The sequence below is a fragment of the Sus scrofa genome, chromosome 9 (assembly GCF_054392235.1).
Source record: "Sus scrofa isolate SSC_HxYL_T2T_F1_AM1 chromosome 9, Sscrofa_HxYL_maternal_Yorkshire_Landrace_v2.0, whole genome shotgun sequence".
Taxonomy (NCBI): Eukaryota; Metazoa; Chordata; class Mammalia; order Artiodactyla; family Suidae; genus Sus; species Sus scrofa.
In genome coordinates this window covers 85,321,510-85,609,867 of record NC_139391.1, presented here as the reverse complement: position 1 = coordinate 85,609,867, position 288,358 = coordinate 85,321,510, and the positions used below count along the sequence as shown (strand labels likewise).

General features: G+C 35.4%; 1 protein-coding gene across 16 annotated transcripts; it reads right to left on the bottom strand.

The window, feature by feature from the left end:
* Positions 1-76,330: 76,330 nt before the first annotated feature.
* PHF14 (PHD finger protein 14) lies at positions 76,331-264,559 on the bottom strand. 16 transcript variants are annotated; one of them, XM_005667644.3, is made up of 18 exons: positions 264,144-264,559; positions 263,532-263,642; positions 253,093-253,895; positions 245,830-245,974; positions 231,257-231,416; positions 226,596-226,707; positions 223,273-223,410; positions 218,848-218,994; positions 217,951-218,221; positions 217,234-217,340; positions 215,230-215,325; positions 213,357-213,460; positions 211,213-211,344; positions 201,420-201,588; positions 180,715-180,765; positions 180,474-180,595; positions 131,871-131,988; positions 76,331-76,534 (listed from the first exon to the last, which is right to left on the bottom strand). In XM_005667644.3, coding segments are annotated over exons 1-18 (2,862 nt in total). In that variant the 5' UTR covers positions 264,145-264,559; the 3' UTR covers positions 76,331-76,459. The 16 variants fall into 16 exon arrangements, with proteins under 16 accessions (XP_005667701.1, XP_084833243.1, XP_084833246.1 ...); XM_084977117.1 differs by lacking the exon at positions 264,144-264,559 and adding an exon at positions 263,885-264,044; XM_084977120.1 differs by lacking the exon at positions 253,093-253,895.
* Positions 264,560-288,358: the final 23,799 nt, after the last annotated feature.

The window sequence follows — 288,358 nt, the reverse complement described above, 5'->3', positions numbered from 1 at the left end:
CACAGGTGATCTGTGGTAAAACATAACCTCTGTCAAAAAAAAAAAAAAAAAAAAAAACCTAACAGGATGATATTTGAATTTTAAGTAGTAAGGTCCACATTTAGAAAATCAAAACCTTTCTTGACCTAAAATTTCAAATTCCAAATAAGTGCATGATTATGAACTAAATGTCAAAATTTTTCTTGCCTCTTTCCCTGACTTTTTTTAATTTCACAAGATAATTTTGGATGCCCTCATGCTGAGTCTAATCACCCACTAGAACATTTAAATTGAAAACATCTGACAGACAGAGTTGGCTTATAAATTCATTTTAATCATGTTCAAATATCCACATCAAGGCTCTATGCCTGAAAAGGGCTTTTTTTTTTTTTTTAATAACCACATTATAAGCCAGCAGGAATCATCTTGCTAATTACATTTTCATGCAAAAATTATTTATTAGGGGATTCCTAGGTCAGTGTAATCAATGAAAATCTAAACTTTTTTTTAAAGAATTATCAGCCTCTAGAAATGGGCTATTATGACTTCCAAATGGGATGGAAAATGGTAAGAATAAAAAGCGTTATGATGTTTTCCTGACATCCTCAAGACTCTTATCCTAAAAACCTATAACCAAAGCATAAAAAGTGATTAAAGTAATAACTTTATAAAAACACATATTCTACAATTTTTTTCCCTCTCCCTTCAACAAGACCTCTACTTGGATATAAGCAGAGTTATCTTGACCACTTCCTCCCTAACTAAAGTCCCACTCAACCCCAAGTGCCTGACTGGCTGCCAAGGCTCCACAGCTTACTCTAGATGCTTTTGTCCAGGTCTCTCTGCTCTTCAGAACTCAACCACAGACTTCTAGATTGTAGCCATCACCAAGGACTCACAGGGCCATGGTAAAGAGAAATACCAACCACCTCACACACTATTCTTCTGAGTCCAATATACCAATATACCAATATACCAATATACCTCATCCCAGGCTTCCGAGAATTATTTCCTTAACATCAGAAGGTTATTTTAACATTCACCTAGCATAGTCTCTGGCACATAATATGTGGTCAATCAGTGGCTTTTTAACTAAACTAAACTAATCATGACCATTTATGGCAGAATGAGGGAGAGAAGGTATTCTGGTTCTCACACATGTTACACTATATGCAGACACAGGGCCTGATGGCAGCTGACTAATCAATCTTGTGTAGAGAGAAGGAGACTGTACGTGGTTGATTACAACCAAAAATTAGGCTGAAAACGTGACTCAATAATTCATTGTGCAAACGAATTGGAGCCACTTGATATTCATAATCAATCTTTCAATTCAGATAACAAAGCACAATAATAACCATAAAATCAGAGAATTTTAAGCACTTACTATGAATGCATATTGTGGTCATGATGCCATATACATTGCCTATGCATTGGGTGACACCGCATATATCAGTCAGGACATGTTAGTTAATACTAAGAAACAAATAGCCCTGAAATATCAGTAGTTTAAAACAGCGAAGATTCATTTCTGTGTCACATTATGTCCCCCAGCAGGGACCAGTGGGGGCTTACAGAGCGCTCTGTCAACACTTGCTTCCATGATCCCCAAGATACTGACTGGTTTACAGCAAATTAGGGTTTATAAAGGCATCTTCCTGGAAAATGCACACATCACTTCCACTCAGATTTTATTGGCCAAACACTTATTGACTTCAAGTACATTAAGAAAAAGAACCCAAAATATTAATAGCCCTAACAACAGTAACTTACAGAATATTAGAAACCCAAGAGACTTAGGAGACTATCTTGTAATATCTTGTCACTTTATAGATAGAATGGAGATCCAGGAAAATGAAAGTCGCACGCCATTCAATAATAGAGCCTGAAGAAAAAGCCTGGAATCTTAAGAGTACTCACCACACACACATGCACAATTTTTCTATCTCTTTACTTTTGTATCTACACAAGATGATGGATGTTTACCAAACTTAATGTGGTAATCATTTCATGTTTCATGTAAGTCAAATCATTATGTCGTACACCTTAAACTTACACAGTACTATATAGCAATTATAGCTCAGTAAAACTAAAGACAAAGAAAAAAAAGAAAGAAAGCCTGGACCCTGATATGGGATTTTCACCCTCAAGCAATCATGCTATCATAGAAAATACATTTTTAATTTGTTAAGAGGGCTGTTTTGTTCATTTATTTAGTTCAGAGAAAGCTGTACTATAAGTTTTAGATTCTTCTGTCTATCCAGATATTTACCTATGACAGAACCTGGAAACGTCTTTAAAGTTCTAAAAATGACAACAAATAACTGATTTAAAGTAACCAGAGTACCCAATAGCAAATATGACAAGTTAAAACCACAATGGGGAGTTCCCGTCGTGGCGCAGTGGTTGACGAATCCGACTAAGAACCATGAGGTTGCGGGTTTGATCCCTGGCCTTGCTCAGTGGGTTAAGGATCCAGCGTTGCCATGAGCTGTGGTGTAGGTCACAGACGCGGCTCGGATCCCTCATTGCTGTGGCTCTGGTTTAGGCCGGCAACTACAGCTCCGACTGGACCCCTAGCCTGGGAACCTCCAAATGCCGCAGGAGCAGCCCTAGAAAAGGCAAAAAAAAAAAAAAAGAGACAAACAAAAAACACCCATAATGGCAGCAACATGTATTGTACATTTTCTATGTACTGGGTAGCATTCTGACATTTAAAAGGTACTAGATTATTTAATTTCCAGAAGAGACTGAAAGTAACTGAGGAAAAAATGAGGTCAAATAACTTGCTCAAGACCACATGGCTATTAAGTAGTAGATCTAAGATTTGAACTTGGACATCCTGACTACATAGTCTGCATGCAATCTCTGCCATCCTAAATCACTGCACTACATGTAAGGACTTTATTTACCTGTTAATCTAAGTATGAAATATTACATACAACAACCTACGCTTAATACCGTGTCTGTCTAATTTCAAATTTCAGTTCCTTCAGCAATGTATGGCGAAAGGAAAGGTGTAGGCTATTTCATTCTGTCTATTGTACCCTGTAAATCCCTCTAGGGCAAAGATCAAGCCAACACCCAGTACCATGCCAGCAACATAATTAATGCTTAATAAATATTTGTGGAAGAAACAAATGAATTCAAGTTCTCCATTGCTTCCAATTTATCATTTTCATTCATAACACATAAACTAGAAAGTTTTTTTATTAAAAAGTTTAAAAAGTTTAATACCTGTTTCAAAAACTATTAGGTTCTTGGTCTGAAAATTTCAAACTGACTGTTAATTTCTACCAATGCATCCTACAAACATTTGGCAGCATATTTTGCCGAAGAAACAGCTTGGAGATACCTATTGCACTACATATTCTTCAGACTTCCCCCATACTATTTAGCCATTTGGTACCATGTCCTGAAGCCTCCATGTGCACCCTTTAGCAGAAACTCTCACTGAGTTCATGGGAAGAAATTTAGTTTCCTAATTACTCTATTACATAAATTCCTCAATGTTCCCTAGTGTCCTCCCCACTGTCCACAATCCAAGCTCACAGGTTATAGAAACAGGTCAGAAGAATCTGATACAAAACATAAGATTCACAAAATTCACCATTCTGAGTAAACAAGTATTTTGGAAATTACTTTTTCCTTTGATGTATTAAACACCCATTGCAACAAAACAGGCAAAAGTTAGACACAGGAGGGAATAACAGAGAAAAAAAAAGAAACTTCAAGATAGACTATTACACCCTAAACTATGTTGTGCATATCAGGAGAGACCATGTCTGACTCCATTCTGGTTGTTAAAAGTATCTAGTTTCCTATGTGAACTCTGGCTTCCTGCAACTACTAGGAATTTCTTGAAGAATTTGAACAAAGCCATTACCCTAGAAAGTAATTCCTCAAACTGTGCTGCTTTGACTTGGTTTTTCTCAAAATGCTTATGAATGCTCCTTGTTAAATGGGTTCTTTGATCAAATAGACTAGAAAAAAAAAGAGAGCTTAGGACAATTAAATGGATTTCTTTGTACAAACGGCTTAGATACTTTTCAATGCATAAAATTGCATAAATAGAAATTTCTAGAGTACCTTAAGTTCATTATATTTTCCCATTCTTTTATGCCAGCATGGTGAAATAAAGCTAAGCTTTTGAATGTCCATTCATCTATAGACAATGTATCTTTGTAGAACTATACTTGACAGGTAATTTCTTTCAACTCCAAAGCTGAGGAATTACATTTTCCAAAAGCCCTATGGTTGAGAACCTATGTGTCAAGTGAAATAGTATTTTAACATTCAGTCATTTTAACTAACATATTGCATTTACACACACACACAAACACACACACACACACACACACATGCAATAAGTAAACTTCCTGTATTTTGTTTCGAGAATTAATCATCCAGAATTTTGTAGTTCCTTACTTGGCAAGCAGGATCTTTTCATGGGTTTGTTGCTCACCTTCCACCTAATTAATCCACCAAGAATGAATACCAGGACTATTTATCAGCTCTATAAGATCCAGAAATGTGCTTAAAACTCATGGTCTCTTTCATTATCCTATTTCCCATTGATTATTTGAGTCAAAAAAAGTTCAACTTCTATCATTAATGCTTACTGTGTAAGTTGGGCAAATTATTTCATCTTTGTTAGTCTCCACTTTCTCACCTATATCAAGAATAGTAATACTTCTCCTGCAGGGAACTCATGCAATTAAATGAGAAAATTTTTAATAGTGGACTAGCAAAACATATTAATAAGAAGTCCTCTACAGATGCTCTTTTCCAAAATTCTGTCACTTGACCTCATCCCCACCTCCCTTTCACCTCACCATCTAATTTCCCTGACTTTTAGTAAGAAAATAAAAAATTGCAAAGCATCCTATGTATTCTTCCTAAATCATTTAATCAATTTCTAAATTAACTGTCTAATCAGTACTGCGAAGTTCTCTTAAGAGGCGGTTAAACTATATGGGTACTACCATCCCAGAGTGGGATACATTTATCTACTCATTTCTGCTCTAATCCTTACAACCATAACTGAAAAGACACAACATTTCCTTCACTGATAGTGTTGCAGGCAAACCTCATGAAAAAACATCTAATAGGAAATTTGAATATAGAACAGTTACTTTTGTTGACATAGTTTCATACTTTAAAGAAAAAACATATGTGAGCAATTTCAAGCCAGATTTTCCTTGTCACAAAACTGGAATTTTTAAAAACTGCAAAATTTAGGTTAATGCACATAATTGTGAGTATGATAAATAAGGAAGACAAAGCTTTGCCCTTATTTAACTGTGGAAAGTTAAAGCACAGAGAAACCACATGCTTTGATTTTGAGACCTCATTGAAGACAACTCCATGCCTGAAAGAAATTGAATCAGGGTGAAAATATTGATCAGTCTGCTTCAACTCAACAAATCAGACATTCCTCTGATGAACTCCAACATAGACTAAATCATAATCAATTTTTCCTCATTTCTCTCTTGCTTTACAATATACTCTTAGTACACTGTTAGTGGCATTTTAGAAAATCCTAAGTTTCATTCTCCATTAGAAAATGATTTTCTTTTTAGAAGGCACTATTGCTCCCCAAATTATAATTTTAAAAATAATTCATATTCTTCCTTAAGAGAGCTATAAATAGCAATAGAATATGTTTTATTTCCAATGGGTTTAGATCTCCCACGATGCTTTAGAATTGAGTTTTTTAAACAAAATATACCTAACAGAAAAATGATTTTCACTTTGTGATTTACCCAGGGAGATAATCCAAATGTTTATTCCAGATGATCCTGTGGTTCTGCCTTCTACGGAGTTGCTCTAGTCATTTAATACATTTTACCACTGGTATTGGTCATAGTAGGCATATCTCAGAGGATTTATTCCCCCCCCCTCCAAATAGAAGCAACCTTCTTTCTATCTTCTGGTCAGAATCCATCACCCTAGCCAAATATTTTAACTCCTTTTTTTCCTTTTCTCTTAGTTAGCAGAGAAGCACGAAATGGGCAGCAGACTGTCTCTACTTCCAATTAAATAAAAAATGGGTTTATCTGGAAGCATTCCCACTTCAAGATAAATTCAGAAACCAGAGTTTTCAAGAAGGAAAGTAAAGATTTTGTAGAACAGTTAAAATAGTGAAAGCCACCATGCTTTTGACCCTGGATCCATGAATTTTAGTTATGTATGAAACAGCACCATATGTCCTTATTGATTCAGACATATGTTACATGGTATAAAAAAGGGTTTTCTCCTACCGGCATGAGTTTTCAGTAGGGCATCATACTGTTGATAAAACACCAGCTGCTTCTAGGTGATCAGGTGTGTGATAACACCAGAGAATCCCTGAGCAGTATTCCATCTCCTTACTTCTTTTGTTCTAACATGAGTTCCTTAGAAAGAAATAATGTTGAGTGAGATGCATTTTGTGTCTCTTTGGATGGTAAACAATATTTTGTAATTCTTTGGATGGTTCTAGAAGAGCATGATGCAGGAGGAAAATCAGCCTGAACCCAGAATATATATATGACCCAATGAGGGCAAATTGCTGCCTTCTCCAACATGGAAGGAATCCAATATAATCAAACTGTTACAAATAAATGACAGGTCTCTCCATATTTAAAACCAAATGTGGGGTTCAGTGTCAGACCCTCTAATTGCAGATGGTACTAAACAGTCACAGCAGCCACATTTCTATTTCTAGGAAGGGGCATACATGTTGTTGGGCTCATGCTTACTTCCTATCCATGACATCATAACTATCTTCTTCCTTAGCCTATTTATTCTCTTCACAGAAGCTTTCGATGTTTGTTATTTCCATTTTCTCATCTCTAATACACTCCTGAACCTGAGCCAGTCTGGTATTTATACTCACCGCTGGTGGACTGAGCTCTTCTTAAGGTAAGTAAAAGCCTTCAGCTGGTCAAACCCAAAAGTCAATAATCAATCCAAATCCAGCTCAACTGTTGACTTTCCTTGAAACTTTGCATTTTTTGACCACTTTGTCCATTTTCTTCCTACTTCGCTTCTCTTTGCTTGATCCTTCTCATCTCCCAACCTGTAATCGCTGGAGTTCCCAAGGGCTCTATTCTTTAAACTTAGACATTATTTTCCTATCTACACTCCCCTTAGAGAAGTCATCCAACTTTTAGCTTTTAATTTCCTATGTGTGCTAGGAATTTCCATATTCATATCAACTCATTTATATCACCAACTCAGATCACCTCACTAAATTCTATTTATTTATTTATTTATTTATTTATTTATTTTGGCTTTTTAGGGCCGCACCTGAAGCATAGGGAAGTTTCCAGGCTAAGGGTTGAAACAGAGCAGCAGCTCCCTGCCTACCTCACAGCCACAGCAATGCCAGATCCAAGCTGCATCTGCAACCTACTCTACAGCTCATGGCAATGCCAGATCCCCAACCCACTGAGCGAGGCCAAGGATCGAAGACTCGTCCTTATGGATACTATTCGGATTCATTTCTGCTGCGCCACAAGGGGAACTCCACTCCCTAAATTCTATCCTCATACAACAAACTTCCTACTCAATATTTCCATTAGTTATTTAATAGGAATCTTAAAATAACATATCTAAAAATTATTTCTTCCTTTCCCATTGTATGTGCCTCATAAAGTCCTCCTCATCTCAGTAAAGCATCCTATTTATCCTTCCATTGCTCAGACCAAAACTTTTGGAGTCATCCTGGATACCTCTGTTTTTTCATACCCACATCAAAGCCATTGGAAAATTCTGTCAGTTCTACCTTCAAAATATATACGGAATCCAACGAATTCTTACCACCTTACACAACCATGCTAGTCTAATCCAGCATCCCTTTTCCCGAACCACTGGATGTTTCCTTCTTTTCCCTTTACCCTCTCCAGTCTATTTCAGACATAGCATTCCAAGTGATCCCTTTAAAGCATGCTGTATCACATTACTTTTCTAAATGAAACTCTCTATTGTCTTCCCATCTCAGAAGACAATCCAAAGTTTTCACCATGGTTTACAAGACGCTATGCGATGTGGACTCTGTCTCCTCTAGTTTTCCCCTCACTTGCTGTCAAATTAAACTCCTTCCTGTTTCTTGAACAAAACAAGCAAGTTTTTGGTATTTACTACAAATCATCTGTAAGGCATTTACCTCTTATTTGAGCAAAATTTCCTAAACAATATCTAAAATTTCATCTCACTACTCTTTACCAACCAACACTTCATTTTTTCTTTTTAGCACTTATCACCTCCTGAGAATATTATGAATATTTTTGTCTGATATTTATTTTCCCACTAGAAGAGTTTATAAATTCCAGAAGAGCAAGTGCTTTTTTTTTCCTTTTGTTATTACTATACTCCTTTCCTGAAATAGTGCTCAGAATGTATAGAGATTTGGTAAATATGTGTGACTTGTTGAATGATCTAATTCAAAAAACTAGCACTGGAATTGCTTGTTTATTGAATTTAAGATATTTATTGTCATCCTTAGAATAGTCATCTTATCCTGTGCACTAGGGCATTTTTGTTAAGAATTTTCATAAAACTCAAAAATTCTCTCACTCTGGACCATTTTAGGAAATCCTCCCAAAATGTTTACCTTCACTTAAGACTTCTTGACATAAATCCTTGAAATTTTCTGTTCATCCAGCCTATCTTAGTCATTACTCATGAGTCATATAGTTCCTTATCTCAAGACTTTTCTTCTGCCAAAGAAGGTATGTGATATGTATGTAATTAATCCCACCTAGAGAAATTTCCTTCCCACTGTCCTTCAAGAGCACTATGTATAATGCAGCACCATTCTCAATTCTGATTTGAATCTTCTCCTTCATAAATAGGTCATAATAAACTCCCCGAGTGGCCATGAATGTGGGTTCACAAAGGGGTGGCAATGAGAAGAAATCATGTTGAGAGCTTGAACCACCTACTCTGGCAACTTTCTTATGCCTTCAGGATCTGCTCATTTGATATTTCATTTGATGATGGCATGCTGCTAGGCACCTCCAACTTAATGGCTAGGCAGATATGATAGTATTTTTTATGGGGGACAACTCAGGCCACTTCATCCCCTGGTCCTAAAGTCTCTAGTTAGCTAGTTACAAATAGAAGCTGCTTCTTAATATAAGTATGGTTGCTTGCCTAAAGAGAGTTATTTTGCTTCCTCTCTGTTATAGATTCTCCTCTTGGTGTTTGACTTGTTTTCACTCAGCTTTCCAATCTGCTACAGATAATCACAACATCTGCTAGTTCATTAAAATAAAGTGGCACACTGCTTGCCTGGACAAGTTAGAGAGCTTTTCACTTACTCTAGAAGCCCTCAGTCATAGAACACATGCAGATGTTAAATGCATTACTTCTAAAGCATACCCACAAAAAAATTCCAAAAAATTGTACCTATTTCTTAGTGGTATCAAGCTCAACAAAACTATTTGTTTTTCACTTTAAAGGAGAAATCTTGGTATTCCCCCAGGTACTTCAGAGAAGTGACAATATGCTATATAATCAAGATTTTCATCCTTCTCTTCTGGTGCTTAGAAAGATATCTTATCAAAGCTTCCAGAGGGTTTTTTGTGTTTTTTTTTTTCCTTCTACTTCCTTTCACCTCATATTATGAGAGTGTGATTAATGTGGTGAACCAACAGGACATTTAGTGGGACAGTCATACTGTCACATTTCCTTTATACAAAACTGTAGCACAAGCTGGACAACTAACCACACCCTAGGGTAAAACAGTAAAAGTGTAGTGTTTTTCCTTCCAGGTAAGAACACATTGTTTCTGTTTTGGGGTTTTTGTTTTTTTGGTTTTTTCGGTTTTTTTTTTTTTTTTGGTAATTTACTGGACAAAGGGGGGAATATTAATCAGTTTAATGGCTACAAAACAGATTCATTGGGCTGTAACGATTTTCTCAGCTAAGGAGACCTCATCAAGAAAAGCATCTATAATTGGATTCACCATCTGACTAAGCTTATAACGATCCACCATCATCCTCCAAGATACATCTGTCTTCCACAGTAATCTAACTGGGTATGTGATAAGAATCATCAGTCTTCATTTTTCAAGACTTTAGTGGTAGCACTAACATCTACAATTTCTCCAGCAATACAGAGTTGATTTAGACTTACTCTTCTGGAAGAGAATGGAAATTCCAAATGTTCCCATATTGTGATTTCTACCACAAAGGGATTCATACCTATGGTTTTCAACCCACAACAAAATTGTGATATAAGAAAGTATCTTTATATTCCCCTTTTCTTTCCCTTGTACACCCAACTTTATAACTCAATGCTTGATTTCTAATACCCCTCTGTAAGAAACCTGGGAAGATGCTACTGTCATTTACCCTTTGAAAAACATACAAGTCCACATGAAAAAGAAAGATCATAAGCTTCATACAGAACCAAATTCATTTCTAATTGTAAACCCATCACTTGCTAAACCATGTGTGAATTTGCCCACATTAACTAGCCTCAGTTTTCTAATCTAAAAAAGGGCGTAATTCTAAAGACTTATGAAGTAAAACACTGATCATAGGCATTTATAATAACCACTGGGTTGTAAAACATATGCTGATCTCTTTGCCTAAAATACTCCAGTTCTCCAACCCCTCTCCTCTTCCTTTAGCCTGGAAAGCATAGTCTATTCCCTTTCTTTGCTTAGGTCAAATTCCCTCTTAGGTATACTCCCTTACACCTTCTCTCCCCTTCCAGTGCTTGTCTCAGTTGTTATTTTATATTCATTGTTGTATTTATTAGATTATCATCTGTTTTTACCAATACTTCATACACCCCTTGAGGGGAATTTATGTCTGTTCCTGCTTATATTTATTTGTTTGTTTATTTATTTTCATTTTTTGTTTTTTGTTTATTCTATTGTTCTTGCTCATATTTATAGTCTCATTTTTAGCACAGGGCTTAACCATTATAGGCATTTAAAAATTAGTTGAATGAGGAGTTCCCATCGTGGCTCAGTGATTAGAGAGCCCAACTAGCATCCATGAGGATGTGGGCTCAATCCTTGGCCTCACTCAGTGGGTTAAGGGTCCCACATTGCTGTGAGCTATGGTGTAGGCCATAGATGCAGCTCAGATCCAGCGTTGCTATGGCTGTGGCATAGGCCAGTGGCTACAGTTCCAACTGGACCCCTGGCCTGGGAACCTCCATGTGCCATGGGTGTGGCCCTAAAAAGATAAAAAGACCAAAAATAAATACATAAAAATTAATAAATAATAAAAATTTAAAATTGTTGAAGGAATGCATTAGTATCATGAGGCAACAGCTAATGAGTACTTACTGTAGGTAATACTCTGTGCCATATGCTCTATGTCCACTACTTCCACTACCAAACACACCTCACATTTCCTCATTAAAAATTTCAGAAAAATTTGGGAAAGCTAAATAGTGAGATTTTTCTCACTCTTTTTCTCATGGCTCTAGGTATCCTCTCCTCCCACAACATTTTGATCACACATTCAAACATCTCAAATCCATGATATAATTTGTTTGCATTTTCAAGATCTCACAGCTGATTTGCAAACTCTAGACTGCATGAGAAACATCTGAAAGCTGATTTCAGAACTTCTTTCATGCATAAAGATTCTATATCTGTAGTTCAGGAGAGAGACTTTAGTGTATGTGGTTTCATAAAGTACCTCAGGTGATGCTGATGCCAATGCATACACATTTCAGAATGCTGAGATCTAGGGAGACAGAGAAGGAAAATAATGTGGAATTGGAATATTCAGTAGTAAACCACAGAAAAGTTCCATGTTAGAGAAGAGAACTTCTCACTCTTGGCAACTGAACTGCAGTGTTCTGAAATGTACCAGAGTTCTAGGTGGTCAGAGATATTAACCAGTACAGAGATATGCAAAGAAATCATCAGCACTCAGCACTGACAACTTTAAGTAATTATACTGGAAAATTGACTTTATAGGCTGAGAAATCTTGATTTGCTTAAAAAAAAAGTACTAGAATTATTTATGTAAACAGTTTTAAATTGATGCCTAATTGTCAGGAAGCCTAACAATACTCAATGTATATCTCTAAATGTGTGTCAGAGTGCTTTTGTGTAATTCAAACAGTGATCTCTGTGAATCTCAGTGTTTTTACATTACTTTGCTAGAACCCCACTTCATCACAACTTTAAAACAAATAGTAAAAGTCTGATTAATTTGCACAGCTATATTTTGGTTGATTGTATTTGGAATTGTCCTATGTCCCCAATGGAAAGAGAAAACTGGTATATACTTTCTAGAGGGAAATTTGGCATCATTGAGAACGACAATGGAGATATTGGAGGTGGGCACAAAATGATTTAACTTTGTCTTCTCTTTTTTTCTTTTTAGGGCCACACCTGCAGCATATGGAAGTTCTCAGGCTAGGGTTTGAATTGGAGCCACAACTACGACCTGCACCACAGCTTGCAGCAACACTGGATCCTTAACCCACTGAGCAAGGCCAGGGATCGAACCCACATCCTCATGAATATTGGTCATGTTCTTAATTTGTTGAACCATAACAGGAACTCAAATCAGTGCTTTTCTAGTCACTCCATGTGGTTATCTCCCAGCAGTAGACAAAGGAGTCTTGTACTCTGCACTGAAACACACATTTCAAATGCTAACATAGGACCCCATGTACAGAATGGACACGTTCATTCTATTAGTTAAATGATTTACCTTGCCTTTGCTTGTCACAGAGATTTTAAAATTATTTTTTCTTAAAATATTTGCCAAGATGTTGACGGAAAACAAAGAGGATTTTTCTACTTGGACATTCACATTCAACTCATGCATCTCATTTATACAACTCTCTTGATTCTTCAGATATTAACCATTTACCTGTACAATGAAATTCAACAAGTTGAGCTAAAAATAAAACATATTATCAAATCAAACTAAAACCTAAAACTACAGATCTCAAGTTTCAGACAACTCTTCTTTAAAATAATATATTGATTTATACAATTGTTAAGCCAGGACTCTGAAATCAGATTGACCATTGTTCAAATATCAGCTTTGCCATTTACTAGCTGTGTGATGGGAGGCAAAGTTTTTTAACTTCTTTACGACCTAGCCTATTCATCAGTAAAATGGAGATATCTCCCATGTAGGTTTGAAGTAAGAACTAAATGAAAGTGTGTATTTTAGAGCACATTAAAATGTACCTGGTATAAGGTTAAAATATTAAGGATTACTATTTTTTATAATTACTAGTCATCATTAATAATAAAACATTGAGAACAATCACCATGGTGATTATCATGGGGATGTGAAAAAAAGGACCTGCAGGCCTTCCACAAACCCCAAATCTCTAAGTATCAGAGATTGTGGTTATTTATAAATGTTGACTCCATTTTCACTTAGGCCTTTTGGACTCTGATAGTTTCCTTTCTCAGCCTAGTTGTTAAGAATATTTAAGAATGTGAAGTTAACTGTTAAACAAAATGACAAAAGTTCCTGTGGACCCTGCTTTTCAAGTTTTGTGCCTGTTCTTATGTTTTTTTGGAAGAGGTAAATTATTGTGATGCTCAAATGGTAGCAGAACTTTCATCAGATGGATCATTAGTCAGTTTTCTTGATGTGAACAGTTGAACTTGGTCCACACAGCTGTCATTGAGCATTCTCACCCATGAAAAGAAAAATTAAAGAAAGATGGAAACTTGCTATTTTTCTGTTTCAAAAATAAAACAAGGCCAGTAACACTGTCATCAGGTCACTTTTCTCAGAAAAGCACTGACTGTCCTCCCAAAGGCAAATTGAACTGTGGAAAACATTTCCATTCATTTTTGCAGGAAAAGCAGAATAACTGGGGACAAAGCAGGCAAGGAGTTGAAAATTAGGAAGGAAACTAAAATGTAAATGAGCACCCAAGAAGACCTGTTAATGCCCTCTTTGCTTTATTTGATAAACAAATAATTTGTGATTTGATTTGACTGTTTAATATCTAGCTAAAGGTTGATTAACATAAAAGTATTTAATTGGGGCACTTAAGCTGAGATAAAGTGTATCTAACTTGGAGGGACATTAACTTTGAACTTATAAATACAGGCAAATGACCAAGGAAGACTTCTGTCAACCAGAGTTGCAACGTATGAGAACTTGCTCAGTAGAGTGGTTTTGTTTCAAGAAACTCAATTTACATTGGATCTAAGTGAGAATAATGATTTGACTGGCACTCTAATGGAGAAAGGGTAAGTAACAGTGCTCCACACAGATAAAATCCCATCCTATCTCACTAAAACTTCTTAATTTGGTAAGATAACACTGTAAATAACGATGCTGCTATAAAACCTTTATCCTCATGTGTAATACTTCAAAGACTGAGAAAGATATTACGTGATTAAATAAGTAATGTAATCATTCAGGGGAATAAGAAAGGATTAAGAGTTATTTGCTGTTGCTTCCTCACAATCTCTCTTCACTAACTTTTATTAGAGGAAAAATACCTTCAAGTGAAATTCCTAATGAAAAGTGCTTATATGTATATTGTTTTGAGTAATTTTTTATACTCTAGTTAGATAGATGCAAATTACAGAAACTTTTTGAATAGATGTCTTTAAAAAAAAAAAAAAAAGTGGCCTGGAACTCTAAGGGCAGCTGGAAATTAAAAACATTAAAAACTGTAATTATAATTAGAAAATAAAGGGTACATTGTTATATGAGTAACAAAAACGGTAATTTTTCCTGAAACTTACGATAGCCCTCCTCCACCAAAGTATTATTTTTGAATTATCAGTAAAGGATACTAAATACACTAATTCATAATTTCTAAAGATTTTTGTGGGAGGTTTCATAGATTTAATTGTAAAGCATGAAGAGGCATATGAATGAGAAAATTAATGTTAAAACTGAGGAAATGTTTATTTTAGGACAAAGGTTTATTTTGGTTCATAAAAAGTGAGTTGAGAGTTCCTTGGTGGCCTAATGGTTAAGGATTCAGTGTTGTCACTGCCAGGCAGTGGGTTCAATCCCTGGTCCAGGAACTTTCACATGCTGCAGACATGACCAAAAAAAAAAAAAAAAAAGTGAGTCAAGATATAGGTAAAGGGTAGCATAAAAACAATTTTAACAGAATGCAATTGTGAAGAAATAGATACAAGAAAAGCTCTGCCCATCCCCATTTACCTAAAAGTAGAACATAAATTGGTAAAGACGTCCCCATCCTCCTCTACCAGGAAGGACAGAGGTTAATCACCAGTGACTACTCTAGACCCTTATCAGCCAAGAGATGCAGCAGAGGAATATTCAAATCAAATTTTACTATCTAGATATTATTATCCATTAATTCCCCATACATTTATCTTTCCACAACTTGCTGCCCTAAAAACTAAAAGTCCTTTTCCTTTGACTTGTCACTTCTTTAAAAATGTATTATTCTTTTTTTAGGAGGCTACATAAGTCAAGGTTCTGACCAGCCCACTGAGTTACTCATTGCTGAGGACAACCATATATTTATGTGATGCACGTGTTAATAAACTTTTATTTATTTTTCCTCTTGCTTTTTGTCAGTTTAATTTACAGGGCCCCAGCTTGAGAACCTAAAATGCATAGAGTAAAAAGAGAATTTTCCTTCCCCTACAAAAATTATTTCAATAGATATATCTAAGTCATGAGAAGACTCAAATTCTAGAAATAAAAACAAGTATGCTCTCCACTTGTTAATGACAATGAGGGTGGTGAACAACATAAGATGAAGCTGCCACATACTTAGCAGAACAGATGTGAATTATGAAGCTTGATAAATATTTTAGTGCTGAGAAAATTAACATAAAACTACAGGTATAAACCTATATACACCCTTATCTTGACTAATGCAAATTATAATCCATATTTTAAATGTGTATTGCACAAGGCCTTTGTTGTTTGATAGCAAAGATGAACAACTGCCTAACTATAGTTTCTGTTTTGTTGGGATTTTTTTTTTTGACATATATTTGACATATAACATTATACTAGTTTTAGGTATACAATGTAATGATTCAATATCTGAATATATTGCAAAATGATGACCACAATAAATCTAGTTAACATCCATAATGAAACAAAAATTCATGTTTTAAAGCAAGATCAGGAAAATTTAAACATAACAGTTGAAGTTCCCTTATGGAGCAGTAGGTTAATGATCCGGTGTTGCCACAACAGTGATGCAGGCCGCAACTGTGGCATGGGCTTTATCCCTGGCCTGGGAAATTCCCACATACTGTGGGTGTGGCCAAAAAATAAAAAATCAATCAATAAAACACAGATTTATTTTTTTTAATTTTTTTTCTGCCTGTTTGGGCCTCTTCCCTCCCCTCTAGTGTGCATTGTGCATCTGCCTTATGCATTAACCAGACCTCCCCAACAGTAGAAATACTTGCTCAATTATAAAGACCTATTTTTCTCCTTCTGGCATCACCCATCTAACTCCTTAGAAGATAACATTCCTTCCTCAATCCTATAAGAGGTCATGGTGACGTATCACATACCTTATACAGATATGTTTTGCAGAAATCTTTGGGGAATTTTGTGTACAATGCCGGTATAATATTTCCCTTAAAGATAGTGATTAAGGCAAAACAGACAGGTCAGGTGACCTGGGGAGATACTGGAAGTTCTTAGCTTGATGCTTATTTATGATCCTATTAATGTTACTAGATATCTACTTGTATCCTGCCTATTTTACAAGATTATTGTTTCCATACTACGAATATGAGACTAGGCTTCAGAGAAAATGATTAGGCGACTTAAACAACTGATCAAATATAAAGTTCCATAAGATCAATGATTGTAATAGTATAACTCTAGATATGGCAAAAAGTGACAAGAGGGAACAATTTCCTGCATCATAACAGACTAATAAGACAGGTAGTCCATAGGCTTTTAGTTACTGTTAACAGGGCCCAGATCAAGTAAGCACATTCAGTGGCCTATGAACAAAATCATTTCCTGACCTGGGAATGAGCATTCCTAGGGCTGTGGGACAAATTGATCATGAAATGCCTCCCCTACTTTGGCCAACATTAAGACTGAAGGGGAAGAAGTTATGAAGTTCACGTGATGGCTCAGCAGATATGAATCTGACTAGGAACATGAGGTTTTAGATTCAATCCCTGGCCTTGCTCAGTGGGTTAAGGATCCAGCGTTGCTATGAGCCTGGGAACCTCCATATGCTGCAGGTGCAGCCCTAAAAAGCCAAAAAAAAAAAAAAAAAAAGAAAGGGAAGAAGAAGTTGTAAAATAATGAATGCTACCCACTACCCAGTTCTACAAGAGTCAAGTCTAATATTATATCCACTGCAGTCTCTGACCTACAACACACCCTAAAAAGAATTCAGGGTGAGGATCAGGATGAGGCACTCTGTGCTCTGGGAAAACTGGCAGAAGAATATTTTATTTATTTATTTATTTATTTATTTATTTATTTATTGTCTTTTTGCCTTTTCTAGGGCTGCTACCCACATCATATGGAGATTCCCAGGCTAGGGGTCCAATCAGAGCCGCCGCCGCCAGCCTACGCCACAGCCACAGCAATGCGGGATCCGAGCCACGTCTGCAACCTACACCACAGCTCACGGCAACGCCGGATCCCCAACCCAGTGAGCAAGGCCAGGGATCAAACCTGCAACCCCATGGTTCCCAGTCAGATTCGCTAACCACCACGCCACGACAGGAACTCCAGAAGAAAATTTTAGGTAGATATTATCAGGGACCAGAGGATTCCTCTCTGAGGAAGTAGCATTTGAACCAAAAATTGAGTAAAGGAGAATGAAACTGCAGGAGAAAAACCAGTTGGGAGACTGCAGCCATGGCCCTGGTAGAAACACTCAGGACCACTGCTGTTGCATTGGCAGATGCAGTACTGCAAGATGCAAAGATTAGCTGAATTAAAGAGAGATTTTCAGTGTAGGAAAAAATATATATAAATTTTAAAGTATCATTCTACTGGTAGCATTTACCTCAGTTTTCTCAACAAACACTACAAATTTCAGGAGGGACAAATATGGGAAGACTTTTAAATGCAAATCATACAATTTAAAACTAAAGAACCATCTTCAACATAGTGGAAAAATCAAATCTCTAGGGCTCTAATGACTGCTGAAAGAGAAAATTGTCAATTTTCTGCTGTCATCAACAAAAGGATAAAGTCAGTAATGTCATGACTAAAACGCTTAACAAGGAAGAACTATATAAAAGATGGAGACAATCTTAGTCAGGTAAACCACTACTATTAATGGTTATAGTAATTGTCCTAGGCCAAGAATACAGCATGAGTTGCCTTACAATCTGTGATACAAAATGTAAAATAAAAGATAAGGTAATTTGCTGTATGGTGCTAACCACAGCAAATGATAGCAAGGTTCTCAGAGTTTACTTAACACATTTTACTCAGAATGTTGTTTTACATTTATCAGGCTTGCGTATAATTTCCCTGAAATGTCAAAATCCTGTACATCAAATATAAGCATACCATTGTCTTTGCTTTCCCCTCAGTGCAATTCATAACAGACATCCTATGTATGCCCACATACAAACAGCTTGGAAATCTTCAAGGAACAATAAAAATGTGATGAAAATATTTAATAAATTTAGTTCATTATCTTACCAGGATAGATACATAAAACCCAACTGGTGGCCAAATAGTAATCAGGGATTTGTCTGTTTTTGTTTCATTCTCTAATTCTAGATTCTCTATACATATTTGAGATTAGAAGAGGCAGCTAGCAACAAAACTAAGCTTCGAAAAATCTTAGTGCAGATACTTCAAAGAAAGCGTGTTGGAGTTCCCGTCGTGGCGCAGTGGTTAACGAATCCGACTAGGAACCATGAGGTTGCGGGTTCGGTCCCTGCCCTTGCTCAGTGGGTTAACGATCCGGCGTTGCCGTGAGCTGTGGTGTAGGTTGCAGACGCGGCTCGGATCCTGCGTTGCTGTGCCTCTGGCGTAGGCCGGTGGCTACAGCTCTGATTCAACCCCTAGCCTGGGAACCTCCATATGCCGCGGGAGCGGCCCAAGAAATAGCAGCAACAACAACAACAATAACAAAAAAAAGACCAAAAGACAAAAAAAAAAAAAAAAAAAAAAAAAAAAAAGAAAGAAAGCGTGTCTTCTCTGGAATACTGCACAGTGCTTATATATACATGATTGTTTTCAGTTGATGATTTCTTAATTTCAAATGCTTTTTTAAAAGCCTACATTTGTACTCTCCCTTATGATTGCTGTTTTTGATACTTATTTTATATCTAATTGCTTTGTGTATCCCTTAACTGCTTATTGTGGATATAGAAATTTTCTCTACTTTTGTCTTTTAATGTCCCTGCTAGCATTGTGTGTAAATGATTTCTTACCTTTGTTGTACATTTGCCTTCACTGGTGTACTTCTTTCATTTCATAATTTTCTTTTTTTTCCATCTTAGAGAAGTTCTTTAGCATTTGTCATAAACCTGTTTGGTGATGCTGCATTCTTTTAGCTTTTGCTTGTCTGTAAAGCTTTTGAGTTCTCCACCAAACCTGGATGAGAGAGTACTGCTGGGTAGAGCAGTCTTGGTTGAAGTTTTTTCCCTTTCATCATTTTGAATACATAGTGCCATTCCTTTCTGGCCTGCAGAATTTCTGCTACGGATCAGCTGATAGCCTTGTGAACATTCCCTTGTATATTATTTGTTGCTTTTCCTTTGCTGCTTTTAATATGCTCTATATTTAATTTCTGTTGTTTTCATTACAGCGTGCCTTGATGTGTTTTTCTGGTCTTGGGTGACTCTTTCCTTTCCCAGATTAGGGAAGTTTTCCATGATTATGTTTTCAAATATGTTCTCTGTACCTTTATCACTCTCTTCTTCTTCCTCTTTATAATGCAAAGTGTTAGCACACTTGATGTTGTTCCAGAGGTCTATTAAAAGGTAATTTCATTTTTTTTTCTTTTTTTTTCTGCTTAGCAGTGGCGAATTCTACTACTCTGTCTTCCAGCTCACTGTTTGTTCCTCTGTATCATCTAGTCTACCATTCATTCCTTCTAGTCTATAATCCTTCTCATTGTCCTTTATATTTCCTCTTTGCTGAAAACTTCTAACTTTTTGTTCTGTGCATCCATTTTTCTCCCAAATGCTCTCATCATCTTTACAGTCTTCATTCTGAACTCTTTCTTGGGGAGATTGCCTACCTCCACTTCACTTAGTTTTTGTTCTGGAAATTTATCTCATTCCTTCATCTGGAACATGTTCCTCTGTGGCCTCACTTTGTCTAAGTTTCTCTTGGCATTTTATGTACTTAATAGGTTGGTTACCCTTCTGGACCTTGGGGAAGAGACCTTCTGTAGGAAAAGTCCTGAACATGCCTGTAACACATCCTTTCTCATACTCAAGCTATATGCTGGTGGATGAAGACAGATCCTGGGCTTAGTGCAGGACTACTGGCAGGAAGAGCCAGGTTCTGTAGTCTGACTGCAGGGCCCAGGAATCCCAGAACTGGGATCAGGTCATGAGGGTGGGGTTGAAGGTGGGGTTATTCCTGACCCAGTTGGGTGTGGGGTTTGGGGTGTCCAGAAGCTTTTGTTGGCCTGCTAGTGAGAAAAGCCAGTTCCCAGCTGGTCCCAGAGTAGGGTCAGCTCTGCTATAGGCGGCAAGATCTGGTTTTCTTGCATCTGTCGTCCCCACCTACCCCCACCCCGGGGGAGGGCGGTGGTAACACTAGTCTGGAGACTAGCACAGCCTTCTTGGAGGGCAGGGCCAGTGCCTATCCACTGGTGGCTGGAACTAGGTCTTGGCCCTTTAGTACACAGACCTGTGTGTAGGGGCTTGTGTAGAGGCAGCTGTAAGCTCAAGAAGTCTTAACGCAGCCGGTCTGCTGATCGGAGGGACTGCGTGCCCACCCACTTAGTTGTTTTGCCGGAAGAATCCCAGCCAAGGCTCCACAGGCTTTTGGGTGGGGCCAAGTCTTGACCCTTAATAAGAGAGAAAAAGAGTCTCACCTGGAGCAGTCAGCTCGGCTTCTGGCTTCCACACACGTGTAGATGAGCTCCCCAAAACGGCTGCTGCTGGCGTCTACTAGCAAACCCCACTCCCTGCCCCCAGACTCTCTGGGAGACTCTCCAGGACCAGCAGGTATGTTGGCGCCAGGCTTCTATCAAAAAACTCCTTTTGCCCTGAGTCCTGTTGTATGTGAGCATTTGTGTGTGACTTTAAAGGGAAGTCTCTATTTCCTTGTGGTCCTTTGGGGCTCCGGGAATTAAGCCCTGTCCACCTTCAAAGCCAAATGCTCTGGGAATTGTCCTCCCAGTGCTGGACCCCTGGGCTGGGGAGCCCAATGTGGGGCCCGGAACTCTTACTCCTGTGGGAGAACCTCTGTCCTATAATCATTCTGCAGTTTGTGTGTCACTCACCTGGTGGGTATGGGACTTGATTATATTGTGAGTTTGCCCCTCCTGGCACTCTCTTTGTGGTTCATTCTTTAGGTCTTTAGTGGTAGAAGGTTTTTTTTTTTCATAGGTTTCGGTCTTTTTCATAGATGGTTGTTCTGCAGATGGTTGTGATTTTGGTGTGCGCAAGGCTTAGCTGGCTGTTGTTGGCAAACAAAAAAGAAATTCATTGCTCTCATTTATGAAAGAGCATATGATGTGATAAAGAGGAATTTGAACTGAAAAAAAAGAGATGTTCCTAAAATGTTTAAGGCAATTTGCATCAGTACTTTAGGACAGAAGCAGCCTTGGAGCATTCTTCTTTTTCAAGGACTGTTTGTTGCTAGCCCACTGAAATAAGAAACTAGCACTATTGGTATTATTAAAGGCCGAATGAATGAAAAGAAAAATAGAAGATCTCATTAAATGCTACCAACAGCTTCAATTTCATCATGAATATTCCCATATAGCAGCCAATAATACAATAATATTGTTTTAAATAATATACCTAAATATATCTCATTACAAATAATTGCAGCTTGATAATCCATAATTGTGTTGCACAGTGAATTTTTTCAAACCTCTTCATTTTAGTAATACTTTATACAATTTGACTATTAAGTAAAATAAATCATTACCTTAGGAAACCACACATGACAACGTAAAATACCTGAAATGTTCATCCTCTCTTTTATTAAATCTATAAATTGCCCTCCTGTAGTTACTGTCAATGTTGATAAACCAGGCTTCACTTTTTTGTCCTGATTTATCTGGGTCTACCTGGTTATCCCCCATAAATTTTTCTTAAAGATTTGTTTTCTTGGCCTCTTTCCTTTCCTGAGCACCCCAATACATTTACATGTCAATTTTTCAATTTGGCGTTTTTCTCATTAGATCTGTTATAAGCTTAGACTCTTTGGCCCCTTCTAGTATTCCCACACCATTCACTGTGCAAAGTATTTTTTTCCCATTTTTTTTTCTCAATTTCTCAGAATACTCCTCACAGAAAATTTTTAACTAAGTAAAAAATGTAACAAGAAGAATATGGAAAGTTCAGCTGTTGGCTCCATGTATAAAGAGATAAACATTTGAGAAAGAAAATTTTAGGAAAATTTTAGAAAGGGATGGCAGTACTATCAGGAGAGAAATTATCATATCAAAATAAGGGAGAAATTTGGAATGAACAATATATTGTAAGAGATTCTGCTCTGTGGTAAAATTTAAATGAATTAAATCAATAGAATTAGACAACTGTGATTCAGGAAGCAAAGATGTTCACAGACACATAAATGGGTAAAGAAAGATAAACATTCTGCCTTTTAAAACAAAGGAAATTCTGCAAAATCCAACAACATAGATGAACATTTAGATATTAATGCCAAATGAAAAAAGCCAGTCACAGAAAGACAAATGCTGCATTATTCCACTTATATGAGGTACCCCTTTTCTTACCTGTGGGAAGATGGGTGATAATAATTCTCTAAATGCCCTCTCAAAAGATTATGTTTGCTTGCCCTTTTATTTTGTGTGTGTGTGGTGTTTTTTGTTTGTTTCTTTGCTTTTTTACCTTTTTGTTTTTTTAGGGCCACACCTGAGGAACATGGAGGTTCCCAGGCCAGGGGTCCAATCACAGCTGCAACTGCCAGCCTACGCCAGAGCCACAGCAACACCAGATCCAAGCCACATCCTCGACCTACACCACAGCTCATGGCAATGCCGGATCCCCAATCCACTGAGCGAGGCCAGGGATCGAACCTGCAACCTCATGGTTCCCAGTCAGATGTGTTTCTGCTGTGCCATGACAGGAACTCCTGTGTGTGTTTTAATGTATATATGCTGGCTGCACCATCTTATGGCTTCCTTTTCATTCAAATAGAACATGTGAGTTTTTATTTACTTGTATTTCTAGAAAAGAAAAAAACTGAGTGTCTCTGCTTTGCTTTGATTAAAAAAGCACAAAAAGTCAGGGTAGGATACAGAGTTCAGTGAGAAGGAAATCTACCAGCAATTTCCACACAAGCCAGGACATTTTGCCAGATAAGGTCTAAACCTGAAAGTTTTCCTCTTCTCTCTATCAATTGTATTATCAAAAAGTCACAGTTACAGCAAAAAAAGTCACTAAAGTCTGAGATTGAAAGGGCAGGATATGAGTGGAAGACTACTCAGCAGCAGACACTTCCTCACTGAAGAGCATGTTATTAGTAGATTTTACTGGTAGATTGACACTTTTAATAGGATAGAGAAAGAAAAATGCTGTGATGAAAGTGGGCAGTACAACATGTCAGTGAATTCTTGGGCTGTTGTTCAAGAGATGTGAGCTTCCTTAATTAAAAACATGCTTTCCTGCCCTCCTTTTCTTTCTCCCTTATAAAAGCATAACTGTTATGTATTGATTACATTAATAGAAGGAAAGTGAAATGAACTTGGGATTAGATAAGTAAACTTAAATGTCATCAAAGAGTTGGTAGGGAGATGAGAAGCTGCATGAAACACTTGGGAATTAGAGGTGTTATGAGATAGACAGAATGCCAATATAAAAGAATCAGATCAGTTCTTAAGCCTCATGTAATCATTCTAAAGATCAGTTATATGTTTGAAAATGTAATTTTCAATTCAATAAGTATATCTTTTTTGCCACCCATTCAGGCTGTATATAATACTAAAGAAATGTAGTGCCTTAAAACTGCAAAGAGCTTAGATTTTCCAAGTCTGTGATCAGTGTTGTTCAAAAGTTATGATAATTATTACCTACAGGTATTGGAGAGAGTAAATGAGGCACTAGTGTTAAGAGCTGTAATTGGTAAAATATTTCTGGAGAACAGGTTAATATAAATCAGAAATTTAGAATTTTGTGTATTAGATACTCAACATCACTAATCATTAGGGAATTGCACATGCACCTCAATGTCATGATGATATACCACCTTACATCCATTAGAATGACTGTGGCCTTAATTTGCTACGGCTGACATAACAGAACTCCTTAGACCCAGTGCTTAAACAACAGAAATTTATTTTATCACAATACTGGAAGCTAAGAAATCCAAGTCAGGGTGTTGGCAGGTTGGGTTTCTTCTTCCATCTCTCTGCTTCACTTGCAGAGGGCTATTCTCTCACTGTGTCCTCATATAGCCTTCTCTCTGTGTCTGCATGACAAGCGACACCCCTGATACTTCCTCTTCCTCAGGACACTAGTCCACTGGATGCAGGACCCATCCTTATGTAATTAACCTTAATTACATCTTTACAGCCTCTGACTTCAAATGCAGTTGCATTGCAGGGTTAGGGCTTCAACAGATGAATTTGTTGGGGGTAGGGAGAAATATAACTTAATTCCTAACAACCTCATTGTTTACAGCAGGCAAAAATTAGAAATAATCTAAATAACCCAATAGGAAATTAAACACATGGCTGTACCTTCATACAATGGAATGCTCTGCAGACATTAAATAAGATGATTTACATGCACATTTCTTAACATGAAAAAATGCTGAGATACTGATATGAAAAAAGACATGTTTCAAAACATATATTGTATGATCTCATCTTGTAAGTATAGAAAAATGCATACACATATATATTTTTGTATTTCTCTCTCTTTCTCCTCCCCCTTTCTCTCCCTCCTCTCTCTTAACACACACACACACACACACATATACATATATAATCATCTGGAAAGATATGTATCATATAGTAAATCTAGGAATAATTGTATTCTGTGGTGGGTGGTGGTTGATTTTTTTCCTTCTATTTCAAAGTAATTTTACTGCCTGAATATTTGAATGTGTGCATATGTTATTCATATGTTCCCAAGTATAAAGTTATTTCCACTTAAAAATTATTACAATTGAAATTGTAGTAGTTCTCATTATGGCTCAGTGGGTTAAGAACCTGACATAGTGTTCACGAGGATATGGGTCCCATCCCTGGCCTCACTCAGTGGGTTAAGGATCTGGTGTTGCAGCAAGCTGCTGCAGGTTGCAGATGCTGCTCAAATCTTGTATTGCTTAGGCCGGCAGCTACAGCTCCAATTAGACCCCTGGCCCAGAAATTTCCATATGCCACGAAAAAAAAAAAAGAGAAATTGTAATTTACAAAGAGATGAGAATCTTCAAGGCTTAAAGAGTAACCTGAAATAAACAGGCTAAGGAATCTATTGGTTATTTGCCAGTATCCCTCTAGGTTAGTACCTAAATGCAGAGGCTATGAATTTTACTCAAATTCTGCCACTGAGTTTTCAACACATATATGTTTCCTGCATTTTTTCCTCCGGGCAGTATTTTTCCAAAAGTCTTATCCTTAATGCTGAGAAAAATGATTACGCTTATGCCTGCTAACAGGTAAATGGCACAATCCTGACCCTATAGTAATCTGGCATCCAGCAGGCTGTCTTCAGCTCCTCGAAAGAAGGACATGCTTTCCTTGTTCTGGTCCGAGCACTGCTAGAACAGTTTGTCTCCTACAGTGTAAACCCCGTTGACATTTGATTTACCCTCTGGCAGTCACCCAACCCTATCTGGACAAGCAGGTCTCACTCAACAGAGGACTTCAATATTTTTATTCTATGGTGTCTATCAGCTGTTTTCAAGCTGTTGAAATGAGATTACCATTCAAAATAATCCCTCGCTCTTACTCACCACCATTGAAACAGAGATCCTGCTCTGCTTTTAGCTTTGTTTATTTCAGTCCTGGTGCCTATGAGACCTATGGAAGATATCAATCAAGTTAAATTTATGAAGTTCTTTTGTGAAAGCACTGCAAGGCACTGGACAAAAATCAATATAGAAATAAATAATGGAGAAACAACCATTTCAGCTCAATTAAAGAGTTTAGAGTATCATCTCAAAGCATAAGTATCCTTAGAAAAATTACTTTGGAGGAATACACCCAGTCTACTGACCTGTTTTCAAGCTGCCTGTTCTCAGAATCTAGCTTCAATGTGGCAGAACCATCAAGAGCAATAGCTAGTTCAACATAAGGGTAAAATTTCTATTAAAAAAGAAGATAATGTCTGCCTTGCACATTATAGAAGAAATGAAGAATTGATTTAAAGATTTATTATTTTACTGCATAGAAGCCATTAGTTTCTTTTTAGAAATACAAAAGTAAACTGGAAGCTTAATCTAGATGAAGACTAAATTGTTTCGTATAACAAAAATTAGATGTATTCCTGGGCAGTGAGGGCAATAGGAAAAGAGCCTTAGTAAAAAAGGCTGGTAACATGGCAGCAAAGGAACCTACAGATACAGATGACAGCAAGAAATCCCTAATCCAGAGTTCTGGTCAGAGTTCTGGCGCAGTGGTTAACGAATCCAACTAGGAACCATGAGGTTGTGGGTTTGATTCCTGGCCTTGCTCAGTGGGTTAAGGATCTGGCGTTGCCATGAGCTGTGGTGTAGGTTGCAGACATGGCTTGGATCCTTTCTTGCTGTGGCTCTGGTGTAGGCCAACGGCTACAGCTCCAATTGGACCCCTAGCCTGGGAACCTCCGTATGCTGCGGGAGCAGCCCTAGGGGGGAAAAAAATCCCTAATCCCCATAAGGGCTGAAAATTTTTTTTATATTAGTCAATGAATTTATTACATTTATAGTTGTACAATGATCATCACAACCCAATTTTATAGCATTTCCATCCCAAATCCCCCCACCCCCCCAAACTGTCTCATTTGGAAACCATAAGTTTTTCAAAGTCTGTGAGTCATTATTTGTTCTGCAAAGAAGTTTATTATGTCCTTTTTTTCAGATTCCACATGTAAGTGATAGCATTTGATGTTGTTGTCTCATTGTCTGACTTCACTTAGCATGATGATTTCTAGGTCCATCCATGTTGCTAAGAATGCCGTTATTTCATTCCTCTTAATGGCTGAGTAATATTCCATTGTGTTTATTTAGCACATCTTCTTTCTCCACTCCTCTGTTGATGGACATTTAGGTTGTTTCCATGTCTTGGCTATTGCAAATAGTGCTGCAATGAACATTGGAGTACATGTGTCTTTTCAAGTCATGGTTTTCTCTGGATAGATGCCCAGGAGTGGGATTGTTTGATCAAATAAATGGTAGTTCTATTTTTTGTTTTCTGAGGATAATCTCCATACTCTTTTCCAAAGTGGTTGCACCAACAGTGTAATAGGGTTCCTTTTTCTCCACACCTTCTCCAGTGCTTATTGCTTGTAGACTTTTTGATGATGGCCATTCTGGCTGGTGTAAGGTGGTACCTCATAGTGGTTTTGATTTGCATTGATGATTTTAATGATGAGTGATTTTGAACATCTTTTCATGTGTTTTTTGGCCATCTGTATGTCTTCTTTGGAGAATTGCCTGTTTAGATCTTCTAGGGCTGGGAATTTTTAGTGCAATCCCATGTATTCACACTCTTCTGTGTTGCTGGGTCCCCCTTCTGTTACTCACATCATTGGTAAGTCCTTGGTGGACACAGCAGTTTGACATTAAGGATGCTCTTCGAGGTGAGGGGAGGAGCATAAATTATGTGACGTGTGCCATACGAACCTGTCTAATGGCACGGCCACCATTCAGAGTGCAAAGTCGGCATTCTACTTTGCCAGAGTTACAGAGCCCATGTGTTTCCCTAGGTTCTCATGACAACCCAGTAAATCCCATGAGAATAGAAGAGGGCCATGTCTCTTTTCTATCTGTGACTCCCTGTCATAAAACCTGTGTGCCAGCTGTTGAATTAAATAACAGTGCATAAAGCAAAAGTTTAATCTGATAATTTTCAAATGAATATCCATGCCTAATCTTCCTTTCTCAATTAGCTGTAGAAGAGGAATTTCACATTGACTATAACTGGTAAAATTCACTTTCAAAGAAGCTTTTCTTGACTTGAAAAATTAATACAAGTAATTCATATCCTTAAAGAAAAATTAGAAATTACAGATAAGCAAAGTGAAAAAATGAAACTAACCATAATCCCAGTGCCTGGTGACAAATTGTATTAATGCTTTAACACGGTCTTCACTGTGAATAAGCCTCAGCAAACCAGGGCTCCCTTTCTTGAAGAACTACTGGGCACACCTAAGGATCTGAACCAGCACTGGATCAGAGTCATGGCACCTGTGTGTCTGGATACCCTGCACTGCAGGGGCTGGTTTCAGAATTAGCACTGGAAAGCAGCAGTAACCATAGCAGCTGACAAATCTCTGTAAACAGATCATGTCTTCCAGTTCTATCACCACGAAGTTTTTGGAAGTTTTAAGAGCTTTTTTGGACTTACCGAACCTGTTGATCCCTGGCCTCGCTCAGTGGGTTAAGGATCTAGTGTTGCCATGAGCTGTGCTGTAGGTCGCAGACACGGCTCGGATCCTGCGTTGCTGTGGCTGTGGTGTAGGCTGACGGCTACACCTCTGATTTGATTCCTAGCCTGGGAACATCCATGTGCCATGGGTGAGGCCCTAGAAAAGACAAAACAAAAAACAAAAAACAACCATGCAATCCAGAATACAATAGAATAACATCTTTGGAGTTCCTGTTGTGGTGCAGTGGAAGAAAATCCGACTAGGAACTGTGAGGTTGCAAGTTTGATCCCTGGCCTCGCTCAGTGGGTTAAGGATCAGACATTGCCTGATTTGACCCCTAGCCTGGGAACCTCCATATGCCATGGGTACGGCCCTAAAAAAAAAAAAAAAAAAAAAAATGGGCTTACCAAATCTGTGTGTTTCCTGCATAATTCAGAAGAAAGAGGGGCTCCCACCCCCTCACCATAGACAGACTGCACTTGCTACCCATCTGGCACAGAAGTGATCAAATTAGACTGTGTCTGAAAAATAAAAGCTCTGTTTTTATCTGTACTTCAGGCTGGACCCTTTACATAAATTATGTGACAGTGACCCTTCTCATGTTAATTTTTAATCTAGAAGTTTTAATTTCTACATTGATATGTCCCAAGTATATAACAGGGTGCCTGGTTCATAGCAAATTATTGAACTAATTCATTTGGAAAAGTTATTGAAAGGTGAATTGATGCCTGCCCCTGAAGGCCTGTCTTTAATACTTTAGCTTCATGTTGTCAGAATACCCACGATGAGACCTGCAAGCAATACTAAGGTCCTTACAGGTGAATGGCTTTAGCTAACTTCACTAATCCCCTATTTTCTTTTTTCTTTTGCGCTGGGTCCCTGATGCTCCATGTACACCATCAACAGACAAACAACAATAAAGATATTTAAGAAATCTCTCAGCTAACCTTCTCCTCACAAGGACATCTATAGTTATTTCATTGTAATAGCTACCATTTATTATAATACTGTGCCAACTGCACTGCCTTCATTATCTGATTCTGTAAGTTTGATACTGTTTGATACAGTTTGATACTGTTACTATGCCTACCTTATAAACCAAAAACTGAGGCTCAGGGGAAACAACTTGCTTTAAGTTCATGTAGCTACTAGGTAGCAAAGCCTAGATTTAAGTACTAGTGTGTATTATTTTAAAACCCATTTGACAAGGGACTTGGAAAACATGGATGTCAGCAAATGAAGGGAATGGGAAGGCAAACTTTTACTCTGCTCTTATTTTCAGCAGATCCTAAACTGTGTCCGTTGACTACAATGACTCCCTGAGAGGTAAATTTTTAAGCAGTAAATCTCAAAGAGGAATGGCTCCAGGGAAGATCTACAGGCCAAGCCAATCCTTTCTATCAGAGATGTGCAGGTGGCAAAGATGCTCTAAGAACTGCAGACACCAAAATGCTTTCTGAACTTTCTATTACATGGTGACTTTGGGGAAAATATGCTTTCTCCTACCAAAATACCTAACTGATAAAATGATTGTAAATTCCCGCTTGACTCTTTGAGCGTCTGTCTCCCAACCAGAGTGAGTAACTATACTTGTGAAACAAGAGGTTTCAAATACAGGGAAAATCAAAACTATGCTATAACCTTCTTTGTGGAAAGAATATTTTATTCAGGTATGTAATTGGTAGTAATTATTTTTCTGATGGATTAAAAATACTATTCAATTTCTTTTTTAATTTTAATGGAGCATAGTTGGCATACATACTGGTCTGTTATTTTAAGGTGTACAGTTATACCATAAACATATATCCATTCCTTGTCAGATTTTTTTCTCATATAGGTTATTACACAGTATTGAGTAGTCCCCCCTGTGCTATGCAGTAGATCCTCGTTGCTTATCTTTTTTTTTTTTTTTTTTTGTCTTTTTGTCTTTTGTCTTTGTTGTTGTTGTTGCTATTTCTTGGGCCGCTCCCGCGGCATATGGAGGTTCCCAGGCTAGGGGTTGAATCGGAGCTGTAGCCACCGGCCTACACCAGAGCCACAGCAACGCGGGATCTGAGCCGCGTCTGCAACCTACACCACAGCTCACGGCAACACCGGATCGTTAACCCACTGAGCAAGGGCAGGGACCGAACCCACAACCTCATGGTTCCTAGTCGGATTCGTTAACCACTGTGCCACGACGGGAACTCCTCTATTTTAAATATAGTAGTGTGTATATGGTAATCCCTACTTCCTAATTTATCCTTCCCCTAGTGTTTTCCCTTTGGTAACCATTAGTTTGGTTTTGAAATCTTTTAGTCTGTTTCTGTTTATCAGTAAGTTCTTTAGTATCATATTTATTAGATTCCACATAGTAATGATCTCGTGATATTTGTCCTCTGTATGAATTAATTCACTTACTATGATAATTTCTAGATCCATCCATATTTTGCATATGGAAGTTCCCACACCAGGGACTGAATCTGAGCTACATCTGAGACCTAGCTGCAGCTGTGGCAATGTCGGATCCTTTAACTCACTGTGCTGGGTCAGGGATCAAACTTGCACCTCTGCAGCAACCGCGAGGTTCTGCAGTCAGATTCTTAGCCCACTGCATCCACAGCAAGAACTCCTAGTTTGTTCTTTTTCATGGCCAAGTAATATTCCATTGTATATGTGTAGCACATCTTTATCTATTCTTCTGTTGATGGACATTTAGGTTGCTTCCTAAGTGTAAATAGCATTGCAATAAATATTGGGGTGCCTATATCTTTTCAAATTATGATTTTCTCTGGATATACACCCAGGAGTGGAATTGCTGGATCATATATTTAGTATTTATTTATTTTATTTAGTTAGTTAGTTCTATATTTAGTTTTTAAGGAATCTGCATACTCTCCTCCAATTACATTCCCACCTACACAGAAGGATTCCCTTTTCACCACACCTTCTCTGGCATTTATTGTGTGTAGACTTTTTGGTGCTGCCAGTTCTGACTGATGTGAGGTGATACCTCATTGTAGTTTGATTTGCATTTCTCTAATAATTAGTGAGGTTGAGCATCTTTTCATGTGCCTGTTAGCCATCTCTATGTCTTTCTTGGAAAAATGTCTGTTCAGATCTTTTGACCATGTTTTAATTGGGTTGTTCATTTTTTTTAATGTGAAGCTATATGAGAATTTTGCATATTTTGGAGATTAATCCCTGTTGCTTCATTTGCAAATATTTTCTCCCATTCTATGGTTGTCTTTTAATTTTTTAATTTTTAAAATTTTTATGGTTCCCTTTGCTATACAAAATCTTTTAGGTTTAATTAGGTTCCATTTGTTTATTTTTGTTTTTACCTTCATTACTCTAGGAGATGGATCTAAAAATATATTGCTATGAATTATGTCAAAGTGTGTTCAGCGTATGTTTTTCTCTAGAAGTTTCACAGTATCTGGCCTTATATTTAGATCTTTAACCCCTAAAAAGTACTATTCAATTTTTTTTATAATGATTTTTATTTTTGTTTCATAATAGCTGGTTTACAGTGGTCTGTCAATTTTCTGCTCTACAGCATGGTGACCCAGTTACACATACATGTATACATTATTTTTTCTCACATTATCATGCTCCATCATAAGTGACTAGATACAGTTTCCAGTGCTACACAGCAGGACTGCATTGCTTATCCCTTCCAAAGACAATAGTCTACATCTATTAACCCCAAGTTCCCAATCCATCCCACTCTCCCCTGCTCCCTGCCCCCGGCAACAATGATAGCTTTATCAACTGAGTAAATGAAGCTACATTCTAAAATATGAACCAAATAAATTTTCTCTAGAGTGGCATAAATAAGTTAATTAGGTAAGGTATAACTATTGAAAGTACAGTATAAATGCCATACAATGATTTGGGGTTTTTTCGTTTTTTGTGGGTTTTGGGGGGGGGGATGATTCTTCATAAGTGATTTTTATTAAATTGGGAAATTCCCTTTTTTAATAAATTATATTGGAGTATAGTTGACTTACAATGTTGTGAGAGTTTCAGGTATAAAGTGAATCAAGTATGTATATATCCATACTTTTTCAGATTTTTTTCCCCATATGCGCTATCACAGAATGTTGAATAGCTTTCTCTGTGCTATATAGTAGTACCATGTAGTAGTAACCGATTTTGTGTATAGTAGTATGTATATGCCAATCCCAATCTCCCAATTTATCCCTCCCCCAAACCTTTTTCCTCTGGTAACCATAAGTTTAGTTTTGAAATCTTTGAATCTTTCTGTTTTGTGAATAAGTTCTTTTGTATCATTTTTATTAGATTCCACATATTAATAATCTAGATGATATTTGCCTCTCTCTTAGTATGATAATCTCTAGGTTCATCACAAAGCTGTTTTATATAAACCTCTAGTTCCTCCTCAGAGAGGAAGTCCTTTTCTTCCTGTGCTGTTCAAGTTATGCTGATCTCTTCTGAGAAACTTATTTTCTTTGGCCAAGTCAGCTGCAGTTTCCTTTTTTTTTTTTTTTTTTTTTTTTGCCTTTTCTAGGGCCACTCCCACGCATATGGAGGTTCCCAGGCTAGGGGTCCAATTGGAGCTGTAGCCACCGGCCTACCCCACAGCCACAGCAACGTGGGATCCAAGCCGTGTCTGCGACCTACACCACAGCTCACGGCAACGCCAGATCCTTAACCCACTGAGCAAGGCCAGGGATCAAACCTGCAACCTCATGGTTCCTAGTCATATTAGTTAACCACTGTGCCACGATGGGAACACCTCCAATTTTTTTCTTTGAGAATCTACATAGTTCATAACTACTTATGAACTTGTTCTGTTCGCTCTAAGGCATTTTCTTCCTCACTTCATGTTCTGCATGTCTGCCACTGATTCTGTATTAATCTAAATAGAAAAAAAAATCTATTTCTACAATATTACATATTAGTTCCATTTTTTAACTTGAGCCCTCAGTACTATAATTTTCTATAAATTCTTCCTAATTTAAGTAACTAGTTAGGCAACTAGTTACTTAACAATGTGAGGAGTAGGAATTTAGATCCTTCTGGTATATTATCCCTTTTAACAGTATTGACTGTATTGTTTTCTCCATTTAGTACTTTTCATCTTGAATTTACTTTGTCTATTATTTCATTTATTATACTTTCTTTTTGTGACCGGTTGCTCATACTGCTTTACATATCCTTTTATTCTGAAACTTCCTTGCCTGATTTTTAAGCTCTGGAATCTGTTTTTTGAAAGATAGGCACAAGACATTAGCATTTATTTTGATTACATATATGTTTATATTTATTACTCCCTTCTCATTTTGTACATCCAATTCCCCAGATTTCTAGTCATTTAAAAATTTTTATCTATCTTTTGCTGGATTAATCTCATTTTTAAAATCTACCTAACTTTTGGTGGGTTAATTTAGTTTTCTTTTTATTGTTCTTTTAGTACTTGTTTGAAATTTATACATTCTGTTTTTAATTCTCCTTGTGATTATCCTTACATTTTTTGCATACATATTGAAACATAATTGTAACACTAACTCAAATTAATTAATTTTAAGATTTCTGCCTACAAGAGCAAGAATGCTTTTTCACTGCCTTGCGACCTATGCACTCTTATTTTACATGTTAATATAGATTAAAATTTTTGACTCAATTTTTTAAATTAATACACATTTAAACATACTTTAAACCCTAAGTTATTTTATTACCATACTTCTTGCAATCATTTTTTCACCTTGGATTCAAATTTTTCTTGCTCTGGAGTACATTCTCGAATACTTCTTTCACAATGTTTATTAATTGTAAACTCTTTTGAGCCTGAGTATGGTTCACTCAACTCTGATTCAACCACTCTTCCAGCTTGCCTTCCCATTCTTCAGAGTCTTTCTTCCAGAAACTATGATTCTAGTCCCTCGTAAGTTAGGTATCACCATGGAACCTCAGTTCTGCTAAGCAGAAGTACACATATGAGGCTCAGAGATGGCAGTGTGTACCCATAAGTGAAGGCCATGTGCCAAGACAGGTGATCTCTGGGGAAAAACAATTCTAAGGACATTGGGCTCTTCTGGGGGCTGTAGCAAACTTCCTCATGTCTAGTTCTTAGCATCACAGGCACTGAGTATACAGTGGCCATAGTCGTGGGGTTTTGCTAGCTCTGTCCAGAGGTGTGGGTGAGGGCCTGCCTTGGCTGCATTGTTCTTGGCTGTGTGGCCTACTAGCCTAATTCTCTGGCCTTTCCAGAGAACCTGTGAGTTCCCTACATATCTTTAATAAATCCTTTTTGGCTTAAACTTGATAGAGACAGTTCTGGGATCTGTCACTAAGAATCCTAAGTGAATCAACTTTTAGATTTGAAATATGCTTATTTTGCTCTGGTCTTTTTTTTTTTTTTAACTGTTTTATTTATTTTTTTTTTCTTTTTTGGTCACCCAGAAGCATATGGAGTTCCCAGGCCAAGGATCAGATTCAAGCCACAGTCTTGACCTAAGCCTCAGCTTTGGCAACACTGGATCCTTAACCCACTGTGCCGGGCAGGGATTGAACCTGCATCCCAGGGCTTCCAAGATGCCACCAATCCTGTTACGCCACAGCAAGAACTCCTATTTTGCTCTGGTCTTTGATAGATTCACTGGTATGAAATGCTAGGTTCAAATATATTTTACCTCAGAATTTTTATAGTACTGTTTTCTTCTTAAAACTTTTATCTCTGCTTCTCATTCCCTAGTTAATCTGTTTCTTCTTTCTGAAAGTTTTAACAGTTTTTTCCCCCTAATTTTATCCTAAAAGTGTCTTTCATTTATCTAGGTGTGGGTTGATGTTGTCTTTCCCTTTATCCTATTTCATCCTCAAAGGGCCCATTCAGTCTGACATTTAATGCAAAAAGTTCTTCTCTTTCACTCTTCACGCATTGCCTCCCATGCATTCTCTCAGTCTTTTCTAGGTGCCCCAAGTGACTGATTTCAGAACCTCTTGACCTATCCTACATATTTTAAAAATTACTTTCATACTCTCCATGTCTTTATTTAGCAGCTGCATATTATGTCATGTCTGTGCTTCTCAAACTTTCACGTGTATACAAATCACCTGGGGATCTCGATAAAAATGAAGATGTTGAGTCACTATTGTTGGGTGGCACCTGAGATTCTGTGTTGCTAACAAGTTCCCAGGAGATGCCAGTAATGCTGGTCTGCAGTGCGTACTTTATAGCAAAGTCTGAGGCAACATGTCTGGCACTGCAGGAATGGAAATGTGTACTGAAAGCACATGGGCTCCACAGTCAGCCAGCATGGGAATCCCCCTCCTCCACTCACTAGCTATATGACCTTGGGAAAACTGACCTAATCTTTTCGAGATTCTGCCTTCCCCTCTATAAAATAAACACACTTGCCCTCATGTTTCAGATTTCCTGCTGTGGTTAGGTATGATTTTTAGCTTGCACACACGATAGGGAGCATGAAATGGGAAAAGGACAACCCTGGGCTTCCACTCTCAGGGGTAGGCTTTAATGATGCTGGACAGAAAGTGCCCTGGTAGCCACATCTCTGCCCAGTGGGGAGGGCTCTATGCTCAGCTTGACCTCAGACATGAAGTTGTTCTTTGAGTTGAAGGGATTAGAACAAAACAACCACACCTGTATCATCCCCACACAGATGCAATACTCACCCATTGAATAGGAACAAACACCTTCAATTTCAATAAAGAATAACCTGCATGGTCAGCCACACTGAAAGTAAATCATTCTGTGATTAATGGAGTATATTGAAAGGACGGACCTCTGTTAAAAGCCTAAGGGCAATGCTTGGAGTAGAAATTGTGAAAAACTTATAAGCAGATAATGAGGATAAGAGACTGATGTTTAGGGAGAAATCTTCTTGCCCTAAAGCCAATTGTCAGTTATAGTTGCTCCAAGCAGAGGGAATGAAAAAGGAAGGAAGGAAAGGCAGAGTAAATAACTATCAACATTGATGGAGTAGCAAATTAATGCCAGGCATTTTGCAAATTGCCTGCAAATTTAACTTTATTATTTAATGTGAGGTCTACCAAGGCTGAATTCGGCCCCTACCCCCACCAAGATACTGGCCTGTGAAAAGAACAGGGTGAATCACAAAGAGGATAAGCAGCTTCAAGCAGCACAATGAGAGGAAGAACTGGCCTAGACAAATGTTAAAAAAAATTTTTTGATATTGGAAATTTAGTTGCAGTTATGTGTTTGGTCATAATCTTGCTGTTTACATATATAGGCAAACGTTTGGTTACAATCTTGCTGTTGGGAGGCCAGTATAATCAGCAGGCTAATTTAAAGATGTAGTCTTAGTGCTGACATTTTTAGAAACAAAAGTATCAAATAACCTCTTAGATCAAATACAGAAAGAAAAGAGCAAAAGATCAGTAGACAATTGAAAGAACTGGTGAAAGATTTTCTAAGAACAAATTTTAGCCCCATTAATTCCCATAAAGTTTATCAGAAAATTGCTTAGTGTTTTATTAGCCATGCTAATATCCTCCCAGAGGAAGTTATGAATTATAATGAATAAAAAGATTCTGTCCAAAATGAGGTTTAGGGAAATTTTTCCTTTACTAAGGATTTTTATCAGTTTCCTTACTGGAGAAAAAAACTAGAAATTTTAAAGTGAAATCCACTCAGGATAAGGCATAGTTTACTCTAAAAGGAATTAAAAGGACTTTTTCTCCTAAGAATTATAGGTCATTTTCTCCCAGTGAGAAGGGTTACAAGAGAGAAAATCCTTTGACCATTTAAACCAAGTTTCGACTTTTGAGGGTAAATTGTGATGTTGTGATTTATAATAAGAAATATATATTTGGTCTTCACCCACAGGTAGTCTCAGATTTGAGTTAAATTCTCAGACACCCTGCTGGTGTTCTAGAATTGTTTGCTTATGTGGAAAACCCTCCACACACACACATACATGTTGGAACTGGATCCAGGAACCCAAAAGAAGATGAAAGGGCTACATGATGCCTCATAGCATGTCTTCAATAGGGCTACAAGCTACACCAGCATACATGTAAGGTGTCTAGCACTTCAAGTGAGCACAAATTGGCATTTTTGTTCTTTCTTTCCTTTAATCTGCTTTCTTTCCTTCTCTTTTCTTCCTGCCCTTCAGAGCTAGACTGACTGATGACAGTGTTCTAGGACCAAAGAGCTTCTCTCCAGCCATCATAATCTTCATTTAGAGATAAGAAGATTAAAATGCAAGTAACTAGGGTCAGGAGCACACAGTGTTGATGTCTCACCAAATAAATATTCCAGTGGGGTTTTCTTGTTGTTTTTTTTTAAGAAAAGGACTCAGAAGTTTAAAAAAAAAAAATCCTTGAAAGGTAGGGGTAGTACACTTCCCTAGAAAAAGAAATTGCAACATCAAATGAGGTGACTGCAAGGTTTCAAATCAACTTTTGCCAGCATTGCAATTGGGACCTCAGCCAGCCCTGAGAAGTGTCATCTCTACTCAGGTCAAAAACAGCAGTGGACATAAAGAAAACTTTCTTGTCCTACCTACTGAGTATATCTCTCCAAAAGCAGAGACTCTTTATAAGCAGGGTCAGGGGAAGTGGGAGAAAAGGATCAAACCTGAATTTTCCAAAACATTGAAAAGTATTGCTAAGGTTAAAGAGAAAAGATTAATAATCTGGCCTGGCTATCAGTTATATTATATTGCTATAGTTATTTTACTATAGTAATATAGCTATACTATATTACTATAATATATTTATAGCTATGATTATATTACTGAACTTCTCTAAATTCCAATTTTCTGCAAAGTGAAGCTAATGTATCTCACAAGGCTGATAAATAATGAAGTGCTTAGTTTAGTGCTTAGGATATAGCATTGTATCAGTTAGCTACTGATGTAACACATATCCTTCAGGTTCAGTGAAGCAGTTTTTGATTCTCATATTCATAAGTTTGGAGTTGACAGACAACTTGAAGGGTGACAACTTGAAGGGTGACAACTTGAAGCTGTGGGTGTGCAGAGAGGCTGAGCAAGCTCTGATCCGCATAAACTCCCCACTCCAGGGACCAGCAGGCTTCCCAGGACATGTTCTTCTCATGGCAATCTTCTCATGGCAATGACAGAAACACCACACACACCAAGCATTTACTTCTGCAATTACCACTAACATCCCACTGGCCAATGCAAAACACATGGTCAAGCATAGTATCAATCAGGCAGTGCGAGGGAGATAGGAGTTTTGTTTGCTGAGCAATCACACCGACTATTATTGCCAACTCTCTTGTTTATGTTAATTCATGACCTTCCCATATGCAAGATACACTAATCCACATCCCAAGACCTTCAAAAGTCTCACCTAGTCACAGCATCAAATTCAAAGTCTAGGACCTTGTGATCCATGTCAGGTCAAAATGTGGCTTTTCTTCATCCAGAGACCTATTAATAAAATGACAGGTTATCTACCCAGCACACATCCAATGTATAGGGGTTGAACAGGAATGGGATAAAAGTAATAACTTGCATTAGAAAAATCAGTGCTTTCCCCAGACTGATTGCTGCCTTAGGAAAGATGGAATTTGCAAGACCTTTTTATATCTCAAATGATTTTAGTCTTTTAGTTCAGGCTGGCAATGCTTTTTCCAATATGGCTCTTTTAAAAATGTTGTAAGTTTCAAACATCATTGCACCAAAATATGTGACGCCCATATTTCTTTTTGAGATATGATTCTCTCTAGAGACTCAATTACAGATACTTTAGAAGTTTCTAGCTTCTTCTGAACCAAGACCTCAATCCTTGTAGGAATTATTTTGTCTATGTAAAAGGATCTTATAGGTATCCTAATCACTTCAAAAGTCTTAGCCAAGGAACTTAAACCACAGACTTTACCCTGAGGCAATATCTTACTGACAGTCCCCTGAATTTGTTCTTTTCCTTGACACTATGTCATAATGGGCATACAGCTTTGTTGAAAAATAATTTTATTTTCCACTTCCACTCTCATTGATAGGTATTTTTTAAATACATCTTATTAAACAGAAACTGGTTTCTCTCTAAGAGTTAGAGATGATCATCCATACCATCATTCTTACAAAGGGTATATTGGAAGTACATGGAGACCTCCAAATGTTGTCCTTGCTTCTGTAAATATCATCTCAGAAAATGGTTAAAGCTAAGGTAATATAGGGAATTTATAAAGCAAGAACCAGACTTATTCAGCAAGAAGAGCAAAATTAATTACTGCACTTCAGGCAAAAGATCTGTTCTTGGGGCTGTTCTTCCCAATGCAATAAGAGAAATTTAATAAAGTTTTTCAGAAAATATTCATGGATGAATTCACGGCAACACAATGAGCATTATTGATGAATGAGAGAACAACCACCAGTGATTATACCTGGGACCTTGGTGTGAGGAGAGCAACTAACAGCCAGTCAATTAAAAATTTTGAAGGAAATGAATGTTCCTAATGGATGCCAGGCAATTACATGAAACTATATTTTCGCACACTATCACTGGGGACCATAAAATTATTCATATAATCAGTAGACCTTCATGGATTGACACAGAACTGTAAAACACAAAGTAAAATAGAATTATAAAATCATGCTTTTGGTCCTATCTTTGCTGGTTTTGGCACATAGAAGTGGCTTCTGATTTTCTCTCAACTAGGATGGAAAATCTAATCACTGATACCACCCACACACCAGCCTCATACAACTCTAGGCCATTCCCTGAATACACTTTTGATTCCCTGTGTCCTCCTTTAGCCCTTCATTATCTCAGGAATCTCAGGCCATTCCATGAATACACTTCTCAATTCCCTGTGTCCTCCTTTAGCCCTTCATTATCTCCAACCTGGATAAGACAGTTGAGCTGTTCCATCAGCCTTAGTTCTTATTCCCTTGTCTCTTTTTTTTTTTTTTTTTTTTCTCTTGTCCTTTTTAGGGCTACACCTGCAGCACATGGAGGTTCCCAGGCCAGCGATCCAATTGGAGCTGCTGCTGCCGGCCTACACCACAGCCACGCCACATCTGAGCCACATCTGTGACCTACACTGCAGCTCATGGCAACACAAGATCCTTAACCCACTGAGCAAGGCCAGGGATCGAACCCACAACCTTATTGTTCCTAGTCGGATTCGTTTCCACCGCGCCACGACAGGAACTCTGATTCCCTTGTCTCTTAAAGCCTTGCTCCAATGCCATCTCCTGCATAAATTGCATTTCTTAATTGCATTTCTAAGAATAATTACCTTTTCATAGCACCCTGTTTATTCCTCTTTGGGGGATCATCACCATGTAATGTGTTTTACTAGAGTATGATGCATTGACATCTGTTGCCCATATTGGACAGCAAGTTTCCAGAGGTAGTGTATGGGCTTTATCCCACTTTACCCCTTGCACACAATGTTCAATGTTCTAACATGCAAGACTTCTAGCAGTTGAGTCATTTATAAAATGATTCTGACTTATTATGCTCAGAGCCCAGTTGGACCTCACTATCCTGTTGACCTCAGTCATTTATTTTTCTAAGCCATAGTTCTATAGTTAATCCCATGATCACCAAGCCTTCAGAATAATCTTCCTACATAATTTCAAGACAAATGTTCCAACTGGGATTCTGCTAGCAGTGGTAGCCACAAGGACTTTCTGAAGCATGCAGTAGATCTTTACCAAAATAGGGAATGATGGATATGCTTAGATATGTATACGTTGCTAGGTTTTTCAGCTTCAGAGGCTAGCTATAGATGACTGACTAATGTACCAGACTAGAAAAAACATAAAAAACTGTTTATTTATAAAACCAAGAAATAAAGAAGAGCAATTCCTGAGTACTTGATTACTATATGACATCGTGAGCATGTATTTTATGAAGCCAAAGATGAATGAGATTGGCTTGGAAATCACCAAACCTCAGAACTAATTGAGCACACATGTACTTTGTGAAGGCCAGGTGAGATGAACAAAAGGGTTTTCTGAGAAAAATTGTATGTGAAAACTGAAGTTGAAGATGCCAGTTAGTCACTCCATACGTTGTATCTGGCCACCCAAAAATGTAAGCGATAATTAATAGCTGAACACTGGCTTTCCCAAGATTTTATCTGTGACAGCCTACATGGAGAGGTGAGGAAATCTGGGATCAGCCTAATTATGGAGAATTATTTCACCATAAAAGGCAAAGAAAAGCAATATGGATATATTTAGTTATGGATATTGAGTTTGTTTTTGTTTAAAATGTATTGTGAATCTGAGATAATTTTAAAATGATGAGTACAGGAAGTTCCCATTGTGGCTCAGCGGTAATGAGCCTGACTGGTATCCACAAGGATGTGGGTTCGATCCCTGGCCTCATTTGGTGTGTTAAGGATCCGATGTTGCTGTGAGCTGTGGTGTAGGTCACAGGCATGGCTCAGATCTGGTGTTGCTGTGCCTGTGGTGTAGGCTGGCAGCTTCAACTCCTGTTTGACCCCTGGCCTGGGAACTTCCATATGCTGCAAATGCAGCCCTAAAAAGCAAGTAAAAATAATAATAAATAAATAATAAAATAAAATGATGAGTACAACATAACCATGGAAGATGATTAATACTAAGTTTTACTGAACTTCATCCTCATACGTGGGAGACCTCTCAAAGCACCCCCAACCCCAGATGTATATGTTGAGTTAATGTGCACACTTCCAGACCCCTTTGTTACGGGAAATATTTCCCAAGAAGTATTCACAGAAGTGCTTTGCACTATCGTTGTTTTGCTTTAGTATCTTGATATTGATTTTTAAATATAACATCATATATGTGAGCATGTGTTAGTGTAATATAAACAAACCGTTATTTAGTCAAATTTTGTATGCGCATTACTAGATGAATGTAATGACAATGGGGCCAAAGGATTTCTAAGGACCTCTTTATGGACAAATATTTATTCAGTCATCTGCCATTTTAGTGAAAAATTATATGTGCCTAGCATTTTCATATTAGGCAGAAAATACAGAGATGAACAGGACAAAGTCTCCATTTTCATGAGGTTTACATTCTGAGGAGGAGTATTGAGGTGGAGACAATTAAAAAAATAACCATGTAATATAATGTCTGGTATCAATAAGTGTTTTTTTTTTTAAAAAAGCTAAAACAATGTTAGGAGAGTGATTGAGCATCTAGAGAAGGCCTCTTATGTGGTAACATATGAGCTAAGAGCTAAATCAAGTGAGAGCACTCACCAAGCATGTGAAGATATGGGCAAGCGCAAGTGCAAAGGACCTGTGGCCTAAATAGGCTCCTTGTATTCAAGGACAGATTAGCAGACCTGTGCATGTAGAGAAAGTAAGTGAGGGAAAAGCAGTAAGAGAGGGAACATCTTGGAGGGCCATGTGAGGGGTGATGAGTGAACTGACTATATTAGAATTGTTCCCTATTTGTCTTCAAGAAGGAAAGCCTTGGCCACATAAACACCATGAGCCAAGATCAGACAGAGCAGAATGGAGTAACTGGGGACTAAATGCAGCTTTATACACACTAGGCCTACCCAAAGATAAGCTCCAGAGCATCTCTGATGACTCCAAAGAAGGGCACATCCCAGGGTTTTGTCTGTTTTCTACCTCAAAGATTCACAGATAGAGCAAACCCCAGACAATGTGGAGCGAGGGGTTGAGTAAGAGGAGCTTCTGCCCATGTTCCCATTTGACCACAGGTGGCCAATGGGTAAGCTTCTGCTTTCACAGCCTAGGTCTGTGTTATAAAATGTTATAAGGATCACCTGGGAAGCCTGTTAAAAATATAGATTTCCATGTTTCCCAACATTCACAAATATGAAATATAGAAATCATGAGGGGCTACTGTACATGTCTGGTGAAGGAAGGGGCAAATTTCCATTTTCATCACCTGTTGGTACAAATAAAGAGCCCCCTTAAGGTACTGTGACCTACATACTAAAAGTTGCCAATAGTATTTATTTTCATAGAGATGACAGCATTTATTTCCTATACTTTGATGGTTTTTCCCTCCTAAAGAAGTTAGGGGCTCTTGTAATAATAAATGTCTTTTAGGAGTTCCCATTGTGGCTCAGCGAAAATGAATCTGACTAGGAACCATGAGGTTATGGGTTCAATCCCTGGCCTTGCTCAGTGGGTTAAGGATCTGTCATTGCTGTGAGCTGTGGTGTAGGTAGCAGATGCAGCTTGGATCTGGCATTGCTATGGCTCTGGAGTAGGCTGGCAGCTACAGCTCCAATTGGACCCCTAGCCTGGGAACCCCCATATGCCATAAAAAAAAGCAAAAAAAAAAAAAATATATATATATATATATATAAATGTCTTTTAGAAGTGGCCTCATTCAGGAGTTTTCACCCATAGTTATTCATGTGCATATTTTCTGTTTTCTTCAAGTCTTATGAAACTCAATCTTTTCTGGATCAACTTGGCACAGAGAAAAAGAGGCTCCTCTAATGGGACCCAGTCCTGAGCTTATACAAAAAGGGCAGTGACAGAGGTTTCCCTGAGATGCAAGGCTCTGTTTCGTTACAGTTGCCTTCCTCTTGTCATCTGCGTTTGTTAGAGTGGCCAACCCCAGTGATAGACAAGAAGTAAATGCGAGGTTTATCTGATCTGTTTTTGAGCAACTGATCTTGCATAACAAGACGACAGCAAGCTGTCAGTTCTGTATGCCCCTCATCTCTAGACCTTTGCACTCTCCCCCATGCTGCAATCCTGCTGACCTTTTATGCTATACATAAAAGAGCAAAATGCTTTCTATCTGGCTCGGTGTTTTCAGTGAAACCTCACAATTTGTTAGTCAGGGACTCAGCGTTTCAAAAGCATTTCTTTTCCTAACTTGTTGAAGTGGGGCTGTTTGGCTAAATGAGAAGTATTACCCTTTTTTAAGATTAATGTACAGTTAGAAATACAGGTAATACTCTGCCACAAGCACCATAATGCATGTGGAATAGCAAAAGGGAAAGAAAGGAATGATGAAAAGATCTGTATCATGAAAATTGTGGCTATATGGTTTCCCATGGGAATGCTCCAGCAATTTCAAAAGCTCAACTATAGCAAATAGTTAACCCATGACCAGTAAGACCTCCCATGTTCATCTAATGAGAAAGTGTCCTTTGGGTGATTTTCTGCAGCTTTGCTTATTTGTTTTTGTAGATATGTAATGATGCAGTGGTCTTCGAATTCATCTCACTCTGTAATTGGAATTTATAAGGTGTTTTGGCAATGATTTGATTTCAAAGTCGGTCTAGATATCCTAGAATAATAAAGAAATGACGAATCACAATTTCAAGGGATGATCTCTCCATAAACATAATATTTTAAAGATTCATTATTTTCATCAATTCTTTTTTCTTTACCCTCTTGTTATATCATATAGGGTTCATTTGTCAGAATAAACCTAATGTGAACATCTTTATTTATAAGATATTTGATAGAATAAAATAAAACTTTAGTAGATCAACTTATCCGAGTACATTTTTTGCCCCCTGCTTAAGAACATAACTCCCCAAATAAGCATGTGATGGAGATGATCATGCCTCTGCTTTGACCCACTCTCCTTAATAAACCTCATCTGTTGGCAAAGGCCATATTTTATACATCAGGTTTGAAAAATAAATGGAATTTACCTAATCTGCCTGTATTTCTGATTTTTAAGATGGAAGATAAAACATATTCACATAAAAATGCTATCAACTGTGGCGGGGGTGTTGCATTGGGACGGGGTAAGGGGGTCGCGTGGTGGGAGGATGTTCTTTGTCAGTAACACAGGGGACAAGGCGGGAGGATCTGGTGCAAATGCAAATCTTAATACCATCCAGCAGATGGCGCCAGGCAAACTCCAAAGCCTCTGGAAAGCAAGAAAGGGTTCATATTCCGGAGGGCCCCCGAATATCAAATTAACGAACAACAACAAAAATGTTTTACAATTTTGGGACTCTTTATTTTTAATTCCATTATTTTAGTTGAGCATAATCCTAGATATACCTATCAAAATCTTTTCCTTTCCTTTTACACTACCCCTAAAGTAAATCTGGGTAGTGTTTTTTAAAACAGACAGCCAAGCAGAAATAACTAAAGAATGCACACATATTTATTCCACTCAGTTCAATCTTCTGGATCTATTTTCCTTTCAGTAAATAATTAGCATATACAGGCCTGTTGTTTTTTTCCAAGTGATATAATTAAAAGTAATTGGAACTGACAAGTGTGGAAGACCTTTGGATGGAAAGGAAAAATCTCAGGGTTGTTGAGGATGTGAGGAGCTCTCTTATTTATTCATTGATAGCAGCTACATTTTGCTTCAAATTTTCCTAATAACTTTTCTTAAACAATCCATATCTAATTGTTTCTTGTACAGTATCCAGGGGGAGAAGTTTTTTCTCAGTGAATAGATTAGAAAAACTCCTCAAGACGACCCTGGTTTTTACTGCAGTGTTAATTAGAGAAACTCTCAAGAATGAAAACAAAAGGTGTGTCAGAAAAGGGCAGTCACAAAATTTTATCATGGTTTATTTTCCCCCCAAAATCCATTGTTCCTACAATTAGCTTATGATTTTACAACATTGTACAGTTCGTCCTGAGAAAAGCTTAGGATGTCTGTGTGGTAGGTTCCTTCAGCTGAATTAAGAAGCTAAAGTGGGCATGTATTTCTCAGTTATAAATATCAGTGTTTGTGTGTTTCCTGGTGACTGTACCCTAATCCTACTCACCTCTTTGCAATTAACATGCTATACTGTAATTTCTGTGTCAGAGATTTACTTCCCTGACTAGACTGTAAACTCATTAAGAATTTACTGCACTTTCAGGAGTTCCTGTCATAGCTGAGTGGTAGCAAACCCAACTAGCATCCATGAGGATGCAGGTTTTATGCCTTGCCTTCTTAGTGGGTTCAGGATCCAGTGTTACTATGAGCTGTGGTGTAGGTTGCAGATGTGGCTTGGCTCTTGCATTGCTATGGCTGTGGTTATCTGGCAGCTGCAGCTCCGATTAGACCCCTAGCCTGGGAACCACTGTATGCCAAAGGTGGCGGTCCTAAAAAAAAAGCCAAAAAAAAAAAAAATGCACTTTCATCTTTATATCCCCAGTGTCTAGCAAGGCCTGGGACATAGAAATTGCATACACATGCCTATGGAATAGAATTGTGGTCAATTTAATAAAATGGCTGTTTTATCGAAAATTTTCAGTTTAGTGGTTAAGCAATGAGATCCTGCTGAATAGCACTGGGAACTACATCCAGTCACTCATGATGGAACATGATGGAGGATAATGAGAGAAAAATAATCTATATATACATGTATGACTCAGTCACTTTCCCGTACAGTAAAAATTGACAGAACACTTTAAATCAACTGTAATGGAAAAAATAAAAATCATTAAAAAAAGAGGTTTAGTTTAACCAATGATGTACAGGCTTTGTGCACAGATTTTCCTTACTAGTGATACCAAACAGCCTGTGACAGCTCACAAATGGTCTCTCAGCTCAAATGCCTATGGAGAACTGGAATTGCTCTCCCTCTGAAACACGTGGCTCCCCTCACCTGAAAGATTTAAACAGGAAAAAAAATTAAGAATGATTCCAATCCCAACTTCTTGAGACCTTAATGTTGCAATAACCATGAGTTCGTTCAAAACAGCATTGTCAGTAGCCTCGTATGGAGATAGCCAGTCACAAGGGTAGTGGAAAGAAGACAGCACTTTATTCTTGTTTGATGGCTATCCATAAGGATTTTTTTCCTATCATTTTGAGACATTTTCTCATAATTCCACACAACCACTTTTCTCCTTTTGCCCTCTTTCTTTACATATTTTGCAGTCACGAAAGATTACACTGAAAGTAAAAAGAGGGAGGAGAAACCCCATTGTATGTTCATAAAATCATATTACAGCAACATACCTGTATTTGTCATTTGGGGCCCCCACCTATCTTGAGGCAGGTGGTACTTTCAAGTGTGTTTAAAATTTACATAAGTAAAAGATGCTGGCAGTAAGGCATTTTTTGTACAACAGTATCTAACTTCCACCTTTATAAACACTCATCAGTCACATTTTCCTGGAGAATGATTGTTCAATTTTCATTCCTTTCCAATAATGTTCTGGGCATATACAAGCATATACATACACCTTTCAAGTGGAATTATAGTCCACATACTGTTCTATAGCTGGCTTTTTCAACAGACAGTACTCATTTTAATGCTGAGTAATATTTAATCTTTAGGTTGCATTGTAATTTGTTTACTGAAATCCCTTATTGGACAATATTTAGGCTTTTTCCAATTTTTTTAATTCTCAAAGGTGCTTCTCTGATCATCTTTACATCTATCTTTGCACATTTTTCTGAGCATATCAGTAGGGAAAATTATATAGTGAAATTGCAGGATCAAAGGAAATTCATACCTGCTAGGTAGTTAAACTGCTCTCCCCCAAAACAGTGCACCAACAATGTATGTGGATACACCCCACTCCTATTTCATCAAGCTCTCAAGCTCCTTCCCTCTTTTTTTTTTATTAAATTGAGGTATAAACAACATATATTAGTTCCAGTTGTAAAACATAATAATTTGATACTTGTATGTATTGCAAAATAATCACCACAATGAGTCTAATATCCATCACCACATAGAATTAAAATTTTTTTCTTCTTGTGATGAGAACTTTTAAGATCTCCTCTCTTAGCAACTTGGGAATAAAAAATACAGTGTTGTTAACTACAGTCACCATGCTGTACATTATATGATCAGGACTTATTTATTTTATAACTGGAAATTTGTATCTTTTCACACCTTTGCCCATTTCACCCCACACTCCACAACTACCTCTTGCAACCAACCACCTAGGAGTTTGGGAGATTTTTTGCATGTTTTCTCATTTTTAGATTCCACATACAGTTGAGATCATACCGTATTTGTCTTTCCCTGTCTGACTTATTTCACTTAGCATAATGCCCTCAAGTTCATCTATGTTGTCACAAATGGCTCCCTCCCTCTTTTAATCCTCAAAAAAATAAAGAACCCCCAGGTGTGTCTTATTATTTGCTCACATTTATTTAAAATGTTGTAAATATTGGTAGATTGTAAAAATATAGGAACATCAGAAAAGAAAAAGATAAAGCTTAGTCATTATATATGATGTGGTTTGTGTTTTTATTCCATTATTTTTGTAATAACAAAAGTCAAACATACTATAACAAAATGTGAAAGGATAGGAACATAATCAGTGTATATATAAATTCCAATTTGCTCTGTCTCTAAGCCTCCTGCTTGGTGAGATAAAGGAAGCAGTTTGGGGCTTCCATCAGAAAAAAAAAAAAAAAAAAAAAAAAAAAAAAAAAAAACCTATTACCCACAATTCCTTACATCTTCTTGCTCGATGATGCACCAATGACAATGCAATAAATCTGCTTGTTCATGAAAGCCCAGTTAGGAAGGTAGCACTCTGTGGCCTTAGCCTCATACATCACCTAGAGGTGCTGCTGGCTATGCTCTGGAGAGTGAAGCACCTCTGATTTTTCTCCTTTTTGTCACTGACTCTCAGACATCAGTGTCTCATTGAGTATAGCTGATTCCTAGCCATATTTCCCCTCTTCCTGCCTCCTTTCATTACTTGTACTCAGATAAATCTCTTCACTTTGACAGAAGGGGTTGAATATACAGCCTCTTTCCCTTGCAGTGATCAATACTTACACAAGATAAGCCAGCCAACAAAGGGTGGACAGAGCAATACAACTGGCTCTTACCATGATTATGTCTCATGTTTGAGGGGTTTCTAACCTTTCTAGTGTAATTCATAATAATACACATTTTCGGCTATGACCACAAGATGGACACAATCACAATGGTGACACAGACCAGAGAGGCTTTCAGATACAGAGTAAGAGCCCTGAAATGCAACATCCAACCAGGTATATTCCTGGTCTACCATTATTTATTTATAGCCCAAATCTTCCAGGCCTCACCATAAGTGGCAGCAAATGGGACTCACAATGTCTACATTAACATTAACTTCAATTATGCTAACTCTGTACACTTATGTGGTCCCCTGTAATGTCTGATTATCATGGGGACACCCCAGAGGACCACCCTAAAGTGCTCACCTATCAAGTAATCAGTTCTGGCCAGAGTTCTGTTGCAGCATCTACTCTATAGCCTCCTTCTTTGTAACTATGACCTGCAAAGGCACTTGGAGATGCTGTCCCACCAGCCATGTTTACTATGGGAACTTGAATGTCTCCATCCAGGGGGCAATCTCCTGATCTTCCCAAACTTTAAGGATCTAGTGTGGCCCTCCGCTCCAGAGGAAGGGGAAGAGTGCCGTTCTCTTCAACACCACGCCGCCCTCAGCCCCTGGGTACCAAAGGAAATATGCCCATGCCCTTTGCCTCACAATACCTCATGGAAACAGTTCTATCAAGCTTGGCCTCTAGTCCCTCTTCATGGGACTTTATGTAAGGCTTTAAACATGGCCATAGAGGCATCAGAGCTGGCTTGGACCCATTCATTCCTGTTTCCCCCTTTCTTGAAATCTACCTCCTCTCCTACCTCTCAACTCCTGCAAAGAGAGTCCTAGGGGGCTCCAGTCCTACTTTTTTATTAGTCCTAAATTGCTTCTGTTTCATACATTTAATGTCTAATGCAGTTCTGTAACTCCAAAAGAGGTTGCATGCATAGCTACCTTTTTCAAATCAAGTAAAAGTTATACATTAGAATCCATTAGATCTTCACTAAATTATAATGATACTCTGGAGATGCCTTCTGGAAAAGGTGTTTTGTTTTGTTTTTTAACACCGCAATTTTATATACCCCACAATTTTGAACACATTAGAGCATTCTGTGTTCCTACCATAAATGCTCCATGTAAAATCAGTAGTGGATACAATATCTAGTCTAACATGCAGATCTCCATGATCTGCTCCTCCTCCTTTTTCAAACTCTGGGTTTACCCCTTTACATCCACTCACCAGTCAAATTGGATGACTTTGGGTTTCTCCAACCACTTTTCTTTTTTCATGCCTATAACCCTCACTGCCAGTATAACCCTTGCTCTGAATATAATTCAGCCTAAAACATGTTCCTCCCTGTGTAGTCATCATTCAAAACCCAAGTCAAGCGTCATTGCATTGATGAAGACTTTTCTCTACTTCCTCGCTACTACCCTGAAAGAACTGATCACTTCCCTTTCTGATACAACACCACACTCCATATAAAATTCTTCCATAGCACAATATTTTTCAAAACTTGCTAAACTTAAGGGCACCTTACTCAGTATCTGGTGCTCAGCAGAAGTTGTTTTGATGAATGAATTCCTGGAAAATAAAAGATATTACTACACCTTTGCATATTTACTGGAGAGTAAGAAAATCATTCTTTTCCCTAAAATGCTTAATTTAACTCTATCTAGCCCTATATAACTTTTTGTTTACAGGAAATATTCCTAATGGATAACAAACTGAATACTACTACATGGGGAGGATTGAGGAAAAAATACAGACAAATCCGTATCATGGGCTCTAACTCCTGGTGCCCACATCACATTCTCTCAGCTCACATCTGACTGCACTGCAGTTGGAGTGGACAGGTGCCAGGTGAATCTCTCTACATTCTCCCCCAGGGCCTTCTCTCCTGTTGGTCTAGGGCTGCACAGCACAGCTGGAAGCAGAGGGCAGTTAATGCCCTCCTTCCCAATTATTGCAGTTAAATAATTCAGACTCCTGTCTCTCAGGTGAACAATTCAAGGAGCATCCTGGGTGCTTCTCAGCAGTCCCGGAAGAACCTAGCCTCTTCCCTTACAGTGACACATCGATGACACATACCCCATTAGCATTTCCTTCTTTCTTTTTGTCCACTTGCCCCCTCGCTTCTATTTACTGAGATTACCTTCCAGAAACTACTTGCACACAAGTCTTTATTTCAGGCTCTGCTTTCAGGGACCCTAAACTAAGCCACGGAATCTTGTCCTGGACAACTAGCCCATTCTTTCTAGAACATTAGTGCATGGAAAGGTATGGGTACTAGGCTGAGCTGAAAGAGACCTGGGAAACTGAACAGTTACAGGCAATGTGTGGCTCTGGATTGGATGCTATTTTGGGCAAACCAGATATAAAAGACCTTTTTGAGACAATAATAAAATGTGAATATGGTCTTGTACTTGATGGGATGAAAATATACTGACGTGGAACTAAGAAGCAGATTACAATAAAATCATCTGTTTGTATATATGTATATGTGTGTATACATATTTATATACAAAAATGACCTGAAAAGATACACAGTAAGATATTGACTATTCAGTCACTAGATATTTACATTATGATCCTTTTATTCCCTTAATTTTGCTTTTCTGTAGTTTCTCATATTCTACCAAACACACAAACTGCTCCTGTATTTTAAGAAAACATTTTGAGCAAGCTAGTGCTGTGTCTAACTTTCCACCTATTATTTTGTTATTCCAGGACAGTTTCTATACAGTCCAATGACAAATGAGTCTGAGAAACAAGGGAAAATGTAAATGGACTAAGGAGGGACCCATAATGCACTTGGGCAGGATGAGCACAGGCAGGCCATGACCTGGCTCCTGGGCAGAGAGGATCCCATAAATATCAGAATCTGAGTCTGTGTGAGTTATAGTCGCACATCCCTGTAAATTCGTTCACACGCACTCATTAAAATACTCAGAGAACACAGGCACATTCCTCAGCCCAGATGGAGGAAGATGCTTGTTTTAACCAGCACTTCATAATTTATGACTGCAGGGATTAAGAGCTGGCCTTCCTGCTTATGAGTTGCACCTGATGTGACTTGGCAGGAAACTTCCACCCCAGCCCACACATTTTCCCTAAGCCGGTGATCCTCCTCTACACTTAATCTTTTCACAACCAATTCCCCCAAAAGAAAATAAATATTTGTAGATTAAAGGAGTACTGCCTTTTCATCCTTTACAGCTGCTGGCATGCAAGCTGCTAAGCACTGAGTGTTTAATTAATGGAGAGATACCATTAGAGAGACAGCTAGACCTGCATTTAGATGAGTTTGGATTCAAGGTGCCAGGAGATAAAGATCTGAAAGTGGAAAAGCTGGAAGGCGATTGGGTTCATTTATAAAAGAGGCTGTTAAAGGTCAACTGTGTTTTCTCGTGCTAGAGATAAAGAGATGCTATTAAAAACAATTGGAAAGTAATTCATAAGGGATCACTAAGTCATTCATGTTAAATTAATTTGTCTTTCTGATAGCACTGTGCTCATGATGGGAAAGTAAATTTACCTAAAATCAAGATCTTTCAAAAACAGCCATTGATTATATCTTCCAGGAAAAGTCATTGGAATACAGTTCAGGTACCAGGACCACTGGTTCTGTTTGATCATAGCATCCCCATAGTTCATTGCAGCCCCTTCCCAGCCTGAGAATTCACTGTTTTTCCCAAAGGATAGTAAGTGCAGTGGCATTTCCATGGACACACAGAGAGGCCTGAACCTACCCACATCTTCCCATTGCCTTTGATGAATTAACAGCCAAGCACCAGGACAACCCAAACTGCACATTATCCCACTTTCCTGACATGCAGCAACATATTAGCACAAACTAGCTCACTGCACCCCACTTATTTGTTCTCCCTCCAACATACCACACGTTCAGACATAAGCAGACTGGGATGACAATTGTTAATTTATCTGGAGCATATATCTACTGTTATGGCTGCCAGTTTATTTAACCCCACAAAGAGACATGAAATGTTTTCCTTTGTGCATCTCCCTCCCTCAGAGTGATTCCTTTCATTTGACTACAGCAAAATTCCCTTCTCCCCAGCACTTCTCCTGACACCAGCCAGGGGTGTGACAAAGGGCTGCCAGTGCTCAGAAAGACCAGCCCCTGGGGCTCACCTTCATCTTCCTCTGGGCAAGTTGGAGGTTGCATCTATTTGCTGCAGGGCTTTCGGGGTGGGGAGGGGAGAAGGGACTCTCACATTGACCTCGTGCTGGCAACCTGGATCTGATTCTTTCTCCTTCTTGCCAGATGAAAACTGCTTGCTTTTTTTTTTTTTTCTTCTTTCCTGGGCTTGAAAATTAATTGGGGTCTTTCTTTATTTCCTGCATAATGAGAAATTTCCCTGCGAATGTCTGTTTGTGACCCTGCAGTTCCAGACAAACACTAATTCTAGCCCAGCCCAGCTGCTCACCAGTTCCTGGCGTCAGTCAGGAGTGTCAGCCAAGGAGAGACAAAGAGTGTGAGAGGCAGTTAATAAAACATGATTACCACTGCTGACCATTTGCAGATTTTAATAACAGTTTTGCAATTCAGATTCTGCACTAAAAATTATTGCCAGATATCACAAGGTTTCTCTGAAACCTTTGAAAAACTAGGTACGTGGACATGTTGATGATTAACTGCACTGATATGAAGATACCTTGCTCGTGCTCAGACTTCACACTTATTCTCTTGATGGGATGTGCTTTAGGTGGCATTCGGTGGAGAAAACCCCAGAAACAAAGGTTCCCGTCCAATCAGTGAAGTTAACGGGAAACACCATATCATGGAAGGAGCCAAGTGTAACAGCAGCCAGAACAGCTACCACTCACCGGGTACCTACTATATGTCACATAGTCTACCACTTGTTCCACATACATTATCTCCTTTAATTGCTAAAACCAGGCTGGGAGGTGGGAATTATTGTTTGCATTCTCCAATATTCAAAGAATTTAAGCAGAGCTAAGTTAGTAATCCCCAAGATTAAATGACAAGTAAATAGAAGAGACAGCATTCACTCATGCTACTTGCTCTGTGTCAGGTATCTAAACCATCTTGTGATTCAGAGTTTGCCAATGACATTTTGATGCTAGAAATAATTAGTGTACTGGGGGCATTTTTCTTGTTTTGCTTGCCTCCTATTTTACTGTGAAATCAGCATCCACATCCTCAGGGGAATGCTTCTTCCACCATACCCAACCATCTCATTGAATGGGAGCCACTTTCTTCTTACAGACCCTCAACCCCTCTGACCACAGTGATTGGCCTGATGATGGACACATGTACAAGCCAGGCCAACCTAGGACTCCTCCCCCTTCCCTGGCCACAGTTGTTTGTATATTGGCATGTGAAACATAGTAGTATAAAATGTTAGTGATTTTTATGTACCAGACATATTTTAACTTATCTTATTTTCACAACAGCTTTACAATATACATTCTGTTTTTATTTCCATTTTGCAGAGGTGGAGAGTGAAATCCAGATGGTTAGGCATCTTGCCCAGGGTCACATATCTAGAAAGTTGAAAAGCTGAGACTTGTTTTCTATCAATTAGCTATTGCTACAAAAATGCTGGGTAAACAACTGAGTGGCTTAAAACAACAATCACACATTCTCCCTGAGCTGATAGGTCACATGAGTGTTGCCTGGTGGAGGCTAGGCTCAGCTGGGTGGCTCTCATGACCTTGGCTGAGCTGGCTCAGGCACGTGGGTCCACTGAGGTCAACAGATGGAGCCTGGACCAGGCTGTGTTCCATATGTCTCCAGGGACCTGAGGCCTAATCCTTCTTAGGGAATGGCCAAGGAGCAAGAGCACAGATGGAAACAAAAGAGACTTCTTGAGTCCAGGACCAGGAAGCATGCCGCTGTCTTCACCTCCCCCAGACATAGTCGAGAAGTGGGAAATGTCATAGTCAAAGACACAGGATAAAGATTCAGGGAGAAGTGAATAATTGGGATTAATTACACAATCTACTACATAATCCTATTTACTTCTTTAGGAATATTCCATCTTAAGGTGGGGGAATTTCACTTCCTGGTTGGTCACTGGCTTTATGAGACATGATGTTTTAAGGTAGTCAGCCAGTGAGAGGCCGAAGCTGATTGCAGTGGTAGGTGGGGAGAGATGCAGAGACCAAAGATGGAGAGAAGACTCAGGGATGCCCGTGCCCCTGGGACCAGTTGTCCTCAAGTCTCCGCTTGGTCCCCACTCTTCCTGTCATTTGGTTGTTCAAGCCTGCTTCTCAAGTCTTCATCCCAAACTCTTTTAATTTAGGTTTATTTTCTATCAAATGTTGCCAAAAAAGCTCCAAGCCATACAACATCCTGGAAGCAAAGCAAAAGCAAAAAACAAACAAAAACCAGCAGTAATTCATGCTATCATACCTAATATTCAACATATATTTTATGCATCTACTCTTTTCAGTGGCTTATGTTTAAAACTGGGCATCAGAGGAGTTCCCGTCGTGGCTCAGTGGTTAACGAATCCGACTAGGAACCATGAGGTTTCAGGTTCAATCCCTGGCCTTGCTCAGTGGGTTAAGGATCCTGCGTTGCTATGGCTCTGGCGTAGGCCGGCGGCTACAGCTCCAATTCAACCCCTAGCATGGCAACCTCCATATGCCATGGGAGCAGCCCAAGAAATGGCAAAAGAAAAAAAAAAGACAAAAAAAAAAAAAAAAAAAAAAAAACAACTGGGCATCAAAAAGAATGGGTCAGGTTGAATTCCTGCTGTCAAGGAACTCATAATCTAGAAGGAGACACAATACAAACACAGCTTGTAACACTGCAAACTGAATGCAATTTGGAAAGAGTGGGATTATAGTCTGATCTGGGCAAAAATGGGCATTCCTCACAGAAGAACTGATGTGTGCTGTCAAGTTCTAGAAGACTGGGATTCTACATCCAGAGGAGAGAAAGGAGGTGGGTGGCAGTGAGGGCATTACTGTTGGGGAGAGTGGCAAGGTCACTGAGCAAAGTCATAAGACATGATATCCAATGAAGGGATCAGGATCATTTAGTAGTTGACAAGACAGTTTAAAATGAAAAGTTTGGAAGAAAAGTTTGCCAGTGTACCTCCAATAAATTATGCAAGGCAATGGGGCTCTATTTAGCTGGCAGAATTGCTCTGCCCTACTTTACAGGCACTATGTCCCTCAAGTGCCGTGAGCTGTAGAAAGTGCCCCTTGAGATTGTTCTATTCCTTTTATTCTGACTCTGCTCTTGCACAGCAACATTTGTATCATAATTTGGTTTCCCACACAGGCTGTCCTTTGGGAAAGAGAAGACGCTAACAAGCCTACAGTAATATTCCAATCTGCTTGGCAGTTATATTTCATAGCATACATTTTAAAATTGAAAACCTGGTTTATAAAACAAACATAGGGGAGTCTGGTGTGTAGTCAGGACTCTATTTTACAGAAACCCAACATAAGCTGAACAAAAAGGATTTCCTGCAAAATTATCCATTTGTGTCACAAAGAAGGAACTACAGGCACCAGGGTTGCTTCAGTCTTCAAGATATGGAACTTGGAACTCCATGTTCTGCTCTCATTATTGTTTGGGGATTTTCTACATCTGGGAAGACAACAGCAACTCTGAAATCATATTGTTATGGCTCACAAGCAAGAAAGAAGAAAAATTATTTTGCTAGTTCCAGCAGAGAAAATCCTAAAGTACCCCTCTCATTGTTCAGATTTGGATTGGCTGCTCATGTGTGAGGGATACCAAAGGGGAATAAAATGATTGATCTGGTTTGGGATCATGTGCTTGGATATGGGTGCAATACTGCCCCAAATTTCGAGGTAAGGCAGGAGGGTATTTCTGTGGACAGACAAAATAGGTGTCATCACTGTTTATCATGAATCAGTGGTCTTCAGACTATAGATCAACCTGAGTCTCAATCTGTAAACTGAAGGACTAGACCTGGACCTGCCCCTACTTCCAAGGATGGAGCAACCACACAACTTTTATTCTGGCCCTGCATCTTTTTAAGTCATGGTTTGTGGTGATGCAGATTGAATAAGCTTTCAGATAGGTCATAAATCCCTGTGGGTAGGATATTAAATTTATCCTGAGATGGAAAAATGTTACTGAGGAGTTTCCACTGTGGCTCCGTGAGTTAAGGACCTGATGTTGACTCCGTGAGGATGTGGATTCGATCCCTGGCCTTGCTCAGTGGATTCAGGATCTGGAGTTGCCACAAGCTGTGGTAAGTCATAGATGTGGCTCAGATCCTGCATTGCTGTGGCTGTGGTATAGGCCAGCAGATGCACCTCCTATTTGATCCCTAGCCTGGGAACTTCCATATGCTGCAGGTGCAGCAGTAAAAAGAAAAAAAATGTGATAAAGTACCAAATTATAACAGAAAATAGGTGTCTTTATCTCCTATGTTTCCTTGGGGATACACTCCTGAGCTCTGAAATACAGACATGGAAGATTTGGAACCAGCAGTATTCCAGATGCTTGGGGGAAAGATGGGAAGAGAGGAATATGTTGCTCAGAGGACCTGGAGTCATTCTCCAGCTCTCAGCCCAGGCAACTCTTCTTTCCTCGCCACCACCCCTACCCAGACCCTTGCCATTGCATTCAGAACAACTCAGGACATGTCAGTCCTCACAGCTGAAAATTTCAACAAGTATTCATGATTTCTTTCAGGTTTCTTTAAACCAGAGAATACTTAGGTCAAAAGTAGTAATACACTTGCTAAGCTGAGAGTAATTAAAATCATGGCCAATCATATGGTTTTGAAAGTAAGGCATAAAATGTAAAGAAAAAAAAAAGCAATGGACCTCAGAAAACCAAATCGCTGTCACTCGTTCTTGTGTGGGCTTTTGAGCAAAGCACAAACCTCTTTGATGCTCTTTCTTCATCTGTGAAAGGGGCTTGCTGGACAAGTTATCCTCTAGGAATCTTTCCACATCAAAAGACCTACAGTTTCACTAGAATGCCCAATTCCTAAACTTTTCCAGGACTGATGCCTTAATGTGTTCTAGAGTGCTTTGTTATTAATTATGGTGATGAGAATACTAGTGCAGGGACAGTGTCTATATACCAAACCACCTCAATAACTAACTTATGCCGCATGGAAGGGCATTCAGAGATCAGCACTTGAAGTCACACAGCTCTGTTCAAATCATGCCTCCTGCACCTTCCCTAGTATGAGGGACATTGTAAACAAAGACCCCCTAGGACTTGGCTCCTGCTTTTCAGGTGTGGGACACTCAACAGTGGCTCTTTAACTTTGAGTCTGAGGAAAACAGGAAGGTAAGCCTTCTGAGTCTGGTTTAGATATCCAAGAAAAAGTGCAGGAGGCAGAGAGACAATGAGAGGGGAGGCAAGTGCTACAGAATTTTTTTAGTTGGAAAAAAAATTGGTATCCTTTTTGTTCTTCCAGCAATAAGGTATAAATGCTAAAAGCTTGGCTTTGACTTGTGCATTAGTGATGGCCTAATAAATGGTGTTTCAAGTGTTCTCTTGTGGCACAGTGGGTCAAAGATCTGGCATTGTCATTGCTGTGGCTCAGTTTTGATCCCTGGCCTGAGAAGTTCCATATGCCATCCTCAAAAAAAATGGTGTTTCATAAGGAATAGGAGAGGGAGGCATTTGGAGTATAGATACAGCTCTGCTGCTCTGTTGACACAGATATGGGGCTGAATGAGGCCACTGTGCCCTTCTCCTGCCACCTAATTGCTGAGGGAAACTCCACTCAACCCCAGCCTCACTTTATTCTGGTCATCTGACTCTGTGTGTTATGGTTGTCTCAGCGAATAAAAGAAAAATTTCTTCCAGATAACAGTCTTCCAAAGAAAGTGTAGCAGGGCCTGTGATCTATAGTCAACTAGGACTGGGCGTTTATCTTAAACTGGCACTGATTTATCTTCTACCTTCAAGGAAATGGGCTGACAAGTGTCCATTGATAGATAACTCGTTAATCAAGAGTAGCTGACCCAATGAAATACTATGCAACCATAAAGAGTGAGGAAGCTCTTGTTTAGTTCAGTGGAAAAGTCATCAGGATACTTTGTTCCATGAAAGAAGCAAATTGTAACACCGTTTAAATAGTATGCTTCTTTTGGGCTACAGAGGGAAGAAAAGAATATATTCACATATGCTATTTGCATGTACTTTTTGTATTATATGTATAAAGAAATACTGAAAAGATATCTAAGAAACAAAGTAGTTTACTAGAGGGCAGAGGGGAGGAGGGCATGAAACAGGATGTATAGAAATAAGGTGGGGGATTTCCCATCGTGGCTCAGTGGAAAGGATCTGACTAGTATCCATGAGGACACAAGTTTGATCCCTGGCCTTGCTCAGTGGGTTAAGGATCCAGCGTTGCCATGAGCTGTGGTGCAGGTCACGGACACAGCTCGGATCTGGCATTGCTGTGGCTGTGGGGTCAGCCCCTAGCCTGGGAACTTCCATATGCCATGGTTGAGGCCAAAAAGAGGAAAAAAAAAAAAAAAGAAATGAGGTGGGAGAGAGATTGACAATCTGCACCTTTACATTGTTTTTTTGTTGTTGTTAAACAATATGAACATACTGTCTATTTAAATTCAAAAGACATTTGGGATGCGTATTTTTTCAAGTGATACTAGCTTACTCGCTGCTATTAACAATAAATCACAAAACTCAAAGTCTTATCTTGATATATGTTTATTTCTCACTCACACAAAGTCTAAAAACTCATTGTCATTCAGGAACCTAGGCTTCTTTCAGAATAGATCTCCTTTCTCCTGTGTATCTCTGAGTTCTCTGTGTCCAGCTGGTGGGATTGGGAAAGTGGGGAGGAGCCATGGGTCTGCAAGTGGGGCAATCATTGCTAGCCACACTGCCTTAGGCCAGAATTCAGCCAGATGGCAAAGGAAGCTGGGAATACCGTCTAGCTGTGCACCCTGGAAGAGGAGATAAGTTTGATGAACAGAAAATTGTCTTTTACCAGTGGAAAAGCCTAGCAAAAGAAAACTTCTGATGAATTGTATTTGTTGAGTATTTAAAATTAGTTATTACTAGAGCACTGCTTTTATTTTTATTTTTTATTTTATTTTTTTGTCTTTTTGACATTTCTTGGGCTGCTCCCGTGGCATATGGAGGTTCCCAGGCTAGGGATCAAATCGGAGCTGTAGCCACTGGCCTACGCCACAGCCACAGCAACGCGGGATCCGAGCCGCGTCTGCAACCTACACCACAGCTCATGGCAACGCTGGATCGTTAACCCACTGAGCAAGGGCAGGGACCGAACCCGCAACCTCATGGTTCCTAGTCGTTAACCACTGCGCCATGACGGGAACTCCGAGCATTGCTTTTAAAATGTGGCATTTCATAATCATTCCTACAAGACACATTTGTGGAGGTTGATGAGATCTGCACATTCTCTCATCTCCTCCATTTACCAAGTGCCTACGTCTTAGGTTAAAAGAAGCCATGAGAAGATCCATCGTTAGGGCAAATCTTGAGGGTTCCCAAGACAATAGGACTCTGTTCAAGTTCCTCTAATTTTATTTACTTCAAGAAAGATTGAAGCCCACTGTTCTGTTTATGAAACCCAGGAAATAAGATTAACAGCATCATATGCTTTAAAATGCCCCAAAGTTGGATATTGCTAGTACCAGTGAAGTGTCTAGGATGGAGGTCACGTTCACTCACCAGTGCAAAGAAATTCAGGATAACCAAATAAGGTTATCAGGTGCCTCCAATGGAAAACGGTGCATTGTTTAGAGATATCTTTCCAGGGTTTATTTAATTCTAGCCTTTCATTGCCTTTGAGTTATTTTACAATTGATGGCAAAGCAAATCCTGCATGTCTATGGACATGCAAATGAATTCTTCTTTTTTTTTTTTTTTTTTTTTATTTTCCCACTGTGCAGCAAGGGGGTCAGGTTATCCTTACATGTATACATTGCAATTACAGTTTTTCCCCCACCCTTTGCAAATGAATTCTGTCTGGTGGACGAATAGCCCTCCTCTCCATGGAAAAGCCACTTATGGTTTCACTTGAAAATTCATTTCAGAATTCTTGATCTGTAAATATATCTGTTCTTTGGATGCTCCTTTGAATCTATTATAACATTGTAATTTTAGTTTCTTTTGAAATGTATCCTTTAATGCTAGAAATCTTTGAGAACTGAAGGTTTGTGCTTCTGGCTCTTGTCAAGTTTTGTTTTCTTTTTTCGTTTGGTTTATTTATTTGTTTTGATTTCTCTTTATGTTATGCCTATCATCATTGCCTGCAAAGCTGTTATGTAGTATAGCATAAAAATCAGGCAGTGAAACAGTTTTACTATCTTCCTCTTGCACCCCTACCCCAACTGTTAGGATGTTATGCTGACATTTAAAGCTCCCACAGAAAATTCTGTGAATCTTCTGAGAAGGCCTTATTTGCAAGATTTGTTCAACAAAGAAATTGGATAAGCATCTTGGATTAAACCTTCAAAGCAGCAGGCCCTTGGTTACTTTTCCCGATTAACCTGGGAAAACTTTGAAACTCTCTTTCTTATCATAATATGCTTTTTGAAACCATGAGTTTTCATAATGAGAAACACTTTTGTAAACACACTTCTTAAGGCATTTCCTTTTAATTAGCAAAACTTTTATTTTTCATAAAAATTTCCATATTTAAACTTTATCTGCAAAGAATATTTAATGAGTTGTATTAAAGAATTAGACAGCTAATGGAAAATACATTTTTTCCTACTGATAACATATCAAAATCTGTTAGTCTATTCATTAATTTCTAGCCGCTTAGCCTCCAGGAAGCTCAGAGCCAAATTTGTGACTTGACTTTAGTAGCTCAGTAGAACCTACCTGCCTGCATTCAACTTTTCTCCAGTCTTGACCTTGGTTCCTAATTTATTTTTCACCTGTTTCTGATTTTACTTATTTATGTTGATTTTCTTCCATTTTACTGCATGCATTTTATAAGCCATCTCTACTTTTTTAGGAAATAGACTAGATATAGAGAAAGAAATTTATAGATTATGCATGCCTGTGTTTAATCTTATAAGAGAAATTCTTGAGAAAATTACAATTTTCCCTGTCATTGTTTTTTTCTTGTGTGTTTCTTTCAGAAATATTTAGGTATCTTACCTAACCTGTTTACATGCTCTGTAACTATTAAACACACTTTAGGAATGGACAGAGTTAAACAAGGTCAAATTGGTTTGTCTCAGTTTCAACAGTGATTTGCATCATTTAAGTGATACTGTATTTTCGATTCCTATAAATATTGCTCAGCTGCATCATTATTTATTAGAAAAGTACTGTCTGATCACCAGTATCTCATCAGTCTCTCCACATACATTTCATGAGATACAAAGTGGCCTGCCACCCTTACGACTTAAAAAATTGAGGATTTCCTGTTGTGGCTCAAGAGGTTAAGAACCCAACATAGCACCCATGAGGATGTGGGTTCAACCCCTGGCCTTGCTCAGTAGGTTAAGGATCCAGCATTGGCACAAGCCGTAGCATAGGTTGCAGATATGGTTCAGTTCTAGATGCCTGTGGCTGTGGTGTAGGCTGGCAGCTGAAGTTCTGAATTGACCCCTGGCTCAGGAACTTCCATATGCTGCAGGTGTGGCCCTAAAAAGAAAAAAAGATAAAAGAAAAAAGGAAAAAGAATACAACTTAAATGGGCTTTTATCTCCGGAATTTGAGTTGTATCTAAATCATCCCAAGAGCCCAGTTCTCCCCAGATCCCATTACAGAAATGAAATCTCCACAAAAGAACCAAAATATTTCCTTCAAGGTTAAAACAAAAAGAGGCAGTAACTGCCTTCCCTCTGTAGTAAAGAAGACCAACTTGATAGTGTGTTATTAAAATCACACTGAAATTTGAGCCCCAAATCTAGGTTCAAGTCTTGGTTTTACAACCCACTGAGGTGTTGTTTTCTTCACCTGTAAAATATGGGTAATAATCCCTCTTACCTTCAAGTAGTTGTGAGTCAGTGTAAACACAGTTGGCATTGAACATGGTTCCCTCATTATCCATTCCATCTCCATCCCTGCCTTGCACTAATTGACTGTATGTGTGAACCCCAGGGTTTTTAAGCCTCTTTCTTTCTTCATGAGCAGTGGCCATGTTCAGGGAGGCTCAGCAATAGCTGCTGAGGGCTGTGAGTTTTGCTTTGTCCCTGGAGGTGTCTTAGTCCTCTACTTGGACATTTTCCAATTTGATGTAATTACCAATGAATAGACTTTCATCTATGAATTCATTTGCCACATTGTAGCACACAGAGTTTTCCAAAGACGGCCGCATCACTTTCTCCCATCCCATAAGCTCTTCTGCCGTGTGATACCCAATCTTAGGGTCATCCACTCTATTAACATGGACACCAGTGTTTCAAATTGTCCATTTGTTTGTCTTCTAGAGATTTCTCGGGTATGGATGGGAGGGGTGACTTCCTTTTATAAAGTAGAAAAGGAAAACTTGAAAACTCTTCCCCAGGACTATTCTTGGGCAGGTGAGTTTGAGAAAAAGAATGTAAGGAAGGAAAAATATGGAAATGGATTCTCTTAAAATTTCCTCATGTAAGTAATTACCTTTCTAGGTCTTTTTTCTTTCTTTCTTTTTTTTTTTTTCCTCTTTTCTTCTTTTTAGGGCCACACTTACGGCCCTTATAGAAGTTTCCAGCTAGGGGTCAAATCGGAGTTGTAGCTGCAGCTGCAGCTGCTAGCCTACACCACAGCCACAGCAACTCGGGACCTATGCCAAAGCTCACGGCAACACCAGATCCTTAACCAACTAAGCAAGGCCAGAGATCGAACCTGCATCCTCATGGATACTATTAAGGTTACTTTCTGCTGAACCACAATGGGAACTCCCCTTTGCAGGTCTTGATAGACCCCTGAGGGCCTGTGTTTCCCAGCTTGCAGTCAATTGCTTTTTGCAATGACTACTTTGTGGTGTGGTAATTTGAAAACTAGTTTTAGTAAGATATTATGAGAAGCTATGAAGTCAGAATGGGGCTGGGCTCCATAACAAAATAATAATAATAATAACATAACTCTGATTTAACAAAGTTTCTTCATTGTATTTCTCAGAATGCACTGTGACTATCTAAGGGGGTGAAGAAGATAGAATGCAACATTCCCCAAACTGATATGTGAATAATGGCCAGCTAAACATACTTTTGAAAGCACTGTTTGTATTAACTATCTATTGCTGTGTAACAAATTACCACAAATTTAGCTCAGAACAACACACATTTAATAGCTGACAGTTCTCGTGGGTCAGGAGTCTGGGTACACGACTTTATTTTCTACAAGGCTGCAAGTAAGGTATTATCCAGCATTAGCTCTTATCTGAATGTTTGACTGAGAAAGGGTTCATTCCAACCAGGTTGTTGGCAGAATTCATTTCCTTGTCCCTCTCAAGCCTGTACCTCCAGCTCAGCTTGTCAAAGGTAAATGTAATTTGTGGATCATGATGCTCTAAACCAGAAGGAAAAAGACATTGAACAGATATGGAATGAGTAAGAGCAAGAAGGTTTGTAGGTAGTGTTTTGTTTTGTTTTGTTTTTAAGGGAAGCTCACAGTTTCTTTTACATTTTATAATATAAACTATGGACACTAAGAGCAGAGATCTCCCTTTGACATTTTGTCTGTTCACTGAACTGCAGAAAATGCAAACCTTTACAAGCCAGAGAACTAAATCTTCCCTGCATGTGCTTAGAATATTTAAAAACCAATCTGTGTCTAATGTTTTTGTTCTCCAAGTTTTGGAATTATGGTTCCACTTGATTTTATCATTTAAAAAAAATTGGTTCCAATTCTCTAAGACTTTTAAATCAACAATTATTTTCCTAGTTTTGTATTATCTTTAGTATTCCAAACTATATCATTTCTGTCATAATACCATTACATAGTGTCCTTGAAAATATGATTCTTAGACAAAGTAATATTATTCCAAAGCCACAATAGCTCTAAAATGAAATTAAATTCTAAATAGATTTTTTCATTCTCTTTTATATCTTATCTCCGCCCTCCCCCACCCCACCCTGGCTGAGATTTAGACCTACTTTCCAATGAAATTTTCCTCTCCTACGGACAGCTTCACTTATGTATATTTCTCTTTCAAATTGATAATTTTTTTTTTTTTTTTTTTTTTTTTTTTTTTGTCTTTGTCTTTTGTTGTTGTTGTTGCTATTTCTTGGGCCGCTCCCGCGGCATATGGAGGTTCCCAGGCTAGGGGTCGAATCGGCGCTGTAGCCACCGGCCTACGCCAGAGCCACAGCAACGTGGGATCCGAGCCGCGTCTGCAACCTACACCACAGCTCACGGCAACGCCGGATCCTTAACCCACTGAGCAAGGGCAGGGACCGAACCCGCAACTTCATGGTTCCTAGTCGGATTCGTTAACCACTGCGCCACGACGGGAACTCCGATAATTTTTTTTCATTTTAAATTGTAGTATAGTTGATTTACAACGTTTTATTTTTTGCTGTACAGCAAAGTTATATATATATAGATATATATAGAGAGAGATATCTCTATATATAAGTAGATAGATAGATAGATAGATAATTTTTTCCACTGTGGTCTATCACAGGATGCTGACTATAATGCTCTGTGCTATACAGAACGACTTTGTTGTTTATCCATTCTATATATATAATTGTTTACATTTGCTAACCCCAAACTCCCACTCCATCCCTCTCCCACCCTCTCCCTGCTTGGCAACCACAAGTCTGTTGTCTATGGCTGTAAGTCTGCTTTTGTTTTATAGATAGGTTCATTTGTGCTATATTTTAGATTCCACACATAAATGATATCACATAGCATTTGTTTTTCTCTTCCTGACTTACTTCACTTAGTTTGATAATATCTAGTTGCATCCATGTTGCTGCAAATGGCATTATTTCATTCTTTTTTATGGCTAAGTAGTATTCCATTGTCTATATATACCACATCTTCTTAATCCAGTCATCTGTCAATGGACATTTAGGTTGTTTCCATGTCTTGCCTATTATAAATAGTGCTGTTATAAACATAGGGGTGCATATATCTTTCTGAATTATAATTTGGCTGGATATATGCCAGGAGTGGGATTCCTGGATCTTATGTCAACTCTATTTTTATTTTTCTAAGGAACCTCCATATTGTTTTCCATAGTGGCTGCACCAATTTACATTCCCACCAACAGTGGAATTACATTCCCTTCTTTCCACATGTTCTCCACCATTTGTTATTTGTAGACTTATTAATGATGGTCATTCTGAACAGTGTGAGGTGGTACTTTATTGTAGTTTTAATTTCCATTTCTTTAATAATTAGAAATGTTGAGCATCTTTTCATGCCCCTATTGGCCATCATATGTTTTCTTTGGAGAAATGTCTATTTAGGTCTTCTGCCCATTTTTAAATTGGGTTGTTTGCTTTTGCTTTTTGTTGTTGAGTTGTATGAGCTGTTTATATATTTTGGAAATTAAGCCCTTGCTGATCACATCATTTGCACATATTTTCTCCCATTCCGTAGGTTGTCTTTTCATTTTGTTTGTGGTTTGCTTTGCTGTGCAGAAGCTTTTAAGTTTGATTAGGTCCCATTTGTTTATTTAGTATTTCTATTGCCTTGGGAGACTTACCTAAGAAAACATTGCTACAATTTATGTCAGAGAATATTTTGCCTATGTTCTTTTCTAGGAGTTTTATGATGGCATGTCTTATATTTAACTCTTTAAGCCATTGTGAGTTTATTTTGTCTATGGTGTGAGGTTGTGTTCTAACTTCATTGATGATTTACATGCATGTGGCTGTCAACCTTATTTATACTTTTAATCCATTAGTGGTTTGCTCCAGGATTCTTTAACTTTGCTCTGGCCACATTAAGAAGTGTCAGGTCTTGAGTGTTAGTCGTTGAGTTGTGTAGACTGAGGCCTAGGATCTTGCATCTCAACTATCTTCTCATTCAGGGTGTCAGTAGATAGTAATATTATTCCTGCTTTGAATTTCCATCACCATGTGTAGCTTGTCTTAGCCGCTTGGATGCTATTACCAGCTTTCATTTTCTTATAAGACTTTAATACCTGTTAAGCTTATTTGGGAGTAAAATATTTTAATGAAATTATAAAGCATGTGGGGAGTTCCTGTTGTGGATCAGCAGTAATGAACCTGACTAATATCCATGAGGATGTGGGTTGGATCCCTGGCCTGGTTTAAGGATCTGGCATTGCCGCAAGCTGTGGCATAGGTTGCAGATACAGCTAGGATCTAGCATCGAAGTTTCACCCCTAGCCTGGGAACTTCCATGTGTAGCCCTTAAAGGAAAAAAAAAAAAAAAAAAAAAAAAAAAAGCGAAGCGGAAAAGAAACACAAATGAGCAACAGATGTCTTGGTGCACTTCCCAAACCCGCATAGTCAGGTGAATGTGCCTCCCACTGAAGTAAAACCGAAGAGCTCAAACTAAACCAGAGAGTCTCCAGATGGAGGGACAGTGGGTTCTCCAAAGGACAGAGGGAAGCTCCCTACTGACTTTAGGGAGGTTGAGTGAGTTTACATGTGGGGTCATGAGTCTCTCTAGCCCCTCAAGTACTCTGGCTCCTTGACACCTGCCTCCTGTCCTGAGACATAGAGTTTCAAGAAGGAGGTGATGGTATTCTTCCTGCAGGAAGTGGCCAGCCTCACTGAACAAGGTCAGAGGTGCTGACATGCAGAAAAGTCTCTCCTCAGAGCCTCCTGGGGAGGGGCTCACCAGCTTACCAGCTCTTTACGTATGAGCTGCAGTGAAGCATTTCCAGACATTTGAGGAAAGCCTTCAACGTGAATGGGGAGAAGGAGGGTAAAAAAGATATTTGGGGAAACAGAGGGGGAAAAAGAAGCCATGCGAGATAGTCTTGGCTAAATGCAGCTATGGGTATTACGAGGAAATCTGAATTATCCCGAGTAGGACCTAGAACAAAGACAAAAACATCACTTGATGAGAAGGGGAGTTCAAGATCAACAGTTCTGTGAGAAGTGCTGTCTTGTGTGGTGGTTACATGACTGTATGATTTGTCAAGACACACAGGACTGTATAGTAAAAGGGCAAATTTTACTATACACACTATAACTCAAAAATGATGGAAAAATGAATGAGGTTTCTGGCTTGAGTGACAATTGAAGAGTGACGTTATTGAGGTTAATAGGAAAACTTGGCTGGGCAACAGACAAACTTAAGAGGAACTAAGGGCAGATTCTGCTCTGCAAATAGAGTTTGAGACAGCAGAAATACAGAGTTAATATTGTCAAGATGGTGTGGGTTTTTTTGTTTTTTTGTTTTTTTTTTTATTTCTGGCTGATATTCTATTGTATGAATACACCAGAGTTTATTTATCCATTTGTCAGTTGAGGGACATTTGAGTTGTTTTCAGGTTTGGGCTTTTATGAATAAAGTCTCTGTACATGATAAGATCTGAGCAGAAAAGCTAGGGATCTCTTGTTCCTCAAATGCAAATCTGATCATGTTATTCCCCTGATTAAAATTCTTCACTGGTTTCTTATTGCCTGCAGCAGTGATTCTGCATCAAGCCTCATGTTAAAATCACCTGAAGAGCTTTTCAGGCTGCTGGGCGCTTGGCCCACCCTGAGATTCTGATTTAATTGGTCACTGGGTTAGGCTGGAATGTCAGTTTTCTTAAAAGCTCCTCATATGATTTATTGGGCTCAAATCGTTTTAAATGATATGCCATATGATTCATCCATTTTAAGTGTATAATTCAATAGTTTTGGTACATTCTATTACTAACTGAGGCAAAAATATAACATAAAATTTGCCATTTTAAAAATGTTTAACTCAGTGGCTTGAGTTACATTCACAATATTGTATAGCCATTACCACTAGTTCCTCATCACAATTTGATTTTAATAAATGTCCAAGTCTACAGAGCTAAATCCAAATGCCTTAGCAAAAACCCAAAGGCTTTCCCAAGAGAACCTCATCCTATTTTCCCAGACCAGATCCTCTCACTTCCTGCCCTGCATTCTCCTGTATCCAGACACACTTAGTTTAGTTGTCTTTAACCTTTGAAAGCACTGTACCTTTGCATATTGCTATCTCATTTCTCTGAAACACTCTTCCCACTACTACTTCCAGAAAAACCTCAAGTCTTCAAAGTTAGACTCAAGTATTATTTTTAAGGAGTGCTTTTTCCACCTCTAGACTATTTTTTGTTTGTTTTTTTTAGGGCTGCACTTGTGACATATGGAGGTTCCCAGGCTAGGGGTCAAATGGGAGTTGTAACCGCCAGCCTACACCATACCAAAACTCGGGATCCAACCCGCATCTGTGACCTACACCACAGCTGATGGCAATGCTGGATCCTTAACTCACTGGATGAGGCCAGGGATGGAACCTGCATCCTCATGGATCCTAGTCGGGTTTGTTTCTCCTGAGCCACAGTGGGAACTCTACCTCTAGGCTATTTGGCTGTGTTCAACAGCACTTTTTATGACCCTCTATTGGGGCACTTAACCATGACAGTTTTCTGTGTCCCTTTTTGTCTCCCTCACCAGAAACAGAATCTTTCTCCATATCTCTTCCCTCCGCCCCCACTCTCCCTTGCTTGTGGCAAACACGGAAATGGAGACTTTGCAGTGTGAACATATAAATCCATGAGGCTGTTTTTAGAGAACTGTCAAGAAAAGCATACAATAATGTGAATGGAAAGTAAATTTTTATTGGTTTAAGGCTCTGAGGTTTTAGGGATTACTTGGTTCCACAGCATGCATAGCCTAATCTAACCTGATAGACTCACAAAGAATTCATTCACTGTATTTGTCAGCTGTTCTCTGGTGATACAAGTAAATGGAAAATGCGTATTTCCATGGGAAAGAATCCTGGATTTGAGGGGAGGCAGAAGGAGAGCTTGATTTTATAGGACTTGAGGAAAGGTGTGTGTGAAGGAAAGATCTTGAACACAAGCTGTTCCTCAGGGAAGATACAACTGGGCTGAGACAAAAGAAGGAACTCAAATTAGCTGTGCTTAGAGTACTGAAGACAAACAGCCTAAAAAAAACCTTTTGCCCAAGATTGTTCCTGACTTACAGAATTAGATATAATCTAGTGTAAAATTTCTAATCCCAAATCATTATTTGCTAAAAAGATAGTGTAAAAAAAAAAAAAAAAAAAAAAAAGAGAGAACCCTGAACCAATATTCAGTTGTTAATTTGATTCTTTCTAACAACATACATTTTTGAAGGCATTGCTGAATGCATCAGTTTTGTCCCTTAGTATAATCAGAAAGATGTTTTAGTTTAACTGTCCTCTGGAGGTTGAAACATGTTCTCCTCTATGTTTTGCAGCTCTGATTAGTTCTATTTTTCTGCCTAAGGTGCCAAAACGCACATGCGAACTGCACTTTTGTGTGGTTTCTGCTTCTTACAGCATCACCCTTTAAAAAAAAAAAATCAAATATCTCATTTTGAATTTCACTCAAATTGTGGCCCGAAGTGCATGAAGCAAAATATGTATTGTCCGGTCTTCCATTACTACATCAATCTATTGATTTTCTCAGATCATTAAAAAACAAACTGTGCATCTGTCATAGAAAATTGTATGTAAATTAAATATGTCCCAATCAGAAATCAGTGTTTAAAGAAGATAAATATATGTTGAAAAGCATTGCAGTCTGGGATCTACTTTAAGGCAGTTTAGTGAGAGGGAGGAAAAAATAGAGCTAAAGCATATGTAGAAAAATCTTAATAATTGTTGAATCTCAGTTATGAGTACATGGGGATTCCTTGTACTCTACCTGCCACTCTTGTGTATATCTGAAACTGATGATATTAAATGGTACAGGGCTCCTAAATTTACAGTTAAAATACCTTCAAACATTTGCACAAATTTAAGGACTCAGCTTAAAGCGTTCAGTTCCTTAATCACAGAATTTTATTATGTAATGTCAAAAAATGATCTCATATTACAGATGAGGTTACTGAGGCCCAGTGAGGGAAAGGAACTTGCTCGGGGTCATCCACAAATAAAGAGCAGAACGAGGATCTGAGCCCTGGCTCATCTGCCCCCATGGACTTACACATACAGTGTATGATTTCAGTTATCTATTATTTTCAAGGCATTTGTGGCTTGAAACTTGGATATGGAAATAATAATTTTTTTACTCCATCGACAAAATCAATAAAGGTAGATATATCTTATATTCTAGAGTGAGATATTTAACATGCTGTAGTATATATGAAAGACATAAACTAAGATACAAAAGTGAGCCTCTCAAATGTTAATGTGCTGCTGGCTGAGTTATTACGAGCCTAATGATATCAAGTGCACACAAGAACATATAGGTGTCATGCTGAGAAACCAATGATCTAGCTCTCATCTTGACTGCAGGCAAAGTATATCTCATTAAAGCCATAAATTCACGAGTCTGTTCCTAAATTTAAAATCCTTAAGGAAAATGGCTTTCATGGTTCAACAGTTTTAAAGAGTTGTACTTACTTGGCTTTCTAACAAGGACATTAATAGTTTTTCTAAAACAAATCAGAATTATTCCAGAGTTGCATGTGTTTTTATGCTGTTGCTCTTAGCACTTAACTTCCTCTCTAGATAACAAAATTGTGGACTCTACACTGAATTCACCATGGGGAGACAATTATTACCTGCTATGGTTGCTCAGGATAGTCTGGGATGCAGATGAAATTTTTTCATTCAAGGCTATGTAAACATTGTTTTCTTGAGGTCATGTGAAATGGAGAGGGTTTCTAATCAACTTTCACAATTCAGGGTAAATATTATTTAGCACACTATCAGGAAGAGTAAGTTATTCCGGTTCCATGTAGTGCTAGAACCCAACCAATAGAAATGTGTGTAGGCTCAGGGATCCAAAGCACTGGAAAATGTCAAAGCAATTAATTGAACTTATTTGTTCTTTCTCAATGGATTTTGGAATAAATCTTACAAGGCCATGTGAGATATATTTGTAGGAAGCATTCTCCTTTTTTGCTTTGTATACATTCAACGTAAAAGCAAATTGGTTGCATTTGGGGAAAAAGATGTAGAACAGTACAGACATTTCAATTGCCTCCAAATGTTGTTTAGAGGACAGTCTAATTGCTTTACAGAAACTAATCAAGAAAAAAAAATCAGTAGAGTCGGGGAATGTGAATGATTGAAAAACTGTGTAAGAGAACTTTTTGGAGTGATGGAAACACTTTATTTCTTGATTGGAGAGATGATGATGTGGATGTGTACCAAACAAAATAGGTGCATGTTATTATACATAAATAATATTCCAATAAAATTGATTTAAAAGCAATACATGTTAGTAGTAACTGCCATGTAATTTGCAGGCCTAGTGCAAAGCAAAACTCTGGGACCCCTTATTCAAAAACAATTAAGAATTTCTGGGCAGTGACAGTAGAGGGAGTTTGTTATGAACCCCTGGCAACAGGTAGTGTGAGGCATAGATTCCGTCCCAATTAAGCTCTATCGGATGAATTTAAGAACTTGGGTATCTTAGTGCCCAGCACCTTCCTTCTGAGAACAACCTAGTACCTCTTCCTAATTTTGCTGTGTGTTCCATAGACCTGAGGAGGGAGTAGCATTCTGAACAGGCTTTTTTTTTTTTTTTTTTTAAACAATCTGTGTAAGTATGGTAAGAGACAAATATTGATTAAAAGTTGTTTTATTTTTAAACTCTTTGAAAATGTGAAGAAATGTAGCTCAGTAACTAAGATGAATAGAATATGATTCAGTTGACTGGGTGGAAATTATACAGACATCATGAAGTATAAAGAAATTTGGTCCTTCAGGTATTCTATATTTTAAGTTATAGGCTTAGAGGGGCAGTGTTATGTCCAGTATGGGTCAAGAAACAAGCTAAGTAATAGGGATGTAGAGATAAAACAGGTATATGTAATTGTGCAGTGGTTTGTCCTCTTTAGAAATTAATTTTTTGATCCTATTCCAATTATTAAGGTTTCTAAGGATCTTAAATATATATATATAACTCATGTACCATACACATTTCATTGGGACTTTGCTCTAGTGCTCTGTAACATAATTAGAATTGTGATAATAGAGGCATTTGGACTTATTTAAATAATGTGTTATGGACTGTGTCCTCCAACCCCTCCTTGCCAATACTCCCATGTTGAAGTTCTGGCCCCGGGTATGGCTGTATTTGGAGTAAGGAAGTACTTAAGGTTAAACAGGCTCATAAGTTTGGGGTTCCTGATCCTACAGGACCTATAGTGTCCTTATATGAAAAGACCAGAGAGGGCTCATCTGCCCTCCTTCTGTGTGCATTCACCAAGGAGAGACCACATGAGAATGAAGTGAGGCTGTCACTTACAAGCCAGGTAGAGTCTTCACCAGAAGCTAAACCTTGCTGAACCCTAACCTGGGACTTCCAGCCTCTGGAACTGTGAAAAAATTCATTTCTGTTGCCAAAGCCAACTAGCCTGTGGTATTTTGTTATGGCAGCCTGATCTAATACATGTTATGTCCTATATAAAAAAAGCATAATGTGCATAATTTGATTCAAATAAAGTGACCAGCTTAATCACAGTCACATACTGTGGGCAATCTTTTAGCATTATAATAAGATTTATGTGTATATACTTATGGTATAAATTTGTAAATCCCCAAAATTTGATTAATTCATATGGCAAATTTTCCCTAAAGAAAACTGACAGTGATTTACTTTTATTATTCATTGTCCTTAAGCCAAGGAGTATATAAATATTTGAAAATATTTTTAAAAAGGAAAACTGTGGTTTTATATGGTTAAACATATCACTTAAATATAAATATTTAAAATGCCTGTCAGGTGGCTGAGTACCGCTGTGCTTCTTATACACGACAATTTATTTTAGAATTAAACGCATAAAGAGATGAGATGGCAACACACTAATAACTGAAGAGTCTACTGAAAAATATGGCCAAAAATTACTGAAAAATTAGAAGCAACAAGATGCTTTCATACCCATTCCATCATAACTCAGTGTAAAAATGATAAAGCACAATTTTCATGTTTTAGGAGAGGTGGAATGGTAGCTAATTTTTTCACTTATTTCACTCAAGCCAAAGTGTTCAAACTAAATTAGGACTGGCTAAGAAGTTAGGAGAGATAAGTAACTAAAGGGGAGGTAGCAGGTGGTAAGTAAGGTACTAGGTTCCCAGGCTAGGGGTCGAATCGGAGCTGTAGCCGCCGGCCTCCGCCAGAGCCACAGCAATGTGGGGTCCGAGCCGCGTCTGCAACCTACACCACAGCTCATGGCAACGCTGGATCGTTAACCCACTGAGCAAGGGCAGGGACCGAACCCGCAACCTCATGGTTCCTAGTCGGATTCGTTAACCACTGTGCCACGACGGGAACTCCAGAGGTATGATATTAATAGATATTTCACAGTGATTAATTGTGATATTCTAGGATGAAACTACTTGGGTTTGAAGTCTTGCTCTTCCAGTTACAAGCTATATAGTCTTGGTTAATTTATTTCCCTTAGAATGATCATTGGTAAAGTGAAAAAAGGAATAACTATCTTATATGTTAACAGGGACACTGTTTAGCACAGTACCTACAACATGTAATAAATAATTTAAAAATAATAATAAATAATAAATGCATTAAATGTTAGTGATATTAGTGATATGAATTGTGCATTATTCTTTCCAAAAGTGACACTGATAATGTAATTCCAATCTAAGTGAATATGGGTATTTTGAAATTGACTACTATCAATTTCAAACTTACTAATATCTATTCCAAAAAAAGCGAAAAAAAGTCAAATTAGTCTTTGTATTTGCTTATTGCAAGGGCCCTCTTCAGACTCTGACATGCCTTCCCAGGCTTTTCTTTGGCTCAAAGTCTGCTTCAAAATTCATCCAAGGAGTCCAGTCTGTGGGATATAGCTGCCTTCCTGATATCCATAGTTACATTATTTGAGGCTATACATTAATGAATTTTCTATCTTGCTTACTTGCAGTTTTTCTGATTTCAGCCTACTGCATTAGAGCTGCCAGCCTGTCCCACTGTCACACCTTTACTGTCAGATGTTTGTGATAAAAGTATGGCTCCAGGGTAAGGACACAGATTCATTCTCACAGGGAAAGGTATGCTGCCATTCTCTTAGAAGCCTTCCGAAGTTCCGATTCTCATTTTAAGAAGCTTTGCTTCAAGTAACCAAAGACATCTGCCAAAAACATTGGGCTCTGCAAATAGCAAGCAGGTTTGTTGCTCCTGCTGAAGTTGGCAAATGATGGCTTGGGAATTAGAACCAGGTAGTCAAATGGATGGTTACTGAGAACTCTGATAAAGATAGGGATCAAAGGAATTTTAGAAAATGCCTAAGCCAAAGAAACACAGGAAATTGTTCTTGAAATGTTCAGGAAAAGTGAGGAGGGCCCACCACATACATGGGTCCACAGCATGTTTTAGGAGCGGTGGAAAGGTAACTAATTATTTCACTTAAGCCAAAGTCTTCAAACTGAATTAGGACTGGCTAAGAAGTTATGAGAGAGAAATAACTAAAGGGGAGGTAGAAGGTGGTAAATAAGCTGTTAACAAGAAAGACTGTACCTTTTGAGGGAAGACAGTTGATTGAAAGAGGTATGATAAAGAGGTCCTAAGTAAATGTTACGTGAGTTCAAAATCATGGTACTACTTCTGCCACAAAGAGTGTTAAATTATCATTTCTTTTTAGCCTTTACTGGAAATCTTAGAGTATTATGTGACACACTGGTTGATGCAATAGGAAAACGGTATTCCATTTGTGGCACTGGTTGGTTTTCAATTTTCATGTGCAAACATTCCCTGTTCATTTTTGAACTATGTTGATTTTTCTTCATATCAATAATTGGAATTCTGTTAGAGTTCTTAAAGATGACAGCAGAGAAGACTTGTAAGGGGAAAATAGACTTTTCAGAGGTTTTTTTGTTTGTTTTTTTGTTTTTTTTTTTTTTTTTTTTTAGGTCATCCACATGTGTTAACACTTGGGTTACAGTTAAGATAAAATTCTGTCTCTATTCTAGAATTTCATAAAATAATTTAAGAAAATCTTTTTAAAGATCTAACTTTTACATAAAAGTTTAAATTACTATAAAAAACATACAAATTCCAAATGCAAACTCCTATTTCATTTTCAGTGACTTTATTGAGAACATATTGCAAATGAAAATTTTACAATTTAACATTTTACAGTTAGAAACTTTATCTGCTACTACATAAGTTGCAAACTTTTCAAAAACACTACAGAAAACCCTTCATTTCTTTGGATTTTTCAGTTCCATGCAGAGCTCCTGAGATATATTTTTTCTTTCAGCTTCATTTTCATCTTCCTGTGAAATAAATTTTAGAGAACATTAAAATATACACTTTAGGGCATTTTTATCACCTATACTGAATACACTTTAATTCAGTTTCTCTGAAGAATTAGCTATTGTGATTGCAGTAATCACAGGGAAAAGGCTATAAACAAAATGGCAAAGTTATTTAATATTTAAATATTTACAGTGGGTGCTGTTTTATACTACAGTTGACTGAAATTTTCTAAGATTTGTTTTTAAAAGCAATTTATTTTATCAATGACCTAAAATTACTTTTGAAAACACTTGCCACTAAAAAGTGTCCTTTTGGGGGGGAGGGATCAATCAGGTATTTTTATTTCATGGTTTGATAAGAAGCAGTAAACTTAAACTTCTGAGACAGTCTGTGTGCTCCAACATGGCATTTTTGTCTCATCCAGCATACTTTCCTGACAGACTTGCCAATTTTCCAATTACTTGTACCACCATATGTTATGTGAGGATCAGTCAGCTCCAAAATAGGAAACTCTAAAATGGGCATGTCAGGCAATACAAGGCTTACATTCTTTTCCAGTTTTTATTCTAAGTGGTGGCCTCATAACTCACAGCAGGTTCCTGTGGAACATGGTGAATAAATACAGTGACATAATAATGCCTGCTTCCATAGGAATGAAGTGCATCTTGTGTTCAATATAAAATGGTGACCTCCAAAGTATAAATAATGAAAGTCTGGAAAAATATTTCATCTTACATTTTATAACCCATCTCATCATATATGTTCCTTCAATAACAACCAAGTGCAAAGCTGTCTTGCTTTTCCTAATATTTCTGATCGACCTTTCATTAGTATTAACTGAAGTAAAAAGCATTGTTTAACACTTTACTGACTTAAACTGTGACTAGCAATTTCTTAAGTATCTCTGGACAACAGTATCAGTATCACCAAACACATAATTCTATATCTTACAAAAGCAAATTCAATTCAATTCAATTGTTAAGCTTTGCTTAGTAAACTGACTTTATTAGGAAAATATAAATCATCGGAGTTCCAGTTGTGGCATAGTAGAAATGAATCCGACTAGGAACCATGAGGTTACAGGTTTGATCCCTGGCCTTGCTCAGTGGGTTAAGGAGCCCGCATTGCCGTGAGCTGTGGTATAGGTCGCAGAAACGGCTCAGATACATTGCTGTGGCTGTGGTGAAGGCCAGCGGCTACAGCTCCAATTCGACCCCTTGCCTGGGAAGCTTATGGAGCAAGTGCTGCCTCAAAAAGCAAAACAAAACAAAACAAAAAAAGAAAATGTAAATCATGGTGTGTGTGTGTGTGTGTGTATACACACACACACACACACACACTTGTTTTCCATGAAAAACCACACTGTTGCCCATAAATATTGAGGTAGAGAAAGCTTTATATATATACACATTGTCTCAATTTTAATAGCACCTGTGATTTAGACTTCATCAACACCAAGAAAGTAGAGAAATTATCAATATTATCAACCAACTTGAATCATTACAGATATATGGGATATAAGGGATGTGGTTCTGAATATCAATTTTGGTGATGTAAGTTTAATATACTTTTAAGCAAAATAGACAAATATAATTTGTCTCTACTGAATAGAAATATTAAGTTCAATTGATTCTTGAAACTCCATTAATGAACAGATAGTTTCTACTTTAAGACAAGTGTTTCTAAAGATTACATTTTAATTACAACCTAATAAAAACTAAGTCCTACTTTCCACTGTCGTCTTCAGGTGAAACACTGACAGAAAGTAAAGGTGGTAAGAAAATTCTTGTTAGGTAGCACTGAGTTTGTCTATTGATTCCTCAAAGTAGGGCTTTATCTTATATTCCTATCATCTATAAAAGGGCACATTTAGTATATAGTTAGAGTTCAATAAATGTTTCTTGAACTATGTGAAACAGTGGAATAAAAAATGAATAAAAGAGAGGTCTGCCTAAACTAATATGATTTGGAAAAGCCTAATATCCTTCCTTATCTAATTATCATACTTTTAGCAATTTGAATTTACTCATACTGAAAACAGAAATAAGCAGAAATGTTTTAAGCAACATCAGCCAAAATTGCCCTTTAGTTTTTGGGAAAAAATGGAGCCTTTATCATGTGGGGAATCTACAAAGTTCCCAAAGCACTATAACTTACTGGTTTAAACAGACTTGTTACCCAGTTTTCCCTGAGGACAAGAAAGTATCTATAGTATTTACTTTGATAATTAACTAACATTCTTATTCTTAATATCATGTCAGTCCTTTTGTGGTTGAATTACTCTTAGTAATAAAATATAGTTAATAAATGCATGTTTATTCTAATTGTCTCCTGTTCAGGACAGGTATGAAAGTGTTCTGCACTTTTCTTTATGCTGAGAAAATGTCTTAAAATAGCTTGCCTTTAAACTATCTGTATAAGGAACAAGATACAATCTGTTTCTTCCTTTGTGCAAGACTGTGATCTGGGTATAAAAAAGGATTATGGAGTGGTGGAGAAGGCATTTAATCCCAACAGCTAAAGTCCAACATAATCGCTATAGTATAATATCATCAAAATAATAACAGTAATATATTTTAATCATTATAAATAAAAGAATTAGCATTAGATATTACTACAGTATAATAATTAGGTATAGTAATAAAAGTTCCAGAAAGGATTTTAGAGGTTGCCTTTTTTCTTCCTACTTTTTTGGAAGAGTTAATTCGTGTTTCTAATATTACATATCAATTTTTATAAGAACTTTATACACAGTTCAACATTAATAAAATTATTAAAATACCACAGCAGCAAATCAAATATTATTTACAAATGACTGCATAGTGAACGAAACTGAAAAGGTATGAAGCTTTTTTTTTTTTACCAAAGTATTTCCTCACTACTTGATACTAAGGGCAGGCAAAAATTTCTTCTGATAGATGGCAGGTTTTTATCATTCTTTGCTGAGATAAGACATCTGTTTGTTTCCCAGTGAACAAAGACCCCTGCTACACGGATCATTTTCTTAGTGACAGCCCTGACAAGTTTGACATTTGTTTCATGAAGTGTTCTGAAGCAGCCAGCAAGATAATGTACCCTTTGGGGCTACTGGAAAGTAGACAGGTTTACCTCTTAATGTTTGAGCTTGTTAATTTACACTAGAGAAAACATGATTATAGCAACCTTGCAGATCTGTTAGTTACTTGTGGAATTTGAGGAATATGCAACCATACAGTAACACTCATAATATCAAATAGCCAAATGTGATTCCTGGGTTTTCCTGCTCTTTGTACACTGAGTGCATATTATAGTGAGGAGAAAGGTACCTGTCAGGCACACATGGACTGTGTAATCATGGGCTAATGCTCCAGGTGGAAATATGAGACTAACACAGTTATTCTCACAAAGAAATAAGTGAAAATACTACCATTTTAATTTAAACTAGATCCTTTTTTTAATCACTAAATAAAAGCTGCAACATTCTGTTCCAATACTATTCAGCTTGCAGCATCAACCTGCAATAGGAGGCTATTTTCTTCCTTATTGACTTAGTTCTCATAATAGTTCAAAGAATTGATGCCAATGAATACAACCTATACATCCTATTTTTCCCTTTTCTTGAGTTAACCAGTTCCAAATAAAGACCAATTATTTTAGCAACTGGCTACTGCTCAGGTAATATTTTGACTCAAATTATGAGTAGTCTATGAGTACAGATAACTGTATTTACCCTATATTGACCATCAGGTTTTCCATGATCAATTGATTGATTTTTATGGCTGAACCCATGGCATATGGAAATTCCCCAGGCCAGGGACTGAACCCCAGCTGAAGCTTCAACCTCCACTGCAGCAATGCTGGATCCTTTAACCCACTGTGATGGGCCAGAGATCGAACTCGCACCTCTACCACCACACGACCCTCTGCAGTTGGATTCTTAACCCACTGTGCTACAGTGGGAACTCTTAAATGATTTCTTTTAAAGGTTGGATTATACAAAGGGACAAGCCTTCCCCATTATTTCATTTTATCTTTGAAGATGACTTTTAGAGTACCTTTATAGCAGAAAAATCCATCAAACACCCACCTTAACCAAATGATTAAGGTTAACATCACCCGTAATACATATTAACATTAACCCTTTGGAAAGGGCACATTAATTCCAGTCTGTAGTATCCTTCCCAATAATGCATGGACCTCAATCTAATAATGAGAAAAAAACAAACATTCTATAAAATAATTGAATAGTAGTTTTCAAAAGTGTCATGATTGGAAATTCCCTGTGGCACAATAGTCAAGGATCCAGCATTGTCATAGCTGCAGCCTGGGTTTGATAACTGCCCTGGAAATTTCCACATGCCAAAAAAATGAATAAATTTTATTCAGTAATTAGAAGTACTGATTTAATGTTAATTTCCTGGTTGTAATAATTTACTTTGATTATAGAAATAACACTACAGGAAGCTGGATGAGGGGCAAATGGGAATTAACTGCTATTTTTTTCAACTTTTCTATAAGTTTAAAATTATTTCAAAATAAAAAGATTTAAAAAATAAAACAGGAGTTCCCTTCATGGCTCAGTGGTTAACGAACCCAACTAGGATCCATGAGGGTGCTGGTTTGATCCTTGGTCTCGCTCAGTGGATTAAGGATCTGGTGTTGCCGTGAGCTGTGGTGTAGGTCACAGATGTGGCTCGGATACTGCATTGCTGTGGCTGTGGCTAGACTGGCAGCTGTAGCGCCAATTCGACCCCTAGCCTGGGAACTTCCATACGCTGCAAATGTGGCCCTAAAAAAGGCAAAAAATTAAAAAAAAAAAAAAGAAATGACTACTTAATGTTTTCTAAATTCAAACAGTGTGATGTATGCACAAAGATTTTATGTGGAAAAAAATCTGAGGCACCTGTAGTTTCTATACTGAAAATATACAAGTTAAAATAATTGCTTTCCATTTTTACACTTAAAATTCCTTTAGATACCTCAAATGTTCATAATGGTGATGTTCTTTTTATTTTCCTGACTGTGCTTTAATGTATTTTCTTACATTTCTGCTCTGAGCATGATTACTTTCACAACCAGAAAACCTGAAGTTTTTCTTCTCTTTTCTTTTTGGCCATGCCTAGAGCATGTGGAAGTTCTGGGGCCAGGGACTGAACCTGTGCCACAGCAGTGACTCAAGCCACTGTAGTGACAATGCCTGATCCTTAACAGCTGTGCCACCAGAGGAACTTCCTAGCAAACTTAAGTTTTATTTCCAGAAATATGTTTTCAAAGAGAATGATGTCAGTTGTTTTTACTTTACTGAATATGCTATTTGTAGTAGATTAAAGACACATGGAGGTAGCATAATAAAGTGAGAAATCACAGTTACCTTAGGTACTAACTTAAAATATTTCTATTTTTTTTATGATATTTTCTTTAGATGTTAAATATTCCTTTAATCAGAGAAGGAACAGTTACTATAACTGGATTCAAATTAACAGTCAAAATTATCTGTATGCTTCAATAGTGGACCTTTTAAAAATGTAGTAAATACACACCATCTAGTGAAAAATATGAAGACTCTTAGCCTGTTCTGTTACAGAACAAGTGTAGAAAATCATTATAGAATACATTGTTCCAATGGGTGGTCTAAAGTGACTCTCTTTTTAAAATTTTATATACCAGATATAACTCTTAACAGCATTTAAGACTGTGCTTTTAATACAGAAAATATGCTAGTGCTGCACAATGAAGAAAAATTTATCTTAATAACTGGAAAAATACTGATGATAATGAAAATGTTTTAGGCAAAATGAGCATGCTGCATGCCTCAGACTAAAATTAATTAGAGTTTTTAACGTTTTACAATTCCACTATAATTCTTTAAATGGTGCATTTACTTCATAGTAATAAACACTTGGATCATTAAGTAAAGTGCAAAATGTGTGTGATATGCTACATTTAACAACCTTTGGCCCTTTTTTCTGTACTTTTGCATTCAGTTTTCCAGTGCATTGAATATGCAACTGAAGACCACAATTAAATTTCCTGACTTTGCATATTTGAAATTCTTATTTCATTTAATACAAAAGGCAATTAATCTACCATTTTACAACTGAATTCCAACTTTAGTGGGCCATGATAGATACTGAAATGAACTTACAAGAAATGCTTAATTAAATTTACAGTAAAAAAGCTAAGAGGTTTTTTTCTTATGACAGGAGTCACATCTTTAATTAGAAAGTCTAGGGCTACATTGTAAAATTAAAGTACCCTGGGAGGTCCTTAGTAAACCTAGCTCAAACACATATGTCATTAAGAAAAATGGAATTATTTTGTAAATTCCTACCTTTTTTCTCTACTTAGCAATTTAAACAAAAGATAAAGAAATATCCCATTATCTAAATTTCTAATTTCATGTATGATGCTATATGAATAATTCTTTTTCATTTGCTGAGCAATCATTTATCTAATTTGTGATTCTGTAGCAGATCTAGTAGAGTAGGTTTGCTTTTCTAAGTCTTTAGTTCCTCCTATTACTTTTTACTTCTTTGTGGTAACTTTTGGTGGCACAGAAATGGGATAGTTAAAAATAAGACTGTTGGATTTCCCACGTGTGATTTGAGATCAAGACGAAATCTCCCTGACCTGAGAAAAAAGGGAGGGCATATTTATAGTAAAGGAAAGGAAGAACTGTAAGTGGAAGGTGAGAATATAGGATTAATAAAAAGAAAATGAATGAAAATTCCCATAAACATGAAAAAAAGCACAACTTTGATAATATGAATTTTTAGGTATTTAAAATATATTTACGATATGGAGCTAACCTGCTAGGGCTAAGAACAGTATCATACTCAGTGTTGGCTCAGCAGGTTAAGGATCCAGCATTGTCTCTGCTATGGCTTTGATTGCTGCTGGGGCATGGGTTTGATCCTCGGCTCTAGAACTTCCATATGCTGCGGGCACAGCCAAAAAAAAGTATACCGTCATACTCTTTTCTTTCAGATGCATCTGTTTGCTCTTCTCAGCAGAGCTTAGGACCTAAGGTCATAAAATAAAAAACTTTCCTGCTCTAGTAGACTATTACATATCTAGGAAACAAGCTTAGAAATTAACACTAGAGGCCCTACATTGATAACTTTCCTTCATTTATAACATTTTGGTTTAAAAGATATCTGCTTTTGATGAAATGTACAGTGTGGGGAATATAGTCAGTAACTATGTAATATCTCTACATGGTAACATATGTAACTAGACTTATCATGATCAGTTTAAAATGTATAGAAATATCAAATCATTATGTTACATAACAGGAACTAACATAGTATTACAGGTAAATTTAAATTTCAAAAACAAATAAGCAAATAAAATCATAGAAAATGAGATCAGTTTGGGGTTACAGGCAAGTGGGGAGGTAATTGGACAAAGGTGGTCAAAAGGTACATACTTCCAAACTAGGGATGTAATGTTCAACATGATAAATATAATTAACACTGACATTTGTTATATATGAAAGCTGTTAAGAAAGTAAATCCTGGAGTTTGCATCGTGGCTCAGTGGAAACGAATCTGACTAGCATCCATGAGGACGCAGGTTCGGTCCCTGGCCTCGCTCAGTGGGTTAAGGATCTGGCATTGCCGTGAGCTGTAGTGTAGGTGACACCTGGCTCAGATCCTATGTTGCTGTGGCTGTGGCACAGGCCAGCAGCTACAGGTCCAATGCTACTCCTAGCCTGGGAACCTGCGTATGCTGTGGATGTGGCCCTAAAAAGACCCCCCCCCAAAAAAAGAAAGTAAGTCCTAAGAGTTCTCATCACAAGAAAAAAATTTTCCTATTTCTTTAATTTTGTACCCATGAGATAATAAATGTTCACTAAACTCATTGTGATAACCACTTCATGTTGTACATAAATCAAATCATTCTGCTGTATACTTTAAACTTATTGTGTGTGTGGATTACATTTCAATAAACCTGGAAGAAAAAGAAGTCACCTGCTTTTGAAGTATTTAGGTTGGTAAGTTGGTGTGTAGTCAGCACTGACTATAAAAAAATAATAAACCTGAAAAAAAAACCCTCAAATTTTATAATGGGGCAACATAGGCATATTTTCAATTGAGAACAGCACAAGTCTAAGGTATATGAAATAAAAGGTTATGGTATACTAAAATATAACATTTATATATATAAATAACAACTCTTTAGAAAATATTTTCATAAGTCATTCACTAAATTTAACATTTCAAAAATCTTAAATGCAGAGTTCCCATCATGGCTCAGTGGAAACAAATCCACTAGGAACCATGAGGTTGCAGGTTCGATCCTTGGCCTTGCTCAGTGGGTTAAGGATCAAGCGTTGCTGTAAGCTGTGGTGTGGGTTGCAGACGTGGCTCAGATCTGGCATTGCTGTGGCTGTGGTGTAGGCCAGTGGCTATAGCTCTGATTCAACCCCTAGCCTTGAAACCTCCCTATGCCATAGGTGTGGCCTTAAAAAGAAAAAAAAAATCTCAAATGTGCTAAAACTTAAAGATAGTTTTTCCCATAGACACTCAAGGAAAAGAGACATTTCTAAATTTACGTTGTTTTATTTTTCTGTCCTAAATACATACGTATGGGTTTAAATTCCCAGGAGTTCAAAAAATTCTGCCAAATGAGGCAAAAATAATCTAAAAATGTTTGAGATTTGCAAGCTCACAAATCTAGCTACACTTCCATAGCTAAGAAATTTCTACAGTATGTAAAAATCAGTGATTGGCTCACTAAAAATTCCAGAGTCATACATGCATTGTTTTATGACTAGAAATTATTCACAGTAACTAAGTTCATTATACACATTGGAAAATACTTATATGTAGCGTATTTTATTTATTCATTAATATAAGCAATAACTACTAATATTGTAACTGACCATTGTAGAAGAAGTGCCTTATTTAATTGGATGTGATATTTTATTTATCCTTTACAATACAATGAGGAGTTTAATGCAACATAGATTTAAAAGGCATTATATATATTTTTAAACATTTGGTGAAGAGATCAAGATGGCATAGAGTAGAGGGACATGGAACTCACCTCCTCCAACAAATACATCAAAATACATGTGGAACAATTCTCACAGAATAGCTACTGAAAGCTTGCAGAAGCTCTCATACAACTAAGTCTGCAAGAAAGGTCCCTACATAACTGAGCAGGATGACGGGAAAAGGGAGAAGATAAATTGGGATGTTACCTGAACCCTTGTGAGGGAGCTGTGAAAGAGGAAAGGCTCCCTCATGCTGGGAACCTCCTTCACCAGCCAGGAGAACTGGTGGAAAAGAGTGGGGGATTCAGAGGCTTGAGGGAAGAATGTGCGAGCTGTCCTGAAGCCCTGGAGGGTACAGAGAGGGCAGTACAGACAGTCCTTGCCATGCTGCTGCAATTCCCAGCTGCAGACGTGTGCCTGCTGCTGTGTGCTGAAACTGAGGCTTCAGCACACAGACCCTAGGGAGAGGAATTGGTTTGGCTGAACAGAAAAAGCTCATGGGGCCTGGAGTGTGGCTCAGGACATAACTGGGTGTGCAAGCAGGATGGAGCATTAATTTGCCATAGGAGCTCCACTGTCAACTCAGTAAGGGAGAGGCATGGGTCCACCATAATAGCCTCATTATCAGTCTGCACACAGCAGGGCCTAAGGCTGCCAAAGGTTTTGCAAACTTTGCAGGCACTCACATGTGGCAGCACGGCTGAAATGTGAGCTGATTACCAGCACTTTGCAGTGGAAGTGGCCCCTGAGGGCAGCAGGAGCAACGGTGATTTTTTTTATGGGTGTACACACCGGGTGGTAGGTGGCATCACAGAGTCCTACATCATGGGAGACAGCTCCCAGGGAAGAACACGCAGAAGCTTCTTTCCCAGAGGGAGCTCTCCAGTCCCAGCTACCTCACACTACAGCTAAGAACTAAATCTGGGGGCCTCTACTCCAACAACTAGGAAGCAGAACTGCATCCATAAACAAACCTCATTCCAAAAATACTAAACTCACAGAGTCTACATAAGAATGCTTCCACATAAAAACAGCCTTTTAAAACCACAGTAGATAGTTGTTTCTCTTAAATTCATAGAGCCAGGGAAATTTAAGTAAAATGAAAAAGCAGAGTACTGCCAATTAAAAGAACAAGAGAAATCCTCTGAACTAAGAATGAAAAAGATGTCACCAGTTTATCAGATACCAAGTTCAAAAAGGAGGGAATAAAAATGCTGAAAGAATTAAGAAATACTATCAATAGAAATAGAAAGATATTCCATGTTCCTGGATTGGGAAAATCAATATTGTAAAAATGGCCATACTACCCAAAGCAATCTACAGATTCAATGCAATCCCTATCAAATTACCCATGACATTTTTCACAGAACTAGAACAAACAATCCAAAAATTTTTATGGAACAACAAAAGACCCAGAATCGCCAAAGCAATCCTGAGAAACAAAAACCAAGCAGGAGGCATAACTCTCCCAGACTTCAAGAAATACTACAAAGCCACAGTCATCAAAACAGTGTGGTACTGCTAACAAAACAGACAGACAGACCAATGGAACAGAATAGAGAACCCGGAAATAAACCCTGACACCTATGGTCAATTAATCTTTGACAAGGGAGGCAAGAACATCAAATGGGAAAAAGAAAGTCTATTCAGCAAGCACTGCTGCGAAACCTGGACAGCTGCATGCAAAGCAATGAAACTAGAACACACACTCACACCATGCACAAAAATAAACTCCAAATGGCTGAAAGACTTAAATATACGACAGGACACCATCAAACTCCTAGAAGAGAACATAGGCAAAACACTCTCTGACATCAACATCCTGAATATTTTATCAGGTCAGTCTCCCAAAGCAATAAAAATTAGAGCAAAAATAAACCCATGGGACCTCATCAAACTGAAAAGCTTTTGCACAGCAAAGGAAACCAAAAAGAAAACAAAAAGACAACTTACAGAATGGGAGAAAATAGTTTCAAATGATACAACCGACAAGGGCTTAATCTCTAGAATATATAAACAACTTATACAACCCAACAGCAAAAAAGCCAATCAATCAATGGAAAAATGGGCAAAAGACCTGAATAGACATTTCTCCAAAGAAATATACAGATGGCCAGCAAACACATGAAAAAATGTTCAATATCATTGATTATAAGAGAAATGCAAACCAAAACTACCATGAGATACCACCTCACACCAGTCAGAATGGCCATCATTAAGAAGTCCACAAATAACAAGTGCTGGAGGGGCTGTGGAGAAAAGGGAACCCTCCTGCACTGCTGGTGGGAATGTAAACTGGTACAGCCACTATGGAGAACAGTTTGGAGATACCTTAGAAATCTATACATAGAACTTCCATATGACCCCGCAATCCCACTCTTGGGCATCTATCCGGACAAAACTCTGCTTAAAAGAGACACATGCACCCGCATGTTCATTGCAGCACTATTCACAATAGCCAGGACATGGAAACAATCCAAATGTCCATCGACAGATGATTGGATTCGGAAGAGGTGGTATATATACACAATGGAATACTACTCAGCCATAAAAAAGAATGACATAATGCCATTTGCAGCAACATGGATGGAACTAGAGAATCTCATACTGAGTGAAATGAGCCAGAAAGACAAAGACAAATACCATATGATATCACTTATAACTGGAATCTAATATCCAGCACAAATGAACATCTCCTCAGAAAAGAAAATCATGGACTTGGAGAAAGACTTGTGGCTGCCTGATGGAAGGGGATTGGAGTGGGAGGGATCGGGAGCTTGAGCTTATCAGACACAACTTAGAATAGATTTACAAGGAGATCCTGCTGAGTAGCAGTGAGAACTATGTCTAGATACTCATGTTGCAACAGAACAAAGGGTGGGGAAAAAATGTAATTGTAATGTATACATGTAAGGATAACTTGATCCCCTTGCTGTACAGTGGGAAAATAAAAAAAAAAAAAAGAAATACTATCAATAGAAATGTAGATCACTAACAAGGAACTAAGAACCATAAATAGAAGCCAAGTCAAAGTTACACAACACAATTGCTAAGACCCAGGTTAAAGGCAATAAATAGCAAATTAAATAATGCAGAAGAATGAATTCGATAAGATTAACAGAAATCACTCAGAATAGCAGAGAGAAAGACAAATAAATGAAAAAAAGAAAAAGAAAGCAATATATAATTATGGGATAATATAAAGCATGCTAACCTACACATTATGGGAATCTCAGAGGGAGAATAAAGAGAAAAAATGTTTTTGAAAAAATCATGGCTGAGAACTTCCCAAACCTAATGGAAACAGATATCCAGGTACAGGAAGCACAGAAGGTTCTACAGAGGATGAACCCAAATAGAACTACCCCAAGATATATCATAATTAAAACGCAAAAGTTAAAGAGAGAATTTAAAAGACAGTAAGACAAAAACACTCAGTTACAAGGGAATCCCTATAAGACTATCAGTTGATTTCTTTACAGAAACTCTGCAGGCCATAAAGGAGTGGAAAGATATATTCAATGTCCTGAAAGAGAAAAGCCTGAAACCTCCAAAACTATACCCAGCAAGATTATCATTTAGAGTAGAAGGAGATATAAAGAATTTCTCAGATATTCTAAATGTCAACAACTAAAAGAATAATACTAAACATATCCTAAAAGAAATATTGAGCAAGAATCTATAGGAGAAGAAAAATCAAAACAGGAAAGGCAAATATATGAACAGCAAAAGGATAAAGATGAAGACATAGAGTAGGACATCAAAGTCATACAATGTGGGGGAGTGGAAAAAGAAAATTAGATCTTTTAGAATGTGTTTGAGCTTCTATGACTACCAATCTAAAGCAAATAGATTAACAGTTATTAGTTAACTTAATTGAAAACTAGGGTAACCACAAATCAAAAACATTCAGTAGATTAACAAGAACTACAAAGACAAGAATACAAGCATAATACAAGAGAAAACTGTCAACTGGTTTTTCCTATAAAAGAAAAAAAAAAAGAGGAACAAAGAAATGCACAATCTACTGGAAAACGAGGTTTAAAATGGCAATAAATATATATATACATCAGTAATTATTTTAAGTGTCAATGGACTAAATGCTCCAATCGAAAGACACAGAGTGGAAGATTGGATAATAAAACATGAACCTATAACATGCTGCCTACAAGAGATTCACTTTAGAACAAAAGGCACATAGAGATTGAATGTGAGGGAATGGAAAAAGATATTACACATAAATAGAAACAACAAGAAAGAGGGAGTAGTAATACAGCAGAAAAAACGCTTTTTTTTAAAATTTTTTTGTTTTTTTAGGGCCTCACCCATGGCATATGGAGGTTCCCAGGCTAGGGGTCTAATCGAAGCTATAGCTGCTTGCCTACACCATAGCCACAGCAACGCAGGATCCAAGCCATGTCTTCAACCTATACCACATTTCACAGCAACACCTGATCCTTAACCCACTAAGAAGGCCAGGGATTGAACCCATAACTTCATGGTTCCTAGTTGGATGTGTTTCTGTTGTACCACGACAGGAACTCTAGAAAAAAGACTTTAAAACAAAGGCCATAAAAAAAGAAAAAGAAGGACACTATAATTATAAAATGATCAATACAGGAAGAGGATATCACACGTGTTAACACATATGCACTTAATATAGAAAGACCTAAATATATAAAACAAATACTAACATACATAAAGGGAGAAACTGACAGGAATACAATAGTAGGAGACTTTAACACTCCACTGACATCAATGGACAGATCTTCCAGACAGAAAATTAATAAGGCAACAGAGATCCTTAATGACACAATGGAACAGTGCTACATCCAAAAAACTGAGAATACATTCTTTTCAAGTGCCCAAGGAACATTCTCTAGGATAGACCACATACTAGATACAAAATAAACCTCAACAAATTTAAGGGGATAGAAATTATTTCCAGCATTTTTTCTGACCACAGTGGCATGGAACTAGAAATCAACCACAGGAAGAGGAGCAAGAAAAAGACAATTACATGGAGACTAAACAACATACTACTAAGAAACCAGTGGGTCAACGATAAAATCAAAGAGGAAATTTAAAAAAAAATACCTTAAACAAACAACAATGAAAACACAACCACACAAAAATCTATGGGATGTGCAAAAGAAGCCCTACAAGGAAAGTTCATGGCAGTACAGGCTTTCCTCAAAATACAAGAAAAATCCCAAATAAAAACCATAACCTCCTATATGAAAGAATTAGAAAAAGAAGATCAAATAAAACTAAAGTCAGAAAATGGAAGTAAATAATAAAGATCAGAGAGGAAATAAACAAAATGCATGTTAAAAAATAGGAAAAAAAAAAAAAACATTAAAGCCAAGAGCTGGTTTCTTGAAAGGAAAAACAAAATTGATAAAACTCTGGCCAGGCTCACAAGGAAGAAAAGAAGAGGCCCAAATAAAGAAAATAAGAAGTGAAGGAGAAAAATAATAATTGATAATGCAGAAATACAAAAAAAAGTGAACATTATAAAGAGTAATAAACCAATGAAGTGGACAACCTAAAAGAAATGGACAAGTTTCTAGAAAAATATGGCCTGATGAAACTGAACCAAGAAGAAACAGATAATATGAACAGACCAATCACCAGAAGAAAAATAGAATCTGTAACTAAAAAAAGTCCCTGCAAATAAAAGTCCAGGAGCAGATGGCTTCACTAGGGCATTTTATCAAACATAAAAAGAATTGATACCTGTCCTTCTCAAACTCTTCCAAAAGATTAAAGAGAACACTCCCAAAGTCATTCTATGGATCCACCATTACCCTGATACCAAAATCAGATACCACAAGATGCAAAAATCCTCAACAAAGTCTTAGCAAACCAAATCCAACAACGCATACGAAGGATCCTACGCCATGATCAAGTTTGATTCATTCATTGATTCATTCATTCAGTCACAGGGATGGTACAACATACAAAAATATCAATGTGATACACATCAACAGAAGAAAAGACACCAACCACATGATCACCTCAATAGATGCAGAAAAAGCATTTGATAAAATCCAACATAATGATAAAAACCCTTGCCAAGTGGGTATGGAAGGAACATACCTGAACATAATAAAAACAAATGCACAGTGAACATAATACTCCATAATGAAAAGATGAATACCTTCCTGCTAAATTCTGGGACAAGACAAAGATGCCCATTCTCACACTTCTATTTAACATAGTATTGGAAGTCCTAGCCACAGAAATCAGACAAAAAAAAAAAAAAAAAGGTATTCAAATGATAAGGGGAGAGGTAAAACTGTCATTATATGCAGAAAACACTGAAGACTCCACACAAAAACTATTAGAATTAATAAACAAATTCAGCAAGGTAGCAGGCTACAAGATTAATCTGCAGAAATATGTTGCATTTCTATACACTAACAATGAAATATCAGAAATAGAAAGTAAAGAAAAAAAAAAAAAGAATCCTGTTTAAAATCACAACCAAAAGAAACAAAAGAAAACCTGAAACAAAAAACTTAGGGATAAACCTAACCAAGGAGGTGAAAAACTTATATGGTGAGAAGTAGAAATGGACATATATCCCATGCTTCTGGATTGGAAGAATTAACATAGTTAAAATGGCCAAAGCAATCAAAAGATTTGATGTGATCCTTATCAAATTACCCATAACATTTTTCACAGATTTAAAACAAAATAATCCTAAAATTCACATGAAACCACAAAGGACCCAGAATTTCCAAAACAATCCTGAGGAAAGAGAACATAACCTCCCAGACCTCAGAAGATGGTACAAAGCTACAGTAATCAAAACAGTGTGGTATTTGCACAAAAACAGACATATGCCTCAATGGAACAGAATAGAGAGCCCAAGAATAAACTCACACACCTATAGAAAATTAATCTTCGACAAAGGAGGCAAGAGTGTATAATGGAGAAAAGACAGTCTCTTTGGCAAGTGATGTTGGGAAAGCTGAATAGCTACCATAAATCTAAGAAGTTAAAACATTCCCTTACTCCATACACACACACACACAAAACCTCATAATAGCTTAAAGACTTAAACATAAGACATAACACCATAAAACTCCTGGAATAGAACATAGGCAAAAAATTCTCTGACATAAATCCTAGAAATGTTTTTGTAGGTCACTCTCTCAACAAAATAGAAATACAAGCAAAAATAAATAATGGGACCTAATCAAACTTATAAGCTTTTGCAAAGCAAAGGAAACCAGAAACAAAACAAAAAGACAAACTACGTAATGGGAGAAAATAGTTTCAAATGATGCAAACAACAAGGGCTTAATCTCCAAAATATACATACAACTCATACAACTCAATGGCAAAAAAAAAAAAAAAAACCCAAATATGTCAAACAGAAAAAAAAAATGTTACCACTTATATGTGGAATCCAAAAAATAATACAAGTGAATTTATTTACAAAATACAGACTCACATAGAAAACAAACTTGTGGTTACTAAAGGGGAAGGGGGTAAGATAAATTAGGTGTACAGGATCAGCAGTTACACACTACCATACATAAAATACACAAAACAGGTAAACATCAAGGATTTACTGTATAGCACTTTATAGGAAACTAAATTCAATATCTTGTAATAAACTATAACAGAAAATAATCAAAAGGCAAAAGAATACATGTATTCTTAAAAAATATATATAAAACCAAATCACTTTGCCATACATCTGAACCAACACAATATTGTAAATCAACTCTACTTAATAAAAAAAAAATTTTTGGCTTAGTCAAGCCCTACAGTTAAATTTCACCCTAACTTCTATACTTTTACTAGAAAAATCATAATCTCTGGCCAGTTTAATTGACACCATAATAAATAAGATAAAATATCAAAATTTTATATTTCCTTTGCTGAGTTTTGACATTCTAAACAAAGGAGAGTTATAGCTCGTATCAAATCACTCTCAAAGACATAAGAAGAATTTATATAAATGGTAATATCACAATCCTAGTGCTACTTTAGAAAATAGGTAGAAGACTTTTAAAAAGTGAAAGGTTAACACAAATTACTTAATGAAAATTATATTTATTATGTAACTTAATGTTTAGATTTGATAACAGTTCTAATTCATAAGGTGTTACCATAAGGAGAAGGTGGGTGCTTCATATTCTACATATAATTTTGCAAGTCTTTTAAAATCTAAGTTATTGCAATAGAAAAAGTAAAAATAGACAAGCAAACAAATGACCTTGGAGATGATTTAGAAATAAGTATACTTATGTCTTAAATACCATAAAGCTTCTCACCAAAACAGTAGTCAGAGTTATGAATAATAAAGTTTTACCATTTACGTGATATGGACAATTTACTACAGACTCCACACTTTACTGCTTGCACAAGTCATTCAGGAACACTGAGTGATGTTTACATGCAGTTTAAGAAACATTAGAACCAGAATTAACTTTCACGGTAAAATAATCTTCTCATTTTAGAAGAATCTGGAATACATTTCGTCCCCTGACTCATATTAAACATTTCAGCTTTTTAAGATAATCTTAACTCTTGAGGTAAATTCTATCCTTAGAATCCTTTTCTTCTTCTTGCAAAAACTTATTTAACACTGATTGTGTGTGAAACACCGAGAAAGGTGTTGGAAATAACAAAGATGAATGAAATGTCTTGCTGCCTAGAGAAGCCGGTGTTCCAATGGGGTAGACAGGCAGGCATGTAATTATGGCGAAATGGAGAAATTATCTTGTAAAGTATATTAGGCATAAAAATCTGAAGAGAAAAAACTAAACCTTGATAATACATAAGGAAAAAATTTTAAAATGATATTCTAGAGTTGGGATATGGCATCAAAATAATATATCTTCCTTGATGCTCAAAGATTAGTACTGTGAATATTTAAAACATATTTTCAATGTAATTTACAATGACTGCTCTTTTACTAAGATAAACTTACCAGCAAAGGACTGTATCTTTCAGACATATACTTATGTTTAGGAAGTGAATTTTAAAAACTTTATTCCCAAGTGTACAGATTAAGTTGCCTCAAATATTTATTTCAAGTTGAATGCTATTTTCCCCAGAGTGCTAAAAATTAATCCTCACAGTTTTACTGGAAATTAATAGCTCATTAGACTTCCAAGTAACACATTTCCTATGGCACATTAATTTTTCATGGATGAAGAAAAAGTTGACTTTGCTTCAAGAAAAATTTAAAATGCTACGTTAGAAAATTCTACACAAAAATTTCTCTAATAGTGGTACTTCACAATCAGTATCAAATTACAGCCATATTTCCACATCTTAAAATCACAGACTACCATTTAACCACTAGTTTGCTTTTTTAAGGAAAACATTTAATGTTTTAAACTGTTTGCTTTGAACTGTTACCATAATGAAAATCATGTACTGATATGTTCTTAAGTGATGCTAAAAAGTGGGACACGTGTCAAGTACCAAATCACTTATAAAGCTTGCCATAAGTGTATTTAGTTAACAAAATGTCTTCTATGACCAATCAGTTATTCTCTAAGTATAAAGCATTTCTCAACTCCATGATCTCCAATATCCTATTTGAAAAGAGCATTCAGAGAGCCACAAAAGCCAAATATTCATGCATCCTTCCCTGATTATCAACTATGTGTCAGGTATGGTGATCAGTGCTAAAAAACAGTGATATGTAAGACAGACTCCCAACTTTATGGAGCTTGTTATCTGTGACTAAAACAACTGATTGCTTGAGCAACTACGTAACTGCAATTATGACATGTTCAGTTAATGAAAAATATAGTGCTAAGAAAGTTTTAATAGATGTTTCAGATAAGCTCCCCCCTTACCTGAAGATGATAAGACCTGAAGGATAAGGAGTAGGTCAAGAATGAAGGGAGGAACACTCGGTAAAGCTAAGAGTGAGACGTCTCAAGTCAGCTGATGCTCCGTGAGAGAAAAAAGGAGTAGGAAACAACATGCAGATGTAGACCATACTGGTTCTAGCAATTTCTGATTCTAGCATTACACAGCGCCTATGGATGGTTAATTCGTACATACTTAATATTTTCTTTTTTGCAACTGTGTATGGGAGAAAACTTGGGCTTTGTGATGACTGGCAAATCTAGATTTAAATCTTAACTTTGATACACACACTATCCAAAGCTACACAACCTTAAAAAACCTCAATTTTCCCCTCTGGACCTTATTTTTTCCCTCTATAAAATGGTAGCAAAATGGCTAAAAGTACTAAATGAAATACTAGGTGAGGATACTTGCAAAGATCCTGGCCCACAGAAAGCACTCAATAAACTATTCCTGCTTCCTACCAGGATTAACTTTATGACAGGTTTTAATGATCAATGGCCTGCTGATACTCCAGTAGTTAGTGGGGCTTTTTTTCAAAAACATTGCTTTCTTAACTGAATGACCATCATTATGGTACTAAATAGAACCCAATTCTATCTGTGTCTCTTTTATTTCTTTTTTCTTTTCTTTTTATTATTATTTTTGTCTTTTTCCAGTGCCACCCCTGTGGCATACGGAGGTTCCCAGACTAGGGATCTAACTGGAGCTGTAGCCACCGGCCTATGCCAGAGCCACAGCAATGCCAGATCCAGGCTGCATCTACAACCTATACCACAGCTCACGGCAATGCTGGATCCTTAACCCACTGAGCGAGGCCAGGGATCGAACCCACAACCTCATGGTTCCTAGTCAGATTTGTTAACCACTGAGCCACGACGGGAACGCCTCTTTCATTTCTTGATCTTGCAATTTCAATTGTTTGTATCACCAGACTCAAAAATAGCAACAGTAAATAAAAGAATAAGTTAATAGGGTAAATATCACTCTCAAAGATATATATTCAAAAATGGTAATATATAAAGGCAATAATTAAATAATTCTTCAAAACTAGAATGTGAGCTTTTAATTAGCATCCTAGATTCAGGTTCCTCCCAGAGTTACTTTATAGTCTATATGATGTTGCAATTGTAGGCAAATGTAAATTTAATGCTTTTCTCCTTGAATATAATGAGTATATTTTGCTGTATTAATTAGAGGCATTTGGTTCTTGTAGAGTTAAGATTTTTGAGGCCTATCACTTCAAAAAAAAAAAAAAAAAGGCCATAAACGTACAGATAAATTTTCTAATGTTTAGAAACCTTGAATTTTAAAATTGAAAGAGAAGTTAAAAGTAACCTAAGTCACCTAATATTTAAATTTTGTTTTCCTTTTATGTATGTACACAAACAGATATATCCACATGTACCAAAATAGACATTTTAAATTGAGGAAGCCCCTGGCAATATATGGTAAATATGATTATTTCTTATTGTAAATATAATATTATTTTAATAAAAAGTCCACACCATAGGAAAAAGTCTTCACTGAAAGGTAAATTCCATGTAAATAATCTTATTAAATCTGTTAGTTTCTTACAAATGTGTCTGACTACAGTAGTAGACTCCATTAGAAATGTGAACTGATTCTTGATAGGATACATAGGGAAACCTACTAGGGAACTTCTGTGAAAGTACTCCTAACTCTTACAACTATTCTCAATTCTGAATATGCAAGGTACAAAATGTTAAAAATAATTGGGTTTTCTATTACTTGCAGTTAACGCATCCTTATCAAAACAACATTGGCATCTTTCTTAATTTTCTTCTCCTAGTTCTCTGAATTTTGCTGTTATGTTGTATTTCTTTTAACTTTGTTTTATTGCTATCTTTAGTTACTCTTTAATGTCCTCATCTGGAAATGGCTCTAAAGGGCCTCAAATGCCATCTATTTAATGATGACTCTCAAATTTACATATTCAGCCCTGGCATATATCTCATTTTTTATTTTTATTTATTTTATTTTATTTTTATTTTATTTTTTGTCTTTTTGCCATTTCTTGGGCCGCTCCCGCAGCACATGGAGGTTCCCAGGCTAGGGGTCGAATCGGAGCTGCAGCCACCGGCCTACACCAGAGCCACAGCAACACGGGATCTGAGCCGCGTCTGCAACCTACACCACAGCTCATGGCAACGCGGGATCCTTAAGCCACTGAGCAAGGGCAGGGATCAAACCCGCAACCTCATGGTTCCTAGTCGGATTCGTTAACCACTGAGCCACAATGGGAACTCCCTATATCTCATTTTTTAAACTCATATATCCACTGCTATTTGATGTCCTCACTGAACTTTTAGATGGGCACCTCAAACATAACATGTACAAAGCCAAACTTGATTCCCCTTCCCCTACCACTGCCAACTCTCCAAAAGAAGCCTTATAATTCTTTTGGTCTATAACTCACCAACCACTCAAATGCAAACTTTAGGAGTCATTCCCTGATTTTCTTTCTCTCACACCCCATAGCCAACTCCTGTTGTGTCTATCACCAAAGGGTATCTAAAATCTGTCTAGTGCTTTCCATCTCCACTGTTGACATCTTAGTCCATGCTATCTCATTTCTTACCTGGATTACTCTGATCACTCCCTAGTCAATTTTCCTGCTTCCATTTTATACCTGTACAACTTATTCTCCATTTAGTAGGCAGCAATCTTGTAAGACCCAGAGGACATCACATCCCACCTTTGCTTGAAACCCTCTAATAGCGCAGTTTTTAGAGTAAAATACAAATGCCTGCCACAGCCTATAAATGATGGCCCCTCCCACCTTTCTGGCTTCATCTTGAAAAGTTCTCCAACTTGCTTAACCAGCTCCAAACATTCTAGTTTTCCCTCTGATTCCTGGTCAAACAGCATTAGCTATTTCCTCTCCTTGCAATTTTTTATGCCTAGTTTGTTTTTCTGTCATACAATCTTAATGAGTTCTCTGATTTCATGCATGGAACCAGCCCTTCCTCCACCAACCAGATTTTTCTTCATACCTTTATCACAATGAAGTCATCATTTACTTGCTTATTTTATATATTGTCTGTCTTCCTTCACTAGAGTATAAGCTCATGACAGCAAATTTTCTCTGTCTTGCTTGACTCAGAAGCTAGGTGTCATTTCATCATATCAAAGCTTCTCAATTAATATTTCTTGTATTATGTATATGTATACATTCCCTACTATATCAGTGCATAGGAAATAGATAGCAGTTTTGACTTTTTGAGTGCCTATTAAACACAGAGTATTTACATATATTATTATATAATACTCACAACTGGCAGGCAAGATTAGTATTATCATTCCCATTCCCAGTCCTCATCTAGAAAACTGAGAATTGAAGACATGAAGGTATTGCTCTTGGTTACACACCTAAAAATATAAGAGGAGCTGGGATTCAAACTCAGCTCTGCATTCTCTTTCCATATACCATATGGACAAGAAGATCAATAAACTTTAAATCTCACACACTTTTCTAAAATAACTCAATTTTTGCCCAACAGATAATGACCATATTAATTACTCAGTTATAGGAAAAGATTCTGTCTTGCAGCAATGATTGAAAAGCAACCTTTAAATTCAAAGCAGTTCAGCAATTCTGCTCCCTGAAGATTATTTATATAAATCCCGATAAACATACAGGTGCCTTTTCATTTTTTCAAGCATTGTGACAATACTTAAGATTTCCTGTGCTATTATTTCCTAAATCTCATAATACAGAAATAGTTGAAAACAAAAAGGGTATTGGGAAAATGTTACAAGGATAAATTTCTGAGAAATGGAAAATTTTGCCAGTACCTTGGGATGGCTATTCTTTTGTCTTCAAATAAGTTTATGTAAGGAGGATTTATTATCAAGGTCAATGGCTTTCTCAGTTCTTTGACAACTATTAACACAAAAGCTTATTTTCTGAGAAGAAAAAAATAGCCTCTATTTTTAAGAAGAATCACAAGCCCCTAATGAGGTAGGTCCATGAAAGACTCTTGGAAGCTCTTGGTAATGTTGAGAGATCAAACTGAAAGGTCTCAAAAGAAAATCCTGGGGTACTATTAAATTGAATATAAAACTGAAAAAATGTAACAGTTAATGAAAATGAAATTATAAATATGAATATATAAAAATGAGAAAATAAAAGCTAATGATTTCATAGCTACATTATGTGGCAACCAAACTGTTCAATCAAAATTGGTTAAATATTTGGAAAATGCTAATTTTCAGAATACAAGTGTTCAACAATTACCCAGGAAATATAAATTTATAATTCTCCAATGTATTACAGAGGGTTTTTTAAAAATTATTTTGTTACTTTTCTTAACTTTTAAAATTACTGTTCAAACTATTACATTTAGAATGGAATAGCAATGGGGAATGGATAAGCAATGGGGTCCTATTGTATAGCACAGGGGTCTATCTCCAGTCTCTTGGGATAGACCATGGTGGAGGATAATATAAGAAAGGGAATATGTGTGTGTGTGTGTGTGTGTGTGTGTGTGTGTGTATGACTGAGTCACTTTACAGCAGAAATTGGCACAACATTGTAAATCTACTTTAATAGAAGTAGAAGACAAACAGAATGTGTCCTGTTTATTCTAATATTTGTTTAAAATAAAAAATAAACTGTATACTCTGGATTTCACCACAGTTTGAAATGCCTTGTTGATATATGACATATTCAATTTCAAAGGGATAATAAGGCAGGAACATTATGGAATAAAAGTAGGCATTTGAGACTGTGATACCATTTTGCAACCTCTGAATTTAGGTAGTATGTATGAATCATTGTTATGATTTGGCGCACAAGTAGTATACCCCATAATTAGTTTGTGGTACGTGTTTTACATATCACAAGCAGCACAATAAGTATGTATTAATATGCTAATTTCTGGAAAGCTATATGGAAAACTTGTTAACATTGTATTTACAAAAAATGTAGGCATCTAATACACAAAATAAATCTATATACCTTATTTAAAATAACTTTTACACTGGGAATGTCAGGCAAACATTAGTATATGTGAATTTAGATCTTGGGAAAAGAATGGTCAACGTTGTCAAATAATGTTGAGCGTTGAAATAAGCTTTAAGAGAGGCATGATTATTGAGTTTGAAAAGAAAGAGTAAATGATCTTAACAAGAGCCATCTCAGTGGAGTAGTAGAGATTAAAGCCTGGATGAAATAGTTTAAAGAGGGAGATGATACCATTTTGTACTTTGTTCTTTAATTTCAAAAACATGAATGTAATGACTGGAGCTATAGCAGCCAGCTTTGAACTATGATGGAAAGACCAAAAGAATCATGATAAATTTACTCCTGAGAGCCTGGGCTGCTCACAAAGCTGCTTCTTTGGGCTCTTTGTTAAGTGTTTAAGTGTTATATTTAATATCTCCTATGTTTTTTTGTTTTTTTTTGTTTTTTTTGTTTTTTTTTTTGTCTTTTTGCCATTTCTTGGGCCGCTCCCACAGCATATGGAGGTTCCCAGGCTAGGGGTTGAATCAGAGCTGTAGCCACCGGCCTACACCAGAGCCACAGCAACACGGGATCTGAGCCGCGTCTGCAACCTACACCACAGCTCATGGCAACGCCGGATTCTTAACCCACTGAGCAAGGGCAGGGATCAAACCCGCAATCTCATGGTTCCTAGTCGGATTCGTTAACCACTGCGCCATGACGGGAACTCCAATATCTCCTATGTTAATCAAAACTTTCCTGCAACATAAAACTATCCCCTCCCTAAAAACAGCATATGGTATGTTCTCTCCTCCCATCTCTAAGACTCTCTGCCTAAATGAAAAACAAAATACAAATGCAGCACTGAGTTGCACAGAGTGAGTCTACTGCAATTAATATAATACCTTTTCAGTATCCCCTTCTAAGTATGCATGTCCTCGTTACGCTGGAAAAGACCATACGGAGCTAAATGTATGTATGAAAGGAGCACGTCCACATGTAGCAGTGTTTTACAAATGCTTTTTTAAGTGCGTATGTGTTGCTTTATATCCTTGACCATAAATAAACAAATAAACAGTCACATCAGAATGATCATCACAATTTCAATTAGTATTCTGAAAATTTACTCTGTGACTCTAATCAGGAGGTATGTATTATTTTTACTCTTTCACTTTTGGAGGAAAAAATGGAGGTACTTGTACAGACAACTGTTTAGAAATTGCTTAGCACAGGAATAGGCAATAACTGAAAAAGGGATGAAGTCAATAACAGAATATCTGAAAGAGTGGGAAATGTCAAAACATGTCAAAAGAATTATAGAAATGAAGAGATTGTTCTTGAAGGAACTAGATGTTTTCTACCTGATTATTCCTCTGGTATTAGTTTCAAAAATAAAGTCTTATATAAGACCAAAATTATTTGTCTTCAAAACATAATTCTGTAATATGTAAATAAATATTCTATTAGAGGAATTCTCACATTTTGACTGTAAAGTACTAGAAACTATGTCATAAACATACTGTCATAAGCCTAGATTTTCTAATGAAACATTCTAAAATAATATTAGAACTTAGTAAGGTTATATAAAGAATTTAGTCCAACACATGAAAAAGCTTACTTGCTGTTTATTAAAAAAATTTAATATGAAATATGATTTTATATATATGGAAGAACTCAAGGTACTGTTAAAACCAGTAGCAAGATTTAGCTACTGGTTTTAACAGTACCTTGAGCTCTGTAATTTTCATCTCATTTGCCTATATTCTGTTAGGCTGTAAGCATCAAGAGGACAGGGGTTATGTCCTTCATGGATACCATGATACTTGTAGCAACTATTATACTGAGCCTCACACTTCTAAGATGCTCAGAAAATATCTGTAAAATGAAGGCAAGAAGAAAAGCTAGAAAGAAATACACCAATATGCTAACAGTGGCAATATTTCCAATCCCTGAGAAGTAGGTTATGACTTTTGTTTTCTTTATCCATTTTTCTGCTTTTCCAAATGATCTATAATGAACATGTAGCACTTGGATAATGAGAACAAAAGAATTAACACATTTAAAAATGCAGCAAAAGACAAATACCATATGATATCACTTATAACTGGAATCTAATATCCAGCACAAATGAACATCTCCTCAGAAAAGAAAACCATGGACTTGGAGAAGAGACTTGTGGCTGCCTGATGGGAGGGGGAGGGAGTGGGAGGGATCGGGAGCTTGGGCTTATCAGACACAACTTAGAATAGATTTACAAGGAGATCCTGCTGAATAGCATTGAGAACTATGTCTAGATACTCATGTTGCAACAGAAGAAAGGGTGGGGGAAAAACTGTAATTGTAATGTATACATGTAAGGATAACCTGACCCCCTTGCTGTACAGTGGGAAAACAAAAAAAAAATATTAAATAAAAATAAAAATAAAAATAAAAATGCAGCTCTTAATCTGTCACTTTTAATTCCTTACACAACAAGCAGCAATATGAAAAAATAACAATTAAAATAAAGCTACATGGTTATTTATAGAAAACATTTATGCTAAATGAAGTTTATGTATTTTATTTATTTATAAATTAGTGTAGCACACCATCTTCCAAAAATTATCTAAGGACATATGTTAGTATATAGACCATAGTTCAATAAATCTTATTTTTCCTTAGAAAAAGGCAAAATGAACTCAAAGTCAAGAAATGAAATCTGAATTTACAAAAGCACGTCACATGTTTCTAACATAACTAATACCTTTTAATTTCTCATTTTTAAGTAATGCAGATCAAGTGGTATATAGCTTGGTTCTTATCCTAGGCAAATAGTTAACTACATAAAATGCAAACAGTACTAGGGCTACTTTGTGTATATAAGCAGAACATAAAATTCTAGCTTTTTCAAATTGATTACCTTTATGATCAATTAGCCATCTAGCCATTAAGTCCTTAATGTTGTTTTATCACTATATCTTTATGTAGGATAATAATTTGTTTTTGAGAACTTCAAGTAGAAAACTATAAACTATTATCATAAAACTGTTACACTTTATTTTTTGCATTTTAGGAGTTTTCTGATAATCTTGTATAGGTGAACATGTGACTAAAACAAAATCTTACCATTACTTCTTCCCTATTGAACATAACAGGATCTTCTTTAAGCTAGGTTTGTGATGACAGGTTAAGCTTGTCACAATTTTTAATAAAATACTGCTTCCCTACTTTAGTATATAGAAGATATATTTTCAAGAAGGAAAATGCTGATGTTATCTTGGTTATAAGCCTGCTGCTGACACGATCTAGATAGTTTTCTCTTCCATACAATATCAGTATAAGGCCTTTCTTTTCAAGCAATGAATTTTGGCTGATACTTCAAACATATTTTATCTGTATCTCTTAGTTCAGAAAAATGAGAAAACATAAATATTTATTCTATATAAACAGAACAGACACTAGATGTAGATAAAAATGATCCATTATGGAGCAGTGAATAATTGCTATTTGTATCACTATAAGAACAGAAAAGGGCATCAAGTATTTCTACAGCTCTAAATTTAAGGATAACTAAGGTTACTGAGAAAATAAAAAATCTGCAATTTTATGTGTCTGGGATATGTGTTTGTGGCTCATGGTTTTGCATTAACAGTAAATTTAATATTGCTGTCTATAGCATACTTTGGAGAAAACTCAAACTTTGCTTTGGAGTTCCTACTGTAATGCAACTGGTTGAGGATCCAGCATTGTCTTCCTGGTGGTGACAGCGCTTTGATTCCTGGTGGGGGACAGTGGGTTAGGGATCCAGTGTTGCCACAGCTATGGCATAGGCTACAGCTGTGGCTCAGATTTGATCCCTGGCCCAGGAACTTCGATATGTGGCAAGTGCAACCAAAAACACCCCAGAAACTTTGCTTTAATTAAGAAGCATCTAGATCAGCAAACCAAGCCCCCTACACACACTTCCCCCTGCAAAAAAAAAGTTTAAGAAATTCTAATGTAAAAATAATAAACAGCGAAGCTATTTGCTAAAATAAATTATTCCTGTACTTTACCATTTCTGCTATCAGAATATTTAAAAGATAGCCACCTACAATTTTATAAGCAAGTAATTCTCAGTCTGATAATTTGAGGAAAATATGTTACTTTTTTTTTTTTAATTAAGAGTAGTTTTAAATTTTGGGACACTACACAGAAAGGGAAAGGAGGTATCAAGTAGTATCATTAATAAAGTGATACAAGCATAAAAACTCACAGATTCTAGAAACAATTTAAAACTACGTTTAAAAATAAAACACAAAGATATAATCAGAGATTCACATACTACACTGATACAAATGAAATCTGTACCTATATTAAACCTCTTTGTGAGAACCATATATCAAATTATGCTCTCGATGAAAGTCAGACTATTATATAACACAATGCATGGAAGATCTGTAAATAACTTTTGTGTCAAAATAAGAAAATATTTTAATTTCATTTGCATGTGCCAAACAATAAGCCCAATTAGATAATCATGGAAATTATATAATACTTGGGAATCATATAGGCACTGTAAGAGTTTTGCCATAACTGTATACAACAGAGGACTGGACATTAGGACTATATATAAGAAGAAGAAGACCAAAGGACTTGGAGATAGAAAGTCAAAGTCCTTATGGGGCCCCTTCTACTTATCATGGGTCTTGAACAATTCATTCACACATCTCTTGGAACTCCAGATTTCTTAATAAGAGATAACCTTGAAGGAAGAGAGGTCTAAAAGAAATTTATAAGGTCACATCTAGATTTAAATTCTAAGATTCCACTATTTTAAATGAATGAAAAGTAAACTACTGTGAATAACACTCAAGGTGAAACGAGTTTTCCTCAAATAACCTTGGGGAACCAATTCTCTCCCTGGGTAAATGCTTTATAATTTAAAGAAACTGAATTTCTAAAGCAGGAATTACTTGTTCAGGTAAGTCTGACAACAACTGCAGTTTCTACTAGCCTCTCTTATTAGCAATGATTTAATATCATATGAAACTCAACACTAAGAGCCTGAATTAAAAATTTTGATGTTTAGTAGGAGTTCCCATCATGGCTCAGCGGTTAATGAATCTGACTAGCATCCATGAGGACACAGGTTCTATCGCTGGCCTTGCTCATTGTGTTAAGGATTTGGCGTTGCCATGAGCTGTGGTGTAGGTCGCAGACGTGGCTTGGATCCTGTGTTGCTGTCATTATGGTATAGACCAATGGCTACAGCTCTGATTCGACCTCTAGCCTGGTAACCTACATATGCCATGGGTGCGGCCCTAAAAAGAATAAAAAAAAAAAAAAATACAGTATTCATACAATCCTCTGCTGAAAAAAATTATGCAACAGTACTTGTCATATTTTTCACTTTTTGTAATTTATTTTTCATTTCTTTGGAAACTAAGCTAAACATATGGCATGCTCCAGACATTGGCCTTTTAACATTTTAAATTACCTATACTTTCAGGTTAGTTTAAAATATATATATTCTCATTTAAAAATAATACAACTTCATAAAATCCTTTAAATTTGATTTCAAACCAAAGGCTGATGATTTCTCTGTCTTGAATTTCACCTCAATATGAAGTTCATAAAAGTGTTGATGATTGGTTAACCTAATAAGGCTATCTTAATCATGTTCACCCCTATATCTATACATAAAGTTACTCAAATAGAGAGCAGAGCTTATAAAATTAATCTTTCTATATAATGAAAGTGATGCTATGTCATGTATTAAATAGCTCAATATCAGAAGAAATAAGTGAGCATATACTGAAATAAATACAGGGACTCTAAAAAGTTAAATATGGATAAATACCCATTTTTTTTTTTTTTTTTTTTTTTGTCTTTTTTTTTTTGTTGTTGTTGTTGTTGCTATTTCTTGGGCCGCTCCCGCGGCATATGGAGGTTCCCAGGCTAGGGGTTGAATCGGAGCTGTAGCCACCGGCCTACGCCAGAGCCACAGCAACGCGGGATCCGAGCCGAGTCTGCAACCTACACCACAGCTCACGGCAACGCCGGATCCTTAACCCACTGAGCAAGGGCAGGGACCGAACCCGCGACCTCATGGTTCCTAGTCGGATTCGTTAACCACTGCGCCACGACGGGAACTCCCCAATTTTTAATAACTGTAACAACACAAATTACTTAGATGCTTTAATATGTCTCTTGTTAATAAACCTGTCAATTTTAAAATAAATTAATTTTCCACTAAGAACAAATTTTTCTTTAAATTACTCAAAACTAATAGCTTTCTTTTATCAATCTATTGGGACTGAAAGAACACATTGAAAAAAACTTTCTGCTGTAAACCACAATTTTTCTTAGGCATACATATTGTGAATATGAAAACAAGAATAATACTTCTTCACGGATATCTCTACTCCCTGAATTCTGGTAATAAGAATATCTCCAAGAGTTTTGATTTCATTAGATTTTTAAAAACTCATATGGAAGGGAAATAAAACATTTTTTTATACAAACAACATTCTCCCCAAACTACAAAAGCTGGAGAAATATTAAAATTTTATGTTCCTGTTTGATTATATTACTAGGGTCTCCAAATCACTTGTTAAACAGGCTCCAAATTCACTTAAACAGGAGAACAGTTTTTGAGTACATTTTATGGTTCAAGTCAAGGAGTTTAAATTTCTGTAACAATGAACCAAATGAAAATGGGGCTTCTATCTAAAAAAAAGACAAAAAAGAAGTCTTCAATTTATAAAAATAAGAAGGAAAACAATAAAAAATACACCATCCCTATTCTTAGAGTATTGTATTGGTCTTTCACAATCTTTTTTCTCTTAAGATAACTCATAGAAATGGAAAATATTATATATAAATGAGTTAAGTTTTAGAAATTAAAATATCTGCTTATTCAGTATAATAGATATGATTTAAATAACAGATATAATTTGTTATTGTTATACTTTATTCTGACAAACATTTGCTTGCTTCGCTCCATAAAATAATAAATTATTTATATACGTCTAATACTATCATTTATCTGGGAATTTTTTTTTTTTTTTTTTTTGGCCATACCTACAGCACATGCAATTTCCAGGGGCAGGGATCAAACCCAAACCACAGCAGCAACAAAAACTGGACAGCGCTGGATCTTAACCCTGCTGCACCACAGCAGAACTCTTATCTAGGATTTTTAAAGGAGTAGTTAAGTCTGGTTTTTCAAATTACATGCCTATTTTCCTAATGAGATGGGGTGACTTAGAGAATAAATTCTATCTCACTCATTTTTGAATCTTCATGGCACAGTAGTGGCCAGCATAAAGGGATGATATTTGTGAATGAGTAGACACACAAATGATACCGTAGAATTATATGAGAGAAAGTAAAATATACATACTGGAAGGACCGTAGTAAATACAAAGGTCAAATCATCTGAAAGACCTCAAACAGTAACACATAAAAAATGTTACAAAGGAATTCTGTTGAGACTTAAAGAGATTGGTAAGGTTTCAAGAGCTATTTACCATTCTCTGTCACAAGAATCACAAAGTGATCTAGTACTTTATGGATATCTGTGGAGTATTAGCATTTATGGATTATCATTTAAAATGTAATCTCAAATATAACTGATTATAATGACATCCTATTAACACAGGTGAATCTGTACTCCTTAAATTAATAACATGTCCACGGTGTGCAGGACACAAAACTTGCTTCGGTTAAAATTAATTTTTAATGCTTTTATGTAATATTAAGGGAAAAAGCTAAAAGTGTTGATGCCAGTGTTTCTCAACTTTTTTTTAATTATCATTCTCACTAAAGAGTCTTTTTAGAAAATGTTTTCCTGTTTCCTCATGAAATTATAATGCCACAGATACATTACACATCTATGAACTATATGTATAGCTGTATATTATACAAGAGTACACATAAAGCTTAACTATTTTTATTTTTTAATTTTTTAAATTAATATATTATTTTTAGGGCCACACCCATGGCATATGAAGGTTCCCAGGCTAGGGGTCGAATTGGAGCTACAGCTATGCCAGATCCGAGCCGTGCCTGTGTCCTACACCACAGCTCGCAACGCCAGATCCTTAACCCACTGAGTGAGGCCAGGGATTGAACCCACAATCTCAAGATTCATAGTTGGATTCGTTTCTGCTGTGCCACAATGGGAACTCCTTAACTCTTTTTATTTGATACAAAATTATGAATGAGTAAATACAATCTTTACTTAAAAATTAAAAGCTACTAATATGTAACAACTTTATAACTACATTTGCTAAGTAATCTTCTACAAATTATGTCAAGTTATACATGCAAATTATAATTTACATAAACAGTAAGAATAACAATGTAAGATCAAGTTTTAATAGGTCAAACTATTGTATGTCCAGAAAAAGTAATTGAAAAAATTAAATCTTAAAAATCATTTTTAACTTTTGTTTGATAAAAGAAAGTAAATAGCAGCTAAATAATCGTTCATATATTGTCAACAGTTTCTCATTCCAGCACCTATTTTAATGATAGGTTAAAATTTTTCTGTGATAATAAATAATATAATCTGTTTTTATTTAATTCTCAAAACCTAAGTTATACACAACAGGACTGAAGATCAGGCATAAACATCTCACAAGACAGCCAATGGCAGTCAGTAGGCATATGTAGACCACTTTGTATAAAATAACTTCAAGACCAAGCAAGTGACTGAAAGTCATCTGATCATAACCATCTATTTGTCATTGTTTTATAGCACTAATCATGTACACATTTTGTGTATTTTCTACGAACTCAATGTCACTATTACTGTGATTCCCAAGAAAACCTGAGAAAAATTAAATATTCAAAATAAGACTTTTTTCAGAAAATATTAAGCTGTAGAGGGTCACAAACTAACCAATTTTAATTTTTTATTCCTGCAAGAACCAATTTTTGCCATGCTGGAGTGATACTGCCCTCACTAGAAATACAGTGTATGTCATATGATATTAAGATCTTAAAAAATACACAAAGAAAAGATAACAAATGTTAGCAGTGGTTATTCCCTGGGTAATTTTTATTTTCACCTTTATGAATTATCCTATAGTAAGCATATAGGCTATAACTTTCAAAAAAGGAATTAAAATTATGACCATTACCATAGACATAATTACACAAACCAAAATCTTTTCATCTTAATACCTAACTTAAATATCTGGCCAAGATTCACTGAAGAAACAAAAGAATTTCTCATATATATATATATATGTACATACATACATACATATATAGTCTTTTTAGGGCCATGCCCACTGCATATGGAAATTCTCAGGTTAGGGGTCCAATCAGAGCTATAGCCCCCAGCCTAGGCCACAGCCACAGCCACAGCAACGGGGGATCCGAGCTGCGTCTGCGACCTACACCACAGCTCACGGCAATGCCGAATCATTAACTTACTGAGCAAGGCCAGGGATTGAACCCATGTCCTTATGGATACTAGTCAGGTTTGTTAACTGCTGAGCCACCATGGGAACTCCAATATATTTATATATATTTATCCACGTTTTAAACTTAGATATCCAAAACTTATGCAATGTACCAATGTGACAGACATGGTTAAAAATGGTAAATGCACTTCTGAAGTTTCAACACTTCCTAGGATCTTATAATAACAGAATATGGCAAAGATATGACCATCCTCCACTGCTGACTCTTTATTTTTAAGGAAAAAAAGTAAAAACCATGCAAAAGATTTAAACATTAAAAAGGAAAATGTAATACATTTTTTACTTGAAAATGCAGACATTAAATTTCTGAAAATCTGGTTTCATTCATAGTACAAAATACTTTATTATGGTAGTTGTATTATTTGTGGGGCAAAAAGGAATACGCATGCTAGAATATAGAGATAAAAATAGCCCACAAAGGCAAAAAGACTAGTCCTGATTTTTCAGCCCCAATAAAAATGAAGAGCTCTAACTCCTTTCAGCATGCGCCTTGTAAAAGATTATTTGTAATTAAAACGCTGACGGACAGAACTATTTAGCAGCAGCATTGCCACCCATCCAATAGATTTGACACTGTAGAAATCACAACAGCTGCTAATAACTCTATTCAGTCTCACAACTGACCTTAATATATGAAGAAAAATAAAGGAATTCAAAATATAAGAAATATAAACAGAACTGATTTTACAAAGAAAGGACAAGAAGCTAGGTTTGAAATAAGATGATGGGAAATTTAAACTGTTGTCAACCATGTTACTTATACGTAACAATGGCTTACCAACTATTTTTTCCACCTCCCTCCCTGTTTTTTAATACTGGTTGACTTTAACAAGACAGGTCTGAATGTATCATAAGTTAATTCTTTATCAGTATTCATATATCATCCTTTACCTTGGTCGGCCAGCTGAAAATTATGCAAGCTATAAATTAGCTTTAAACAAGCTTTGAATCAGGCTAGAACTGGTTTTCAAATTAAAGAGCCTTCAGTATATTACAAGGTGCTGTCAGTTTATTACCTCAATCAATTCTGTGTAGCCTGAGGTGGAAGGAAATGAATGCTGTCTTCATTTGCAATGGGTTTATCTCTTAAAGCAGGCTTTGGAAACATAACCTCAGCAATGAACTGAAAGCTAAAGTTACATTTAACATTACCAATGCAAGAAATTGCTGCTCCTTAACAAAGTTGAAGTTTCAAAGGAAAATTAAAAGATGTTTCTTACTGTGAAAAGCATACAAAAAATTAACAAGATTAAAATCAAATGTTATAGAGTTAGTAAAGAAATATAATTAAAGCTATCATCTTATTAAAATGATTTTAAATGGTTCTCAGATAAAAGGAAAAAAATAAAAACACAACGGATGTGCTATTCTCAGTGTTTCAGAAGTACTAGACACAAATGTGTATTTCATCTTTATCTTAATGAAAACCATTTCTTTTAGCTGTGCAACTAGATGAAAAAATAAAAGCCTTAAGGAGTATTTATTGCTGTCTCCATTTTAAAGTGAGGGGATGAGGCACAGAGACGTTAAGTCACTTGGCCAAGTTTACATTTTAGCTAGACAATTTGATTCCAAATTTATTTATTTTTATTTTTATTTTTTGTCTTTTTGTCCTTTTAGGGTTACACCCGTGGCATACGGAAGTTCCCAGTTCAGGAGTCTAATAGCAGCTGTTGCTGCAGCCTATGCCAGAGCCACAGCAATGCTGGATCTGAGCCACGTCTGCGACCTACACCACAGCTCATGGCGATGCCAGATCCTTAACCCGCAACCACTCAGTTGACGCCAGGAATTGAACCCGCAACCTCGTGGTTCCTAGTCGGATTCATTTCCACTGTGCCACAACGGGAACACCCCAAATTTCTTCTTAAAGGAGACTGACTAAAAGTTCAGGGATACCAAGTACATCTAAGAGACTAATTTTTCAGGAAATTGTATGTACCAGAAGAATAAGGAATACTGATGAAGGGAGGAATAAAAACAAGTTCAGAGGCTTAGAAGAGCATGTCAAATGAAGAAAGAGGTGGGTTCCAGTCAACAGACAAATAAACATGTTTATGTACAAGTATTCATATAACACAAGAATGCTTTTGGTCTTTACAAAGTTTACTTAGAGGAAGTACGTATTGTTCTACCTAATAAATCACTGTACCCTTCTATAGTCTGAGTTAGCTCATGATTCTGCAAAATGATTTCAGACATCTATACTGTAGCACTAAACTTGTTTTTAATAACTGAATAGATTTAATGACAACAGAAAATACTTTTTGTTCCACTGATCTATGTCTATTTTGCCAAAACCACACTGTCTTGGTTAATGTAGCTTTACAGTAAGTTGTGAAGTCAAGTAGTTTCAGTCCTCCAACTTTGTCCTTCTCCTTCAATATCATGTTAGCTATCCAGGGACTTATGTCTTTCCATATAAACTTTAGATCGGTTTGTCAATATCAATAAAATAACTTGCTGGGATTCTGACTGGGATTGCACTGAATCTATAGCTGTTGGGAAGAACTGTTACCTTAACAATATTGAGTCTTTCTATCTGTGTACATGAAATATTTCTCTATTTGATTTTGGGTTCTTCTGATAGAATTTTATAGCTTTCCTCAGATGGATCTTGTACATATTTTGTTGGATTTATACATAAGTACTTGATTTTTTTTTTCTTTTTGGTACTAAGGAAACTGGTGTTCTTAATTTTGAATTTTCAACTGTTTATTGCTGGATATAAGAAAGTATTTGACTTTTTTTTTTTTCTTTTTTAGGCTGCACCTATGGCATATGGAAGTTCCCAGGCTAAGAGCTAAATTGCAACTGCAGCTGCTGGCCTACACCAAAGCAATGCCAGATCTGAGCTGCGTCTGTGACCTACACCGCAGCTCACGGCAATTCTGGATCCCTACCCCACTGATCAAGGCCAGGGATCAAACCTACATCCTTATGGATACTAATTAGGTTCACTTCTGCTGAGCCACAATGGGAACTCCAAATATTTGACTTCCGATTATTAGAAACTGGCATTGGTACACATCCATGAGAAAAAAAAAAAAAAAAAAGGAAAAAAAAGAATCTACATACAGATGTTACACTTTTCATAAAAATTGACTCAAAATAGTTCAGAGAATTAAATGTAAAATGCAAAACTATAAAATTCATACAAGAAAACAAGAAAAGATTTAGGTGACCATGAGGTTGACTGTGACTTTTTAGATATGACACCAAAGTATTATCCATGAGAGAAAAAAATTAAGTTGAACATCATTAAAATTAAAAACATCCATTATGTGTCTATCAATGGATGAATGGTTAAGGAAGATGTGATATATATACAAAATGGAGTGCTACTCAGCCATAAAAAAGAATGAAATCCTCCCATATGTGACATGGTTGGATCTTGAAGATATTATATTAAGTGAAATAAATCAGATGGAGAAAGACAAACATTGTGTTTTCACTTATATGTGGAATCTTAAAAAAAGTGAACAAACAAAATTAACTCTTAGATAGAGGGATCTGATTACTATCAGATCTGATAAAGAATGGGCATCCAAAATATAAAAGAATTCTTAAAACGCAACACTAAGAGAACAACAAAATTAACAAACAAAAGATCTGGATAGACAGGTCACCAAGGTAGACATATAGATTGAAAAGACACAAATGAAAAGATGCTCAACATCATATGTCATAGGGAGCTGCAAATTAAAAACATTAATGAGGAGTTCCCGTCGTGGCGCAGTGGTTAACGAATCCGACTAGGAACCATGAGGTTGCAGGTTCGATCCCTGCCCTTGCTCAGTGGGTTAAGGATACGGCGTTGCCGTGAGCTGTGGTGTAGGTTGAGGACGTGGCTCGGATCCCACGTTGCTGTGGCTCTGGTGTAGGCCAGTGGCTGCAGCTCTGATTCGACCCCTAGCCTGGGAACCTCCATATGCCGCAGGAGCAGCCCAAAGAAATAGCAAAAAGACAAAAAAAATAAATAAATAAAATAAAAACAGTAATGAGATATCATACACACCGATTAGAATTGCTAAAAGCCAAAACACTGAACAGGAATGTTGACGAGGATGTGAAGCAAAAAGAACTGTCATTTATTGCTGATGGGAATGCAGAATGGCACAGTTATTTGGGAAGACAATTTGGCAGCTTCTTACAAAAACTATACTTTTAGCTTAAGATCAGGTAACCATGCTCCCTGGTTTTTCCCAAAGGAATTGAAAATTCCTTTATGTACACACAGAAACCTATTCATGTATGTTCATAGCAGATTTATTCATAATTGCTAAAAGTGGAAGCAATCAAGACTGTTGTGTATAGAACAAACTAACTGTACTCATACTTTCTCTTTCACCTTCAATAGATGAATGGATAAATCACCTGTAGTATTTCCAAACATACTGTATGATTTCGACTGTATGATATTCTGGAAAAGGCAAAACTATGTAAACGGTAACGGGATCTGTGGTTACCAGGGGTTTGGGAAATGGAGGGAGGAGTAAGTAGGTAGAACACAACGGAGCATGATACTGTATGGGTGGATGTAATTCATTATATGTATATCAAAACCTACAGAGTGTACAACACCAAGAATGAACCTTAATGTAAACTATGGACTTAGGGCAATAATGATGTGTCAGTGCAGGTTCATTGGTAGCAACAAATGTACCACTGAGGTATGGAATAAAATAAGTGGGGAGAGTTGGCTGTGCATCTGTGGGAATGCAGATATATGGAAACTCTCTGTACTGTTCACTTAATTTTGCCATGAACCTAAAATGTGAAGAAAAAATAAAGAAGGAAGAAAGAAAGAAATGAGCTATCAAGCCATGAAAAGACATGGAGAAAATGTAAAGTATATTACCAAGTGAGAGAAGCCAATGTGAAAATGCTATGTACTATGTAATTTCAATTACATAACATTCTGGAAAAGGCAAAAATATGGAGACAGTAAAAAGATCTGTGGTTTCCAGTTTAGGGGAAGGGAAGGAGGGGTGAACAGGTGGAGCACAGAGGATGTTTAGGGCGCTGAAACTATCCTGTATAATACCGTAATGGTCAATATATGTCATCATATATTTTTCAAAATCGATAGAATATACAACACAAAGAGTGAATCCTAATGTAAACTATGAACTTTTAGCTTGTAATAATGTATCAATATTGGCTCATTAGTTGTAACAAATGTACACACTAATGCAAGATGTTAATAATATGAAACTATTATTATAGTTTTAGATATTATAGAAGGAGTGGCAGGAATGAGGAGGCACATGGGGAGCTCTCTGTACTTTCCCCTCAATTTTCATGTAAACTTAAAACTGCTCCAAAAAAAGCCTATTAAGAAAAGCAAAAAGAACAAAAATTTAAACACATTAACAGTTATTATTAATATAATTACTACTTTTCAAATGATTACATATTTCCCCCCATTCAAATTGCACATATATGCTTTCTCTCTAAGGATTTCCCTATGCTGCTTCAATTACCAGAAAGGCCTCTAAAGTCTGGTAGCATCTGGTTACATTACATGTCCCTGACGATATATAGGTTTAACTATGTAATCTGTGGATGTAAGATGGAGTGAAATGCATCTATTTCCACATATGATTTTTAAAAGCTATTCTTTAATTTGCCTCATTTCCTGCCACAGTGCCTCGGACAACATATGTTGAAATAAAACTATCGTCAGATTGGGTCCTCAAGTGACTATGATGTATAAGAGTTGCTCTGTCAACCTGCACTGACATGCTACTTGCCTGAGAAATCAACTTGTGTTAGTTCACTAAAAATTTGGGATTTTGTGTATACTGCATAACCTAGCCTGACTTATATTCCTAACAAATCCAAGCTAATTTTCATAATTCTATTCAAATGACATATCCACAATCTCTTTTCAATTGTTGGATCTGAAAGCAATGTACCTAGTCTTCCAATTTCCAGCAGCTTACCTTACCTTCTATTGGCATTTAACACTAAGTCTTGTATTATAATTATATCCATACCTACCTTATCTACCCCACTAGAACATAACTTTTTAAGGGCCAGACTCATGTCTGATTGTTTTAGTCTTTTCAAGCATCTAGTAGAGTATATAGCATACCTTTTAAATGCTATAGATTTTTATTCTATAAAATGAGGCTCCAATTTCAGACATATTGGTAGGTCCATCAAGACAAAAAAAAAAATCTGTAAATCTGTATAAGTTGAAGAGTTCATGTTTCTTATTAAATATGTTTCTTATAAAACATTGTATACAAAAATTATGAAATATACATTTTTCTTCAGATGAATTTTAAACTCGTAGACAACCCCAGTGATCTTCATTCTGGGGGAGACACTTTCTTTTTAATTTAAAATTCTATCTCTATTTCAGAGAAATTTACTCTAATCAACAGATACTTCCAAATGTTAATAGAAATACTGAGTGAACTAGAGAGAAACAGAAACTATTCTAGGAAACGGTATTATTTTAAACTTGAAGAATAGATATTTTCTTATGTCTCTCTATTCTTGGTCTTTTCTGCATACTTGGGTCATGGCTGGCAGAAATTTATGTTTTAGACATCCATTTGTAGTTCAACAAATACCTTGGGCATCTAAGGCAAAAGCTAGAATCTGCATCATTTCTACTACCATTCAGTAAATAGTAATAATAATAATAATAATTTCAATAACAACTAGTAGGAAATAGGCTAGCAGTGAAGAACTACCAGGAGCAATTTTGAATTTATCTTAGAAAAAATTACATGTAACATTCAGATTCCTTGTCATTAAAGAATTATGAAAATATATTCTCTGTCTTAAGAGTCTGCAATCTAGCTGGTAAAAAAGAGCCTCAACTTAAAAAGATAAAAAACAAACATCTACTGAATGGCAAATGACCCATCTAGCAAAATGCATGAGAAATTTAGTCTAGTCCCAAAGACTGTTGGGAAAACTAGGATTTAAGCTGCTCATTTAATTAAACAAACCAACAAGCAAAAAAAATAGGCATGACACCCTGATGATATTTTTAAAAGGGAGAGAGAAGGAAGGAGGGATGGGGAAGAAAGAGAAAGAGCTATCTAGGAGTCCCCATCATGGCTCAGTGGTTAACGAATCCGACTAGGAACCATGAGGTTGCGGGTTTGATTCCTGGCCTTGCTCAGTGGGTTAAGGATCTGGTGTTGCCGTGACCTGTGGTGTAGGTTGCAGACACGGCTCATATCCTCTGTTGCTGTGGCTCTGGCGTAGGCCAGTGGCTACAGCTCTGATTCAACCCTTAGCCTGGGAACCTCTATATGCTGTAGGAGCGGCCCAAGAAATGTCAAAAAGACAAAAAGACAAAAAAAAAAAAAAAAAGAAAGAAAGAGCTATCTAGAATATCAGCATGGGGCCATATTATAAATGGCCTTGAAAGGTAGGATAAAACTCTAATGTCTGTGTTATAGTAATGGACAATGAAGAGCTACTTCTTTGAATTTCTAATCTGGAAGGACATATGAAAAGTGATCTTTCAGAAAGACTGATTTGGAAAAAGTTTGTAGGATGGCTTAATGAGAATAGAAATTTAGATTCTGAAGAGAAAGATTTGGGGACTAAAGAACAAAAGTTTTTTTTTTTTTCCTGAGAAAAGAAATGAGAGATTGAAGTATTTTTGAAAGTAACAAAGGTAGAAGTTGGAAAAGTAATAAAGGCTACTTCTAAGGTTGGGTAAAGATATGGCCCCCTTTTCCTCAGTGAAGTAGAAGACAGATTCATCTAGAAAAAAAATGAGAGTGCTATAAATAAAACTGAGCCTTGAGATGTGTAGCAAATATCTGAAATAACTTCTATAAGAAATCTAAAAAGGAACTCACAAAAAACCACAGTGAGGCTTGGTTTAACTTCGGAGGCATAAACTTGTAATGAATCTAAGTGCACAAATTCTTCCAGTTATTTCTAGCCAGAAAAAAAAAAAATGAGATAATACAGTGGACCCAGAGAAAGTTGAGAAATTACAATAGAGTGCTCAAATATTTTCAAAAAGTATACATTAAAATGCCAAATCAGTTTAAAAGGGGGGAGGCAGATAAAATCAGAAATAAGACATGGCCTAGAGGTCTTGAGAGGAGTCGAAGAACTGGTAGAAGTGGAAGAACTAGGAATAAAGATGATCTGAGTCATGATGATCAGATATTTGACATTTTCACAGTAAAGGACTCATGGGGTAGGTGATAATCTCTCAAACATCTAAAATTTCATTTTTAAAAGATATATACTGATGAAATACTTCAGAAAAAATTTTCTTCAGTCTCACACACAAAAAGTTTGGTATGATAATTCATCAAAGGAGAAGTCCTGAAGAATGAGGAAAGGCAAGGATTTCTTTAAAAGAAGTACTCTAAAGGAAGTCCCTATTTAAGAAAGCCTTTTCTGAAAAGTACTCAGAGTGCTTGTCCCCCAGGAGTTTGAGGGATACAGAGCCTGTCTGGTGATTCGTCTGTCTAGTTGTAGTGGCAGAGCAGCAAAGCTGCAGGACTGCAGGGGGAATGACTTTTTCTGACCGTGCAGAGCAAGAGTCTACATGAGCTTACCTTAGGACAAATGATGACCTGTGAAAGAGAGCAGGACTCCGGTTGTCCAGAAAGGGATCTAGCCAAAAAGGACAGACTAGTGAGAGTGGGGTGATGCCGACCAAAGAGGAGACAAAAGGGACTTGAGTTCTAAAAATGAGTTATAAATAATCCATAGGAAAACACATAGCTCATTTCAAGAAGAGCAGGTAGGAAAGCCCTAGCAATGAGAAATCACACTAAAAACCTACAAAAGGAAGCAGGGACAAGAGTCAAAGTCCAGTATGGTTCCCTTCCAAAGTACACATTTTCCAGTTTGAGGCAGGCCTGAGCTGGAGAGGAGAGCTGGTTAAAAGACTGAAGTTTGACATTAATTTGGACTCAATTTTTGATCTTAAAAAAAGAAGACTATTAATGCTTTAGAGACTGGAAAAGCCATGAGATATGCCCTAGAGTCACTGGAAAAAAAAAAAAAAGAAAATCCAACAGAGCTTTGTTTAAAAGCATTGAGATGAAAGAATTAAGTTACATTCTATTTGCATCTTGTCCTGAATTCAGGAGCAAAATTTATTTAGATAGGAATAAAAAGGGAAAACTACTCATTTAAAAATAGGAATCTGGATAGTCCTTAAAGCATTTAATATACAGAACACATAAGACATTTCTGTTTTCTCCTTTTATACTCTTTATTTACTTGTGGTTTCCAAGGGGGAGGAGGAGGGGGAGGGGGAGGGAGTGGGATGGATTGGGAGCTTGGAGTTAATAGCTGCAGACTATTGCCTTTGCAATGGATTAGCAATGAGATCCTGCTGTGTAGCACTGGGAACTATGTCTAGTCATGATGGAGCCTGATAATGTGAGAAAAAAGAATGTATACATGTATGTGTAACTAGTTCACTATGCTGTACAGTAGAAAACTGACAGAACACTGTAAACCATCTATAATGGAAAAAAATCATTATATTAAAAAAATAAAATAAATTTAGTATAAAGGTATCAATTTCAGACTGCAGGATTTTTTCCCCCCTCAAATTGTCATGGTGAGTAAAAAAAAAAATAAAGGCCAACTAATTGGATTTGGCCCTACTAGGGAAGTTCCTCTCTTAGGGAAGCTTTTTTACTGAGGAAGGAACACAGATTTTCTTTTTCTTTTCTTTTCTTTTTTTTTTTTTTGGTCTTTTGAGGGCTGCACCCCCGGCATATGGAGGTATCCAGGGTAGGGGCTGAATCAGAGCTGTAGCAACTGGCCTACCCTACAGCTATAGCCATGCCAGATCCAAGCCATGTCTGCAACCTACACCACAGCTCATAGCAACGCTGGATCTTTAACCCACTAAGTGAAGCCAGGGATTGAACCTGCATCTTCATTGATACTAGCCAGATTTGTTTCACTGAGCCACAGTGAGAACTCTGGAACACAGATATCTTCGATAAATATATAGACTGTCATATTTCCAAATGCTACTTTCACTAAGTCTGGGGAAAATGAGTAGGGAAGAAAGAGTAGGAAAAAGAGAGGAAATATGGGGATTTGGAAATAGCTTAATCATGAAGAAAGTTTATCTCAGCAGAAACTACATTCATGAATAGAATTCAAAAAGGAGCACACAAAAAGAAATGGAGGATAAGATGGTACTTAATATAGTTATTTATGCTGTAAATAGGTTAAAGTTTATGCAGTATCTATCACTAAATTATATGCCGCTTTGCCTTTTTTTTTTTTTTTTGGCTGCACCCATGATATGCGGAAGTTCCTGGGTCAGGAATCCAACCAGTGCCACAACTGTGCCTGAGCCACAGCAGTGACAAAGCCAGATCCTTAACCTTAAAAGAAAGATTTATAAAAATATCTACTTCATTCACAATCCTAAAATATCTACTTCATTCATACTCCTAAAATAAAGTAGGGAAAATTAATAATAACTAAGCTAAGGAATAGCTGTTGGAATAAAGTTTGAATTGAGAATAACTATGATAAAAGTTAATCATAACTTACTAAGTTATGATTTTTTTGTCCTTGGTGTTTATGTTGAAACTGGCATATTAAAACATAATAAAATAAAATTTAAAAATAATGGTGAAATATTCTATGCTCATGATTTGCTTTAGACTAAGTATTTATATATCTCTGCTTTGGAAACTGGTTCACAAATATCTGCTAATCTAAATGCAAAAATCTGACTTTAGAAATAAAATTTACAGAATGCTATTTGTCTTTAGAAGTTGAGAAAACAGTCCGGTCCCTCAGGAACACAAAAGTGAACTGATAAAAATGCTTTGATGCAGCTTGAACTTTTCAAAGTGATTCTTAAAAATTTTAACCTCTATAAGCATACTTTAAAGAGTTTTCAAACCAGCGAAGCAGATAATCATTTGCAGCCATTATTGAAGGTACATTTAACAAAAAACCAACTTAACTTCAATGGCAATATAACACTACAACATAAACCTTTAAGATACCTTCAGAGAAAACATTAAAATAGATTGTATCTTAGGTGACCAGAGTTTAAATTTAGCATATGAATAGAGTCCAGAGGAAAAAGGAGAACAATGTATTAAAGCTAGCTAAAATATGTTGTAGAAGTCTGAAATCACAAAAGAACTGAGATGCTAAGCTAGGTTCACAGGTGGAAATACAGTGGAATAAAAAGGGACATATATGGAGCTTTATCTGCCAAGAAGGAGCAAAGCATTTTTTAACTTTTTATAGATGGAGTAATAATTTCATACTCTTTGGTTAACAAAAGAATTAGCAGAAGAATTAACCCAAATGAGCTTAATACTGCTTTATACTTAGTATTTTATCCACTGACAAACAGGGTATTGTTTCTGAATAAGAGGGTTTTTTACTGCAAAAAATGCTAACATTGAAAAATAATATGAAATCTTTCAGTTTATACAAAAAGTGGCTGACACTGCATAAATCAGAATATTCTTAAACTATCTTTGCAAAGAGATTGAATGTGGTTGGTTTTAGTTTCTTTTTACAGTACAAGTTTTCAAACTTCACAACTCATGACAAACATTAGGCAGTAATATTTGACTCAGCTAAAATACAGTGCTTAGCGCCCAATTAAAAAAAATTCACTTTTAGATCCCTTTCCCTCACCTTCCTCCAAGTACAAAAGATTAGATTCTCCTGGGTCCACATAAATCATCTATCTTGTCAAGCGGTATCTCCTTTAACACAAGACACTTATTTCACTGAATTTCAGAAAGAAAGAGCCTTCAGTTTTAGTCTATCTTCAAACATCTTACCATAGGACAATCTTTAATCAACCCATTTGTTTTAAGATACCTCCAAGCTTTATTTTCCTATTCATTAAAAAGACCAAAATAGAACCCACTTTAAAATATAAGTATTTTTCCTTTTCCTATTACTAGGAGTGTTTATTTATAATAGAAAAAAAATAAGAGTTTCTACATTATGCAAATCTAAAATGGCTTTAGGACAAAATCCTAATTTAAGAATCTCTGCCACAAGGAATAGCAAATACCTCTCTCAATATGTAAAAACAAGTTTCTAAACATAGGCTCTAGAATCAGGCAGATCTGAGTTTGAATCACTCAAATTATTGTACACTTAATTGTACACTTATCAGCTGTACAATCTTTAATTCCTTGACCTCATTTTTTGTTACCCACACAGAAATGAAAAACAGTAACTACGTTAAAGACCATGGTGAGGATTAAAAGGCATTATACATTTTAAGTGCTTAGAAAATGCTAGGCATATTAGTGGTAGTCAATAAATGTTAACTGCTATTATTACTACTATTATGGTACTTTCTTATTTCTAAAATGTTCATTTTTGGGGCTCAGAAATTACACTGAGTGTATCTAAGCCAAAAAATACTGTGCAGTACTTAAAAGTTTGGTTAGAAAAGAGTATTTAACCATGTGGAAAACTGCGTGAAGATGAAAAAAATAAACACAGAAAACTGCTCTCAGATTACTCTTTAAAAACACTTTTCATATGTGAAAATTCTAATGGTGTCATTGATTTTGAACTCTTCTCTCCCTGGCTAAAATGCTTGCTTATTTTTAAGAATAAGAAGATGTGTCATTTACTTGGTGCCTCTATTATTATAAATACTGCCAACAAATCTTTCACAAAACAGCAACGTGAAGCTCAATGAAGTGAAGCCACTTGCTGAAGATCACAAACATTGTACATAGTTATTATCTGATCTCAGTTTGCTTCTTTTCAAAGTTCATAAATCTCTCTCTTCTATATCACATTGCATATTTTGACCTTCTGTGTATTAAAATTACTCTATTTGCTTATTCAACAATGCCTCAGATTATAACTCCATAAATTTAACAGATTTTTTTTTATGGAAAAAAAGCAGTATCAGCACTTAAAGATATCTTATAATATCTACTTATAGATATACATCCTAATTTCAGAGGTGTCAAAAATGAGTCTGTTAAAATGTACGTACACGGCATAACACACTAACCCCTAATCTGTAGTTTGTTAATCTTGATAAGGATTCTATCAGAAAAGCAAGATTAGAATGCTTAAATACACTTGATTTCAGAACTCAATTCCACTGACTATCAGAGTTCATACTCTGCATTTTCTTAGCTTAGATCTAAAGAAGTCTATCTTAGTGTAGACAAAAGGCTATGGCTTAAACCACAATACCTATGTTAGAAAGACAATTTTTTATCAGGTAAGTAACTCTACAAACTGATGAAATAGTGAAACTCATGCTTAAATTAGAGTGAAGTAACTATATAACTGTACTTTTATCTAGAACACATGAAAGTGCACTCTATTTTTTGGAATAGTAGGAATAAAAGGCTTTTCAGGTGTTACTTTCATAACTCTGAGAATGAGCTAGCTTAATTCATCTAGGACTCTGCAATGAACAATCTCTCTCACACTCACATTATATATAAATACTGGAATAGTAATGTTATGTAATTAATATATTCTTCATTTATTCTTGGGATATTATAAACAGTATTTCATATGTGGGGCTAATAGGGTAAAAATATTCTTTTTAACTTCTTTTTTTTTTTTTTTGTCTTTTGCCTTTTCTAAGTCTGCTCCAGTGGCATAAGGAGGTTCCTAGGCTAATGGTCAAATCAGAGCTGTAGCCACTGGCTTATGCCAGAGCCACAGCAACTTGGGATCCAAGCCACATCTGTGACCCACACCACAGCTCACAGCAATGCCGGATCCTTAACCCACTGAGCAAGGCTAGGGATTGAACCCTCAACCTCATGGTTCCTAGTCAGATTCGCAGACCGCTGAGCCACAACGGGAACTCCCTCTTTTTAACTTAAAAGCTATAATGAAACATCCTTAGCTATCAGATTTTTAGTAGGTTACTTTTCCTCCAAAATAATTTTTTTTTTAAATCAAAGAATAGTATGAAGTTGGTGTGCACTGAAAGGCATTCCTATGCATGGCACCTTACTGTACTTTAATTAATCAGTTTCTCATCACACATGGTATCCACAGCATGCTATCTAAACACATCAAGTCCACATAACATGTGAATTAGAAAATGGCTTGGTTTTCCTAGTTTTTAGTAAGTGTAACTTAAAAGGTGATTTAGTTTTTCAGTGTTTCCAAAAAAAAAAAAAATACAGAAAACATTTAAGTAATTTTAGCGGTTCCAATGATTTACTTCCTGTTTAAACAGGAATATATAAAAGTGTATGTCATAAACATTGGCAAATTTTACCTGAAGGAAAGAAGTCCTATTTTTGAAAAGATTCTTAAGGAAAACCTGACCATGAATTACTAAAGCATTCCAATGCGCTTAATGTGCACTGCACAGTCCCCATGCAAATGATCTTAGGTTACAGAGCTAACAGAGTAGTAGAGACTCCAATTCTATTGTAAAGAACAACCATAAACAATTTTTGTCTTGCTGAAAATTGTTAGTTGGTAAAAATATTACCTAGGGATAGGTTTCAGAAACATGTCTTGGACAATCAATTAAACAACATTTTTGAGCAGGCAATAATGATAAAGTTAAGTTCAGTACATAAACATTCAATTTAAATAAGTAACACATTCTATTTTTTTTTTAAAGCACAGTGCCCGCTATAGTTAGTAGAATTGTTAATGACTATTATTTTTTTGTTGAATTCACAAAACATTGTTACTAGTCTCAAAGTCCTATACTCTATTAGAAACTAAAGACTTAAAAGACATAAAAATAATTTTGCCTGCTAGGGAACTTAGCACTTATCCTAGGATAAGTTACAAGATCAATTGGAAGTTTGTGGGCTTTACCCCACACACTAGCAAAGAGGAAATCTCAAGTTTAAATATTTTACTATAGCCATCATCAAGGATAACCACATCAGTTTTAATTCTCAAACTTTAGTAAATCTATAAACTACCGCAGATTTGTTCTATAGGATTCTAACTTAGGACACTGTATAAACAACTTTTCTCTAGATTTTACATAACTGTATCAGAAACAAGGCATATCAAAACTCAGGAAAGCTTGGTAAAACATATTGTTATAACCTCCAATGTCACACAAGTCCTAGAAGAATACTGAATTAAGATGGATATGTAGTTTTAAGTTCTACCTGAAAATAACTTATCTGTTAAACATGCTAAATTTAGAAACTTCAAATCTAACCTAATGCCACATAAAATCTCAGAGGTCATATGAATAGTTAAAACATTAAAAAGTCCTGTTTTTATGGGTCAGTTATATGCTTTAAATTTAGAAGAACTTTAAAGGATAATTCACTTTAATTTTATATTTTTCATAAATCTTCATAATACATAAAACTCAGACATTCAATTTCCAATATCACCAGGTTCCATTAAATGTGCTTGTTTAATGTATTGTGGCAAGATATTCCTTGGAGATATTATTCTGTTCAGTTCTTAAAGGGGCAAAATTCTCAATGACTGTTTTACTTGATAACAAATATTTACGTATGTTATTTTGACATAAGCATATTAATTATAGAATTCTAATTGCTCAATGGAAAAAGAATTGGAAAATAAAACAAAACTTTAGAAAAAAAAATCTTACTTCCCTACTCATGGATTTCTAATACAAAATGATTTTCAAAAAGTACCACTCACCTGAGCTTCAGGTAAGTCATGCATTTGTAGTTCCAGAAAACCTTCCATAGGGATTTAGATGAGATTTTTAAGCATATGAATTCAACTTATTATGACTCAAAAAGGGTAGTATACTAGAAAGATCAAATAAGAGTGAACCAAATGGAGGTCTCCAAGCTAAGGCAGCTCATCTTATAGTATTCAGATAATGACCGGTCACATATACTCTTTGACTTTTCACAAAACAGAGTATAAACAAGGACGAAAAGCTAGAATCATAACTGGTACGGTCACTGTAAAACATATGATGTGTAGTTAAATTCTCAGTGGCACTTGTGAATATATATAACTTGGATGAAGTCCTTTTTAAAGAAATATTTATACATGTTCATTTAACAATGTCAAAATAAGGTATCTTCATTTTGGAGTGTTTCAGCACAAGAATTTGTTGAGATCTCTATGAAATACAACCTCAGAAAAAAGAGAATATTGAACTGTGCCCTATCTTAATAAAAATGTAATATTAAGTCTACTTTATATCTTACATGTAAGTATTCAACATAATTTTAAAGTGTTTGCTGAAGTTCGACTTGGGTTATATACCTTGTGCATTTTTTGTTTTAAAATTGCAAAAGGTTAGGTGTTCCCATTGTGGCTAAGTGGTTAACAAATCCGACTAGGAACCATGAGGTTGCAGGTTCGCTCCCTGGACTTGCTCAGTGGGTTAAGGATCTGGTGGTGCCTTGAGCTGTGGTGTAGGTGGCAGATGTGGCTCGGATTCTGTGCTACTGTGGCTCTGGCATAGGCTGGCAGCTACAGCTCCAATTAGACCCCCTAGTCTGGGAATCTCCATATGCCACAGGAGCGGCCCAAGAAAAGACAAGTAAATAAATAAATAAATAAATAAAATTGCAAAAGGTTAATTTTTAGCTTACCAGCTTTTTTAACAACTGAAGAATTTATAAAATGCATAAAACAATGGTTCTTATACCTGACTGCTTATTAACATAACTGTAGAAGCTTATTTAAAATAAATAAATAAATAAATAAAAGTCTGCTCTCCTCTTCCTGAACAATTCAATCTAAAAGCCATAAGGTTATGGTAAGCAAAGTAAGTTTCTACATGTAGTGCGGGTGGAAAGTGAGAGCAGATTTGTTTTATATCAGGGGATTAATCATATAATATATATTAAGGATTATGGGAGGCAGTTTTCAGTAAGAGAGTTACAAACATGAAAAGAGAGAAAACTAGAATGGTTTCTCAGATCTATGAAGACAAAGAAATATAAATGTAAATGAGTATGCCTATAAATGTACATACATAAACCTAATTCTTGGTTCTGCCTACTGAAAAGACCTAGGAAGTGCAACATCCATAACAATAAGCACATCTACTACCAACATCTTGGTTTCTAAATACCACCCTCCATAAAAAGAAGTAGAGCTCTTAGAGAAATGGCAGCCCCAGGAGTAGGGAAAAGAAAATGGAGAAGATTTGCAGATAATTCCTCAGTCAAGTGATTGAAGTTAACATCACCATTTATGGTTCAAATTGAAATTATGTGTCACCTGATAGAATGTATACTGCGTCATATCTGTGGTATTTTTGTCAGAAGTGCATTAAATGAATCTAACTGCAAGAAAAGACCAGAAATGCAAAGTAAAAGACATTCTACAAAATAACTCCCCTGTAGTTTTTACTTGGCAAGATAATTTAAGTCAGGAAAAAACTAAGGGTCTTTACAGATTAAGATTAAAGAAACATGAAAACTAAATGGAATGAATGACTCTGTACTGGATCCTTTTGCTATAAAGGACATTATTGGGACAAACTGCAAACTTTAATGAGACCTGAGGGCTTGATGGTAATAATGTAACAATGCTAATTTCCTGATCTTGTCAGTTATATTCTGGATATGTAGGAGGATGAGAAAACACTGACAGGTGCAAAGCAATGGTTTGTCAAACATACGCTCAAGAAAATTTCTCTAGTAGCATGTAGGACTATGGTCTCCAAATACTGTTGACGTACCTCAATACTAAAATATTAAAATACGTACCTTAATAAGTACATACATGCGAAGTTATACACACTTCTACAGTAGTATTATGTTATTTATTTTGAAAACACACTCAGACATAGAAATTAATTGGGATGCTATACAGGATTAAGTTAATTAGTCATGTTGTCTATGCCCTGGGATGCAATCAGTTCATTAGAAGAACTCTAATGAAGAGAATGAATAAAAGAGGAGATGAGTCTGCCAGATTGATTGATTGATTTTTTAGGGCCACACCTGTGGTATATGAAAGTTCCCAGGCTAGGGGGTCAAATCAGAGCTACAGCTGCTGGTCTACACCACAGCCAGAGCAATATGGGATCCGAGCTGCAACTGTGACCTATACCACAGCTCACGGCAATGCCGGATTCTTAACCCACTGACCCACTGAGCGAAGCCAGGGATCGAGCCCGTGTCCTCATGGATACTAGTCAGGTTTGTTAAACACTGAGCCATGAAGGGAACTCCTGTGGCAGATTTATTTAGACAGCCTCTAAAAGAGGAGGAACTGATAGAACAAGGAAAAAGTGAGGCACTGAATTAAGAAAGACAGTAACAGTGGAGAAAAGGAACAAAGAGCAAACTAGAGAAACATTTAAGAAAGAACACTTTTACAGGACTTAGCAAGTGATTTTCTAATTGGGACAGGATGAAAGAGGATGTTTCCAGGTATGTGGCCTAGGAGAATGGATGGAAGCGGACACAGTAGAAAAAATTAAAGATGGCTGAGGTGGGTGCTGAAGAACAAAATAAACTGCTTTCCCAAGCATATGGCATTCATTAGCAACAGTATTTTCACAACATAGTAAAGAGCAAGGAAAAAAAAAAACCTTAATGCATGGTGATCAGTATCAATAAACTAGTCCCACTGAGTATAAACAAGGCACACTGTCTGGATAGGTGCTGCCTTTGTCAAATGTCTTTGAAACATAGCCTATGGTAGAAGGTATGTTTTATGCATATGTGTTTGTATGTGCGTAGATATGTGTACATGTATATGTATATATCTGTGTCCATGTAGTTGGTCATTTTTCATGAAACCTAAAGTGACTACCTAGGGTTATTAAGGATTGATAAGGCAGGTGTGGGTAGAATAACAGTCATTCTATATACAAATATCAAATCATTATGTTGTATATCTGCAACTAAACATAAAGTTATAAGTCAATTACATTTCAAAAAATCATTCTAATGTTAAACTGTTATTAAATCAATACTAATTTACTGTCAGTATATATTATTAATTTAATATACTTAGGTATATTTTTCATGATATAAAGCTTAAAATTATGGATTGAGATATGATAAATCTTGTTAGACTTTTGTGGAATTTCTGTAATTCCATTTCTGTAATTCCATTTCTATAATTCCATAATTAAAAGCAATAGGCAGGACTAGTGGCACAATATTTTTGCTCCTCATAAAGCCTACAGCAAAAAAACCATTACTTTAAAGATAAAATCATATAAAAATACATTATGCTACTCAGAGTATACATGGCAATAATTTAGAGTTTCCCCTGGTACGCAAAATTTGGAGGCAAAATTAACATTTAAATAATGTTTAAAGTTCAATGCATTATCAGGCACATTTTCAATTACACACCCTCACCTTGTATAATCTAAAATTCTAAGCAAAATAAATGATTTCTTACTTGGGAGTCAAATTTTTATAATAAAAACAAGATTTATTGGACTTAATAATCCTTACTACCATAGAGAAAAGAATTGGATATATATTTTATGGCTATAACAATTTTATATTCACTTTCCGCCACCTAAATTTATTGGCAACTGATTCATTTCCTTTCTCCTGACAATAATTACTTCTACCCTGGTTTTTCACATCATTAAAATATTAGAACATATAGAAAATATATCCAGGATTATCTAACAAATATCATTCTACCAAAGCAAACAGAAAAAAAAAAATAAAGGACAAGCAAAATACATTAAATTTTATTCTGGATTTCTTTTAGGCCCTAAAATAATACTAATTTTCTTGACTCAGATGTTAATAATATACTGCTTTCTTAATTTAAAAGCTTCTGCAGCAATTTACTGACTTATAAAGCATGATATTATCTATCAATTTTTTTCCTCTTGGGACCCAATACTAGTAAACACCTTACAAGAGAAAATGTAAACAGAAATTTACTAACTGCTAGTCAAGAATGGAAGTCTTTCAAGTAAGCAAAACAGAGTTGATGCAACACATATATTCAAGGGAATGAATTAAGTTTCCTTAACTTTCAATGTAACTATTACATTAAATTTAATTTTTCATTGGAAAAAAGTAAAAGTATGTAATATTCATGTTGGTATGATAAAATATAAATCCATTTCACTGCTGTAATCCTTACAATAAACTGCTGTGACATCAGCAAGTAGATACTGTTATCTGTATCAAAAATTTTGAAAATGTTAGCTTTTACATCTGGTATTCACTCAAATACAGGTCAGGGTACAGCAAATATGATGCAAGTTTTCTAACAATGTGCCTTCCTAATGGATTTCCATTCAGAGTCCAAAGACCTTACTATCTGGTTAAGGGAGAAACAGAAACAAGAACATCTTACTCTTCTAATGGCTACTGGCATCCACCTATTGCATTTGCAAAGTATTAATTTTGTATACTCCCAACATATGTGAAATACGTCCTCTTGCATTTTCAATACTCATTAACAAATTTACTATATAACAAAGCCATTCTGCACTTAATATAATGCTACATATTTACAGTAGTATACAGCCTTCTCAAAAGCATGCGTAGAAAAATGCTTACTTATAAAATGCAAAAAATTATTTTCCTAATTGCTTTTTGAGGGTAGGAGAAAGCCCCAAATAGAAAGCACACTCAAAAAAATTGTATTATGCCACAAAGCATCTTATAAGACAACTATTTAATTTTTTTTAGCAGAGCACTTTTATTTTTTTAATGATTTTTACTTTTTCCATTATAGTTGGTTTAAGGCAACTATTTAAAGTGTGCCACTATTTTTTTTTCATTTAAATATAATTTCTGGAAAGCATTTTTAAATTATATAATAAAACTTCCTGATATTAAATATGCTCCTCTTAAATCTAGGTCTTAATAAAAAACTGGAAAATAATTCTTGATGTTATATACTTTAAAACCTTGGACAGGAGTTCCCGTGGTGGCTCAGTGGTTAACAAATCCAACTAGGAACCATGAGGTTGCGGGTTCAATCCCTGGCCTCGCTCAGTGGGTTAAGGATCCAGCATTGCTGTGAGCTGTGGTGTAGGTCGCAGATGTGGCTCAGATCCAGCGTTGCCATGGCTCTGGCGTAGGCCGGACGCTTCAGATCCGATTAGATCCCCTTGCCTGGGGACCTCCATGTGCCGTGGGTGTGGCCCTAGAAAAGACAAAAAAAACCCAAAAAAACAAAAAAACCTTGAACAAAAATGCTTATTATTAAATAAAATACATAGTATATTCTATGTAATAATCATTATATAAGTATATAAAATTTTTAGTAAGTTGGTTTATTTAAAAAATATTTCAATTTTTTTTATATAGTCAAATGCTTTTGTGTAGCTTTTGTAAATTTTTACAGATGGTTTTTGTGGTAAGTTGAAGTAAGTAATTTTAACTGATTTGATTCCATGATCAGATAGTATTTCAGTATCAATTTTTATTCACTCTAGTAAAAACAAATGCATTTAAATGGCACTTAGGAAAGATGGCTTGAGGACCATATTACAAGAAACAGTTAACTTCTGTTGTCTATTTAAGGAAGAACAATTTGATTAACCCATATTAATATTGGTTAACATTGTCTTAGTTGACCATACTGTCTTAGTTAAAATATATTCAATATTTCTGTCAAGAGTCAGAGCATTAGGAGTACTGCTATTCACTCACACATTTTAAAAAACACACAATAATCTCAAAATGTAGATCACAATTTAAGGTTATAATATTGATGATCAAAAGACATGATTTCAATAGTTTATTTTTGGAGGTGAACTATGAGAAATTTCATCCTTTTACATATCTAAAATAATTATTGGAAAAAAATTTGGGATATAAAAACTAGTCTGCTCAAAGAACAGACCTTATCAAACATTCACAATATATTTATACCTTAAGATGAGTCAACTATAAAATTAAATTGATTTTATTGGTTATTCCTTAGTTGTAGTAAATTAGTAGAGGGTGACTTTTTTTGGCTACTAGAGAACTATTTAACATGACACAGTAATATAGAGAATACACAAAGCAGCTAAAATATTTCATAGAGCTCTTTATTCCTTAATTTAAGTGCAATAATATCACCATGGCAATATATTCTTAAAGAGCATTAGATTAAAATGTTGGACCTTTGTATTCCAGTCCTCTTAAAAGTTAGGAAGGTGATGATGAGATAGAAAAAAAGCTATCAAGATAAGAGAAACAACACTTTTTCTTGCAGGTTTCCCCCCTTACCTTAGAAGATGAAGAATCACACTCTTGACATATCCATCCATAGCCTGTTTGTTTAGGAGACTTTTTCAAAGGAGGATCCAAACAACCAAAATGGTAGCACAGTCTGCATTCATCACACCTGCAGGGTAAAGAGATAAATGGAATATCTAAATAAAATTTTAAAAAAACACACTTTTTTTTCAGATAAAAATAGCAAACTATTATATATTTCAACTATAATACTATTTTCTTCTATCCTTAGCTGACAAGATTATTAAGTTAAATGAATGTTTATGAAAAAGACAATGTACACCTGAAGTAAGTTTTTTAGGAAAAACAAAATAAAAACAATAAAATTAACAAAGTATCATTCAGAACATTTTGAGAGTAGAAATGGTAAGAGCATATGAATAAATGTATGTGTATAGCCATATGTCTTCAAAACTAACAAATATTAATAATTTCAAATTTGAACTTCAATAATCATTTTCCCATTAAACAGTTTTAAAACATTTAATTAGATACATATAATTTAAGATGACTTCAATTTATTACATTGTGATTATTTTAAAAATTTCAGAAATCTAGTGAATTCTACTAGGCTACACTACACTTCATTCTATAAAATTTATATACCTCATAACTCTCTTTCTCTAAGTTGGACAGCAATAAACTTTCTAATGTTTATAGCATGCTAACATAATCCAGAGCAAATAAAAACCATTCAAAGAATTTGACACTGTTTTCTAAAATATAAATTTTCTCAAAATTTACCTGTCATTTTCAGTTATTTAGTTTTTCAAAGAACCTCCTAGTACATTTTAAAGCTTATGAACCACTGTTTTGATAGTATTTTGCCACCTATGATGTACAAAGTCTAAGAAAACTATCATACCTATTCTTCGTTTCAGACAATCTCATCCTGCTGACAATGAAGAAAGATCTGTATTATTTCAGTGTTTTGTAAAAGAATTTTGCATCAGTTGGAATAACAAGACCAAAATTTAACAACAAATAACAAAGATATACACATTTTATAGAAAGGATTATATTCCTCATTTTCCTTGTGGTTTTTTAAGTTAAAAAATACTTAACCAATCTGTTACATTCTCTGTTACATTCTCTGTATATATATACTCTTGGTGATTTAAAACTTAAAAAGTTGAGAAATCCATAATTAAGAAACCAAGGAGGATATTTTATAGGACATATATTACTTGAATAAAGTACAAATTACTACTCAATAACCTTTATGAGAAAAAAAGGAGAAAGAGTTACTATAGTAAACAACATGCAAAGAAAAAATTTATTTTCACGGATAAAAGGAACTATAAACCTACATTTATAGTAAAAAAAATCGTAACATGCTACAAAACTCTATCTCCCAAAGACCCATTCTGGGAATCAAAAGTTTCAGAAAATTTAGCAACTTGGCTAAGTTATTCAAGTATAAAGAAATTTAAAACACAATTGTGTCATAAGTTTATACACTTCTTCCTCTACAATTTTCTTATCAACCAAATAAACTTACATACTTCTCCAAAATCTTTCATTTAGAATTAAGAGATGGATTTGAATGAAAATGTTTACTGTAATAATTCTAGGTATAGGAAAAAATAAAATGAAAGAGTAGTAACAGTACTTTATGTGCCAATATTATAAACTATCCTAAAATATATTTAAAGCAATTAAAATGTTTAAATACCTATTTTTCTGGCATTAAGAATAATAGATAATACAGAGCTAATATCAAACAACCTAAGAATAAGTGGCAAGCCCACACACTTTTATGTTCTTTCTTCTTAATTCAATTTATTTTTCAATAGTTAAAACTCCAATTTCATTAAACACATAGTTATAGGAACCTTCAAAGTATAAGCATTTATGAGTTATCAGAAAGTTGAGATTTCTAGATAGCTAAGGGCATATTCCTTTGATTTCTAGATAGCTAAGGGCATATTCTTCAGAAAGAAATATTTAAATCATCTTTTACTGGAAAATTTAAAAAGAATCACATTTTTTGCTTCAACAAGAAGATCCATTCAATATAATTTTACTCTATCTTTGTTATCTCAGGGTCACAAAGTACGAGTAACAGATGCGGCAGCCTTTTGTTTGGAAATGAGTACCACCAGTTTGCTGTTCTGTTTAAATTCTTGTATTCAACCTTTATAGGTTGTCATTTGCTTGAAAAATATCAGCTAATACTTTCTAGGTGATACTTCAGTGTATTCATCTAGGCAGCTTTCCCCAATAAAAATTTGTTGTGGGTTCTAGATCAATGAACTTAAAAATGTGCAAATTGACAGTTAAAAAAAAGGAAAGAAAATGAAAACTAAGTACCTGGACTCAATTTTGGTTAAATAGTCTTTTTTGCTTAACTTAGGGTTTTTCAGCAAGTTCAGTTTGCCTAAACTTGTTTTACCTATTAAATGCCCAAGTTCGATTTGGGTGTTTAATAGGTAAAACATTATGGTATTAATGTTTTCCTAGTTCACATCAAATTACCACATAATTATTGCATATATAAGTCTGTCCCATAATAACCTGTAAACTAAGACTTCTAGTGTATAACTAGAATCAAACACTATGATGACTATAAAGGTAAATCATAACTTCTTACCTTTCACCTTCATGTACTAAGGTGGTTCTTGTTGGTATGTATATGTATTTCAAGCAAATAAAGTTCGCTATATTGCTACTGTTCAAGTTTGTAGCTGATTTCAATTAACTGTAAACTCAAGTTATCTTTTAGCTCAATAATAAATGCAAAAGGGAAAAGAAAGATTTTATATGCTAGATCTGCTAGAAAATAATATTGAGGTATACGATGTTTGGAAATGATCTAATCCTTACTGATTCCTTCATTAGTGACACCTTTCAGAATCACTTAGTTTACACATGATTCTCATGTGTTAGTGATGGGTCAGAGAGGAATAGCAGAATTTGCTTGTTAAAATCAGTGGGTGATATGGGAGTTCTATCAAGTTATAGGGTCCCTCACTAGTAAATAAAAACTGTTAATTCCAAGACGAAGCAGCAAAAAGGAATAGTTAATATACTTAGGAACTGTCAAAATTCAGGAAAGGAAAAAACAAAAAGAACTCAATCTTGAAATCAATAGCTATGTTAATAAATTAATATAAATATAAGCCCTTTATAAAATGACTAAAATTATTCCCATGTGGAAAAATATAGTTGTTTCTACGCTAGAACATTTAATTGAAGAAATCTATAGCTTTATGTGCTGATAACAAAAAATGTCCTGAGTGATAATAGTGAACTCCATCAGAATTTGCAAGATTTAATACACCATAGACAAATGTAAGAGATATCACTAAGAATCCTAGGAATCAAACAATTTAGATGGTAAAAATAGTGGATTACTTATTTTATGCACACATACACCACTGTGTAAACTTTAGCAAATTGTGTTAGCCAACAAATTATGGCTAGGTTACAAATTTAGACCATTTTTAAAACTCAAATAAGAAACTCATAAAGATCTGCAATCATTCTGCTACCTAAAAGCTGAAATAGAGTTGAAGTAATTATTTATCAAAGTATTATTTATGATCTCCACCTCTACTTCTTATATGTACTTCTAAACACATAACTGCAACACATAACATAGCACATATTTATCTAACTAATGAATATTTTAAGAATATTGTGCAAAAGCAGTCATTGACCCAGGCACAGTGATATAACACAATATACTTTATTAAATAACACAAATGTCTATGTAATAAAAACAGACTTTTATAATATACCAGTATCACATATATTACATAGGAAGGCAATGTCTTAAAATATTAAAAGATAATATAAACTAACCTATGACTAAACACTGTCTTTTTTAAAAAATGCAAACTAGATGCTTAAAGAAGTATTCTTTAAACATCTAATACGATTGTACACATTAACATTAAAGGACATTCTACAATTACAAATTTAAGTGAAATAAAATCGAGACCATTGATAAGAAAAGGAAACCTGATTTTTTAAGTAGATTCTTACTAAATACAACCTCCTAGGCATCAGATTCATAAAGGACACAGATGTAAATAATAAAGCAGCTATGTTATATGGTCTTACACACACTGATTTAGTAAAATCCAGTCACCAAATAAACGTAATTCTATACGTATTTAAAATACTTACTTAGCTTAAGGTTAAGTATAGCACCCTAGACAAAGAAGAGGAAGAAAATGATTCATGTTCATATGTGCTATGACCCATAGAAGCAATCAGTCATACGTTTACCTGAATTACTGAGAATATGCATACAAGTACAACAAAACAACTGATTTATTTCTGTCTATGCCTCAGAGACAGGCCAGTGTTCCAAAGGGTTGGTTTCTTTCTTTTTTTTTAGCTTTTTAGTGCCACACCTGCAGCATGGGGAGGTTCCTAGGCTAGGGATAGAGCTGCAGCTGCCGGCCTACACAGCCACAGCAATACCAGATCCGAGCTGCGTCTACTACCTACACCTACATCACAGCTCACGGCCAATGCTGGATCCTCAACCTACTGAGTGAGGCCAGGGATCGAACCCACATTCTCATGGATACTAGTTGTGTTTGTTACCACTGAGCCAAAATGGAAACTCCTCCCAAGGGTTTCTTAAATTCCCTTTATTTCCAATTGATAATTTTCCCAGAGAGTACACTAGATAACTTTTTCAAACTAATCAAGAAATTAAGTGCATCTCCCATATATATAATTTATAGCTAGATGATGAGCTAAATTTTGGAAGAAATCCACAATATGGGACTTGAAACATGATATATAGGTTGATTCATAATCACAGCTATTTTTTATGTCAATAAACATGATTTAGATCCCTTCTAAGTCTATATAGACTAAAGAAGTGACTCTGAGAATATACTCTTACATCTGTTCACTTATAAAACAAAACAAAACACAACTAAATGCCAAGAGAATTGATGGGTTGGATTTTCTTACTTTTTCATCATTTCTATGTAAAAATTCTATGTAAGAAAGATGAAAAGAATTGGTCTTGAATATTAACATTACTTACACAAAATCTTGCTAGCAGCTGGAACACCTACACAAATGTATTAACCAGCAGTGATAGACTCTTTCACTGAACAGTAAGTAGCCAATTATTTCAATAACTCATTTTAATAGATGGAGAAAAATGCAGGTTTGTGGCCCATGAGTTAAATCACTTTTAAGATAATACAAGATTGCACAAAATTCTTCATTCTACCAATATTAGAATAATATCTAATAGAAATAACGGGAAACTTTATTCCTTATATTTCACAGCACTTTTAGTGTAAATCACCTATATGAGCATTTTCTAAATAAAATAATTAGAAAATGTCTTTTATATCATATATCACAAATAAAGACTAATGTGGAGGTCTTGAACATATTTTTTTCATTAATGTCAATATAGACTTTTAAATCATGAGCAATAATGAATGAATAAGAAGGACAAAAATATTCTCTACATATTAAAGTGTATTAATCTGAAAAATATTCAGATAATTATTGAAATCCAAATTCACATTTAATGATCACTTAAATGATGAGATCAATTCAATTAGCTACATCTACAACAGCCAAATTAGAAGATAAAAAGTGAAATAAAAAAAATAAAACATGAAATAAAATAATTCATATAAAAATACACAATAAGGTCAGGTACCTCTTCACAGCATCAGAGAATGATTAGACATTGCCATACCTGAAACATGTCTGCTTTGTTCTTTAATAAACTGATCTCCATCTGCTCATGCCCTTGGAAATTTTTCAGCAGTATAACCTGCTGTGCTCAAGCCCCATATAACTTTGTATTTCCCTATTCATAATTAACTAATTATGCTCTAATCAGTAGTGTAGATCTTGATTTTTACAGCATAAATCAGATAAATGAGATAATGGCTGGGGGGTCAATCTAATTTTATTTACAAAGCCCAGCATGAACATCCAATTTCATTATATCTTATGTACCTGAATAGTAGTGAGTCTTATCAGCAGGCCTGCAGAAAGTCTTAAGAGTACTGGGTAAAAAAGGCCTACGTTTTTATGAAGAAAGTATTGGCAAGGCATGTCCAGCTCAGCAGTATTTTTAATCACAATCCTTAGTATTATGTATTTTGACAAAGAGTTGACACAGACAGGTAGGAAAAATTTTCTGCCTTCATATGCTATGCAACTCTAAAGCTGAGTCTCTTAAGACAAGTTTCAATTGTCAAAATGATTTCAGAAAATTAAAAAAAATTAATAATGTTAATATTCCATTTTGCTACAGAGTCCTTCTGAATTCCTTGAATAGATTTTGGTGAAATAGTAATAGTCCTACACTGTGAATCAAGTAAAGTGGTGGTGAGTTTTGTCAAATAAGGACTATTATGCATTAAAAAAGAGTGATTTCATTAAGTAATGGGATATAAAAACAGGGAAGTAGAATAATGTGTGAATACTCTTATTATTTATTGGTCAGGGATCTGTTAACATTATAAATGTAAAGTCAGATAAACATTCAAGAAACATGAATAACAATGATACATAAATGTTAAATAAATATAATTTACAAACTTAGAGATAAAGTTCATAGCTAAATTTTGTTTTCCTGTTAAACATAACCCTAATTTCAAACCTTTCTTAACAAAGGAATTAGTGAATTATGGTCAAAGGCTATGTTCCTTGATTCATTTCTGTACCTAAAATAGTAATGCTCCCTATAATAGGTATAAAATAAACATCTGTTTGACTGAATTTATATATACTAAAGAAGTTATACTATATGTACTGCAGATGAAACCCCTATAAACTCTTTTATCTAGAAACAAATATTTTTGAAAATTTAAGGGCACCTTCAAGGAAACTAAAGCCACTTTCAATCAATCAATGTCAACAAGACCATGATTCTTTTAAAAATATTATATACATATGGTTCTCAAAGTGGTGTCCCTAGCCAGCAGCATCAGCATCACTCGGGGAACTTGCTAGAAATGCAAATTTCCAGGCATTCCAAACCCACTGAATCAGAAACCGCAGGGAAAAGTGAGAGGAAGCAAAATGGGAGGAGTAAAATAAGGAAGGGAGTAGGGCAGCAATCTGCTTTTTAACAAGTCCTTCCTAGGGTTCTGATGCGCTACCAAGTTAGAGAATCATTGCCATATGCTGCCGTGTTATCCTTCTTGTATTTTAAAGTTGTTTAATTTCCTTCTTGATATTTCATTTTTTTCTTTTTCTATTACATGACAAATAACTATCATTTACTTGTTGAGCTGTTTTCTATTATATATGTCTACGAAATATGAACTATTAAGTGTATTTTTATGAACAGCAACTGGTTCAATTATGGAAAAGTGTTAATTTTTATACCATGAAGTATGAGAATGTCTAAGAAATTATTAGGAGAAAGTATTTTATTCTATTCTCTTCAAAAGTTCTGCTCCAAATAATATATTTGCAGGACCAATGATCTTATGAATTATGTGGTTTACGTCTGCAATGTGTGACAAAGATTTCTTAGGACTAGCACCAAATATGGAACAGTATATCCATCACTGAAGTTTAAGATGGAGAATGATGACAATGTGGTATTCTAAACAGAACCAAGTGGAAAGGATTTTGATTAATAGTAACACCAGAACCACAAGGCTTCATGACTTTTCAAAAAAATTGAAAATAAAATGACCACTAGTAATTTCTTACCATATATCAAAGGAGGGTCAAGTCCCAAAGCATTAGCATATTTTTTTAAGGAAATGGCAATCTACCATTTTTCTGAAAATCAACTGGAGTTCAGCAACAGTAATAATTACCAACTTTTTCTCAAGTTTACACAATAATAAATAATGAGTCCTCTTTCTAAAAAAAAAAAAAAAAAGCTACATGTTTTGCTACAAGTACTAAAATTTTTTCCCGTTATCAGATCTTTTGATGAGTTAATAACCTCAGTTTATACATAGTCTATACATTACTTTTATTAAACGTCCAATAATATATTCTTACTATAGATTACTAGCATACAGTAACTTTATATTTACACTTGCTTTTGAGTATCTATAACATTTCCTACTCTATCCCTAATGTTTAAGCTATTTTTCAATCGCCACTATACCTAAAAAGATATCTCAAACCGCATTTATACATCAGGAAATTCCAAGAGACATGTTGACAATTTACATGTATATGTGCGTTTCAATTTCAGCAAAGAGTCTCTTTTAAATCAGTTCAAGATGAAATGATGAAATATTCAACATATTTCTGTCGTTGACTTAAAACTGGATCATTTAAGCTTGAAGACCAAATTTTAATTCTGTAAACCTTTGGAAAGATACAGATGTTGATGAAGATCTTTCAGTTGGCAGGCTGTATAGTCAATAAGCTTTGTATCTCTCTCCTTATTTTGTTACTTCATATTTAAGTTTGAGAAAAAATTATACTGATCACAGAAAGTTTGTATTAAATCAATAAAGACTGAATAAATTTGACCATTACTAAAAATATCTAGATATCAACACAAATATATTCAGATATATTCTTATTTACGAGCTTAACATCTGAAGTTGTAAAAATTGCATGCTAATAATATTAGTGCTTTTACACTAGGACTAATGAGTCAAAACTAAAATGAAATATGCTTTCACTCTTGCTGAATATTATAAATAGAATACTTAATATAGAGTCTATAGTTGTTTCCTGGTGCAGCATTTCATATATTAATAGATGTATTAAGTTGGATGAACAGAATACCAGACTAATGGAATGCATTGTCTTTCTTGTTTGTTACTAGATTTGTTCAACAACAATGAGCAGCGCATTGCATGTTAAGTCCCACAGGCTTCTATAGCTCTTCATTAAGTCCAAACACTGTACATCATTTGCCAAAGAAGCAAGAGGGGAAGACATTACTTAATAGGACAATTCTGACAAGACATTATCTAGTATTTTTCAACAATGCACATATCATATGTTTCTGATTAGTGCCAAAAAAAAAAGTAGACGAAGAAAAAAAATAGAAAAAAAAAAAATCCACACAGGCAAATTAACTGCCTTGTCAGTCCAAGTAACAAACCAATCAATTACATTCTATCCAAACCTGACAAGCAAAGGCAACTTTCTGCAGTGATAAGCTTATGGGAAGGACAAGATAGCTGTTCTCCTTTATTTTATGTACTCTATTGAGAGTGTTATCCACATTTTTAAAATCACACTTATAAAAGAGGTTTCCAGGATTGCCTCCGAGGATGAGCTGTGGCAGAGTTGGGTCTCATGAAGGGTATCTACACAGTAAAGTGATAAGAAAAGAACATTAACATTTAAAGATCACAGCAGCTCTGCACTATGTCTTATGAAACATACTAACAATACCACAGTAGATTCAAATAACATATGATCTGGTCCAAAGAGATAGATGCCCTAAACTTAAATGCCATGATCTTGCAAAGATTCTTACTAGTTAATGAAACTATTTTATCATTTGAAACCTTGAGTTGCCTCCTCTTGTATTATTATTACTTTCAGTTGTTGAAATAAATCTACCTTACTAAAACAAAGAAAGAAAATATGAAAATGAGGGTTTGTATTTACATAGGCAAACATATAATTTGATTAATATGTGTTTTAAAAATAGCAGTTTGCTATTTTTTAAAATCAAATATGGCAATGTAACAATGCTTGAGAAAGCATGCAATTGTGCTAAAACCAAATACACCTAGTCAGTATACTACAAAGCTGGTTCTACTTAAGTAGAGTCTCAGGGAGGAAATTTTCAGATGATTCTCATCCCCTGGGCTTACACTGCCTTCTTATTTAAAGGCTATATTAAAATGTTTGGTTACAAGTATGAAAAGTAAATCCCTAACTACTATTTTAGTGATTTTGTGCAACAAAAACAATAAAGAATATACCTTACTGTAAAGACCTGGTCATTGATTATAAATATACTAATTTTGGCCAAATACTCAAAACTCATTCACTTGTATTTATTTTTCAAAACATTTTTAGTACTTTTTGTATTTATTTCCCTGTCATCACATTTTCAGAGGAGAACTTTTAGATGCCTAGTTTATTAGAAGTAACTTTTTTTTTTTTGCGGTAAACAAAAGTTTTTCATTTCCTTCAGATATTTGTATATGTGTAGATGAAGTGAAACTGTCAACTAATCACACATCACAGAAAAAGTTTGTTTCAATGTTTAACTTTTAGAGAGATGTGTTTAATGCTTCTAAGTTACACTGAGAAAAAGAAAGTGAAAAGTGGCACAATCACAGACAAATAAAGCACTACTGAGAAGAGCTACCATCCCAAACTGAGGAGCTTCAAAGAAAGGAAAAACAAAACTGTACAAGAAAAAAAGAATATAACGTGAAACACAGTTTTCAGAGAAATGTACTTATTAAAATGTACTTAGTAAACAGAGGAGCAGAATTCCCTTGTTGAGTAACAGGGAAACATGAAAAGCTGAATTCCTGTGTTGAACACAGTCACATGTGCTAACTTTTCTCAGTGCTTCAGTCTCCAAGTGATGAGCTTTAAGCATATTCGGAATCTGATATTTTAAGACGTGCTTTGTCTGAAGGTGAAGCATTAGATAAGCATAATGCAAGAGGAAGCAATCACATTATTTATCACAGAAGTGCATTTAACTTTTAATTACATGCACAAAGGACAGAGACTAGCAGACAACCCAAAGATATATCTGTATTTAACTTTGATAGGAATTTGAATATAAATATATCAGATATCACAGAAGTCTTTAAATCTTAAATTTAACTTTAAAAAAACTAAAAACCTATCACTAATATTCCTCCGTCTTAAAATTTCACTTAAAATCCAAAATAAGCAATATAACTTGTCTTGGCAGCTATTACTAGGTAAGATAAAAGCCTATGTGGTCTTTTATATCAGAGATCAAGTCTTGGCTTTTGTATTATTCCATATGCTCCTAATAAGCTTACTTACAAATGAATGTAGAAAAAGGGAATTAACTATTTTCAAAGGGGCTCCCTGATACAAATACCAGTGTTCTGTATCTTGTGTAGTTGGAACTGCCTGTCAAGAAGCATCTACTTTTGTCCCAACAAAGTTAAATACATATACACAAGCACTGTAGACTAATAAGCGAGTACGCCTAATGATTAAAGCATTAGCTACATAGTCAGGACTGCCTAGACTGAAAATTCTAATTTTCCTACTTCCTAGTTGTGTGATCTTGAACAAGTAATACTTCTCAGTTTCCTTACCCATTAAAATAGGGATAAAATCAGTATCTGTCTAATGAAGTTGCCTTGAGGATTACATGACATAAAATACGGAAAGCACTAGCATACTGACTGGCCCTTAATAAGTACTCTATAAATCTCAGCAACTAATGTGAATAACGGTAGATTATCAAACACCACAGTAATGTTTATTAGATGGAAAGAAACTATATTCTAATACATAATTTATATAAGACAATTTCAGTGTGTAATGGAAATAATTTCTATATCATGATGCTTAGCATGCTTCTGTACCTCAGTTACTTAATATCCAAAATGGAGAAGTGCATACCTCATAGGAATCTTGCTAAAAACTGAATGTGATAATACATTTAGAGAGCAGAGACTAGAACTTGGGATATAGTAAGCATCTAACATTAGTACTATTTTAATTCCCAGTTCCAAAGACTTTAACATTTCCACGGGGTTCAATTAAAAAGTTAAAAATACAAGATTCTTATATATTATTACCTAGATATCAAAATCCATCAACTCCAAAATTTATATCCAATTTATTTATGGATTCATTTCACCCCAATTTCACTAATATGTCTGTTTCATATGTCAGAAAATATACAAAACCAAGACAAATTGAAACCTTGTTATAGGAGGAACAGATGAAACAGGATGTTTGATTTCAAAATGAAAGAAAACCCAGAAAACAATATCACTGGTTTCTAATACTAGATGTTGGACTGCACTTATTCAATATGATGCCAAGGACTCAGGTCATTAAGAAGAGATACATTAGCTCACTTGGAGAAAGATATTGTCAATAATCACATCTGCCTCAAAAGGTAACAGGTTACTTAAACATTCTATCCCCAGCAGTAGCTCTTTCCCTGTCACTTAGCAGTGATACTGAGCAGATGATACAAATGGATGGATGGAGATGGATGGTTAGATCATTTTCAGGACTGTGGAATATTTGTTTTGAAATTGCTTCAAGTTACAAAAGTTACAAAATCTGAGAAAAAATGAGGCTGATGCCTTCATTTTGTAGATGAGAGATGACTAATGTAACTTAATTCATATATCCAGTACCAAAACTGTGGGTTGAGTCCCAATCTTTCTTTTTTTTCTTTTTTTCTTTTTCTTTTTTTTTTGGTCTTTTTGTCTTTTCTAGGCCTGCTCCCACGGCATATAGAGGTTCCCAGGCCAGGGGTCTAATTGGAGCTGTAGCCACCGGCCTACGCCAGAGCTAAGCAACGCGGGGATCCGAGCCACATCTGCGAGCTACACCACAGCTCACGGCAATGCCGGATCCTCAACCCACTGAGCAAGGCCAGGGATTGAACCTGCAACCTCATGGTTCCCAGTCGGATTTATTAACCACTGTGCCACAACAGGAACCCCCCAATCTTTCTAAACAACTGAATTTATCATAGATAATCACTTTTGTATAAGTTAACAATATTAACAAACTGAAATAGAAAATAAATTTAAAATTACAAAAAATAAATTTTACTGAAAAATAAAAGTGTGAAATGAGAAATATTTCATTGCTATATATAAGCTAAAAAGTATCATGTTTACTACCCTAAAGTTGCATCGTCCAGAAATACCACACTTCACTATGTAATTAATGGTTACCATTTTCAGGCTTCTGTTTTCTTTAAACACAATTTACTTGTCTATAATGCATTTATTTTAAAAGAAAAAGAAAATTTTAAAATTAAAAACACTAATAACAAAACAAAAAGATTTATACATCATACTAAGTTATTGAAAGGTTTAATGTTTCAATACAGACTTGAAAATCAAAGAACATCATGCACTGAATATTAAATGTGTGAGGCAGGTTAGCCATTCCATATGTCTAACAGAATCATCAAATCAACTTAATTATAAAGTAAAAAAATACACTGAGTAAACATTTTCTTTTCAATCCAAATTTTATCAGAATACCACCTTAATAAGAAAAACTCAGCTGGGCTGAGTTTCATTATTCAAAATCAAATATTCTGAATATTAAACATCTTTTTCCTAATTTTTACTAATAGAACAGCAACAGCATTCTTTTTTTTTTTTTTGCTTTTTTAGGGCTGCATCTGTGGCATATTGAAGTTCCCAGGCTGGGGTCGAATCAGAGCTACAAGTGCAGGCCTATACCACAGCCACAGCAACGCAGGATCTGCGCTGCGTCTGAGACCTCACCATAGCTCACAGCAATGCGGGATCCCCAACCCACAGAGTGAAGGATGGAAGCCATATATATCCTCATGGATCCTCCTCAGATTCATTACCACTGAGCCACGATGGTAACTCCAGAACAGCATTCTTAAAATACAACTTTTAAGTAAAGTTTCCTTCACAAATTTTCTAATTTCCTCTTTAGAATCTAATCTCTTAATTATATACAATACGGCAACAATTTAGGTCTAAAAACATTATCTTAAATCATTGACCATTGTTTTTTACAAAGCCAGAAGGCAAAAAGGCAACATTCTTAGTGTTAGGAATGGCCAAGTAACTGCTAAGAACAGTGATAAAAATAATTCAATTTTAAATTTTAGACTCTTTAAGTGATTCAGTAAATGTTCAGGACATCCTTGGAAAAATGCTATTTGGAGAATAAAGTAAAGAACATCTGGGTTAAGCAGAAAATGAAGAAGCATATAGCCTACTCTGAAAGTTAGGGAGGATTCTGGGAGACTTTCTTCAATGACTGGAGTTCAGGTTCAGGCCATTTAATCAGGCAAGAGAAAACTCCAGAAGACTGGAGGAATCAAGATAAAATGGAGCCACAGAATGTAGCTATACACGCAATAAAAATGTTGACAGCCAAGGCAAATAGAGGAGGATCCAAGGAGGCCTTCAGAAGTAAGAAACACAGAAAGAAGGCAGGAGAAAACAGTGAAGTAGGAAGGTGTACAGAGTAACACAGAAGAGAAGAGTGAAGTAGACACTGAAAAAGGTCTTAAGGATGCCCCCCCAAAAAACAAACAAAAAAAAATGGGAAAGGAAGGAAATGGAGATCGAGAAATGACTGAAAATGGTTCCCAAATTATTCTGATATTCTTAGTGTTCAAAATAATGCACAGTAGCTACACTTTAAAAAAATTTAACAAAATCATTGAAATAATATAAATAAAAGTAAAAATAAAAAAAGATACTCTAAGATCACAGGGATCTAAACTCTTTATATTTTTGATTTTTATAAGTATATTTTTATACTGAACAAAATTTTTAAAATGTGTAAGAAAGTTTCATTTTACCTGCCTTTAAATTTTAATTAAAGGACCTGTTTTTGAGAACAGTTTTAAGGTTTACAGAAAAACTGAGTAGCTATACAAAGATTCACATACACCCCCCTCCACCCCTCAATCTCCTTTTAAATTTAAATGTTAAGTTTTTATTTTTATATCATGGCACCTTTGATTGTCCAGGGTTAGAGAAAAATAAAGGAGAAGAATGCCAGATAGGCAGAAACAGAGGAATAGACAAATATGCCAAGATTTGGGAGTGTGCACATTTACTGATTTCTTACTCAAGTGTGATGATATTGAACAAGATGCTGAATTTGATGCAATGGGGATAAACAATGAACTTGAGAATGTGAAGGGAAGGGAACCTTTTCATTCAAAGAGCCTTAATTCTGCCTTTGCCAAGTTCTACCCTGCAGATTTAGAATCTACTGATTCTCAATCTCCAAGAGTGAGGTTTATTTTTGCTGTTGTCTGTAATTCTTTCTACAAGTGACTTGCATCTCTAGCCAAGATGAGAACTACTATCTTTGGACTTCAGGTAAAGGTCTTCTGGAATAAAGCAGTGGTTCTCAAAGTGTGGCTCCCAAACCATCAGAATCAGCATTAGTTGAGAATTCATTAGGAATATAAATTCTTGGGCACCACCCCAGAGTGTCCATTCTGTGGTTTAATAAGCCTTTCAGATAACTTCAATGCACCCTAAAGATTATGAATCTTAAAGTAGATGAAATTCAACTGGTATAAAGAAACCACAAAGAAGGAGGTGTGGAAACAAAAAAATAAAGGGAGGTAGAAGGCAAATTACAACCATTCCACAACTTTACTTAAGGTGGCGCAGTTGACATTCAACTAAGCAGAGACAAGTATTATTTAGACAAAGAGATACTTTGGTCACCAAAACAAACCCCCACAGAATATTAAACAATCTCATCTTGAGGATCTCCTATGAGATAATTAAATTTCTGTGGACTCAGCCTGTCACCCAACTAAAGCAAGGACATCTACCCGATCCTTTCAGTTCCTGTATTCTTATGGAACAGGATTTCCTACCAGACCTTCATTATGCACTCAGTCATTTATCTAAAGGGAGAAAAGTTGGGATTGAGTTATACAAAACAAATCTGTAACATTTACCAGATCTATTTCCAGAATTTGGATTCCTCTCCATATTTATAACCACATAACTTTAAATGCATTCTGAAAATTTCTAATTTAACAACTCCTACAAAGAAACCTCACAATTCCCTGTGATGCCACTCACCTACTGTATTTTCAAAAAATAAACAGCCACTGATCTTTCTGTTACTGATATCACCATTCTTTTAAATTAGCTATCTTAAAGACAACTAGTATGGTTGAATAATAGGTGTTTCTCCCCCCCCCCATTTCTTTCCTGCCTCATTTTAGCTAATTATCTGCTGTACTGTCTAGGGTGAATTTATGTCTCCTGAATCTACCTAATCATTTCCATTTATTTTTCCAACTGTCTTAAGTTCCAGGCTTTCAAACTTTTCTATCTCCAGGTGCCCCTTTGTTTATCACACAGGCCACTGCAATACCAATGTCATAAAGTACTATTCTCCTTATCCTATCTTACCTTCAATGAATCCCTATTAGGACTTTTAAAATCTTCAGCCTGAGAATCCAGGCCCCAATATACTTTTAACCTATATCACACATCACTCCAAAGATCCCATCCTATGGGTTTATTCACATTCATTCATTCTCTTGAAGAATTTGTTACCTCCTAGCTCAATCTTGAAGTATGAAACCTGCTCATACTTCAAGATCCAACTCAAATGCCACCTTAGTTTATGTGAAGATTTCTCCCTCATTCTTTAAGGAATATTCCTACCATTTCCTAAATTCTTACATTTCTTACATATCCTTATCACAATTTGATGGGTGAATTAATGAATTTTAATACCCTTAATAAAAATTAAATAGACTAGGAAATAAATTGAATGAAAATAAACACAGGAATCTTATTTTCAAAAGAATAAAGGAAAAACAGATTCCATATTTTCTTTACAAATGAACGTGTCAAAAGCACAGTCAAAGAAATCTTTGGTTAGAGTGCTCAATGCATTATATGAACCTCTACTTTCTTACTAAAAGTATCTACATTTATAGGTCATGTTGCAAAAAGGTCCTTTAATAATTGACACAAATGTGTAAACTGGTAAGAGAGACTGGTCTAGACATTTTCAGTTATTTAAAAAGAAAGTTATTGACTGAAAAAATTTCACTCGGATGTGACGGAATCCCACTGATTTAGTCTTTCCTAGGTCTAGCTTCCTTGTGCAGCTATCTGTGTCTATTTGATTTACTGAGCAATTACAGGGAGTGCCTAAAAACTGCATTCAAAGCAGAACTCCTATTCTACTTGATATTATTTGGAGAGAACATACTTAAAAAGTTAATTTTATGTACTTCAATCTATCAATTCTCACAGTGCTCAACTAGCTAAATCACATTTAGGGCCTTGGGTTTCATGTATTATCTTTGTACCAAAAATGACACATGTACATACACACACAGAAGGCAAGAACAATTTTAAACTAAAGTCACAGCTTACAATCACTTCCTTAATGATATACTCATGAGGTAATAATCAATTACCTTTATGCACAGCACTTTTCTCTAATTTGCCTAAGTATTTTAGGAATACAGACATACTAATGTCTTTTTAAGTACCTCCTTAAAAAATGTTTCCGGTGTTCTGAATTTTTTTGTTTTTTCCTTCTGTCTTTTTGAGGGCTGCACCCACAGCATATGGAGGTTCCCAGGCTGAGGGTCTAATCGGAGCTGTAGCCACTGGCCTATGCCACAGCCACAGCAACACCAGATCCGAGCCACGTCTGTGACGTAAACCACAGCTCACAACAACACCGGGTCCTTAACCCACTGAACGAGGGCAGGGATCAAACCCGCAACTTCATGCTTCCTAGTCGGATTCGTTTCCACTGCGCCACAAAGGGAACTCCTTTTTTTTTTTTTTTTTTTTTTTTTTGTCTTTTGTCTTTCCAAGGGCCGCATCTGTGGCACGTTGAATTTTAACTTTTAAAGAAACTAGGCAGTATTCAGATAAGGTTCAAAGACAAACCATAAAGAACTATATAACTGATGTAGTATCTATGAAAGAAAGGCTGAAGAAACTGGTTATTCACGTTTTAATTTTTTTCTAAATTTCTATCATTTTCATTCACCAAAGAGTTAAAATAAGGGCATAATAAAACAAACTTTGGTTAGATTAGCCGAGGATAGCATTAAATATTAAAATAACTTACACATGGTTACCAAAAAACTGTTTCCAGGGATTTAAGACAGCCAAAGATCAGAACAAGAAGATCTAGGAACTTTATAAAGTGAACAATTTTATCTATGGGATATAATACCACTACCACAATGGGTGCAGACTTTAGAAAGATCTGACTGTGAAGAATAAAGCTCAAGAAATGTATGAAGCATTAAATTCTGTGTACCAATTACATGGAAACAACCAGACTAAATGAATAAAGTGTCACAATAAACATAGCTGTTAGCACAAAGGGAAATATGGAAACTCATGACACTGCAAAAGATCTAGTATTTCAGTATTTAAACAATGAAAAAACCTGTAGAGTTAATCCAGAAGAAGGAACCATATTCTCTAAAATGACAACTAAGATGATACTAGAATCAAAGTTAAAAAGTACACACATTTCATTAAAATAATACTAATACTGTTAATAAGGCATATAAAGACACAACTGTGTACTATAATAGAAGGCTCTTTAAAAAGAGTAGAATTATCATAAGAACTTAGTAACACAGAACCTGCAGAAACAGTGTGATAATGAACACTGAAGTCAAGAGGTCTGGGTTCCAAGCCTAACTCACAACAACCAAGTGATCTTTTACAAACTATCTATCCAAATTACTGAAAGATTATAGCATAACAAGTTTTATCCTGCTGCTTGAGATATTAAGGTAAGTATACCTCTTTGATTAAATTCAGAGTCTGATGAAGGGGTCAAGTGAACAAAAGCCTACAACCCTAAATAGGAGAGATTCAATACAGAGTGACAAGAATTACCAGCATGGCAGTCTGCATAAACTCCCAATGAAGCACATCAGGTAGACAGACTATCTTTGCTTGATTAGTAGGAGAAAAGGTTAAAGAAAGGATTAACAAAAGAAGAAGAGGAGGAGGAGGAAGACTAACAGAGGATTAAAAAATTTTTAAGTGATAAGTAGGAATTTATTAAGGAGAGAATACATGTAAAAACATTTTGAAGCAGAAGAAAAGTACAGAGGAATTTTTAAAATGAGTACTTCAGAAAATCCACATAGTTTGGTATAGGTAAAGAGTACTTGTAAATAAGTGCAAGGTTTTGAGAGTTTCCTGGAGATCTTCTGAAAGGACTTAAGCAAACAGATAACATTAAGTATGTCATAGAGTAAGAGGGCTATGAATGCATTAACTGGAGAAAATGGGAGCTTATAAAGACAGAAATTTTAGAAGGTTTTCTATAAAAGCTCAAACAAGATATCAGCAAGGCCAAAACTGAGGCAGGAGAAGTGAAGAAGCAGACAGAAGGTTCAGATAGATATAAAGTGTGAGGAACTGAGTCAATAATTTATACATTAAATCTGAAATGCCTGTGCAGTCTCAATTGGAGATATCTTACCAGGCATTTGGCTTTAGCAGTCAGACACTAAGTGGAGAGAATCTGGCTAGAATCAAAAACTTGGGAGTATTCTGCAATAATGAGAAACTGAAGACATGTTAAAGATGAGATCACCAGGGATTGTGTAGAATGAAAAAAGACCTTGGACAAAAGGTTCAGGAACAGTATTATGTGCAGAGGTAAAGGCAGAGGTAAAGAAATCTATAAAAGGACTATCAAGAGAGAAAGGAATCAATTGAGAAGAAGTTGAAAATATCTATAGAATAACAGGCAATGATCAGAGTCAAGGAGGATGGGATCCAGGGCACCGGAAGAAATATTAGCTTCAGAAAGAAAAGGGAACACCTCTTCTACTGTACTGTTATGAAAGGAGAAGAGGAAAGGGTGGTGGAAGAGAGATGCTTATGGATATCCATAAGTTTATATGTAAGTCACATGTTCCATGTTACAAGTTTAGGCATTTCTGTCTGACAACTTCTGTTTTCTATGTGAAGTAGGAGACAAGGTCAATTTGTTAAATATAAAGGAGGAAGAGTTGATGAGATGGGAAACCTAAGGTGAATAGAAATAGGTACCATCATGAAAGTTCAAGTTGACTAGGGAAATATGGAAGGATTGCCAGACAACACTGGGAGCCTAATTTATAATAATTAGGTATGTTTAAAAATATATATATATCCTTTGACCCTTTGACCCTGTTTAGTATTTTGTTGCTTAACTGACATGAAGATGTACACAAAAACTTAGGCTACTTTTACTGTCTTTTTTAAGGAGTAATTTTGTCTATTTAATTTGAATACATTTTCCTGAGGAAATGGCAGTTTCTGGCAAAGTTTGTATTAGGTTTTTACAGGCTGTAGTGAGCTGATCATGGACATTTTTTTTTTTTTTTTTTTTGGTTTTCTTAGGGCTACACCTGCAGCATATGGAGGTTCCCAGGCTAGGGGTACAATCGGAGATACAGCTGCCAGGCTAGGGCACGGCCACAACAATGCGGGATCCAAGCCATGTCTGCAACCTACACCACAGTGCATTGCAGTGCTGGATCCTTAACCCACTGAGCGAGGCCAGGCATCAAACCGAGTCCTCATGGATACTAGCCAGGTCTGTTAACCACCAAGCCACGATAAGAACTTCATAGCCATTTTATTAATATTCATTCAATTAACCTTTTTGTATGTGTGGTCAATTAGGACTCTAAAAATTAAATCCATGTAATTAACATAAAATTTTCAAAAAAATTTAACATTTTACTCATAATCCTACCATACTAAAAAAACAACATGGTCATTTCTTATTCCTTTCCAATCTCTAGCTATGTTATGTAACAATTTAGTAGCATATACTTATATTCTAAAATAGGTTTCTTCAGTCCTTGTAATTATCTTGTAATCTATAAAAGATACTTAACATTTTTGGTTCTATTGATTTTCTATAGTTTATCATCCCCCTACTATACAATGTTTAAGCTGTTTTTACTGTGGGATTTGTGTGTTTTTGGTATGGATAATTTTCCTACCATAAATAGCTATAAATATTCTTTAAATCGCTTTTTTCTTTGACTATTTCCTTGTAATAAATTCCAAGAAGGAAGATTATTATGATAAAGAATACAAATAGAACACAACCAAACAGTAAAAAAATAATTTTCTTTAAAATAAAAATGTAGGGTTACATATAAAATATACAATACTTATGAATTTATACTTTTAAATAACAGAAAATCAAAAATACTGTTATTTTCAATAATCATTAGTGTTTGAATCATTTGATAATTTGTGAAATAGTAATGTTAGGAAATAGGTTATTGTGCATATGTTTGCATGTATTATGTGTGTGACCAAAGCAAATTTCTATCTGAAGATAATAATGATACCTTTGCGAAGTTACATTTTATATTGAAGAAAATAAAGTAAAAAGTATTCTACCAGAAGTTAAAACTTGTAAAATTATTCCTGCAAACAGTAACTACCCTGGCTGACTTTTAGTTTAAAGATGTGTATTTTATTTTATTTTTTTCTTTTCTTTTTGTTTCTATTCAATTCTAGAAATCATAATTTCCCTAAATTATTCTATTTGATTTTCTTATTAAATATTTTAAATGCTTACCCAATACCAGAAAAGAGTGCTAGAATTAGTCATATACATGTATTTATGCATGTCATACACACACACACAGACATGTACATACATATACACAGGAAGCTATGAACATGAATGAAATAATATAGAATTAAATAATCTAGAAGTGAGGAGGGTATTAAGGGCCAAAGAGGTAGCTCATACACATAATTCATGTCAGCAAGAGCCACTGAAAGAAATAATTGTATGGGTGAAGACATTTTAGATGCCAATGACTGGAGTGAGGCAAAAGAAAATGGCACCACATCAAATCGAAGTACCTTTATTAAACACACACACACAAACCAGCAAAGAAGCAAAAATAAACAAATAAATAAATTGGTAAAAAAGAAACATAGTGTCTTTCTACTGTCATGTAATTACTTCAGGAAGCCAAATTAGAAATTCTCAAATTGTTCAAATTTCTTTCAGAACATAACAAAAAGAAGACCTAGATTATTACAAATTACAAAATAAAGTATTGCCTTATTTCCTCTAGTCTAAAATTAGATTATGATATAGTCATCTAACTTGAGTGTGTGTTAAACAAGCAGATAAAATTAGCAAAAACAATCAGCATATATATTCTCAGATTAAAGATTATTCAGATTTCAATGAAGTACTACTCTTAGAAACATATGAGGAATGTTAAGGGTAATAAAACTCTTTTAAGAATTTAAATGCATCTTAACACACAAAACAACAGATCCAAGAAAAAAAAATGAACTCAATTAAATACAAATTATATTAAAGTTAAGACAAAAACTACCATCCCAATCTAAACAAGGCTTCAACATTTTTATATGAAAATGACCTAAGCCAAGTTCTCATTAATATCTGATGACTGTTACTCTTAAAATATTTAATAAGAATGTTTTTAATTAAAATCTATTGATTCTTAACCTGCTGTACCACCAGGGAGTTCCTTAGGTACAACCACTATGGAAAATAATCTGGACATTCCTCAGAAAACTAAATACAGAGCCACTTCATGATCCACAATCTCACTCCTGGAAAATACCCAGACAAAACTACAATTGAAAAAGATACACGCAACATGGAAGCAACTAGAGATTCTCATACTAAGTGAAGTAAGTCAGAAAGAGAAAGACAAATGCCATGTGATATCACTTGTATGTCGAATATAAAATAGAGCACGGGAGTTCCCACTGTGGCTCAGTGGTAACGAACCAACCAGTATCCATGAGAACTTGGGTTTAATCCCTGGTATCATTCCGTGGGTTAAGGATCCAGTGTTGCCATGAGTTGCAATGTAAGCCATAGACATCACTTGGATCTGGCATTGCTGTGGCTGTGGTGTAAGCTGGCAGCTGCAGCTCCAATTCGACCCTTAGCCTGGGAACTTCCATATGCCATGGATATGGCCCTAAAAAAACGGACTAAATTAATTAATTAAATATAACACAAATGAACCTATCTACAAAACAAAAATAGACTCAGAGACATAGAGTCCAGACTTCTGGTTGCCAAGGCGGGAGAGGGTAGGAGAAGGATGGAGTTGGAGTCGGAGTCTGAGGTTAGCAAATGCAAACTATTACATTTAGAATGGATAAGCAACAAGGTGCTACTGTATAACACAGGGAACTATATCCAATCTCCTGGGATATACATGTATAAATGAGTCATTTTGCTTTATGGCAGAAATTGGCACAGCACTGTAAATCAACTATACTTCAATAATAACAAAAAATTTTTTTAGGAGTTTCCGTCATAGCTCAGCAGTTAACAAACCCAACTAGGATCCATGAGGATGTGGGTTCGAACCCTGGCCTCGCTCAGTGGGTTAAGGATCCAGGGTTGCCGTGATCTCTGGTGTAGGTTGCAGATGTGCCTTGGATCTTTTATTGCTGTAACTGTGGTGTAGGCTGGCAGCTGCAGCTCTGATTCAACCCCTAGCCCAGGAAATTCCATATGCCTGAGGTGTGGCCCTAAAAAAAAAAAGCAAAAAAAATGTTTTTTTACATCTATAGATTCTTTACTCTTTTCAGATATGTAAAGGGCAGACTATATGATAAGAATTGAATCTGAGACTGGGAATATTAAATTTAACTTGATTATTAAGATACAGTGCTAATACACTAAGAATTATGGATGGAACAAGACACACAGACTAAATGATTGAGAAGTCCTCATTCCAGCGGAAAATGGGAGATCATTTTAGGTAAGAGGGTTTAATATAAAGTTAAAGCAAGATGGCATGAAAGGGGACAGGCAAGTTTTAGAAAGGACTAGGTTACAAGAGGGAATTGATGAAGGCATATAACCTCTATATATTTCTAACCATTTAATCCTCACAGCAATTCTATGAAGAACAATTACTATTTCCAGTTTATTAATGGGGAAACTAAGGCACAGAGATTTATATAACCAATTCGAAGTCAAAACTAACAAATGTTGGCTGACAATTTGAACCTAAATAATTTGGTCCACAAGTTCAAGTATTTTAACTACTGTTTTGTTACTGATAAGAACTAAAACAAAACACTGAAACTATGAAAACCAAAAGTTTTAAGAGAACACTGGTCATCCATATTAAATGCTGAAATGAGACCAAATATGAAGAGTACTTAGAAAATTAAAAGACTATTGAATCTAGCAATTCAGCGTTCACCAGTGACTTCTTAAATGGAAACAATTTTTGCATTTGTAATCAATCACCAAACATTTTCAAGTTCCCCAAGGTCCAATCACCAACCATGTATTTAATGTCAACAAAGTCCAAAACACTATACAAAATGTTACAACATCAAGTTAGCTTTAACATGCTTTAAAATGTGCAGTCTCAATGTGTATAAATTAACAGTCTCTGAAAAAACAAATGTTTTTAAATCTACAGAAGAATATGACATATTAGTAAATGTAAAATAAAATAATATAAAGTAAAATAAAGTAATTATTATAAAGTATAATTATAAAGTAATTATAAAGTAAAATAGTGATTTTATATTAGGCTAATACCAAAATGTAAAACAAATTTTTTTTTTTTTTTTTTTTTTACACACCACAGCTCATGGCAATGCTGGATCCTTAACCCACTGAGCGAGGCCAGGGATCAAATCACAACCTCGTGGTTCCTAGTTGGATTCATTTCTGCTGCGCCACGACGGGAACTCCAATAAAAATTATTTTTAAATAACATAGCACCACAGCAGATCTTTAAAAATATTTCAGGAGTTCCCGTCGTGGCACAGTGGTTAACAAATCCGACTAGGAACCATGAGGTTGGGGGTTCGATCCCTGCCCTTGCTCAGTGGGTTAACAATCCGGCGTTGCCGTGAGCTGTGGTGTAGGTCGCAGACGTGGCTCGGATCCTGAGTTGCTGTGGCTCTGGCGCAGGCTGGCAGCTACAGCTCCAATTAGACCCCTAGCCCGGGAACCTCCATATGCCGCAGGAGCAGCCCAAGAAATGGCAAAAAGACTGAAAAAAAAAAAAATTTCAAGCAAAACTGCACATAGGTCATCTAAAGGGCAAAGACAAATAATATGCACTGCCTGCCCAAGTAATGTATGAGATATTCGTTGGCTATTTCATATAACATATCAGATTATTTTTTCAGACATAAATATCACAACACATAAAAATTAATTTTCAAAAAACTACCATTAGCAAGCAAATCACATACACAAAATACTTGAAAGAAAACATCTACAACTTATACAAAGATACATATATGACAAACTCACTTTTAAAGAAGCAAAAACATCTCAATAGATAAAGAGGCACGGGAGATGTATGGAAAGAAAATACATGGATGAGAAAATCCAAATGGCTAATCAATATATGAATAAATGCTCAGCTGCAGTGTCAAAAAATATAATCAAACTGTCCCATTTCTAGCCGCCAGGTGTCCAAAAATTTGTATGATTAAAATCTTCATATATTCACGTCTATTGGGAAAAGAAGTAACGCAAACTACTAAAATGTAAAATATGCATGTACTTAGATCTAGCAAACTCACTTTGGGATAGAAATCAAAAAGAAAAAACATAAATTTCCATTTATAAGAAAATACTACAGGAGTTCTTCCTGGTTCAGCGGTAATGAACCTGAGTAGTATCCATGAGGACCCAAGTTTGATCCCTGGCCTCTCAGTGGGTTGGAGATCTGATGAAGCTGAGAGCTGTGGTATAAGTCACAGAGGTGGCTCGGGTCCTGTGTTGCTGTAGCTGTGGTGTAGGCCAGCAGCTAAGGCTCTAATTCGACCCCTAGTCTGAGAACCTCTATATGCCACAGATACCTCTTGGGGATGGAGGGAACCAAGCAGTGTTGAGTCAAACACTATCTGATGCATTTTTTTTTCCCTGAAAGTGAGACAGCAAGAAATACGTTATTTGCAAAATAAATTCTCAAGTTTTTTTTTAAATAATTGTGGGACTCGCACCCATATCTAGGCACCCACATGTCAACCCTAAAACTTTAAGTCCAATGCTGCAAAGGTCATACAAAATATTTTTTGACAGGTTACTTTCTCTTTCTCAGCAGGTTTTCATAGGCTCAAATAAGCTTTCTACTAGCTTTATGTGGAACAACTTTGTGACTTAATTCCCAATAGAAATGTGTCATCTCAAAGTTAACAGGCACTGATATTTTAGACTAGTGAGTGAATCCGTTTGTACTTTGTTTACTTGTAAAATCAGCTCTACTAAATATACATCTGAAGTGACAATAAAATCTAGGATGTTTTCTGGGTTATGTATAGTATAATTGGTGAGACCTATGTAATTACTAAATTAAGCTTTTCTGATTTACTGACATGTCATTTCTGATCTAGAGTTACTAGGAAGAAAAAAGAGAGGACAATGGAGAAAAAAAGTGAAGAGCAAACAACATTGTTTTGAAGATACAACAGAACTAAATGATTTGTACATCACAGTTAACATAAAATGTAGGAATAAAAGTCATGTTATAAAAAAATTTAACTTACTTATATTGAAAACAGATTCTTATAATAGAATTCAGTGCTTGGTCACTCTTCCTCTACATTCCTATCCTAACTTTGGATTCTTTTTAATGAAAAAAAGGAGTCAGCAAAACAAAATGCCACCATTAAATCATTTTGAACATTTTGTGTCAAGACTGTAATGGGAAATGCACACATCAAGGGAAAGGTTACTGTTCTTCGAGAATATCTTTTCACTTGGTTCATGGCTCATCCTTCTACGTAACTATGCAGCCACTACTGATGGTTTTCTCTCTTGGTTTAATGTGGCATTTGAAGGATTATGGCATTTTCAGGAAACCACAGTGCAGTGATTTTAGTGGTTATCTGGCTCAAAGTGATACTGTGACTCGGAATAACTACACTGTTTATGTGCAATGGTAAAAGTCAGCTACCAAGTCATCTCACAATGTCAACCTAATTCTTGATTGTGTATTTTCTTAATAACACATGAGGTCAGTAAGAAAGTGAGCCCAGAACTAAAGGCAACTTCTTTTAAATGGGAGCCTGCTGTATACAGCTATACTATATTTAGGTTTAAATCTTATTAACTTCATTGTAACAGAAAGAACTAATTCAGAAATTGATAATCTTCTTTCTAGTTTACGATAAATGTAATTGCTCCTTGAAAATGTTTCACAAAAAGGATTAAAATGAAGAATTAAAAGAAAAATTACTAACAATAAAAATGAAAAGAAACCAGATAGCATATATGTAAAACAATTAAGAGCTATAAAGCTAGAGTAAATATGAGATATGCTATAAATACCCAGGTAATATGTCATTTTTATCTACAAATATATTTTAATCTATTTAAATAAGCTCAATCTATAATACTGTTTGAGAGAATTAAGAAGACAAAAAACTTTTCAGATTAAAAGAAAATATTTTCTACTATAAACCATTCCTCACAAACCTGCATCTCAATTACTAAAAAATGAAAAGTGCCTGCCTTATAATTAGCTCATATATTTTTGGTAAGCTGTGATCTATAAAATATACAACTGGAATCAAAATTAGAAAAATACTATGGATTGATAATACAATAAAAAAGTTCTATTGGTAGGAGGTCTATGCTATAAATTATTTAGAATTTCTTACACCTGGATATTTCTCATTTCTGAATTTCCTTCTCTTTTTCTTCAATCCCAGGGTCTAATAAAATCACATCATGCGAAAACTAAAGAGGATTCTCAAGTCAATCTAACACATTACTCATTTTACGAATGAGCTAACTAGTTCCCAGGGAAGTTATTTGCATCCTCATTGTGACATAGCCTCCAACCTCTCAATTTTAGCTCTATACCCTCCCCACTATTCTTCCTGGTTATCTAATTACGTTTTCAAGTAAGGTTCATTTTTTGAGCCTATTAATATAAGTATTAAATGTACTATCATTGCTAAAAGAGAGACTGTCCTTAAAAGCAAGAAAATTATTGTCTTGGTTTTCCTAATTAACAATCTCTCCATATATGTCAACAACATTAAGTAGAAAATTAGAGTTATACTAATGACATATACCACATCTACAGGATAAGGTGAATGGGATGAAATGAAGGGGAAAATGAGGCTTGATATGATTTCTCTCCTTAATCATAAAAGACAGATAGAAATATAAAAGAATTTCTGTTCAAATACAACAATGTTAACTAAAATATAGCATACAGAGACATATGCACATTTGAAAACCTGAACAGGATAACCCCAAAGTTATGTAATTCCAAGATTATGTACTTCTGAGATTTAAGGCTCAGTTTCATGTATGCTAAAGAATCAATTCAATGATGCAAACTTCTCGTCTAAGGAACAAACTGACATTTAGTTTATGAAGATTCTGAAATGACAATGTTCTTATTTGCTATAAACTCACTAAATTTCAAAGTACTGCAATTCTTTGTCTATAATCTTGTATTGTTCTACTCATTTAAAGGTCCCCTCTTCTCAAAAACAAAAATGGAACCTCTCAGATCACAGGTAATCAAGAGGTTGACTATATTCAAGGTATATCTATTTTCCAAATTAATCCTTCAATGCAAATATATGTGCTTGTGATCTTGCTCTTTTTTTTTTGGCACAACTGGTGGTTAATACACATACTCACCTCTCTAAAATTTTACATCATTGTGCCTATACATTCAATTCCTTCAATCTACAATCAGAACAATGATGTATGTCTTTTCCAGATAAGATAGAGAGACTGCAAAAGCGTTTAGTAAATCGATGACCAAAATTAAAATTACTAATAATCAAAAAAGTAAAAATAAACGGCATCATAAATTTTCACAAAAGATCAATTTCAATTAATATATATGGTATTATGTTTGCATTATGTGTCGATTAAGTATGTACATACATGCCATTTTAATATGTATATATATATACAACATAAGTACAATGTAAACATATTCATATACCCTTCAGATACTAACATCTTAAATTTATTTGTAAAAGATATAATTTGAGTTTATTTCCTTAAAAACAAATATCCCAGAAATAGACATCTAGAAAAGTCAGATCTATTATAGGTGCTATGATTCTAATTTAATAAAATACAAAGAATAATTTAATAACATTTAAAATTAAAAAGGAAAAGAGGTTAGAATATTTAAATAAATCCTTTTAATATCAAAGAAAATCAAAAAGCATATTTAGAACAATAAAGATTATAACGCTAAAGTCTCATAGAACATCCAACATAGTTTTAAAAACCACAAAATAAAGAAAACAAAACATCAGACATTATCTTGAAGGGGATGTCAACATTTAGCCTACAACAAGTTAATTTGTCAAAGGCAAGTTTTATTCTACCTGGGAGCTAAAATGTCAATTTATGTTGAGACTGAATAGGATTAATAGCATAGGCTCTGGAGCCAAACCAACTGAATTTGAATATCAGTTTCACTATTTTCTTTTGGGAAGTTACCTGAGATCTCTATGCCTTATTTCCACATCAGTTCAATGGAGGCAATACTAATGCTCACTTTACAAGGTAGTTATAAAGATTAAATGATTCAGTATGTATTTATGAGGTACTTGGTACATAGTAAGCATTATATAAATGGTTTATTAGAGTTGTTGTTTGCATATATAAGGCATTTACAACTCCCTAACTACTGGTCAAGCCCTTTACTTGTACTCATCTCTTTTAATCCTCCAACAACCTATGGGTTAGGTAGTATTGATTATGGCTATTTTACAGATAAGGAAACTAAGCCACAGAAAAAGGCAGAGCTCACAAACTATAGAAACAGGTTTCAAACTCAGCTGAGTGGCTATAAATCCTCACACTTAATCACTCAATATATAATACTGTCCTCCAAAACATAGAAACACTTTACCATTTAATAAAATTTAGGCTCTTCACATAAATTCAGCAAGTTTCTTTTAAAAACATCTAATGTAAAATATCAAGTTGGATAAAATAAAATGGGATAATTTTTTCTCATTTCAAGACTCACTTTATTATAAGTACCTCTTTAATTAAGAAAGTTCCTTTGTTAAATAAAAAAATATTTAACACCAGTTATTTAAGACTGTAAGTTAGGACCATCAGATCAATTTAAGAACCACTGCAATGATATTTTACGGTGGGGAAGAGGAACTGGACCCAACTCTGAATATACCATGAGCAAGTGGGAATTTATAGCCAAAGAGCACAGTGGGGAATCAATGGATAGAAAATTAATAAGAAGAGTTCAGGCGAAACTGACCTAAAAGGATTTTTTCTTAACACAGTCCAAGGCGATCAGATATCACCTAAGGGATGACAGGGGATAAGGAACCTTATTAGGTATCTTGGGTGATCCACACTAAAACTAGATTTTATAAGGAAATACACAGATGAGCCTAGGAAAAAGTTCAGAAACCTGACCGAAGCTTAGTCCAGCAAATAATCTAAGTTGCCTTTGGTGCATTAAAATTTTTTTCAAAACAAAATTTAATTTTATTCAACCAGAAACATGCATAATAGTAATATTAAGATAAAAAAGGGGGGGCTCAGGAAAGTAATAAGCTATAAGGAACCAATGACAGGAGAACATTTGCAGTGGTTGTCGGGGACTAAGGCTAGGAGCTAGGATTGACAGTAAACAATCACTGTCAACCTCAAGCACTTTTTGAGGTTATGCAAATTATCTGAAGTTGGCTTGTGATGGCCGAATAATTCCATGAATTTATTAAAAATTATTACACTCTACACTTACAATGGCTGAATTTTTGTGGTATGACAATTAAATCTCAATATAGTGGGAGTTTTTTGCCTTTATTTTTTTCCCCCAAGGCTGCACCCAGGGCATATGGAAGTTTCCATGCTAGGTGTCAAAGTGGGGCTGTAGCCACCAGCCTACACCACAGACATGCCAGATCCGAGCCACATCTGCGACCCTACACAGCAGCTCACAGCCAAGGCTGGATCCTTAAACCACTGAGAGAGGCTAGGGATCAAACTTCATGGATCCTAGTTGGGTTTGCTACCACTGAGCCATGACAGAAACTCCTCAATGTAGTTATTTTAAAAAAGAAAAGAAATATTTGCTGTATATCAAAGGAAGAAGGTGTTTTAAATTGACTTATTTTCTGCTTTAGCGAAATGAGAGAAAGGGCAACAAAAATGGCTTCCAATCTAAGATACTAAATAAAAAAATATTAATTCACATTCTACACAGTTACAAAGTAATCTAGAGATTCTGAAAGTATGTGTTTATGGAGAGCTTATGACAGAATATAAACAAATTAAGCAGTATGGGGAACCTGGAATATCACATAACCTTTAAATATCAGAGCTGGTATGCTACACTTTGGAGACAATATAGCCTAAAGTCTTCTTCATTAATATAGGAAAAGAAAGATCCATGGAGATCAAGTAACTTGTCTAAAATTACAGAATTAGCAAGTGACAAGGTAGTACTAGTTAAGATCTCCCAATTCTCAGTGAAGTAATCCTTAGTCAGTCAGGAACCACTATTTACTTACTCTTTTTTGTAATTGTTTGCAACATGTACATACTACTTTAAGTTTGTCTCTAATAATTAAAAATTAATAAAACAAATAAACCAAGAACTATTTAAAGAAATGTCCCTGCCCTCAAAGAGATTAGACAGTATTTCAGTGTATAAAGCTGCAATGCATAAAGATTTAGCAATTTATCAGTAAGTAATTTAATAAGCATTTATTCTGAATTAACTGCCTTGCCATATTAATATATTAGACTATATGAATCATTATGAATAAATGGGAGGTCAAGTCCTGACTTTATTTAGTGAAAAAAGTAAAAATTGATAGACAATTTCTGGACAAGTAGATGACAGCATGGTATGGAATTTTATGTGGGTCCCAAGAACTATCAAAGTAAGAAAAAGGTCATTAGGGGATCACATGAGTCAGAAAGGATACATGAAAGAGGTAAACACTGACCTATTCTTAGAAGAAAGAAGTGAATATGATCCAAAATATTATAGGAAGCAGAAAAGTCAGCAAATAGCAGTAAATACCTGTAAGTGTATATTCAAAAGATAAACCTGACTAAAGAAAAAGAAGTGATTGACAACTGATAAGAAATACATTGCTTGAAAAACACAGCTTACCAAAACTGACACAGGAAGAAATAAAAAAGTTTCAATAGCATTATTATCTATTTTAAAAGCTGAATTACCAAAACTTCTAACAAAGAAAACTCTGGACCAGGTGGTTTCATTGAGGAATTCAACAAAAATTCAATGAGGAAATAATACCTACCTTAAATAAATGCTTTGAAAAAATAAAAACTTTTCAAGATCCAGTATAACCCAGTAACAAAACCTGATAAAGACTTAACAAGAAATGAACAGAATGATACTTTCAAGAACAGGCACAAAACCTTTACTTGAATTAAAAAAAAAAAAAATTTAAAAAACCCCACTAGTTAAAAAGAGAAATCTCACTAAAAAAACAATGTTATCAATCTTTTACAGTGACTCTTTCAATTCAATTGCCTTCCTCTTGGGGGGGGGGAGTCTTCATAATATTAACAAATGAAATGCAAATATATACACACACACACACACACACACACACACACACTCACTTTATTTATTTATTTATTTTTTCAAAAGAGACAATACCTAATGACTTGGAGGGTTGATCCTAGGATTCCAAGGTTGGTGCAACTTTTGAGGCCTCTTTACATGGAGGATGCAAAAGCTAGACTGAAACACTTGCTCATGCACCCCTGCCAAGATTGCCCTACTAGGGGCACTTAAAGACACTTTTCTCTACTGACTCAGTACCTCCTCTCCAGCCCCTGGATCCATTAAACAAGCAAGAGCCTTCCGTCCAGGGCTTCATCAGTAGTGACATTAATGCCCCACTCCAATCCCACATCTGCCTTGATCATACGACCCTTATCCAGTGCTATTCAGTGGGGGAAAATGGAACATTTGAGGAATCAGAACCTATTTATTGCTATGCTACTGCAACAAATAAATAAATTAACTGTACCCTTCACCTTGGCCTATGGTCCTAATTGACTACCACAACACCTACCAGCTCTCAATATTTGCTGGTTTTAAAAATCATATTTAAAAATGTCCTACATAATAGCATCAAAAATATTAAATATTTAGGAATACATTCAGTAATACATGCAAGACTTGTGCAATGAAAACTACAACAACATCGATGAGAAAAAATAAGTATCTGAATAACTGTATAGATATACCAAGTTCATGGATCAGAAGACAATACTGCTGAGATGTCAATATTCCTGAAATTCATTTACATATTCAACACAATATTAAACAAAATTCCAGTATGACTTGTTTTTGAAAAATTGTAGTTAAATATACATAACATTTATCATTTTAACAATTTTTAAATGTACAGTTCTGAGGCAGTAAGTATATTCACACTGTGGTGCAACCATCATCATCAGCCATCTCTAGAACTTCCTCATTTTACTCAACTGAAACACTATATGCATTAAGCACTAACTCCCCACCTCACCTTGCTTCTGGCAACCACCATTTTACTTTGTGTCTCTGTGAATTTGACTACCCTAGGTACCCCATATTAAGTAATATCATACAACATTTGTTTTTGTCCTTTTGCGATTGGCTGATTTCAATCAACATAAGAGCTTCAAGTTTCATCCACATAACAGAATGTGTCAAAATTTCCTTCCTTTTTATGGTTGGATAATATCCCACTGTACACACATACCACATTTTGTCTATCCATTCATTCGTTGATGGATATTTAGATTGCTCCTATCTTTTGGCTACTGCCAATAATGCTGCCATGAATATGAATTTACAGTATCTCTTGTGAGTTCCTACCTTCAGTTCTTTTGGGTATATATCCAGAAGTTGAATTGCTAGATTATTTAGTAATTCTATTTTAAAATTTTTGAAGAACTACCATACTGTTTTCCATAGTGGGGGTACTACCGTTTTTACATTCCCACCAACAGTGTACAAGGTTTCCCTTTTTTCCACATTCTCACAAAACTTGTTATTTTCTGTTCTTGTTTTTTGTTTTAAATAATAGTCATTCTAATGGATCTGAAGAAGTTTCACTAGTGATTAATGATGATGAATACCTTTTCATATGTTTATTAACCATTTGTTTATCTTCTTTGGAGAAATATCTACTCAAGTCCTTAGCTCACTTTTAATCAGGCTTTTTTTTTTGCATGTTGTTGTGGATGATTTGTAGTTCTTTTAATACCCTTGATAATGATCCTTCATAACGTGTACGATTTGAAAATATTTTCTCCCATTTTGTGGGTTGCCTTTTCACTGTTGATACTTTCCTTTGCTACACATTTTTAATTTAAAATAAAGTCCAACTTACATGTTTTTACTGCTGTTGTTGCTGGCTGTGTTTTTCTTTTGAGGGGAAGTATCATATTCAGGCTTTCTTTCTAATGAATATGGAAAGCTCTTTCAGACACTCATATAAAAACACAAAGGATCCGGAATAACAAAAGAGCTTATCATAAGGCCTTAACAATAAAGACAATTGGTACTGGCATAGAAATAAATACACTGTTTGATGAAATAGAATAAAAGGTCTAGAAATTAAAAAGTAAAATGATATTTAACAGTGGCACCAAAGCAACTTAATGTGGAAAGGCAAGTATTTGCAACAAATGGAACTAGAAAACTGCAAACGCACATGGGATAATAAACAAATGACTGCCTTAACTCTGAGACCATAAACAAAAATTAATTTCAGATGGATTATGAATCTTAATATCAAAGATAAATCATAAAGCTTCTAGAAAAAAACAAAAAAGGTAATCTTTGTAACCTGGACCTAGGCGAAAACTTCTTAATAGGGAACAAAAGCAATAATCATAAAATAAAAACTTGCTGAAGTGGACTTAGTAAAATCAGTAAATTCTGCTCTTCAAAAAAATTTTTTTTATTTTATGGCTGCACCCATGGCATTGAATCAAGGCCAAAGCTGCAACCTATGCCACAGCAGCAGCAACATAGGATCCTCCAACCCACTGAAGAGTAGGCCAGGAATCGAACTTGTACCTCCATAGTAAGCAGCTGCAGTCTGATTCTTAACCCACTGCACCACTGAGGGAACTCCAAAACTTCTGCCCTTTATAACACCATTACTGCAGTTTATGTAAGAGTGTGTTTGTCCTATGTTTTATTCTAAGGCTTTTATAGTGTCTGGTCTTATATTTAGATTTTTAACCCATTTTGAGTTTATTTTTGTGTATGGTATTAGAGAACGTTCTCATTTCATTCTTTTACATGTAGCTGTCCAGTTTTCCCAGCATGACTTAATGAAGACACTCTGTTTTCGCCATTGTATATCCTTGTCTCTCTCTCAGATTAGTTGACCACAGGTGTGTGGGTTTGTCTCTGGGCTATCCATCTTGTTTCACTGATCTATATTTCTGTCTAATGCCAGTACCTTAATGTTTTGATGATGGCAACTTTGTAGTATAGTCTGAAGTCCAGGAGCCTGATTCCCCCACCTACATTTTTCTTTCTCAGAATTGCTTTGGCTATTTAGCATCTTTTGTGTTTCCATACAAATTTTAAAATATTTCATTCTAGTTCTGTGAAAAATGCCATTGATAATTTGATAGGGATTGCACTGAATGCATAGACTGCTTTAGGCAGTATACTCCATTTTCACAATATTGATTCTTCCTACCCAAGAGCATGGTATATCTTTCCACCTGTTTGTGACACCTTTAATTTCTTTTATCAGCATCTTACACTTTTCAGGGCACAGATCTTGTGTCTCTTTAGGAAGGTTTATTCCTAGGTATTTTATTCTTTCTGATGTGACGGTAAATGGGGTTGTTTCCCTAATTTCTCTTTCTAATTTTTCATTATTAGTACATAGAAATGCAATAATTTTTGTGTTATTAATTTTGTACCCTGTAACTTTACCCAATTCATTGATAAGCTCCAACAGTTTTCTGGTAGCTTCTCTAGGATTTTCCAGGTATAGTATCATATCATCTGCAAAAAGTTATAGTTTTACATTTTCCTTTCCAATTTGGATTCTATTTATTTCATTTTCTTCTCTAATTTCTGTGGCTAGAACTTCCAAAATTATACTGAATAAAAGTGGCAAGAATGGACATCTTTGTCTTATTCCTGATCTTATGAGGAATTCTTTCAGCTTTTCACCACTGAGAATGATGTTAGCTGTGGATCTGTTATATATGGCTTTTATTATGCTGAGGTAGGTTCCACCTACACCCATCTTATGGAGGGTTTATTTATTTATTTTTATCAGAAATCAGTACTGGATTTTGTCAAAAGCTTTTCCTGCATCTATTTAGATGAGCATACAGTTTTTATTGTTCAATTTACTAATGTGGCGTATCACATTGCTAGATTAGCAGATATTGAAAAAAAAATCCTTGCATCAATGGGATAAATTTCCCTTGATCATGGTATATGATCCTTTTAATGCAATGCTGGATTCAGTTTGCTAGTATTCTGTTGAGGATTTCTGCATCTATGTTCAGCAGTGATACTGGCCTGTAGTTTTCTTTTTTTGTGGCAACTTCGTCTAGTTTTGGTATCAGGGTGATAGTAGCCTCATAGAATGAATTTGGGAGTATTTCTTCCTCTGCAGTTTTTTGTTAGGATTTCAGAAGGATAAGTGTTAACTCTCCTCTAAAGAAGCCATATCGTCCTGGACATTCGTTTGTTTGAAATTTTTTAATCACAGTTTCAATTTCAGTATTTGTGATTGGTCTGTTCGTCTTTTCTATTTCTTCCTGGTTTAGTCTTGAAAGATTGCATCTTTCTAAGAATTTGTCCATTTCATCTAGGTTGTCCATTTTATTGGCATAAAATTGCTTGCAGTAGTCTCTTATGATCCTTTGTGTTTCTGTGATGTCCACTGTAACTTCTTTTGCATTTATAATTTTATTGATTTGAGTCCTCTCTTGAATCTGGCTAAGGGTTTATCAATTTTGTTGATCTTTTTAATGAAGCAGCTTTTAGTTTTATTGATCTTTCCTACAGTTTTCTTCATTTGTAGTTCATTTATTTCTGCTCTGATCTTCATGATTTCTTATCCTTCTGCTCACTTCGGCTCACACTGCTTTTGTTAGTTCTTCTTTCTCTAGTTGCTTTAGGTGTAAAGTTAGAGCAATGAAAATTAAGACAAAAATAAACAAATGTGACCAAATTAAACTTTCGCAGAGCAAAGGAAACCACAAACAAATGAAAAGACAACCCACAAAATGGGATAAAATATTTGCAAATTAAGTAACTACCTAACAAGGGATTAATCTCCAAAATATACAAAAACCTCCTGCAGCTCAATATTAAGAAACCAAACAACCTAATAAAAAAATGGACAGAAGATCTAAATAGACATTTTTCCAAAGAAGAAAACAGATGGTCAAAAAACACATGAAAAGATGCTCAACATCACTAATTATAACAGAAACACAAATCAAAATTACTATAAGGTATCGCCTTACACCATCAAAAAATCTGCAAACAATAAATTCTGGAGAATGTGCAGAGAAAAGGGAATCTTTTTACACTGCTGGTGGGAATGTATGTTGGTACAACCACTATGAAAATCAGCATGGAGGTTCCTCAATAACTAAAAATAGAGTTGCCATATGATCCAGCAATCCCACTCCTGGGCATCTATCTGGAGAAAATCATAACTCAAAAAGATATATGTACCCCAATATTCACTGCAGCACTATTCACAATAGCCAAGCAAGGAAGCAATGTAAATGTCTATCAACAAGGGAATGGATAAAGATGTGGTACATGTATACAATGGAATATTAAACATAAAAAAGAATGAAATAATGCCATTTGCAGCAACATGGCTGGACCTGGAAATTATCATACTAAGTGAAGTTAGTCAGACAGTGAAAGACAAACATATTTGTAGAATCCTAAAAAAGGATACAAATGAGCTTATTTGCAGAACAGAAACAGACTCAAAAGCTTTGAGAAACATGGTTACCAAAGGGGACAGGTCGGGGTGGGGAGATGGACTGGGGGTTTGGGATTAGCATATGCACATTGAGGTATATGAAATGATTGGAAAACAGGGACCTTCTGTATAGCACAGAGAATGCTACCCAATACCTGTGATAATCTATGTGGAAAAACAATCTGAAAGAGAATGGATTTATGTACATGTATAACTCAATCACTTTGTTGTACTTCAAAAATTATCACCACCTTGTAAATCAACTATACTTCAATAAAACAAGTAAATAATATAGAAAATTATTATTTATTAAGAATAAATAAGAAAATGAATAGGCAGGCCATAGATAAGTAGAATATGTTTGAAGAACATATATTTGTAAAAGGATTTAAATCCAGAATACATTAAACACTCCTATAACTCAATACTAAACATACAACCCAATTTTTTTTCAATTTAATTTTTATTTTATATTGGGATATACTTGATTTAAAATATTGTGTTAGGGGAGTTCCCCTTGTGGCTTAGTGGGTTATGAACCCTGAGCATGTGGGTTCAATCCCTAGCCTCGCTCAGTGGGTTAAGGATCTGGCATCGCCATGAGCTGTGATGTATGTCTCAGACAGCTCAGATCACACACTGTTGTGTCTGTTGCACAGACCAGCAGCTGCAGCTCCGATCTGACCTCTATCTAGCCTGGGAACTTAATATGTTGCAGGCATGGCCCTAAAAAAAGAAAAAATATATATATTGTGTTAGTTTCACATGTATTGCAAAGCAATTCAATTACATATATACACATATCCATTTTTTCAGATTCTTTTCCCATATACAGAATACTGAGTAGTTTCCTGTGCTATACAGTAGGTCCTTATTATCTATTTCATATATAATAGTTTGTATATGTTAATCTCAAACTCCTAATTTATTCTTCCCTATCATCTTTCCCCTTTCACAACCATAAGTTTACTTTCTATGTTGTGAGTCTATTTCTGTTTTATAAATACATTCATTTGTATCTTCTTTTGGTTCCGCATATAAGTGGTACCATATATTTTTTTAAATGAGCAAAAGAATTAGTTCATAAAGGAAGGCATACAAACAATGAGCACCTGAAAATCCCATAGTAGAGTTCCCTCACACACTCATTAAAATGACTGTCATCAGAACTAAACATACCATTTGTCTGAAATTCTGTAAGAGCCAACTTATAGATGTGAATGAAAAAATTTTGCCTGCTATATCAGTAAACAAAGGTTAACACAGCTCTCAAGCCACTGCAGCACCTGAAGGATGGACTCTGAGAAAACTCATTAAGGAGAGAAATGGGCTTCCTGCCCTGCTGCCAAGCCCTTGGGCCACAGCAGTCACTTGCAACAGTGAACCCTAAGAGGACTCAAGATGGGAAGGAACTGGATACTGACCCTACAATAGCTCAGGTGCACATCAAAGGAATGACTTCAATGAGCCTAGACTCATGCATTTTCCCATACTTAGAAAAGAGCCAAATTCATTAACTTGAGAGTCCGGTTTTCTTTAACCCACAGTAATCTTTTGATGTTCTGACTGCCTGGTTTTTGTTACCAAACTCCTATATACAGATCCTGGCTCTTCTCTTAGCTCTTCCAAGCAGTATCTCAGAGATGAGAGGCTATGTCCTGAGCTTAAGTCCTTAGTTTTGGTAGGCTAAATAAAACTTAATTATCAACTTTCAGGTTGAGCTTTTTTTTTCAGTCAACACAGGAAAGAAAAGAGAAAAGCAGTTGGTTGTCTTTGAGAAGAGGTACTGATTAGGAAAGGGCACAGCTTTTTGGTAATGATGAAAATGTTCTATATCTTGATAGAAATGGAGGTTACATGAGTACCTGCATTCATTAAAATTCACCAATTTATCCACTTATCATTTATACATTTCATTGTACATTACACCCCTACCCATATCCCCCAAACTCAAACAACTAAGTAGATTTACTTTTTGCAGTGGTTTGGGTTGGCAATTCTGAAACTACTTTGCACATATTCTAAGCTTGAACAAACAAGTAAATATAGTGTCCTGAAACTTAAAAGAAAATTATTGGACAATTTATAAATAGATTTTAATAAATGGAAAAAAATTTCCATGAAAATATTCCAGCTTTTGTTTCATCATTAATTTAGAATTTCTTTTGGGAAGCTGAATTGTTGCTTCTCCATGTAGTTTACACATTCTGGATTTTAAAACATTAAAACAAAGCACAGGTGATTAAGTTTTTATGTAGGTACAGCCACTTTTTTAACTGGATTTTTTATTTTTTTTGTTGACATCAAAATTACTAAAATTGTATTTCATCAAAATACCTATTTAAAAAAAAACGTATTGGCAAAGACTATACATTATAAAACTTTAAATAGTTATATTTGCTCTTTTTGTACTACTTGTGTTTGATAAAAAAGGAAAGAAAAATATCTTTGTCAATCAATTTTCTTTAAACCTTCTAGCATTATTCATATATTAGATATCGGCATTCTTACAGAATTTTACTTCTAGTATTAAGCTGATTCAATTAAGTAGGACTTTTTGAAGTTAATATTAATTAAATGACCAGGTTTTCCAAAAACCTATAATAAACTTCCAATAGTAGATTTAATAAGGTAATTTGTTTTTTAAAAGATATCAAAAAGCTTAAAAATCAACTATTAAACGAAGTGAAAATTTAAAAATATTTTCTCAAAATGGAGACATCATTATGTTAAACACTCCAGAATATGAAAGAAGTAAGTGTTCCTAATTACACTGAATTTTAATTTTAGCTAAATATTAGATGATGATATTATTTGGTATTCGTATGACAGTTCCTTGAAAAGTTGTTTCTATAAACTCTTTCTTATACGGTTACTTTAAAAATTAAGTAAATAGAAAAACTTTTTAAACGGTTAAAAATCTAAGAAAATAAAGTTTCATGTCATAATTATATTCATTTATTTTTAGGGCTGTACTCACAGCATATGGAAGTTCCCAAACTTGTTGTCAAATAGGAGCTATAGCTGCAGGCCTACTCCACAGCCATAGCAATGCGAGATCCGAGTCACGTCTATGACCTACACCACAGCTGATGGCAGTGCCGGATCTTTAACCCACTGAGAGAGGCCAGGGATTGAAACTGCATCCTCATGGATACTAGGCAGGTTTGTTAACCGCTGAGCCACCAAGGGAACTCCTATTCCTTTGTTTAAATATCCAAATAATTTCTAATAATTCATCAATTTTCATTTAGAATGCCACACTTAAACCGTATCTTCATGGATAGTAGTCGGGTCTATTACCCACTAAGCCAAGAAGGGAACTTCTATTCCTTTGTTTAAATGTCCAAATAATTCCTAATAATTCATCAATTTTGATTTAGAATGCCACGCTTATCTTCCCTTTAGATGTGAACTCTCTTAAAAGAATTAGGTAGCCTATTACTTCAGGTTACGAGTTATAGGAAGTTTATCTTTCTGAGATATCTTGATGTGCTACTTTGTCTTTTACATTACATCTATTTTAGATGAGATGTTTATTAAAATATATTTTATATTAAATATAAAAATTAGGAAGATTTAATACATGGCCAATGATTCCTTGTATGATGTGTGCAAGGCACTAATCACTATGAGGGGGCGTTCCTTGCTCAATGACTTGGAGCAAGAAACTGAGAGCTGTACAAGGATAAATAAAACAGAGAACAACAGGTGGTATTCAGTGGCAATGCCCTCCTCTGTGGTGCCCTCTGAGTTGACTGGGGCCACAAGTGGTGCCTCTTCAACGACTCCTAGTGGTGGCAGGTCACGCCCACCTTTGTAGTCAGAAATAACTGCGGTGGTTTGCCCCCACCACCTGTAGAACATGCAAGAAGCACCCTGTTCTGCTTAACCCACACAGGAGGTGCTGCACAGGCTGCTCCTAGTTGTAGGGTCCTGGGAAGGGACAGTGATCAAGCATCTGGGCATTGCCCAGAGCATCTGGCAGTGGCAGGAGCAGGGCGGGTGTGTTCCCAGGGGAGTGAGAGTAACAATGGCTGGTGCTCGGTTGCAGTGGTGCTGGGAAAACTGGACAGCTGCATGTAAATCAATGAAACTGGAACACACCCTCACACCATGCACAAAAATAAACTCAAAATGGCTTAAAGACTTAAATGTAAGACAAGACACCATCAAACTCCTAGAAGAGAACATAGGAAAAATTCTCTGACATCAACATTACAAACGATTTCTCAAGTCAGTCTCCCAAGGCAACAGAAATAAAAGCAAAAATAAACTAATGGGATCTAATCAAACTGACAAGCTTCTGCATAGCAAAGGAAACCATAAAAAAAAAAAAAAGACAACTTACAGATTGGGAGAAAATAGTTTCAAACGATGCAATTGATAAGGGCTTAATCTCTAAAATATTCAAACAACTTATATAACTCAACAGCAAAAAAGCCAACAACCCAAGTGAAAAATGGGCAAAAGAACAGAATAGACATTTCTCCAAAGAAGATATACAGATGGAGGCACATGAAAAAATGCTCAACATCACTGATTTTTAGAGAAATGCAAATCAAAACTACTATGAGATACCACCTCACACCAGTCAGAATGGCCATCATTCATAAGTCCACAAATAACAAATGCTAGAGAGGGTGTGGAGAAAAGGGAACCCCCCTATACTGTTGGTGGGAATGTAAACTGGTATAACAGTATTGAGGTACCACAGAAAACTAAATACAGAACTACCATCTGACCCAGCAATCCCATTCTTGGGCATACATCCAGACAAAAGTTTCCTTGAAAAAGATAAATGTACTCCTATCTTCACTGCAGCACTATTCTCAATAGCCAAGACATGGAAACAACCTTAATGTCCATCGACAGATGATTAGATTAAGAAGATGTTGTATATATACATAATGGAATACTATTCAGTCATAAATAAGAATAAAATAATGCCATTTGCAGCAACATGGATGTAACTAGAGTCTCTCATACTAAGGGTAGTAGGTCAGAAGGAGAAAGACAGTATCATATGATATCACTTATATCTGGAATCTAATATACAGCACAAATGAACCTTTCCACAGGAAAAAAATCTCATGGACTTGGAGAACAGACTCGTTGTTGCCAAGGGGGAGGGAGTGGGATGGACTGGAAATCTGGGGTTAACAGATGCAAACAACTGCCTTTGGAATGGGTAAGCAATGAGATCCCACTGTACAGCACTGGGAACTATATCTAGTCACTTATGATGGAGCATAATGGAGGATAATGTGAGAAAAAGAATGCATATATGTATGTGTGACTGAGTCTCTTTACTATACAGTAGAAAACTGACAGAACACTGTAAACCAGCTTTAATAGAAAAAATAAAAATCATTAAAAAAAATAAAAAACTTGAAGAAGAGGTATACCACACAGGACATCAGGGTGACTTGAGGGGATATACTTTGCCACATATAACTGAAAGAAACATCAGAAATTCAAACTTTGGAAACAATCCTTAAAAATACAGCAACGTGTACTATGCTAATCACTGACTCAGGGTTACAAGACAAGACAAAACAAAACCTAAAAACCTATCCTTGAAATTGTTAGAAAAGTACGGGATAGAAACAAATGATTATTCAGAAATGTCTCTCTGCAGTAAATATTTTTGACAATTTGAAATTTAATAAGAAGACACATCATTTAAAATTTCTATTTGTTTCTAAGTTTTAATTTCTTTTTTTTTTTTTCTTTTTATGGCCACACCTGTGGCATATAGAAGTTTCCAGGCTAGGAGTTGAACTGGGGCTCAGCTGAGGCCTCACTGAGTGAGGCCAGGGATCAAACCCGCATCCTCACAGAAACAACACAGGATCCTTAACCTACTGAGCCACAATGGGAACTCCCTAAATTTTAATTTATAAGTATCCAAATAACATACATTTGTACCATCACTTTATAATCATATGACATTCCTACACGAATAAGCAAATTTTATCATTAAGATTGTTTATTATGTCATCAACTGCATAAGAAACAGTAAACTAGGAAGTGCACAACCAAAATAACTTGTTCTATTTGTTTTTGGCAATCTATCAAATGAAGTCTTAATTGTCCTTAAAAGAAATAAAACTAGGTTTCATTTTTTTAATTTAAAACAAGCCACTTAAAGTGATCTTATGTTCTATGAATATAGTAACTAAAGTTACAATTAAGCCTTTCTCTCTTTGTCTATTCAAATTTGAGAGAAAACACCCCTGCAACTATGACCCAAGCAATTTATAAGCCTCTATACTAGTTAAAACAAAAGGCAATTAAAAATTTAAAAATCTGAATTACCAAAGAGACCAATATTTAAAATGAAATCTGATAAATATGAATTCTTGATGGTGCTCCTAATAATTTATGATACCATCAAAATTGGTTTGGAGGGAGGCACTGAGAAGCTAATGTTTAAAATGTGAAATAAATAAAAGTTCTAACAACATTGTTAACAGACCAAACAAACATCCTAATCTTGTAACCAAAATGGTTAAATACTTACATAATTTGCCATATACTCAAATGAGAGGGGAATATGCAAGCATTTAATGGTAATGCCTTGGCTATAAAATAAAACAGCTTCACAGATCATTTCCTACCCTTAATGTTTCTAAGCAGCGCCACAATACAAAATAAAATTAAAGATGCTATTTAAGTGGACCAATGGAGTCTAAGGCTCTTAGTTTTAGGAAAACTTCTGTCTCTCCTATCTCCCATAAAGTACCAAAGGATGTCACACTGAGTTTACACAGTTAAGATAAAAAGTGAGGCCTAAAAGTTTAGTTTAATTTTTAATTTGATAGTTTGATGAAGACTTGTGGAGTTCCCGTCGTGGCGCAGTGGTTAACGAATCCGACTAGGAACCATGAGGTTGCGGGTTCGGTCCCTGCCCTTGCTCAGTGGGTTAACGATCTGGCGTTGCCGTGAGCTGTGGTGTAGGTTGCAGACGTGGCTCGGATCCCGCGTTGCTGTGGCTCTGGCGTAGGCCGGTGGCTACAGCTCCAATTCAACCCCTAGCCTGGGAACCTCCATATGCCCGGGGAGCGGCCCAAGAAATAGCAACAACAACAACAACAAAAAAGACAAAAAGACCAAAAAAAAAAAAAAAAAAAAAGACTTGTGGAGAACAAAGGCCCACCTAACTCTAAAATCTATCTCTTGAAAATTAAATATGTTCAAGAAATCACTTCATTTCCATTTTCATATACATGCATCAACTAATCTTGAATCTGTGATTCCTACTTCTTTATCAAATACACAGAAAAAACTCATCTGCTATTCTTTAGTGACATAAAAGTAATCCTCCTTTATTAAGCCTCAAACATTTTTGTCAAATACTTATAGAGACTGACAAATTTAGTCTAAGAATAAGTTATAGTAGTAAATTTTATAATTAATTCAGCAAAGAATAATCAGTCATGACTTATGTGGCATAGTCATTCATTTATCAAGCATTTACGGAGTATTAAATGTCCCAGGAACTGTGGAAGCAAAATCACGTAAGATATCGCAAAGGGCTCAAACGTACCTCCAACAAAGAACATCTATACAGAGAGATAAATGCCCCAAAGACCTTAAAATTCCAAGACGGTTTCAATTTGGCCTTTGGCGTCTAATTGTACTAAATAACATAAAGGAATATATATTCAATTATAATTTCATAGATAAATTTAAAGTAAGTTTAAAAAGTCGATGGCAGAAAAGGAAGTAATATTTTTTAAAAAACCCCTAAGATACCATAAACCATCTTTCTCTTTAAGACCTTGATAATTTTCCTATTTCCCATTTTGAATGGAAATAGTTTAGTCTAATCATTTTAGAAAACATGTTTCAACAAATTCAAGTTTTTGTAGCCCACACTGCAGGAATAATTATGTACAAAAACAGGAAATGTACTTCTCTGAAAGATAAAACATAAGTATTTATTATTACTATAACATATTTATCAATTGGAACCCACAGTTCAGAGCCCACATATATGCGTTCTTTGAATTATCAAATAATACTGCTGCCCTACTATTTTATAAAGAAAAGAATGTACTCTCACCCAGGAATTATACACAAAGCCTTTAGTAATGGAACACAGTATGATTCTGATCATGTACAGCAGAGGCAAAAACTAAGGCTCAGAAATGCTAAATTACTTGCCAGAGGCCTGACAAAAACTGAGGAAAAACAGAGAATAACAGTTGCAACACACTACTATAGTTAACTGATAAATAGAATGTAATTTTGCAGTGATATGAAAAATTATACATATAAATTAACATATACACATATACAAATAACTGAAAAAGCAAGGAAAACAATAAGAATTTTTTATATAGCCTGAATTACATAGAGAAGTGTGGTTTCAAATCAACGCTGCCAAACAGCTGATTCTAGTGAGTCATGTACATTAATTCAAAGAAACTTGAGGAAATTCAATAAAAGATTATTAAATTATGACTTAAGAAGTTTAATTTTGTAAGAGAATATAATAGACATACATAATAAGTATAATGTATCTCTGGCCAAGCACTGAAATATATCTTTAGGGAAAATAAAATCTAACTTAAAATGCCTTAAAATTAAAGTTTTAAAAAAAAATAGCATGTGTACATAATAGTTAACATGCAAATTAATCATAAAAGTAAGGGCTTTAGGGAGGGTGTTAGCAAACAATGATGGTGCCAATTACAAAATAAATGAGATGTTCGGGGAAAAAGCAGATATTAGCTTATAAAATTACCTTTTTGAATACATGAAATTCTATATGAAATAAAGTTCTTTAATCCAAGAGTTTAAACACAATGTGTACTTACACATACAAACATATATGTATATATGTATGTATACACATATATATAAATATATATATTTTTTAAAAATCGCAATATAACCAAAAAACATTGTATGGCACTGCTTTATATCCAGCTTATTTTGTCCTCAGAAACATTAATATATAATATTTAGAAAACACTTAATTTCCTCTTCATTACCTCTTCAAAACCTTTGCAGAAAATCTGTGATGTTACCTTCTTAACAAGGCAAAACCAATGAAGATGTTGTATAGCCATCATTTCTAGAGTCACAAAAATATCTTTACCTCCACAAGACTTTCACAAAAATCCCAGACACCGGCAATGTGGTAATATTGTAATTAAGAATAAATATTTCATTAGAGAAACTAGTTAAATAAGTGATAGAAAATTCTAATAATAATTAAAAATCTTGTCAAGGATCAAAGAAAGATGATACCTATTTTTTAAAAAACCAACTACAATAAATGTCTTCGAGATGCCCTTATAATAAAATGGTTTTTAAAATAAAAATTGTATTTATTTCCTTGGTCCTTCTCAAATACATGGCCAAATAAATAAAATAAATAAACTGGCAAAAATACATAGGTCCTATAGCAAAAGGGCCTAAATCAACCTACCATCTTAAAAAAATTACACATTAAATGTTTAGATAGGTTCAAGTATGTATAAAGAGGGTAACTACCTCTCTTAATTTTTTAACTACTGTTTCAAAATGATCATGTCCCACAATGCTGCCCTCAACTCCAAAGAAATTTTATTCTGTGCTCAATTTTTGTTCATTAATAAGACTTTTTATGATTTTTTTAATTTTTATTGCCTTACTGTTTTATGTACTCCATTATACTAAAGGCTTGGGATTTCTTTTTTAACATATACTAGAAAATTATATTGCAAACAGAATTATTCATGTATATATTTTGATATTAGAACTAATTTGGCCTAAACTTAAATGATTTTTAACCTCTAGGAGAGCTCTCCCGACATTCTACGCAAACTACTTCAAAAAAGAGTGGGCTAATATTATAAACTTTCTCAACTTTGTTGAAGTGTGTTGTAAATTCTTCACTAAGATTTTACTTTCTCATTATCTTCTTAAATGATAGTATAAAAAACTCACTGCATTTAAAACAACGTATCTTTGAGGAATTAAAACAAATTATATTTTAATGGCAAATAAATTACATTATTTTGGAAGCAAATATTTAAAATCTTACAGCAAGACTAATACACATTTTGTCAACTTACTCTTTTTGAAACATTTAATTTTTGTGCCCTAAATAAATGTATTAGGGCTTTATCAAAAGAATTTTTGAAAGAAATCAGAAAGGGTTCCTGTAATATACTAAAATATTCTTTCTGTCACTGTCCTCTGAAAGAGTGATACTTCATTTAAATGAAGTCTCCTTTTGTTTACCCACCCACTCCTTCCTCTCATCCAGGGCTTTGAAAAATTTCTTCATCTTAGCAAGAGAAGCAAATGGCTAAAATTAGTAGCCTCTGTACCCTCAGGAACAGCCACTGTGCCACATCAGCTGAGATTTCTGATTACCATTTGTCTCAATTTTTTAAAAGTACCAAAACAAAACAAAGAAACAAAGAAGAAAACAAAACAAAAAACAAAAATTTTCTATCTAGGCCATCTTTTCACCTTTCTTTATTTCATGAGAGAAGCATTTAACACATTGTTTTGAAAAATGGTAAGGAAGTACTAACAAAGCTCTTGTCAGTAAAAAGCAATGTCTTATCATTATCGCTAATAAATTTTAACTTCCATAATATGCTAAGAGAACTGGTAGTTTTATTGTTAGATGAGATAAAACATAATAATCTTAGCTCAAAGTTTTTGGATCAAATTATTTTTGTGGCCCCTATATTCAGAGCACTGCTACCTTCTTTTGTCAAGGGAAAATTAATTCTCTTGTGTTCAAAATCCAGGTTATCACTCTTAATTATAATTTAATTCCAGAGAAGAACCATGCATGGTAGGTTAATAAGTGGATGAAATCTGTTTCTAAAGTACTACATCCATTAAATAAAATTTTTAAAAAGGTCTTATACTGTGATTTTTTTTTCTCATTATATCTGTGATGAGAAAATGATGCAGATGGAACTTTAATCCCCTAAAGACAAAGTCTCAGCATTCAACTTACCTGACAAGATTTTCATTGTCTCCAGTTCCCTTGCAAGTTGCACATTCAGTTCGTAAATCTTCAGCCTTGGGTTTCTTTTGTAATACAGACTGCCTTTGTCTTCTCTCTCTAGGAACTCTTTCCTACCATATAAGAAATAACAAAGCAAACATAAAATCAGGGCATGAGGAAAACATATTATTTTAAAAGAGAAAGTTTCTCAAAGTTTAGATTGTGTACAATATGCTTAACTTATTCCAACCTCATGTTTTTCTTCCTCAGGAATGAAGCTTCGTTTTCGTCCTCTGGTTCTCTAAAAAAAGAAAAAAATCCACAAAAATATGAAATGTTTAACTAATAATAGAAATAAATTTTCTCTGCTAAATGTTACTGCTTAAATTAAACACGTGGAAAATCAGTATTTCTAATTAATACTGTACTGTTTTATTGCACACTGTTATAACTTATGTCACAGGAAATAAAAACATGACAAATACACTCTACAGTGACAAGGCTTTACTTCTATTTATTGGGGGTATAGTTGATTTACAATGTTGTATTAGCTTCAGGTTTATAGCAAATTGAATCAGTTATACATGTACGTGAATCCATTCTTTTTTTTCCCATATAGGTTATCACAGAACATTAGGTAGACCTCCCTTTGCTACACAGTAAGTCCTTGTTAGTTACCTATTTTACATATAGTAGTGCATAGGTGTTAACCCACCCTTCCAGTTTATGCCTCCATGGTTTCCCCTTTGGAAAGCCCAAATTTAATTTCAAAATCTTTTGAGTTTGTTTCTGTTTCATAAAAAGTTCTTTTCTATCATTTTTATTAGATTCCACATATAAGTGATATCATATGATATTTACCTTTCTCTGTTCAGCTTACTTAATATGATAACCTCTAGGTCCATCCATGTTGGTGCAAATGGCATTATTTCATTCTTTTTTATGGCTGAATAATATTTCATTGTAATATATGTACCACATGTTCTTTATCTAGTCCTCTGTCAATGGCCATTTAGGTTATTTCCATGTCTTAGCTACGGCAAACAGTGTTGAAATGAACATTTGGGTGCATGTTTCTTTTCCTATTATGTTTTTCTCTGGATATATACTAGGTCAGAGTACTTCCACTTTATTTTTTTAAGGAACCTCCATACTGTTTCTGCACTGTGGTTGTACCAATTAACATTCCCAACAAGAGAACTAAAGGAATTAAGCTTCCAGACTTCAGACTATACTACAAAGCTACAGTCATCAAAACAGTACAGTATTGGCACAAAAACAGAAACATAGGTCAGTACAACAGCATAGAAAACCAAGAGAAACTCACACATGTATGTTCATCTAATCTATGACAAAGGAGACAAGAATAGACAATGAAAAGAAAGACAGTTTCTTCAATAGGTAGTGCTGGGAAAACTGGACAGCTACATGTAAAAAAATGAAAATAGAATATTTTCTAACACCATACACAAAAATAAGCTCAAAATGGATTAAGGACCTAAATGTAAGGCTGGATACTATAAAACTGCTAAAGGAAAACATAGGCAGAACACTCTTTGACATAAATCACAGCAATATCTTTTTTGATTCACCTAAGGAAAATAAAGACAAAAATAAGTAAATGGAACCTAATTAAACTTAAAAGCTTCTGCACAGCAAAGGAAACTATTAAAAAAAAAAAAAAGGCAACCTAAAGAATAGGAAAAATTCTCTGCAAATGAAGCAACCAACAAGGGATTCATCTCCAAAATACATAAATATCTCACACAACTTTATATCAAAAAGAAAAAAAGAAAAGAAAACAGCCCAACCAAAAAATGGACAGATCTAAACAGACATTTCTACAAAGATGGCCAAAAAACACATGAAAAGATGCTTGATGGTGCTTTACTTTTAAATAAAACAAGTATCTTTAAGTTCTACAAAATTAGGCTAAAGATTTTTTAATACTTCATCTCATACATGTCACACAGTAATGATTTATTGAGAGCATATAAATTTTCATGAGTTATCATATATGCCTTATAAGAGCTGAAATGCTAAACCTGGACTCACACTACATCTACTGTCTGCCTGTGTGTGGCTCTGTGTGTTTAGTGTGTATGTATGCACTTACACATACATGTTTTTGTAACAAAATCAATTTTTGACAACCTTAAAAAAAGTGGGAGGAAAAGGTTTCAGATGTCTCCAAATTCTAGTTAAAATAAAACTAAATATGGTATAGATGACTCAAACTTATTTAGTTAAAGTTAATGTCCTATATTTCAGAACACATTTACCATTTGGAAGATAACACCCATGTTTAAAAGTAATATAAGTACCACAGTTCTTGTAGCCAGTGTGTTCAAAATCTCTAATGTACACAGCCTCTCAAGACATAAACCCCATGTGAAAATCATTGCTCTTTAGAGAGATTGAAAGAGAAAGGAGATATCACTCCCAAAAATTACTTTTTCTGACTACTGAGATAAAGGAATATTCCCAAGTTAGAGGAGGTACCAAATAATTCTAAACAGAATCACTGTCAAGCATAAATACATTGATGTTTTTCTAATTTACTGTCATTTCAATTCTCTACAATACTAAGCCACTTTTTATTTAATACCATGGTTAACTGAACACTCTTTATAATCTGCCCCAGATAACCAAGAGTTTCCTAAATTAGTCATTCAAAGTAAATAAATGTATAGACTATGCATTCATTTACATGTATACTGCCAATCAGTGTGTTTTAATTACATTACGGAAGAAATTAGGAAAAAAAGGTTTTAAATTCAGGCCCTATGTCTATTCTTATTTCCAAAGAACTTGTGCTAATAAGCCTTGCTCTTCAAAATATCAATCATGGCTCATAAGCACTGGCATCTCCTGGGAGTTTGTTAGAACTGTAGAATCTCATGCTCTCTGCAACATACTGAATTAGAATCTAGAATCTGCCTTTTAGCAAGATCCCAAGTAAGTCACACACACAATAAGATTGACAGCATCAGTACAGAAGAGCCCTTTATATTGAAAACACTTATCTAAGTTCTAGCCCTTTGTATATTCATCCTTCCATTCTGTGACATTCCTTTGCTTTATGTTTCAATTTCTGTTCCCTAACACAATTTATGCCAAAGCCGGTAACAACCATGTTATTTCATCTTTCTAGACCCAATTAAACTTAATACAATATGTTATATGTTACATAAAACCTCAATAAACTTGTTTTAATATAATAAATCATAAATGGTTAGGTTTAAACTCATAAGTGATAATGCTAAATAATACACATGATAAAATAATTGACAAAAAGGTTAAACTAGTAGTTCCTGTCATGGCTCAGCAAAAGCAAACCTGACTAGCATCCATGAGGATACAGGCTCGATCCCTGGCCTCATTCAGTGGGTTATGGAGTTGAGAGCTGTAGTGTTACATTGCAGACACAGCTCAGCTATGGCATAGGCCAGCAGCTGCAGCTCCAATTCAACCCCTAGCCTCCATATGCCACAGGTGCAGCCCTAAAAAGACCAAAAGAAAAAAAAAGTTAAGCTATTCTTAACTCTTCTCTACTAATCTATATTTCAATTTGCATAACTTATGTATATAGCACTTCATTAAGGTGATAAAATTAATAACCAATGTCAAAGGTAAAATATTCAAATTATTCATTTTAGTTTCTATAAACATCTAAGAATGCTCAAAAGGTCCTCACACATTTCCATATTTCTCTTCATTCAACTCATATTTTCGGTAATGAAACAACAAATAAGTCATCTATTAACTCAATAATCTGAACACTCAATTTTTTTGAAGTATTTATGTGAAAGCTCCACATTCATGTTTTCAATTCTTAAGAAGATATACAATTATTTACCATTTCTGATTAATACTTTAAATCTCTTAACATCTGGTATGATTGCATCAATTGGAAGTTATTCATACCTATTAGCATCATAAAGCATAACGCTATACAATGATCCTATTACATAGTGGCACAGTTACATTTCTCTAAAGTTATAAATTCCCTTTTATTATATTTATCTCAGTGCTATTTTTAAAGTGAATAAGTGTATTTATAATTATCTAAAATAGTCATTTTAAATTAAATGCATATATTACCAAAATATAATCATTAATGTATTCTTGCAGTAGTTTTAAATATTATAAGCAACATAAACAAATTCCAGCCAGAAAAAGAGTTGTTACAAGCAATGTGAAATTATACCATCTTAAGCTCTGAGAAAGCCATCAAGGAACTGACTTAATCACAGAGCTAATAACTGACAGAGGTCAACCTCAAACCCAGGTCTCTCCACTCTCAAGTTAGTGATTTTTTTTTTGTATGACAAATTCAAGATTAATAATTTAATCCTAAATGAGATGAGCAAAATTACCATAAGAAAGCAAATCTCTTATTTTCATTTCACTTGAATATTTAAATAAACTGTAACTGTGTGATGCCTACATGAAAAATTCTTACATTTTGAAATAAGTAAATGAAAAAATTATACTCAATGGAGACCTCAGTACTTCAAAATGAAACTATATTCTACCCAAATGTGTTACCCTATACGTACAATGACCAAAATGATCCACAACCAAAGTAAATTATAGCAAGCTTCTTTAGCATTTATCACACAACTAGTATTTCCAAAAATTAAAAATTAGAGTATTTAATTCAAATATAACTCTTCACAATACCAAATGCCCACTGAGAGCTGTGGGGTTTTTTTTTTTCCCCTAGTTTTAATGAAGTGGCAGAAACTGTAACCACTGTAGCTCATGACTACCTACAATCCTAACAGACACCATACCTTAAACATAGTATACTTGAGTTAATCAGAAAACTTAAAGGGAATTTAAAAAGGGGGAGAAGTGATGGGAAAAAAAAAGAAAAAGAAAAAGCAACAGGCAAAAAAAATCAAAACATGTTTGGTTCAAACAACAAATTTCAATAATCAAAGAGCTTGCCTGATCTTAGATGTACAGAAGTATTCATAACCAGGTGGTCATTTCCTGATAAACACTGAGGCTGACACTATTTTAGAAACAACATAAATAAAGCAGGAGGCAGAAAACAGCATGTGGAATAAGGAAAAATTTCATTTAAAAAGTGTGTGCTTTAGAATTTATCACATATAATCTAAAACTTTCAAATGCAAAAAAAAATAATAATAATCGACTGAGGCTTATTTCCAAACCTGCCTATGTTTTCAATTATTAAACTATTGAAAGTAATTGAAAGTTTGAAAATTACTCCAAATCTTGACTCATCCATATTTTTCTGTTTGCTTGTTTTCTGTTTTTTTATTTTTTTGATTTTTAGGGCCACACTTGCAGCATATGGAAGTTCCCAGGCTAGGGGTCTAATTGGAGCTGAGCCTACGCCACAGCCACAGCAACATCAGAGCCGAGCCATCTGCAAAGTACACCACAGCTCACAGCAACGCCATATTCCCGACCTACTGAGCAAGGGGTCTAGAAAACATGTAACAAATTTTAATTAATTCTTTATAGCTGGGGTTATTTTAATTAGTAATTAAGTCAGATGCATGATGATTTTCCCAAGGCTAGAATGATACATTTAACGAATGAACTAAATTTAAAACTAGAAGACAGTTTCTCAACCTCTTTAATATCACTAAGATTAATTTCACATATTCATTTGTGCACTATTCTGTCTAAATTTCTAAATTCAACACATCTTTTGGATGACAAATCAACATTTATACAAGTGACAATAAATAAGCCATATGTGTTTAGATGAAACATAAAGAATGTCTTCCTCTGTAATTTACATATAAAAAGAAAAATGCTTGTTCATGAGTAAAATTCCAAATTTACTGTTAATTAGGACAGTTAAGTCAAACTGTGAAGACCTCTGTCAAGCTAAAATATCTTCAGACTTATGTTTAGGAATAAATGTCAGAGCTATCTGGCAGTCATTCAAAATGCTTCAATATAATACATATGTGTATATAATACATACGTATTTCAATATAAATACATATATTTCTTAAAAAATAAGTATGTTTTTCAATAATAAAACAACATACTTAAAACAATAATATATTAAAGCTCATAAAATATTCAAATGAAAAATGTTACATATATAAACAAGGTGTGAACAAAGCACCATCTGTTTTTGTTGGCTATCAACATACAACAGACAGAATGGTGACCATAAAAATGAGTGTTTTTCCTTCTTGTCAATTGGTCTTAAGAGTTTATTTTTATCTAACCTAATTTAATCTATATTAACAAGGTTAGGAAAATAGCTGGAAGAATAAAAAGATCATGACCAATTTCACTTAACATTATAACCATAAGCCTAAAAATATAATACATTTCACATAATAAATGCTATAAAACTCATTTCATAGATAATTTTCGAAATAAGTAAAATCCTGAATCTCTGACTACTCCTTGTTCTCTTTATTTCATATCCCTGGAAATAAAATAAAAACAATGAATTTTGAAGAGGTAAAAAGTAAAGCAGGAGCCTCTGGGTTCTGGAGTAAGATTACTTGAGCTAAGTACCCACAGTGGATTTCTGAGCCAAAATGAGTTAAGTATGATTTAGATTATTCCCCAAATTTTTGTCAGTTTCTTCTAAGCATCTATGACAGATAGAGGTTACATAATCTGTTTAGCACCTCAGAGGTCAACTCAGATCTGGTAATAAATTTAATAACTCTGATATCAGAAGTCCCCATACATAACCCCATTTTTCTAGAACTGTAATAATTTAATCAAAATAGTATAAAGATAACAAATAAATTAAGACATGGGCATAAGGAATGCCTGTTAATCTTCAGCCATTTCAATAGGCTAGATACAAATGTTCCTTTATTTCTACTAAACTAGCATCTAAAAAATTACATACATATATAAAACATATTCCAGATTTTCAAATTCTCACTTAAGCTTTAACTTTGTTAAACAGGATATTACTTTGCATATGTGTAAAACTATTTTAAAAAACAAATGTAATGAAAGCAGACCCTAGTATTTGATTACCTCTCAAATGAAGACTGCAACTTATAACAAATTACTGATTTACAATATTAAGTAAAATGGAAAACAGGTTAACAATGTGTTTATTTCAAAAATAATAATCTATAAGAAAAGGCGCATCCTGAAAAACAATATGGTTTAAGTCAAAACTGCTAAAAAGTATGTTGACTCACTATTGCATTTATTTTCCCCAAAAAAAGGAGATACATAAAACAGTATAAAAATGTATGAGCCAGAAAGGAAGATCTGACAACTTCAAAGAGAGCAGGAGATGATGTACTATGTGTAAAAGACTATGGAAAGATAGTCCCAACAAGTCCTTTGGCACTTGCGTAAAAGATGAAAAGTCACTTAGATGACACAGAGTGTAAAGAAAATGAAAAGAAAATCTGAAGGCTTTCAAGTTACATTAAAGTTATTAGAAAATACACCAAAAAGTACAAACATCAATTTTAAAGTAACTTCAAAAGGAACATGAGTAAGCTAATTTATACTTTCCTCAAAAGTAATTTTCTTGCCTAAAAGCAGTGAAAAGTTTCCACATAAAAAATAATGCAGAGAAAAGATCTAAATAACAAGGTATTTAAATAGAAGTATCCCAGGCTGCATTTAGAGTAATTCTCTAGTTTCATCAGTGAAATAAGATGAATATGCAAGGAGAAAGAAATTAATTCCCTAATAAAAGACTGGAAAAAAGATTTTTCCAAAGCACACTGGCTTCAGATGTAGAGCCACAGTAGAAGAGGGAAAGAACTCATTTGTGAAATACACACTAAGCACCTACTGTGGTATTAGTAACCATATAGTGGTGAATAGTATACCTATCCACTTGGAGTTCAGGTCCATAAGTCTATGTATACCAAACAATTAAATGGATAATTAGTATAAATATGGTTAAGTGCAACTAAGGTGAAGGATAAAAATAAAGTCATATACTGCTCAGATCTTTCAAAATCTCACTCTAAGTTAAACTGTTCTTAAATTTTAGAGTGAATCATATCTCAATACCCTTAGGAGGTAAGAGAATACATATACTGAATTAATGTGGGAAAAATCTACTGATACTGACATTAGGGGATTCCCAAAGAAAAAGCCCCCAATTATAAAGTCACCCTATAGGAAAAACAATGGGTTTATCAGCCCTATACAGACTTAATTACCTTTTTTAAAACAAAATATAAGTGGACATCCAAAGATTTCTAGGTATCTGAAAGCTTCAACATGAAAGAGATTAAGTATCAATAGAAATAAAGAACCTAGAGGCAACACAAACAATTTAGGATACAGAAAAAAACTTTAAACTGTTTATAATTAATATTCCTAAAGATATGAAAGAAATCTTTACAATTATGAAATAAGAACATTTGCTATAAAAAGAAACAATGAAAGTATGTACTCATCCCAACTCAGAAAGAGAAAATCCTAAGAGTTTAAAAAAAGTTACATTGGAATTCTCGTTGTGGCTCAGCAGGTTAAAAAACCAGCATGGTGTCAATAAGGATGTAGGTTTGACAACTGGCCTCAATTAGTGGGTTAAGGATCCCGTGTAGCCACAAGATGCAGCTCAGATTCTGCACTGCCATGGCTGTGGCATAGGCTGACAGTTCTGGTTAGACCCCCAGCCCAGGAACTTCCATAAGCTGTAGGTGCAGGCCTTAAAAAAAAAAGAGAAAGAAGAAAAAAAAGTTACAAACACAGAAAGCAATACTGGAAGCAAAGTGTTAGTCAAGTGACTTAAAAAAAAAAAAAAATTGTGGTATTTTATATACAGTCAAGTAAGTAATGGAGTATTTAAAAAATTTAAAAATTTTACACATATGAGATCTCAAAAAATTTACTTCTCGTTACATTTTATTTAATAAGTCAGTGAAAGATTTGCCGCATCAAGATAAGGGACTAAAAGCAAAAAAAAAAAAAAAAAAAAAAATGAATACAAGCAACAGGAAATTCTACCTATCAAAAGTTAAAAGGAATTCCTAGAATGATGATGAAACAAAGTTCAAGGATAACATAAAAAAGCAATTCAGGAGTTCCCGTCATGGTGCAGTAGTTAACGAATCCAACTAGGAACCATGAGGTTGCGGGTTCCGTCCCTGCCCCTGCTCAGTGGGTTAACGATCCGGTGTTGCCGTGAGCTGTGGTGTAGGTTGCAGACATGGCTCGGATCCTGCGTTGCTGTGGCTCTGGCATAGGCTGGCAGCTACAGCTCTGATTCGACCCCTAGCCTGGGAACCTCCATATGCCGCGGTAGCGGCCCAAGAAATAGCAAAAAAGACAAAAAAAAAAAAAGCAATTCACATTAGAGCTGGATGAGAGGGGGCTCAGAAAATATCAAAGAAACTATCTGACACAGTCTAACCATATGGAAAACTGTAGAAGAGAAATATATTACAAGTAGTTTAAGGTTAGTCTCAGATTCAAAGAAACTAAACAAATGAAAAAAACAATGAAGAGCAAAAATTTTTTTTTATATAACTGCTTTTTAGGGCTGCACCCAAAACATATGGAAGGTCCCTGGGTAGGGGTCCAATCCAGGCTATAGCTGTCGGCCTAGAACACAGCCACACAGCTATGCTGGATCTAAGCCGCATCTGCGACCTACACTGCAGCTCATGGCAACACCGATCCTTAACTTACTGAGCAAGGCCAGGAATGGAACCTGCATCCTCATGGATACCAGTTGGTACTCAGATTCATTTCAGTTGAGCCACGACGGGAATTCCCACAAACAGTTTATTTTAAAACTATTAGTTCCTTTCTTTAAAAATAAACAATGTCAGAGTTCTCTTGTGGTGCAGTGAGTAAAGGATCCAGCATTATCATTGTAGCGGTTCTAGCCACCGATGTGGCAGAGGTTCAGTCCTTGGCCCAGGAACTTTTGTATGCCCCAAGTGCAGGAAAAAAAAAAAAAAGAAAGAAAAAGAAACTGAATGAATAAGAATCCTCGAAATTTAATTACTGAGGTAGTCTGATTGCATACTTTCCTTTAGCATGCACTTCACCCTGCCAGCTTTAGAACAGTGATAGGGTAAAAAGTGAGCTATTGTTTAAAAGCTCATAAAGTGTTCAGAAAACACATTTCTGTTATTATTAAACAATATTTTATCTTTGGGAAGTTACTATCACCAAAAAAGTCAGTATAATATTGGCTAAGTAAAATAATCAAATGTCACTATGTAAATGAAGCAAAAGGAAAATTTTAAAAAAATCTTTCAAGTAAGTCATCCTGTGGTGATGATACACATCTGGTGCCCCACTTGATGACCGGTGTCTCCTGGAATGATTCATACAATTTTTTCAGAAGACGACAATGATTATAATAAAAGCAACTGCCAGAAAGGAAAAAAGTAAAGGTTACCAACAAATGTCATCTTTAAAAATAAAATAAAAATGCTAAAGTCTAGTTACAAAGTGTACATTTCAGATGATTTGAATATTAATGTGTATATTTCAACTTTCCCATAAACAGTCTTAGGGATTAAAAAAATAAGACAACTGTGAAATTTAGAGACTTTTGATTCAAGAAAAGATGGTAGATCATCTAATTTATTTTACTAAATGAGCATACTGAGCACAAATATGATAAATTATTTATCCAAGGCCACATAAGGGTTATTGGCAGAGTATGGACTAGGATTCTATAACTATAACATGTGCTAGTCCAGCTTCTTTGTACCACACACAAAGCTATCTTACAGGTTTTGATGATATTTAAAACACTCAAGAATTTGATTTTGTACCATTTATCTTTTAAAGAGACTAATGCTAGAGTTCCCATTATGGTTTAGTGGTAACAACGATGACTAGTATCCATGAGTTTGAGGGTTTGATCCCTGGCCCCACTCAGTGGGTTAAGGATCTGGTGGTGCCATGAGTTGCAGTGTAGGTTGCAGATGGAGCTCAGATCTGACAATGGTGTGAATGTGGTGTAGGCTGGCAGCTGAAGCCCCAATCTGACCCCTAGCCTGGGAACCTCCATAGCCACGGGTACAGTCTTAAATTGGAAAAAAAAAAAAAAAAAAAAAAAAAAAGACAGAGACTAATGCTACAAAGGAATTGTCCTAGAGAGAAAAATATTACTTTTTTGATAGTTATTTTCTCAAGTATAATTAAAAGTCACAACCATACACAAGACACTACTAAATATGTTATTTAAATTTTAAAAAAATCTCTTAAATCAATCAATACACTAATGATCAGAATTTCCTTAATACAGAGATAATCTAAAGAGAAATGAGCTATTCTAAGAAAATGTTTACACCTATTTATCTGAAAAAATTAAACGGCTGAAATATTAAGCAACTTTTCTTGCTGAAGGTGCTCTAGCTCTCACTAATCATCAATAATCTTAATTGATAAGTAAATCTATATCAACACTAAGTTATTAAGATTTGATCCAATCAACTTCTTTAAAATTTTGCCAAGTTATTAAAGAAGCTGTTGCCATCAAGATTCCTATCATCAAAACCTGTAATAATTAAATTACATTTAATTATTTAATTATTTAATTCAATTAATTAAATAACAAATAAAGGTGCTATATGATATCTAAATGTGGTTCAAATTTTTTTTAGGGCTCCAATTTTTTTTTTAAAGTGTTCAGCTTGCTGTTAACTTTAAAAATTTCAACTTAATAATATCAAGGTTTTCGGCAATGGAAAATAAAGAATTTTGCAGCTAGTAGAATACTTTCCTACTAGTAGTAATAATCAACTTGTAGTCTTTGTTGCTCACCTCAATCTTCTGTCCTTCCTTTTCCATTTCACAGTCATCATGTTATCTGCTAGGTCAATTTAATGTACCTTTCATATGGACAATGTGCCTTCTAATTTATATTACATTATTTGAGGGGTCAGTTTTCTATCAGCACAATTCTTTGAGGTTATAGACCACGTTTTCATTTTAGTGTTCCCTTCAGCATCTATTGCTTAGTGCCTTCTATCATCAGTTGCTCAATACATGTATGTTGGAAAAAAATTAACCTGATCATGGCTCAAGAGTTGGACAAGGAAATTATAAAGACTAGTATGGACATACCTAGATTCCCAAGTAGCCAACTTTTACTGCCTAATGTAGAGAACTATTCAACTAAGGAATAAACATGACCAAAGCACTCACATAAAAGATAATTACCTACAATTTTGACAATTGTGAAGAAGATAAAACATCAATTCATGTTTCTATGCATTAAAAACAAAAGTTCATCTTAAAATACTGTCTTCTGGAGTTCCCGTCGTGGTGCAGTGGTTAACGAATCCAACTAGGAACCATGAGGTTGCGGGTTCGGTCCCTGCCCTTGCTCAGTGGGTTAACAATCCGGCATTGCCGTGAGTTATGGTGTAGGTTGCAGACGTGGCTTGGATCCTGCATTGCTGTGGCTCTGGTGAAGGCCGGTGGCTACAGCTCCGATTAGACCCCTAGCCTGGGAACCTCCATATGCCGCGGGAACGGCCCAAAAAATGACAAAAAGACAAAAAAAAAAAAAAAATACTGTCTTCTCTTTACTGGATTCTGAAGGTTTCCCAGAGATGACAAAATAAAGATTAAACCACTGAGGCTGAGAACTGTGTTGCATGCATTAGAAGTGCTGTGAGATTAAGCTGAAAATAAGCAAAATCAGAGGAGATAAAATAACAACAGAATTACCGGGATCTCTAAAAGTGTGAAAAACAATTCTTAAAACTAGAAATATTACAAAATCATAAAACGTATGATGTGATACTAGACAGTGAATGCATCAAACATCAGTAAAACAGCAACCTACAAAGTCAATGGGATTACAATTGCTTTGGCTCAATGTCAAAGAAATGAACTAGAAAGGTAGAAAGAAATAGATACTATTTGAAACTAGTAGAAAGAAGGTACTATAGTAAAAGTAAGATTAGAAAGATTAGAACCACATAACATTTTTTTTGACTGCACCTAAGGTACACAGTTCCTAGGCCAGGAATCAAACCCTCAATAGAGCAGCAATAGTGACATTACCAGATCCTTAACTCACTGCATCGCAAAGGAATTCCCATGATCCATATAACATTTTAAGAAGTTGGAGAAAAAAAATATTTTAATCTAATATAGGAATTGAAGGAAAACACTATTATAAGAAATATGGTCATTTTACATTTAAAGGTGTGCTAGGCATATGAAACTATGTACCTATTAAAAGGCCTTCATGAAGGAAAAGAAAAATAATCCTCCCAGTGCACAAGAAGCTGAATTATATTATGATAAATAAAATCCCAGTCTCCGAAACCAAACATTTTTATTCTTACAATAAATGAAAACTATACTTTAAAATTACCCCCAATTTTTATTATTGGCTATCAATGCAGAAGTTAAAACTACTAGAAAAACTGCTAGTTTTCCCCAGAATGTATAATTAGACATATGACAATTATTATTTTATAAGGTGGCATCATACCATTAATGTTGAATACATGGATCCAAAGCATAGGTTCAACAACTAAAAAAATTAATTATATCAAAGCCAACTTTTGAAATATACACTGGCAATGGATGGTGTAAACTGGAGGATTCCTGAAGGAAAGAACTGCTTAATGTAATCAAAATAAAAGAGGCTCTCTTTACCAAAGTCTCTAATGAGAAAAGCCCTATACTCATTTGTGCAACTTCTATAAATAAAAGAAAAAAGAGAGTCACTGGGTTAATAAGGCTGACATAGCATCTATCACAAGGACCTTTATTTTTTAAGATTCTCTGCTTCACTCATGTTATTTCCTTTTAATTAACTAAAAAAAGAAAGGGAAAAAAAAAGAAATATGAGGCAGAGAAAAACCCTGTCACTCACCCATAAATCAATGGCAAACATTGTGAGGGTTCAGCTAGATACTGAGCAAGCTAGGGAAGAAGTTATCTTCTCTCTCTTTTAAATACTGCTAAACTTGCAAAAGCCCAGGTTCATCCTCTTTGGCTTTCACTGAGGTTATCCTTTTGGTATTTTATAAGTCTTCAGATCATTGTCTGTATCTACACTGTCAGTAACTTATGCAACCATTGTATTAAGAACTTTGTGCTTTCCTTGCATAAGGCTCAGAGCTGGAAAAATATGGATGAAGAAGAGGGTATCACAGGCCTCAAAGAAGAAAGGGAAGCGGGGGCAGGGAAAGGAGTCTGGAAATATTATTTTTAAGGGCACCCAACACGTGCCAAGTAAGCATTACATTAGTCATTTTTTAAACTGCATTGTCAGTCTACGCTAGACTATCTGGTCAATCTGGCACTTTCCTCCCTCACCACCATCATCCCCCCTCACCTGCTTGTTCTGTCTAAGCTGAAAACCACATTTCCCATCATTCCCTCCCCTTATAGTTCCATGTTAGCAACCTCAGATTTGAAACAGCTAAGTAAAGTGAAGACCATTTTTTTCTCAGGAGTCATGGGAGTCAGAGGCTTGGCTCTTTCAGATGCTGCAGCCTTACAGGTCTTTCCATCAGACTTCCCCACAAACTTTCATATTCCCACCCACTCAACAGTGCTGTTCAGCTTGAAATTGTCACTATTAAGTGCTCTGACCTAATGTCAGCTCCTACCACCTGCTCAGTGCTTCATGATAGACATTTCATCAACAATTTCTATGATGTTCAGCAGAGCTCTTCAGACCTATGAGGACAGCTTTCTTGATATCCATGTCCTCAGCTACATCAACAGTGATCTAAAGCCATAATTCCTCTATAGAGTGACATCCATTTCCCTGACCAAACCCTTAGTCCCTAAGCTGCTGGCAGCAAGAAGATCCTGTAATTCTAGCCGAAGAAATGCCAGGAATGATGACTAGAAATCTTGTCTGAAAGGCAGCTTAATAAAGTGGTAATAATATGGGCTCAAGAGGTAGTGAAATGTGATTCCTGGCTCTACCACTTCAAAGCCTTATATCCTTAAATAGGTTACTTAAGCTGTTTCAGTTTCTTACTTGTAAATAGCAATGATACCAGCAACTACTTCATGGGGTAGCTATGACAGCTGAGAAAGTATAAAACACATAGTAACTGACAAAGTTAAATAAAAAATATGCTTTTCATCTCTTTTTCTTCTTTACTCATAGTCTTCCTAGTTATACCTAGTAAGAAAAGAGAATAATGTCTACTGAGATGCTGAAATGCTGAAGATGGGATATTTACAAGCCAATCTAAGAAGATGATACAAAGCCTTATTTGTGGAAGAGAAAACAGTATGTGAAGAATTTTCTAAAATTAGATCATTTCTTTTTCATTTTGATACTTGAATATTTCCATGTTTCTTGAACTGTCCTTATACTACTTCTCCATATGACTCACTGATCACATTGATCATTTTTTTCTTATTTTTTTTGGAAAGATACACCAATAGAAATTTTAGATCATCAAAGTTCAAAACATGCACCCTTTTAATAAAGGTAGATTCAAAGCATGTAGGTTGGGTTGGGGAAAGGGAATGTTGGGAGAAAAGTCAAAGGAGACTTTAATTATATTGTTTAGCTTCTTTCGACAAAAAGTATTCACCTATTACTTTTATGCTTAAAACTTACACTTTATTTTATTTTTTAAAGTAATTTTAATATTCAGAATGATAGATTTTCAAAAATTGATGGTAATCTAACAAATATAACAATAAAATTAATAAGTCAGAGAGAATCTCCACATTTGTATATGAAGGGTGTCTTCTGAAAGTACGGTGTTTTCATTCTTATACTTAGAAATACCTCTTGTAACCGATTTTTCTTAAAATACAAAATCTTTAGTGCTATAGTTTCTTTCAAGTAACTTTTCTGGTTAATTTTTTTCTCTCATCTTTGGGTAGAAAATAGTATAGGAGAAAAACGTAATATTGAGAATGCTCACTTTGAAAAGTATCTATATCTTATTAACTCTACTGTCTCAAATATACTGTATTCCTTCAGATATCTATAAATCCTTATTAAGGAAATCAGAGTAGGATGAAAAAAGAAATGACTTTCCTCAGTATCCAAATAATAAAAATAAAGTGAGGTTTGACAGTGTTCTATTCCCCGTTGCACTATCTGGCCACGATAAATAGAAACTGTCTGTCAGCAAGAAAAAATGGATGCCATTTTTCTAACAGCGGCCCTGTCTGGCACAAAACAGGCACTTGAGCACAAAGACGGAGGAGTCTACAGGCCTAGCTCTCTTAATAATGATCAAACCAAGTGAACAAAACAAAAAGATATCTGTTGCATAATCAAAAAAGCTGAGATGCAGTAAGCCAAATGTTTTAGGTAGATCTGGAGTGACTAGGAAAGAAAAACAAAAAAGAAAATCACCACATACTTCTCCATATTCTCTCTCAATATAGACTATATACTCTTTTTTTCCCACAGCAAGTTTCATAGTACTCAATTTGGTAGGAAAAAAAGCAAACCAAAATAGAGAACAGCAAGATAAACATATACTGGTGGCTCATACACATATATCCTGACCATGTAATTACTGATTTGCTAATTCTAATGTTTTTCCTTTTTGGGTTTTTTTTTTAAATATCGACTTCCTCAAGGTAAAGCAACCTCGAAAATTTTATTAACTTATACACTATTGCAATGAGTGACAAGAGTGAATGCCAATATTCTTGCACAAGCTTGAAAAGGAAAACTTCACACTCAATTGAAAGTACAAAGAAAAGGAATGTTGAACGTAATATTTAATGTGAGTGAACTCAGTTATGTGAGTGAATGGATATGTGCCTGGCTTCCTATAGATAACACTATACTACAGAAAAGACACATGAACATTCTGGTAGCAGATCAGAGTATCACATTCGCAACTATGCTATCTAATAAGCAAATGTTTTTACAACTACTTCAACTGTATTTCAATGAAATGCTCTTCTACAGACCTCAGGTAACTTCTTAATTCCAGCATCTCAGTTCAATTACTATGCATTTTACTATTTGTAAGATCACAGGTAAGTTACTCAAGCTTCCTATGCCTCAGTTTTATTTTGAGTTACAGAGGAGCCATAACAGTTAAAGACTAACCTTTTTTTTTTTTTTTTTTTTTGACTGCAACTGTGGCATGTGGAAGTTTCTGCACCAGGGATCAAACCCGTGCCACAGCAGTGACCCAGGTCATTCCAATGACAACACTAGATCCTTAACCCACTACATCATAAGAGAACTCCCATTTTAACAGTTTTATTGAGTGATATATTATTTTGAAAGGAGAAATTGAAGCTTAAGTTCTGTCATGAATCCCCTATGTCACTAAGGTTAAATTTTCTTCAAAATTTTCATAGACTAATGTGATAATTATGAAATGAATTATATTTTAATCAGTAATGGCAGAAAATAAAAACTAACAAAAACAAAAATATTATTAGAAAGAATTTAAAGATGTAACGTTGCAAAATGTAATTTATGTACTAAAATAAATGGTTTAAGTAGATGACGCCAGGAACAACAATTTAAAAATTACACAAAGGTGCCACCGGTGTGGCCCTAAAAAGAAAAAAAAATAAAAAATTAAAATTACAATTAGACATAGAGAGAGAGAAATCAGTTATTTATTGTGAAAGGTAGTTGGTTAGTCAAACTAGCAGAAAGTAATATACCTGAATTCCCATAATTAACAATGTGCTAAGAAACTGGAGTCCCACCATTTTAACTATACCATCTCATAGTTTAAAATATTAATACAACTCTGAAACAGAAATGACAGATAAAAAAATTAAGGTAACAAGAGGAATTCAGTCAAGATCAAAGTCAAGAGATAGATCATCTTCTTCCACATATCTTTCTTAAATGCCTCAATCTGTTACCTGACCAACTGAACATGCTCATCATAGGTTTTCTGAATTGTTGTATGGATTGATGGAGGGAAGGCAAAGACGAAGGAAGGAAAAGAGTAAGAATAATAATCATAAATGTTATCTAAAAAGTTATTTTTAACGTTTAATCTACATAAGACCAACATCCAAGAAATCTGCTTAGCTCACCCCTCTAATTCTAATTCACTAGCTACAGGATGAATCCAAAGTTACATTTCAATAAACACCCTGGGATAATCCTGATGCAAAGAATCCATGGCCTCTAAAATACCATGTCTAAAGCTGGTACCACCATACTCTATGTTGCAATAAAAAATGTGTCTTGAGGGAGTTCCCTTGTGGCGAAGTGGGTTAAATATTTGGTGCTGTGGCATGAATTCAATCCCTGGCCCAGGAATTTCCACATGTCATGGGTGCAGCCCACCAAAAAATATTTATTTAAAAAAAGTGCTCTTGTATAAAAATAAGTTAGGAAAAAGGATAAATAAGGAAAAGGAAACATTTTTCTCAACATTAGTATTTCTCAAAGCTTTACTATACATTTGAATTCCCCCCAAAGAAAAAATAACCATACTATATTTCCTAAAATTACTGACCACAGAATCCTTTCTAGGGTTTTACCAAGATCTACAAGAAGACTAAAACTTTTACACAAGAAAACTAGAAACAAAGAGTAAGAGGAAAGGAACTGAACTAAATTAGAAAATGTAAAAGCTTCCTTATAATTCCAGGCTGGAAAAGCAGACAGTAAATTAGGGAAAAAAAGAAAAATAGGGTCCTTTTTTCTCTTAAGTAATACCAAACTATGGGCACATAAATATCACTATAAAATGTACAAAATGTCTCTCTATATGATAATTCCAAAATTAAAGATGATAATAAATGGTCCTAGGATTTCTTTAAACAATAAAGTAACTAGAAAAAAATATTTCATAAGAGGAAAATCCTTGTAGACAGAGACATAAGAAGTAATAACAGCTTTTCTTTAAGATCTTAAGAATAACTGCAGATAACAGCATCAAACAGTTACATAAAATACTTTACAAACAGAAATAATCAGACTTATCTAAAGGAGGAAAACTCTCTTCAGTTCAATTTGAGTTTTTCTGACCACACATCAACATGTACAAGTGTCCAGGCCGGGAATCAAGCCCATACCACAGCAGCAACTCACAGCCGCTGCAGTGACAATGCTGGATCCTTAACCCACTGCATCACAATGGAACTCCTCTTCAGTTCATTTGTAAACAAAATATATTTGTGAAGTCAAAAAATGTTTTAAACTAGTGGAAATTATAAATAAAACTATTTCAAGTTGACCAATTTAGAGCACCCAAAACTATTTCAATTACCTAAAAGATGATAATTCCCAGATTTGCCTTATCAATTTCAAGTGGGTCCATAACACAAAGCTGAATGAAATAATCTGGGTGATTTCTCTTAAATAAAATTCTTTAAGTGATTATAACATAGAGAGTTACTCCAGATTTTAAAAACTTTTGAGAAAACTGTTACTTTAAGGAAAAGACTCTCTAAAACAAAATAGGTAATAGAACAAATGATGACAACTAGCCCCCAAAATATATTTACATCTTCTTCAGGGGGAGGCAGATTTTTAAAAATGTGCCTGCATTGGCTCAAGGAAAGAAAGTGAAAAATGTCTCCCCTATGAATTCATAACTGTAAGCCAAACCTCAACGGGTCTGGAACAAAAATCAACATTACTCATGAATGGAAGAGACACCCACAGGCCAAACTTATATTTAAAATGGTCTTAGGTTGGTAGAGCTCCAGGCATCTGGTAATAACAAACATGAATGCTTTCGGGAAGTAATTTTTTAAACTCTGACCTCACAGAATTTTCAATGAGAAATAGGCTAACAACCTGACAGAAAATCTTAATAACACTTGCATTTATGGTTCCTAAAATAGGAAATACAACTGACCAAAAATATATAAATAGATGCTCTAAGTCATCTAAGTATTGAGGGAAATGCAAAATAAAGTGAAAATATTTTACACGTATCACACTGGAAAGCATTAAAACATTTGACAAACAAGTTTGGAAGCAAAAGTAACATTATCCATTGTTGGTATGAGTGTAAACAGGTTTGGAAAACACTGGAATTACTTAGCAAAAATAAAGATGCAGATACTCTGTAACTAAACAAATCCATGCCCTGCTATATACCCTAATTCCTTGTTAGCATGCTGCAAGAGATATTTAGAAAAATATTTACAAAAGGGCTGTTTATAAAGGAAAAAAGGTGCAAACAGCAAAACTGCCAAACTATGGAAGATAAATAATTACCTTTTCTTTCAATAAAAACTACCCATTAGTGAAAATAAATCAACTACAACTACATAGATCAGGGTATATTAATCAAATCAATATAATGTTGAGGGAGTTCCCGTCGTGGCGCAGTGGTTAACGAATCCGACTAGGAACCATGAGGTTGCGGGTTCGGTCCCTGCCCTTGCTCAGTGGGTTAACGATCCGGCGTTGCCGTGAGCTGTGGTGTAGGTTGCAGATGCGGCTCGGATCCCGAGTTGCTGTGGCTCTGGCGTAGGCTGGTGGCTACAGCTCCAATTCGACCCCTAGCCTGGGAACCTCCATATGCCGCGGGAGCGGCCCAAGAAATAGCAACAACAACAACAACAATAAAAAAAAAAAAAAATATATATATATATATATATAATGTTGGTCAAAATATCTAATAATGTGGAAAAAAGTTTGACTCCATTTATACAAAAATCAAAATCTGCACAATATGTATTATTTATGAAAACATTGGACACACACAAAAAAACAGAGAATGAGAAATACAAAGTTAAGGAGGTGACCTCTAGGCTAGATGGATGGGGAGGGGAGTATGGAGGGATTTAAAGGGGACATCAAAGGATTTGGTATTGTTCTCCTTTTGAAGTAGGTTTGTGAATACAATGGGTCTTCACTATTACTATGCTTTATATTGATTATATAAACGATAAATTCTCATGTATGATTAGTATTTGCATAATATAAAACAATAAACTCTTATGAATAACCAATAGTGACATAACATTTTTTTAATATACATGTTTCTTTAATTGGCTATTAAGCATATGTTTCTCTTTGTCTCTTAAATTTTGGCCTCAGAACTGTATGATAATTATGATAACCAGAGAGTCAATTACCGTGTTTCTTATCGGAATCTTCTTGGGTTCTGGAGGCATATCCTGTGGAACAAATTTCACAGGTTCCTTAATTTGCCTCCTTGATCGTTTTGTCCCATCTGGTAAGGTTTCCATGGCCATGTCTGCTTCCATGTCACTGCTCCCTGCCTGGTCACATTCTGAACACTGCCTACATAAAGAAAAAGAACATGAGTTAACACATTTATTTTTACCTGCTGGCATTAGCTATGGTTTCTGTAAATATAAAATTCAGGTATATGTTTAGAACATATAAAAAAACCACACAGGTCCATGTGACCATAGGGTATACAATGACTATATACACAGAGAAGCACATACACGACAATAAATATAACATGTAAAGCAATTCCATGTATCCCTAAAAGTATCATAAAAACACAAGCAATAATTCCACATGTTTAAGTGAACCAACGTAAGAGACACAGTACTGATTAAAAAAATAGTTTCCTTTTAAAGATCATTTTTTCCTTAAGTGACATACACTGTGGCACACAAAAAAAAAAACGAAGTCATACACTGACCCTGACTCTACTCCTTGTCACAACTATAATACCTCTTAATCTCAGTTAACAGCAAGCTGTACTGAATAGACTAAGAAAACTCAGTAGAAAAAGACTGTAAGAAGTGTTGGAAAAAACAAACGGGTCATTTTGGTTGGTGACTCATACTACATGTAAAAGAAAAAAGTGTAAATTTATCTATAGAAGTAATCTATTATAGCAGCATTTTTTAAAAGATGGGGGAAAGATGGCAGAATAGAAAGCAATGGGAATCTGAATCGCCATCTAGAAAACAACTGCACTAGCAGAATCTGTTTCTTACCTACACTGAAACTCTGGATTCTGCTGAAGGCTTGAAACCTCCAGGGAAAGACTTGCACAGGTAAATTATACAACTAATTTTCATCAATTTCAGGTCTTAGTACTGCAGTAGCTACCTATGCCACATCCTTTGTATACTTTAAAACCTTAGACAGGAGTTCCCGACGTGGCTTAGTGGTTAACGAATCCAACTAGGAACCATGAGGTTGCGGGTTCGATCCCTGGCCTCGCTCAGTGGGTTAAGGATCCAGCATTGCCGTGAGCTACGGTGTAGGTCACAGACGAGGCTCAAATCTGGCGTTGCTGTGGCTGAGGTGCAGGGCAGACGCTGCAGCTCCGATCTGATCTCTAGCCTAGGAACTTCGATATGATGTGGGTGTGACCCTGAAAAGAAAAAAAAAAAAAAAAAAAAAAAAAAACCTATAAATGAGTAAGCTTAGTTGAGAAGATATGTCAAAAGCCAAAACAGGCTGAAAGCTAGGCCCCTTGCTGTGTGCCAAGTTGTGAATTTGAAGGAAAAATCCTGAAGGAAATTTAAAAGTGCTACCTCAGTGAACACACAACTGATAAGAAAATATAACGGTCTTATGGAGAAAGTTTTAGTGGTCTGGAACAGAACACCAAACCAGCTACAGCTACATCATTTCCTTAAGCTAAAGCTGAATTCCAGAACAAGGCTTTAACTCTTCCAGTCTGTGAAGGCTGAGAGAGGTAAGGAAGCTGGAGAAGTCTGAAACTAGAAGAGATTGGTTTATGAAATTTAAGGAAAGAAGCTACCTCAATAACATAAAAAACTGCAAGCTAATGAAGAAGCTACAGTAAGTTATCCAGAAGATCTAGCTAAGGTAATTAATCTAAACAAAAGATTCTCAATACAGAAAAAAAACACTACTTTGGAAAAAGATGTCACCTAGGGCTTCCATAGTTAAAGAGGAGAAATTAATGCCTGATTTCAAAGCTTCAAAGGAAAGGCTGACTCTCTTTTTATCTGCTAATGCAGCTGTTGATTTTAAGTTGAGGCCAATGCTCATTTAACATTCTGAAAATCCTAGGGTCCTTATGCTAAATCTATTATTCCACCTGGTTATCAAAGAGCTCTGAAGGAGATGTACAATGAGACTACTATTGTATTCATGCCTGCTAATACAACATCCATTCTGTAGCCCATGGATCAAGGAATAACTCAGCTTTCAAGTCATTAAGAAATATATTTCATAAAGTTATAAGCTGCCATGGAAAGTAATTCTTCTGGGGGAGAAGAAACCCTCTGGGAAGCATTCACCATTCTAGATGCCATTAAAACCATTTGTGATTCATGGAAAGATGTCAAAATACTAACAGGAGTTTGGAGAAAGTTGATTCCAAAGCTCACAAATGACTCTGAGGGGCTCAAGACTTCAATGGAAGAAGTAACTGCAGATGTGGTGGAAACAGAAAGAGAACTAGAATTAAAAGTGGAGCCTGAAGATGTGACTGAATTGCTGCAATCTCATAAAACTTTAACGGATAAGGAGTTGCTTCTTGAGACAGCCTATTCCTGGTGAAGACGCTATAAAGACTGTTGAAATGACAACAAAGGATTTAGAATATTATATAAACTTAGTTGATAAAGCAGTGCGGGGTTTGAGAGGACTGACTCAGATTTTCAAAGAAGTTCTACTGTAGGTAAAATGCTATTAGATGGCATTGCCTGTTGTAGAAAAATCATTTGTGAAAGGAAGAGTCAATCAATGCAGCTAACTTAATTGCTGTCTGTCTTAAGAAATTACCACAGCCACCCCAACCTTTAGCGACATCCCCATCCTGATCAGCCAACAGCCATCAACATGAGGCAAGATTTATCATGGCAAAAAGATTAATACTTGCTGAAGGAGAAAGAAAAAAAAAAAAAAAACTTGCTGAAGGCTCAGATAACGGACAGCATTTTTTTTTTTTTTGGCAATAAAGTACCTTTTTAATCAAGATATGTACATTGTTTTTTAAGACAATGCTCTTGCACACCACACTTCATAGACTACAGTTAGGTGTAAACTAACTTTTAAAAGCCCTGGGAAACCAAAAAATTTTTGACTTGCTTTATGGTGATATTGACTCTATTGTAGTGGTGGATGATGGAACTGAACCCTTAACACCACCAAGGTATGCTAGTACACTAAATTGCTCCCTCCTGTTTTGTCCCATATGCAAAGATTAAAAGTTGGTATGAGAAGTAAACACTTACTGAATAACCTAATTGAAATGGTGAGTATATTTTGAAATAACTGTCAGTTCTAAATTGTGAAAAGCCCACAAATGTTAGATGTTTTCCTTAAAAAAACAATAACAAGACTACCATCAAAACAGAATTGCCTATAGAAAGATAGCAAATACATCACAGAAAAGGATCAGTTCCTGGCCATTACAGCTTATACTTGTAACACTAAGTGATCATTTCTACCAGCTGGAGTGAAATGTAGTCAGTTTCTTAGTTCCAGTTCTCTTTTAACATACATGAATTTCTGGGATTTAGAAACAAGTACCTTTTTAGGATGAAAGACTTTGTTATTGTTTTTTAAGTGAATCAGCTCCCCTTTTGTTTCTCATTGTGTAACTAGAATCCTTATCAGATCATTCTCTAACTTCTCATGCTGATTCTCATCCCCACCAAAATACATTTAGGTGTCAAATTTGCTTCAGAGCATTTAGATCATAGAAACGGTTATACCCTGAAAAACACAACACTGAACAACTCTGACAAATCTAAACAAAATGTAACCACCAATGCAAAAATTTATCTTTTCCTATTTCAAGACAACTGCTGCATGATACTTGTAATACATAAAACCAACACAGATGGAAACATCTGCAATTTTTTCAACCATTTATTAAACACTATAGTCCTCACCTTATAAATATCCTTTAAGGTATGAAAAAGCATCTTTGCTACATTAACTGGTACACGAAATCCTAAGAAATAGTAACCCAGGATAACGCTGTGGCCTGTCCAATTCAATGGAATTAAGTATATTTGGGGAAAAGGCATAATTATCTTTTATAATGCAAACTACATATCTGCCTTCTTTTAATAAGCCACTAAATTGCTATTATCTATCAATTTAAATAAATTCACCTTAATTCTGTATATATTTACTTAATATATTCTATTAGAGAATTCTAAAAATTTGTAATTCTCATCCACAGTACTAACAATAACCTTAAGTAATGAAGACATTCAATTAAGTAAAAATGGATTTTTAAAGTACAGATAATGAAAATTCATGTCAGGAATTTGTGTAAAAGTACTACCTTCATACTGAAATATCAAGAGATTTTTCTCAATTTGCTATACCGCCATCTCCAGCACCATACACTACAATTCACGTTCAGAATAATTACTGAAGGTTTTAAAAAACCTTAATTACTAAAGAAAAATAATTTTATTGTATAATAATGCTAAAACAGGAAGAATACTAATTTAATTTTTTTAATTTATTTTTTGTTATTTCCCCAATACAATTTTTTTCTACTGTATAGCATGGTGACCTACTTACATGTACTAATTTAATTTTTATAGAGAATTTTATTTTCCTAAGTCAAAGAAAAAAAGGTTTTTATGAATTTTTAAACATAATAAATCCAGTAATACTGTTTCCCAAATACTTATAAATAATTCATGACTTATTTTTTATTCCTTTACCAATTACCTCTTTCAAGTCTTAAAAGATTTCACACCATAGGTTTTTTAAATTATTATTATTTCTAAGCCTTTTCCCACTCTTTCACCTCTTTTTAGAGGGGAATCTTCAAAGGTCCCTATATAAAACTACATCAGGGAAATACAAATCAAAACTATAGTGAGGTATCACCTCAAACCTGTTAAAATGGCTGTCAGTAAAAAAAAGGACAAGAGATAACAAGTGTTGGTGAGGATATGGAGAAAAGGAAACTCTCGTACACTGTTGGTGGAAATGTAAATTGGTACAGCTACCATGGAAAACAGTAGGGAGACTCCTCAAAAAACTAAAAGTAGAACTAACATAAATTGCAGCAATTTTACTTCTGGGTATTTATCCAAAGCAAATAAAATCACTATCTTGAAAAGATATTTTTTCACTGCATCATTACTGACAACAACCAGGACATGGAAACAACCTGTGTCCATCAATAGATAAATGGATAAAGAAAATGTGGTCTAAACATACAATGGAACATTATTCAGCCATAAAGAAGAAGAAAATCTTGTTACTTGCAACAGCGGATGTACCTTGAGGAGATAACACTGAATAAAATAAGTCAAAGGCAAATACTGTATGACCTCACTTGTATATGAACCATTAAAAACAAACTCAGAGATACAGAGAACTGATAGTGGTTGCCAGAGGCAAGGGGTGGGGATAGGGGCAAAATGGGTAAAAGTGGTCATAAACTTCCAGTTATAAATTAAGTCCTCATATGTAACACACAATATGGTGACCAGAGTTAAGAATACTCTACTGCATATTTGAAAGCTGCTAAGAGAGTAGATCTTAAAAGTCATCAAAGAAAAAAATTTATATCTATGTGTGGTGATGGATGTCAACTAAACTTACTATGGTAGTTATTTTAAAATATTCATCTATCAAAGTGTTATGCTGTATACCTAAAACTAATATAATGTTAAATGTCAATTATATCTTAATTTTTAAAAAAAAAGTTAACGGGAGAAGGGGAAAACAAATTATCAAGACAAATATAGGGGGAAAAGAACCACCTGTAAATTCTTCACAGAAGGGTTTGTGTCATGTATTTTCTTTTCATCTTAAAAGGATAAAGAGAAGTGGGAGTTCCCATTGTGGCTCAGCAATTAAGGAATCTGACTAGCATCCATGAGGATGCAGATTTGATCCCTGGCCTTGCTCAGTGGGTTAAGGATCCCCTGTTGCCATGAGCTGTGGTGTAGGTCGCAGACACGGCTTGGATCCTGCGTTGCTGTGGTTGTAGCTGTGGATGGCAGCGACAGCTCTGATTGATCCTTAGACGAGGAATCTCCATATGCCACAAGTGCGGCCCTAAAAAAGCAAAAAATAAATAAATAAATAAATAATAAATAAACAGAAGTATATCCAAAGAATAAAAGGATATAATAAATACTACTCAGTCAAGTAATTCACAGTATTTTTTAAATAATTAAAAAATGCAGGAGTTCCCTTCGTGGCACAGTGGTTAACGCATCCAACTGGAAACCATGAGGTTGCAGGTTCAGTCCGTGGCCTTGCTCAGTGGGTTAAGGATCTGGTGTTGCTGTGAGCTGTGGTGTAGGTAGCAGACGCGACTCGGATCCTGCATTGCTGTGGCTCTGGCGTAGGCTGGCAGCTACACCTCTGATTCGACCCTTAGCCTGGGAGCCTCCATATGCCGCGGGAGTGGCCCTAGAAAAGGGAAAAAGACAAAAAAAAAAAAAAAAAAAAAAAAATAAGCAAGACAAATTCTGATCAGATGGGTGGTGGAAACATAAGATTGGTACCCTAAAATTATTTACTATTTGAACCACTCTAATAAAAAAAAAAAACTTACTATTTATTTATACCCTACCAGGCTCTTCTTAGAAAGAATGTAAGGCAGTGTTCAAAATAATATATATATATTAAAAAAAAGGTAACACAACCTAAGTGAGACAAAAGACATCTCAAATACTGGGAGTAGTTACTAACAAAATGAGCCTAGATTACATCTTCGCTAGTCCCTCTATCTTTTGCCAAATGCCTCATCCACCTAATATTCTTCTTGATCTGGTTTGTCTGTCTATAATCCAGCCTAAGAAGTTCCTCAATTTTCCCCTCTCCTGCTCCTGGGCGGCTCAGCATTACTTAAGAAAAATCAATTAATCACACTTGCTAAACTAATTCATTGAACATTCCTGCTATATAGTCTGAGCAAGTTAGTTATCTCAGATTTTTTTCCCACAGTAGCTATTGTAAACTATCTCTCTTGTAAAGCCCCCATTATCATCCCAAGTACTTTCCCTCTCAATAGACTACTTCTACTTCATTGAGAAATCTATCTAACATGAACTCACTCGAACTTCTATACTCTCCATCAATAATAACTTCTGTATCTTTATCCATCTTTTCTTTCCTGCCACATGTCTTAAATCAGTCCATCACAGCCCAATGTAGTATTGTGGATGGAATGGACCAAAGAGAAAGCATCCAGATCTAGAACTGTATTTCCACGAAAGCAGTGCTAATATTGGAGAAAGACCTAGATAGCAGTTGCTTAGAATAGTCTATCAAGCAGAAAATAGTTTCTGAGAAGTAAAGCTACAGATTGAACAGTAATTCTAGCTAGCAGTGAACATAAGGGGGATATGGTAGTGTGTTAACACATAAGGGGGATATGGTAGTGTGCTAACACAGGCTTGCCAAGCATAAAGACAGCAAAAGCAGAAACTGTGACAGTCAAAAAATGTATACCAGTGGGCTCTGCAGAAATTTAAGCCAAAAAATAGGGCCCAGTCATGAGTTGAGGGTTCAGTTAAGGACCTCATTCCCTAAGAAAAAGATGGAAAACTAAGTAGCGACTAAAGCAGAAATTAGGCAGTGGTGTGAGAGTAAACATTTAACACTTGGCTCTCTATGGGCAAAAGTCCTACTTTATAGCATTTGCCAATTTCTGTGATATGAATACTCCTAATTGTGGTCAATTTCAAGCTATTAGCATGGCATCAGAGAATGCACAGAATGGGGAAAATATGCAGTAGCACACATTACACAGTTTTTCTATCATATACATATATATACACACAAGAGACTTAAACTAAAGAACATAGATAACAGTAAAATATTTGAGGTGAAATTGTTTTTAATATTATCTTTAATAGAATTTCAAAAATAAACTGGAAATATTAAAAAGCAAAAACTAAAAACTGCCTTACACATTTGAGAGCACTGAAGAAAAAAAATTCTCCAAAATTAATGCATCCAATTAATGGCTAAGCAAAGCTAAGTTGATTTTAGAGGCAAAAACTAAGTAATTTAGGCCTTCTGGAGAAATCTTTCACCAAAATATCGCAGGCTTATGCCATTTCATCAGATATTCTTCCAGAAACTCTTACACTCTCAAAAACACAGTTATGCAAGGAGAGAAGTACTATAACCTCATTTCAGAAGAGAAGTGCACATCTCCATGCCCAAGATCATGACAAAACACCCTGGCTCTAGAGATTACCAAATTGGCTTTCAATTTAGAAACCCACCTAGGGTGCTTATTAACACTGCTAGCATTCTAATAAGTGATAGCAGTTTCTACTAAAGTCTGGCTTCAAAAGCACATAAATATCAAAATAAATAAACTTCAGCATATTTGAAGAGAGTAGACAAGCACCCTCTACTTGTCTTGAGACAGAGTAGACAAGTACTCTCTACTTGTCTTGAGACATTTATGAATGTCTCAAGATAAACAGATAACACTACGAAAAAGCAATTACATGAAAATGGTGAAAAAGTATAAGCTTCCTAATAAAATGAAAAGGGTAGCTTTATGACATAAAACAATGAGGTCGGAAAACATGCTTTAATGTGTTTGAGGAACATACACACATTTTTGTATAGATTACTATTTAAGAATCTTGGATTCACTCTTTTCTAAAACTAGAATTTGTATAAAATCTTTATAAAAAGAATAATCATGTTCATTCCAAAACTTTCCGTGACCTATATTCTTCCTATATAGAATCAATCTATTGGAATTTGAACATCTGTCTCTCTCTTGGATTAAAATTAAGGAAAGAATACAACATAAATATCATAAACTTTTATCAAACATCTGTAGTAATTCGATATGCCTTAGCAAAAAACAACCAGAAACATATATCAAGGTTTGCAAAGAATGGCTGAACTTACATATATAGCACGAATGACAAGTGCCAGAAGTAAAGCTACAGTGACACTAATTAAGAAATAAAATATTAAATTACAAACAAAAGCATGAACATAGAGGCAAATTCTTGATTAAGTCAATTTCAAAATAAAAATAAAGTACTTGAAAACATTTTATAATAAAGCAAGAGAATTATAAACACATTAAACAGAATTCATGCCTTAAGAACCATTGCTAAGCTACCAAAATAGCCTCAACTAACTTAAAATTAATTTACCAAAAAAACTGTTACAGCTTTATTCATAAAATGTGATAATAAATATTTACGTCTGAAGTGTTCTCACCACAGGAGAAAAAAAAAGGGGTAACTATGTGAGGTGAAAAACATGTTTGTTTTGTTTTGGCTTTTTTTATGGCCATACCTGTGGCGTATGGAAGTTTCCAGGCTAAGGGCAGAATCAGAGGTACAGCTGAGGCCTATGCCAAGCCATAACACCAGAATTGAACTGCATATTCAACCTATACCACAGCTTGCAGCAACACCAGATCCTTAACCCACTGAGCAAGGGCAGGGATTGAATCTGCATCCTCATGGAAATTATACTGGGTTCTTAACCCACTGAGCCACAACAGTAACTCCCACATATGCTAATTAGCTTTGATCGTGGTGCTTATTTCAAATGCATACATATATCAAATCATTAAGTTGTAAACCTTAAATATGTATAATTTTAAATTGTCAGATATATCTCAAAATTGGAAAAATTATAAGAATGTCAATTTAAAATGTGTTGAAAACTTTCATTATAAAGCAGTATGATAAAACACATCGTCTACACTGTTGAGGAGTTCCCGTCGTGGTGCAAACAAGTCCGACTAGGAACCATGACGTTACGGTTCAATCCCTGGCCTTGCTCAGTGGGTTAAGGATCTGGCATTGCCATAGCTGTGGTGTAGGTTGCAGACGCAGCTTGGATCTGGGGTTGCTGTGGCTGTGGCACAGGCTGGCAGCTATAGCTCCGATTAGACGCCTAGCCTGTGAACCTAAAAGGACAAAAGAAAAAAAAAATTTACGTTGTTGAAATTAAGGTCTAAATCCTCTCCAGTTTACTTACCAATAACTGTTTTTGGTCTTTCTTGGCATTCTTGTAAGAGGAGGGTCCAGACATCCAAGATGATAATGGAGTTTACAGGTATCACACAATAAAAGAAGATGCTGATCATGGTTCTTCTTACAAATTCCACAACTTTGAATGAAGGCAGCAAATAAAGGATTAGAATGATAATTACCATAGTAAAAGCGTTAATTTATAGGATATTTTTTAAATTTCAAAATTTTACCTTGACTAATTTAATATCATATTAAAATCAAGTATTTTTTTGTAACTTATGTCTTTTTATAATGTCAATAACTATTAGCTTTAAACACTTTTGTTTTAGACACGACTGCAGCATGGGGAAGTTCCTTGGCCAGAAATCAAATCCACACCACAGTAGCGACCCAAGCCACTGCAGTAACAACATCAGATCCTTAACCTGCTGAGTCACAAGAAAACTCCTCTAAATATTTTTGAGAATATAGAAAAGTAGCTTGAATCTAGCATATATTTAAATATTGCTAGAGTCAAAACTTCCAGAGAAGGGGATATTTTAGATACTCATTCTAACATCATCTTTGCCTTAATTTTAATATCACTGAAAACCCATTTAACGTTAGACCAATTTTTCTCTAGAAACAAATTATTAAACAAAAGAATTTTTCAATTTTCTACCTCTCTAAAACTGTAAGTTACTTTAAAAAAATCCAGTTTTTTTTTTACCATTAATTATAAACCTCTCAAAGAGCCTTCACCATGTAAATAAACTACATACATAAATAGGTCTCTTCACAAAACTAGACTTTGAGTTTTAAAAGTATACCAATTAATATTTATCATAAAGAATGGGAAGTTTTACTACTGTGGTTACTGTTATTTTGTATTTGGGTTTGTTTTTAAGGGATACAATTTTTCCTGCGCAAAAGAACAACTTTACTCTTGAAAGCACAAACACCATGACCTGAAAATCTAGGGTATATTTATATTAAGAAAGTGAAGAGTAAGGAAAAGGTTTCTGAGAACCTAAAAGAGCCAACATGTACAGAAGTAGCAATGATGTTTGAATTTTTAAATAGTCATAGGAAAAACATATACACACATACATAACAACGACAACATAATGAACAGTAACTGTTCTCAAAAGTTGCTCAGAAGAAAAATGGAAAATTACTTAAGCCATATTCTGAAACAAAAATGAGCTGTAGTGATAAAAAGAAGCATAGTGATATGCCTGCTGATTACAAATAAACCAATTTTATTTTAAAAGGCTGGACTGAGAATGTGCTAGTCTTTCACTACACACTAAGATACTAGTGGGCTTTTCCCAAATTTCAAAGTTATTTGCTATTGTCTATGGAGGGAGCCTCCAATCAAGAACATAAATAAATTTTAGAGACTGGTAATGTAGCTATTGCTGCTATTTCTGAAAAAGGAATAGGATGAGATGAGAATATTTATAAATTTATATAAGCATATATACTTGTATATATAAAGAGATACATTTGTTTATGTACATACAAACACACTAGCATCTTTTAAACTTTTCTCACTTAATAGCATATGTGAAAAAAACTAAGATCCAAACAAAACTAATGAAGTATGGAAATAAATATTAACTGTGTAAAATTGCTATAACAGTAAAATATTGAGCCAAAAAAAATATTTGGGGGAATGAAATTATTACAACTGAACACAGAAAAAAATGTAGACAGATTCAAATCTAAAACTTATTTTCATTATCCACCACTCTGCAAAAGGCAGTAATTCAGATTGTATTATGATACCCATTACTACATAAAAACACATGTAAAACTCTAAAACTCACTCAATTCAAATAAAATATAAATGCCCATTTATCTAATACTTTGTTTTTATTATTTAAGAGAATAATCATCTACATTATTTAAAGTCACTTTCCAATTCCCCAACTGTTTATTTCCATGGAGTTTATGTACATAAATTCTCAGTTACTTAAAGGATAGAAAAAGTGATTTATCTTCTCATTAAAAGAAGAATAAAAATATCATACCATCATTCAAAAGTGCATTTAATTTAAATTCCAAATTAAACATAATTCGTTCTCAAAAATTCGAAGCATCTTGTTACTAAAAAAGTATTTGTTTAAAAATACACAATATTAATGTGTCAATTTCATTACTTGCCTATAAAGTACTGCAGGAAGAGTGGATGTCTTTTGTGTGCCTCCTTCTTTTTTACTTGGTTTTCTCTCCTTGGGTGCTCGCAAAATTGCCGGTATGTTCAACTTCTATTGATTTGAACAAATGCAGTTTATTTTGTTTTAAAGGAAAAATATAAAGCAACATTTTCCTTTATATGCCACTCAAGTCAACTAATACGCTAGGATTGTGAGGAGGTATGGTTTACCAGCTTTTACACTGGCAAAAAGATAAAAATAAGTTTTTGTCTCATAGTTACTGCCATTAGAAGCCTATAATTACATACTTTCATCAAACTAAAACATTATGAAAATTATACTTCTACTTTCTTTTTAAAAGTAAAAGACAAGGACACGAATTCAAGAAATTTTTTTAAAAAGTACTCTTGACAAAAAGAATATTGAGGCCGTTTATTTTCCTTAACATCCTAGCTACACTGGAGCTCTGCAGGTTAATTAGAAAAATTATCTTATTGGACCAAACTCTCCACAAAACGAATTAGATTCTCTTTGGGTTTCTACTAATCTGTAGTATAGTGGCTTCTCAGACAGCAACCATCTATCAAAGTCATTTCTTAGTGGCCCGGTGGGCCAGCATCTGTTCAACCAACTGGAAAAAGCAACCTAGAAGCAGTACAAATGAATTCTACTTTTGCTATGTGTTTTACATTGGCAAAAGGAAACATGTGTGCTTCTGTTACAAGTGATTTAATAAATGAAAATGTCCTTTTATAGTAGGTAATGTTTTATACTAAACAGGATATTCTTATGAGACAAACTTGCAAATAAAGCCAAAAGATAATGCTAGCTTGGCAGAAAACGAATACAGGTTTGCATTCAATATTAACTTCTCCAAATATAAAATAATGTAATCTTCCAAAAACTCATCAACAACCTATCAATAGAAACAAAGGTCAATACTCCATAGGCAACTCTTCATCCTCACCTTTTATGTTACATTAGTCATTATAATATAAGCCACATACACCTTGTTCACAAAAGAAGCATCTTCAAAGCTAACATGACACAATACATCAGTATGTATTACTTCCTAAAATAATGTCTACATAAATTATACGATGAATTTGACTCTTTGTAAACCTTTAAAACAAGCAGAATGAAAAATATCTATCCTTTGAAAAGCATCATTCAGAAATAAAACTACTTTCATAGTGAAAGGACCACAGTGAGCTTTCATCTTCCTTAAAAAAAAATGACTGAAATTATTCAAATAAATTAAGAATTATAAACACAGTACTAAAAAAAGCATTCAAAGAAATCCATTTGGCAATAATTCTTCTTTTCAACACCAATAACTTTAACAGGCTAGAAATGTTCAAGGATAAAGTAATCTTTTTCATAACTTCAATAATAGCTAATAAAGGGAGAAATGTACACTTTAACATTAAATTATCAAAAACCATTTCTTACACAACTCAAAGCCAAATCAACGTTAAAATCAATTTCTCCAGTGCGCCTTTAAAATTTTACCCATCCCCCAAAAAGATACAATTATAGTACAAAAGTAGAACAGAAGAAACGCGGTACAGAATCTAAAACTGCTACATTAGAAGACAGAAGAATGCTAGAGGAGTTAATTCATGCTTCAAATCTTAGCTTCATCACAAATGACAGGTAGACCAAATAAAAAAATTTTGTAAACAAGACAGCTATTGAAACAACCTACAGGTGGGCAGCTAGCAAAGTTTTAGATATCATTCAGGCAGAAATTATCCCAGAACATTCGTTTGCCTTAAACAGAATTCTTCAGTTAGTGAAGTGAAAGTTATATTAGAGATCTGATTTTTGAAAACCTAAACAGAGTAAGAAGAGGAGACAGAAATTGGAAAGAAACTAACCTGCCCTGTGATTCTGCCTAGTAAGGCCCATATTCCTTGTCCTTCACTTCGGAGTTTTCCGTTCAGGTTTTGCAGTTCTTCTAAAGATTCACATAGCTACAAGAAAACAATTCAAATCAGTACATCATTAAAACATGTAGTAAAACATATGAAAATGCAAATAATTTATCGATAAATGCATAAAAATATCTATATTTATATTTCATGTACTTTTAACACATTCAAGTCACAATACACCAAAAGTTGAGCTCTCCAATTATTTAAGCAGTGGCAATAAACCGTAACAACATTTTAAGTTAGCATTTATACTAATAATAATCATGCCATTCACATTTACATATTCTAGTACAGATTACTAAATAATTTCACAGACATTCTGCTGATTAATCCTATGAGTCCATTAAGATGCACTACTATCATTTTCCCAATGAGAAAACTAAGGTTTTTGTGACTAGGCCAAAATCATAAAACTAGTAAGAATTCCCAAGTTTTCTGAATCAAATCCCAGTACTCTTTTCACTTCGGTGTGGCTACTTATTGGAAATTTAACTCCTTCTAATTTTTTTTATCACTTAAAAAGCTAACAATAAGTTAATCCCAGTATATATGTTCATGTTACTTATTACCTAACATGTAGTCATAACTTGCTTTTTTTTTTTTTTTTTTTTTTTTAGGGCTGCACCCATGGCATATGGAGGTTCTCAGGCTAGGGGTATAATTGGAGCTACAGCTTCCAGACTATACCACAGACAAGGCAATGCCAGATCCAAGCCATATCTGCAACCTACACCACAGCTCACAGCAACAACGGATCCTTAACCCACTGAGCGAGGACAGGGATTGAACCAGCAACCTCCTGGTACCTAGTTGGATTCATTTCTGCTGCGCCATGATGGGAACGTCCTCATCTTTAGAACGAAGAGGCAGAAAATAAATTTAAATTGGGAGTTCAGGAGTTCCCATTGTGGCACAGTGGTTAACAAATCTGACTGGGAACCATGAGGTTGCGGGTTTAGTCCCTGGCCTTGCTCAGTGGGTTAAGGATCTGGCGTTGCCGTGAGCTGTGGTGTAGGTCGTACACACAGCTTGGATCCCGCGTTGCTGTGGCTCTGGTGTAGGTCAGTGGCTACAGCTCCAATTAGACCCCTAGCCTGGGAACCTCCATATGCTGCCAGAGCGGCCCTAGAAAAGGCAAAAAGACAAAAATAAATAAATAAATAAATAAATTGGGAGTTCACTTTTTAATCAAAAGTAACATAACAATTCAAAAAAAAAAAAAAAAAAACCAGTAATTTCAAAATGAGTTTTTAAAGTTTTTTACAACTTAGAGAAGTTCTGGAGTACTCATTGTGGCTCAATAGGTTAAGAACCCAACATTACTTCTGTGAGGATAAGGGTCTGAACTCTTGCCTCGCTCAGTGGGTTATAGATCCCATGTTGCTGCAAGCTGTGGAGTGGGTTGCAAATGTGGTGTTGCTGTGACTGTGCTGTAGGCCTGCAGCTGCAGGTTTGATTTGACCCCTATCCTGGGAATTTCCACATGCCACAGGTGCAGCTAGAAAAAGGAGAAGAAAGAAAGAGAGAGAGAGACAAGTTCTGTAGTAGAGTGGGGTAGGAGTAAGAAAAGGAATCAGACTTCCGAGCCTTAAGCCCCAGCTCTGTAATAATTTGACTACCTACGTAGGCCTGGGGAAATAATTTCACCTGTTTAAGACTTAGTTGAATCCTCTGAAAACGGGAGCAATAATCATAAATCACATTATAAAACTGAACTGAGAATTAAATGAGTAAATACATGTAAAAGTGCTCAAAATTGTGCCTGGCACATAGAAAGTAGTAGATAAGTATTAGCGATGATGATGAAAATAATGAGGTGTTGGAACTGCAGGCAAGTTGTAAAATTTCAGAGGAATTTCAAAACATAAAGAGAAATGCTATAAAATCACAAAAGAAATCATCAATAAGATTTAATATATTATGTTGTTTGTCTTACAGCCAACTTACCTTATTGTATTCCACATGAAGCTTTTCTTGTTCATTCTCTAATTTATCCTTTATATTCTTTTGTTCAGCCATATTTTCCTGAATTTGAATCATGCGCATATTTCTCTCTATTTAAATTAAATATCCAATTTTACTTCAGTAGAAAATGAAAGCTGACATACAAAATACACAATGGAAGAAGCTAGCCAGAGACGGCCACATGGATAAACCTACATTATTTAGAACACTTTTAACTCTACTCACAAATATATTAACTAAGCATTTTACAACTACCATAACTTATTGGGAAAATAAACATGCTTTTACTTGATATAGGTAGCATGGCTAGTCAATTTCTAAAAACTGACAGCATATCAAATATTTTCAATGGCAAACTGTCCTCATTGAAAATGTGCATGTGAAGTTCCCATCGTGGCTCAGTGGTTAACGAATCCAACTAGGAACCATGAGGTTGTGGGTTCGATCCCTAGCATTGGTCAGTGGGTTAAGGATCTGGCGTTGCCGTGAGCTGGGGTGTAGGTCACAGACACAGCTTGGATCTGGCGTTGCTGTGGCTGTAGTATAGGCCGGCGGCTACAACTCTGATTGGACCCCTAGCCTGGGAACCCCCATATGCTGCGGGTGCGGCCCTAGAAAAGACAAAACAACAACAACAAAAAAAAAAGAAAGAAAGAAAAAAAGAAAAGAAAACGTGCATGTATTAGTGTCTATACTAACCAAAATAGTAATTCACAAAATCAGCAGTGAGAGCAGGTTGTTTATGCTTTCTCCTTCCATCCACACTAGAACTAGTATCTGAATTATCCACTGGGAAGATATCTGTACTGATCCCCATCAGTTCTGCTTTCCGCATCAGTTTACGTATGGCTGAAGCACTGCTAGTGAGTGGCCTGGGCAATTTTTCCCTTGGAACCCAGGCCTGGGGTCTGGTGGATCGAGCCAGTTCTGCTTTGGCACGATATTGCTGAAGCCGGGCGTTGATTCTTGCCTATAAAAGAAATGCATATAAAAGATATTAAAATGGAACATACTCCTTATGATTTTTACTTCCATATTTAGAATTTCCTGTATCAAGGCAATTTATACTACCCACAGTCCTTAGGTATATTGTAGAATTCTTGGTTTACAATAAGCTGTATCTACCCATGGTGACAACTACCATAGTCTATGATTAGAGTTGTCAAAAATTAATATAATTAAGCTGAAGATTCTCTTATTAACTAGTCTTGCATTAGTAGCCATGATTTACTTAATTTATGTAAAAATAGATTTTAAATTATGGACAAACTAATCAAATGCTTTGCATAAGTGAACATTAGAACAGAGTGAAAAAAGAAGGTTCAACATATTGCATTGATGGAATTAATTTTCTCTAAGCCAAATTCTTCAATGTACTGAAAACATGCTTTATAAATGGCTGCTCTGTTGACTATATGATCAGTAATGTGTTCAACCACAAACTATACTCATCATTTACCTTAATGACAATCTACTTCTTAGGTAACTAACCAAATTTCATAATTATACTTCACACGTCATTGGTAAACACACATGAGGTCTGAAATCTATACAACGTTGAAAGAAAAAACATTAGTTTTGGCATGAATCCCATACCTGTGCTTCTGGTGAAAGCTGCTTCTCTCTCTCTTGTAAAGACATTTTACAATAGGATTGTAGAGCCAAGTAGTTTTTCCTCTTCCATTTTCTGTCTAACCTATCTGCATGTTGCTTACAATATGCAAAAAATGGATCCGCTATATCCTATGTCAAAAAACGGGGGGGGGGTTAAACATTTTTATTACAAAGGGTCATAAAAAACATAACCATAAACAATAATATTTCCTTTTTGAAGAATTTCCTACAGTATTGGTTATTCCTAAAATAGACTACAAAAGTAGTTTACATACATAATGATAAATATTGCTGCTTTAGAAACTTAATCCTGTGTATCAACTTCAAACTAACAATTATTTTTTTCTTTAAAGGGCTTTATGGGTTTAAAAATACTGAAATCAATGGCGCTCCCACTGTGACATAGTGGGTTAAGGATCTGGTGTTGCAGCAGTTATGGTGTAGGTTGCAGCTATGGCTTGGATTCGATCTCTGGCCCGGGAACTTCCATATGCTGGGTGTTGCCAAAAAAGAAAAAAAAAAAACATTGAAGTTAAATCTTAGGTATTATATTTAGTTATTCTTATTACCTTAAAAATAATCATTATTTAAAACAAGAAGGATTAAAATAATCTTAGATTATTTAATAGATACTATCATTAAATATTAAAGTTTGCAGACATAGATTAATATTACAAAACAACAATATGTCTAGAAAATATAAAACTAGCCAACACAGCAAAGTGGGGCCTTTCTAACTGACTAGCAATGTACAGACAGATTCCATCAGGGACAAAAATGGATTAGGACAGTCTTGTCAAAACACTTTATATATTCCCTTTAACTCTTTACATATACCTAAAACCACAAATGGAAATAAAGCTCTTTCACAGTCATATTTCATGGTACTATATTAATGGGTTCATTTTTTTTTTTTTCCATTTTATAGCTGCACCTGTGGCATATGGAAGTTCCCAGGCTAGGGGTTGAAACTGAGCTGCAGCTGCAGGTCTATACCACAGCCACAGCAACGTCAGATCTGAGCTGCATTTGTGGCCCACATTGCAGCTTGCAGCAGCGTCAGATCTATAATCCACTGAGCATGGCCAGGGATCGAACCTGCATCCTCATGGATTTAATAGCAATCAAAATGTACCCGGAGTTCATCCACTACGTTGGGTTCTTAACCTGCTGAGCCACAACAGGAACTCCAGGTACCAATTTTATTAATAGTAAGGTGTCTCCAAAAAAATTTACTATCAAAAACAGAAATAATTTGTAAATTTGTAGCCAAAAAAGGTAATCTTCAATGTGATTGCCAGAGAAATGCCAGACTGTTCATTCTTTAGGTCTGTCCCAAGGAGGAAAAATAAAGGTAAGGTATCCATGTAGTTTTTAACCTTAAGTTATATTTTAAAAGGTCTCTTAGTAAGGTAGGGTTTTAAAACCCAAAGAAAATGATGACACTAAAAAAGATGAAATAGAAAGAATAAAAATCATCATTGTAATAATAAAACTAAGGTGTTCTTAACATTAAAAAAAAAAAAAGCTTATGATGCAATTCTGTACGATAATATCCACAGATGTCACAGTATAGTACTATGGATAAGATGACAGAATTTGGAAATATAAAAATCTGGATATAAACCTCGGTTCCAAAATTTACTGGTTATTGTGGCTTCAAACAAGCTGCTAAATATATATGGGCCTCTGTTAACTCATTAGTAAAATGGATTTAATAACAACTTCTTCACATAGGTACAAAAATAAACTCAAAAAATGTGAGCAGGAGATTACATTAACACACACACACACATACACACACAACTGCTTTCTCAGAACATGTGCTACATACATCCTGGTGACAGACAAAGCTAAGTTGAAATAAATATATGGAACCTCGGTCAAAATGCCCGGATTTGGAGCACTATTTCATTGTTTTAAAGCAGCAGGTAAGGTTGGGTTATCAGAGAGGATTCATGCTTGCATAGATGAGTTCAGTATTAGGACCAAGACTCTGATTTAGGGGGGAAAAAGTCATCTCTGGTCAAAAATATTTCTGAAAGGGAAAAGGAAATCCAAGTAATTTTGTTTTGTTTTCATTACTTTGAGGTTGGGGGGGGGGATAAATCCTAATTCTAAAGCTGGAATGACCAAGGGGGTAACCTTGTTTAAAGAATGGAACAGATATACCAAGCAAATATTAACTGTGGTAGAAACCACTAACTGTCTTCTAACATCTATTCTCCCCTTCTTCAGTACTAGAATGTTTCAAGTTTCTACTGGGTACATGACTACCTTGCTAGAAACTCTCTGCTCCAGACCCTCAGCAGCTGGATATGGCCCTATGATAAGTTCCAGTAAGTAAGGTTTGTGAAATTTCCTGACCACACCCTTAAAAGGAAACTGACCTCTTATGTATGTATGTATGTATGTATGTATGTATGTATGTATGTATGTATACTTTGGCCACGCTCTCAGCATGCAGAAATTCCTAGGCCAGGGATCGAACCCGCACCACAGCAGTGACCCAAGCTTTTCATAAATTTATCCTTAATCATACCACATGAGGTGGGTTCCATTATTTTAATAACAATTTTATGGACAGAAAACTGAAAACAAGAAGTTAACTTGTTTACCCAAGATTCAATGCTAATAAGATCTGTCTACCAAATAGCTGTGGAAAAGCTCAATGTCCATCCAGTACCCTTCTTTAATTAATCAAAGTACAATTCATCCGAGTCAGAGACTGGCACAAAAACAGATATATGCACCCAAAATACAACTTCAATAGGACCCATTTATTCATAAAATATCTCCCTCAAAATTTGCTCAACAAATTTTCTTCATCAGATTATCATTTTTACTTGTATCCCGTCTATGAAATAAATGAAATAAAGCCCAACATAATAAACATTTTTACATGACACTGAAAATATACCCAATAAAAGAAGAGGTTTGGATAATACCATAAATCTATATACCCAAATATACAGTAAAAATTACTGTTACCTGCCTATATAAAGAGCTTAAAGAATCAACAAAATTTGGTTTCAGGATTCCTTAACAGTATTAGCAATTTTTGAAGTCCCCAAAGAGCTTATGTGAGTTATATTTATATATAGTTACCATATCAGAAGTTAAAACTGAGAAATTTTTAAAATATTCATTTATTTAAAAATAACTATAAACCCAATAGATGCTAACAAAAAAAGCCATTTTAAAGAAAAATACGGAGTTTCCGTCATGGCTCAGTGGTTAATGAATCTGACTAGGAACCATGAGGTTGCAGGTTTGATCCCTGGCCTCGCTCAGTGGGTTAAGGATCTGGCATTGCCGTGAGCTGTGGTGTAGGCTGGAAGCTATAGCTTCGAATAGACCCCTAGCCTAGGAACCTCCATATGCCACGGGAGCAGGCCTAGAAAAGGCAAAAAGACAAAAAAAGAAAAAAAAGAAAGAAAGAAAAATACCATAATTTACACAAAAAAAGTTTAGTGTAAAGAGTGGCACTGTTTCACACTTTTGCAAATCTCTTTAATAAAAAGCTGACATGAAAGAAGATAGCTAGATTCTCAAAACTGTTTCCACATTCAAATGTTATACTATTATATGCTATATAGTTTCTGGAAATCTTCACTATTGTGAGAAAATTAAGAGTAAAGTAGTACATATCATTTTTGTATTATTATGAAGACAACTTTAACCTCATAGAACCCTTGAAAGAATATTGGAGAGTCCCCAAAATATACTTTGAAAACAACTGATTGCTTAAAGCCAATCAACCCAGTATGAAAATTACAGCATTGAAAATAACTGTCAAGAAACAGAAATGCAGGGAGTTCCTGCTGCGGCTCAGCAGGTTAAGAATCTGACTAGTATCCATGAGAGTACAAGTTCAGTTCCTGGCCTTGTGCAGTGGGTTAAGGATCTGACATTGCCATGAGCTGTGACATAGGTCACAGAAGCAAATCAGACCACATGTTGCTATGGCTGTGGCATAGGCCAGGAGGTACAGCTCTGATTCAACCCCTACCTGGGAACTTCCAATATGCTGTAGTTGTGGCCAAAAAACGCAAAAAAAAAAAAAAAAAAAAGAAAAAAAAAGAAAAGAAAAAGAAATGCAGATACTGAAGATGGTAACAATTTTATTTAAAGAGTAACAGAGCAAATTTAAGATTCTCCTACAAAATATGCTGACATTTAATGCTTTGAAACACCTTGAATTGTTTCATCACGTTTTTGTCTGAATAGCTTTAAGACTGAAAAAACTCATATATATCGTTTACTCTTTAAGTTTTAAGCCAGTGATCCAAGCAAAGACATTACACTTGTAAATTTATTTTATGATGCATACCTGTTGTATGATATAAGAGAGTCATGAGAAGCCTTAAGAACATATTCACCAACAATGGATTTAAAGAAACTTACCTCTTCTGCTGCTGCCTCTGAAAGTAGACCTTCCTTCTGAGCACAGGTCACATGGAAATAGGCTCTGCACATTCCTGCATCACAGCTAATGCAAACGCCAGTTCTAGCAAAACGAGGGTCTTCGCAGAAGCTACACTCCTGCAATAGGATAACAGGAAAAGTCTCAGAGTAAAATATTTCAAGAACAAAAACTGTACTTCATACAAAGCTAAAAAATACAAATACTGGGCCAAAAGTATATCAATACAAACAATAACTGGAGGCAAGCCAAGAGTTTAAATGTGAAAAAAGTAATTCTCTGTATTGTTCTAATAAACCAAAATTCCACTGATATATATATATATGATGACAATATTATTTGAGGGTTTACTGTATGCTAGGTACTATTCTAAGTGCTTTACATATACTAATATACATAATCATTTGATACTCTATTTCAGAAAAATACCTGGAAGAGGTACTATAATTATTTCCATTCTACACATGAGAAAATTGAGGTATAGAAAGACTAAAAAGTCTGCTCAAAATAGCACAAAAAATAATTGGGAGAGAGGGTAATCTTACTTTAAAGTCCATGCTTGCAATAAACATTAAGCTACACTGATTTGAACAATACAGTACTACTTGGAAAAATTTTTTAAAATAAGAGAAAATTCACCAAAATATCTAGGCATTTCAACGAATGAAATCACACATTTTTTAAAGATCTTTAAGAGTGATCTTAAACAATTCTGTGAAATTGGTAATAATACACAATACAGCCAATTATTTACATTATTTCTCTATACAAAGGGGAAAATTACAAAACTAAAAGCGTAAACTGTTAAAATTTACCTAAGTGCTACCACCCCTAGTTTTTTTTTACACTTTTAACTAAACCACAGAGAAAATAAGCCTAGCCTCAAAATATACACTACTTTAAGAATAGGAATTTTCACATAAAAAAAACTTGCTAAAATTGTGAAAAACTGCCAGTAGACAACTGAGGAAGACTGCTGAGTAAAAATGTACTCTATGTAAATTAAATATGAGGGAAACATATAAAAAATAATAAACAAGTTTCAATAGACACTAAAAACATCAACAACACTACCAATTAGTGACTATGATAAAACCAGTCCCTGAAATCTGAGTAAAATAATGCGTGCTTCTTGTACTTGGTAGACAGCACCAAACTGATAAATAAGAAATGAATAAAAACAGCAAGAATAGGAGTTCCTGGTGAGGCACAGTGGTTCAGTGATCTGACTTGTCTCTGCAGCACTGCTGGTTTGATACCTGGTCCTGTGTAGTGGGTTAAGGATCCAGCATTGCCTTAGATATGGCACAGGTCACAGATTTGGCTCGTATTTGATCCCTGGCCCAGGACCTTCCACATGCTGCTAGTGCAGCTGAAAATGAAAGGAAAAAAAAAAAAACCATGAATTAAAAAAAAAAAAAAAAAAAACTAGAATGAGACCCTGAGTACAGAAGTGAAAATATTTCCAAATCTTAACACTTTACTGCACAGTTAAGGGTCTTTTTCCACTAACAGTAGTATATGTACAGTGTAAAGTATCAGCAAATAGTAATCTAAATTACAAAAAAAAAAAAAAAAAAAAAAAACTAAGAAAAAGAGAGAGAAGGTGAGAGGAATGAAAAGTGAGAAATGAAGAAATTAAACTATTTAAAGTAAGTCAATACCATGAACAGAAACAAATTGTTTAGGGTAGTTCCCTGAGTAATTTAATGTAATATAATGAAACTGGGCATGGGATTTCAGAGTGCATGCAAGGAAGAACATTCTCACAATGAAATATTATAAGACTACAGAACAATCTAATACGGAAACTAGAAACTTCATCAATTGCTTGAATCATTTAAAATGCTAGGGAACCAAGCAACTGAGGACACAAGGGAGAAAGTATATCAGGATTAGGAAATGGAGCACAATGTAGTCTAGAGAGCTATCCCAGAAATAATTCACAGCACTGGTTTGATTTTGCAGATGTACTAGACGGGACATAATGTTTTGACTCCATTTCCCAGTAATACTTCTAAACAAAAGCAGGTGATAATGAAAAAAATCAGCAGACAATTATACATTTCATGACCCTTCTTTTCAATCTGGAGGTCACTGCTGGCCTCAGTTATATGAAGTAATACATGGTTACTATTTTTTTTAACTGTTTCTGGATTTATATTTGTGGTAATAACACATGTCTATTGAAAATGATGTAAGCTAGTCCCTTCTAGGTTCTGTGCTTGTGAATTACGAAGCTACCAAAGCTTTCTTGGTCAAAAAGTTGTAATTTCCAACAGTGGTGGACTAGGTAATTTGTATTAATACTACTCAACTAGAAAATGCAGACAAATTATTATTTTTTTAACTAGAGCTTAAAGGTATTAGTGAGATAATAAAATAGCGTTGAATTACCTGAGAACCAGGTAAGTAAGTTCAATACTAGGGCCTGGAAGCTTTAGCTAATTCTGGAGAAGGAAGTAGCAATTATCCAAACTAAAGCATAAGATTATTGGAAGGCAGAGGGTAGAGGGTAAGGGATGGGGTGGTGATTAGAGCCCAAGTGGGATATACGAACACAACAGAAACTGTCAAATTTTAAAGTTTTCATTATAAGAATTTTCCAACCACCTATAAGGTCTCCACTCCACCTTTAACATGTCACTGGTATTATTCAACAGTCTTCCTTCTCAACTACCCAAGAGAGAATGGAAAGAGAATGTATCAATGTCTAATCAATTCTAGTATTCTAAAAATGTCTGCAGTAATTATACACATATTTTAAATTAATAAGTGGGTAATTTTATCACTTATAAACCTGCTCAGTTACAGTTAAAAACCCATTTATAAACTATGGTAGCCAAGAATCAATTGCTAGGCAGGTTATCTGGTCATAAAGACAAAACTAGTCCCTGAAATCTGAGTAAAATAGGAGGTGCATCTTGAACTCTTTTCATAATTTTAATAAGTTCCACTTCAAAAGTAAAGTCAGAAGATAAATATTTGATTCAACTAGTTAAAAATAAGGATTTGGTCTGAAAATTAATTATGTACCAGGCAGTGTGCTAAACACCAGAGAAACAGCAGTGTTATTGACTACTATTTCACCCTGCAGGTAAATTACAAATACATAGAAGAATTTATACATTATTGGCTTTTTGGGAAAATTACTATCAATAATAAATAATTTAGTGCAAACTGCTCTCCAATAACATACTGAGGAATAAGCATTTCTGTAGTCAACAATGATATTAATAAAAAGTTACATAAACTAACAAGTAAAAGCTTTCTCTTTTAGACAATCAAAAATACTTTGTCTCACCTTAGCACCATATTTGGAATAATTCATTTCTGTTAGTGTTACTGGTCGTAATTTGTCAATATCGCCAAAGGCTACGCCAGGAACATAAAGGGCGCAAACAATGTGAACCCATCTATAAGGAGAAAACATAAGATTTTACTAGCAAACCTTCTGATAAATACCCATGTATAAAATATGTGCCATTTCAAATAGCTACTTCAAGAATTTCTTGGTCAGATTTCAAAAATCTCAGATATACAACTAAAGAATATGGAACACCTATAGAATGAGATCATTTAGTTACAAGAAAAGGGACTGGAATAAGCACTACTTTCCTAGCAGTTTAGCCAAAGCTGAGAGTTAACTGTAACTGCCTTTCACTTCAAATTCACTGCAGTTTGCGCTTATCAGTGATTCTTAAATATTTGCATTCATATTGAATATATGAAACAAAACAGCATTTTCATATTCATAGAAGGTATTCACATTCATTATTTTAAACACTGTGAGAATTAAGGGTTCTAACTTAAGAACTGCATAGTAAATTTGCATAAATTACATAAAAGTGCTCTTTCTTGTTATTTTTTTTAAAAAGCTGTTGGATAATCCTTAAGGACATATTTTAAAATTTTAGAACAATTTTTGGTATGTATCTTAACTTTTTTTCTTTACAGGTTGAAAGTGATTGCTAGAAGACTGTACAGAACAGCTGTAGTAATATAAGGAAGTCACTATTTCATTCAACTCATCTGTTCACCACACAACCTATGTACTAAAACTATGTGCCCCACATAAAACATTTTTTAAAGTCTGGATAATGCTACAGCACTAAACAAAGAATGTTCAGTCTCAGTGTACTAAAAAGAAAAAGCAAATAGGAGTTGATTCTAATTCCAGTTTTTTAAAACTGCTCTGAAACTTTTCAAATATAGTAGCACCTCTCCTGTTTCCTTACAACCAAATAAAATAGGGGATCACTGGATTTTGAAATGTAAACAGATCTGTAACATTTGTGTAAGAAAGAAGGTAAAAACGAGATGGCAAATCTCTCTTAACCTTGTGGATATATTCACAGAATAGAAACAACAATATATTTAACAAAAAGAAGTATTAAATTCTACTTTATCACAGCTTGAGAGGCTATGGTCACTATCTGGTTCTGTTTTGTGATACACTATGAGTTTTAAAGAAATAAGACTAAGAATCGGGAGTTCCCGTCGTGGCGCAGTGGTTAACGAATCCGACTAGGAACCATGAGCTTGCGGGTTCGGTCCCTGCCCTTGCTCAGTGGGTTAACGATCCGGCCTTGCCGTGAGCTGTGGTGTAGGTTGCAGACGCGGCTCGGATCCCGCGTTGCTGTGGCTCTGGCGTAGGCCGGTGGCTACAGCTCCAATTCGACCCCTAGCCTGGGAACCTCCATATGCCGCGAGAGCGGCCCAAGAAATAGCAACAACAACAACAACAACAACAAAAAAAAAGACAAAAAAAAAAAAAAGACTAAGAATCGTTTTATAGAGACACCGGGGAAAATAGTTACAAATACTTTAAAAATTATCTTTTTTAGTGGGAAGAAACCCAAGGTTTTGAGATATTCTTGATAAAATATTTTAATCCAACCTCCCATACACGTCCTGTGGAGTTTAATGTAAAGATACACATCTTCAACAAGCAGCTGTTTTCTCAATTTAATCTGCAGTTTTTTCATGCTCCACTGGTGTAGTAAATGCCACTGTACTCTGAAGGAGTTTGTCTTTGATAAACCCAATAGCTGGCTGCTTGCTTCATACTGACCTTCTTAAAATGTTTCAGTACAAGTCACACAAGTACTACAGATTTAAACTGCCATTTCAGTGTGATTTGCACACAAAGTATCACTTCCCACAACCATCCCTGTGAGGATGCCAACTACAGTCTTCATTAAAATACATATCTAACAGTTGAGACAATTTTGGTTCTTTGTGCTATCTACCGTATACAGTTTTTTGTTCATTAGTTTAGCTGCACATACTTTAAAACCTTTATTAATAAAAGTTGAGAAATCCAAAAGGAATCATCTTCCTTGTTACTTTACCATCCATTTTGCTTGGAGCTATGAAGACAGATGTTGATTAGGGAAAGGAGCAGAAAACAATTACGACATAAAAATCACCAAAAATAAGAGTCAGAATTGTCATTCTAGCATAGAAACTATTAATAGATTATCTTAAATTTACATGTTTTAATAAAGCACCCTAAGTAGAAAGATATTGCTCAAAAAACTCATTTCTGATTGGCAACGATATTCATCAAATTTGACTTTGGAATGCTGATGGTCTTCTCACACTAAATCACAACATTTCCTTCTTAGTGCAGAATTTGTGGCTCCCATCACAAATGGGGGAGGGAGTTAATTAGCCTATGTAATAAAAGTCAATTTCAAAACTTTTTGATTCTTTCTATACATTGTTTTTTCCTTTTCCCCTGTTTTCCATTTGAAGCTAGAATGCTAAACAGTTTGTCAAAACTTCTTGGCCTTTTTTTTTTTTTTTGCCTTGTTTCAAGCTAGTATTACATCCTTCAAATTGTATCAAGACCTATAATCTCCATAGCAGCCTATATGTGACTGTGGACATGAACAGAAGTAAAGTGTTTAAATATTATAAAGAAATTTGCCAGGCTAGACCATCAAGGGAGGTGTCTTTATCCATACACATATATAAAAGATCCATAGGAGTCAATACAGGTATCTCTCAGTAAAACTAAATGGTTAAAGATGACTCCCTTTTCTTTATTTAGAAACAACTTTACAAGTTATTTTGCAGATTGTTTTAGTATGTATTACGTATTAGTGTAATGAGGCAGCTACTTTAGTTTTTCAATAGAAATTTCATATTATTGACAAGAAAAATGTAAAACAAAGGCTCTTCCTTAAAAAGGAGCTGTGTTTCCAAAGCTGCCATGCTTATTCCTCACAATTTTTCACCATAAACTTCAACTCTTAAGACTAAAGAGTTACTAGAAAGACTTTATGCACCAAATATTCTATGACTACCTTAAGTAATTAGAATACTGGTAATAGAAAGAACTAGTAGTAGCAGTATCAATAGAACTAACGTAATATTTATGAAATATTTACTATGTTCCAAAAACTATATTGTTTACAGAAATAATCCCATTTAATACTTTCAAAAGTGCTAGGGAACCAAGGTATAAAATGGTTTAATGACCTGACTAAAATCACACAGAATCCAAAAATAGGTGGTCCAACTTGAAAGCACACCCTTTTAATGTTGCATTAAATTCCCTAATTCTAGGCCAAAGTCAGTCTGAACATAAAACAATGCTCATGTATCACAGGATACAGACCACAGACTCATGTTAATACATCAAATCATTTGTTATATATTTATTTTATTTTGGGGACAGGCAATGAAGAACGAGAAGTAAGACTTTAAGTTATTTTTCCTAGACTTCAACATACAGGGTTCTCCAAAATTCCATAGTAGACTCTATGGTATCCCAACATTCTTGTATGGCAATACCTCTCAAGGACCTATCCACCAATTGAGGTGAAAATGAGAAAAGTAAGAAAAATATCTTTTACTTTACTAAAGCAGACTATATTAAATTCAAAAGACTATCCTTTATTTTGGTATAAAACACATCCTATCCTTTTCAAAATGTTAAGATATGAGAAATGATGGTGATATTTGTATAGGTTATTTTGTTGTTAAAATATTGTTCAGTAAAAATACTAAAATATCCTTATGTGGCAAAATGAAAAACTAAGCATCCCCTCTTATGTGGAGGAGGACAGTAAGTAGTGGTCCATAAAATGTAAAAGGTTAGGAACTACTCTTGTGTACCAGTCACCCATCCTAGTTAGTAGTCTCCTGGGAAAAAAACATGAAAGATGCCAATGCTATTATGATGACAACTGTTCAAATGTGATAATAAAGATGAGTGTGAATGTAGTGAAAACAACAGAGGTGTCTGCACAAGTTAATCAATTTATTGTCTCTCAGTTCCAAATCCACCCTTCAGTATTTGCTTTGCAATAATGCACAAAACCTTTTTCAGCTTTTCTCCTCTACAGCATCATGGTACCTAGCTGCCTCAGGAGAGTGGCAGAAGGCACTGTGGGAGGAAGGGCTTCTCACAGGATAGGAAGAGGACATCCGCCAGTGCTCTGCCCCAACAACATGCTTCATCCCTCAGTCACCTGGGAGGCCAAGACTGGAGGTCATTCCGTGGCCCTCTCAACACAGATACAACACACTCCAGGCTTTGAACCACTGCATAGCCACCTGCTTGCAAAGAACTGCAGACCAAGTTTTGGCCCAGGCAAAGGAGCTAAATTCTCTGCCATCAAGTAGGCTGTAACTACACTTTCTCTAACAAGGCCTGAATACCTCTCTTGGGGAAGGGGTCTTCCTTCCAACTTACTTCACCAACGGTCTTAACTTACAGTCATTACTAAGATTAAATGGGATTATGGGCTATAGAGGCAAATGGAGATACTCAACCAAGGGTCTTTTCTCCTCCTTGCCCTGATCTATAGGCTACTGTCCATTTACTCTATGCCAGAAATTACAAAGCAGCAATCAAATGAAAGTGTGAAACTCAAAAAATCATAAATAGAAAAAGAGAAGTAGACATATTATAAAGCAAGTATATTAACCCAACAGGATTATGACATCAACCTTCCAGCATCTGTCTCCTTGAAAATTCCATCCTGATTGGGGCATAGTTCACAGCTAGGGGAAACACCACATTTACAGGCATCACAAAACCAAGGTTCAGTGGAGTTTTCAGAAGCTGAACTCATAATAGAGTCGCTCTCTCCGTCAACTCCATAGCAACCTAAAAAATAAATAAATAGTATGATTAAACAGAGTTTATTTCTTAAACTTACATTTATAAAGTCACAAAAGAAAAAGGGAAGGGAAATAGAGAAAAATTCAGAAAAATTAACGGTTTATAAGAATGATATTAAAGTCAAAACAGAAGTAAAATCATTTCATAAAAATATTTTTCCACCTATCATAGTGTATTACAGACCTACTGGAAAAGCATTAGAGAAGTGAAATTTTATGGTTCTTTTAAAAAAATTTTTTAATTAAAAATATGAAGTTTCACTAAAAATAATAACTACAGAGTCTAGAAACTATTAATTAGTAAATACTTCTGAGCTCCTATGCACTGAACACTTAAATATATATAAAATATATATATAGAAGTGGCAGATTAAAACATAAATTCATATATCCATAAATGAAAAGTAAATATTAGCAAAAGGAAAATAATACAGAAATATGCACACATATAAATTAAGGCTATAGAACAATTTGAATAGTTTAGACTAAAGTTAGGCAGGTGAGTTCCATTCACAATTGAGCCAGTCTTGAGCTATACAAGGTATCTATCTGAGCTTTTTAAACATTTATAACTCTTCAATCTTCTGTAAAAATTTATCCATAACTGAAATGAAGAGATTATTCTTTTTCCTCTTTTCATTCATTGATAACTCGATATTCTGAGGGTTAAATTATTTAAGTAGTTAATGTTCTAAAAATAAATCTAAAGATCCACATGAATACATCAAAGAAAGAAGATAATGAGACAATGTAGCACAGATCTTACATTTTAGAGTAGGAAATTATTATTGGTAGCTTATAATAAAGACTACCTGCCAGTGACTATAATAGTCATGACTCCTAAATAATTTTCTTTTGCCTAAATGGTGCTAGATATACCATAGACTTCATATTCTCTCTCTCTTTCTAGACAGGAAGACACTGACCTCATGACAAATCATACTTAAAAGAGATAACTTAATGAATATACAGTAATTATATAGATTACAGCTTAGTCATAGTCCCAATGTTGCCTGTCATCTTTAAGCTTGGGCATTTATCTGATCTCCTAAGACACATTAATTACATCAAAATAGGTCACTTCTATAGTAAGCCTATTATCAGCAATCCCAGGATAATTTTGACCAGGTTTATTCTAAGAGGGTAGTCTTAGCACCAAATTCTAAAGAGCACCCAAAGCAACCTCCAATAAACTGAAGTCATTGAAAAAACCACCAGGAGAAACATATAAGTAACAATCATCTCTCAAAAGGCTTCACCATGTAGGTAAGCTTATATGTACCCAATGTAAGATTATATGGTTATTCACTGCACACACAACAGGAGCCTGCTGAAGAGCATCTTCTCACAACAACCAAAGACACCCAAGTTAAAACAAATAGTATGTAAATAAATATGCATCAAACAAATCACCCAGAAAGAAACACACTAGTAAATAATTTTAAAGTTATCAACATTAATTTACTGGATGTCACTGATAGGTCAACAGTCATATGTCGGTATTTTATTCACACAGTAATACCACTCAATATAGATTAATTATATTGCCTGGTAGGCAGAAAACTGAAAAGTTTGCAACTATGACTTAAATAAGCTGCCACAAGCAAATCCTTCTGTTATGTCAATATAATGTTATTTAAGGATTTTATAGTAGTGAACCTTAATATAATCTGAAAGTCATATGAAAAAAATGCAAAAAAAGATTTTTTTTTTATTTGCTTTTTAGGGCCACACCTGTGGCATATGGAAGTTCCCAGGCTAACGGTCTAATCGGAAATGTAGTCACCGGCCTATGCCACAGCCATAGCCACCCAGGATCTGAGCTGCGTCTGCAATCTACACCACAGCTCATGGCAACACTGATTCCTTAACCCACTGAGCAAGACCAGGGATGGAACCCGCGTCCTATGGATACTGGTGCGGTTTATTAACCACTGCATCACGATGGGGACGCTCAAAGAAAAGATTTTAAATGGGCTAGACTACTGTGCATAAGATAAACAAAGGAATTAAAACATTAATTTATTTAATATCATTAATTGGTGGTTGGTAGTAATCATGATATCCATCACTTCCATTTAGATGCACATTCTAATTGATAAATCATAAAAATGAAAAAAAAATTTTTTCTTCATGGGAATAATTTTTTTTTTTGGTTGTCACCAATAATAAAAAATTTTTAGGTAAAGGCAACAGTAAACAAAATATTTTATTCAAAGAAAAATCAGAAAATAATAAAAATAGTCAATTTTATTTCTCAAAGGCTATGCAATACTACAAGCAAAAAAATCTATCATCTTCACAAAATAATGTTCTTTTGAGGCAGATTTTTTCATCTGTATTTCCACAAAGTAGGGAACTACCAAGATAATAAAGCCCACAGGAGCTATTCATTTTATTCACCTCATACACCAAAATCATGGTAAACCACAGCAGTTTACTCTTTCAGAATAAAGCAAAATTTCAATTCCAATTTTTTTTTTGGGGGGGGGGCGCTCCCGCGGCTTATGGAGGTTGCCAGGCTAGGGGTCCAATGGAGCTATAGCCACTGGCCTACGCCACAGCCACAGCAACACGGGATCCAAGCCGTGTCTGCAACCTACACCACAGCTCACGGCCACGCTGGATCCCTAACCCACTGAGCAAGGCCAGGGATCGAACCCGCAACCTCATGGCTCCTAGTCAGATTCGTTAACCACTGAGCTACGATGGCAACTCCTCAATTCCAATTTTTAAAGAATATACCACACATCTGGCAAATGTCTGCACAGAGATTAAATCAACTAAAATAATTTCAGAAATGATTTCTGAGGGCCTCTCCTAGGAATTCTTACTTTATAAGCCTGAAGATTAATGGTATCATACAAACTCAAAGAACAACCAGCAAGTGGGTAAATATTTCTTCTTCAGTTTCACTGCCCTTGAAAGATGTTCTACACTGCTACCTTTACAGAGTTCTTAACCTGCCACTTTCTCCTGCCATTTTTCCCATATTTCTCTGCCATACCTGTTGAGTTTACTGAGTTCTAGGCCAAATGTCTAGTATTTATATCCACTCTAATCCATTTTAATTAATGACTAAATACATTTAAAATCTTTTTCTTTCTTCTATACAAAACTGAATTTAAACTACCAAAAAACAAGGCTTATTCTCTTCTACCTATCTATTTCTGAGTAGAAGATGCAAAAAATACACCTTTGATAGAATTATGTGAAAAAGTCTTTATGTGGATAAACATTTAAAATTTAAAAAGTATAGACATGCATGTAAATCAATGAAACTGGAACACACCCTCATACCATGAACAAAAATAAACTCCAATGGTTTAAAGACTTAAATGTAAGACAAGACACCATTAAACTCCTAGAAGAGGAAACAGGCAAAACATTCTCTGACATCAACCTTACAAATGTTTTCTCAGGTCAGGCTTCCAAAACAACAGAAATAAAAGCTAAAATAAACCAATGGGACCTAATCAAACTGAAAAGCTTTTGCGCAGCAAAGGAAACCATAAAAAAAAAAACAAAAAGCCAACTTACAGACTGGGAGAAAATAGTTTCAAATGATGCAAATGACAAGGGCTTAATTTCTAAAATATACAAACTTAGACAACTCAACAGCAAAAAAGCCAACATCCCAACTGAAAAATAGGCAAAAGACCTGAACAGACATTTCTCCAAAGAAGATATATAGATAGCAAACAAGCACATGAAAAATGCTCAACATCACTGATTATTAGAAAAGTGCATATCAAAACTACTGTGAGGTACCACCTCACACCAGTCAGAATGGCCATCATTAATAAGTCCACGAATAACAAATGCTGGAGAAGAGTGTAGAGAAAAGAGAATCCTCCTGCACTGTTGGTGGGGATGTAAATTGGTGCAGCTTAGACCATGGAGAACAGTGTGGAGGTACATTAGAAAACTATACAAAGAACTACCATATGACACAGCAATCCCACTCTTGGGCATATATCTGGACAAAACTTTCCTTGAAAAAGACACATGCACCCACATGTTCATTGCAGCACTATTCACAATAGCCAAGACATGGAAACAACCTAAATGTCCATCAACAGATGATTGGATTAAGAAGATGTGGTATATATATATATATATAAAATGGAATACTACTCAGCCATAAAAAAGAACAAAATAATGTCATTTGCAGCAACATGGATGCAACTAGAGACTCTCATACTAAGTGCAGTAGTACAGTAAATCAGAAAGAGAAAGACAAATACCATATGATATCACTTATATCTGAAATCTAATAGATGGCACAAATTAACCTTTCCACAGCAAAGAAAATCATGGACATGGAGAACAGACTTGTGGTTGCCAAGAGGGAGGGGGAAGGAGTGGAATGGATTGGGACTTTGGGGTTAATAGATGCAGACTATTGCCTTTGGAATGGATAAGCAATGAGATTCTACTGTATAGCAACTGGGAACTATGTCTAGTCACTTATGTTGGAGCATGATAATGTGAGAAAAAAGAATGTATACATGTATGTGTAACTGGGTCACCTTGACGTACAGTACAAAATTGACAGAACACTGTAAGCCAGGTATAATGGAAAAAATAAAAATCATTATTAAAAAAATAAATGTATGAAACTAAAAAAAAAGTATTCACACAGAAAACTTAATTCATGCTTTCAAATGGGTAAACAAAACATGTTTGTACAGCTAATTACAAGTAACACATGCAACCTAATCATATATAATGAAAAATAATATAAAATGTGTTTATAATTGTTTTGAGTTATACAAGAGTATGGATAATCCAAATTAGCAGAAATTTTCCCCATTCACCTTGTCACGGAAGACCAGAAGACCTACAGTCCTCTGATTTCTAGCTACGTAACTTTGGAAAACCACATCTCTGAGGTTGAGTTACCTCTTCTGCAATAAGTATTTAATAATATCTTTCCTAACTATTTCTCAATCTAGGAAAAAAAAAACAGGAACACAAAATTTGCCACTTAAAAATGTAAAACATTTTTTGTGTACTTAATATCCTATCACACACAAAAAAATCCTACCACTACTCCTGTGATTACAAAACCCACTAAAAGACTTTAGAGTAATATTGTTGTTTATGAGAAAAGAACATATAATATGCATGATACCTGCCACAAGTATATCCTAAAGAATAAATGAGTCGAACTACCTGCTGATACATAAAGTCCAAATGGTTATAACTTGAATATGCCTTACTATCCAGTAAGCACTCATAGAATATATTTTTGCATACATTAAGAAATGAAAATGGTCTAGAACTACGCTAATAGCAGACTGAAAAATAAACAGGGGAAAAACATCTCTTAGTAGATCATATTTAATTTATAGCAACTTGGAGTTCCCACTGTGGCACAGGGGATTAAGGATCTGGCATTGCCACAGCTGTGGCATAGGTCACAGCTGTGGCTCAGATTTGATTCCTGGCCTGGAAACTTCCATATGCCATGCTGTGGCCAAAAAATAAAAAAAATAATAACCCCTAACAATCAAACCTAAGGATAATTGCTGGCAAGTGCACTCCCTAATGCTCTATCATGTACTATGACACATACAAGACATTTTTCTTCAGACACAGTGCAATCAATATATCAGGAAAACCGACATCACAGTCGGGGGCACCCTACTATTACAAGCCAGTTGTAAGATCTTATCACAAAGGTGCTCAAGGCAAGTGAAAAGCTGAAACCCCAAAAGAAATTTGACTCCATTTAGATGAAATAAGACTCTGAAAAGTAATCAGACAGTTAAAAAGCAACATTCGGAAAACTATCTTTTTGCAAATTCTCAACCTAAAACCCTCTCTAAATTATAATTACTTAAGCAAAACTACATTTAAAAAATAAAAAGAAAACATAAAGGAAATACACCAAAGCACTAACTATGGCTGTCTGGATATTAGGACTAGAAAAGTTTAGAAAAGAAAGTTAGAAAAGTTTTATCTTCCTCCTGTTCTATAGTTCCCACATTATATTTATTATTCATGCAATATATTATGATAAACAACTAGTTTTCTCTAAAACAAGGCATTTATGAAGTTTATGTTTAACTATGAAAGGTTAAGGAAAAGCTGCAAGGCAGAATTACAATGTGGAAGTCTATCACACTATTTTTAAAAAAAATAAAACACAAAACCTAGCAACACTAGTTTCCTATCACGCTTTAGGAAATTTCCCTTTCTCTGGATTCATTAATTTTAGATAAAAACTCACTTTGGAACTTTAAAAGTACCAGAGAAAGATCTGCATATGTGATATGTGTGTTCATTATTTAGAATACCACAAAAATACCACAAAGTAAAAAAGTTAGGAAAGATATTATTATTACTTATATTTTATTATATGTACAGGATAGGGTGGAAAAAATATTTGCAAAGATTAAAAACTCTTTGTAACACATATAGAAGACAAAAGATTTTTTAAAAAAAAGGAATTCCAGAATTTCAGTAAGTAAATGAGAAAAAGACTAGTAGAACCCATTTAAGAAATGATAAGAAAAATGTACAGCAAGTAACAGAAAAAATAAAAAGAAATGGCCACAGATATCAAACCTCAATAATAAAGCGTACACATACTTCAATTAAGAAATAATCTCCAGGAGTTCTCGTTGTGGCTCAGCGGTTAATGAACCCAACTAGCATTCATGAGAATGCAGTTTCGATCCCTGGCCTCACTCAGTGGGTTAAGGATCTGGCATTGCCATGAACTGTGATGTAGGTCTCAGACATGGCTCGGATCCCACACTGCTGCGGCTATGCTATAGGCCAGTGGCTACAGCTCCGAATGGACCTCTAGCCTGGGAACCTCCATGTGGTGCTGATGTGGCCCTGAGAAAAGCGCGCGCGCGCGTGCACACACACACACACACACACACACACACACACACACACACAAAATAGCCTTTCTGAAGGTCGATCTGGCAAAGTTTATAAAAAGTTTAAATGCACTGAATCTTTTGATTCAGCAATCTCACAGAAATTATTACATGAATATATATGACACATTTGTTAGCACCATATATAAGTGAAAAAATAGAAAAAAAAGTAAATACATGATTGAGTCATCCTATAGCTAACTACATACCGTTAAAAAAATATCCCAAATGTACTCATATAAAAATAATCTCAAGATTAAGAGATGAAATAAAGAAAGTAATTTATTGGGGGTATCCATGAAATGTATCTTATTTATTTGTTTATTACGAAGTGGGGACTGTGCAAGCCACATATACATGTGCACATGTGTGTGTAAGGAACAGCCTGCCTGAAGTGGCTCTCACTGGTCAAATTTGGACAATTTAAGCATCAGAAAGAGTAATCAGACTAGACAATAATGTATGAGACCACAGTAATACTGAAAGGAAAAAAGAGGAAAGGTTCTTTACAAAATAAATGCAGAAGGAATGACAGAATTAGAAATCCCCATCTTGCAGCCACATATACAAGAATTGATTCTGGCAAGTATGCTAAAACCACTAAGTAGAAGGATGTTAGGGAATATGATACTATAGAGTCTCAAGGTTATTAACCCACTATTACTCATTAATTATAAAAAGAAAAACATATCTTTAAAATGGAGAGGTTTGGATGACACCACCTTAACCTATCACCAATAATGCAATAAATTGGTATTATATCTTTATTTTTATTTATTTTTAAACTGGCATTATATCTTTTGATATGATGTATGAGTAAACAACATCACGAAGACAGTACTTTTCAAAGAAAGGGGGAGACGGTTTAAAATGAATCTAATTATAAGAAAACAGTAAGACAAATTCAGATTGAGGGTTATTTTGTTAAAACACTCTAAAAACTGGCTTAGATTCTTCAACACATCAGTGACAGAAATGACACAAAAAGAGTGAAACTTTGAGACTAAGAGATATGACAAAAAGCAACACATGATTTGTGAATGTATCCTGGGTGGTAGGGGAGGGGGATGTAGAGGACTGAACCATAGTAACAACAGGCAGAGAAGTTACCAGAGGAGTTTACATTTTACTGAACATTAGATTTTTTTAATTTTTAAAAATATGTTCATGTGATGTTATGTTATGAGATGTTAGTTCCCACATAACTATGTAAGCTGCTCACAAAAGAGGATGGCATGTTGTTGCCTTGCTGGCAAGATGTATTTTTTCTTCTCTATCTTTCTGAATAAGCTGGTACCAAATGTGGCCAATGACAGTCTTGAAAAATTTAAAGTGTAGATAGCCTGGTAAGCATTGCAGAGCCACTCCTTCATAGTATCAATGGAGCTAATGATCCAATGTCCCCATGAAACACCCTTGGAGTCTTTGTCATAACACAGATTCTGATTTAGAAGATCAAGGACTTGACCTGTGATTCTGATTTTCTAACAAGTTTCCAGGTGATAAAGATGTTACCACTTGATGCTATGAAACCATGGCCCACACTTTTGAGTAGATAAGTTTAAAAGAAGAAAAAAAACTACTGAGGAGTTCCTGTTGTGGCTCAAAGGGTTAAGAACCCAACATCATGTTCATGAGGATGCAGGCCTTGCTCAATGGGTTAAGGATCTGGCAGTGTAAGCTGCAGATTCGGCTTCGATCCCATCTTGCTCTGGCTGTGCCATAGGTCAGCAGCTGCAGCTCAGATTCTACCCCTACCTGGGAACTTCCTTATGCCACAGGTACAGCCATAAAAAGAAAAAATTTTTAAAAATTTTTTTAAAAAACTACTGAAATAGGTAAGAGCAACATTTTAACCTGAAAGTTAAAGGAGGTCCAGAACATTTTTAAACCTTATTTACTTTAAATGCAACAATAGTTCAGATATACAGTGAGGAAGACCTTAAAAACTAAAATAATTAAGTAGTCATAAAAGCTCCTATTTGGATAAACAAGTGAAGGACTGAAACTTTACTTATAAAAGGCTGCTGACCCTGTTTTAGAGGAAGAAAGACAAAATTGAACATTAAAAACAATTGAGAACATGGTCCTAGAAAGAGACAAAAAACAAAAAAATCTAAGTTATTTGGAACAGGTCGTATGTCATTTACCTATTTTTTCAACCCGGGTTCTTATTAATATGGTGTGGCAGCTGTGCATAACAGTGTCAGTAAGACCTGATGACCCCAAATGGCTCCAGGATACATATCTATATGTATGTATATTACATACATTACTATATTGAGGACTATTTCCCCAAAACGGAAATTCAAAAATCTAACCAAAGATTACTTAGTAGGGTTTTTGTGTATGTCTGTGTGTGTGTGTGTTTTACTTTTCTATTTAGTAGACACAACTGATAAAAAGTTGGTAGAAGATGAAAATGTCTTCAAAGATCTACTAATCAGTACCATTTCTTGCTGATACCATCCAAATGTTACTTTAAAAAAACTCAAATGGAAAGTCAGGAGTATATTCATATCAAAACAACCCCTTCTCAAACAAACAGTGATAACTGGTAAAGGAATCTTTTGGACCAGTAATCAGACAAAAATGACTTACAGAAAATTATATTAAAAGGACCCCAAATATATTTGGTATGTTTCTAACAAACATGCAGTTAACAATTTTATTAGAACACTATGTTAATCATAACTTTATCACATTTACCAAAAAAAAAATACATCAGTATTTAATAACAACTGTCTCCTAAACCAAAACAGATTATTTTAAATCTCTAAAACTAGGAGTTCCCTGATGGCCTAGTGGTTAACGATCCAACATTGTCACTACTATGGCCCAGGTTTAATCCCTGGCCCAGGAACTTCCACATGACATGGATGCAGCCAAAAAATTTTAAAAATATATATTTTTTAATTTCAAAACTAAGAATATTTCAAGCTTTTAGTTCTAACGCTACTACTGAGAAAAGCAAAAATAGCTACTTAGAGAGGGAAAGAGAATTATATAATTGCAATCGCAGAACAGAAACTCCAAAGTTAATGAGGGAAAAAGGGAAATTACTCATACTAGAGAAAGAAAGTAGTAATATTTTAAAAACTCAAGATATTTTACTTTAATAATTTGCATTTCTAACTTTGAACATATCTGAAGTTCAAAGAAGTCACACTATGACCAAAAAAGCAATCGTACCACAACATATAGATGGACATATATGTTGAAAACTATTCATTTCTCTATTTATTCAGCTTTCCCCATTTATTTATTCCATATTATTAGCACACTCCCAAAAAAGCCAATAAAACATCACACTTAGGAATGTTAATTTCCCTTTCCTTATCTTTCTCTTCCTTCTCCCATAATAAAAATAATTCCCTGATTCTGAGCTATTCTGGGGAGAAAAAAGAGCAATCATTAGCAAATGCTTAAAATGAAAGAGCCAATTAAATGAATTACAAAAGAAAATAACGCTACATGACTCTTCAGACACAACTTGATTTTTGACTTAAATGAAATTACCACTCAGTGTGATAATCTTATTTCTCTGCCTTGACTCAGAAAGATTTTTTGGCTGTTTCTAAAAAAATCAAAGCTACCTAAGAAAGAAGGTAGATTTGCTATGACTGAGACTATTCGTCTAAAGCACAGCTCTAGACATGTCAGGAAAATTAATGGGGTGCCCTTCCAGAAATCTACAAGCATTTGAAGAAGAATCTATTCAAAGAATTCATACCAAGAATCTAAGAGGTACAAGTCTAAATCAAAGACAAAGACAATGTTGGCAAGATTGTGGATAAAAAGGGAACCCTGGTATACTGTTGATGGGATTGTAAATTGATGCAGCCACTATGGAAAACAAAAGGCTAAAATAGAACTTCCATATGATCCTGCAATTCTACTGCTGGGTATATATCCAAAGAAAACAACACTGGAGTTCCCGTCATGGCGCAGTGGTTAACAAATCCGACTAGGAACCATGAGGTTGCGGGTTCGATCTCTGCCCTTGCTCAGTGGGTCATCGATGCAGCATTGCCGTGAGCTGTGGTGTAGGTTGCAGACACGGCTTGGATCCCGCGTTGCTGTGGCTCTGGTGTAGGCCAGCAGCTATAGCTCCGATTCGACCCCTATCCTGGGAACCTCCATATGCTGCAGGAGCAGCCCAAGAAATAGCAAAAACAACAAAAAAAGAAAAAAAAAAAAAAAAGAAAACAACACTAATTTGAAATTTGAAAAGATACATGCACCCCAATGTTTACAGCAGCAAGACACTCTATGTGGAATCTAAAAAATAAAACAAATATATACAACAAAATAGAAACAGATTCTTATTTGTTCTTAATATAAAGAACAAACTAGTAGTTACCATGAGGAAAGGGAAAGTAGGGAGGGGCAAGATAGGGATACAGGATCAAGAGATACAACTATTATGCATACAATAAATAAGCAACAATGATATATCACACAGCGTAGGGAAATATAGCCATTATTGTGTAATAACTTTAAATGGACTATAGGAGTTCCCATTGTGGCTCAGCAGTAATACACCTGACTAGAATCCATGAGGACACGAGTTCAAGCCCTGGCCTTGCTAAGTGGCTTAAGGAATCTGACATTGCCATGAGCTGTGGTGTAGGTTGCAAACACAGCTCAGATCTGGCATTGCTATGGCTGTGGAATAGGCCAGCAGCCAAAGCTCCAATTCAACCCCTAACCTGGGAACGTCCATATGCCACAGGCGCAGCCCTAAAATAAATAAATAAAAATAAAAATATATGAACTATAGTCTATAAAAATACTAAATATTTTGCACATCTGAAATTAATACTGTAAATCAACTATACTTCAAAAAATAAATAAAACAATAGGTCAGAGGAGAGGGTTTATTCTGGATTTGTATATGGTGCTAGTCCTCAGTAGATTCAGGCCTGAGTCCAAAAGAGAGGAACTATAGTAAAATAGTTGCTTTACTATCATAGTGGTGGGACACTGAAATCTTAGCATCCTGACCTCTAGTAGCAACAGACATCATCCTCAAAGTAGATGAGGAACTATACATTGAAACAACTCCAGGGATCAGGTAACTAACAGAAATGAGTGAAGGATTTGAGAGAAGAAAGTAGGTAATCTGATGATTGTAGGCTTCATCTACAATAGGAGGGCAGCCCTAATCAGCTCCAGCAGATTGTTGCCATAAGAGAGTGAAAACCTACCACTGCTAGACCTTCAAGAGAATATCAAATTCCAAAATTTGTAAAATAAAATCTCCCAGTTTTTAAATGTTAGCAATAAATTCAATTTCTTAAAACAGTTGTGTTAGCCTTTAAAAATCACATCCGTGGTCAAATCCATGACCTATGAAGTAGAGACAGCTGTCTCAGCATAATGAAAAGTTAACACTAATAATATTGGTCATGCCTGCATTACACATCAGCAATGGCAGTCACAAATTCAAGCAGAGGCAACATATTTGTAAACATTGGTGGTGTTATTCTCCCAAACATTGGTGGTGTTATTTTATACCAACCTTTCTCTCCTCAAATTTCCAACACCTCTCCATCTCTACTCTCTGCTAATGACTGTGCCTCCTATTTCACTGGGAAAATAAGAAGTATTCAAAAAATAGCTTCCATGTGCTCTGACTACCACATCTAACATCCTACCTACATCTACACCTATATACCCTCTTTTCTATCCAGTTGCTATGTCTACTTTTATCTACCAGTAAGGCAGGTAAGGGCAAAAACACAGAAATACTGCTTTGTGGTAGTCACTACCTTGATTAAAAAAAAAAAAAAATTACCGATAGGAAAAAAGAGTAACTTTACCAGAGAAATCTAGAAGATACCCTCTCAACCAAGAGATCAAAATAACATCACCAGGAACTAGACAAACATTATATGCCTCCTAATATAATACAATGAGAACACAAGATAACTTCTGTGGCACTCCTGCCAAAAGCAAATAACCTGAATCTAATCATGAGAAAATATAAGAAAACTCAATGTAGAGGACATTCTATAGAAGAATTTGCCTATATTCTTCAAAAACACCAATGACATGAAACACAAAGACTCAAAATACATTCTAGAATAAAGGTGACTAAACTAGACATGACAAGTAAATGCAATTCATAATCCTGGATTTTTATTTTGCTAGAATTAACATTACTGGGATAATTGGTAAAATGTGAATATAGTCAGTAGACTGATAGTATTCTATCAATGCTGATTTCCTGAGTTTGATAATTATGTGGTTGTATAAGAAAATGCCCCTGTTATGAGTTCTTAAGAAATATACACTGAAGTATTTAGGGGTAGAGCTGAACATCATGCCTACATTTTATTCTTAGAGAGGTGAGAAAAAAAATTGCTATGTGAGAGAAAACAAATACAGCAAAATATCACCATCTGGGAAATTCTTTGTATTACTCATTTTTTTTTTTCCTGTCTTTTTGCCTTTTCCAGGGCATTCCCATGGCATATGGAGGTTCCCAGGCTAGGGGTCGAATTGGAGCTGTAGCCACTGACCTATGCCAGAGCCACAGCAACGCGGGATCCGAGCTGCGTCTGCGACCTAAACCACAGCTCACGGCAACACCAGATCCTTAACCCACGGAGCAAGGCCAGGGATCAAACCTGCAACCTCATGGTTCCTAGTAGGATTCATTAACCACTGCGCCACAATGGGAATTCCATCTTTATATTACTCTTATAACCTTTCTGCAAGTCAGAAATTATGTCAAAATATAACTTTTGAAGTAAAACAAAAAAATACATTAAAAATGTTCAAAAATCAGAGTTCTCACTGTGGCACAAAAGGATTGGTGGCATCTTGGGAACACTGGGATGCAGGTTCAACCCCTGGCCCAGGATAGTGGGTAAGGATCCAGTGTTGCTGCAGCTATAGCTTAGCTCGCAACTGGGGCTCAGATCTGATCCCTGGCCTGGGAACTCCATGAGATTCAGGGCACCTCCCTACTCAAAAAAAAAAAAAAAAGAAAAAAAAAAGGTTCAAAAATCATATTAGCAAAAGCACTTTCAATATATTACAGTGGCTCCTATTTCACATTTTAAAAGATTATCTCTACGAATACTCCTTTCAGATTCAAAACTACAAAATTTAACTATATATCTATAATATCACTAGACTTTTTAAATTATACATTATACTGGACTAACATACTAGATATTCTCCTCCACCTAAATTTCAGCTGAAAACTAGAAATACATAATGCCATGAAGGAAAATAGCACAACACTATCCTTCAAAGATTACTGATTTCCATATAGTATTTATCTACTTTATTTTTAAAAATATATTTTAAATTGAACATAATCTAAAAAAATAACACCCATCACACTTTGAAAAATCAGTATGTCACTTCAACTGAAACATCATGAAATACTATAGTACAGTACATATATAAAATAGCTGATTTTATTTATTTAAACACAGTGTCAACCAGCCATTTCTAAAAGGAAACAAAACAAGGCAAGATTACCTTCATGGACTGTAATGCCACAATTGTCGCACTGAATTATTTCATCAGCATCCTCGCTATTATCTCCAAGACAAACACAGCAAATCAGAATATGGTCCATTTTTTGGGAACTCCAGTTTTGACTCTTCTCAAGAATCAGCGAGTCCTAATATTAAAACATCAGAAAATGACATATTTAAAAGGTAATTTTATTAAATAAAATTCTCACTTTAAATCATTTCATGCATTTCCAAAATTATGTTGTAGACTCCATTATTTTAGTGTTTTTGTATTTAGGAGAGCAACTACAGCATAAGGATGTTCCCAGGATAAGAGTTAAATTGGCAATGCCACAGCCATAGCAACACCAGATTCAAGCCATTTCTGTAACCCACGCTTAATCCACTGAGCGAGGCCAGGGATAGAACCCACATCCTCATGGATATTAGTTGGGTTCCTAACGCAATGAGCCACAAGGGCAACTCCTCCATATTTCAGTAACTGCAAAGTGTGCTATATTTGAAAAGTATATCTCTTTGTCAAAGGACCCTCTAAGCAACCTCTCTCTAATTTTTCCCTTCTCTGCAAGTCCCATATTCTCTCCACTCTAGGAAATGTAATAGCAAGCTTGTAACCAAAACTCTTCATCTGCCTTGCCATTCTGCATATAGTCTGACTCCTGAAACTAGAAGAAAGAAAAAATCAACTCAGGTAATTACTAATCCTATAAGTGGGTTTTACAAGTATAAGATATGGTTCCTACACTTAGGAAGCCTGTAATTCTACCTAGGATAGACAAGACACACACATATTAAACAGGAAAAAAAAATCAAGATAAAATATAAGCAAATATGTACATGATGGCATAGTTACAGACTCTCTACAACTTTACTGCTGGGGAATCCAGAATTTCCAGGGTCATCAAACCACTGGATGGGACCGTTTCATGAGAACATGTATAGGAAATCTGTGTATACAGGTGCAAAAAAATCATCTACAAAAGAATCCAGGCTCACCAGTTGCTAGAATAGTCAGACTATTCAATTAGGTTAATATCAAGAATTATCTAGTAAAAACTGGTAATAAAGATACCAAGTTAAATGTAATATAAAAGGAGAAAGGAAGATGTCTTAATAGAAAAATAAATAAAGGGGAGAGTGTGTTCCATTTAATTTAAACCTTCTGCATTATGGACTTAAACTTTAAAGACAAATTAACAAGATAATGATTCTTGTAATATTTAACAGACTGGGCCTAGCATTACATATAATAAAATGGCATTTGAGTCTATATATTTTCATTTAAAAACCTAACTATAGTCAGAAAAAAATTAGTTCCATACTACACATTAATTAAATATAGTGTTTCATGTTTTCCATATTTTTATATTCTTGTAAACTGACCAATATCCAAAAGTAGCATTTAGATTACGTCATTTCAATAGCAATCTGTAAATGACATGTGTGGAGTTCCCGTCATGGCGCAGTGGTTAACGAATCCGACTAGGAACCATGAGGTTGCGGGTTCAGTCCCTGCACTTGCTCAGTGGGTTAAGGATATGGCGTTGCCGTGAGCTGTGGTGTAGGTTGCAGACGCGGCTCGGATCCCATGTTGCTGTGGCTCTGGCGTAGGCCGGTGGCTACGGCTCCCATTAGACCCCTAGCCTGGGAATCTCCATATGCCGTGGAAGCAGCCAAGAAATAGCAAAAAAAGACAAAAAATAATAATAATAAATAAATAAATAAATGACATGTGAAAGACATATGACTTTCCCAATTAATAATATTCTTTGAATATATTTTCTGTGTAATAAATCTAAACTTGCAGCTGATCTGAAAAACAAGAATGCAAAAGTTAACAAGGAAGCGATGTCAATTTTATTGAGAGTTGTAACACTTTAAAATTCTATATTCTGCTCCTCCTTGTTATAAAATCAGAAAAAGTAGTTTGAGGCTTTGGAAATGGCTAGCAAATAAAGGTAAAGACTTCTTAAAAAGAAAATCATGTTTTACAGTGCTTTGGTACAGTGAGCAAAACAAAAATTTGCCCAGATTTTCATCCCACTAGCCATGCTTCATATATAACAGCATTTGCCTTAAAGTCAAATGTTCTTGAGTTTCATTCTCAGCTCTCAGTAGCTGTTGAACCTCAAAACTGAAGTTTTCTAATCTGTAAAACTGAATGATAAAAACAATACCTACTGTTGCATCAGGCTATTGTGAGAATTAACAAGGTCACATATGGCAAGAATGTTCCTAAGACACACTAGACACTGAATAAATGTTCACTACCATCTTCCTTTCCTCTGTATTTCTCATAGGTCATCCAAGATGAGAAACATGAGCTGACCATTTATTACACTGGGGAATCTTCCCTGGAACACGAAAAGAAAATTTGTAAGGCTCATTGAGCACTGCTACTTTTAATATTTTTATTTAAATATTAAAGTAATTTTAAATCCACAAAAGACTTTTTTATTGGAATATCACATCTAGGTTAAATCACAGACCAGAAAAAGTCCTAGCAAAAAACCAGTTTGATGACTGAGAGGCTACTCATGTTTATGGGCTCTGTCAATACTTCTCTGGTGAAATTACAGCAGCTGATCAGCCCTTGAAAAAAGTAGGAAAAAATTACATGTAAGAAACAATAAATTTATGTCTATAGATCAGAAAAACTAGTATCAACATGTAGCTCCAGTTCCCGTTGTGGCTCAGCAGTTAATGAAACCGACTAGTATCCATGAGGACACAGGTTCAACCCCTTTCTCTGCTCAGTGGGTTAAGGATCTGGTGTTGCCATGAGCTGTGGTGTAGCTCACAGAGGTGGCTCAGATCTGGCATTGCCTGTGGCGCAGGTTAGCAACTCTAACTCCGATTCAACCCTGTAGCCTGGGAACTTGCGTATGCCTCAGGTGCTGCACTAAAAAGAAAAAAAAAAAAAAAAAATAGCTCCAATTGCATTATTTTCCTATTTTTTCCATTTTGCTCAGAAAAATAGTAAATGCCTAAATTATATCTCTACTTCACTTTCTCTCTACACATAGTATACTTTAGAGGCAGAGAAAACAAAATCAACTGGTAATTCTGGCCTTCTGACCCTCATCACTTGAAACGCTTATTAGAAATTAAACACAAAGAGATAGAAATGTGGGAAACCAGAACTCTACAATATTACCCTAACCAAATGGCTGACAATGTTTCATTGGGAAAATCTAAGTAACATTCTCTTAAAACATTATGCTCTTAAGTTGTCTTTAATAGATCAAATAAGGTTTAAGCATGCTTATGATCAGAATATAAAAGCAAATTTAGTATCAATTTTTACTAGCTTATTTCTGAAGATGTATATCATTTTTCAAGTTTCTGGAGAAATAATAAAATTTTTTACCACAAAACACATCATTTGAAAATATGATTTTTACATAAAATAGAAATTGGGAAAGTAGATACTGAATGGCACATCTAGACTATAAGCTTAATATTACAGAATAATTTAATGAAATCTAGTGGTAATCCTAAGAACAAATGGGGCACTACAGTAATAAATCAATGACTCCTTATAGTAAATTATTTCGTTTATTCACCCTTGGGATTTAAAACTTACACCAAAAATGATACTGCTCTATGTTTTCCATGGACTCTAAAATATGCTTGGCATTCATTTATATATGTATTTCACAAAGATTATTATAAATAACTTATGTAACAGGGTAAATTCTAAGTTATACATGTGTTTAACAGAAGGAAATTCCAGCATGCTTCACATAAAATCAGAATTTAAAAAAATCCTATTGCTCTGAAAATGAGAAAAAAAATATTACACCAAGAAGTCTGACCAATAGTTCTTCCAATAAGTTTTTAAAGAAGGCTAAATTTTGAAAAATCTCAAGTAATTTTTGTACAATGTTACAACTAATTTTCTTTCAGGCCTTAGAACAATTTGTTCTATTTTGAAATGTGAAGAAAAGAAATGATTAAAAAATCAGAAGCCCCCAAAAGCAGTGGCTATTTTCAATTTTTGGCAAGATGTTTACATTTTAATTAGCAAAAATCAGATGACAATTGTCATTTCTTCATATGGCAAGACATTTAATCTATTTAATACCAGAGCCTTTCATGAAAAAAAAAAAAAATCCAAAAAACTTCCATCTGAAAATGGTTTTCTATCATGTCATCTCATCCAAAGCTCTAGTTTCAAAGTCCTGAAAAATGGGAACCATATCTGAAAATCCTATACAGCCCTCCCCCCCAAAATTTACTTCAGAAAATTAGAAGGCAAGATAACCTTAATGAATCTCAAATACTTCAAAATAAATGTTTGTGAAAGACATGTAACCATATTCCAAGGTGATTTTTCATATTACACTCAATTCAAAAAATGTCATAATGCCACTGACATATGCACAAAATGCAAGTTATCAAATGTCCAATTCTAGAACTGTAGTTCTCAAAGTATGGTCTGAGGAACTCCCTTCCAGGGGTTCCAAAACGTAAATACTAAGGTTATTTGCCTTTTCACTCTCTCTCATGGGTACAGAGTGAAGAGTTCCAGAAGCTATATGACATGGGACAGTGTCATCAATCTAGTAACTTGTGAACCTGTATACCTCTCATTTTTTGAAATTTCTGAGTTTTAATTTAAAATTGCAAATTTCGAAAGATATAACGTATATGAACAATAATAGAGTCCTCAATTTTTAAAAGTATATAGGCGTCTTGAACCAAAAAGTTTGAGAACCACTGCTCTAAAGCATCTCAAGACCTTCAACACAGGCATGGTGAGCCACTAGTTATGAAAGGCCTCCATTCAAAAAATATCAATTCCCCTAAGAAATTTCAAAACTGAAAGTTCCTGGGCATCATTTACATGATACCCAACACCATATCCCTACAAAAGCACCTGACATAGCAACAAGGAAAAAATTTGGCTGCTTATAAACTAAATACAATTCCATTATGTATTCTAAAACCACATTTTCAACTATCTATACTACAAAGTAGTATGGGAAAAAAACTAAAAACAGGAAAAAAAGTTCAAAAATAATCAAATATATACATTTTAACTAATGAACACTTGGCAAGGTATCACAACCTAAATATCCAGGAAGATTTAGAAACACTGACCATAAAACAACAAGGATTACCTTTAGTCATCTTCTTACAAAATCAAGAGTATATGAACAGGAAATTTAGAAATATAAAGAATCTCAATTGAGTAGTTTTTTAATTAAAATCTAATATCTAATTTGAGTGACATTCGCAAAGAACTAGAACCATCATAAATTACTCCAGAGTATGAATTAATAGTTTTTTTGGGGAAAAAAAAATGGTTATCAAGCTTTCACGTAGAATATTAGTGAAGGAAAGTAATTTTCTATTAAATTCTGCTACATTTCTGCATTTGGTAGAGCAAGAGGAAAATTAACATAAATTAAACAAAAAGAATTATTTAGCTACTATAAGAACAACTTTCTTGACAACTCTTTCAAGGCACTTTTCCAAGAAATGCTCTGGAATCTCATTCTTTTGGGACTATTAACTTAAAAAAATAAACTCATATCATTTACTAAAATCTCTTCCGGTAGGAAAAAACTGAACAGCACATGCAGCCTTTAAATGTATCATTAAAGGATAGTCTATAATTTCTTAAGCAATTCATTAGGTGTTACAGGGTATTAACAAATGGACAACTTATATACATTTTATGTTGTAAATTTCTAAAAATATGCAGGTGTTCCCTCACATCTTAGCATAAATCGAATCCATATTGCCTCTATCACTAGCCAGCCTACTTTTGTGATTATTAGGCCAATAAAAAATGAAGTAAGAAAGTGGTAATGCCAAAGGTAAACTTGGTGAGTAGATACAGACTGAGTACTAAGTGCTATAAAATAAACCAGAAACATGCCTAAATAGAAACAATTGGATTTTCCACATTTATTTCATTAAATAGGATTAGAAATATAGAACCATTTGTGCTACATCATTATGAATATCATATTATAGTCCAAATGACAATTTTCCTTTAACTAAAGATAAGAATTAGGATAGAGGTAGAATCAGGCAATGTTATTCTTAAGAAAATGGGCAACCTAGAAGTTAACCAATGTTTGTAATCTAAAATAAAAACTGCTGTTTCATCTCTACTAACATACAACTCCTCTTAATCTGCTACATACTATTCTGGTAAGAAAACACCAAATTTTTAAATGAAACTTACTTAAAATATAAAATCATTGCTATGTAAAATTTGTAAGCAGAAGAAATGTAAAAGTAAAGCACAGAAGGAAAATCTTTCTAGCAGTTTAACATATTTCAATAATAGGAAAAAACAATAAGTGCTTATCAAAGAAGTGAAATTTCATGACTATAAACACACTAATGGAATGACAGACTTAATTGTTAAGGTTCTACATGTGATGTAACAGGTACATCTACATGTAAGACGACAACTCAATCTTTCTTTTGAAGAAAAACATATACAGAAACACACAGACGAAGAGACACAAAAGTGTTAGACTGAAGAGTCTTGAATGTTGCATCTCGGGCCCAATGGATAAACCTAACTTTCAGTAGTAGACTTTAAGTGGAAGAATTGAGTCATTACTGTAGTTTGATGATAGTAATGTTTGTTTTAGGGTAGAAATGTTTGTTTGTTTTCATTTCTTTGTAGAGAGAACTCATTCACTAAATATATGTAAGTATATAGTTTGCATTTATTCCCACACATCTAAAGCAAAGATTTGGTGACTATTCAGATAGGTGCTACAACTGAAAAAGGAATTAACCTTTAAAATGAACATCTAAAACTCTGAGACAATCATTAAGTTCTTTTCTTGCCCTGCTTGAAAGTATTCTAAAAGCCTAAACTTTTATGTGGACATAGATATAAATAAGTTGAAAGAAAAGTGACATTTGTTTTCATAATTCACTCAGCACCATTCAGCAGTCCTATGAACAATGGAGTGAGAGGATAGAAAAGGGAAAGGAAAACGCTCCCATTTCCCAAGAGTATGGACATAGAAATATTTCTCTAAGTATACAGACTGTGAGCTCCTTGAGGACGGTGATTGTGAGCTCCTTGAGGACGGTGACAAAGAGCAGATACTCAATAAAGGTTGGTTGACCAAATGAATAAATGTTATAGTTAGGGTGCTCATTCACTCCCATAGCTCTCTATACACAGGATTTCATGGAAGCCACTTAATCTAATGGGTAGAATGGTTTAGAGAATTCCCTTTTCCCCAGACAGACAGATATCATAAAAATTGGGTTGATCTACCTCATTACTCTTGCTCTGAGATAGTGTCAGGCTATCATTGGTCAGTTCCTCATCATCAGCACTGTTTCTGCTAAGAACTTTACTCTTCTTCTTCTTGCAACCCCCTTCACTGGCAGGGCTGCTATGATCTTCATCATTGCCTTCATCATTCTCATCCTCATCACTCCCACTTCCTTCATCTTCATCATCCTCATTGTCTCCATCACTTCCTTCCTTCTGAGATGCAGACCTTCCCTTTCTTTTTACTACAGTGGGTCGCCAATCATTGTCATCTTCACTGTCATAGTCATCCATGTCATTCAACTCTTCCATGGACACAAAATCCAAAAGTGGTCTGTTTCGACGAAGGTTCCACTTTTTTGGCTCACTGACTTGTTCCTCTGTAGTAGCTGTGGTGGGGACTGAAGGAGATGTATTAACACCAGGAGGACTTGTGGCTGGTGTGGTGGAAGCAGCAGAAGCAGCCACATTATCAGATACTGTTGCCTTTTCTTTATCCTTCTCTCTCTCCTTCTCTTTATCTTTTTCTTTCTCCTTCTCTTTTTCCTTTTCTTTTTCCTTCTCTTTTTCCTTTTTCTTTCTAGGTCTTTCTCCATTCTCTTCTTCCTCCTTTTTTTCCACTTTAATTAATTGTTTTTCTGATGAGAGAATTTCTTCCTCTGCAGAATTTTTAAGTTGTTCTTCCTTTACTTTAATATCTTCATTCAGTTCTTCCTCTAAAATATTTTCTTCAGAATCACTACAGGAACCTTCTCCACTGTCCTTTGAAGGATCTTCACTTCCATTACCACTCCCTTCAGAATCTGTTGAAAATATGAGAAAAAAAAACCACACATATGTATATACATACACACACACACACACAACGCTGACACAAATGAAACCACCAAAATTTGTGAATAACTTGAAAAACAATATAAACAAATTTAAGTCAAAGAATGATAGACATTCCCAACCTGATTAAATAATAATTCAATGAAGTTGGTATAATGGTTTTAGTTCAATATAGCACTAATGAAGATGAATATATGTAACTGTAACTCAAAATGTGCTTTAAAACAAGGACCACTATTTTATGTCATAAAGCTCACACTCTATCTAGTGCCCTAGAGGCAATTTTTTTCTAAAAGTAAATGTGCTTCTTTTTAAATTGAAGACTTGATTTTAACTTTATGGTACTATAATACGGACCAAATTCTTCTCTTACAACTTCCTTTCATAAATTACATGGACCTACAAGCACTGAGTTACACTCAGAACGAGAAAAATTTGACCCAAAAACCTTAGTTTCATTGACCTCACTCTTTACCCAGCAAAAATGAACACAGATCTATATGATAGTTAACTTGTACCACATCCCTATAATACCATTCAATTTTCAGAGCACAAGTACACAAGTAGAAAACAGACAATAGCAATGGCACAGAAAATGGAAGTTTCTGCTGAATAGGATACCGTTCATATCAATAAAAAGAGCCATCTAAATTTCCAAAAATTCTAGGCAGTAACTACTACAGCCCCTAGAATGAAATAAACTGATAAATTTTTTTTAAAAACTAACCCATCCTGGAAATAAGAAAGCACAGAGGTCACTAAAAAGATAGGCTGAGGACATTAAAGAGTTTATGCTGGACCCTAAGTTTTCTAGCAAGTGCCTTCCAATCCAAACAAGGGCAATTCAGGCCCTCTTAGACCAACACTACTCAGTAACATTCTAATCCTCTTACACATAATCAAATAAATAAAAATCTAAAATATGTGCAGAAAGAGTTAAAAGGAAAGAGAACAGGAAGAAGTAGAAGCAAACCAGTCATAGTCAGATCATGGCCAACATCAATAGTAAAATCTGTAAGGTGATTTTTATACCTATAACCAAGAAAAGGGTAACAATAAAATGGCAAAAAAAATTCATGATTACACACCATTTTAATTTCTGTTAACTCAACCAGTGTTAGAGCCTCTGTAATTATCCAGGCGTTAAAAGTAAAGAAAGTTGCCTGTAATTAGTATCCAGTTTCTAAATAATCTCAGAAAGCCTTTACGAATGCCTGATTGAAAAAAAAAAAAAAAAAATCCTGCAAGTTACATCACATGAAAAATAAAGACTAACACTTAGTGGATGTTGATTGAACCTATAAAATCAGTCAATCTCAAGATTATCATACAAGTACCCACATCTTACGCATGACTATTGTGAAAAAAATCTCATCCTGAACAATCTTGCACAGGACACAAGAGCAGTATCATGTATTCCCACAATCCCTTATCTGAAACTTGGAGCCACATGTGTTTCAGAATTTAGATTTTTCTTGTGGTTGCCTGATGGGAGGGGGAGGGGGTGGGAGGGATCGGGAGCTTGGGCTTATCAGACACAACCTAGAATAGATTTACAAGGAGATACTGCTGAATAGCATTGAGAACTGTGTCTAGATACTCATGTTGCAACAGAAGAAAGGGTGGGGGAAAAACTGTAATTGCAATGTATACATGTAAGGATAACCTGACCCCCTTGCTGTACAGTGGGAAAATAAAAAAAAAAAAAAAGAAACAAACAAAGAAAGTGACTGAGTAATGTGTAAGCAGAAGCAAGAAAAGGAAGGAACAGGAAACTAGTCCAAGCTTGGGTAATTAAAGAACACAGCTAGTCCAGAAAGAGAAGGGTAACTTTTTGTGGGGAGGGGACAGGAGAAGGCAGATAATGAATCTAGTTACAGACATTTTGAGTATGTTTTTGTTTGCTTCAGATGATATAATTTATATTTTTCTTAAACATTAATGCTTGGTGTTAAAGTGGAAAGTTACGAATTGTTAATAGATGTGGGTAAACTCTGGATTTTATGGATACCTAATAAATGTTACCTCTATTACTTAATAAGGAGATCTAAACATGAGAGCCAATTATCTATGCCCACCATGTCTTTTTCAATTATATTTGAAAGAAATCCTGTTTTATTTTTCTGTAACATTTCCAAATATACATTGAATCTGTTTCTCTAACAGGGCCTTGGAATCATTCTTTGGGGGGCTTACTGAAAATAAAAACATAAAACTCCAAAAAAAAAAAGAATTTAGATTTTTCTCTGACTTTAGAACGGCAGCATGGTGTATGCATAATATACTATACTAACACCTCCAGTGAGTTCTATGGTACTATCTTGTAACCAAATATATTACTTCTTCCGTGAAAAGTATGCATATTTTCAAGTATGGTAAGTAAATACTACCGATAAACTCCTATCAGTTCTGGTCAGGTTTTACCATCAAATAAGTTCACACCAAACTTAGAAAACACTTTTGGATTTGTGAGTTTCTTGGATTTCAAAGAGTGTGAACCCAATATCATTTACAAATAGAGGACTTATTTTCAGTCCAACAGCTCTACAAATGATTAGGGAAAAAATAATTTTTTTATACCACTCACGGTAATTAAGCCCAATCTACCAAGAAAATAGCTCTGATACAAAATAGTAATTTCTAGATATTTTTAGATAAGGATATAATAAGTAATAAGCAGAGCTGACCAAACACGTCTAAGACAAAGATAGATCTCTGCGCACACTGAGTAAAGAAAATTGAACATTGCACAAGCAATGCTATAATTAAGGGAGCTGAGAGATGGAGAACAGGTACTTTTCTGGATTCATCTTGTATAATTTTTTTCTTAAGTAACTGAAAAGTACTATTAATAATTTTTAACAATAAAAACATTAACGGTAGATACAAAAAAAAGATCCACTGAGACACAAATATGGGTTCCTGATCAAAACTGAGACCAATCCAACTTTGCTATTAACTGGAAATTTTACAGACTTTCAGGAATTTCTGCAATTTTGTTTTGGTTGCTGTTGCCAATGCAAATTAATTATTTTTAAAAATACAGGGAAACTGGTACTCTTGATTCTCTTTCTGTTTTGTTGTCATAGTTGAATAGAAAGCAAAATCTTAAAAGATTTAAATGATTTACATTTGTTAACACTATTAGCATTAGAAGAATATAAGATTTTTTCCATAAATCTAAATCCTAGTAGCTTACCCAACCCTTCATCTTTCAAATATAACACATTATCCACACTCCAACTGCAGGAACCAGGAAAATATCAAATTTTATCTTTATGTGACTTCTGAAAAATAACTTCTTCAACTGATTAGTCATGACTTCTTTTTGGTACATGTGCACTTGAGGGATGAAGATAAACAATATTTAGTTACAAGCATTACTTAGTAATAAAGACACTGAGAGGAGTTCCCGTCGTGGCGCAGTGGTTAACAAATCCGACTAGGAACCATGAGGTTGCGGGTTCGGTCCCTGCCCTTGCTCAGTGGGTTAACGATCCGGCCTTGCCGTGAGCTGTGGTGTAGGTTGCAGACGCGGCTCGGATCCCGCGTTGCTGTGGCTCTGGCGTAGGCCGGTGGCTACAGCTCCGATTCAACCCCTAGCCTGGGAACCTCCATATGCCGTGGGAGCGGCCCAAGAAATAGCAACAACAACAACAACAAAAAAGACAAAAGACAAAAGACAAAAAAAAAAAAAAAAAAAAGACACTGAGAAAATCAGAGTCCTTGGCTGTCTATAATTGCATTTCTGTAAGCTGCAATGAAAAATTTTCTATCCCTACAAATTCAAACAATGTTCCAAATCCATCACTCTTACATCCATTAAAAAAAAAAAAAAATAGACTAGAGAGATAGACCAGATACTTCGAATACATCTATCTTAGGCATAAGAACAGTTAATTACAAATCTACAATATAAGTTTTACATTAGAAAAAAAAAATCTTTAAAATCTCTTCTTCCTATTCAGTTAAATAAAAGGTAACCTTTCTCAACACAATCAAAATCTGCAAGCAAAAGGTACTTCAACTAACAGTTACAGAAATCAAAAACCAATCTTCAAGAATCCCTTCACAATATTAAATTGTTTCCCCCTTGATAAGTATTAAATAATAAAATCAGTATGATTTAATTCAGTTTTATGTTAGCTTTGCAATATAAAGAATCATCTTTGTTCATCGACCTTATTTAACTATTTTGTTCACTGATCTAGTGCAACAGCCATTAGTATTATTAATGCACATAACTGATCATAGACAGATCACCAATCTACTAATTATTTAGTTATCACCCTGAGGACATTTTTAACTAATTCAGTATGTCTCTTTTTAAAAAGCCAATCAGTCAACACACCTCATCCTCTACTTAGGACTCTAGTTCCAACTGTGTCATTTAACATTCTCTGGGTAAATCTAGACCAGTGGTTCCCAAAGAGGGACAATTTTGTCCCACAGAGGACATTTAACAATGTCTAGAGACAATGGTTGTCACAAAATGGCAGGGTAGAGGGTAGAGGTTAGGTAGGGAAGATGCTACTGGCATTTAATAAGTACAAGACAGGGATGCTGCTAAACATCCTACAATATAAAGGACAAGCATCCATAACAAAGAATTAACCAACACAAAACAGCAACAGTGCTGAGATGGAGAAACCTTGATCTAGCAAGATCTCAATTTGACCTCATTCTACTTTCTCAGGCTCATCTCTTTTACTACTCTTTTGCTAAATCCTGATCCCCAAATATAACTGACATTTTCCAGCCTCCATTCTTTTAACATCTAAGGTTTTTCCCCCCACCTAAGCTGCATCTCTTTCAGGTCCTGGTTCAACTCTCATCTCCTCAATCAATTGGTCTAATATTTCAAAATCAAGCTGGTCTATTTTTTTTTTTACTTTTTTGTCTTTTTACGGCTACACCTGCAGCATATGAAGGTACCCAGGCCAGGAGTCTAATCAGAGCTGTAGCCCCTGGCCTACACTACAGTCACAGCAATGCGGAATCCCAGAACCACAGCATCGCTGGGTCTGAGCTGCGTCTGCAACCTACACCACAGATCACCACAATGCCAGAGCCTTAACCCACTGAGTGAGGCCAGGGATCGAATCTGCATTCTCATGGATGCTAGTCACGTTCCTTAACCACTGAGCCAGGACGGGGACTCCAAAATCAATCCAGTCTAAAGCAGTCCCATCTCCTTTGAAAGATGTGAACTACACAAATGATCAATTATGCCTTATAACAGCTACCCCCTATTTTATTTAATTATTCCAATATTATCACTATTCCTTTGTGAATTCACCAAAGCATCCAACAAAAATACTTTGAAATGAAACTACATTTGGTCAATGAGTATATATCTTCTTTTACCTAACCAAAATCAGAATTAAGAACAAAATACTACCAAAGCAAAGTCTCAGCCTAACTCTTCCTATTAAATTGTTTTCTGGCAATTTGTACCAACTAAACTAACTATGGCTCAAGATGTACTGGCTAGGGCATAGGGAGATAAAGCATTGCTATTTTGTCTTATTTAATAAAAGTAAGGTATGCACTTATTTTCAAAAACATTGTAGTTATGCAGAAGGTTACTAAATGTAATTGATTCTACCTTAACTGTCTCCTATCCCATGCCCAATTCTAAGTCCAAGTCTCAAATATAACCGCTTTAACTAGGCCAAACTATGAAATTGCCAATAATCAACTTAGACCTATAAAATATTTGGTAATAATGATAATTTCACATGGTTCTGGCTAACTTTTCTACATATGGTTCTTCTGGTTGTTACTCTAATACACTTATACACTATTTTTAGGATTAATTTTAAAAGGTATTTATTGACTGTCCTCAATCAAAAATGAGAAATTTAGCTCTACTTTCACATAAGAGATAAAATAAAAGATGATCAATTTTCAGTTCATAATTATCTAAAGGCAGAATCTGAGAATTACTAACTATTGATAATCATTTGCCAACCTTACTAGCAAGTCATTTTTGAGCATAATTTTATCACCTCTTAAGTAATCTCTACTTTATCATCTGAGAAACACATAAATAAAATTATGTCTATCTGAAAGGGCAATAAACAAGCTTACAGAAATGTCTATGTTTATAGTTAAAGCTAAACAGAAATATGAAATTTTGTAGTCAGAACTTCAGATGTCAAAATGAAAATCAGAAGAAACTGACACATAGAATCCAGTTGAAAACTGAGGTCAACCAATCTAATTATTTTAACATTAAGTTACAAGGAAGTCAGTTGTTCATTGATTTAGTCATTTCTAGAGATTGTCTGGAAAGAAACTATGATCAGAAAGATGTTATTATTTCTCCAACTTCTGTTTAATCTCCTATTACAAAATAGGGTTGGGATTCCACAACTTCACCATGTTTGAAAAACAGTGCTACCAACAGGGCCTAATTTCCAAAATAAACAAACAACTCATACAACTCAACAACATAAAAACAAGCGTCCCAATTGAAAAATGGGCAGAAGACCTGAATAGACATTTCTCCAAAGAAGACATAAGGATGGCCAACAGGCACATGAAAAAATGCTCAACATCACTAATTGTCAGAAATACAAATCAAACCTGCAATGAGGTACCACACCTCACACCAGTCAGAATGGCCATTGTTAGTAAGTCTACAAATAAATGCTGAAAAGGGTGTGAGAAAAGGGAACCCCCCTATACTGTCACTGGGAATGTAAATTGGTACAACCACTATGGAAAACAGTATGGAGGTATCTCAGAAAACTAAATACAGAACTATCATATGATCCAGCAATTCCACTCCTGGGCATATATCTTGGCACAGCTTTCACTGAAAAAGACACATGCACCCCTAAGTTCACTGAAGCATTATTCACAACAGCCAATACATGGAAAGAACTGATATGTCCAACAACAGATGAATGGATTAAGAAAATGTGGTACATGTACACAATGGAATGCTACTCAGACATAAAAAAGAACAAAATAATGCCATTTGCAGCAACATGGATAGAACTAGAGACTCTCACTCTAAGTGAAGTCAGAAAGAGAAAGACAAATACCATATGATATCACTTATATCTGGAATCTAATATATGGCATAAATGAACCTATCTACAGAAAAGAAACATACTCACGGACATGGAGAACAGATATGTGGTTGCCAGGATGGACAGGGAGGGAGTGGTATGGACTGGGAGTTTCAAGTTAGTAGATGCAAACTATTGCATTTGGAGTGGATAAGCAAAGAGATCCTGCTGTATAGCACAATTAACTGTATCTAGTCATTTGTGATGGAACACGATGGAGGATAATGTGAAAAAAAAAAGAATATACATACACATATGTACAACTGCATCACTTTGCTGTACAGCAGAAATTGACAGAACATTGTAAATCAATTATACTAAAATTTAAAAAAGAAACAATAATAAATTTAATGTCTTATCTCCTGGAAGAGTCCAACAATCTCACACACAGAAAAGATTCAAACATTGGTAATCTACAGTAAGCCAACATCTCAGCTATGGGACACAATAATGCACCTTAACCAAGAGTGGAAAATATGACTCAATTTCTACTGACTATTAACTATTTCAAACAAAATCATTTTCTACCAAACTCAGTTATGATAACATACCAAAAAATACACAAATAAATTTGTATCCTTTGGGGCCAGGGAAGTAAATTACAAGTGTAGCAGATTAGTTAACAGACAGAATACATTTTTGAGTGCTTTTAGATTGAAAAAAAAAGAAATTATCAACAAGACTGATTCTATCACTTGTCACAAATAACAGGCAATTCCCATCAACTCTGATTAAGATTTAACAAGGCCAGAAATCTCTACTTGGTTTGATACCAAAAATCATTTTGAGAAAGTAATTTGTATCATTATATTGTTTTAACCCTTGTAAAGAGAAGTGATATATCGCAATAAAAAAAAGAAAAATGATCTACAAAGTCAGGATTTACTGTCACAATAATAACTCTGGAATATCTAAAAAAATTAAGCTTTGGAGTTTTTCCCGTAATGATATTCAAATAAGTCATAAATTCTGACACCCAACTATTTTTCTTAGTTTACAATCTCAACCATGACAAACCAAAGCTACATTCCAGCCAAGAATATTCTTTTCTGCCAATATTTTCACCAAGAGCACTAAAATTGGTTTGGATTTTACCTCTTTTCCCTTCTCTGGAATTACCAAACAACAGTAAATGAAATGAGAGATGACAGAGCTGAGAAGTAAAGGTTTAAAAGAATTAATCAAGATAAGCTTATCAACTTTTGATTGCTGGGAACAACCTCAATTAGTCACCTTGATAAAGGAAGTAAGTAGTTACAATTTAAAATTACATCTATCTACTTTTAGGATCTAAGCAGTGAAAAGATTATAAATGCTGGAAGAAGCCAAAAGAACTGGACTAGATACATGGGGGCCTAAGTGGCCTCATGCAAGTTCTTTTAAACTCTGTTATCTGTAAAACAGTGTCTTCTCCACAGAGTTATTATAAAAAATTAAATAAGATTATATAAGATTATGGAAACAAACTGTCTCAGTAAATTACAATGCAAATTTTGCTTGTTGATGCCATTAAAAGCAAAACAGTAACACAACACAACCAAATTTCACCTTCCTACCATACTTAGCAGGAAAAAAAAGAAAGAAAAATCAGAGGAAAGGAGATAAGACCAAGCACTGAAAATTCTCTGGAAGAGTATTTAAAAACTGTTAAAGGGATAAAATTGAAAGGGCTTTAATTTCTCACTTTAGTTGAATTTCCACCCAAGGGGCAGAATTAAATAATTTTTATTGTTCATATATTTATTCATATTTTTACATATTTAAATGTAATATGTATTTCTCATATTCCTGCAATTAATATGTACATATATGTGTTACAGAACAGAAGATAAAAGGAAAACCATACTTTTCTATGTTTTCCAATTTTGCACAATGTGAATATGACTTAAGGTTTATTGTTTTTAAAATCACAAAATATAATGAGCAAGCACACATGCTTTGTACCTCAGATTTTTGAAAGGCCCAATCCACAATGCCCAGCACTTACCAAAGTACAACTTTTTATTTAGTCCATTTTATTCTCTTAAGGGAGCTAAAAGAAAAGGCAAAACTCCCCCTCAGAGGGTGCCACGTGATCTGAAAAGATAAGAATCTGCTCCCAAGCTGTTTACAGCTCATATTATGCTCAGGATGTTACTCTATTTCAGGGTATCTCTAGATTTTCTTTTCCTCTGTCCATAAAATAAGCACAAACATATTTTTAAAGAAGAGAAAAAAACGCCTTTCCATTTTTCTATCGTTTTGTTTTTTAAGGTGGTATAGCTGATTTACATATTATTGCATCTTTGGAATAAGTCCTTCTCTGCCTAATAATTATCTAAGCTATCAACTAAAACAGAAGCAGTGATATTATTTAGTGATAAGATCTTAGGGATATGTGGGAAACCAAATGGACAAAATAAGGTTTAAATGCTTTAACTTTATATTGACATTTTAAACAAAATCGATTATTTTTAAGAAAAGTCTGAAAATCAGCTCAACTCCAGAAAGCTGGGGAAAGGGAAGCAAGAAGGAAACATTTACCTGAAGCATCTCCAACTTTAAAATCACTGTCATCTGAACTATCATAATCGAGAGCTTCTAGGAGAGAAGCTGCCAAAGGCTTCACCTGCCTCCTCTTGGAGCTGCGATCCACTGTTAAGAAAAAAAACATCACATCGTCATTCACAATCACACCAAGCACAGGGTAAAGCTGTGGTGCTGAGGGAAGGCTCAGATAACCTCCTGCAGGTGGTGCAAACCTTTGCCTTAATTCAATTCTCAGCAAAAGGTGAGATGGGAAGGTTGGCCTGGGGAGGGTCAGGCAGCCACACTGGCAGCACCAGTCCCTCAGGTGCAGCAAATGCGAACCCAGGCCGACCAAGATTGAAACTGACCCTCTTTAAAAATCTTGTTTCTGAGATTCGCTCGTAATCTCTCACTTAGACATCTTAACAGTCAGTATGAAGAAAATGCAAAGCGCAGGGAATATAAAAGGCAATGTTCATTCTCACGGACCTTGGAACCTGGGGGAACGTCCACAAAAGGTCCGACTTCCCCCAGGACCCTCCCACCCCTGCCCTACTCCCGCCGGCCCTGACTTCTGCAAGGACTGAAATGGATCTGTCTGCCCGCGGACGCCTCTGACACACTTACTAAGGAATCCGAGGTGGTCGTTTGAAGGAGACCTAGGGAGAGGCTTCGAGAGCCCAGGTAGCGCCGAGGTCGAGGACTGAGACCGCGGAAACAAGTCTGAAAGATGCTATTTAAAAACAGGCGGCGCCGCGGACTAACCAGGGCGCCCTAAGTGCCCCCCCCCCGTGGTTCCCCTCCCGCCCCCCCGGCCCCTAGTCCTCAGAGAACCGGCCCCGGCAGCTCTGGTGGCTTCCCTTGGCTCTCCCCGGCCAGAGGCGCCCTCCGGCCCAGGCAGCGCGGCCAACCCGGCAGCCCTGGGGGGTTAATTTCCCCCGACAAAACTCTTAGGAAAAAAAAATAATGAAAGAAAGAAAAACTTTATTAGCCTGCAACAAAAGACCCAGAATTTGCACAGTCCGAGGCCGGTTGTCTAAGACAATAGGGAAAGCAACGACCCGGATACAGCTCTGAAGAGAAGGAAGTGAAAACTCCAGCCAGAGAGCAGCCCTAAGATCAGCTCAACCTGAGAGCGCATGCTCTGGACTCGCCTCCACTCTCGCTTCGGGAGGAGGAGCCGAACGGAGCCGGACGGAGCCGAATGGAAGCCGAGACGGAGCCCAGCGCAGCCGCGCATTACGGAGCCGGAGCCCAGAGGTCTCCAAGACCCTCCTTCCGCAAACTTCTTAGGCCCAGTCTTCAGTCCAAATCTGGGGGAAGCCAGTTTTTGTTTCTGATAAGACGGCAGGATGTGTGTCCCCATGAATGTGGAATAGTGCTTTTCATACACTTCGGGAATTTATTTTTTGAGGTGAATGTTTAAATCTGTATAAACATGAGAAAAGTATGTACAATTGGATTTGTCAGTCCTTGCGAAACGCCATGTTTGTTCACATACAGGTTTATTTTTTTAAAAACACTGAAAATCTGAGCAATATTAGTACTTTTTAAATGTTTATATTTCAAAGGTAGAGAAAAATTTGGATGAAACTGATTCAATTCACTCATTTATTCCGCCAATAAAAGTGTTGAAATCTTTTGTGAATGAATTAAATTTTGTAACACTAAATTTGAAAAATTAGTAAGTACTTATTGTACAATTTATGGAATAACTACATAGTGGCTAAATCTTCAGCAAGAGAGTTGTTATCTTTTCCCTGCCAGATATTAAGGCATAGTTGAAGATACAAGCAAAAAAAGTGAGCAATTGCTATTGTGAAAAGTGCTGCCAGGGGAAAAAGTACCCATGCTAGGAGAAGAGAAGTCTTCCTGCAGAAAGTTACATTTAGATCCAGATATAGCGTCTAAACTGGGAAAGGGAGGAAAAAAAGACAGGTTCTAGACCAAAGAAAGGACATGTGCAAATGACAAGGACTAAGAACATGGCTAGTCAGATTCCTCAAAACCTGGGCAACCTCTAATGCCTCAGGACTTTCCAACCTAACGTTACTGTAACCTCATCTTTCTCTGTTCCTCATCACTGCTAAAAATGCAATTTCTCTGAACCTTCAATCTCTGAACCTTTAGTTCCCTAACCCAAACTACCACTGCCCACTCAAACTTTTCTATTGTGCCAAAGAAACTTTCATTCTGAAATTTTAATACTTAGAAAGCCCTTTTCCCTTCCAATGATCATTCTTGTACCTCTCTGTATAAAATGGAAAATTGCCCTGCAGGCCTCTCAAATGAAAGCCCCTCCTTTTCTCAGCATGGAAAGGTGGCATCTGATCTTTAATGCTCCCCACTTGCTTTCAGAGCTGTTATTTCTCCAATCAAAATATTTATTTTCCAAACCCTTGGCCATTGCCTATTAGCAATCATTTTTTAAACTTTCAGTTTTGGATTAATTTTAGATTTATTGAAGTGTACAAAGATAGTACTGAATTTCTTTATACTCTTTATTTTCTTGGTCACACGCATGGCATGTGGCAAGTTCCCAGGCCAGGGATCAAACCTGAGCCACAGCAGCGACCCAAGTCACTGAAGTGACAATGCCACATTCTTAACCTGCTGTGCCACAAGGGAACTCCAGTTGCTTTGTATTCTTCACATAGCTTCCATTTAATGTCAATACATGCATAACCCTGGAAATTTATAAAACTAAAAATTAACAATAGTACAATAGCATGAATAATACAATTAAGTAAAATTCAAATTGTACTAGTTTTTCCACTAATATCCTTTTTCTGTTCCAAGGGCCAATCCAGGGGATTATATTACATTTAGACTTGTTTAAACTTTGCAATTCATGTGTTAAAAAAATTTTAAATATGAAAAGAAAAAAGGTAAGGAAATAAGGAAGGGAGGGAGGAAGGGGAAGGGGAAAGGAAGAAAGAAGGAAGGAAAGAAAGAGGGAAAGAAAAAGAAAGAAAGAAAAAGAAAGAAAGAAAGAAAAGAAAGAAAGAAAGGAAAGAAAGAAAGAAAAGAAAGGAAAGAAAGAAAGAAAAGAAAGGAAAGAAAGAAAGAAAGAAAGAAAGAAAGAAAAGAAAAAGAAAGAAAGAAAGAAAAGAAAAAGAAAGAAAGAAAAGAAAGAGAAAGAAAGAAAAGAAAGAAGGAAGGATGGAAAATAGCTGATTCCTTTTTTTGATGTGCATTTAATAATTGTGGAAGAGACTGACAATCATCTCCCAATACCTTTTATCACCTTCTTCTTCAAAAATAAACTTTAACTAGTCACAAGCTTTCTAAGAATAAAGACTGCATTCTTTAATTTGAAGTTATGTGCAATTATGTAATTAAATTCCAATTAATGCAATGTTAGAAAAAAATATGTGCAATTTTCAGGAAATGACGTTAAACTTTTTCCTCCCTTTTCTGGTTGCCTTTTTTTTTTTTTTCTCTCACCTAACTGCCCTTGCTAGAATATCCAGTGTGCAATTGAACAAATGTAGGAGAGCTGACTTCCTTGTCTTCTGATCATAGGAGGATAAACTGATAGATTTTTGAGAAAACTTACATATATATAAGAATATATATAGGTGTACAGCATTATAATTTGACAACTGTGTACACTACAAAGTGATCACCACCAGAGTCTATAGTTACCATTCATCACCATACACTTGACCTCCTTCACCCATTTCACCCCATCCCCTTCCTCTCTAACGAATAATCTGTTCTCTGTATCTCTAAGTTTGTTTTTGTTTTATTTTCTGTGTTCATTTGTACTGTTTTGTCTTTTTAGAATCCACATATTAGTGAAATTATATGGCATTTGTCTTTCTCTGTTTGACTCATTTCACTTATTATATATATATATAATACTCTCAAGGCCCATCCTTGTTAATGCAAATGGAAGGAATATGTTCTTTTTGTGGCTGAATAGTATTCCATTGTATATATCTACTGCTAACCTCTGAACAACTCAGAAATTAGGGGCATTGACCCGCCACGTAGTCAAAATCTGAGCACTGCTATCTCTAATCAAAAACAGGGAAGTGGGTAAGTGACTCACCCAAGGGCAGGAAGCAGAAACAGTTTTGATAGCATCAGGATTGAAACTTTAGATCATTTGAGTCCACAAGTTGTGATCTCTAATCAAACACACAAACTTTTCCCCACACCTAGCTAATTTAATGATCTGTAAAAAGAAACTACAGGTACTACATTTACTGAAAAAAAATTCAAGTATAAGTGAACATGCAGAGTTCAAACCCATTTTGTTCAAGGGTCAACTGTATACTACAATTTCTTTATACATTTATCAATCAATGGACACTTAAGTTGCTCCATATCTTGGCTATTACAAATAATGCTGCAATGAACATGGGATTGCACATCTTTTTGAATAAGTATTTTTAAGTTTTTGATTAAATACCAAGAAATGGCCTAGCAGGGTCATATAATAGTTCTTTTTTTAATTTCTGAGGAATTGCCATACTGACCCTTTTTCTCTCTTCTACTTCAGGGACCCCTATAATGGCAATGCTATTTTGCCTGATGTTGTCTCAGAAGTTCCTTAAGCTATCTTCACTTTTTAAAATTCTTTTTTTCATTTTGCAACTCTGTATGGTAGAGTCCATTGCTTTGTCTTCCAGTTCACTGATACACTCTTCCACTTCATTCTGTTTGCTGTCGGCCTCCTCTAGTGTATTTTTCAGTTCAATTATAACTTCTGTTAGGTACATTCTTATATTTTCTATCTCCTGTTGAAAATCTCACTTTGTTCATCCATTCCCCTCATGAGTTTTGTGAGTATCTCCATGCCCATTACTTTGAACTGTCAAGTAGATTGCTATCTCCATTTTGTTGGGTTCTTTTGCTAAGGTTTTGCCTTGTTCTTTCAACTGGAACATATTCCTCTGTTTCTTCATTTTGCCTAATTCTCTGTGTTTATTTCTTTGTACTAGGTAAATCAACTACCTCTTTCAGTCCTCAAAGAGTGGCCTCATGTAGGAGATGTCCTTTTGGACTCAGAAAAGCAATCCCAGCTGGCTACCAGAGCCAAATCCTCTAGAAGTGTCCCCTAGGTGGGCTGCATGCACCCTCCTGCTGTGGTGGTGTCATGACTGCTGCAGAGCACTGGTAGATGAAGCTATTCCCTAGCCAGCTGTGAGGCCGGCCAAGGAACAGGGCTGGGTAGGGCTCTTAATGGGATTTTTCCCCTACTGCTTACAGTTTAGCAAAATGTCTCCTATTTGCATCTCAGTCCTCAGGGAATGTCCTAACTGGTTTTCGCTTCTCTAGTAAATACGTCAAGATTACTAAGTGGGTCCCCGTCACCTATGGTCCATGCACTTTTTAATCTGGTGTTTTTGTACTGGTTTTGGGGTTAAGTGAGTCTGCATGTGGGCCCTCTAAAGCATGTTTTTCATTATCTCTGGTTCTATAGTTTTCTGGATGTGTTCTCTGCTGGTTTTAAAACTAGGTGTTTGAAGGCTCACCTCTTTGATGAAGGCTCTGAGGGTTGGGATGCCTGATAGGGAGCTCAAAGCCTTTGTTCCTTAGGGAAAGATCTGCACCTTTGTGATCTCTCCTAATTGTGGATCACCATGGCTCAGGTTTGGTTTTTTTTTCTTCCTTGATGGGACTACATTTCATCTTCTCCTCATTTTAATATTGTCATTTTAATCTTTGTTATGTAGGCTCTGTTCATCCAGTTTTTAGGTCCCTTTAAGAAGGAATTAGTCCAAAAAAAAAAAAGAAGGAATCAGTCTGGATGTAGCTGTAGATTTATTGTGTTTGTGGAAGGAAGTAAATTCAGTAACTTCCTATGCTGCCACATTTAACACTCTCTGGAGTCTTTTACTATTTAGCTGTATTAGCTGATGGGCTTTCACAGATGCTCTTTATCAGGTATAGGAACTTCCTTTCTGTTTCTAGGTTGTTGATTGTTTTTATTATAAAAGAGCTTTGAGTTTTATTATCATCTGTGTCTGTTGAGATGATCTTGTGTTTCTGCACTTTATTTTATCAATATGGTACAAAAATACATTGATTTTCATATGTTGAACTAACCCATGCATCACTGGTATAAATTTCTCTTCATCATGGTGAATATGTTACTGAATTCAGTTTTGCTAGTATTTTTTTGATTATTATTGCATCTATAATCATGAGTGCATTACTATTATTTTTATGTCATATAAATAGTTTTCATTACTTATAAACTGCTATTATATAATTTCCTATAAATTTTTGTACATCTTGAAGGCACACATGATAAATTACCATTGGCATTCTTAACTCAAAAAAATTTATATGTTGTAATGATCTGCCATCTTCTTGTTAAGATATTTTTATTATAATCCATCATGTTTCTTTTTTTGGTTCTACATTAAAATTTGAGGTACACATGCTTTACTATACATATTATAAGAACAACTATTTCCTGATAGCTACAACTATAAGTGGCCTTAATGGAGTTTTTTGCCAAAGAATACGCTTAATATTCACAATTCTGTTCAACTATGTAAGCTGAATGTGATTGTACAAGCATCATCAATAATAATTATAAAAAGCAGATATATATTTAGAAATGGCCCTTCAAACTAGTCCTACAAAGGCGGTGATGTAAGCAGCATATTGTTGCTGTGGACACTTGCTACAGGAAAAAGAAACAGATAAGCAAAAGACAGTAAACAAAGAGTCTGGAGACTTGAATTTTAGGCAAAACTTTACCAGTGAATTTCTGTGTCTTTAAAAAGCCAACTTGAGGAGTTTCGGTTGAAGCTCAGCAGTGACGAACCTGACGAACCTGAGTAGCACCCATGAGGATGTAGGTTCAATCCCTGGCCTGGCTCAATCCAGTGTTTCTGTGGCTGTGGTGTAGACTAACAGCTGCAGCTCTTGCTAGGCACTTCCCCTTGCCTAGGCACTTCCATATGCTGCCTGTGTGGCCCTAAAAAGAAAAAAAAATCAACTTGAATTCTTTGAGTCTGTGATTCTTCATTTAGAATCTGGATTTTATGAAAATACCCTCTCTCATTAAATAAAATTTTTTAGAAGTAAATGACAAAGTAACCTATCTTCAAAATTACTCCAGGAAAATAGGAAAATGTCCAAGATATAGGAAGTCATGCAACACGCACACAAAAAAAAAACCCATAAAAATGAAAGATTATAATTAATTGTAAATAACTATTGATTATGAAAGTGTAGGATTTAATATAATTAATAATTAAGGATAAGAAAACTAGAAAAGTCGTAGTTCATAATGATTGTAAACAAATCAAAGAAATATGGAAGTAAAGAGATGGGTGCTTTGGGAAATTAAAATAAATGAAAAAAACTGAATTGTATTATCTGAATTGAGAGAGAACCTGTAAATCCCGATTAGTTTTTGAAGCAGCCAGAAAAGTAGAAATCAGTTTGTCATAAACCTAAGGCTAATAGGTCTGGCTCACAAAGGGTAATTGAACATATCATTTACCTTTCTACCCTCCCCAAATTTCACTCAAATCACAGAAGAAATATAAAAATAGAAATAAACCTTAAAACCACAGTACTGCTATAAACTTTAGAGGGGTGTAACAAACAAATTTTTGAGGACTAGCAAAGAATGTTTATAGTCATGGAGATAGGCTCAGATTGCCAACAAAACCCCTCTGATTAAAAGTGGATTGGAGTTCCCATCATGGATCAGTGGTTAATGAATCTGACTAGGAACGATGAGGTTGCAGGTTCGACCCCTGGTCTCGCTCAGTGGGTTAAGAATCCAGCGTTGCCGTGAGCTGTGGTGTAAGTTGCAGATGCAGCTTGGATCTGGTGTTGGTGTTGCTATGGCTATGGCGTAGGCCTGCGGCTACAGCTCCTAGCCTGGGAACCTTCATAGGCTGTGGGTATGGCCCTAGAAAAGACAAAAAACAAACAAACAAAAGTGGATCTTCTCATCCAGGTGAAAGAGATGAGTCACTGAAGTGAGTTTTTCCTGTGAAGTCTCTGCATAACCTCAGGTAATACATAATGTGGCCTGTGAGATGAGCTGAAACTTAAGACAATAGGCTGGGTAATTCATTATAAGTGAAAGAATCTACATAACAATCAATTCTCAGAGGAGTTGAAAACTGTTTCTCCCCAGAATAAAAACTTCAAGTTCATTTTTATTAAGTGAGAAGTCTGATTCCAGAAATTACCAGAATGGGCACCAGGTTTATAGGAGCTAATGAACCTAGTGGCATGAACTGCCATAAAAAACAGGAAAATCCAGCATAAAAATTACCAATAAACCATAAAGGAGAGACTAGTTTTGTGCACCCTCCTTATATCGATGTTCTTCCCACCCACCACAACCATCAGAGCAAGAACATCTATAAACAAAACTTACATTCATTATCTGCCAGGCAAACAGGACTGACTTAGGCAATGTATATAAATTCTGGCTACCAAAACTACATAATTTATGTATACAGACACATAGGCAACCAAGAATCAATAAATATTTAAGTAAAACTACCAAAATGAGAGGTTTTAATTTTTTAATCTTTAAGATAATTATATAATACATACATATCAGGTCTCTCATGTTCAAGATTTAAAACATGCAAAGAAAGCAGAGACCATCTCTTTTAGCTGTAGCAGCACCACAAAATGCTCTATTATCTATGAAAATAGAATCTATATGCGGGCATCTACTCACCAGTTTCAAAGATATAAAGTCATGGTGGAGAACCAGTTCTGGAAAAGGTTAGCAGCAATAGCTGCCCTTTGTATTCTGACTTCTGTATCAGAGCTACAGTTGTATAATCTTGAAACTAAAAACTTTGGATCTCTGACATTCACTCCTTCAGCCTTTCAAATGATTTTGTATGTACCAAATTTCTTTTCAGCATAAAACACTTAGCGTGGTTTCTATTGCTTCTACTAAAATCTTGTTTGGTACAGTGCTGAGCCCAAAAGGTCTTTAGAAAACAAACAAATAAAACCTCTCATCAGTGGGAGTTCAAGATTTATTATTTGACTTGGTGTAGGTCAAAAGGCATTGATGACTTCATTACTAGTGGGAAATAAGATACTAGTAGTCTAAGGCACGCAGTGATAAAACAGTTACTTTGGTATTGCATGTGATCACCTGGAATAAAGTGCCTATTGAAGGCAAGTCTTTGGTAACAAGTGTTTGCTATGATAGGACATTAGGATAAAAATAAGAAATACTGAGTTGGGCTGGAGCCAACAGCTAGCCAAATGGCTATTATTTGTGATCTCTTAATGATATTTGTTGCAGAGAATCCCTGGCTCATTTTGTCTTGACATAATGTTTTCAGAGATAATCAGGAGAAAAAATATTAGTAAAGTACAAAAATATTGTAATGAAATATCTGAGCTTACAGAGAATCCTAAATACTTCCACAGAGAAAAGACACAGAATATCCACAAAAGAATAGAAGTCAGGTTTAATCAGAATTCTCAAATGCACTTTTTTTTTTTTTTTTTTTTTTTGCTTTTTAAGGTCTCTGTGGCATATAGAGGTTCCCAGGCTAGGGGTCTAATCTAATGGGAGCTACAGCTGCCGGATTACGCCGCAGCCCCAGAAATGCCAGATCAAAGCCACGTCTGCAACCTGCACCACAGCTCACAGTAATGCTGGATCCTTAACCCACTGAGCCAGGCCAGGGATCAAACCTGCAACCTCATGATTCCTAGTTGGATTAGTTTCTGCTGTGCCACAACCGGAACTCCCTCAGCTGCAACTTTGGATGGCCGAGAACTTTTAAAGGCATTTCAATATTTTCAAATATCGGGTTTGTTGATAATCACTCTTTTCAAATTATGTGAAATATACTGACTACAGACTTTTCTTCAAGACAGCCAGGATTTGTTCTAGTATTAAAAACTTGCCACATATATAAAAAAAGAATAATATTGAAATTTTAAAGTTTATTTTTCATAAATAATATTTTTGTACACAGTACAAAAGTTTTAAGTGTACAAAAGGCTATTATGAAAATAAATTTTCACTTCATCTTTGTGCCTTAGCCAGTCATCTCTCTAGACCTAACAAGATTCTTTTTTTAACAAGGTGCTTAGCTCAGGGCTGAGTTTCCATAATCGCTTTATTGAGATACAATTCATATACCATAACATTTACCCTTCTATATGGAAAATTTTTGGCATATTCAAAAGCTGTACAATCTTCACCACTATCTAATTCTGGAATGTTTATAACATCACAGAAAGATAGCCCAAACCCATCAGCAGTTACTCCTTGTTTTCCCATTCCCAGCCCCTGGCAATCACTAATCTACTTTCTGTCTCCTGGGATTTGCCTATTCTAGTCTTTTCATACAAATGGAATTAAAAAATGTGTGGTCTTATCTGTCTGGCTTCTTTTATCCAGCACAGTGTTTTCATGGTTCATCCACACTACAGTTTGTTTTTAAACTAACATTATACTATGACATATCAGTATTTGTTCTGCATGGAGAAAAGATGAAAGTGAGAGGTGAATACTTCAATATTTGATATAATAGCTATATATTAAACAGATCTCTTAGACAAGCTGAGGTATTTAATTATGTTTCAGTGCATTTGAATGGCAGTCTAGGGACCGAATTTCTCAAGGGGCAAGTCCCAAGAAAGCAAAGCAGATGGGCAAAGACAGCATCAGTGGCGCAACATCATAAAGTCTACAATATTGTATGTTAGACAGACAAATAAGGTTAGTTAGAGACAGGAGGTTTCATGTCATCAACTCAAAAGGTGGCAAAGCTTTCAAACAAACAAAAATGCACAAATGATACCTTCTGTTCTTTATAATCCATCAGATCTTTAAGTGACAGTGCATAAGCAAACTCCTGAACATTGTTCTAAATCTACACAACTCAGCTTTTTTTTTTTTTTTTTTTTTTTTTTTGGCTGCACTTGTGGCACGTGGAAGTTCCCAGGCTAGGACCTGTGCGACAGCTGTGACAATGCCAGATCCTTAACCTGCTGCTTCACCACACAGGAGTATTCACACAACTCAGTTAAAAAAAAAAAAAAAAAAAAAGAAGAAATTTTTGTGGAAAATATTAAAGTGAAAAAAAATAAAAATACAGATGAAAGGATCAAGAAACAAACACCTTTATAAACACCACCCATGCCAAGACCAAGAAGCCTCTCTTGAATTCCCTCAATTAATACCCTCCACTGCCTATAAATTTAATCATCATCTTGAGTCTAACACTATTTAAAAAAAAATGTATGTACATGGATCACTTTGTCTTTTGCTGAATTATTTCTGTGCTGAGGCACAAAGAACCTGAACCTCAGTAAATCCAGACACCAGCTCTGGGTAGGGTCTGGGATATGGAGAAATTCCACTGATGGAGAGGAATACACATCCTGAGGTTGCCCGCCAAGCTCTTCCGCTCACCTGCAAATATTCCCCCACATGGTTTTGGCCTTAGACCTGAGCACTGAGGCTCCACAAGTGGGAGAAGTAGGCTCACCAGGGGAATCTGACCTGCTCCAAGGCTCCCCTCCTGGATGCTCTCAGGGCTCAGAGCATTGGGAGAGTCCCTGAAACTGAGGTCCACTTAATTCTGGCCACTAGGGTCCTTGCCCACCAGCGGGGTCAGAAACAAACTGAGTAGAGATCAAGGAGAGGATGAGCTGACTAGGCTCTGGTCAAACATGGTGGACCAAGTACCCATCTCAATCTCTTCTCATCCTCACACTCACTAAGTGAACGTAAAGGAATAAAAATACCAATCACCAGAGTCCAGAAGAACAACTAAGTAAGGAGGTAGTGGAGGATCTGTTTCAATAGGTTTGGGAAGCCAGGAAGCAGACGGCTGACGAGTGACTGCTCTAGAGGAACAGAGGAGGTAAAATCTTTGTGCCTACAGAAGAACTACACAGATGGAAAGCAAACCGTTTCGTCCTTCCGTCAGATGAAGAGACCTAGGCCTCCGAAGCACTGGGTACTCTGGAAACCAGAGTAAAATGTGCTGCTGAAAACCATGAAGTTATTGAAGATCTATGTTTACCTATCTATGATCTTCCAAGCCCCCTCAGGCATCCCAGGAAACTGGGCATCATTCAGATTCCCTCACCTCTGTATGAGATGGGAGGTTTATTCTCTGGAGAAGATCAAGCAGAGGCTTCAGCTCAGAAGTCAAGGATTTGGAATGAAGCTGAAAACAGGGGATTAGATAGAGGCCCATATACTGAACAGTAGGGCCCCCAGACCCTCCCCCTACCTCCCTCTCAGGAGCAGGCATCCAGGAATACATGTGTCCTGGCAAGAAACAGGAAGATTATTCTCTAGAGGAAATGAACAAAACTCTCTAAGAGGAGATCCAAGTACTGATCTCTGGGGGCTTCCCTGCAACATGGCTGGTTCACCCTCTGATTACATCAAGTAATGACAACCAGTGAAGAAGCCTTGCTCCCACCCATACAGGGCTTCTAATGGGCCTTAGTTCTTGGCTACAATCCAAAACAGAGACACTAAAACAAGAATGGGAAAAAAGAAGAAAGGAAAAGAAAGGGACAGAAAAACTCAAGGGAGTTCCCATTTTAGTGCAGAGAGTTAAGGATCTGGTGTTGCCACATCTATGGCATAGGTGGCAGCCACAGTTTGGATTCTAACCCTGACCTGGGAACTTTCCATATGTCACAAGTGTGGCCATGGAAAAAAAAAAAAAACTCGAGAATCAAAACAATACAGAACCGGTCCAATAGAACACTTGAAAAGAGTAATCTCGGAGATAATAGCTACAAAGGGACAAAAAAAATTTTTTTTTAATTTATGTACATGGACTTATACAGTATATGTTTTGTTTCTGGTTTCTTTGACTAATATTTTTTGTGAGGAACACCTATGTTGTTGTTTGTAGTTGTAACTCATTTGCATAGTGGAAGCACACAGTTAAACGTATAACTATTTATTTATTTATCCTTGATAAATATTTTGGCTCTTCCCAGCTCAAGCTACTGTAAATAATGATCCTATGCATATTTTTATTAATATCTCAGTGGATATAAACACACATTTATGTTAGGTCTTATATCTCGAATTGAAATTAGTGGACCATATAGTATTCAAATACTACAATGGAAATAGATTTGTGAAGTGTAGTACAAATTTATACACTCATCATCAATATATTTAGGTGTGGTTTTCGTTTTCTTCTATATAGGACTTGAAGAGAGTATTGAATCTTTAGTTCGATATATGACATCAGATTTGAAATAATATTTGTTAATATACCTCCAAATATCTTTTCTTCTTTAGTCTCCTAGTCTTCTCCAAGACTTCAATTTCATAGATATTGGACACTGTCTTGCACCGCCTTCATTTCTCTTGGCATTTCCTTCTTCGTCTCTTTCGTCCTGACTTTACTATAATTAGTAAGGAAAAACAAGGCTGTACCTTCAAAACTTTGCTTGGAAATCTCCTCAGCTAAATATCCAATTTCTGCTTTATACCCAACAGCAGAACAAAATTCAGTCAAATTATCTGCCACTTATAACAAAGTTCACCTATCTTCCAATGTACGATAACGTATTCTTTTTCTGCACCCAAACCGGAAGCCCCTTTAATGTTCATATTTCTACCAATATTCTGTTCATGACAGAATGGAGTATATATATTCTCCAAGACGACAGAAACTTTCTTGATTGTGCTCCTCACTTCCATTTGAACCTTTACTAGCACCGCCTTTGATATCTATACTGCTAACGACTGTCTCTTCAAAACAATGTGGGCTTTTTCTATCATGTACTTCAAATTTCTCCCAGCCTCCACCATTACCCTGCTGAAATACATTTCCTCATTTTTAGGTATTTTTTTTTTTTACAGCAGCCCTCTCTCTTGGTACCAAAATCAGTTTTCAAGGACTGACACTATAAATTGTGTGGCTTAAAATATTAAGAATTTACTTTCTCAAAGTTCTGGAGAACTATGAAATGAAGGTGTTGACAGGGTTTTATTTCCTGCAGAGGCTCTATGAGAGAATCTCTCTGTGCTTCTTTAAGTTCCGAGTGATTCCTGGTGTTCCTGCACTTATTATAGGATAACTTCAGTTTCTGTCTCCATCTTCACATGGCCTTCTTTATGTGTCTCTGTGTCTGTGTGTCCTCACCTCTTCTTATAAGGATAGCAATCATTGAATTCAAGGCCCACCCTAATCGCTACGATCTTAACTAATTATATCTGCAAAGAGCCTATTTCCAAATAAGTTCATATTCTGAGAGTTCAGGTATTCATGAATTTTCAGTGGACATTATTCACCCTTCAATGTTTTTGAACTGAAAGTTATAGTCTGCATTGTCTGAATAACTCAGTCTGCCAATCTTGGAAGTTCAAGTCTGTGAATAGTTTTTTTTTTTTTTTTCCCTAATCCAAATGCACTTTCTTTATTCAAACTGGTCAATGGGGATGCCCTGAAGCCACATGCATGGGAGATCAGCTGGTCAGGCCTCCTGGTCCTTGATGCTGGGTCGGACACAGGTGGATGCGGCCCCACAGCGCACCTGCAGACACTGCCAGGCACGCCAGTTGACAAAACCAAGGAATAAACAAAAAACAAAACACACTCAGTAGATTTCTTTGAGAATAGTTTTTAAATGGAGTAATTTTAACTCAACACATTTTACTAGGGACATACATTTTGAGGGATTTAATATTTCTTTGATAAAACTTCTGTAATTAGTCTAATTGGGATTAAAGAAAGCATGGGTAGATGATTTTTGTCAAGTTTTAATATAAGGTTAATGCTTGCTTTATGTTATAAATTTGGAAGTTTCTCTTATTAAATTTTTTTTATTATACTCAAATTACAATGTTCTGTCAATTTCTGCTGTACAACAAAGTGACCCAATGAAATCATACATATATATATATATATATACATATATATATACACACATTTTTCTCATATTATCCTCCATCATGTTCCATCACAAGTGGGTAGGTATATGTCTTTGTCCTTTTAGGGCCACACCTGAGGTATATGGAGGTTCCTGGGCTAGGGGTCGAATCAGAGCTGTAGCCGATGGCCTACGCCACAGCCATAGCAACACCGGATCTTTAACGCACTGAGCAAGGGAGGGATCAAACCCACAACTTCATAGTTCTTCGTCTGTTTTGTTTCCATTGTACCATGATGGGAATTCCCATAGGTTTATTTGTGCCATATATTAGATTCCAGATATAAGTGATATCATATGGTATTTGTCTTTCTCTTTTTGACTTATGTCACATAGTATCAATCTCTATTTCCATCCATGTTGCTGCAAATGGCATTATTTTCTTTTTTATGGCTGAGTAGAATTCCATGCGTATATGTGCCACATCTTCTTAATCCATTCATCTGTCAATGGATGTTTCCATGTCTTGGCTGTTGTGAATAGTGCTACTATGAACATACAGGTGCATGTATCTTTTTCAGTGAAAGTTTAGTCCAGATATATGCCTGGGAGTGGGATTGCTGGATCATGTGGTAGTTCTATATTTAGTTATCTGAGGAATTCCATACTGCTTTCCATAGTGGTTTTACCAATTTATATTCCCACCAACAGTGAAGGAAAATATTCTTTTCTCCACACCCTCTCCAGCATTAGTTATTTATTGACTTGTTAATGATGGGCATTCTGACTGGTGTGAGATGGTACCTAATTATAGTTTTGATTTGCATTTCTCTAATAATTAGTGATGTTAAGCATTTTTTCATATGCCTGTTAGCCATCTGTATGTCTTCTTTGGAGAAATATCTATTTAGGTCTTCTGCTGATTTTTTCAGTGGGGTTGTTTTTTTTTTTTTTTGTCTTTTTGCTATTTCTTTGGGCTGCTCCCATGGCATATGGAGGTTCCCAGGCTAGGGGTCTAATCGGAGCGGTAGCCGCTGGCCTACACCAGAGCCACAGCAATGCGGGATCCAAGCCGCGTCTGCAACCTATACCACAGCTCACGGCAATGCCGGATCGTTAACCCACTGAGCAAGGGCAGGGACCGAACCTGCAACCTCATGGTTCCTAGTCAGATTCGTCAACCACTGCGCCACGATGGGAACTCCGGGTTGTTTGTTTTTTGTTTTTTGTCTTTCTAGGGCCACACCTGTGGCATATGGAGGTTCCCACACTAGGGGTAGAATTGGAGCTGTAGCCACCAGGATACACCACAGTGACAGCAACATGTGCTCCGAGCCATGTCTGCGACCTACACCCACAGCTCATGCCAACACTGGATCCTCAACCCACTGAGCGAGGCCAGGGATTGAACTTGTGTCCTCACGGATGCTAGTTGGTTTCATTAACCAGTGAGCCACGACAGGAACTCCAGGGTTATTTTTTTTTTTTTTTTTTTGGTTGTTTGGCTTTTTTTTTTTTTTTTTTTTTTTTTTTTTTTTTTTTTTGCTGTTGAGCTGTATAAGTTGTTTGTGTATTTTAGGGATTAGGGCCTTGTCAGTTGGATTATTTGAAAGTATTTTTTCCGTAGGTTATCTTTTTTTTTTTTTTACAGTTTCCTTTGCTATGCAAAACCTTGTCAGTTTTATTAGGTCCCATTGGTTTATTTTTTGCTTTTATTTCTGTTGCCTTGAGAGACTGACCTAAGAAAACATTTGTGCAGTTGATGTCAGAGAATGTTTTGGCTATGTTCTCTTCTAGGAGTTTTATGGTATCTTTTCTTATATTTAAGTCTTTAAGCCATTTTCAGTTTATTTTTCTGCACACTGTTAAGGTGTGTTCTAGTTTCACTGATTTAAATGCATCTGTCCAATTTTTCCAGCACCACTTGCTGAAGAGACTGTCTTTTTCCCATTCTATATTCTTGCCTCCTTTGTTGAAGATTAATTGACCAAAGGTGTATGGGTTTATTTCTGGGGTGTCTATCTATTCTGTTTCATTGGTCTATATGTCTGTTTTTGTAACAGTACCACACTGTCTCAATTACTGTAGCTTTACAACATTGTCTGAAGTCTGGGAGAGTTATGACTCCTGTTTTTTTTTTCCCCTTTGGGATTGCTTTGGCAATTCTGGGTCTTTTATGGTTCCATATAAATTTTTGGATTGTTTTTTCTAGTTCTGTGAAAAATGTCATGGGAAATTTGATAGGGATTGCATTGAATCTGTAGGTTGCTTTGGGTAGTATGGCCATTTTAATGATATTAATTTTTCCAATGCAGGAGCATGAGACATCTTTCCACTTCTTTGAATCCTCTTTAATGGAAGATTCTTTTTTCAATGTTCTTTGTTCAATGTTATGGGTTAAACTTCATAGCATAGGATTTAGCTCTCCCTTGATGGTTCTATAGCTGTTATGGAAAGCTATCTATATGAATGTTTGTGTCCCTGGAAAACTCATATGTTGAAGCTCCAACCTCCAGTGTGATAGATAGTACTTGTAAATGGGGCTCTTGGGAAATAATTGCAATTAAAAAGGTAAGGATGATGAAGCCCCCATGTTGGAATTACTGTACTTATAAGAAAAAAGAGCTATCTTTTTTCACCATCTGCAAGCCAAAAAGAAGGTTCTCACCAGGAACCCAAGAAGTGCTGGCACCTTGATTTTGGACTGGAGAATGATTTTGTATTTACTGTTGTTATGAAAGACCATAAAAAGCAGTTTTCTCTCTGTTGATTAGTAATTCATTTTGACTGTATTACCTCTGGGATATATCAATTTGGCAGACTTTATGTAGTATCCTTCATCATCTTCCCCTCTCTCTCTCTCAGATTTTTTTTTCCCCCAGAAGAAATCATGCTGGCCAGTTATCCTTATGGTATCATGCTGATTTCATCTAGTAAAAATGAAATAACACTTTCTCTAATATTTCAGTAAGATAATTGTAGGCTAGATGGTGCAAAGTAAATTTGACCCAAAAAATTAGGTTTCTGCCACCCCAGTGAAATTTCTTGGGTTCCAATAGTCTGGGACATGTCAAGATAGCCTTTAAAAATGGGGGATCTATTACTGAATTTTGTTCTTCTTATCACAAAAATTCATATCACAGTGTACTCCTCTTTCAATTTTGGAGGCAATATTTACTTTGTATGGGTGTACTACTATAACTAATTTACTAAACAACATGAAAAGCTGATAGTTTTTGGCAGGGCCTTGCAAAAGGTTTCAGCTTCCATGCAAATTACTCTTTAATTGAGATGTATCACCTAGCTGACCTGCACTAAAATTGAAATAGAATCTATAATAACAAAACCTCCATGAAAATGAAAGTCCAGGACTGGATGGATTCCCTGGGGGAATTCCTTCAAAGAAAAACTTATGTTGATCCTTCTCAAACGTTTACAAAAGACTGAAGAGGAAGGAGCACTCTCAAAGTCATTCTATGAAGCCACCATTACTCTGATACCAATACCAAACAAAGACACACAGACACACACACGCAGATACAATTAGAGGACAATATCTTTGATGAGTATAGATGAAAAAATCCTCAACAAAATATCAACAAACCAAATCCAACAGCACATTAAAAGGATCCTACAGCATGATCAACTTGGATTCACCCCAGCATCATAAGAATTACCAACATACACAAATCAATGTGATACATGACACCAACAAAAGCAATGACAAAAACCATGTGATCATTTCAAAAGATACAGAAAAAGCATATTACAAAATACAACATCCATTCATGATCAAAACTCACCAAAGTGGGTAAAGAGGGAACACATCTAAACATAATAAAAGCTATTTATTATAAATCCACAGCCAAAATAATACTCAGTGATGAAAAACTGAAAACCTTCCACTAAAATCTGGGCCAAGACAAGGATGCCTACTCTTACTACTTCTCTTCAACATAGTACTGGAAATCCTACCCACAGCAATCAGAAAAAGAAAAAGAAAGGATACCCAAATTGAAGGGAAGAGGTAAAATTGTCATTATATGGACATGAGATGATATGATATACACAAAAACCTTAAAAACTCCATACAAAAACTATTAGAACTGAAAAAAATGAATTCAGCAAAGTAGCAGGATACAAGGTTAATATACAGAACTTTATTGCATTTATTTATACTAACATTGAAATATTAAAGACAATTTTATTTTTTTTCCCTTTTTAGGGCCACATCCACAGAATATGGAGGTTCCCAGACTAGGGTTTGAATCGGGGCTAGGCTGCCAGCCTATGCCACAACCATAGCAACATCACATCCAAGAAGAGTCTGTGACCTACACTTCAGCTCACAGCCATGCTGACTGAGGCCAGGGATTAAACCCAGTCTCATGGTTCCTAGTCAGATTAGCTTCCATTGCAAGCCATGATGGGAACTCCCAGAAAGAATTTTTTTTTAAATCCTGTTTAGGAGGATGGGATTAAGATGGCAGAATAGAAGGAATGGAGCTCAACTTCTCTCCTAAAAACAACAAAATTTACAACTAAATGCTGAGCAATCTTCAACAAAATGGACCAGAACCTTTCAAAAAGATATCCTACTCCAGAAGACAAAGAGGAGGCCACATCAAGCTGTAGGAGGGGTGATTACCTGATATAAGTAACCATATACCTCCTAGGGGTGGGGGGGGAGGCCCCACAGATTGGAAAGTAACTGGTTCATAGAGACTCACCTACAGGAGTGAGAGTTCTGAGCCCCACATCAAACTCCCACGTGTGGGGATCTGGCACTGGGAGAAAGAGCCCCTGGAGCATCTGGCACTAAAGGCCAGTGGGGCTTCTGTGCAGGACATCCACAGGACTGGAGGAAATGGAGACCGCATTCTTAAAAGGTGCGCACAGACTTTCATGTGCACTGGGTCCAAAGCAAAGTCTCTATAGGAATCTGGGTCAAACCTGACTGCAGTTCTTGGAGGACATCCTGGGAAAACAGGGGTGAATGTGGCTTGCTGTGCGGGAGGACATTGGTAGCAAAGCTCTTGGGAATATTCAGCAGTGTGCCTTTCTCTGTAGGTGACCATTTTGGGAAAAATCTGGCCCCACCCATCAAAGCTGAGAAGCCCCAGGCCAAACAACAATCCAGGTGGGATCACAGACCCACCCATCAGTAAACAGGCTGCCTAAAGACCCCCCAGGCACACAGCCACCTCTAATCACACCCAGAGACAAAACTCCACCCACCAGAGGGATAGGAATCAGCTGCACCTACCAGTGGGCAGGCGTCAGTCTCTCCCATCAGGAAGCCTACAGCAAGCCCTGGTACCATCTTTAGCCGCAAGGGGAGCATACACCAGAAGTAAGAGAGGCTACAACTCTATTATCTGTAAAAAGGTCATCTAACTAAAAACCTATAAAAATGAAAAGACAGAGAACTATAACTCAGATAAGGGAGAAAGAAAACCCCCCCAAAAAGCAGCTAAGTGATCAGGAGATTCTCAGCCTCCAGGATAAAGACTTTAGACTGTTGATGCTGAAGATGATGTAAGACATTGGAAAAAAACTGGAGGCAAAGATGGATAATTTACATGAAACACTGGGCAAAGAAATACGAGATATAAAACTTAAACAAGAAGAGATGCAAAATACAATAACTGAAATCAAAAATTCACTAGAAGCAACCAACAGCAGAATACAGGAGGCAGAAGAACAAATAAGCGAGGTGGAGGACAGATTAGGATATTACAGATGTGGAACAGAAAAGAGAAAAAAGATTGAAAACAAATGAAGAGAGTCTCAGAGAATCTGGAACAACGTTAAATGCACCAACATCCATATTATACAGGTGCCAGAAGGAGAAGAGAGAGAGAGAAGGGGACAGAAAAAATATTCCAAGAGATAATAGCCAAAAACTTCCCTAACATGGGAAAGGAACCACTCACTCAAATCCAGGAAGCATGAGTATCATATAAAATAAACCCAAGAAGGAACACCCCAAGACACATAAAAATCAAAATGACCAAAATTAAAGAGAAAGAGAAAATATTGAAAGCAGCTAGCAAAAAGAAACAAATAACATACAAGGGAACCCTGATAAGGTTTTTGGCAGGTTTTTCAGCAGAAACTCAGCAGGCCAGAGGGGAGTGGCATGATATACTTCATGTGATGAAAGCCTCCAACCAAGATTGCTTTACCCAGCAAGGCTCTCATTCAGGTTTGAAGGAGAAATCAAAACCTTCACAGATAAACAAGAGCTAAGAGAATTCAGCAACACTAAACCAGCTTTACAACAAACACTAAAGGAACTTCTCTAGGCAGAGAAGAAAAGGCTGCAACCAGAAACAAAAATACCACAAATGACACGGCTCACCAGTAATGGCATATATATAGTAAAGGTAGGAAATCATTCATGCACAATTATGCCACTAAAATCACAAATCGTGAGAAGATGAGGGTACAAATGCAGGACACTGGAGATGCACATGCAATTAAGACACCAACAACTTAAAACAATTTCATATATATATAGACTCATATCAAAACGTCAGAGTAACTGCAAACCGAAAATCTACAATTGATACACAAACAAATAAGACAAATCAACTCAAATACAACACTAAAGATAGTCATAAAACCAAAAGAGGAGAGAACAAGAGAAGAAGAGAAGAAAAAGGAGCAACAAAAACAAATCCAAGGCAATTAATAAAATGGCAATAAGAACATACATATCAATAATTACCTTAAGTGTTAATAGACTAAATGCCCCAACCAAAAGACATAGACTGGCTGAATGGTTACAAAAACAAGACCCATATATATATATGCTGTCTTCAAGAGACCCACTTCACTTCAAGGGACATACACAAATTGAAAGTAAGAGGATGGAAGAAAATATTCCATGCAAACGGGAATCAAAAGAAAACTGGAGTAGCAATACTTATATCAGACAAAATAGACTTTAAAATGAAGAGTATTTTAAGAGACAAGGAAGGTCACTACCTAATGATCAAAGGATCAATTCAAGAAGAAGATATAACAATTTTAAATATCTATGAACCCAACATAGGATCACATCAGTATATAAGGCAACTGCTAACAACCTTAAAAGGACAAATAGACAATAACACAATCATAGTGGGGGACTTTACCACCCCACTTACAGCAATGGACAGATCATCCAGACAGAAAATCAATAAAGAAACACAAGCCCTGAATGAAGCATTAAACCAGATGGACTTAATAGATATTTATAGCACATTCCATCCAAAAGCAACAGAATGTGCATTCTTCTCAAGTGCACATAGCACATTCTCTAAGACTGATCACATCCTGGGCTACAAATCCAGCCTTGGTAACTTTAAGAAAATTGAAATCATATCAAGCATCTTTTCCGACCACAACACTATACAACTGCAAATCAACAAGATAAAAACTGCAAAAAACACAAACAGATGGAGACTAAACAACATGCTACTACACAACCTATGGATCACAGAAGAAATCAAAGAGGAAATTAAAAAATACTTAGAAGCCAATGACAGCAAAGATAAAACACTCCAAAACCTATGGGATGCAGCAAAAGCAGTTCTAAGAGGAAAGTTTATAGCAATACAAGCCCACCTCAAGAAACAAGAAAAAGCTCTAATAAACAAGCTAACTTTACATCTAAAGCAGCTCAAGAGAGAACAGACAAGACCTAAAGTTAGTACAAAGAAAGAAATCATAAAGATCAGAGCAGAAATCAATGAAATAGAAACAAAGAAAACCATAGGAAAAAATCATTGAAATGAAAAGGTGGTTCCTTGAAAAGATCAACAAAATTGATAAACCCTTAGCCAGACTTATCAAGAAAAAAAGAGAGAAGACTCAAATCAATAAAATTAGAAATGACAAAGAAGAAGTAACAATGGACATCACAGAAATACAAATAATCATAAGAGCCTACTATATGTGACTATATAGCAATAAAATGGAAAACCTAGAAGAAATGTACAAATTCTTAGAAAAGTACAATCTTCCAAGACTAAACCAAGATGAAATAGAAAAGATGAACAGGCCAACACAAGCACTGAAATTGAAACTGTGATTAAGAAACTTCCAACAAACAAAAGTCCAGGACCACATGGCTTCACAGTCAAATTCTATCAAACATTTAGTGAAGAGCTAACACCTATCCTGAAAATATTCCAAAAAATTACAGAGGAAAGGACACTCCCAAACTCATTCTAGGAGTCTTCACAGTCAAATTCTATCAAACATTTAGAGAAGAGCTAACACCTATCCTGAAAATATTCCAAAAAATTACAGAGGAAGGGACACTCCCAAACTCATTCTACCATCACCCTAAGACCAAAACCAGATAAAGATACCACAAAAAAAGAAAACTACAGGCCAATTTCACTGATGAACAATGATGCAAACATCCTCAACAAAATACTAGCAAATCTAATCCAACAATGCATTAAAAGGATTGTACATCATGATCAAGTGGGATTTATCCCAGGGATGCGAGAAAACTTCAATATCCGCAAATCAATCAGTGTGAGACACCACATTAACAAAATGAAGAATAAAAACCATGTGATCCTCTCAACAGATGCAGAAAAAAGCCTTTGACAAAATCCAACACCCGTTTCTGATAAAGAGCCCTTCAGAAAGTGGGCATAGCAGGAACCTACCTCAACATAATAAAGACCATATATGACAAACCCACAGCCAACTTCATTCTCAGTGGTGAAAAGCTGAAAGATTCCCCGCTGAGATCAGGAACAAGACAAGGATGTCCACTCTCACCACTACTACTCAACATAGTTTTGGAAGTCCTAGCCACAACAGAGAAGTAAAAGAAATAAAAGGAGTCCAAATAGGAAAGGAAGAAGTAAAACTATCACTGTTTGCAGATGACATGATATTATACCTAGAGAATCCTAAAGACTCCACCAGAAAACTGTTAGAGCTCATCAATGAATTTGGCAAAATCACAGGATACGAAATTAATACACAGAAATCAACTGCATTTCTTTATACTAACAACGAAAGATCAGAAAGAAAAATTAGGGAAGCAGTCCCGTTTACTACTGCATCCAAAAGAATAAAGTACCTAGGAGTAAACCTACCTAAAGAGACAAAAGACTTGTACTAAAAGTATAAGCCACTGATGAAAGAAACCACAGATGACACAAATAGATGGAAAGACATACCATGCTCGTGGATTGGAAGAGTTAATATTATCAAAATGGCTATACTACCCAAGGCAATCTACAGATTCAATGCAATCCCTATCAAATTACCAAGGACATTTTTCACAGAACTTGAACTAAATATTTTAAAAATCCTGAATATCCAAAGACATCCTGAAAAAGAAAAATGGAGCTGGAGGCATAAGGCTCCCTGACTTCAGACTATACTACAAAGCAACAGTCATCAAAACTGCATGGTACTGGCACAAAGACAGACATATAGATCAGTGCAACAGGATAGAAAGCCCAGAATTAAACCCATGCACCTACAGTCAGCTAATCTATGACAAAGGAGGCAAGAATATACAATGGAAAAAAGACAGCTTGTTCAATAAGTGGTGCTGGGAAAACTGGACAGCCACATGGAAAAGAATGAAATTAGAACACTCCCTAACACCATACACAAATATAAACTCAAAGTATATTAAAGACCTAGATATAAGACCAGATACTATCAAACTCTTAGAGGAAAACATAGGCCAAACACTCTCTGACATAAATGACAGCAACATCTTCTCAGATCCACCTCTTATAGTAATGACAGTAAAAACAAAAATAAACAAATGGGACTTAATTAAACTTAAAAGTTTCTGCACAGCAAAAGAAACCCTAAACAAAATGAAGACAACCCACAGAATGGGAGAAAATCTTTGCAAATGAATCGACTGACAAGGGTTTAATCTCCAAAATTTATAAAGACACCCTATTACTCAATACCAAAAAAAAAAAAAAAAGACCCCATCAAAAACTGGGCAGAAGATCTAAACAGAT

What these genes read in the sequence shown, in the direction of transcription:
- PHF14 (XM_005667644.3), bottom strand. An exon ending in TGGCATTACAGTCCATGAAG is followed by an intron (nt 231,417 to 245,829) that starts GTAATCTTGCCT and finishes TTTATTTTTTAG; the next exon opens with GTTGCTATGGAGTTGACGGA. An exon ending in AGCTTTCACCAGAAGCACAG is followed by an intron (nt 218,222 to 218,847) that starts GTATGGGATTCA and finishes TTTCTTTTATAG; the next exon opens with GCAAGAATCAACGCCCGGCT.